The following is a 288,358-nucleotide window of genomic DNA, read 5'->3' as shown; positions in this document are numbered from 1 at the left end:
TCCCCCTTCCTGACCTGCATACCAGGAGCTCTCGTGGTGGATGACAGGGCCATAGTCTCACCATGACGCAGACTGCTAATGTGAACCCTTTCCCATCACCCTGGATGTGGCCAGCTTGAGCCCCCCCTCCTTTCTGGGCTGATCTTGGTGCCATGTCCCGAAAACCCCTTATGGGGATGTCCACCGTGGGGGAGTGGGGAGCTCAATCCTTCTCATCACCAATGAATCCAGCCCAGTGCCTATCATGCTGGGTTGTGACACAGACATTATAAAATGAAGCAGCCAAAAAGAATTTACTGATAGTCCAGTTCAACTTATTTACAACAGAAATAATCTTGCAATGTGGAAGGCAAAAAAGCCTGCACCGTCTTTGCCAATTTGTGTTCAGGGAAAGTTCTTTCCCAGCCCTGTTAACTGGTGATTACTTTGGCCACTGCAAGACATATTGCTACCCTGAGTTGGTGGTTTGAGGAAGACAGTGGCAGCAATGCCAAAGCCATGTCAGAAGCCTGCTTTTAGTGGTCTCAAGTTGGACCAGACTGAGAATGGAGAGAGTTCACTGCCGTTGGGCCTCCCTTTGGCCCCACCTCCATCAAGCCCATTGGAGCACCAATATGCTTAGTAGGCCTCTCCCTTTTCCCCCTTCTCTGCCAGACCCTCCCCGGCCCACAGATTTTGGGTCCCTGCCAAGTGGGGAACTTGGCTTATAAGCCTCAAACCTTTACTGCTTATAAAAATGACACCTGTAGAGCTATTAACATGAACCCTAGCTTCCATAATCTACCTGAGGAAGACTATAACTCTGCAAAATTTCAAAACAATCCAATACAAAATGCCATAGAAGTCACACAGTTTGGTAAAACTACAAACTTGATGGGGAAGGGGAGGGTGACCCTATACTAATTGCATCCCCCCCCCCGACTGTACACCCCCAGCATCACTATTGCCTATTTGCTCAGAATTAAGTCCAACTGAGTTCAATGGAATTTACATTCAAGTAAATTTAATCTGATCTGGAAAAAAAAATTAAGTGTGCAAAGGAATGTAGCCCTGTTGCAGAGATTTGCAATGTTCCCAAGTGTAACCAGTCACATTTTCCAAAGCGGTGGCAAGTAAGGTTCCTCTGAAACCTGGGAGATGACTCAAGAACAGTTCTGTGGGTCACACTCTTTAACCCATACCACATAAAATGGGATGTATTTATTGATTTCAGGGGACAGATTATATTTATTCCTATAGCACAACAAAGAGCCAGTGTGGTGTAGTGGCAAGAGCGTTGGACTAGGAGCTGGAAGATTCGGGTTCTAGTCCCCACTCAGCCATGGAAGCTCACTGGGTGACTTTGGGCCAGTCACACACTCTCAGCCCAACCCACCTCACAGGGTTGTTGTTGTGAGGATAAAATGGAGAGGAGGAGGATAATGTAAGCCGCCTTGGGTTCTTTGCAAGAAGAAAAAAGGCAGGGTATAAATTAAATAAATAAATAAATAAATAAATAAACTAACTGACCACAGCCTGAAGTTGGAAGCATAAAAAGGGCCAGTTTGGCTGAGTTTATCAACCTGCTGTGCTCTCCATTCTTGGCTTCTTCTGCTTCTTGGAATCTTGGGCAATGAAAATGATCAAGGTCTGGAGCAACACCCATATGAGGAAAGGTCACAACTGGGACTGTTTAGCTTAGAAAAAAGGCTAGTACAAGGAGACACGATAGAGGTGTATACAATTATGCATGGTGTGAAGAATGTGGATAGGGAGAGACGTTTCTCCCTCTCTCATAATAGGATGACCCAGTGGGGTCATCCTATGAAGCTGACTGGTGGGAGATTCAGGACAGATAAAAGGAAGGACTTCTTCACACAGCACATAGTTAAACTATGGAATTCGCTACCACAAGATATAGAGATGGCCACTAATTTGGCTACTAGACATGATGGCTATATATTACCTCCAGCGCCAGAGGCAGTATGCCTATGTATGCCAGCTGCTGGGGAACATGAGTGGGAGGGTACTATTGCACTCATGTCCTACTTGTGGGCTTCCCACATGCAGCTGGTTGGCCACTTTGTGAACAGAATGCTGGACTAGATAGGCCTCTGGTCTGATTCAGCATGGCTCTTCTTCTGTTCTTATGTACTTAGTCATTTGGGCACACAGACTCACTGGCTGGAACACACACATAGAGGAAGGCAGTGATAGTGAGTCAACCAACCAGAAGCTGATCACTTCCTTTCCCAACCAAGCAAGGCAAATAACAACAACAACAACAACAACAACAATGTACTAAAGGACAGGTATGTATACAAGCCTTGATGCACATCATCACCATCACCACCACCACCATCATGTACATCAACAAAATATTTCAGAAAAAAGTATTTCCTGCACACATGTTCTCATGAGACTTTCACATGAGTTTTCAAGGATGGTAAATGAACTTTTTAGAAAAAAATAATACTCATACCATGATGCCCCACAGTCTGACTGGTCTTTTTCAGGAAATTCAAACTAGAAAAATGGCACAAAGCAAATGCATTGATTATGCTCCTCAGTCAGGAGAAAGTAAATCAGAACTGCTAAATCCATAGAAAATTCAGGTAACATCCTACACGCATGCACGTGCGCACACACACACAGACACACAGACACGCTGCTGTCTTGTCTCAGCCATACCACATAGCATTGAGATGATTATTCGTCTTTTGGTAAATTGATTCTTTAATCTAATCTGGCAGACTAAAGTTTGTGACATCCAGTGAGTTGACAGTAGTTTCTTCAGAAATGTTTGCCAAGCCAATAGAGATATAGAACTATGATTCTCAGTTACTCCAATGAGTCCTCAAGGGAGGAAGTACTTCATAACAATCACCCACTATTTTTCCTTGTTTCAGTGGAGTGACTGAATTCCAGAAGATTTGAACTTCTTTGATCATCTTTGTTCAGCTCCTTAGTCTACTGCCTTCAGAGAAACTGACCCACTCATATGAAATCATTAAGACAGAGACTTCCCACAGATCTGGATTCTGTGCAATCACAGAGACCGGGCTTTTTAGCTTGTCTGGACTTCATTCATTAGCACTCTTTCTGGTCTCATTCAAGCATGTATTTTTAATGCAGGGTCCAAAATTGAAACATACATTAGGAAGTGATAATGATTCCACTTTTTTGATATTAATAAAGCAGAAGTCTCTTGATGCAGTACATGGGCAGTATTAAAGGTATTTTGTGACAGAAATGCATCTAAAGGTTTTGACCTATTGTAATCCAGCTCTATGATTGTTAGAGAAAATCTCTCTGTCTTTCGTATGAAAGGAAGTGGTTAAAATGGGCTTGTCATTTTGCTCTTCATTATTTCCAACTGCTTAAACAAGTCCAGTCACATAACAAGAATGTAAATCTTGGGGAAAGAATGAAGAGGTGGTAATTAATGAGCAGAAAAACAAATTGCTCTTCGGGAGAGGGAACCCCCGTCCCCACCCCCCACAGTTGTCAATAGGGAATAGCAATTGCTTGCTAGTATTTGAAAGCTGGATTGAAAATATATTGCACATATGTGACAATTTGTAGCTTTACATTTTGTTTTCACTGCCCAGAAGTAGGATAGTGTCTTGATAATTATGCTGGCCATCATGCAAACTAGCTTAAAGGCCATTCAATCCAGGAGAGGGCAGGGGGAGAGAGAGAGAGAGAGAGAGAGAGAGAGAGAGAGAGAGAGAGAGACTGAGAGAAGGATACCAACTGGACAACAGCAGAGAGGTTGGGTGGAAAAGAAAGACAAGGGCTAGTATTTACATAACATTAGCACCACTGGATTATAATCTTTGAATATTTACAAGTGGATATTTCTGAACAGACAACAAGCTGAAGCATATTGAATCAACACAGAGATTATAATATCAGTGTCTTCTTTCTATTCCAGGAATCGCTCAGAAAAAGAATAAAAATAAATTACACAAAATGTATGTTGCTCAGTGCAGAAGAGCTCTCTGTACAGTGCTGCGGCACTTAATGTTAAGTATTCAGTCAACAAAGCTCATAGTAAAAAGTTACTGTTTTCTCTTTCTAACTTTTAAATGCTGTAGCATTCCCATGTGCTAGGATCAAAAGGATATCCTGAGTAACCTTTTACTATTGTGGAAGTATGTGATTTGAATAGTGGTGTAACAGGGTTTTAAAAATAGGTTTTGGGAACATGTACAGAGGGGAAAAATACTAAAATATAATCACAGACAAATTGCAGGGTTTTTTGTTGTACAGAATCACTATCTTTCTTTGTATAAAGGAATGATAGGCGCAATCCTTGATAGTGACTGATCATGAAAAGAAACCCCAGGAGCATAGGCACACTATAAAAAGATCTAGAAGAAAGTCATTATGCTGTTGAGGGAATAAGAAATTTAAGTCAGAGAGTTGTGAAACGTTCTCATTATAGGTCATCTCAGTAATTATCTGACATCTACAGATGGAGTCACTTCTTAATCAAAAGAATGAATCATTACTGATATTGAATCAGTCCAAGATGTTTTAAATAATGAGACCAGTAACTCAAGTATAAATTTAGAGATAATTCCAGCAACTTCTCTGCTAAAGTTTCAGACTAATAGTGAAATACCTTATTACATTTCAGCATAATGACAAGAAAATGGCCATGTGAGTGTGGACTAAATTGCCCCAGCATAATCTGCATGTTAAGACCCAGATTAAAAAAAGGTCACTAATGTTTACTATACCACCGACAGTAGCTTAATATCTATCTATCTATCTATCTATCTATCTATCATCTATCTATCTATCATCTATCTATCTATCATCTATCTATCATCTATCTATCTATCATCTATCTATCATCTATCTATCTATCTATCTATCATCTATCTATCTATCTATCTATCTATCATCTATCTATCTATCTATCTATCTATCATCTATCTATCATCTATCTATCTATCTATCTATCATCTATCTATCTATCATCTATCTATCTATCTATCATCTATCTATCTATCTATCTATCTATCTATCATCTATCTATCTATCATCTATCTATCTATCATCTATCTATCATCTATCTATCTATCTATCATCTATCTATCTATCATCTATCTATCTATCATCTATCTATCTATCTATCTATCTATCTATCTATCTATCATCTATCTATCTATCATCTATCTATCTATCTATCATCTATCTATCTATCATCTATCTATCTATCATCTAATGTAACATATGGTTGCTTTCTCTGGAATATGATAAAAGTACCTAGCAATGCCATTATATTTAAGGATTTAAGTGTTTACTTTAAAACTCCTTAAATTCACTTGCCTGTAATGTGATCATACAAATTACTTTGGACAAGGCTATAGCACATAATCAGTTGGAGTGAAATATATAATAAATGTATTATTCTAGCCATACATATATGAATATATGAATCTACCTTCTGCTGAATCAGATCACTGGTCTATTTAGGCCAGTACTCTGTGCTGTGGCAGACAGCAGCTCTCCAAAGCTCTCGGTGGAGGACTTTCTCCGTGTTGCTACCTGAGATTGTGTAAACTGGACATGGTATATATCCATTCTGGAAACTTCTGCAAGCTAAACATGTGCTCTACTACTGAGCAATAGCCCCTCCTCTATTCTGCTCCGAGTGAACGTGCAGCTTAAACAGAATAATCAATGCTTTATTCAGCTTGGTGTTATAGATTGCGGGTGTAAGGACGGGGAAATAAAGAGACGAGACACAAGTATTTGGAATAAAATCTGGGCCACATTCATTGAAATTCTTTGATCTGCGAAGGGGAAACTAAGTGGGCACCTTCTCAAGGCCAGCGTAGCCTGGCGTAGTATTGGGCGAGACATTCACCCCCAAATTGGGGTTGGGAGGCCTTCCCCTGTCACCTCCCCTCAAGCCACAAAACTCATAGTGGATGAGAGGACTGGGCCTCAAAGGTAATCCCTATCTCCCAACCGGGGCCGCAAAACCCTTAGCTGGAAGCCTCAGGCCTTACCGGTCACCTGAAATGGTGCCTCCGAATGCTCTCCAACCCTAAAACCCACCAAGATGCCTGCACGTACCTGCCTATTTAAATGTGACCAATTAACCTGAGTAATTAAATAAAACCACAACAACCTAATAAACTCCTGTACCCACTTACAGTGTGAAGTAGGCAAAAGACACATAGCCCAGGCCAATTAGACTATGAGCCAAAATTCCTACTCATCCCCCGAAAGGATGACCAGCAAAAACCCATGCTGTATCCAGGGCAGGCAGGAGGGAGCTGTGCTTCAAAGAGGTGGAAGGGAGGGGCGCCCTAGCCTAAAACAGCCAGTAGGCCCCTCCCCTCCACAGTGGTGCCAGCCAGGGAATACCAGTCGTGTTCCCCTCATCTCTCCTTCCCTCCCCTCCATCCACAAAATGGCCAAGCAAGCCAGACACAGGGGGAAGGGGCTAAGGTGGGATCCAATGGTGTAATTCTGCTGATGGAGCTGCTTCTGTCAGCTGAACTGGAAATGCGCTGATTCCCAATCCCCCCACAGCCCCCAGGGCACCCTCAAGCTGGGAAACCCTCCAGAGCAGATTTTCAGGCAGTGGGGAGGACCGTGGGTGGTGGGGAGAGGGAGAAAGTCCAGTTGCACTATTGGACTTCTGCTAGCATAACGTTGGATTTAACCTATTGCTATCAAGGATTCAATGTGTGTATTGTAAGATAGCTTCCTGCTTTCAAAGAGGGTCCATGTGGCCAAGGTTTTGATCAACCAGGAAGATGCCTTTTGGAAATCAGTGTGGTGCAGTGTGGATTGGCAATGGGAGATCTGGGTTCTATTCCCCACTCAGCTGTGAAGTCCACTAGGTGACTTTGGGCCACTCACTGACTCTCAGCCCAACTTACCTCACAGGGTTGTTGTGACAATAACATGGAAAGGAGGACAGCTATGTAAGCCACCTTGGGTTCTTTGCCAGAGAGAAAAAGGTGGGATATAAATGTAATAATAAATAATACATTTATTTAAGAAATGTATACCCTGTTTTTTTCCTTCAAAAAGGAGTTACTCAGAGCAGCTTGCAATATATAAAAAGCATAAAAGAATAACCAATCAGTGTAACATATTTACAACAAGCTAAAAGCAGCAGCAAAACAAAAAGACAAAGACCTATCAACCAACCAACCAACCAATCAAACAATGAAACAAATTAAGCAACCGAAGAATTGAATGCTTGTTTGAGTTCATAACACTGGTCTGTCACTGCCCTTTCTCAAAGCTTCCATTCAGATTAAATCCATCCTTTATCAGAGTAGCAGCTTGAGGAGGATGCAACCATTAAGAATTAAGCTTTGGTCCTCTCCCTGCAAATATGGTATCATGGTATCATGGCATCAAGACAAAAACAAATTGAAATGTATGAGTGCTAGGTGCACAAGGAATTGTGTAGAGTTATTGGAAAACTGTGATGTAAATAGAGAGCCTTGAGGAATTTGATCTTTACAAATTCCTACATGAAGTGACCTTAACCACACCTCTCAGACTAACATGCAAATTGGAACATAAGTATTCACCCGATTTTGCACTTCTCGAAATATTGTGATGCAGTTCTTGGCAGTTTACACATACCAAACCACACTTTTAGAGTGCAATCCTATGCATGCCTACTCAGAAGGAAGTCCCATGTAATACAATAAGACTTACTCCCTGGTAAGCGTACATAGGATTGCTGCCTTAACTAATTATTTGGAGTGAAACAAAATCATCATTGTCATCGTCATAGCAGATTCATGTTGAAACAGAGAGAACAGAATCATAGGTAAAATATGTGAAATTGACAGGGATCGGAAAAGACCCATCCTGACTTAAATATGTTGCTGCTAATATTTATTCTGAGTTTTTCCAAGCTTCTGAGGAGATTTCAATATTGAGTTCTCAACTTAACTTTAATTGGACATGGAAATCCATTTGATAGCTTTGAAGAGGTCAGCCCTAACATGGAGCTTCTTTTCCTTCAACATGCAATTCTGAATGTATTGCTGAAAGGAACCATCCCAACTGTATATATCTATAATCTATAAACTATCAATTGCCATGGGAAAGTAGCTTTCAACAGGGGGTTACATCTTCCATTGTGGGTAGCTTGCTGTTTGCAGAATCCAGGCGTGTGCCTGTATCAACTTATATTAGTTTTCTTCTTATTCCATCTATGTCATATGGATATAAGAACACAGTCAAAGCACATCTCATTTTAAAGACATAGGTAGCAGCTGTGTCTTTTTTTATTATTCCAAAGGTACCCAATCCATGAGATGGCTAGATAGCATCACCGATGCAATGAATATGAACTTGAGCACACTCCGGGAGAGAGTGGAGGACAGAAAGGCCTGGTGTGCTATGGTCCATGGGGTCATGAAGTGTCGGACATGACTTAACGACTGAACAACAAACAACAACAACCCAATCCACAGGGAACACAATCCGGATTGGGAACCTAGTGGAGGGAGAAGGCTTTAACCCTTCACCTACCACTGTGGTTCCATGCTTGCAATTTACATTGACAAAAATAAGCGATTGAAAGAAACAGCTCACTTTTGGCAATGTAAATTGCAAGTGTGAGGTCCATGGTCCAGATTGGGACTGTAACAGGGGGCAAAGAATTAAAGCAAATGAGATAGCAATTTGCTGAATGAAAAAAAAAAAAAAAAGGCTGAAGAGAATAGTATAAAATGGCTGGGGTGATGGAGCCAGCCACCATGCTCAAGAACCGACATGAAACAGTTTTACCAGTCCATAAGATGAGTTCTTTTCCTGAATGAATCCTGTTAGCTCCTGCTGAACTCAGCAAGGGCATCTCCCCCCGCCCCCGCTGAGACTAGATGCTATAGCGTAGATCACGCTTGAAGAAGGCCTTCATTTTTTGACCGAAATAGTGAAAGCAAACCCCCCTGCTCCCCACATCAGGTCAAAATAGTGATGTTTCCTGCCAGCACATTGAATATTGAAGTATCAAAGTCATTTAAGTTCCTAGTAGGCAGTATGAGAAACAGCTTCTGTTCGCAAGAGGCGGGCTCATGGGAGGCAACAGACATCTGGAAGAACCACTCATGGCAGAGGCAGTTCCATCATCACTTAACAACTACAAATGGTTCACAGGAGGGGCAGCTTCCTTAAGGCATGAGGGACACAATGAATGATTTAAGAAACATTTTTAAATGTAAGAGTGTGTCAACATAGTGTGTGTGTGTGTGTGCACGCGCGCACGTGTGTTTGAAAAAGTAAATTCTCAGCTCATTCATCATATACATAAACTAGCCCCTCTTTTCTGTTAAGCTTGTATGTGCACAACCAATATTTTAGCAATACTACTAAAAGTTTCATATGCAAGACATTATTCACAGTATGTTTCCTGTTACTTTGCATAGCATTATTCTTTGTGAAAATAATGTTATGGCCTCAGGAGAAATATTGCAATTGAATGCAAAGCAATATATTTTTGGTTCTAGGCCATGGTATTAGGATTTTTTAAAAAAATTACTTTGGCCATCAAGACAACAGAGACATGATGATGATGATGATGATGATGATGATGATAATAATAATAATAATAAAACAGTGGTGGGGAAAACATGGATAACTGGTGGATAAAATATATTGTGGCTGCATTCTTATATCCACGTACCTTGGAGTAAGCCACATTAAACTCAATAGGGCTTATATTTGAATAGAGATGTATAGGATTGCACTGTAAGAGTACAACACTGTGCATGCTCAGACACAAAAAAGTCCTACAACTCCCAGCTTTCTCCAACCAGCACAGCTGGCCTGGGATTGCTGGGAGTTGTAGGACTTTTTGTTCTGTCTAAATATGTATACGATTGTGCCATAAATAGTATAAAGTGATCACTGCCCCTTTCAGACTGGAATCATTAGCCGGAGATATTGCAGCATGCTTCTTAACATTGCATTTTTAGTAATTGGTGAGTTCAACCAAAATTATTGCTTTTAAATGGCTTGAAATGTTTTAAGATAGCATAAGAAAAGAGTTGAACTAATACATAATATATGTGCATCCTTCTTTGGTGGCTTAGAATCTGGTGCACAGGTACCAAAGAAGTGATTCATCACATCATATTTCAATTTCCTCATACAGCACAAGGTATCCTAATTAGAATTACTAACAATGTTAAGTGCAGTGATGACTGTTATTAAAAGTGTTCAACCCACAGACACTTATACCAGCACCTTCCTAAAATCGTATACACATTCGACATAATGACCATGTGAGCAAACTAGTGAAGTTTCTTCTGAAAGAAAGGGTTATAAATAGGGATTCTTCCAAAGTTCAGAAATATTAGGCTTACTGCTGAATTTACCCAGCAGCCTGCAGGAAGCAAATGTGTTTCAAGGTGAACACCCCTGTCCCTAAGAATGCTTATCTGCTCATAAATTAAATGTGCATTTTGTGCCCGCATAGGCTGCATTCCTCAAAGTAGGAATCCCCCAAAGGCTGCAGGCACCTGCCCTGCTGGTCCACGTTCATTGGCTGCTGAAACTGACTTGTAACTGACTTATCACAGTGAGTGCTGAAACTGACTTGATCACATTTTTAGGGGTTTGTAATTTACAAACAATATCCTGCCTCCTGAATCTTCCCGACTCGAACAACCAGCCTAACCAGGGCAGTGCATACATGGTAGAAATGTGACATTTAAACATGCAGATTGTTAGTCTGGTTGTTAGGGAAAACATAACCTCTGGGACCTTTCAGGAGGAAAAACATGCCTTGTAAACAGCCAACCAATTTAAAAAATGTCAGGGCAGCAGCTGGCTCCTTTACACACAGTCCATAATTCTGTCCATAGGGTCCAAAAGCACCCATCCTATCCATCCACAGCACAGAGCACATGATCTTCATGGTCCCTGTCTCTCCATCCACCTGTCTCTCCACAATCACTCCCATCCCACCGCTGTCCAAACCCATACTGTCACCTACCCAACTCTGATTGAAGGCACCTAGTAAAGACTTGGCAGAGATTGTAGAGGCCATCTCACTATCCATCTAGAGGATGAAACTGCTGCTGGTATCCCATCTTCCACCTTCGCCCACCATCGCAAGAGCTAGACAACTCACACTCAGTGCTAGCTCCAGATTTTTGAGGGCAATTGGGCAAGACTCTTTCAGTGGGCCCCTTCCCCAGGGAGTCTGCCTTCTCACCACCACTGTCCCCAGCTGCTCTTGCTCCCCAGTCTCTTTCTCATCGTTGCCACCACTTGCTTGCTTGGTAGGCAGCCAGCCAGTAACCATGTAGGCAGGGGCATCTAGCATTCTTCCTTCTCACCACCTCCATTGTCTTGGCAGGCAGCAAGAGGCAGGTGAAGAAACAGGTGCAAGAAGGGCCAACTCCAGGGGGCTCTTGTCAGTAGGCCCCTGCCGGGCTGTCGTCCCTCACGGGTGCCTGACCATGACTACTCTTGATACCAGCTCTGCTTACTCTGAAGAAAAGGGAGCATTGTACCATTGACTAGACAAAGTGCTGCTTCACCTTTTCCCATGCACTCCTCAAGCTTGCCGTAAATGAACTGTGCATTTAGAACTCTTAAAAATGCAATCTTTTATTATTATTTTTAAAAAAAAATTTGCAAATTCTGCTTGTAACTGCTGGATCATTTATGACCATTATGGTCCCAGGGCATAGTCTGAAGGCACAGGAGGCAGCCACCTTGCTGAAGCTAAGCAGGTCTGGGTCTGGTCAGTGCTTGGAGGGGAGACCACCTAGGAATTACATGTAGCCATGCTGAGTTCCATGATGGAAGAAAGGTGGGGAATAAATGTAATTAATAACCAACTAACTTATGATTCGAGTAAAAAAAAAAAGAGTGTGCATGTGTGAGTAGTGGTTCCACCCATCTCTATGTCTAAAATTGCTTTTAAAAGACCGATATTTTCAAACCAGAAAAGTTTTATTTCCTTATTGTTTTTGGTTTTTTTGTAAACTCAAATTATTTACAAGGGACCAGAGTGACTAGAGGCTGATGTCCACAGTGACTGATTTATTCTAGGGTGTTATTGATTTGTTCTAGGGCTTTGCATAGGCCACACCTAATATTGGGCACAATCCATTGGGAAGTGGAAATGAAGACAGAATCTGTAAGAGATGTTTCTGGTGGATTGTGCCCATGGGAGACAAGACACATAAGAAAGGAAGTTTCTTTACACCGATATGCCTGAATGGATCAAACAGTATCTCCTGGTCCATGGGTAAATAACCTTTTGGGGCACATTTGGCAATTTGATAAACTGTCCAGGGCACTACCACAAAATGGCTGCCATCAGACACATGGTGAAGAACAAGTAACCTGCCCAAATGACTGAGCACAAGTCAGGGGTGGAGTCTGAGCCCCAACACATTAAACAATTCCTTTGAACACACAGTTTTGTGCACCAACAGGACCTATTTCATAGCTGGCAGTAAAGAAAGGTTTTGGTTTTTTTTTAAAGTGGGAGGCATAGCGCACCTTGGCAGGATCCAAGAATGGTATCTGGGGGCATGTAGGTGCCCATGGGCACTACATTTCCTACCCCTGCCCTAATCTCTGAAAAGCTTCTAGGTCTGAGCAACTAGGACATTTTGCTCTTGGTGGCCACAGTTAGACCACCATTTTTAAAAATTTCTACCTCTCTCCCTTTCCCTCATTTTGCCTTTAACTAACAGGAGGTGGGCCTGATGGGTCTTGGGCAGAGAAATGAAATTGTTTCCATCTAAACCAACATAACACCCCATCCTTATGCAGGTCTCCCTCCCTCCCTCTTTTTTGTGCAGTGTTGTCAGTATATCATTTACTCACTAGTCTATCCTAACAAAGATCATACTTCAGTTCAGCTTTCCCCTTTTTAAAATTACTTTTACACATCACCCACCCCCCTTTCCTGGTTTCTTTTCAGATTGTGCATGCCTCTGCAAACCTAGCAAGCTACAGCAAAAGTGGCACTAAATCTACCCCCACAATGGAAAAACAAAGAGCTCCAGTTCTTACACAGACATAAGTGGCGTACCATGGGTGAAGCTGTAATGTATGCTGCCATGAAGGGACCTGCAGAAAAGGAAGAAAAACAGAGCAAACAGCCTTTCCCGAGGAACTTTTTATTGCACAATAAATGTGCATGGCTTACTCATTTATTGCAGGGGATCAAGACAGCTTTCCCCCAGGTAGCACTTCTGTTTTAGGGAAGTGGCATTTTCCCAACAAAATAAACTTAATGCCCTTTCCAGTTAGAGTGCAGGTCCACGGCATGTACACATACACAGAAGATTTCCACAGGGTTCAATATAACCCCATTTCCCCCTTTCCCACCCGGTCCGGGTCCTCACTTTGTGGCATGCAGGGGATTCATGCTTTGGGCTTCGAGGTGGTCTAGATGGGGATAAAAGGAGGTGCTTAGACCTCCTGTAGATGCAATAGCTCTTCCTGTTGGCTCCATGTACATTTGTTAGCAGGAGATGAGTGGAAATAGGGAAACAGGGGTATATTTAGGAACCAGGGGATTTCCTCTGTTGTGTTGTGTTATTGTACTGCCCTGTATTCCACTCTGCCTTCCTTTCAATTTAACAGATTTCATTCTCTTTCTCTTTCTCTTTCTCTTTCTCTTTCTCTCTCCCCCCTCCTTGCCCTACACCTGCAACAAGTGCAAGTTGATCACGCTGCTGGAGGAAAAAGTAAGTGGACTGGAGCGGCGACTGTCGACCCTCCGGGGAATAAGAGAACACGAAGAGTTCTTGGACAGAATGGGGGAACTACAGCAGCAAAGGGCAGACCAGAAGCTTGAAGAGCAACAGCAAGATGAGGCAGAAGTGGGAAATGCTGAGGAGAAGAAAAATGGAGTAGAGGATACTCCTTGGAAAACGGTGACAGTTAGGAGAAGAAGAACTAGACGCCACTCTGCACCAGTGGAAGCGGTGGAGCTGTGGAACCGATTCCAGGTACTTGCAGATGAGACTGGAGGACAGCCTGCAGAGGAAGAATCACAGGGGAACCTGCATGAGAGTGAGCAAGAGGCTAAAGGTCAGTCAAACAGAGGCGATGAAACCCAGGCCTACAAGAAGAAGAAGAGAAGAGTGGTAGTAGTGGGAGACTCCTTGCTGCGTGGGATCGAGACCCAAGTATGTTGCGAAGACCCGTGGACTCGCCAGGTATGTTGTCTCCCGGGAGGACAGATTAGAGACGTGACTGAAAGGTTGCCTGCACTCATAAAGCCCACTGACAGGTATCCCTTTCTTCTCATCCATGTGGGAACAAATGATACCGCCAAGCGGAGCTACGAAGAGATCACGTCAGACTTTGAAGCTTTGGGAAGGAAACTCAAGAACTTTGGGGCCCAGATAGTTTTCTCATCCATCCTTCCAGTAGTTAGAAGAGGGATAGAAAGGGAACGAAAAATACTCCGGGTGAATGACTGGCTACGAAGGTGGTGCTGACGAGAGAGATTTGGATTCTGGGACCACGGGCTATACTTCCTGGAAGATGGGCTGTTGGCTAGGGATGGGTTGCACCTCACAAAGGCTGGGAAGAATGTGTTTGGCCACAGCATGAAGAACTTCATCAGGAGGGCTTTAAACTGAATCCTACGGGGAAGGGAGATGTAATGTTGGGGGTAACAATGGACGTAGGCGCATGCACTGCAACGGAGAGAACAGCGCTGATAGCGCCCAATAATAGTCTTCAGACACAGGTAGGAAGAAAGCAGACTATGAAGCACATGGTCTTCGATGTCTATATACTAATGCCCAGAGTATGGGAAACAAACAGAACGAACTTGAACTCTTAATACAGGAGGGAAATTATGACTTGATAGGTATAACTGAGACTTGGTGGGATGACTCTCATGACTGGAATACAGCAGTTGAAGGATATAACTTGTTCAAAAAGAACAGGAGGAACAGAAAGGGAGGCGGGGTTGCACTGTATGTGAAAAATACATATCTCTGCACAGAAATACAGGAGGAGGAGCTTGGTAGCCCCATCGAGAGCATCTGGGTTGAAATAAATGGAGCAAAGAATAAAAGGAACCTGGTGGTCGGAGTCTACTACCGGCCACCCAATCAAGGAGAAGCCAAGGATGAAACTTTTGAAAAGCAAATAGCCAATGTTTTAAGGAAGCATGATGTAGTAGTAATGGGGGACTTCAATTTCCCCGATATTTGTTGGGAGACAAATTCTGCAAAACATGGCCCCTCCAGGAAATTCCTGACTTGTGTGGCGGATAACTTCCTCCTACAGAAAGTAGAGGAAGGAACTAGAGGATCGGCTATCCTTGACTTGATCCTAACCAACAGAGATGACTTAGTGGATAAAGTAGCAGTTACAGGAACTCTGGGGGAAAGCGACCATGTTGTACTTGAGTTCTTGGTTCTAAGGGAAGCAAAAGCCGAGTGTACTCAAACGCGTACCCTGGATTTTAGGAAAGCTGATTTTAATAAACTCAGAACAATGATCAGTAAGGTCCCATGGCAAGCAATGCTAGTGAGAAAAGGAGTCCAAGATGGGTGGGAACTTTTAAAAAAGGAAATTCTCAAGGCACAATCACAAACAATTCCAACAAGAAGAAAAGGTGGAAGACAACAGAAGAAGCCAATGTGGCTTCACAAAAAGCTTAGGGATGACCTGAAAACAAAAAAGGACACATATAGGAAGTGGAAAGAAGGCCAAGTAACAAAGGAAGAGTACAGGCAGGTAGCACAGAATTGCAGGGATGGCGTCAGGAAGGCTAAAGCGGAGAACGAGGTGAGGTTAGCGAGGGATGCTAAAAACAACAAAAAGGCTTTCTTCAGCTATGTGCATAGTAAAAGGCAGAGGAAAGAAATGGTTGTTCAGCTATTAAATAAGGATGGCAAAATGATAACAGAGGACAAAGAAAAGGCAGAGGTGCTCAATTCCTACTTTGGCTCAATCTTCTCCCAAAAGAGGGTCTATGACCCCCCTGGCAAAGGCGAAGTACAGGCTGAAGGGGCAGGATTGCAGCTTGAGATCGACAGGCATATGGTCAAGGAACACCTCATTACTTTGAATGAGTTCAAATCTCCAGGGCCAGATGAACTGCATCCTAGAGTCATAAAGGAACTGGCAGAAGAACTCTCAGAACCGCTGTCTATTCTCTTTGAGAAATCATGGAGGACGGGGGAAGTGCCAGATGACTGGAGGAGGGCTAACGTTGTCCCTATCTTCAAAAAGGGTAAAAAGGAGGAACCTGGGAACTACAGACCAGTCAGTCTGACATCAATCCCTGGGAAAATTCTGGAGCAGATCATAAAGCAATCCATCTGGAAGCACCTTGACAACAATGCCGTGATTACTCGAAGCCAACATGGATTTGTCAAAAACAAGTCCTGCCAGACAAATCTGATCTCATTTTTTGATCAAGTCACCTCCCTTGTAGACCGTGGGAATGCTGTAGACATCATATACCTCGACTTCAGCAAAGCTTTCGACAAAGTGCCCCATGATATCCTGATGAGCAAACTAGCTCGAAGTGGGCTAGATGAAACAACGATCCGGTGGATCCACAGTTGGCTACAGAATCGGACTCAAAGAGTGCTTATCAATGGGACCTTCTCAAGCTGGGGAGAGGTAACGAGTGGGGTACCGCAGGGCTCAGTCCTGGGCCCAGTGCTCTTCAATATTTTTATTAATGACTTGGAGGAGGAGGTGCAGGGAATGCTGATCAAATTTGCAGATGACACAAAATTGGGAGGGATAGCTAATACTTTGGAAGACAGAAACAAAATTCAAAGTGATCTGGATAGACTGGAGTGCTGGGCAGAAAACAACAGAATGGCATTTAATAGGGACAAATGCCAAGTTCTGCACCTAGGAAAAAGAAACCAAATGCACAGTTACAAGATGGGGGATACGTGGCTCAACCACACTACGAGCGAGAAGGATCTTGGAATTGTCGTCGATCACAAGCTGAATATGAGCCAACAATGTGATGTGGCTGCAAAAAAGGCAAATGCTATTTTGGGCTGCATTCATAGAAGCATCGCTTCCAAATCCCGGGAAGTACTAGTTCCCCTCTACTCAGCACTGGTTAGGCCTCATCTGGAGTACTGTGTCCAGTTCTGGGCACCACACTTTAAGAAGGATGCAGACAAGCTGGAGAGGGTTCAAAGGAGGGCAACAAAGATGATCAGGGGACTGGAAACAAAGCCCTATGAAGAGAGACTGAAAGAACTGGGCATGTGTAGCCTTGAGAAGAGAAGACTGAGGTGAGATATGATAGCACTCTTCAAGTACTTGAAAGGTTGTCACAGAGAAGAAGGCCAGGATCTCTTCTTGATCATCCCAGAGTGCAGGACACGGAATAATGGGCTCAAGTTACAGGAAGCCAGATTCCGACTGAACATCAGGAAAAACTTCCTGAGTGTCAGAGCAATACGGCAATGGAACCAATTACCTGGGGAGGTGGTGGGCTCTCCCACACTGGAGGCCTTCAAGACGAGGCTGGACAGCCATTTGTCAGGGATGCTCTGATTTGGATTCCTGCACTGAGCAGGGGGTTGGACTCGATGGCCTTGTAGGCCCCTTCCAACCCTACTATTCTATGATACTATTCTATGATTCTATGCCCTGCTAATGGCATCAGAACATTATTAAGGTAGCATCCCAGGTGCCAGGAGCCCTGGGAAATGTAGCTCTGTCAGGCTACATTTCCCAGGCCTCTTGGCAGCTAGAAGTAGTGCTGGGCAGAACATTTCTTCTGCATTTTTCTGACCATTCTTTTTCAGTTAGTTAGGAGGTGGCCAAGGAGATAATTGAACAATCATGTCTCTGATGGTCTGCAGCCTCCCTAGTTCCCATGCGTCCATTAAAGACCAGGGAAATATGTCATGAGGTAACTCCTCCCACTGGGCTTTTAAGATCAGGAAGCATAGGCAGCTGGGAAATACATATAATAGAAAGGAAGGACACACACAGCACACTTGGCCACCTAACTATGGTTAGGTAAACTCAAAAACACCACCAAAAGGAATTCTAAAGTGCCCTGAGAATAAGGCAGAAAAACAGAAGTCACTTTCATGGGGGAAAGAAAACTTTCAGGAAATTGGAAGATAGATTTTGGTGCACCGCTACCCCAAACAGCATTTTTTGAACCAGGGAGGGGAGGACATGGGAGAGAGGAAGAGGAAGAGGACAGGGGGAAAGGAAGGGGTATAGAGACGCCAATCTCCCTATTGCCACAGCCACATCAGCTCCTGCAGAAGGAGGGGTGTGTGTGTGTAGACCCGAGCAGCAGCAGCCATCAGGTGAGGGGTCTTGGGGGCCTATGGGAAAGGGGTTGTGGGAGAATCACAAGCCCTCTTCAGGCTTTCTACTTAACATGTTGAAAGAACGCGTGAAGAGAGGAGCGCTTCTGTCCCACCCTCCTCTGTTGACGCATCTCTTGCCCTGTATACAAGTAGGGTGCTGGTCTCCACACAATTAAGAACCCTAGAAAATGAAAATCACATCATTATGGACATTTGTAGCTTTACTTTACAGGATGGATTTTACTTTCCATCAAGACAAAGCACACGTAACTTCAGATAAAGTCTGAACCAATTGTTCATGTATCTCAGAATACAGAACAAGATCCAAACAGGCAGTAAAGGCATGCTGGCCCAGTTCACACATAACAATAACCCATGGGGTGTTTAAACTATGGATTGCCGGGGCTGAGCAGCAGCTGTGAGCAAGTGCTGCTTCCACTTTTAATTAACAACCAAGTAACATCCCATTCCTGGGTTGTTATCATGACTTCTGAACCCAGAAAGTCTGGGTTGTTTAGGGGTTAAACAACCAGAGTTAATCCATGTTTATTGTTGGGTTAACTCTGGGTTGTTTAACCCCTAAACAACCCAGACTTTCCAGGTTCAGATGTTACAATAACAACCCAGGAGCAAGTCATTCCTGGATTGTTAATTCAAAGCAGAAGTGATGAATATGTGGGGTGCAGCACACTCCTTCCTTTACACCCTCTAGATAGCAACCCAGAAATTAAACAACCCAAGAACTGCTGTTATGTTCAAACCAGGTAAAAACTTTACGCGCACACACACAAAAATTCGGTTCTGCTATTGCTGATGTATTTCAGCTATAAGCATTTTCAGTTATTTTCTCAATAGTCTTACAATGAAACGTAACAGGAGGGGTAGATGTTTCCTTTTTATAATTTATTTTTATTTAAATAGAATTCATGTAACGCCAAGGATATGAGCCATCACTGGTGACAGAAGCACTGTTTAACTGCAAACAAATGTTAAAAAGCAGCCCTCACATCTCCAGTAACTTATCTTAAAACTATTCCTTCAAGCCTGTTCTGAAGTAGCTGGCTATAGAAAATGGGAAAGGAAAAGAATCTTGGTCACTGTTCAGTTATTGGTCAATTGCTTAGGCTAGAAATTAGCAGTTTCTGTTTATGATGTGGTCAGCTGCTCGCTGAGCTCCAGTCTGTGAGCACCCATTTTAACATACAGGCCTTGAAAAAACCACGAGATAGGAAAAACGTTTGGACATGATTAAATGGATCTGGATTTGCACCAATGACTTGGAGGTGAAAAGCTCTGTATCCGATTACCAAGCTTGTAAGCCATCCAGGCTCCTGGCTTCTGGGGTTTATTCAATGACATTTTACATTCCTTTTGTCCTTAATGTGGAAAAAATCATTGCGGCATTTCCTCCTATATAATGTATATATTAGAATTTGCAGTGTTTAAAAATGGCCAGAGAGTTTACACAGTATTTCTATATAACATTCTTGATTAAATATATCCATATCATAAAAACAAAACAAAAAAACATATAGCTTTGTGCCCTGGTAGTGAGTTACTACGCTAAAGACACAGAAACCACAACTGTATTCCCTGTAATCATAAGCAATATGCTTGTAGGTCTCGTGATTCCGCAAGGACTTGTGTGCCTAGGCCTTTTGGATTTAAGGAAGTGTAATAAAGTTAGGCCTATTTCTGGCCTTGCAGCATGCGTATAATCTTACACCCAGATCCAATAATGCCCTGTTTGTTCACGCTACTCTACACATGGACTCAATGCATGGAGGGGGAAGTGGGATTCTGTATGCTTCTCCTGACCACACCATCACACTCCTGATGTGATGCTCAGCAGAACATCTGTAAAAAATGAGCCTCTGCATGTACAACTGTGCATGTGTAGGCAGGGAGGGGCAAATCTGTAAATTTACATTTTGCTCTGTTTCTCATTTTCACATGAGTTTGTTTCAGCCCATTTCCACAGCAGTCTGTGAATTCAGCTGAAACAAAAAGTTTGCAGGAACATTCTTACCCTTTTTGTGTGCATTTCTTCTAATATATGCATTTTCTGTATGCACTTTTGCTACCCGTGGACAGACACACTTTCTGCAAGTTATTTTCTCTGAATATATGCATTTTTGTGTGCACTTTTTCCTTAATTGTCTATTTTTGTGAGTGGCTTTTTGAGTTGCAAATCCAAAATTCTGAAACATTCAGATTTTGGCTCACAAAAGCATTGTAGCTTGTGTATAGGTTTGGGAGGTGTGAATTGGGTAAGTTCGTATAAAAATTCAAACCAAATGAATTTCTCATCCATCCCCTCATGCCGTTCCTCCACATTATCATAAACTGTGTGAGAGCGATCATCATTCCTGATTATGCAGCCCTGTAAAGATGTTGTACTGAAAAACACACACCCAGTTATCAGGAGTGAGACTGGTGGGCTGCACAATGTCAGGAGTGGGGTTAGTGGGCGCAGTCCCACTTTTTTTTCCCCACACTGAATGTATGTGTGGAGGGGAAGTATGAAAAGGACTTAAATTGCCAGTGAAACTAAAGGGCTTAATCCAATGGGGCGCTCACACCTCCTCCAATTCTCTTCCACCCTGATGATTCTGTTGTGGAGTGGTGGGTCCCGCCAATTCTGTGTCACCAGCAGGACCTGCTGCTCGTGCAACAGCGATTTAGCATTTTCCAAGGGAAGCCCTGAGATGAGCAGAAATGCTCATTTCTCAATTGGGGCAGGTCAGAGGAGCTCCCTTATGTGAGCTTTGCCAACCTGTCCCATTCCAGAAACAAGCACTTTTGCTCATTTCCAAAAGTGCTAAATCTTCCTTCCACAAGCAATGGGTCCTGCTCACAGACAGGAATTAGCGGGGTGTAAGGGAATCGGCAGAGGCATAAGCACCCCTTTGGATTCTGTCCTAACTTCCCTTAATTTCAACAAGGCTTACAGTTCATAGAATCATAGAATAGTAGGCTTGGAAGGGGCCTACAAGACCAGACCATCGAGTCCAACCCCCTCTGCTCAATGCAGGAATCCAGGTCAGAGCATCCCTGACAGGTGGCTGTCCAGCCTCGTCTTCAATGCCTCCGGTGCGGGAGAGCCCACTACCTCCCCTAGGGAATTGGTTCCATTGTCATATTGCTCTAACAGTCAGGAAGTTTCTCCTGATGTTCAACTGGAATCTGGCTTCCTGTAACTTGAGCCCATTATTCCGTGTCCTGCACTCTGGGATGATCGAGAAGAAATCCTGGCCTTCCTCTCTGTGACAACCTTTCAAGTACTTGAAGAGCGCTATCATATCTCCCCTCAGTCTTCTCTTCTCAAGGCTAAACATGCCCAATTCTTTCAATCTCTCTTCATAGGGCTTTGTTTCCAGTCCCCTGATCATCTTTGTTGCCCTCCTCTGAACCCTCTCCAGTTTGTCTGCATCCTTCTTAAAGTGTGGTGCCCAGAACTGGACACAGTACTCCAGATGAGGCCTAACTAGTGCTGAGTAGAGGGGAACTAGTACTTCCCAGGATTTGGAAACTATGCTTCTATTAATGCAGCCCCAAAGAGCATTTGCCTTTTTTGCAGCCACATCATGTTGTTGGCTCATATTCAGCTTGTGATCGACAACAATTCCAAGATCCTTCTCGCTTGTAGTGTGGTTGAGCCACGTATCCCCCACCTTGTAACTGTGCCTTTGGTTTCTTTTTCCTATGTGCAGAACTTGGTATTTTTCCCTATTAAATTTCATTCTGTTTTCTGCCTAGCACTCCAGTCTATCAAGATCACCTTGAATTTTGTTTCTGTCTTCCAAAGTATTAGCTATCCCACCCAATTTTGTGTCATCTGCAAATCTGATCAGCATTCCCTGCACCTCCTCCTCCAAGTCATTAATAAAAATGTTGAAGAGCACTGGGCCCAGGACTGAGCCCTGAGGTACCCCTCTCGTTACCTCTCCCCAGTTTCAGAAGATCTCATTGATAAGCACTCTTTGAGTCCGATTCTGTAGCCAACTGTGGATCAACCTGATCGTAGGGGTGTATGAAACCCCCGTACCTTGGGGCTGCGGGGGTCCGCAGGGGGGGGATGTGATCCGTTCCTCCCCCCCCCCAGAATCCTCACCGGCCCTGGCCGGCTCCGCTCCACGGTGAGTCCGCAGAGCTGCCGGCCAGCTCTGGTTGCTGGGATGCAAATGGCGTCTGCTACGCCGGATGCCACTCGCATTTGAAGACAGGCAGGAGCAGGCAGGACAGGTGGCAGCAGATGGCCGGCAGAAGGTAGGATCCAGCCCCACGCGGATTCCCCTGGGTGACGGAGGTTAGTCTTTCATTCCGCCGCGGACTCCAGGGGGCCGGATTCTTAAAATTGGAGTCTATGGTGGAATTCTCCACCATCCCTACCTGATCGTTGTTTCATCTACACAAGGGAGGTTATCTGATCAAAAAATGAGATCAGATTTGTTTGGCAGGGTTTGTTCTTGACAAATCCATGTTAGCTTCGAGTAATCACTGCATTGTTTTCAAGATGCTTACAGATGGATTGCTTTATCATCTGCTCCAGAATTTCCCCAGGGATTGATGTCAGACTGACTGGTCTGTAGTTCCCAGGTTCCTCCTTTTTACCCTTTTTGAAGATAGGGACAACATTAGCCCTCCTCCAGTCATCTGGCACTTCACCTGTCCACCATGATTTCTCAAAGAGAATAGGCAGTGGTTCTGAGAGTTCTTCTGCCAGTTCCTTTATGATTCTAGGGTAAAGTTCATCTGGCCCTGGAGATTTGAACTCATTCAAAGTAATTAGGTGTTCTTTGACCATATGCCTATCGATCTCAAGCTGCAATCCTGCCCCTTCAGCCTGTACTTTGCCTTTGCCAGGGGGGTCATAGACCCTCTTTTGGGAGAAGACTTAGCCAAAGTAGGAAGTGAGCACTTCTGCCTTTTCTTTTTCATCTCTTATCATTTTGCCATCCTTATTTAATAGCTGAACCACCATTTCTTTCCTCTGTCTTATACTATCCACGTAGCTGAAGAAAGCTTTCTTGTTGCTTTTAGCATCCCTCGCTAACCTCAGCTCGTTCTCAGCTTTAGCCTTCCTGACGCCATCCCTGCAATTCTGTGCTACCTGCTTGTACTCTTCCTTTGTTGCTTGGCCTTCCTTCCACTTCCTATATGTGTACTTCTTTGTTTTCAGGTCATCCCTAAGCTTTTTGTGAAGCCATATTGGCTTCTTCTGTTGTCTTCCATCTTTTCTTCTTGTTGGAATTGTTTGTAATTGTGCCTTGAGAATTTCCTTTTTAAAAAGCTCCCACCCATCTTGGACTCCTTTTCTTGTTAGCGTCGCTTGCCATGGGACCTTACTGACCATTGTTCTCAGTTTATTAAAGTCAGCTTTCCTAAAATCCAGGGTATGCGTTTGGCTATACTTAGCTTTTGCTTCCTTTAGAACCAAGAACTCAAGTATAACATGGTCGCTTTCCCCCAGAGTTCCTGTAACTGCTACTTTATCCACTAAGTCATCTCTGTTGCTTAGGAACTTAGGATCAAGTCAAGGATAGCCGATCCTCTAGTTCCTTTCTCTACTTTCTGTAGGAGGAAGTTATCCGCCACACAAGTGAGGAATTTCCTGGAGGGGCCATGTTTTGCAGAATTTGTCTCCCAACAAATATCGGGGAAATTGAAGTCCCCCATTACTACTACATCATGCTTCCTTAAAACATTGGCTATTTGTTTTTCAAAAGTTTCATCCTTGTCTTCTCCTTGATTGGGTGGCCAGTAGTAGACTTCGACCACCAGGTTCCGTTTATTCTTTGCTCCATTTATTTTGATCCAGATGCTCTCGATGGGGCTACCAAGCTCATCCTCCTGTATTTCTGTGCAGAGATATGTATTTTTTACATACAGTGCAACCCCACCTCCCTTTCTGTTCCTCCTGTTCTTTTTGAACAAGTTATATCCTTCAATTGCTGTATTCCAATCATGAGAGTCATCCCCCCCAAGTCTCAGTTATACCTATCAAGTCATAATTTCCCTCTTGTATTAAGAGTTCAAGTTCATTCTGTTTGTTTCCCATACTCTGGGCATTAGTATAGACATCGAAGACCATGTGCTTCATAGTCTGGCTTTCTTCTGACATGTGTCTGAAGACTATTAGTGGGCGCTATCAGAGCTGTTTTGTCCATTGCAGTGCATGCACCTATGTCCATTGTTACCCCCAACATTACATCTCCCGTCCCCATAGGATTCATTTTAAAGCCCTCCTGATCAAGTTCTTCATGCTGTGGCCAAACACATTCTTCCCATCCTTTGTGAGGTGCAACCCATCCCTTACCAACAGCCCATCTTCGAGGAAGTATAGCCCGTGGTCCCAGAATCCAAATCTCTCTCATCGGCACTGCCTTCGTAGCCAGTCATTCACCTGGAGTATTTTTTGTTCCCTTTCTATCCCTCTTCTAACTACTGGAAGGATGGATGAGAAAACTATCTGGGCCCTAAAGTTCTTGAGTTTCCTTCCCAAAGCTTCAAAGTCTGACGTGATTTCTTTGTAGCTCTGCTTGGCGGTATCATTTGTTCCCACATGGATGAGAAGAAAGGGATACCTGTCAGTGGGCTTTATTAGTGCAGGCAACTTTTCAGTCACGTCTCTAATCCATCCTCCTGGGAGACAACATACCTGGTGAGTCCACGGGTCTTCGCGACATACTTGGCTCTCGATCCCACGCAGCAAGGAGTCTCCCACTACTACCACTCTTCTCTTCTTCTTGTTGTAGGCCTGGGTTTCATCTCCTCTGTTTGACTGACCTTCAGCCTCTTGCTCACTCTCATGTAGGTTCCCCTGTGATTCTTCCTCTGCAGGCTGTCCTCCAGTCTCATCCGCAAGTACCTGAAATAGGTTCCACAGCTCCACTGCTTCCACTGGCACAGAGTGGCGTGTAGTTCTTCTTCTCCTAGCTGTCACCCTTTTCGAAGGAGTATCCTCTACTCCATTTTTCTTCTCTCAGCATTTCCCACTTCTGCCTCATCTTGCTGTTGCTCTTCAAGCTCCTGGTCTTCCCTTTGCTGCTGTAGTTCCCCCATTCTGTCCAAGAACTCTTTGTGTTCTCTTAATCCCCGGAGGGTTGACAGTCGCCACTCCAGTCCACTTACTTTTTCTTCCAGCAGCATGGAAGCAGCATCAACTTGCACTTGTTCTTGTTGCAGGTGCAGGCCATGTTGTTCTCAGGAAAGAAAACAAACATTGCACACACCTTGCAGGACTGGAGAGTCTTGTCCTTCCATTGCCTCTTTTCCCTTTTTGTGTCTAGCTTTGTGATTGTTCTAGACTAGCCTGTGCCTGCTCCTCTACTCAGTAGAGGTTAAAAGCAGAGTCCCACTGGTGTGGGAGTATGTGTTACAAGACAAATAAATGAAATAAAGTTAGTTAAAAAATAAAATGAAAAAATGAAACAAACAAACAAACAAAAAACTTATCAAAGAGAGTGCTGAAACTGACTTGATCACATTTTTTAGGGTTTTGTAATTTACAAAACAATATCCTGCCTCCTGAATCTTCCCGACTCGAACAACCAGCCTAACCAGGGCAGTGCATACATGGTAGAAATGTGACATTTAAACATGCAGATTGTTAGTCTGGTTGTTAGGGAAAACATAACCTCTGGGACCTTTCAGGAGGAAAAACATGCCTTGTAAACAGCCAACCAATTTAAAAAATGTCAGGGCAGCGGCTGGCTCCTTTACACACAGTCCATAATTCTGTCCATAGGGTCCAAAAGCACCCATCCTATCCATCCACAGCACAGAGCACATGATCTTCATGGTCCCTGTCTCTCCATCCACCTGTCTCTCCACAATCACTCCCATCCCACCGCTGTCCAAACCCATACTGTCACCTACCCAACTCTGATTGAAGGCACCTAGTAAAGACTTGGCAGAGATTGTAGAGGCCATCTCACTATCCATCTAGAGGATGAAACTGCTGCTGGTATCCCGTCTTCCACCTTCGCCCACCATCGCAAGAGCTAGACAACTCACACTCAGTGCTAGCTCCAGATTTTTGAGGGCAATTGGGCAAGACTCTTTCAGTGGGCCCCTTCCCTAGGGAGTCTGCCTTCTCACCACCACTGTCCCCAGCTGCTCTTGCTCCCCAGTCTCTTTCTCATCGTTGCCACCACTTGCTTGCTTGGTAGGCAGCCAGCCAGTAACCACGTAGGCAGGGGCATCTAGCATTCTTCCTTCTCACCACCTCCATTGTCTTGGCAGGCAGCAAGAGGCAGGTGAAGAAACAGGTGCAAGAAGGGCCAACTCCAGGGGGCTCTTGTCAGTAGGCCCCTGCCGGGCTGTCGTCCCTCAGCGGGTGCCCAACCATGACTACTCTTGATACCAGCCTGTGTTTCTGTGCAGAGATATGTATTTTTAACATATAGTGCAACCCCACCTCCCTTTCTGTTCCTCCTGTTCTTTTTGAACAAGTTATATCCTGTATTCTAGTCATGAGGGTCATCCCACCAAGTCTTAGTTACATCTATCAAGTCATAATTTCCCTCCTGTATTAAGAGTTCAAGTTGGTCCTGTTTGTTTCCCATACTCTGGGCATTAGTATATAGACACCGAAGACCATGTTAAGGGTGTCCCAAAGCCTCTTAAATGAATTTGCCCATTTTCTTTATGCCTGGGGCACTCTTCTAGGACATCTATGTCAAAGGTGGGGAACTTGTGGCCCTGCAGATGTTTTGGCCTACAACTCCCATCAGCTCTAGCCAGCATAGTCAATGGTAAGGCATCATAAGAGTTCTAGGCCAAAACATCCATGGGCCCACAAGTTGCCCACCCCTGATCTATATGTACGATCTGTTACTCATCCTCCACATTCCTCCTCAAGCCCCACTTTTCCCAGGATTCCTTTGGGATAATCCCTTAGATTATGAACAAGACAGGAAGCACCACACAAACCAAAAGCAGAACATACCTCAGCCATGTAGTCCCACAACCAAAGCACCAATGTGTATAGTACTTGTAAACAGTGGATTGCCATCAATGTTGGTTTCCACCACTGCCAAAGATGCTCAAATGGGAAATGGATGGTGCCAAACTCTTGGAGGTTTAAGCCTAATGCTGTAACAGCAGTTCACACAACTGTCCAAAACTGGTACCGGGGTGGGCACCATCTCTGTGGTGGAAGAAAGACCCTGTACCCTGACACAGTTGAGATGAATCAGCCAAAGGTTCAGCTGAAACAGCCTGAGGTATCTGCTTGGCTCAGTCCACAAGGATTAGGCTGCTCCTCAGGGACCAGGTTTTCCGAAGCCTGCCATCAAGCAGAGATAGATTTCAGAATTTTGTCTGTGCAGACTTCTGCACAGGCCTAACCAGGGCCTTAGGTTTTCCTCACCAGAACCATCCCCTCAGTTGGCTCTTCTCAGGGCCTCAATTCTGGCTTCTGAATTCAGTGAGCTTCATGGCTAAGTGGGGATTTGAACCTGGGTCTCTTTGGTCCTAGTCCGATACTCTAGCCATTACACCATACTGGTAGGCTGGACTCTTCAGGGAGAAGATCTACTAGTGTGGAGTGCTTCAGCAGCACCAGCCTGCCAATCTGTTCACAAGTGAGTATCCCCACATTGCTTGTTCAAGTGGGAAGCTCACAGTTCTAGTGTTCCTTGTAGGGATGTCAGAGGAATCTGGTTGGAGGGTGGAGCTCAATGAGCTTTCACCGACTCGGCCCCTGGACTCTGTTCTGTCTTCCACCAGCTGGCCCGACTTGGTGCACAACAAGTCGGGCCATTATTTGTTTTGCGTAAAAACACAGTTGCACAAATTACAGCTGTAAACTGCACACACTCGCATAATTTGCACAAATGATGGCTGTAATTTGTGCAAATTATGGAGATCTGAGCAATCCACAGCTGAAATTTGTGCAAATTAAGTGAATTCGAGCAATTTGAAGCCATAATTTGCGCAAATTGTGGCCAAGAAACCCCCCCCCCCAATGCATTAAAAGTCCCCAGAACTCAGGGAAACAACGTGGCTTGGCTCATAAAAGCAAGCTGAGCTAGGTGCGCCGCAGAAGTCCAGCGAGCCCAGAAAGGGCCAATTTTCCCAGTGATGGATATCCCTAGTGTGTACACATTCATAAGCCTGGCTCACATATGCAGCAGAATGAGGTGGTAGTATACTGTGGTAGTAGGACGGACTATACCATTTCAGGTGGCCGATGCGGAAAAGCCTGTTGTCCTGGGCCATTTCATGATGTTCTCCATTTCACTGAAGACCTGGTTTTTGGACATCTGCTTCAGCATAGAGAAACATGTCTGATCCACATGGTGAGTTGCTAATAGGTGAACAGCTTGTCATGTGATGACAGCTGCTTGTGGTCGCTGAGTGGATGGCCAACTCACTGATGTCAATCACTAGCAGGATGTCATGTTGGAGTAAGTATCCTTTCAGCAACCATGCCCTTTCAGGGTGCTGATCATGGAACCCCACACCTTGATTGCCACCTCCCAGTGCCTAAAGGTAGTGGCAGGAAGCTCCTGTATCAAAAGATCATGGTGGTCAGTGGTTTTGCCTAGCGAACCATCTCACCGGCAGCCACTGAGAAGCAAGATATTTACAAAAAGAAATCTTCTGTTTTCCAAACTACTGCCTCTTACCACCTCCCCAGGTTAGGGCAAGTGTCTTGAAGACCTTGGCACTGTCCTTACACTAGAGCCCTATTTGAGTGTTTGAGCCACATGATTAACAAGCAGCCCCCACAGACATGGCTAGAATGCCCAAGTGGGCCTTTTAAGAGGTTCAATTCAGCAAAATTCCCAAAGTCAAATTGAGCTTTTAAATTTAGGAACATTTTCAAATTGCAGTGTTGAAACAGACTTTAGAGGAATAGACTGAATGTACCGCCTAAAACTAGCTGTTTCCCCATTGTTCTTGATGGATATTTCTTCAGCATCTGCTGCTGCCATGTGGTGTTCTTATCCTGGAGATTTTTTTGTGCAAGAAACTACAGAAGGAAGAATGCAGCACATGCTTGTCTTTTGGACGATCAGATTCTAAAACACAATGCTAGGCCCTCTACTCAGGCCTAGTGGCCAAGACTGTTGCAAGACAGGAGCTCATCATAGTACTTCAGGTCTGGCAGGGAATTATATTATTTAGGGTAATATCTCCTGCTAGGGCAGGAGCCTCTGTTCCCAATAATCCTTACAGATTATCCCATATCATTCAAATTATAGGTGCCACAAGCACCAAGCATGACTGCATAAAATGAGCCATGCTAGAGATGCCTGTAGGACAACTTTAGTAAAATGCATCCAGATGGTTCTACTAAGAAAAGGGAGGGGTGTAAACTTGCTGGATACATCCTAAAGATATTAGGAGGTATGGAGTACTGAGCACTGGGTAAATGGGAAACATCTGTCTTCCACCGTTTTCTCTTCCACATTTTGTTCTGCATTGTTCCACACTCTGAAGGTCACTTCACCTTTTCCAGAGTCTAGATACTGTGTGGTTGGGCAAGAATCAGTCAGGATCTGTAGAAGTTTAATGAAATTGAAAGTCAGGGGGCAGCGGGGGGGGGGGAATAAATGGTGCACATGAATTAATGCAGCACATTGGAAACCTTGCTACATAACTACAGAAAACCAGTGGATGTTTGACTTGAGAATAATGAATGAGGTTATCTCTGAAATAGAATGCTTTAAACTTTGGCCCTAAAATTTGTTAACCTTGCCCAAAAAAGAAGGAATAATTTGGCTATGTTTACAAAACTTCGAAACAAGATTTTGTTCTTTTCAATTTTACTAGTCTTCAGTTTCTAGTTAATCCAGTCGGTATTAAGTTCCTAAATTATTGCCTTGTAGCTTTTTAATACCAAAGAATAAAAGTACATTAGAGACTTTTTAACATTCACATACCAGACTCCTAAAGCATTTGTTCAAAAATGTCTAAAAAGCATTGAAATGATGAAAATGAATCCCATATGGTTTGCTTAAATATGAGAAAAGTGAACTTTTCTTTTACTCAGAAAGAACATCTGTACTCGATAACATTTTTTCTGTGTATTAACAAGCAGTTTTTCATGCATAAGTTTTAGGCCACCATTATGATCTGTATATTCTGCAACCAAAGTACTGACTTCTAAATTGTCTTCTTAAAATTAGGCTAAAATCAATGACTTTCTCTTTGTTTTTTTATGCTTATGCTTATTTCACCCCCCCCCCCCAAATACTTGAAGATCAGTATGCATTAATAGCCAGAGGGCATAAAGAGACTAGAGGAAATTAGCTGTCACCCAAAGCCAGTGATTCTGTGTTCTCATAAACATAAAGGACTAAACTGACTTTTATGTTGACCATGCATGCCGATTGTGTCATTCCCATTAAAAATTATACATCATGCATATATTCTACAACTCTTGATGGAGATGCTTGAACTAGTATGCTTTTAATGTCGAAGACTTGGTTTTGTTTTTGTATTAGCTACATTTGGGATAAAGGACCAAAAGGTGGAATTAGAATGATAAAATTCTCAAATATTGTTTTATCTAAGAGTATGCCTAGCAATATTCATGTTTCTGCTAAGTCTTCTGGAATATAGTATCCTATTAATTAAGCACTTCATAAAATAATAGAAGGCAATTTTATATGCTAAATCTGTGTCAACATATATGTGATTAACATGGGGTGTATGTGTCAACCATTTGAGTTATTTTTACCAGTCCCAATGACACAAACCATGACTGCAGTCTGGTTAGGTACATTTACCTGTTCCGTCACAATGCATAAGCTAGAAATAGATTGCTTGACATTGGCTTTTTTTGTTTTCCACATTCCTGGCTATCTAATGTGTGCATCCATTTGTGACACATTCACACATGCACATTATATTAATCACTTGTAGCATCACGTGGTGATTTGCATGTGTGAATGAGCCATCGCAAGTCAAAGGCACACTGGTTTTCAATAGTCTCAGTTCACACATTCAGCTGTGAGCCATCAAGAGTTGAGTCATCAAGCGCATGTGTGAACTAGCCCTTTGTTGTCAGATTGAAGCCAATGGCCATGAACCAGAATACCCTACTACAAAGCTCAGAAGTTGGATGCATGCAAGTTGGTTGTATTTCCATTCCAGCAGTTTTCCACAGGCTCTTCCAAATGAACAAAGTGAGCTTTGTTTTTAAACAAACCTGATTAGGAGCTGAGACAAAAAAAACCCCCTACTCATAAACATGACAATGGCATTAGTGATAGATAGTTGCAATGACTTTGCACTCATACCCCCAGATTAAAGAGACAAGTCACACATTTGCTGGGGGTTAAAAGAGTAGCAACTTTATTAAACTCATTTCAGTTAAGGGATTTGCAATGGGCAAATAGTTTAACATAAATAACTCCCTCCCTCTAGTGTGGGTTCCCTATCAGATTGCAGCCTTGAAATGGGCGTGTCTGAGGAAGCCCCCAATCACCTTTAACAATGCCTTAGGATGCTCACCAAATGTTAACTTCAGTGGTGCTTCCGTTAAAACCCTTAAAATCTACACTGACATCTGCCCTGCAAGCAGACTCACCAGCAGGTCAGTGTGGCCTTGGCAAATAACACCACCAAAACCACCACCACCACCACCCCGCTAGTCACTCAGCCAATTTGGAACAGCAAAGGGAAAAAATCCTACATGGGTCTAAAACCAGCAACCAGTCATTGATCCACAGCAAACACTTGCCAAGCAGGTCGGAGTCAAGCCAAAAGGTGAAAGAGGCATCAAGAAAGGAGAGAGGTGAAAGATTTATACGATCTGAAGAGAAACCAGAGAATGGCATCGGAGACCAGGGGGGTATTGGAGTTTAAACTTAATTCTTTAAAGGGGAGGGAGAGGGAGAGGGAGAGGGGGAGGGAAGGGGAAAGAATCTTCTTTTTTTTCTTCACTTCCTTTCCTCCTCCCTTTTTCCTTTTTTCCTTTTTCTTTTTCCTTCTCTTTTTGTTATTGTGGTGTCCTCATCAGAATATTGTATTGTTGGGAAATTGTAGTATTGATCAGGTTGTTGGTGATTTTGGTATTGTTTATTTCATTTATAAAGATAAAATAAATAAAAATATATTCAACAACAACAACAAAAGAGAGAGGAGAGCGGCACTTGGAATGTTCTGCTCCACCCCCTCTGCGCCTGGCACCAAAGCCTTCGAGCACTCGCTCTTGTCTCCCGTAGGGGCCGGGTGCAAAATGCACCACCCTGCCACTAGCAAGGGATTATGCTGACGACATAGACAGGTACACAGGGGTGGAAGATCACAGGAGGTATAAACCTGGACTTCATTTGCTATATTGTGGGGCTGAGTTCCATTCTATTCAAATATGCTGATTTATACCTTTCTATGAGCATCATTTATAGAGATGAAAGTGCCTGACATTTTTTTTGTATATTATTATTTGGCATTGTATAGATGTTTATAATATGATATAATATTTGTCCACAGCATCACCAGAACTGTGACACAGCACCTTACAAAATGTCCTCTAGCTCAACTGTTTTTTGCTGATATTGTCACTTCGCTTTGTGTGACCCCTGCCCCCAAGCATGTTCTCTGCCCAGCAGCTGATTACTTTGCTGGTAGTTGGTCCTTTAGAAACATCTTGTCCAAATTATTATCCAGCCTTTCTTCTGACTATCTAAAGGCATTCTTTTCACCTTTAGGCATTCCTGCATGCACTCATTGATCAAACATTCTTTCCAAAACACGTCAAGCCACGGTGTTATCTGTACGAAAAGCTCTTATGCCAATATGTTAGTTATTGCTGTCAGTTTTTACAGACATTTAACTATGGACTGTATTTAAATCTAAGCAAGCCCCCCTTTTTTCAATAGTGATACAGACATAACTCCACTATTGCCAGGTCTCATGGTGGGATGGTAGAAACCATTCCATTGTATACTTCAGTCGTTAATATTCTTGATTGTATCCTCCTGCCTTGAGGTTTTGCCAATCACCACTGAAGATGGAGGTATGATTTTTCTAACAATGATTTTTAAGGGAAAGAAGTGATCTTAGACATGTTACCAAAATCCTTTGAAACTTTAGCAATATGGTTTACTTCAACTTCTTTAATTCTGTTAATTCTCCAGCACACTGCAAGATTACTAATTCCCCAGTTTATTCATGTTATACAGTGTAAATGAACAGTAATGTATCTATGTAAAGTTGCTAGTTAATAGCCCCAGACATTTTGTGATTTCTTAGGCAAAGATTGCTTCTACCTACACAAGGCTATTTTAGCCTCTAGACTCCCAAAGGGATTTAATCAGTGTCCATCATCTTTACAAGTGGTACTTGAAGCAGCTGTTGACTTTTTACTCAGTAGCATGGAGGTCACCAGATACCCTAAGGAACAAGCCACCTGACATCTGTATTTTCTTGAGGCAGAACTTGACTCGTTGACTGTCTTAATGCCAATTGGGTTCATTGTCTCCACATCTACAGAAGCTTTCTGGCATTTGCATTGCACGGAAATTTTATAAACTAATCCTTTTAAGATGATATTTCAGTTCTGGCAATCAGCTCAAACTGAAGGCAGATTTTAGAGTTCTACCCAGAAAAACAACAACCAACCCCACTATTGCTGAGTCTGAAAATGGTATTGTTATAGATAATTAGGGAGACACCAATTAAATAATTGCTTTAATTCTTGATAATTAATTGATTAACTCTTCAATTAAAGTTGCATAAATTTACATATAAGTAAATCCATTGTTCTGAAGGAAATTATTTTTTTCATTGTTTTAGATGTTACATGCACATATTATAGTGGGTACCATCTGATACGAGGCATTCCCTCCTGTGAGAGAGAGAAATTGAATGCTTCTTCTAAGATGTCACATATCATCTGTAGGTTTTATACATGTTTGTATTAACACACACACACACACGCCTGCTGATTAATTGTCAGCATCTTTTTTAGATAGCTAAAAGGTTATTAATTGAATAATCTATTTGGTTACTTATATGTTATATCCTACAATCAGGATTAGGCAACTTGTGATCCTCCAGATGTGTTGGCTTACAACTCCCAGCATCACCATTGGCTATGCTGGCTAGTGCTGATGGGCATTGTAGGCCAAAACATCAGAAGTTGCCCACTTCTTCTATAAATAATGTATGAATGTTCTTATACCAATTAGGCTGCAACCCTTGGCGGGGTGAGGTGGGGAGGGAAACCCAGGGACATTAGGATACTGTGCAGAGAAAGGCAGAGAAGGAGGGTCACAGCCAGAGGTGTCTTTGTTGTAGTGGCAGAAATGTCTGCTTCCATTGCTCTTCTATCTTCAGTACTCTGGCTGCACTAGGGAGAAAAAAAGGGGCATGTTGGCCGCGTATCAAGAGAGGCCTTGGCCCTACAGGATCTAAAACCTTCCCATTTCCTCAACAAGGTTGAAGAAGTATGCCATCCCTAGAGCTGTCATGCTTATTTTCTTTCCCATTAGTGTCAACAGGAAGGAAATTTTTAAAAATGCAGAATGGGGTGGGGGGAGGGGAACACTGGAAAGTCTCCCCCATACACACATACCCTTCCAGAGTTCCTCTGCCATAGATTGGAACAATGCAATTGTTCCAGCAAGTGAACCATGAAACTGCTAAAATACAGAAATCACAGTTGATTGTCAAAAAACCTAGCAGAAAACTTAAATATTCTCATATGTTTTTTAGAATTATTTTGCCTGGCACCAAAAGAACAAGGATGAAACAGAGCAAACCTCCTTGTGGACAGAAGTCCTAGTCTTGATACCACTAGCGAAAAGACCTTATCCCAAATCACTGCCAACCATACCTCAGATAGCGGGGAAACATTTAGCAGGGCCTCTGAGGAAGATCTTAATTTACAGGTAGGTTTGTATGGGAGAAGGTGGTCCTTCATGTATCCTTGGCCCAGACTTTAAAGGACAAAAGCAGACCTTGAATTGGACACAGAGTCCAAAAGAAGTAAGATCACCACAGACGGTGACAGCAGCCATGAAATTAAAAGACGCTTGCTCCTTGGGAGGAAAGCTATGGCAAACCTAGACAGAATAGTGAGAAGCAGAGACATCACCTTGCCGACAAAGGTCCATATAATCAAAGCTGTGCTTTTCCCAGTAGTAACGTATGGCTGTGAGAGCTGGACTATAAGGAAGGCTGAGCGCCGAAGAATCGATGCTTTCGAACTGTGGTGCTGGAGAAGACTCTTACGAGTCCCCTGGACCTCAAGGAGTTCAAATCAGTTAATCCTAAAAGAAATCAACCCTGAGTGCTCATTGGAAGGACAGATACTGAAGCTGAAGCTCAAATATTTTGGCCACCTAATGCGAAGAGAAAACTCCCTGGAAGGCTGGAAAAGACCCTGATGCTGGGAAAGACTGAAGGCCAAAGGAGAAGGGGACGGCAGAGGATGAGATGGCTAGATAGCATCACCGATGCAATGAATATGAACTTGAGCACACTCTGGGAGAGAGCGGAGGACAGGAAGGCCTGACATGCTATGGTCCATGGGGTCACGAAGAGTCAGACATGACTGAACAACTGAACAACAACAAACATGTTGTAGAATGAGCTATATAAGTTCTGTGCAGCCTGTCCTGGTTAACTAACTGTTGGCTACATTCTGGACAAGCTGAACGTTTTGACGGCTGTTCAAAGGCAGTTCCACATAAAGTGCATTACATGAAACTTAGTTCTCATTGAGTCATGAATTCCCATGGCTAGTTCATTCATGCTAGGAAAGGGTACAGCTGGCAAACCAGCCTAAGCTAAAAAGCATTCACCACCATCACCACCACCTGGACATCTAGGAACAGCACTGAATTCAAGAGCATACCCAATATGTGAACCTGAAGGGAAGTATAGTCCCATTCAATTCATACTCCAGGATCAGAAACATTCCCAAACAATAGTAATTCCATCTTGTCTGGATTAAGTTTTGGCTTGTTTCTCTCATAGTCCAGAATCTCCACTACTTCCCTATGATATAACAGAAAAGGGAGACAAGTGTCACCTGCATACTGATGGGAATGCAATCCAAATTTCTGGTCAATTTTATCCAGTGGTTTCAAATGGATAGCAAATATGTGAGACAAAACTGTGGCATCCCACAAATCATTGCCAAAGCAGAACCTGCCATCCAGAAATTCCTAGAACCAATGCATAATAGTATGCCCCAGTTGCAACCAGGTAAGGTTGCCCAGAGGGACATTGCAATCAATGATAAAGCTAATGAGAGATCCAGGAGAACCAAAAAGAGTAAATTATCCCTTTCCAACTCTCAGCAGAGATCATCCACCAAAACAACCAAGTTCATATCTCTCCCAAAAGTGCGTTGGAAGCCAATTAAAATGGATCTAGATTACATACATGCATACATACATACATACATACATACATGCTTTTGTCAATGAAATTACCATGCTGTGCAGCTGATCCTCTTACTAGATTAATGAGATACTTGTCTGAAGATAACCCAGAAGGAGTTACCTTCTGTGAATTTGTAGGAAGTTGTCCCCACTATCTTCACCATTACAACAATGTATATTTCTGTCCTTAGAATAGCCTAGTCCTACCTCCAAGAAGGATAACTATCTCAGAAATGATTCCTGAAATAATAATGTAACTGACGATTAGTTCAAACATGATCTATGCTGTATGGAATCCTCTGGAAACACGAATGGCAGTAGCTCCATGTGGGGCCATAAGATTTGAACGTCTATCAGCACAAAGATTTTCTTGATCATGTGGGCTGAATCTACACATAGCAGTTATACCGCTATCATACCGTTATCATAACTATTGGTGCTCACTGGTGTCATGTGTACCAATAGTTATGATAATGGTATGATAACAGTATAACTGCTATGTGTAGATTCAGCCATGGAAAGTCTACATTCCAGTACATTACCTGTCCCCTCCCCAGAATGTGTGGCATGAAGGCTTTCCAAGATATTCATGTTTTGAGTGGCTTTCAGATGTTATCATCTACATATGGAGATGTTGCCAGTAACACAAAAGCATTTCCAATGGGCTCCATGAAGTGGCCATCACTTTTTAATTGGTCCTCACAGGTGTAGCACACATTGACAAGATGCTCATTCACTTTTGTCATATACAGGTCTCCCTAAAAGCATTAACAACCAAAATGCAAAATTGTTGTTCAGTCGTTCAGTCGTGTCCGACTCTTCGTGACCCCATGGACCATAGCACGCCAGGCCTTCCTGTCCTGCGCACTCTCCCGGAGTGTGCTCAGGTTCATATTCATTGCATCGGTGATGCTATCTAGCCATCTCATCCTCTGCCATCCCCTTCTCCTTTTGCCTTCAGTCTTTCCCAGCATCAGGGTCTTTTCCAGAGAGTTTTCTCTTCGCATTAGGTGGCCAAAATATTTGAGCTTCAGCTTCAGTATCTGTCCTTCCAATGAGCACTCAGGGTTGATTTCCTTTAGGATTGACTGAATTGACCTCCTTGCAGTCCAGGGGACTCGTAAAAGTCTTCTCCAGCACCACAGTTCGAAAGCATCAATTCTTCGGCGCTCAGCCTTCCTTATAGTCCAGCTCTCACAGCCATACATTACTACTGGGAAAACCATAGCTTTGATTAGACGGACCTTTGTTGGCAAGGTGATGTCTCTGCTTCTTACTATGCTGTCTAGGTTGGCCATAGCTTTCCTCCCAAGGAGCAAGCATCTTTTAATTTCATGGCTACAGTCACCGTCTGCGGTGATCTTGGAGCCCAAGAAAGTAAAATCTGTCACTACTTCCATTTCTTCCCCTTCTATATGCCAGGAAGTGATAGGGCCAGATGACATGATCTTCGTTTTTTTAATGTTGAGTTTCAAACCAGCTTTTGCACTCTCCTCTTTCACCCTCAACAAGAGGCTCTTTAGATCCTCTTCGCTTTCTGCCATTAGGGTGGTATCGTCTGCATATCAGAGGTTGTTGATAATTCTCCCAGCAATCTTAATTCTGACCTCTGATTCATCCAACCTGGCATTTCTCATGATGTACTCTGCATATAAGTTAAATAAGCAGGGTGACAATATGCAGCCTTGTCGTACTCCTTTCCCAATTTTGAACCACTTGGTTGTTCCATGTCCGGTTCTTACTGTTGCTTCTTGACCCTCGTACAGGTTTCTCAGGAGACAGGTAAGGTGGTCTGGTACTCCCATCACTTTAAGAATTTGCCACAGTTTGTTGTGATCCACACAATCAAAGGCTTTAGCGTAGTCAATGAAGCAGAAATAGACGTTTTTCTGGAATTCTCTTGCTTTCTCCATGATGCAGCGAATGTTGGCGATTTGATCTCTAGTTCCTCTGCCTCTTGTAGGCTTGTAATTTTTTTAATGTTTAATGAACCCTGACTTTAATCCAACAAATGTTAATGTTTTCATTGATTATGAAGTCATAAAGAGATTGATTATGAGTATATATATATATATATATATATATATATATATTTGTGCCTGTGCAGTTTGCATGGCTATGCAGCCAGACTTGTCCATCTTCGCACATACTCAGATGTTGGTTGCTGTAACCCTTTATTTCCCAAAAGAAATGAAGAAATCCCATTTGCAATATATATGTGTGCGTAATTATTTTACTTTAACCCTTTAGTTTCCCTTTACCAAAGGGACAGATCAGTTTAAAAGTTTGTCTCTGAAACCATATAACAACCAATCATGTTTGTGGAAACAGCATAGAGGTTCCTATCTGCCTGTGGCTTCATGTTGATCTACTATTTTAAGCAAAGCACATGTTGTAACAGCCAATCAGAGAAGGATGCATGTCATGATGCATGTTGTTGTGAGGCACAGGATTGGTAAACAATGTTCCCAACATGTACTTTCATGATGTGCATGTGCAAGAATTCAAAGACACTAATAAATTTCATAATAACAGAGAACTTTCATCACAGTTCATTATGTTGGATTTGTAACTCAGTGAGAAAATTCTGAATTATGATGGGGTCAGTTAAGACTACTTCTCCTTGTGTACATCCTTAAAAAAAAAAAAAACCTACTAAATTTAAAGGAACTGACAGCCTGAATGTATGCACATTTACTCGGAAGTAAGTTCCGCTGTGTTCAATGGGACTTATCCCTACTCAAGTAAGTACACAAACCATTGCGGCCTGAGTCATGACCCCTTGCTAAAATGCTACATGGCTGCTATATATAAATAATTGCTAGATCCTTCATAACTCCCGGGGCACTATTTTCTTTTCATAAACTTCAGTGGTCAGCTCTTTAGAAAGAAAAAGGAAAAGAAATTCTCTTCTTTCAAAAGCAGGTAAAACTGCATTAACTTATATTACCAATATGATCTATGGCAAGCTCTTAGATTTTGTTTGATATCGCTGGTAATTAAACAGGGAAGCACTTTAATTTTAAACTATTGCTTGCTGCCTTCTAGGCCAAGCTGCATTCTGTCCCATTATTCTGCCCCAGACGTAGAATAGTTTATTATGGCGACACATCAGATCACACAGCACATGATATATTCCATGCTACATACTCCCTTTAGCTTTTGCAGAAGTATCCTTTGCAATTTATAACAGGAAATCCAATTCTATAAAAATCTAATTATTTCATATGTTGGACTCAGCATGACTTTCCCCCGCTTATTTGGCTGGGTGATGAGTATATGTTCTCCGGAGAATTATATTTTTAACACAGCTAGTATTCCTGCAACAAGGAAAAAAGAAAGGAGGAAAAAAAAGAAAAAAAGAACTTGGCATACATTTTCCCCATCTCTTTGCAGCAATTATAGCTAATGAAAGGGGGCTTTTTATAAACTTGTGTGGTCTTCTGGAAAATAAAAATATAAGGGTAAAAGAATATATACAAGGGTCTCTCTCTTATTCCAAAAACGACAAATCACTATTTTGGTTGGTTAAAAATTATTTGGTTTTTTTTTTCCTCCTAGGGGCTAACAAGGAAATTCAGTCCAAAGCCACATTAATAATTACAGTATTACTTGAGAAAGAAACCTGCTTTATTTCAGCATGAAAATTCATTATGTGATGCTTTGTTCTGTAATAACTAGGTCATCAGTTTAGGTGCTGCTGTTTAAAATGCATTTAGCATCCATATGTATTCCCTCACCTAGAGGCTTGATATTTTTAATGAGATTATATCAAGGAATGTGAGGACTGGAGAATGGTAACATCATTTTACCATATAATTCCCAGAACTCTGATCCATTTCAGGGAGGCAATTAAGACTGCTGACTACAATAAATGATAATAGATTAGAGAGCTTTTTTCTGCATGAATGCATAGTTAAAAAAATAATTCTGGTTTATTTAACATAAAAACACTTCCAGAGGGTGAAAGTAGTACCATTTCCTTCCCCCTCCTATCTCCCCCTCACACACACACGCTTTGGATTCATTTCCCCTTATTTTATCTACACACTTATCAATGTTGTGTTGCTGTGATGAAGGATTATGCTGAAATGATTTTCTAAAATGCAGCATTTTAATTCTGTTTGGTTTGGTCTCTGTGTGTGTGTGTTTTTTTTAACATGTTACTAATTTCTGAATATTTATTAACTACCAAAGCAACTCAGTTAAAGTGTGTGTGTGTGTGTGTGTGTGTGTGTGAGTGTAGCTTTTCAGCAATATACTCAGCAGTGAGGCTGGTGGCTCTGATGTCAGTGGCACGGTGAGTCTGCTCCGGATTTCAGCCAGAACCCATCAGAACTCTAAAGGCGCTATCCTTTGCACCTTGGATAGCCCCTTTAGAGTTCTGATGGGTTCTGGCTGAAACCCAGAGCAGATTCACCGCCCCACTGATATCAGAGCCGCCAGCCTCCACTGATATTCAGAACATATTTTTGTCCTGTGATGTTCTCAATGTTTTTTCAGCAGGGCTTACAAAAATCCTCTTCTTTCTGGACTCTTCCTGTTGGACCAGCATCAGTAGGAATATGGAAGATTTCAATTTACCCATCAGGCTGTACAGCATGTAACTATATTCTATGCTACAGCAGCGTATTCTTGCAGACTCAACCTTTACACCAACCATCCTTTGCCACTTCAAACTGGGAATCCAATTCCACAGAAACCTGATTAGATGTACCGACGTTTGCATTTTGCCTGATGAAGAATCCGGTGCTACCACAAAGCTAGCATATTCTCTGACGCTGGTTAGAATAAAATACCTCGCCTTGCCTATTTGGTTTTTCTTTTCCTGTTTTTGTCTCTCCCCACCAACCTAAGAGACAAATAATTCAGAGTCGCATTTTCATCACACAAGCTGTAGGTGGATTAACCCTTTCCCCATCATCACTGCAGCTCCCAAACACAACATTCTGGTTGCTGCAAACAAATGTACCAAACTCCAAGTTTGTTGTCTCGAAGAGTTAATTCTGGCAGAGAGGGTGACCTTTTCCCCTACATACTCTGTCATTTTTTTTTTTTTTTATCAAGCCTCTCCAAAGGGACTCATCATATGCAGGGCTCTATGAACAGAAAAAGAAGAGCATTGTCCTTATCACCTCCTTCCAGAAAGTGGCAGCGTAATAGGACTTTGTAAGGCGAAATGAAGCCCAGTCTGATGGCTGCTGATTAAAAATTGACTCTGCCACATCAAAGAAGAGTTGAAGGTGAAAATGATGATCACTTCCCTCTCCCAGGGACCCTGCACCATTTCTTTTATTCAACCTTGAAAGGTTCTTTCTGAATAAGATAATATCCCCCGAGTCCATTCTGGCTAAGGCAGCATGGAAAAATGTAGATCAGTATGCCTATTCTTTACAGGGGGGAAAATGGGGTTTTGTTAATGACATAGCACTTTAAAGTGACGGCCTGTATGTGGTAAATGCTGAGAAATTAATTATAAAATGCCTCTTAGTCTAAAGATCCAAAATTAATTGCTACTATGCAACTCCTAAAAGGACCACAGTAAATCTAAATTACCTTCCTCCTGGAGATTTTCTCTACTTGACGTATACTAGAGGCTGCTTTAAGAAAAGAATAACAACTATCTTTTATTATGCTAGTATTATTGCCACTGAAATGATACTTGTTTCAATAATAAAGACACGTGGCAGTGCCAACACATATGAATATCGATTTCTGAAGGCACACATAGAGAGGAAAATATGAGAGATATCTGTTATTCTGCAACCCATGCAAATATGCAGGCATGCCTGAGCATACAGAAAAGCAGCACACTTCAAGACAATGTTGTTTACCTCTACCAGTTAATGTGTGACTACCAGACAGGAAAAAAAAATACTGGATGGGGGTGGGGAATTATCTTAGCTTTTGAATTTTACACCTGTAATTCACGGGCACAATGATATTATGCAGAAACTCTTCCTTGTATTCCAGTGAAGCATGACTAGTACTGGCTCCGGGTTTTTTGGGGGGGGGGGCTCAGGCAAGAGACTCTTAATAGGCCTCCTCCCTTAGTGAGTCTACCTTTTCACTACCATTGTTACCAGCTGTTGCTCCTCTTCCTCATCGTTGCTATCAGCTGCTTGCTTGCTGGGCAGAGAAGCAGCACCACCGACTGTTTCTCTTTCTCACCTCTGCTGTTGTTGCTGTGGCCAGAATGAGAGACAGGTGAACAAGCAGGTTGCGAAGGTGAAGAGGAGGAATAGGTCCTGGGGGGTCTTGTTAGTGGGCTCTGCACCTGGATGTGGGCTCTTGGCAAGAGCCTCATTAGCAACATCAGCCTGAGCATGCCCAGTCTTGTGCATGCCCTTTTGGAAAGGCAAGCTGCACTTTGGTAGGGAAATTGACAGGGTGAATCTGTCAGTTTCTGTTTATCTCAGTTCCTCATTTTTCTAACCATAAATTCATTTCAGTCTGTTTCTGCATCTATTCGCAAATTTGGCAAAAAAATAAATACATGTCTGCATGAAAATACTTACATGTTACTGTGCGTATTTCTCCTAATAAACACATTTTTCTACACACTTTTCCTAGTGTGCACACTTGTTGCTCATGATTTTTCCCCAATGCAATGCATTTTTATCCTGAGCCTATAGATGAACTGGAACATACCTGCACAGTGAAATCCACACTTTTCAGAATTTTGCAACGCAATTTGCAACTCAAAAATGTGCACCAATATTAGTATATTAAGGAAAAGTCCTCACAAAAATATTCATATTAGGGGAATGTATGCACAACATTTTTTTTCTATGAACTTATCCGGTTTGTACCTCCTGAGTCAGGAGATACAAACTGGGTAAATTCATAGAAAATTTGGATTGAATGAATTTCTCCTCCATTCCTAATTACTGGGTTGTGGCCTGTTACTCCCTGTGCTCCGGATCCTCTTGCAATGAATATGTCAGACCTGTACCTACACAAACTTGTTTCTGTATGACGATTGAGCTCAATGCTAAGAAGGCATTGGATATGGAAAGCCATTGGCAATGAAATCCCAAGTCAGCTCTGCAGCTAGTAAAAATTAGAGGTCCATTTATTGTATAGATGTACATCATTGAAATTTGTAGACAACTAGCTATAAATGCATGAATTAAAGTTATATGTTTGAAGATTGTACTTCCAAATCTCCATGGCAGCAGATTAATTTTATTTCCCATATAAAAGGTCATTTTAACTATCTGTGCTGTCTACCGGTTTGCATGCATGTTTAATTGTATATATCACCATAGTAAAAGCTTGGTTTTGTATTGTTATTTTTATCCTTTTTTTCTTTGCTTTTTTAAAAGAGCTTCTGTGATGTTTTGGTGAACATTGGGATGCTATGCATACTGTAAACATTTGTTCAATCTGGGTTCGATGTGTAAAAATGTGACAATTTCTTTCGTATTGAAGAATGGCAAAATTTCCCTGTTGAGTTTGGAGTAATTAGAATTCATGCATGAAACAAGTCCAAATGTCAGAACAATGGAAATAACATGGGAATGACTTCAAAACAGTGAGGAAACAATACTATTTTTCTAAATTACTGTTGCCTTCAAGCTACAGCGTGTACTGTTCCTATGGTTGATTATTCATATATCTAAAAATGCAGCCACCTACCATACAGTACACTACAACTTCATTTCTAAGCTTTATCTTCCTAGTAGGTTTTATTAGAGGTGATTACATCAAATTCTGAGCAATGTACAGAAAAAAAGAACAGTGTAGATTTAATGTTTAAGGACTTGTTTATTTCAAATTAAATTTCCTGTACAGAGGTAATGATTTTTTGGCTTAGTGAGCTCCGAGTGTCTTAATAAACTTTATCATAATGAATACAAGATCTTAATCTGAAAATATCTTCCTCTAGCTAATTTAATCAACATTTAAAAATGTTCATATGGCCCTGATCACCTAGGGCTACAGTATTAGTAGGGTACTTGGGGACTCACTTTGCACAGCTCTGCTAAAATGATGGAGCAACACAATTTGTGCAAGTATTACCTTTAATAACAAGGACAGAAAAAGTAACCGTAAGTGCTTTGCTTAGTTAGGACTAACAGCTCCTCTACCCTGCAGTCTTTTGATGCTAGAAATAGGTAGTTGAAATCTGTGCGATATATATTAATGCTGTGCTGTATTTTTTATCTATTTATTTTCAACCATGGGGCGGGGGGATGAAATGACATCTGAAAACCAAGAGAAGGGGTGAGAATTTTGGAGAAATGTCATGATGTGCAGTGCTTAAGTGCCTATCTCACGGTAATGGGTTGGGCGAGGCGTGTGTGTGTGTATGTGCTCTTTTTCGACTTAAGCCCCCTTCTCCTGTGCTTTGTAGCCTCCCTGGCTGCTTGTGTGTTCTCAAAAGCCCCCTAGAGGACTTCCTCCCTGCGCCACTACTACTGCCTACTGAATGCCTGAAAGCTGAGTGAGGCATTTTTGTTTTTGTTGTTAACAGAATCCAACCGTCACCATCATCATCATTGTCACCACCTCCTCCTCCTCCTTCTCCTCCCCCTCCTCCCTCAGCTTTCAGGGACTGACTAGGCAGTAGGGATGTCCACAGCCAGGAAATCCTCCACTTTGGGGGCTTGCAGGAGTTCTGCAGCATGCCCAACTTAGCTTGCATTTCTGAGCCAAGCTGAGGGTTTTCTCTGAACTCTGCCGACCTATATATTTTTGTGTGTCACCCATAATTTACAGAAGTAGAGATTTGTGCAAATTATGTCTGCAATTTGCACAAATTGGCATAATTTGTGCAAATTGTAGCCACCAGTTGCACCTTTTGTGCAAATTACACGAATTTGCACAAATTGCGGCTATAATTTGCTCAAATTCAAAAACACAAAAAATCCTCTAGCTGGCCTGATTCACTGCAGACTGGGGTGGGCCAGCTAGTGGAAGACGAACTGAAGTTCAGGAGGCCAAGCTGATGAAAGCTCATTGAGCTTCACTCCCCAACTGGATTCCTCTGACATCCCTAGTAGGCTCCAGTACTGAGAAGAGAAAGTCCTGGCTAAGTCCTCAAGTGCAAGCAACCAGGGAGGCTGCAAAGCACAGGAGAATATGCACACACATTCTTGGCCATGTTGTTATACTAAGGTAAGCCCTTAAGCACTGCACACTAAGAAATTATCCAAAAATTCTCACTATCTCTTTGAAAGAAGCAGAAAAACAACTGAAAAAGCGAAGGGGTTGTGAAAGTCTAGGAGGATTCAGAGCAGCACTCATATACATATACATATACATATACATATACATATACATATACATACACATACATATACATACACACACATACACATACACACACATTATCGGAAACACATAATTCCCCATTAATGGGGAAGTTACATGCATGCCTGAGAGCACTTTGTGAATAAAAGGAGTTGATATTTAATAGGACATACATGAAACTAATAATAATACTCTGAATTACTTTCATGTAATCCTTACAACCTTCCTGTAAGGTAGGTAGGTATCATCATCCTCATATTACAGTGAGGAGCTGACTGGGTGGCAAAAGTGAGATTAAAATGAAGATGACTTCTTGATTCTTGTTTTGTTTTATTTTGTATTTAATATTTTAACTTCTGTAAACTGCCCAGAGAGCTTAGGCTATGGGGTGGTATAGAAATGCAAATAATAATAATAATAATAATAATAATAATAATAATAATAATTCATCCATCAGTCTCTTAGCCACGATACCCACTGTCAGTAGAATATTGCAGAAGTTAAGTCTCTGTCAGGGCTGGCAGTCTGGGTGAAGTGAAGCAAAACAGACAGATGAGAGCTTGGCAGACAGGTCAGCTGGCAAGTAATAGGGCGGCTGAGGTAGTGAGCCAGTGAACTAAGAGGCAGGAAAACAGGTAGTGGCAGTATGATGAGAGCCTGGTATTGACTCAAAAGCCTAGTTGCTCAAATTGAGTGACTGGTCAGAGCCTTGATAGGGCCAGGCCTCTTGTACTGTGATGGTTGGACACCCTGGACCAGGGTTCATTACAGAATTGGGCTTGACAAAGCAAGCTGTTCCTCTCCCCCGCCACCAAATGAAAAATGGCTTTGTTAATGCTGAGCACAATTCGGAGTCCAATTTAAACCCTGCTGCTCTTCTGTTGACATCACCAGGAATGCGACACAGTCTGAATCTTTCACTCAGACCTTGTGAGCTCCCAAACTCACTTAACCGGCCACTGCTAAGGAACTGGAAGTTGTTATTAGTATTATTGTTGCTGCTGCTTCTTCTTCTTCAGTGAGAAGTTCTCCCCCTCCATTCCTCCACACACACTCTTTCTCTTCCCTTCTTTCCTCTATTCCCACTCTCTCTCTCTTTCTCCCCACTCCGCCTTCCTGTCTGTCCCCCTCTCCCTCACTCTTTTTTTCTCATCTCCTACCATCTCTTCCTGGAATACCAGAGTGGGAAGGAAAGGAAATTTCTGGTAGTGGATAAAAGCAGATTGTAGAATGCTTTTCTGACTTGGATTAGAACCAGACTGAAAGGAGAACTATGGGGTGGGGTGGGGTGAGGGGTGGCCTGGTTTGGAATACTAGCTCACTTTATGAATGTACCAAATTCATGTTCTGAAGTGGGTCACTGTGAGATTTGATGACATAACGACCCTTGGGTCACTATATAAATATAAAAATAAATTTATATATTTAAATATATAAATATTTGATGAAATACAAAAAATAAGGATAGCGAGACAGACACTGTGTTTTGTGTACCATAGGGCTGGCCACTGATTCCAAGGAAGCTGTCTTATAGTAGGTCAGATTGATATTGCAGCAGCTCCCAGAACTTGGGCAGAATACTTTCATATCACTTACTACGTGTTTCTTTTACGTGGAGATACCTGGTAAAAGATACCTGGGACTGAATCTGGGACCATCTACATGTAAAGTTTATGTATATATGCTCTTCTATTGAGCTATGCTCCTTCCCACTAAACTGTACATGCTTGTGCAGATGACAGCTTCCCAGTTTAGTGTCAGATTTTGTGCCAGGGTATGTTTCCATACAAGGTGTGAAATCAGCATAGTAACTGTAAACTGGAAAGTAACTATAGTAACTTCCATTTTTTTGTAAACCAGGCTGGAAGCTCTGTTGAAGGGCGGTATATGAATGTTAAAATAATAATAATAATAATAATAATAATAATAATAATAATAATAATGCTGTAACAAGGGTTGGACAAATCTGTCAGGTTTCATTTAGTTCATTTTTCCAAAGTTAAGTTCATTCAATCCCATTTTCACATAGATTTGTACATTTTTTTAAATCCTGAAAGAAATTCATATGTATTTTGATGTGCATTTCTCAAAATGTATACATTTTCTATGCAATATATTTATTTATTATTATTATTAAATTTATTAATCGCCCATCTGGCTGGTCACCCAGCCACTCTGGGCGATGTACAACATACAATAAAACATTTTAAAACAATAAAATTCTACAATAAAAACATTTTCTAAAATACCCTAACCCACCCCAAATGCCTGCCTGAACAACCACGTTTTTAATGCACGACGGAAGCTCATTAAAGAGGGGGCATGACGGAGTTCCCTAGGGAGGGAGTTCCACAGAGTGGGGGCCACCACAGAAAAGGCCCTCTCCCTCGTCCCCACCAGTCTAGCTGTCCTGGCTGATAGAAGGCCATCCGAGGCTGATCTTGTTAAGCGGCCTGTCTGGTGCTGCTGGAGGCGCTCCTTAAGATAGGCTGGGCCGGAACCATATAGGGTTTTAAAGGTCAAAACCAACACCTTGAATTTGGCCCGGAAAACAACTGGTAACCAGTGCAACTCCTTCAGCACTGGAGTGATGTGATCTCGCCGGCGGCTGCCTTTAATCAGGCGAGCCGCCGCATTCTGTACCAGCTGCAGTTTCCGAACCGTCTTCAAGGGTAACTCCACGTAGAGCGCATTACAGTAGTCTAAACGAGAGGAGACCAGGGCATGTACTACCGATGGGAGCAGATGGTCGGGAAGGAAGGGGCGCAGCTGCCATATCAGATGGAGTTGATACAGCGCTGTCCGGCTCACAGCTGACACCTGAGTCCCATGGACAGCTGGGAGTCCAAAATGACCCCCAGGCTGCGGACCTGGTCTTTCAAGGGTAGCCGTACCCCATTCAACACCAGGTCAACATCCCCCAGCCTCCTCTTGTCTCCCACCAAAAGTACCTCGGTCTTGTCAGGGTTCAGCTTCAGCCTATTCCTCCCCATCCAGCCACTCACCGTCTCCAGACATTTGGACAGGGATTCTACGGCCAACCTTGGTGAAGATTTAAACAAGAGGTAGAGCTGCGTGTCATCCGCATATTGATGACACTGCACCCCAAACCTCCTGATGATAGCCCCCAGCGGCTTCACATAGATGTTAAATAGCATCGGGGAGAGGATGGAACCCTGTGGCACCCCACAAGTAAGTGGCCACAGGTCCGAAACCTCCTCTCCCAGTGCTACCCTCTGGTACCTGCCGGAGAGGAAGGACCGGAACCACCGCAATACAGTGTCCCCAATGCCCAACCCCTCCAGGCTGTCCAGGAGGATACTGTGGTCAACGGTATCGAAAGCCGCTGAGAGGTCGAGGAGAACAAGGAAGGAGCATTCACCCCTATCCAGAGCCCTCCTCATATCATCTACCAAGGCGACCAAGGCCGTTTCTGTCCCATGCCCAAGCCTGAAGCCCGACTGAAATGGGTCTAGATAATCAGTTTCTTCCAAGTGTGCCTTCAACTGCACCGCCACCACCCGCTCAATCACCTTGCCCCAAAATGGCAGATTTGACACTGGGCGAAAGTTGTTCAGAACTTGAGGATCCAAGGAGGGCTTCTTTCTTTAAGAGCGGTCTTATCACTGCCTCCTTGAGGGCTGATGGCATCACTCCTTCCTCAAGGGAGGCGTTCACCACCGCCCTGATCCCCTCACCCAGTCTCTCTCTGCAGCCCATAATGAGCCAAGATGGGCAAGGATCAAGTAAGCAGGTGGTCAGCCTTACAGATGAAAGCACCTTGTCCACTTCATCAGGAGGAAGAAGCTGGAACCAATCCCACAAAACCGGTTTGCTACAGGCCGCCTCTTATATAAATATATGCATTTTTGCAGGTAGTTTATCTAAGATAAAGCATTCTTGTGCACACTTTTCTGTCCTATGCATATTTTTGTGTGCATTTTTTTGATGTGCAAACTTTGATTGCAAACTTCAGAATAGGGAAACAAATTGATGTTGAACTACATTCCATTTCATGTACCGGTTTGGGTAGTGTAAATTTGGTAAGTTCACATAAATATGCAAACTGAATTAATTTCTTCCCCATCTCTACCCCCAACTCAGCTTTTAGGTGCTGAGAATAATCAAAACAGGATTCTTAGAAAATAGGTTCAGCCAACACTTTTCAGGCTGTGATCCTACGTATGTACACCACTTTGGGTGTAAGTTCTGTTGAACTCAATTTCTGAGCAAACATGCATATGATAGAATTATGCTGCAAATCCTTTAAATCAGGCATACACATGTGATGCTGGATTGGAGGTCAGGGGCCACATGTACGCACATACATGCACACACATCCGTGCACGCACACACTTTAGTAATCTGTATGAGGATTTCTGGGAGAGGGAGTGGAGAGTACAGATGGTGAAAATTCAGCAGTAAAGGGTGGTCAGGGCAGCCCTGGAGGCTACAGTAAAGGCCTTGGGGGGCACATGAGGTCCCCAGGCCACAGGTTGTGGGCCCTTGCTTTTAATGGATAAGTGCATGAGAGGTGGGAATCCTTGGATATATTTATTGCTGACAATTTACAGGAATTAGGTATTTACCTTGACATTTTTAACTCTCTCACTCATAATAGTGGAACCCAGTGGAGTCATCCCATGAAGCTGATTGGTGGGAGATTCAGGACAGATAAAAGGAAGTACTTCTTCACACAGCGCATAGTTAAATGATGGAATTTGCTACCAGAAGATGTAGTGATGGCCAACAATTTGGATGGTTTTAAAAGGGGGTTAGACAAATTCCTGGAGGAGAAGGCTATCAGTGGCTACTAGTCCTGATGGCTATATGCTACCTCCAGTCTCAGAGGCAGTATGCCTATGAGCACCAGTTGCTGGGGAACATGGAGGAGAGGGTGCTATTGCACCCATGTCCTGTTTGTGAGTTTCCCACGGGCAGCTGTTTGGCCACTGTGTGAACAGAATGTTGGACTAGATGGACCCTTGATCTGGTCCAACATGGCTCTTCTTATGTTTTTATGTTAACTGCAGCTGTCCAAGAGATGATCCTTTTAAAAAGGCCTTAGGAATGCCATCAACACCAGCCTGCCATATTGGTGATAACGGATGAAGGGCACGTGTGGGATAAGGTGAAGGGTAGCACACGTTGGGCACTTTTCCAAGTAGAATTGTTCTTTCAGAAAGGAAATCGGGGAGAGGCCATAGCTCAGTGGTAGAGCATTCAGAATATCCCAGGTTCAATTCCCAGCATCTCCAGGTAGAGCTAGAAAAACACCTGCCTGAAACCCTGGAAAGTGAGAGACGCTGCCAATCAGCATCAACAATATTGGGCTAGTTGGACCCATGGTCTGGTTTGGTATAAGGCAGCTTCCTGTGTTCCCAAGGAAGGAAAATTAGGTCAAGAAATGCATTTTATATTTAAACTTTGGCATGGCAAAGTTTTGAAATAGCCCCTTTGCTTCCAAAATAGGTTTCCTCATGAGAGCAAAGCCCACTTAGTTTTAAAGAAAACAGAACATTTATTCTTGGTCGATGATTCACAGGGCAATAGAGTTCTGTAAACATTTCAAAAATGGTAGAAAATATATTCCCTTTAGTTGTACTTTTCTGCATACATCCAAATCCTATTCTATATATAATTACTCCAGTGCAGTTTCACCCTTACATAATCAATTTGTCAGCAAGGACCCCATGCCAGGCTGACACATTCATAGAGCTGTGTCTAAACTTGTCTTCATTGCATTTTCCAGCTTGGTCCCACTGTTCATCCCAGGCAACACTGAACAGCACTGAACAGTGTGAATGTATTTAATTACAATCTGACATGTGTATTCGTGAGAAACAAAAGGCTGTGAACTGAGGGTGATGATTAGCTGTACTACCAGATAATTGCTTAAACTACCACTTATATTACTCTGCATTATCTCTTTTGAACAAAGTGATTATTGGGCCTTTTGTCTAGCGATTATATAATGTAAGTGTAATCTTGCTGGTTTAAATGTTAGAGTTTATGTTTAATGTTCTGGTATTTGCAGTTAGGGGCACAATTTTAGTATTTCTTTGAAGGCCCCTTCTGGAAATAATAAGGTTAGGCATACTTTCTAAGTTATATCTGGAAGTGGAACTTGGCTTCAGGTCAGCTGAATCCCCTTTAAGGCAAGATGATCCTGGTATATTAGCATCATATTACATCAGTTTTAGGCTCTGGGCTCTACTGTATGAGAATATTTTATACAAAAATAGCTTTTCTACACAAGGCTGTTAATCCACTGCATCTACTTTTGGTTTCTTTGCAGAATCTGAGCACTACATGAAGAGTGTTTCCTTTCCTGCAACATAACAGCTAGGTGGCACTGTGGTATAGTAGAATAGCACAATTACAGAAGTGAAAAAGCATTTTCTTTCACTTTCACAAATAATACTGCATTTTCCCTGTTTTTAAAAAATACTTGCTAAAAAGTGTTGTTTAAAAACAGAAGCAAAACTGGAGAGTCACAACATTGTCTAAAGAACCCATAAAAACTGTGATTCAGGAATGATGAGCACACAATAAATGCCTCGTGTAGAAGCAGAGCAGTGTTCCTTCCCACCACCCTCCCCACCCCACTGTAATTTTGTAAGCTGAAAAGAGGCTACATTATACTATATACATGCTTTCATCTCTGTGCATATTTGTGGAACTGTTGCATAAAAATATAGATATTAACTAGGTAAAATAATATTTAACTGGCTGAGAAAGGAAGCAGTATCATCCCACTTCAAGGAGCTCGATGCTCAGAACTGGAAATGTATATCAGAGCAAACATGCATCCCTAATGGGATTGCAAGAAATAGTGTGTATTGTGTGCACATTTGTTAAAAGCGTGCACCCAAATGCATACTTTCCCCCATTGACTAAAGTGTGGAAATGCACATTTTCCCCCTGAAGTGTGCATTTTTCTGTCAAACGCACTTTGTGAATGTGATCATAAGCTCAAAAATATGTGAGCTTTCCCTGAAAAAATGTGATCACATTTGTTGTTGCAACTGGGGCAAGTTCTGATGTTTAACAAACTGAAATTAAATTCTCATAATCCTTTCTTAGACTGTACCCCAACTGGCTCTTTGGATACATGCAATCTGATTTGACAGTATCTATTAAGAACCAATGGCAGCATAATTGTTCAGTGTGCCAATTATGGTCTAGAACTTGCCATAAATCAAGTCAACTTTACTAGTTGCAAGTAAAAGGATTATGGGTTGGATCCACACCTGCTCCTCCATGAATGGAAGAGATCCTCCATTTGTGGCCAGAATCAGGAACCAGTGGAAGCTTCCCACTGTATGAGGCAGGTGGGCTGGCAATTTTCACCTATTCCTCCTTCGTCCTACAGCTCCCAACACCATCTGTTCTGAGAAAGGGGCATATGGTGCTGCAGGCAGGAGGGTGAATATGCAAAAATCCTGAATATATCAGGATTTATATTCCTGATATATTCAGGAATATATCAACCTCAGCTTCTTCAGCCTCAGTGGTTGGGGCATAGACTTGAATTACTGTGATGTTGAATGGTTTGCCTTGGATTCGTACTGAGATCATTCTCTCGTTTTTGAGATTGTACCCCAGTACTGCTTTTCTCACCCTTTTGTTGACTATGAGTGCTACTCCATTTCTTCTAAGGGATTCTTGCCCACAGTAGTAGATATAATGGTCACCTGAATTTAATTCGGCCATGCTGGTCCATTTTAGTTTGCTGATTCCCAGGATGTCGATGTTCAGTCTTGCCATCTCATGTTTGACCACCTCCAGCTTACCTTGATTAATTGATCTGACATTCCAGGTTCCTAAACAATATTGTTCCTTACAGCATCGGACTTTCTTTTCACCACCAGACACATCCACAGCTGAGTGTCCTTTTGGCTTTGGCCCAGCCACTTCACTCTTTCTGGCGCTACTTGGAAATACCCTCTGGTCTTCCCCAGTAGTATATTGGACACCTTCCGACCTGAGGGTCTATGTTCTGGTGTCATATCTTTTAGCCTTGTGATACGTTCCATGGGGTTTTCTTTTATTTATTTTTATTTTTATTATTAAATTTATCAATCGCCCATCTGGCTGGTCACCCAGCCACTCTGGGCGATGACAACATACAATAAAACAGTTTAAAACAATAAAATTCTACAATAAAAACATTTTCTAAAATACCCTAACCCACCCCAAATGCCTGCCTGAACAACTATGTTTTTAATGCACGACGGAAGCTCATTAAAGAGGGGGCATGACGGAGTTCCCTAGGGAGGGAGTTCCACAGAGTGGGGGCCACCACAGAAAAGGCCCTCTCCCTCGTCCCCACCAGTCTAGCTGTCCTGGCTGATAGAAGGCCATCCAAGGCTGATCTTGTTAAGCGGCCTGTCTGGTGCTGCTGGAGGCACTCCTTAAGATAGGCTGGGCCGGAACCATATAGGGTTTTAAAGGTCAAAACCAACACCTTGAATTTGGCCCGGAAAACAACTGGTAACCAGTGCAACTCCTTCAGCACTGGAGTTATGTGATCTCGCCGGCGGCTGCCTTTAATCAGGCGAGCCGCCGCATTCTGTACCAGCTGCAGTTTCCGAACCGTCTTCAAGGGTAACTCCACGTAGAGCGCATTACAGTAGTCTAAATGAGAGGAGACCAGGGCATGTACTACCGATGGGAGCAGATGGTCGGGAAGGAAGGGGCGCAGCTGCCATATCAGATGGAGTTGATACAGCGCTGTCTGGCTCACAGCTGACACCTGAGCCTCCATGGACAGCTGGGAGTCCAAAATGACCCCCAGGCTGCGGACCTGGTCTTTCAAGGGTAGCCGTACCCCATTCAACACCAGGTCAACATCCCCCAGCCTCCTCTTGTCTCCCACCAAAAGTACCTCGGTCTTGTCAGGGTTCAGCTTCAGCCTATTCCTCCCCATCCAGCCACTCACCGTCTCCAGACATTTGGACAGGGATTCTACGGCCAACCTTGGTGAAGATTTAAACAAGAGGTAGAGCTGCGTGTCATCCGCATATTGATGACACTGCACCCCAAACCTCCTGATGATAGCCCCCAGCGGCTTCACATAGATGTTAAATAGCATCGGGGAGAGGATGGAACCCTGTGGCACCCCACAAGTAAGTGGCCACAGGTCCGAAACCTCCTCTCCCAGTGCTACCCTCTGGTACCTGCCGGAGAGGAAGGACCGGAACCACCGCAATACAGTGTCCCCAATGCCCAACCCCTCCAGGCTGTCCAGGAGGATACTGTGGTCAACGGTATCGAAAGCCGCTGAGAGGTCGAGGAGAACAAGGAAGGAGCATTCACCCCTATCCAGAGCCCTCCTCATATCATCTACCAAGGCGACCAAGGCCGTTTCTGTCCCATGCCCAAGCCTGAAGCCCGACTGAAATGGGTCTAGATAATCAGTTTCTTCCAAGTGTGCCTTCAACTGCACCGCCACCACCCGCTCAATCACCTTGCCCCAAAATGGCAGATTTGAGACTGGGTGAAAGTTGTTCAGAACTTGAGGATCCAAGGAGGGCTTCTTTCTTTAAGAACGGTCTTATCACTGCCTCCTTGAGGGCTGATGGCATCACTCCTTCCTCAAGGGAGGCGTTCACCACCGCCCTGATCCCCTCACCCAGTCTCTCTCTGCAGCCCATAATGAGCCAAGATGGGTAAGGATCAAGTAAGCAGGTGGTCAGCCGTACAAATGAAAGCACCTTGTCCACTTCATCAGGAGGAAGAAGCTGGAACCGATCCCACAAAACCGGTTTGCCACAGGCCGCCTCTTGCTCACTAACTGTATCCACAGCGTGCAGAGTAACACACCTAATCTGATCAATTTTATCTGCAAAGTGCTCCAGAATGCCTTAGAATGCTCCAGTGGTTCCGGAGCCACAGGACCGACCAGGCTCCGGACCACTTGGAACAGCCTCCTGGGACAGCACTCTGCAGACGCGATGGAGGCAGCATAATATTCCTTTTTTGCTGCCTTCACCGCCACGTGATAGGCTGAAGATACAGCTCTAGCCCGTGTCTGATCATCTTTGGAGCGAGACTTCCGCCACTGGCGCTCTAGCCGTCTCACCTCCTGTTTCAGAGCTCGTAACCGCGGATTGAACCATGGTGCAGTCCGAGCCCTGTTCAGGGGGAGAGGGCGTTTCGGAGCCACCTGATCTAATGCCCCAGTGATTGCGGCATTCCAGCCACCCACCAGGGTCTCGACCAAGTGGCCGTTGGCATGCCCCAGAGAATCCCCAAGCGTGTTCAGGAATCCATTTGGATCCATAAGACGCCTGGGGCGGACCATTTTAATGGGTCCTCCACCCCTTCGGAGGGGTTGTGGAACCGAGAAGTCCAACGTCACCAGATAGTGATCTGACCATGACAAGGGGGTGGTGGATATACCCCCAACTTCCAGATCACTCCCCACTTCTCCAGAAACAAACACAAGGTCTAGTGCATGACCGGCTACATGGGTGGGCCCAGTTAGAATATGGTGCAGCTCCCAGGAGGCCATGGTCTCCATGAAGTCCCGAGGTGCTCCTGTGAGGATGGCCTCCGAATGTACGTTGAAGTCCCCCAACACCAGTAAGTTAGGGGACTGCGCACACACATCAGAGACCACCTCAAGCACCTCGGCCAGGGAGTCAGTCGTGCAGCGGGGTGGACGGTACACGAGCAGAATCCCCAGACTGCCCTTCGGGCCCAACCTCCAGTACATGCACTCAGCAACCTTGGTCTCCCGGAGAGGGGGTCTGGTGAAGACCAAGGACTCTCGGTAGATAACAGCCACTCCCCCTCCCCGATCCCCAGCCCTCGGCTGCTGTGCATACGAAAATCCAGCTGGACACATGGCTGCAAGGGTTGGAGCAGCAGCCTCGGCCAGCCAGGTCTCCGTAATACATGCCAGGTCTGCACCCTCATCCAGGACCATGTCATGGATGAGGGAGGTTTTCTGGGTAACAGACCTGGCATTGCAGAGCAGCAAACGAAGGCCAGAAGATGGGGTCACGCCTCCCCCAGCCATCCTTTGGCTCTGGACAGGCCCGGAGCAGGGGACAGATACTACACATCTCTCCCTTGTTCCCCTTACCTGGCATGGCCTGCCCCTAGCGCTCCGCTAGTGCCTGCCGCCCAGCCTCGGTATGTTCTGGCCCCCAACACTCCCCCCACTGCCTCCATCAGGTGGACACATGCCCCCTCGCTCCCGCCTATCAGGCAGGCTACCCACCCCTAAAAACACAACAAAATCCCCCAAGAAAAAGAAAACACACACACACACACACCAATTAAAAATCCCCTTAAAAATAATGCCAGGCCGGAGTCCATAGGGAAGGCCAGGTGGTGGTGGTGGTGGTGGTGGTGGTGGTGGTGGTGGCGGCGGCGGCGGCGGCGGCGGCGGCAGCAGCAGCAGCAGCAGCAGCAGCAGCAGCAGCAGCAGACCCGCCTCTTCCCCGGTAGTGGTGGTGGCCTCTTCTGCAGGCCCTGGCTCTCCCAGGCCACCTCAGCCAGCCAGCTTATGTAGCCCCTCCAGGGAGGGCAGGTGGAGCAGCACAGCTGGCTCGGTACCTGGGGGCCTGGTCCTGCAGGGACTGGCGGTCTGCCAGGCAGAAGTCTCCAGGGAACGCCTGGTGGTGGTGGCAGCGGCAGTGGCGGCAGCAGCAGCAGGCCCAGCAGCAGCAGGCCCGCCTCTTCCCCGGTGGTGGTGGTGGCCTCTCCTGCAGGCCCTGGCTCTCCTTCTTGGCAAGAACACTGGAGTGGGTTGCCATTTCCTTCTCCAGTGGACCACATTTTGTCAGAACTCTCTGCCACGACCTGTCCGTCTTGGGTGGCCCTGAACAGCATAGCTTATGGCTTCACTGAGTTACGCAAGCCCCTTCGCCACAACGAGGCAGTGATCCATGAAGGGGAGTTGCGTGTTTAGCATAGGTTTATAAAACTCTGTTTTTTAAGCCTTAATTTATTTTCATCCATTTCCTTCTAACCAGACTTTTCATACAGAGTCAATACTTTTAACCTTTTGAAGGAATATATAACCAGCTGTTCAGTGTTAATTATCTGTGATTGGACAGCTGGTGGTTAGTACAATAAAAACAGAGAGAATATAGTGAGAGATTACATATTATCTAGATCCAATTCTTAGCATATATACAAAATATCAATTACTGCCATGTTTTCATTCCATACAAAGCTGGTTTTTTTGTTTTTTTTTACAGCAGGATACTATAAATTCCAAACCCCTCTCCATGTGTTTCCCTCACATGATTCCAGTCACATGAGGAAAGAGTGGGGACATGCTCACTAGCTCCACCCTCATCAGTCTCCATTGCTGTGGAGAGACTGCAGTACTTCATAGGGTTCCAATGCAATATAGAACCCGGCATGATCAAGGCTGTCAACTGTGCAGGGAGCCTGCACAAGTACAGAGGCTTCCTGTTACAGACATTCAGCTCTCTGACATACAGCGGGCAATGGGACAGAGGGGGCAGGGCCAATGAGCACCCCCCCTCACATCTCTGGAATCAAGCGAGAAGAAATACATGAAGAGGGCTAGAGGTACCCTCGTACCAAGGTAATCTATTCTCATTCCTTATTTCCAGTTTTTCTCAATAAACATATTGAGTTTTTGGTTTGGGGAAAAAGGTCATTTTTTTTCAAGTAGCATAAATAACATTTGTAATTTATTTTATAAAATCACAGACGGAACTTGGTGGGGGGTGGGGGGAGGAGCGCTGTGCTTGCCAAAAAGTTGAGGAAACTGACTTGCTTATTAAGATATTTCAGAAGATGTCATCTTAGAACCAATCATGTTGATTTGCAGAAGTCAACCCTGCTAAAAAGTTCTTGTTAAGAATCAGCTCGGGTCTGTGGCAACTGCATCAGATTTACTTTACAGAAATGTAGGCTTGAGACAAAATCACTAATGGTATCATATGGATGCCTGAATGTGTGATCTTGATTGGCTGAGCATTGGAATAAAATATTTAATAACTGGATCTCATCATAGGAAGAGCCACTGATGAATGTCTCCTGTAAAGCAGATAGATCAGGGCAAGAGTAGGCAGAAAGTAGATCTCCAGAGGTTTTGAACTTCAGCCCCCAGTGTTCCTGGCCAGATTGGCAGGAGCTTCTGGGAGTTGAAGTTCCAAACATCTAGAGATCTGCATTCTTCCCACCTATGGGCCTCCAACTCTGATCAGACCCCCATTCCCAGCAGCCTCAATCAGCATGGCCAGTGTAGGAGGTGGTAGTGAAGAAGGCTAGTGTGATATATAGACATATACACCTAATAGCACAGAAAATATTTTCACACATAATTAAGAAGCTGCAACTACAAAGTGGAAAAGAAATACTCTAACATTTTTATGTTTTTAAATGATTTGTGTCAGCGCTATAGGAGAATTGCTTTTAATCTTATTCCTTTGCTAGTACAGTGATGTGAAAAACATCTTCTAAAACGTTAAGTTAGACATCATTAAAAACACCCAGGGCATATACAGGTTTCTCTGACATTTTTGTACAAGAGCACCATGACAGTAAAAACATCATTTAAAGATCTACCTGCCTTTTGACGTTTTTACTCTTAACCATAGTCCTAAAAACATCAAATGAAAAAAATAATTCTTCATTTGGAGTTATTAAAAATTGTTATATCCATAAAAATGTCATTTTAGGATAATTCTTCATTTGACCTTTTCTTTTTCTCCTTAAAAATTCAAGCTGAGAATTTTATGATAATGGTACTTTAAGACACTTGCTTAAACTCCAGGATAAATGGCCTAGATCCAGATGTTTGTATTGTAAGCTCTGGGCAGCCAATGGATTTTCAGGCCCTCTGATCTAAGAGCCATTTCCTTATGCCACCAAACGAGCCATTCCTGAAACCTTGGGGTTGGGGTCCTTTGGGAACATCTACCTCCCGAGAGTACTGATATGAATAAAAAACAAGAGAGCTCCAGTATGTGCATGGAGTCTCTGTCCATGCTGAAGGAACTTCTTGATCCTGGCCAAGATGGTCAAGTCTGGGCCATGATTATTCAAGAAGGATATCCAGTCAGTTCATGGCTTGGACATTCATAGCTTGGCCTTGATTAACTGAGGCTTGTTGTTGGTTTTAGAGGGGATTGGGTATGATTATTTTAACCATTGTTAATATGAGCCCTTTCAGACATTTTCCTCCTTATGTTCAGACAGTGTTCATGTTCCCACTAGCTCCACTCCTGACCATCACACATTGAGGCCAAAGGTCTGAAAGCAAATTTTAAAACTGAATGTGCTTAGAATACTCTACATGAAAGGGAACCATGCATGAAAGGAGTTCCTGATTGCTGGGAGGATTCTAAATGCACTCCACTCAGCTGGACGTGCAACGATTACCCCTTCACACCTTCACACTCAATGTGCCCCTTTCCCATGCAATCAAAACTAGGTAACCCTGTTTCCATGGGCTCAGTGCCATGTAGCCTCATTCTCAGGAGATTAACTCTATGAAGCCTCATTTGCATGGTCCTTCTTGTTTGGGAAATGCATTGGGAGGGGCTCATTGAGGACATTTCACTCCCCTCACCCACCAGTGCACAAAAAGCTGGGCCAAAATGTTTGGCCCAGGATTAATTTAAGGTGCCTTGACTGTCCTGGTTGGGTCATATAAGGCAAAATAAACAAATAAATAAATATCATTTTAGATATTCTTATCATCCTTGTTTTAATTTGGTATCAATGGTCACTGAAGGGTTATTTTGCTTATTTTGTGCTCCATCTTACATTTTCAATACAGGATGGAATATTAAATCTGCATCAGTCAGCCTTCTTTTGTAGTACTTGTAGTTTGACATTATAGTTTTGACAGATTTGACATTTTCATCTCTGTGTGTAGCCCCTCTTGGTAGGAATTGCAACTGTAAATGCTATAATTAGGAGTTCAATTCTTCAGCCTTTCTACTCTGTCTCTCTATGTAACTTATCTATTCATATTTGCATAGCAATGTTAATTAAAGCTTTGGCAAATTACAACTGGGGTTCTGTAGAATTATATTTTACCTCCACATGAATACCGAAACAATTCAGCTTGATTCATGTGCTAACAATGAGTACCAATGAAAGAAACAGTGATTGTGTTACATATTACAAAGTGTTGCCAAACAATTAGCAAATAGAGTTAATCAGAGCTTGAACAAATGACATCATCTGAGCTACTCAATTAAAACAAGAGTGATAGTTGATATGCTTATTAATACAAAATTATAGTAATGCTACAGCATTTCCTACAAATTATTGCAGAGAGTAAAAGTTATGTTAATATTCTTTGCCAAATAACCTGGGTTTCAGAGCACCAAAGCAGTTTTTTTCTTCTCCAGATGTTGCACATGTGTCAACTAAACTGAGGAAAATTATCCATCTCAAGTTTAATATTTTACATCCAGGTTACTAAGAGTCAAACTACACATTATGCTAATCATGTAGCTGAGGCGTATCTCTTTTTTTACTCTTGTGTGAGCACCCCATCCAATCAGGACCACTGCACTCCAGGAAGAGTCGATGAAGACCGTTTTCCTTTTTTTTTTTTTTATGGAGTGCCACAGGGGTCAGTTTTGTCCCCCATTCTATTTAACATCTACCTGAAACCATTGAGTGCGGTCACCTGGAGTTTTGGGGCGCGTTGTCATCAGTATGCTGATGACACACAGCTCTATTTCTCCTTTTCAACTTCTTCAGGTGAGGCTGTGGATGTGCTAAATTGGTGCCTGGCTGCGACAATGGACTGGATGAAGGCTAATAAACTGAAACTCAATCCAAACAAGACTGAGAAGCTGTTGGTGGGTGGTTCTTCTGACTGGATGGAGGGTGTTCAACTTGTTCTGGATGGGGTTGCACTCCCCCTGAAGGAGCAGGTTCGTAGCTTGGGGGTTCTCCTTGAGCCATCTTTGTCACTTGAGGCTCAGGTGGCCTCAGTGGCACGGAGTGCCTCCTACCAACTTTGGTTGGTGGCCCAGCTGCACCCCTATCTGGACAGGGATAACCTGGCTTCAGTTGTCTATGCTCTGGTAATCTCCAAGTTAGATTACTGCAATGCACTCTAAGTGGGGCTGCCTTTGAAGACAGTTCAGAAACTGCAGCTTGTGCAAGATGTGGTAGCCAGATTGATAATGGGGGCCAGAAGGTCCGAACATATAAGACTGACTCTGGCCTGCTTGCGCTGGCTGCCTGTATGTTTCTGAGCCTGATTCAAGTGCTGGTTTTAACCTATAAAGCCTTACATGGCTTGGGACCACAATACCTGACGGAGCGCCTCTCCCAACACAAACTTACCCATATACTACACTCAACATCTAAGGCCCTCTTCCAGCTGACTACACTGAGGGAAGCTCAGAAGACGGCAACAAGAGAGAGGGCCTTTTTGGTGGTGGGCCCCAAATTATGGAATGATTTCCCCAACGAGGCCTGCCTGGTGCCAACATTGTTATCTTTTCGGTGCCAGGTTAAGACCTTTCTCTTCTCCTAGGCATTTGGCATTATATGATAAGTGTTTAATCAATCCTGGAATGTCTTATGTTTATGGTTGTTTGTTTTTGAGATTGTTTGTTTTTGAGATTGTTTTAGATATATGTTTCTTTTGTCTGTTCATGTGTTTTTTTATGTAAATGGTTTTTAATCTTTGTATATTGTATTTTTAACATTTTTAATCTTTGTAAACCACCCAGAGAGCTCCAGCTATTGGATGGTATAGAAATGTTAATAATAATAATAATAATAATAATAATAATAATAATAATAATAAACATCACTTGATTATTGTACATCCAGAAAAGACTCACAAGAGACAGGATTTTCATATAGATATGGGAGAGCAGCCTTATGCTTGCCCTAGAATGAACTAGTCCATCTGTATGTTCCATTAGAATACGCAGAAAGGCTTGAAGTTTTTTTCATTTTGAAAGAACACTCAAAGGGGCTGATTCCTTCCATCCTCTGCTACGCCATCCCCATAAAAAAAGTCCTCACCTTGGGGCTCAAAAGGCAGCAGTGGCAGTGCCTTCAAAGATGGTAGAGCTCTTCTACCAACTGTTTGGAAAATGAAGACAATGCTGGCAAGTCTTTCTGCTTTGGGGAGATGGAAGATCACAGGGGATGGCAGTATCTTCTTCACAGCCCCTCCCATCTTCAAAGAAGCCACTGTCAGCTACCCTATCCTGGCCCCCAGTAACTTCGTTGGCTTTTTTAAAAAAAAAATCTTGGGACAGGGCAGCAGGCAGAGGAAGGGCATGTGTGCGGGTGTGAAAAGAATAGAGGTGGAGAGCCCACTGTGCTTAACTTAATCCTGCTCACAGGAATTAGAGCAGGGGAGCTCACTCATGTGAACACACTTGCTTGAATTCTTGTGATGATAAAAGGGCCTTTTCTGTGGTGGCCCCCACTCTGTGGAACTCCCTCCCTAGGGAACTCCGTTATGCCCCCTCTTTAATGAGCTTCCGTCGTGCATTAAAAACATGGTTGTTCGGGCAGGCATTTGGGGTGGGTTAGGGTATTTTAGAAAATGTTTTTATTGTAGAATTTTATTGTTTTAACTGTTTTATTGTATGTTGTACATCACCCAGAGTGGCTGGGTGACCAGCCAGATGGGCGATTAATAAATTTAATAATAAATAAATAAAAATAATAAAAGGAAGGACTTCTTCACACAGCATATAGTTAAACTATGAAATTCACTTCCACAAGCTGTAGTGTTGGCCACCAGTTTGGTTGGCTTTAAAAGGGGATTGGACAAATTCATGGAGGAAAAGGCTATCAGTAGCTACTAGAACTGATGGCTACATGCTACCTCCAATATCAGAGGCAGTATGCCTAGGTACACCAGTTGCGGGGGAACACATGCGGGAGGGTGCTGTTGCACTCATGTCCTACTTAGAATCATAGAATAGGAGGGTTGGAAGGGGCCTACAAGACCATCGAGTCCAACTCCCTGCTCAGTGCAGGAATCCAGGTCAGAGCATCGCCGACAGGTGGCTGTCCAGTCTCGTCTTGAATGCCTCCAGTGTGGGCGAGCCCACCACCTCCCTAGGTAATTGGTTCCATTGTCGTATTGCTCTAACAGTCACGAAGTTTTTCCTGATGTTCAGCTGGAATATGAGCCCGTGATTCCGTGTCCTGCACTTTGGGATGATCGAGAAGAAATCCTGGCCTTCCTCTCTGTGACAACCTTTCAGGTACTTGAAGAGCGCTATCATATCTCCCCTCAGTCTTCTCTTCTCAAGGCTAAACATGCCCAGTTCTTTCAGTCTCTCCTCATAGGGCTTTGTTTCCAGTCCCCTGCTCATCTTCATTGCCCTCCTCTGAACCCACTCCAGCTTGTCTGCATCCTTCTTAAAGTGCGGTGCCCAGAACTGGATACAGTACTCCAGATGAGGTCTAACCAGTGCTGAGTAGAGGGGAACTAGTACTTCCCGGGATTTGGAAGCTATGCTTCTATTAATGCAACCCAAAAGAGCATTTGCCTTTTTTTTGCAGCCACATCACATTGTTGGCTCATATTCAGCTTGCGATCTACAACAATTCCAAGATCCTTCTTGCTTGTAGTGATGTTGAGCCACATATCCCCCATCTTGTAACTATGTCTTTGGTTTCTTTTTCCTAGGTGCAGAACTTGGCATTTATCCCTATTAAATGTCATTCTGTTGTTTTCTGCCCAGCACTCCAGTCTATCAAGATCACTTTGAATTTTGCTTCTGTCTTCCAAAGTATTAGCTATCCCACCCAATTTTGTGTCATCTGCAAATTTGATCAGCATTCCCTGCCCCTCCTCCTCCAAGTCATTAATACAAATATTGAAGTGCGCTGCGCCCAGGACTGAGCCCTGCAGTACCCCACTCGTTATGTCTCCCCAATTTGAGCAGGTCCCATTGATAAGCACTCTTTGAGTCCGATTCTGTAGCTTGTGGGTTTTCTGGGGGTGGGGGGAGCTGATTCTGTAACTTGTAGGTTTCCTGGGGGTGGGGAGAGCTGGTTGACAACTGTGTGAACTGAATGGTGGACTAGATGGACCTTTGGTCTGATCCAGCTGTGTTCTTCTAATGTTCTTATTACATCTCCCGCCCCTTAGATATCATCCCAAATGCAATGTTTTTCAATGCCAGGATTCAATTGCCAGTAATCATGTGCTGAGTTGAATAATAAAGAGATGAACATGCATGTGTAAACCAGATGTAAACTGCATGCAAGTGAAGCTCAACCTTCTTGAATGTGCAATGGAACTATTATATAAAAGCCTCTGTTCACAGCTGGTTCACACAGGAGGTCATGAACCAGGCAGCCCTTCTGTGTGCAGAAGCTTCTGGCTGATTTTAACAGCTACCAGCTCTGACAGTTCCAGTGCACTCCAGCAGCATTTTGTCATTGCCATTGTCTGTGTCCAACTCTCTGGACAACAGAAAGGAAGGACTTCACTTCCATTCAGTGCCACATGTCAATGTAACACCGCAAAAATCATCCCCAGCTCTGAGAGCAGCTTTCTACACTATCGGTTTGATACTTGTATACTCACCAGAAAGTGCCCTGCTTGAGTTTGGTCCAACGCTGGCCCTTGACCCAAATGCAGTGGTGAAGTGAAGTCAGAGCACAGTCCAGGCTGGTCAGGCCCTAGGAGTCACAGGTAGCACTGGGTGGCAGGACCAGCCTAAACACAGAATTCCAAACAGAGGCCATGATCAAACCTGGAAGGGAGGTCCAACAGAGACCACATGCCAATATCAGGTCACTGACAAAAGTCAAACACAGATGAGAAGGCAGTATCAGGAGCAAGGCAAAACTGAGAGCTAAGAATCAGAAACATGGGAGATTCATCAGACAGCTAAGCTACACATAACATAAGACCTGCATTGTTCCAACAGCAGATAGACCAGAACGGAAGGCTTATGTAACCTGGTCTTCAGAGCCCTGCCAGACCCAGCTGCAGTCCTCCAGGCTTCCTGTTCCTGAGGAGTCCTTTATTCCTGAGGAGTCTTCTTGCTTCTGAGGACTCTGATCTCTTTGGGTGCTCAGGAGAGTGCTTCACTGATGGGAAGTGGACTGTGCCTGAACATTCTTAAGGGCTAGGTGGTCACTTGGTTTCCTCCTCTGACTCCATGGGTGATGTAGGTTCATCAGGAGACCTGTCTGTGGTGCCTCAAGGACCGGTGTTGCTGTAGCCTCTTTGAGGGTATGCCAGGTCCCTGCAGGAGTACTAGAGTTGGGGCATGTGTGTCATGTGGTCTTTTGCCTGGGAATCTTTACCAGAGGATGTGACTTGCTGGCCTGGGCCTCGGTCAGATGTGACAGATATACTTAAAAATGAATGCTCTGAAAAACCAGTTACTTTCTTTACAGGTGAGGTGATGCAAGTGTAACTCCTGCTAAGTTGGTTGCACAGATTGTGGTAGGTTTTGCAGCCATATTGTTTGGCACTGATGAAAAACCAGGGAACAGCATGTATGCTTGTTATTCAGTTTCACAGAAGTCTGCCCTTATAAAAAGACGATGATAGAAATAGACCAGTGGGGCCTGCAACAAGATGTGCAGTCTGGCATGTTCCTCTTCAGTGTTCCAGTCAATCAGCCCTCCTCTATGATACTCCATTCCATTTCCCCTCTTACCTGGCCTGCTTTGAGGAATTTTTACCTTTAGGGGGTTTTTTTCCTAAAGATTTTTTTGTACTTCTGCTGCAAACCTTGGTGTTCCCCCATGCATACGGATACCTCTCCCTTGTGCATGGATCGATGCTGTTTTGGTTACATAATGATCCACACACACTTTTGAAAGTTGGAAATAAAGGAATTAAAGTAAAGAAAGGAAAAGGCAATGCCAATTCAGCTCCTGGATCTCTAAAGCACTCAAGCCACAGGAGTCATACTGGTAGGTGAAAGGAAAGAAAGATGGGACAAGCGAGAAATGATGTATTGCAAATAACCATAGAAGAAATTCATTTTGTATGTCCCAGCCTGAAAACTCATCAGTTTAATAAACATTGGATCATGTAGGATAATGTTAATGTCTATTATTGGGGGGAAATTTCAGAACCAAGTTTTTGCACCAAACAGCACTGCTGCGATCTTGCATTAGTGATGAGAGGTATGCTTTGTGTGTTACTAAAAGTTACTTAATGATAAAACTATAGTTTGCTCAGCTAAAGCCTGAAAGGGTAAGTATTTATTTGAAATGTAAATGAAGACTTGCCACCCAGGAATGTGTGTTACATTTGACATTTGTCTCTAATCAGAAGTCCCCATGAATAATGTAGTTTGGTACCAATAGGCTCATTAAGCAAGCTTTCCCTTGTTACAGTTCCTGATTGTAATCTCTTCATTATGCTTTCCTTTTCTTGTTTCTTCTGGCCCTGCTAATCATTATCAATATGGCTAGGTCCTCAATACTAATGTGTATTTTACATCTCCTAGGCAGTTTAAAATGGGTGTTAATAGCGCTGATGCCCAGGTGATCTTTAAACGTGAGACTTTCCTGTCCATCCTGTATTTTTTATTAGGAAGGTGCCTGTATTTTATTGTCAGAATGAGGAGTTCATTGGGTTGGGTCAAAAGTAAAAAATGAACCTGATGGCTTCATCCGAGCTCTCATTTGTGCACATCATGGGTGTGTGGGGTGGGATCTACCTGCAGATACACATTTACACGTGATTGGCAGTTTATGCTGAAAAGAGATGGTGGCATGAACCTGGAAAGGTCAAAATGGTGTGTACTGAGTGAGCTGAGCAGAAAAGGCGTTTGCGATGTCATGCAGCACTACCTGTGACAGGTCAAGCGTGGTTAGTCCTTGACTTTCATGAGCACTAAAAGATGGTACACTGGTTTGAAAGAATGCATGGGAAGTGATTAAATGCTCCGCAGGCTTTATTTGGTCTTGATTAAATATAAATGGAAAGTTGCCACTAATTTGAGGCTTCTTTGGGGGGATGATTGCACATTATGCTGGTGAGGATAATCATGTCCCCAAGGTAATGAGGATTAACAGGATTCATTTCACAAAATAACCAATCTCTTTTGCCTTGCTTTATTCTGGAAGAATAAAATGTAAAGCTGATAACCTCTGGAAGAAGGCGCTGCCACCTCACCTTTCCTTTCCCACAGTGATGGTTATTCAGAGCAAGTCAGTGTCTATTTTCCAAAAGGTGCTGTAGAATTACACCATCAAGGCCCCCACCTTGAAGGAGTTCCCAGAGACTGGCTTCTCAGTATGCTGAATGGCCATCCATTGACAAAGTACTCATGCTACAAAAATGTTAGACAAAATGTATCTCTTGTCTTCTGGGATGAAGGGGGTACAGGCAGCATCAGTTAGTGTAAACTAAGCAGCAGGTTAAAAAGGAGAACTTCAGTATTGGTTACTGGGGATATGAATACATAATGGGGAGACTGTTGGTGTATTACTTTTACAGCACAATGTTGTTGCAATCCTGCTCAGAAGAAATGTCCGACTGTATTTGGGGGCAGGGAGTTACTTCTAGATAAGTGTGCATAGGATTGCAACATTGGCTGTCATTGTGATAGAGCAGTCTAAGTAAGGATGGATGTATTTGTCTGTTTTGGTTACTTTAATGTTCATATTTTTCTCAAGAACAAACACATTCCTAGGGATGTATGTGAAATTGGTTTCAGTTCATGTTTGATCAGGATTTTACCCGGTTCCCATTTAACATGGACTTGAGTGCAATCTGTGGTTGAAGTTTGTACATTTCCAAGCTTACAACGCAATTTGTGGACCCCCCAAATTGTGTTTCACAGCATGCATACATTTGAAAATGTGTACGCATGCATACATTTGAAAAATGTGCATGAAAAAAATGTGTACTTTTGAAAAATGCACACAAACACACTTTAATCAATGGGAGAAGAATGTGTACAATTGAAATACGCATAAATTTTCATGTGGAATGAAAAAAAAAACAAGATCACAATCTGATACAGACATGAGACTGAACAAGCTTTGATGTGGAATTTGGAGAACTTTTTTGAGATTTTGACATGCCGACTCATTCCATCCCATTTTCACATCAGTTTGTGAACAAAAATTAATTCTTCACAAAAAATTATATACAGTTTTGTACAAATTTTTACTAATATACACATTTTCCCAAGCTATTTGCCCTATTATATGCTTTTTGTATACAATTTTCTCTAATGTATGCATTTATGTATGCAACTTTTGATTGGAAAACTGCATCTCAAAATCCAGAGAAGTTTGAAAACCAAAGGATATTTGGTTCCAGTTCATATATTCATTTGGAACTGTGAATTAGATTGGATTAGATTAGACTAAGGCTAAGTAAATACGGGTGAAATAGCTGTGACTTTCATAGCACTGAAAGCTCTACTCTGTCCACTGAATTACATTATAAGCTGGGGCCAATATGAACAGAAAATCCTCTGAGGACTGACATTAATGATATGCTATGGGCCTCACTGGGTTAAAGAGGGTGGCTGCCACATGAGCCCAGATCTTTAGACTTAGGGATCTCTTGCCCATATGTAGGTAAGGGAATTCCTTTTTTCAAAATGACAGCGAGAGCTTTCTTTCCTATGCAAATTGACCTTGATCCAGATCAGGTTCACAGCGGGTGGCAAAGACTAATGCCCCTCTGCCTCTTCATGCTAGAGTTCTGATCTGGATTGGGTCCGTTGCATGTACTTGTGAGTAAGAAAAAGGCATTGACATATCTGCATGCTATGTATTGATTGTAACATGTAGGTTGGTCTTCTATTGTTGTACAGAGTTGTTTCTGATATTAGGAGAGCTCTGTGGTGTTAGTCTGAAGTTTTTGACTCTTTTGCATAAAATCAGCTGAGATGGATTCCATCTTCAATTGTCTCTTAAGAGCTTCGGCTATCAGGTGGTATAGAAATGTAATAAATAAATAAATAAATAAATAAATAAATAAATAAATTTCTCATTCATGCCAGTGCTGAGACTCATATGCCAGATAATGGCTTGGATTCAATGGTGGGGTTACACCAGCAGAATGGAAAGCTCTGGCAGAACAACTTTCCCCTTTCTTAGGGGAGGACTATGGATTGGAGCATGTCCTTAAAGCAGCCTTTCCCACATTATCACCCTCCAGATGTTTTGGACTTCAACTCCCATTAGTCCCAGCTAGAATGGCCAATGGTTGAGAATGCTGGGAGTTGTCATCCAAAACATCTGGAGTGCACCAGGTTGGGAAAGCCTGCCTTAGAGAGTAAAGTGTTCAGAGTCACTGGGGTGACTTTGTCCACCCATTCTGGCCATTGTGTCTCCTCAACAGGAAGGTCTACAATGACTTCCTGTTCAGGTTAAGATGTTGCCTGGGAAATGGGAGGCTTAATGCCAAGAATCAAAATACACAGAGAGCCAGTAAACAGTAACTTTAGCTCACAGTTTGTTCTGCTCATCCTGGTTTCTGGATCTTGGCTTGACCTCCCTGGCTCTGATGTCTGGCTTTACTCACAATTCCTAAATTCTGCCTGATGACTACTAATAGCTTATGGCTCTGACACATACTTCATCATCTAAAGATTCTCATTGCATTTTAGGCAAAAACTAATTAGCCTACCCACTTCTTCCCGATGTTAATTGAGGCAGTAGGTATCTTGATTACATATGTTCCTTCATGGAGAGGTGAACATGTGAATCAGTCCTAACAGGGCTGGCCCAAGATATTTTGCTGCCTGTGGCGAAGGACAAGATGGTCCCCTCTCCCATTCCATGTACAAAAAAACAACAACAGCCAGCTGGAGTAGAAGTAGAATCTTTCTTAACACTGTCAATGGGACAACATCTTCCACCACCTGATGGCAGCAGTATAGCTTAGGGGATGCAGGGTAGTCCACATGGCCCACAGCTCTATCCTCCAACACCTCACTGCCACCTTCCAGCAACTGCCACCTGAGGCAACTGCCTTATTCTGCCTAATGGTAGGCCGGTCCTGATTCCTAACGTCCTTTACTTTTTATCCAGTCTACGCAATTCTGGGACATTAGCAACAACAGATTGAGGAGGAAGCCCTCAAGTATTTTATTTATTTGTATGGGTTTGGTTATTGTAAATGCTTTCTGCAACATTAATTTTGTTAGCTGCCTTGAGTATTGCTAATGGAAAGGTGGAATAGACATTTGCAAAAAGAAATAATGAAAATGGCACCAGGCATTTGTATTGGGTAGTGGTATCGGGTCCACCACCATATCCTTTCTTAGGAAAGTGATTTCTTGACACCGTAGTAGTTTCAGAGTTTGCAGAGGCCTCTCTCAAGACTTTGTTTCTTAATTTGGCTATGTATATACAAGGGGGAATAGGCTGATGGAAAGAGCTGTTACTACTTTAGTACTGATTACTTTACCAACAACTTTTTAAGTGTGTATGTGTGTGTGTGTGCGCGTGTGTGTGGTGTGCATGTGTGTGTGTAGAAGCATTCGAAGAAGCAGAAGCATTCTGAGTACTCATATGCATGCACAGAATGTTCAGTGATTCTTGGTACAATATTTATGTTGTTTCCTCAAGGGAAAAGGAGGTTACTGAAATCCAGACATTCTGAGTTAGAGAAATGAAAAACAAGCTGGTGTTATGACAGTTTTGAAATGGTCTTGGTCTTGCTAGCTTGTTATGTTCTTTAAGGGACACTGGCTGATTTATGCAGTACTTCTCCCAAAACTGCTGTATTGTATTACTTCAATATTTGTGTCCTAAGCATTTAAAGAAGTTTTGATCTGACATCAATAGTCCTCCCAAAATAAAAAAAATTAAAATGAAAGAGAATTTTTCTCAAAGAACCTATGCAGAACAAACCCTATGTTCTCTTAAGGTCTTCACGGTTTACTGAAAAGGCAAAAACAGTTTCTATAGTGAAAACTGTGCGCAGTTATTGAAGCTGCTGAAAATTCCGAGAGATTTGAAAGGGGAACAGTGCCTTTAAATGTACAGTGGACTTCTTTGAACTTTCAAGACAGAATATCTCTTCTCGTAATAGAAGAGAGCAAAAATTAGGATTGATCAAATCTAACACCACTTTCTTCTCTCTTGTTTTTAACAAGCAAACAAACAAAACCCCAAGATGAGTATGAACTGCAAGTAAGTGAAAGTTCCCTAAAAAGATTTCAAAGTGGTGGGCCCTAAAAAGTTTATTTTAACCAATCTAATGTGCACTTTTGTGTATGCTTCAGTTCTCCTTTTTTCCTTCATCAGTGTGCTAAAGAACCACTTTGAATTCAGCAACATTAGTAGTGTAGAACAGTCTTCCCACTGTGGTGTTCTCCAAATATGTTGGACTTCAACTCCCATGAGCCCCAGCCAACATGGCCAATGGTCAGGCATGCTGAGAGTTGCAATCCAAAATATCTGGACAGCACCAGGATGGGGAAGGGTGGTGTAGAGGCAAGGCAATTCAGTTTAGTCATTGGTTGGCATTTCTAAATTACCTTATCCCAAATTGAGGTGGTGATGATAGTTGAATTAGATTAAAAATACATGCATTTAAGATAACTTTCAACAGTAAAAATGTAACTGATGCTAATTATACATAGCTTCATGACCAGTTTAGCCAACTCAGGCAACATCAGTGCAAACACATCATTGACCAAAGTGTCTGTAATGTACACTAATGCTGTGTTCTCCATAGCCTCTGTCAGATGTGCTTTGAGACAGGCTCCCATTTGTCCCATCAGAACAGAGCCTGCACATCTAGAACTGTATGTAAATGGTTCTCTCTGAAAAATTGGGAATCCTGCTTTTTCAGGCTTCCCAAACACATGGAGAGAGCACTATGCATGTACAGCTGTACAAGTCTAAGTTCTGTTTAGGATTGAGACCATATGGCTGCCCAGCTCTGTAGCCCTGTTTGTGGGTGGTGAGCTTTGGCAGCCTTTTATCCAATGTGTGTGTGTGTGTGTGTGTGTGGAGGGGAAGCTCACTGAACTTTAAAGCAAGTGGGGAGGGGCCTTACCTATACTTTGCTGCACACAGCAACAGCAGCACCACACCTCTGCCATATTTTTAACAGAAAAAAATAACAAATACGACACTGTTCTGGGTCATTTTGGAGAAAGCACACACACGGTAATTCACACTGCTGGCCATTTTTTGTGTGGCTGCCACCATGGAGGCGTTGCTAGGCCTGGGTGAAGGGGCTCCAGCACCAAATGTATTTATTAGGACCCCAGATCTTTTTCCAAGAGACCCAGAGTGTCCAGTGGTGCCAATGGAAGCTTTCCCCCCTAAGCTTTATTGCATTGGTGTGTGCGTGTGAGTGTGTGAAAGGGTTCATTCTTGGGAAGGTGCTGGAGCATGTGGTGGCCACACAACTCCAAGCCGTTTTGGATGAAACTGATTATTTAGATCCATTCCAATCAGGTTTCAGGCCTGGTTATGGGATGGAAGCAGCCCTGGTTGCCCTGGTTGATGACTTATGCCAGGGAATGGATGGGGGAGTTCAACCCTGTTGGTTTTTCTGGACCTCTCAGCGGCTTTCAATACCATCGACCATGGTATCCTTCTGGATTATTTATCTGGATTGGGCTTGGGAGGCACAGTTTTAAAGTGGTTCCTGTCCTCTCTGGGGGAGCAGTCTCAGAACGTGGTGCCAGGGGACTTCGGTTCAACCCCATGGCCTTTAGCCTGTGGGATGCCGCAAGGTTCTACCTTGTCCCTGATGCTTTTTAACATCTACGTAAAACTGCTGCGGGAAGTCATCATGCGGTTTGGGCTGAAATGTCATCAATATGCGGATGATACTCAGGCTGTACCTCTGCACATCCCAGGGAGGCTGTGGAACTCTTGAATCAGTGTCTGGAGGCTGTTTTGGGATGGATGAGGGTGAACAAGCTGAAACTGAATCCAGACAAGATGGAGGTACTGTGGGTTGGGAAACCAACTATTTCAGATGGAGGTTTACAACTGGTCTTAGATAGGGTTGCACTCCCCCTGAAAGACCAAGTGAGCAGTTTGGGAGTCTTCCTGGACTCTGAGCTAATGGGGGAAGCCCAGGTGGCTGCGGTGTCCTGGAGTGCTTTTTACCAGCTTAGGCTGGTACGCCGACTGAGACCCTATCTGGAGAGGACGGACCTTGCCTCAGTTATCCATGCACTAGTCATGTCCAGGCTGGACTACTGTAATGAGCTATAAGTGGCGCTGCCTTTGAAGATGGTTCAGAAACTCCAGTTTGTGCAGAATGCAGCCGCCCGAGTATTGGTGGGGGTGATTCGATTTGATCATTTAAGGCCTATACTGTGCCAGCTGCACTGGTTGCTGGTGCGCTTCTGCGCCCAATTCAAAGTGCTGGTTTTGACTTTTAAAGCCTTAAATGGATTGGGACCAAGTTACTTGAAGAACCACCATCAACCGTATCAGCCTGCCTGCACTTTAAGATAGGAAAGAGAGGCCCTTCTCATTTGCCCATGCATGAGAGCAGTCAGGTGGGTGACCACACGTGAGAGGGCCTTCTCTGCAGTGGCCTCTCACCCTTGGAACAAGCTGCCATCGGAAGTCCACCATGTTCCATCATTGCAGACGTTTAAGGCCTTGAAAACATATTATTTTACCTTGGCCTTCTCTTGATATGACTGCTATTGCCGCTGTTGCTGCTGTTAACGTCTCCATTGCCACTCTTAACATCATTGTTGGTTTTATTGTTGGCTTTTATTGTTGTTTTTATTGTTTTTATATTTTTATCACTTTCAATATTTTAACTGTTTTTATGTATTTTATTGTTGTAAACCACTTTGGGAGGGCTTCTGCCCTGAAAGGCAGCCAAGAAATATTTTAAATAAATAATAATAAATATTCATGAAGAACTAACCAGCCACTCTTTTTTTGGTCCATTTTTTAACATCTGTTCACAATCATTGCAAATAAATTGTAATTGAAGAGGGACTACTGACTAAGGATGACCTGGGGATGAGGTCCAAATTAATTAAATAATTTATTTAATTGGATGTGATTTGGAAGGGTAATTAATTGGCTGACTTTGCCTTCTGTGAAATGTAAATAAATCAGAGAAATTCTTTCTAAATGTGCATATATAGATATAAATTAGCAAACGTAAATTTTATGCAGGTTGGTGTCCTATGGGCCTGGGTGCCAAATCTTTTAAGTGCCTAGCAACACCCCTACGCTGCCATGTATTCTTCTCCAAATGCCCTAGAATTTGGGCCATGTTGAGGTTAAAAATGTGGTGGCTAGGGCTGGGTTGCTGTCTTAACAACAGTGGAGCTATGCTGTTACCACTGGTGAAGAAAGATGCCAGCCCACTCCAAAACTAAAGGTAAGCTTTCCCCAGTGGCAGTGAAGCTCGGTGCTCCCCCTCCCAAAGCAGCATCCCCGCCCCCAGCCTCTATTCCTATGCAGACGTGTGCACACACACACTGCCATGCATGCAGATTGCTCAGTCAGTTTGGGTAGCCTTTCCACTACTCGTTCCATTCCAGACTTTCAATGAACAGTGTATGCGATCCCATGCCCCGCTCCACCCAACAAAGTGGAGCAGACTATCCCAGGGCTCTGTGAGCAGGCACCCCCCCCCCACACACACAATAGGAATAGCTGAGAATGCCAAGAGACAACATAACCCCAGACTCTGTCATGTCAGACCTGACCTGTCACTAGAGGTTAAAACAACAAAAGCAGAAGAAAGGAAAGGCACCCTCTGCCCTGCTACTGCTCCCTTAATAGGCCATCCAAAGGGGCAATTTGCTTTGGGGATTTGTGAAGCTAATCTCGCTATATTTTAAAAATCAATACAATGACATCACTTCAGCTATCTAGGAAGAGGTGCTTGGTGTATAATAAGAACCCTTTGTCAATGTAACGTTTGTGCTTAGGTTCTTCACTCAAGAAATATTGGAGGTCATAAGCCTGAGGTTTGTGGGGTAGTTTGTGTGTTTGAATGGGGTGGGTTTGGAGGAGATTATTATTAAGTGAGTGGTTTAATGATTTGTTTTATTTCAGAAAATGTCTATACCACTTTTCATTTAACTCCGCCCCCCATACACTCCAAAGCAGTTCACAAGATAAAATCATGATAAAATACCATAAACCAACCAATAAAACAGTAATAACACAATAAAACATTTCATTAAAACAACCAGGGGCAGCTGACAATGCTCTTTTTATTATTTTTTCAGTATATATATATATATATATATATATATATGAAAATATAACTTACTAGCAATTATACATAGGCTTCAGCAAAAGTGGACTGGATATCCAGATAAGAATCCATTTGAAGGATGTCTATATGACATCTGTTCAAATGTTGAAAGCATCACAAGGTCCTCAATCCATTGCATTATAAGAGGTGAACATTTATCCTTCCAATGTTGTAATATCAGTCTTTTAGCTGTCAAGAGGGCATGAAGAATCCATTTACACTGACCATTAATTAGTTTCCATGAAGCAGATAAATAATTGAAAAGAGTGTATACATCAGTGAATATTAAAGACTGTTCCAGTACAACATTGATCCATATACTGTAATAACCTCCTCCCCAAAAGAAGCAACAACTAGACATTGCCAAAACATATGTTTAAGAGAAGAATTAGCTGCATTGCACCACCAGCAATTAGCTGAATTAGACAATCCCTTATTGAAGGGACATTGCAGTATCCAATAGACATGAAACAAAAGTTTTTGCTGAATAAGACACAGCCTAAGATCCATAGATTCGACAAGTATAGACATCAAAGTGGTAATCCGCTGATTAGGCAGACTGGGACAATGAAATTCCCTATTCCATTCCTGCTTAAAATCATGTATGTCATATTTCTTCACCAATAACAAGTATTTATAGCCATGGATTATGGGTCGCTTTGCCTTACCAGCATAATGATGGAGATTCTGATGTTCTAAAAGTGGCTGGGCCAAACCTAGACACTAACAAATGCTGCAAGTGCAAGTGTTGCCATTCAGCTATAGCTGCGAAGTTATATTTGGCACGCAGGATAGAAAATGACAAGAACTCATCATTGGAACTCACCAGTTGATCCAAAGGTATTGCCTTATCTGTCCACAGATGAGTGGCTGACAATATGAACATAAGAAGAGTCCTGCTGGATCAGACCAAGGGTCCATCTAGTCCCCCGTTCTGTTCACACAGTGGCCAACCCACAAGCTGGACTTGAGTGAAACAGCACCCTCCCACTCATGTTCCCCAGCAACTGGTGTGCATAGACATACTGCCTCTGATGGGGGGGGGAGCATATAGCCATCAGGACTAGTAGCCATTGATAGCCTTCTCCTCCATAAATTTGTCCAACCCCGTTTTAAAGCCATCCAAAGTGGTGGCCATAACTACATCCTGTTGAGGTGAATTCCATTGCTGACAGTCAGGAAAACACCTGGGCGTTTATCAGCAGAAACACTCCACATTAGATCCTGCCTGATCTCAATGGCAAGATAATTCGACGTTCCACAGTAGAGAAAGTCCTCCTTCGCGTCATGGCCAAAGAAGCAACAGGAGGCCACAGTGTGGTAAGCAATGCCTCCCCCATAGAATGGACAGCTTATACATGAGATAGTGGTTTCTCAGTTAATGTGGTCCTCAGATAATTACTAAAATAAGTGACACCCCAAATCTACCTGCCTGTAAGCCATACCTTCTACCCTAGAAATTCATCTAATTAGGCTGCTGTGTGTTGGTTACTGTGTTTTGAGGGAAGGGCATCCTGCACAGAAGCACATATGGATCCTGATTGAGGGGAGAAGCCTATGTGAGTCCAGTCCAGTGCACAGAGGTTGGGGAACCTGAGCCAGATGGGCATGTAACATTGGGGATGTGACCAAGAGGCACAATCTCACTCCCCCTCCAAGCATTAGCCTTCCACCTGTAGGGCCAACACCTGAATGAAGCTTCGGTAAAGCATGACATATGCACATATACTTCGGAAATAGATAAACTTCATTCTCAAACAACAGCTAAATATTGGGGAGGTTTTGAATAAAGAGAATAAATGCAGGCAAAAATATCCAGCATCTTTTTGATTAGCAGGCCTAGAAATTAGGGATGTCAGAGAATTTTGCCACGAATCTCGGGGAGGCCGAATGCCAGCGCATTCAGCCCCCCGAAATTGGTGGCAAAATGGTCTGCCCCCCCCGGGACGGGACTTACCTTGGGCGAATCTCCCTGGTGGCGGCGGCGGCGGTTTGGCAGCGGCGGCTGCGGCGGCCGGTCTTCCGACCGGCTGCCGGCCGCCGCCATTTCCAAGTTTAAAAACAAAAAATAAAAAAACGTGATAGGCTACATAAAGATTTACATAGCCTATCCTGGCTAGATTTTTTAAAAATACCATGATAGGCTACGTAAATGTTTATGTAGCCTATCACGGCTGAGTTAAAAACAAAAAACAAAAACCACGCGTACGCAAATGGCGGCGCCCATGGGCGCCGCCATTTGCGTACGTGCGGTTTTTGGTTTTTTTAAACTCAGCCGTGATAGGCTACATAAACATTTACGTAGCCTATCATGCCTGACTGCAGGGACGCAATGGCGGCGGCTATGGCCGCCGCCATTTGCAGACCTGGCTGGCAGGATTCGCAGCGGGAGGGACGGAGTGCCTCCCCCCCCACAAATCAAATTTCGTAAAAGGTAAGTGACTTTCGTACATCCCTACTAGCAATAAAAACAGCAATTCAGACAAAATGAAAGGCATTTGGGTTACAGGTAATGCTGATCTTGGGAAATGTCAGTCCGGCTTCATATCATGTGATGAAATAAAAGGGGGAAAATGCAACAGGCCAAATGAATTTCTGGATTTTCCCACTGAGTAAGTTTTCATTAGGAAGCGAAGTTACTCGCATCCTTCCAGTTTGATGCTACAAGATATTCAAGTGAGTTTGCCAGCAGAAAGCTTCAACATGTAAAACTTGCCTGCCTCTTTTGAGATGGATTGCCCACTGAATTAAAGTGTTAATTTCCAATTACAGTTGAGCTGAATTTATTTATTTATTTATTTATTTATTTCATTTCTATACCGCCCAATAGCCGAAGCTCTCTGGGCGGTTCACAAAAATTAAATCCAAGCAACACACAATAAAACAATTTAAAATATACAGAACATTAAAACCACAATATAACAATACAACCACAATAAAACCTAGCAGCAGTGCAGGAGTTTAAAATACAGATTTAAAACAGCAAAGATAAAAATTTAGAAAGCTAAAATGCTAAAATGCCTGGGAAAATAAAAAGGTCTTCACCTGGCGCCGAAAGGAATACAATGTAGGCGCCAGGCGAACCTCACTAGGGAGCTCATTCCAGAGTCGGGGTGCCACAGCAGAAAAAGCCCTCCTCCTAGTAGCCACCCCCCTCACTTCCTTTGGCAGGGGCTCACGGAGAAGGGCCGCTGATGATGATCTTAAGGTCTGGGCAGGCACATATGGGAGGAGGCGATCCTTCAGGTAACCTGGCCCCAAGCCGTTAAGGGCTTTGAATGTTAACACCAGCACTTTGAATCGGGCCTGGAAATGGACTGGCAGCCAGTGCAGCTGGAAAAGTACTGGCGTAATATGAGCTCGCAGGCCAGTCCCTGTTAACAATCTTGCTGCCCTATTTTGGACCAGCTGAAGTTTCCGGACCATTTTCAAAGGCAGCCCCACGTATAACGCATTGCAGTAATCCAGACGAGAAGTTATCAGAGCATGGATAACTGTAGCTAGGTTATCTCTGTCCAGATAAGGGTGTAGTTGGTATACCAGCCTAAAAAAAAAAAAGTGCTCCGTGCCACTGAGTTCACCTGTGCCTCAAGTGACAGTTCTGGATCCAAGAGCACCCCCAAACTACGAACCTGATCCGAAATGCTCCTCGGCCCTGTGTTGGGGGGAGAAGATCAGGGTGGGCATTTGGGCTATTTTGTAGGTGGGAGATATACCTCAAAACATTTCAGGGGGACTGCTTTTGCCTTGCTTTAAGGCATGGGTGGGGAACATGTTTAATGTTGAGGGATCACATTTAGGGATGGGAGTACCAGGGATGCTCAAGCTCACTGAAATTTTCCAAACTGCATTTCAAAGCTCAGTTTGCCTTGTTCCCATTTTCATTTGTGACATGTTTTTCTTTTTGTTTGAATAGGGAAAATGCTCATTTTGAGCATGAAAAGTGCACTTTCCCATGCACATTTTTTAAAATGTGCACACTCTGCCCCACATTGACTAAAACATGAAAATTTTAAAAAGCACATTTAAAAACAAAATAAGCATTTTTCAAACATGATCACTAGTTCAGGAATGTGTGTGCTCTCCACCCCACTCCAAGTGTTTGTATTTGGGGTTTCAAATGGGGAAAGTTCTGATGACTTGCATATTGAAACAAAGTTCTCGAACAAATCAACCTTGAGGTAACCCATGGGCAGCTGCATTCTGGCAGTGGGTGTGGTTAGACCCAAGGTGGGTGGAGCCTGTAAACTGGGTAGAATCTACAAAATAGGCTGAGGTCTGCATGAAGTTCTTGTGCTGTCAGTTCCCTACTGTCAGGAATGATTCTGAAAGTGTGGAGATAGTTAGCAGCTCAGACTCAGAACTGGGGGAGGTTTCCTGCTGAGTGAGCTCAGATATGGATAGGCATTCTTCTCAGGAATTTGGCTCACAGATGGCTCAACCTGAAGGCCCCTGTTTCCTCCCCTGTGAGAACCCAGGTCTCAGAGGAGGAGGAGAGCGTGGGGTGTGACCTGAAGGATACTAAACTCCTTTAATGGGAGTTCCACAACTGAGTCCCAGATCACCCTTGCAGCACTCCTAATTTGAGCACCCAGGTAGTGCTCATGAGAACTCCCTAAATTTGCAAGATTGCAGCAGTCAGCACCTGTGTTTGTCTCTTTGAAACAGTACCTCTGTATGAGCAATGCCCAGGCACATGCCACATGACCACAAGCCAGTAGTGTTTGCAAGGTGCTTTGGGCTACCATTTCTAAACCAGCTGTAGCAAGATGTCCCTGAATTGGCTCTGACTTTCCAAGGGTTCAGATTATTCCCTTTCCCACAAGAATTCTTGAAAATTAGAAGCCTAATCCAACAAAATAGGTGAGTTTTGTTTATCTCTACTAATCTCAAGTTTTCAACACCCTGAGGAAAGAGAAAGATGGGACTTAGGGATGCTTCCAAAATTGTCTTATCCAAATTTCTTCCTGGATTTGGGTATTCCGAATTACCTGGCCTTGTTTAACTGACATATGTGCCCTCACCCCGCGCCCAGCTTGCCTGGCCGTGGGGGGGGGCTGTTGTGGGTGGTGGGGGAAGGATGGGACAAGGGCGAAGGCCATTGGCCTTCACCCCTGGCGTCACCAAGGGGCGGGTGAAGCTGGCCGCTATTTAGGCCGCGCTGCCCCGCTGCCTCCTCATTCCGGCCATTCCAGTTCCCTCCCTCCCACCCTTACTGCAGTGTGGGTTATACTGGTCACCCTATTGGGGGCCAAGTAGGAATTTTGGCTCTTAGCTGCATTGGTCAGGCTTTGGGTTTTTTTGCCTACTTCGCACTGCAGTTCCAATATAGAGCTGCATACGTTAATTTATCACCCAGTTGTACTAACTTTTGGTCACATAGGTGCATCGGCGGCTCCGGGCGGGCTCTCCGCTGGGGGAGTGGACAGGTGAGCATTCGTACTAGGCACCGTTTCAGGTGACTGGTAAGGCCCGAGGCTTCCGGCTCTGGGTTTTGTGGCCCCAGTTGGGAGATACGGCTTACCTTTGAGGCCAACCCTCCTCACCCACTCGGGTTCTGTGACAGGGGAAGGTCTCCCAGCCCAGAACTGGGTATGTCCAATTGGAGGGCAAGGGTGGACGCCTCGCCACAGAAACGATTGCCTCACTCTACACCTGTCATGTTGGTCTTGTTGGTGGTGTGCCCGCCGGTGCTTTCTTCGCAGATTGTAATCTATCAATAAATGTGGCCCTGTTTTATCCCAAATCGATTGGTGTCGTCTCGTCATTCCCCCCCCCCCGTCCACTCACAATAGGACCATGGCTCAGTGGTTGAGTTTTACATGTAGAAGGTCAATATCTAGCATCTACAGGTAGTGCTGGGAAAACTTGCTGAAACCTGAAGAGCCACTGCAAGACAGTGTTGACAATACTGGGCTAGATGGGCCAGTGGTCTGCCTCAGAATAAGGCAGCTCCCTATGTACTTTTTAAAAACATGTCTGAATTTTGTACAGGGTGCATATAGAATCATAGAATCATAGAATAGTAGGGTTGGAAGGGGCCTACAAGGCCATCGAGTCCAACCCCCTGCTCAATGCAGGAATCCAAGTCAGAGCATCCCTGACAAATGGCTGTCCAGCCTCGTCTTAAAGGCCTCCAGTGTGGGAGAGCCCACCACCTCCCCAGGTAATTGGTTCCATTGCCGTATTGCTCTGACACTCAGGAAGTTTTTCCTGATGTTCAGCCGGAATCTGGCTTCCTGTAACTTGAGCCCATTATTCCGTGTCCTGCACTCTGGGATGATCAAGAAGAGATCCTGGCCTTCTTCTCTGTGACAACCTTTCAAGTACTTGAAGAGTGCTATCATATCTCCCCTCAGTCTTCTCTTCTCAAGGCTAAACATGCCCAGTTCTTTCAGTCTCTCTTCATAGGGCTTTGTTTCCAGTCCCCTGATCATCTTTGTTGCCCTCCTTTGAACCCTCTCCAGCTTGTCTGCATCCTTCTTAAAGTGTGGTGCCCAGAACTGGACACAGTACTCCAGATGAGGCCTAACCAGTGCTGAGTAGAGGGGAACTAGTACTTCCCGGGATTTGGAAGCGATGCTTCTATTAATGCAGCCCAAAATAGCATTTGCCTTTTTTGCAGCCACATCACATTGTTGGCTCATATTCAGCTTGTGATCGACGACAATTCCAAGATCCTTCTCGCTCGTAGTGTGGTTGAGCCACGTATCCCCCATCTTGTAACTGTGCATTTGGTTTCTTTTTCCTAGGTGCAGAACTTGGCATTTGTCCCTATTAAATGCCATTCTGTTGTTTTCTGCCCAGCACTCCAGTCTATCAAGATCACTTTGAATTTTGTTTCTGTCTTCCAAAGTATTAGCTATCCCACCCAATTTTGTGTCATCTGCAAATTTGATCAGCATTCCCTGCACCTCCTCCTCCAAGTCATTAATAAAAATGTTGAAGAGCACTGGGCCCAGGACTGAGCCCTGCGGTACCCCGCTCGTTACCTCTCCCCAGCTTGAGAAGGTCCCATTGATAAGCACTCTTTGAGTCCGATTCTGTAGCCAACTGTGGATCCACATGATCGTTGTTTCATCTAGCCCACTTCGAGCAAGTTTGCTCATCAGGATATCATGGGGCACTTTGTCGAAAGCTTTGCTGAAGTCGAGGTATATGATGTCTACAGCATTCCCACGGTCTACAAGGGAGGTGACTTGATCAAAAAATGAGATCAGATTTGTCTGGCAGGACTTGTTTTTGACAAATCCATGTTGGCTTCGAGTAATCACGGCATTGTTGTCAAGGTGCAAATATATGCTGTTCATGTGCTGTTTGCCACAGCTTTCAGTCCCTCCCTTCAGTTGGTTTATGTTCCTCCTCTCCCCTCTCAACATTGCCAACTCTTGTATGCACATTCATAGAAAACAATCTTGGCTGGGCTGGGCAAGACCGAACAGAGTAAAGGCAGCCAGAAAAGCAATAACAGAATGGAATAGGGTAAATCATCACATCCCTAGGTGAGACAAGCACCTGCCAGATTTGTGTTGATCCTTTCAACCTATGTTGGTGTTGTTGAGGCCTGTAGCTCAGTGCATGCTTTGTATGCAGAGGATCCCAGGTTCAGTCCCTGGCATCTCCAGGTAGGGCTGGAAAAGATGGAGAGGGGCTGCCAATCGGTGTATACAGTACTGAACTACATAGACCAATGGTTTGATATAAGGACGCTTCCTATGTACTGCACCAGTGAGGAGAGGGTGATTGTACTGAACTCTGAATCGTATTGCATTGCGATTCATTGTGCTGGCAAATCAGAATGTTTGGAATAGGATATCCTTTTTCTCTGCTATTTTTATTTGCTTTTTTACTTGCTAGGTTGACTTTGTTGTGGTAGAATTTCTTCCTCTCCCTCCTTTCCTCAATATCTGTCTGTCTCTGCATCTTAAGTAGTATATTTGCTTTTCAGTAGACTCACAAAATAAATACAGCGGAAGTTTCACTATTAAATACGCTGCACCGGTTAAAGATAATATAAGATATCTTGTATGTAATATATGAGTTAGTATGATCCCTATCATCTTTGCTGAGTTTTGAGCCTTTTGGTGAGGTATATGTTTCCATTCTGTGGAGAAAATACGTACTGAAAATTTGTTAGGCTTTCCCTCAAAATCTACTTACCCTGGGGGTTCAGCCATTCACAGGTCTGACTGTTTGCTCGCTATGCAAAGCATTTTGATGCATGTCAATAAAGTGTACATATATGTAACGCTTCAAGAGAATGCAAGAATTAAATAGAGCCGCTGCTAAAAAATGTAATGCAGAAGCATAAAATATGTATGAAATTATGTAAATACTCTGGAAAATGTCTTCCAGCTAAACTTGTCTACTCGTTTTCTGAAGGCATGCCAACCTCAAAATAAAAGCCACATTGAGAAGAATGTTTAGACATCTGGATACCTTTCCTTTAAGTTCCAGGAAAATATTCTGTATCTAGTTTGAACTGCAGCTACCTAAGTCGCTATTTCCACTACAGTCAAAATAGTTATTCTTTGCAATTTCCTGTTTGTCATATTACTTCTCTTGAGCCAATTGATCAAAGAAACTCTTGATATTTTTCTAACTGTTTTTCCTGCCTAATTTTCTAGTTAGCGTTTTAACAGGCTCAGCATAGCAAGGCAACTCTCCCCCCACCCTTCCCTTTGACCTGTTCTAGCTTTCAATCTTTAGGCTTTTGGACTCCATTCCACTGCCATTGCTGCACATTTATTGGAAATGAATTGAACACTGCAAAAAATATTAACAAAGTTCAGCAGTTCACCAAATTTAATGTTGAAAATTATTTCTCCAGTCATGTTCATGTCACAGGAAATTCCTTGAATACTGAATCTATCTCAAGCAATTTCAGCCAGTAATAAAGTAAAAAAAAAAAAGAAAGCAAAAAAAAAGCAGGCCTTACACCATGGTGGGACAATTTTTCTGTATGTTACTGTACCCAGGCCTATAAAAGGACATCTCTGGTTTAGTTGTATCACACCAAGCAAACCTAGGGGAAGAAATGGAAGCAGTGACAGATTTTACTTTCTTGGGCTCCAAGATCACCGCAGACGGTGACTGTAGCCATGAAATTCAAAGACGCTTGCTCCTTGGGAGGAAAGCTATGGCAAACCTAGACAGCATAGTAAGAAGCAGAGACATCACCTTGCCGACAAAGGTCCGTCTAATCAAAGCTATGGTTTTCCCAGTAGTAATGTATGGCTGTGAGAGCTGGACTATAAGGAAGGCTGAGCGCCGAAGAATTGATGCTTTTGAACTGTGGTGCTGGAGAAGACTCTTACGAGTCCCCTGGACTGCAAGGAGGTCTAATCAGTCAATCCTAGAGGAAATAAACCCTGAGTGCTCATTGGAAGGACAGATACTGAAGCTGAAGCTCCAATATTTTGGCCACCTAATGCGAAAAGAAAACTCTCTGGAAAAGACCGTGATGCTGGGAAAGACGGAAGGCAAAAGGAGAAGGGGACGACAGAGGATGAGATGGCTAGATAGCATCACCGATGCAATGAATATGAACTTGAGCACACTCCGGGAGAGAGCGCAGGACAGGAAGGCCTGGCGTGCTATGGTCCATGGGGTCACGAAGAGTCGGACACGACTGAACGACTGAACAACAACAACAACAACAACAACAAACATTTTGGTCTGAGTTCAGTCCTTGTCAACATTTACATCAGGGGTGGGTATCTCCTACCATTCCTGACGACTGGCCATGCTTATTGGGCAGTTTGAGTCCAACAACATCTGGAGAGCTACAGGTGCCCCACCCCTGATTTACATAATCACACTTTGGGAAACAGAAGATACAGAAACATACTTTACTACAACATGTGCACAGAAAAGTGTAAATTGTACCAGTCAACATATGTCGGACAGTATCATTCTGATTTATACGTCTACCTGTATGCTGAATTGTACTATTCTTCTTAATCAGTTGTATGGTTACGTGAAGACCAGAGAGTCTCAAAAGTACTTATTTTGCTCTTCCCTCAAATTTCTACTTTGATATTGATTTATTTTGTATTCTCTATGTCAGCAAAATATACTTCATCCTGTAAACTAGGTTAGAACTTATTAATTAGATCCTTTCCAGTTTGGATTCAGGCCAGGTTTTGGAAAGTTAAATGGCCTTGGTCATTTTGGTGGATGACCTTTGCCAGGAGCTAGACAGGGATAGTGTGTCCTGTTGGCTCTGCTGGACCACATAGTGGCTTTTAGTACCATCAGCCATACTATCCTTCTGGGACGTGGGTGCCAGCAATATGCTGACGACACCCAATTCTATTTATATTTTTCAACTTATGGCAAGGAGGCAGTTGAAGTCCTGAATTGGTGTCTGGGTGCAGTGAATGATTGGATACAGGCCAACAAGCAGAGACTTAGACCAGATTAGACAGAAGTATTGATAGTCAGTAGACCAGCTGATTTGGGAATGGGAATATGACCTGTTCTGGATGGGTTGTTGTGGGCAGGAATGCCTTTGCCCAGGTTTGGCTGGTGTGCCAGTTGCACCCCATCCTCCAAAGGCTACAGTTACACTTGTCTTAATTACATCCAGATTAGGTTACTTTAACACGCTCTATATGGGGCTTCCCTTGAAGAGTGTCCTGCAATTAATGAAAAACTATTTGGATCATATTTCACTGATCATATTCTATTAGGATCTCTTCTTGATCATCCCAGAGTGCAGGACACGGAATAGTGGGCTCAAGTTACAGGAAGCCAGATTCCGGCTGAACATCAGGAAAAACTTCCTGACTGTTAGAGCAATATGACAATGGAACCCATTACCTAGGGAGGTGGTGGGCTCTCCCACACTGGAGGCGTTCAAGACGAGGCTGGACAGCCATCTGTCAGGGATGGTTTGACTTGGATTCCTGCAGTGAGCAGGGGGTTGGACTCGATGGCCTTGTAGGCCCCTTCCAACCCTACGATTCTATGATTCTATGATTCTATTTGCAATGGCTTCCTGTTTGTTTCCAGACCCAGTTCCAGCGACTGCTTATTACCTATGAAGTCTTAAATGGTTTGGGCCAGGATATTTGAAGGACCACCTACTCCCACATGAACCTTCTGGACAGGTGCAGTCATCATCAGAAGCCCTGGGCCGTGTACCGCTGCTAAAGAAGGCATGCTTGACAGGGACATGAGAGAGACAAGAGCTTTTTCACTGGCAGCATCCTAGTTGTGGAACTCTCTTCCAAGGGGAGCTTGACTGTCCTCATTTTTCATGGTTTTTAGGTGAGCAGCCAAATCATTGTATTCCACCAAGATTTTAACAATTTTTAAATGATTGTTAACCTTTCTCTTATGATGCTGTTTTTAAAATAATTGCTTTTAAGATTTGTATTACTCTCAGTTTTTGTTGTATTAAAGTGTACGTTTAGGGTTGTATACTGCCTTGGGGATCCTTTTAAGGTTAGAAAGACAGTATATACATATTTTATAAATAAATTTTAAAAAATAAGTAAATTTTAGCTCTTTCATCCAAAACTAGGGAGGGGTTTGGTTTGCATTTTAATGTAACATTTCAAAATTTGCACTTCCCAAACCTCCTGAACCTGCACATAAATGGGAACACAGTTATAAGGTGATATTCACAGCTTTTAGAATTTTGAAATACAGTTCGCAAATAAAAGAAATGTGCATAAAAATTTGTATAACAGGAAAACGTGCACACAAAATGGAGAAAGGTTTGCACACCAAAAATCATATTTTAGGGGAAAGACACCACAAAAGCTATATTAGGGAAAGGGAAAAGGCATATATGTGGGAAAGTGTATACAAAATGCATATATCAAGAGAAATGCACACAAAAGTACATATTAATATTTGAATGGAAGGGAAAAAATGGCAAAGTGATACAGAAACAGAACCGATTACGTAATGTTGGCAAAAATGTGAAACTGAGTAGAATCAAACTTGAGAGATTTGTCCATCCCTATCCAAAACTCAGCCACCCTTCCATTTCTTCTTTTTGCTAGAGTTCGAGTTTGCTAACATGGTGAGAGTTTGGTTTGACCTTACTCAGTGACCGACTGTCTTACATTAACAGCATATTTGTGTATTTATTTATGGAAAGCAATGGGAATATTTCTATTCACTGTGCTGATTCTCTAATGTGTCTTACTGAACAGCTGCTGCCGTGTTAGGGGGAAATTTTGGATACGACCCAGCCAGAGTTCAGCACTTTCACACCCACTGATTTCAATGGAAGAGATTCAAGCACATAGTTAACCCTTTAACTGGAATCAATAGGACTGAAGTGTACTTAACTTTAGCAGGATCATGTTCCCTCATTGCACAAAGGATTGAGTCCTTCCACCAACGAAAGGAACATATAAAGGGAAAGATAGTTCATCCTTTCTCCAAGCAACCATTGCTCCTCTGATCATTTTCCTTCCTCTGCATCACTAGAGATACAGGGCAGACTGCTTTTCGGTTTCTTGCTAGGCTGTTAGCTTCATTGTGCATTTTTCAAAGACGATAACCAGGTGCTTAAGCACTACAAGCATTAGCAGTGGCTGAGAGCCAAGCTACATGTGACACGGAAGAACTGATTACAGATTTTGGCCTTAAAAACCACTGGCAAGGGGGCTGACCCCGTCTTCCTGCCCCATTTCCTTAATCAAAATCACCCCTCAAGCTATTATTAGTATAGAGGGGAAGGACGAGTACAATAAGGGTACCTGCTTTATTTTCCTTTGGGGCAAATAGCAATGTAATTTGGTCTACAGTATACATCCAGTCTCAGCTTCAGGTGTTTCTGGATAAGGCAGGTCCATTTCAGTCTAGCTTTGCCCCTTAGCTATTGGATAGAGACTGCTTTGGTCACCTTGGTAGATGATCTACACTGGGAACCGGACAGGGAGCTATTCTTCTGCACCACCTGGCTGGGATGGGATTTGGAGGCACTGTTTTAAGGTGGTTCTGGTCCTTTTTGAGGGGCAATTTCATAAGGTGGTACTGGAGGACTCCTGTTTGAAACTATACCTATTGGCCTATGGTGCCCCTCAGAGTTCCATCTGGCTAGGGATGTATGGACTGTGTAAAATCCACTCTGTCTGTATTTCGTGGATTGTCAGGCGCCTTTCGTTCCAACAACCACCCACAGACAGATGAAATTTTTTTTCATCGTGCAGAAAAATACACAAATATTTATGTAAATATTTACATAAGTATTTACAGAATTTACCTCAGTACGTAACACTTAAGTGTATTGTCCCCCATTCCATTCAACGTTTCCTCAGCAGGAACTTACATATTTTTCTATGGATTTATATGCATAAATTTCAGGAAAGTACAAAAATCATCCGAAAGTCCACAGGCTCCACACAGCCTGAGGTGGGGTGCTCCGCAGTGGATTCCACAGGTTGGATTCTTAGAAATCCAAGCTCATTTTAATCTGTCTTGAATTTCTCCAATTTTCTCCAATTTCTACATCTGGCTCCCCATGCTATTTAACATATAGAAAACTGCTGGGAGAAGCTATCCAAAGTTTTGAGCTTTGGTGTTACCAGTATGCTGATGAAACCCATCTCCAAGGAAACTGTTCAAGTTTTAACTCAGTGGCTGGTGTCAACAATGGACTGGATGAGGGTGAACAAACTGAAGCTTAATTAGGGATGGCGAAGAAATCCGCCACAGACTCCAATGAGGCTGGATTCTTTAGAATCTGGCCCACCAGAGTCTGTGGCGGAATGGACTCCTCCCCCCCGCCACCCCACGAAGTCTGGTCAGGATGGACCCTACCTGACGCCAGCTGGTCCGGGTCCATCGTCTTCAGTCTGCAGCCATCTGCCGCCGGGCTGCAGACGTAAATGGCATCCGGCGTAGCAGATGCCATTTGCGTCCCTGTCCTTGGCCGTGATAGGCTACATAAATATTTACGTAGCCTATCATGGCCAAGGGTAGGGATGCAAATGGCGTCTGCTATGTCGGACGCCATTTGCATGGCAGCAGACAGAAGTCCGGCTGCGGACAGGCCTGGCCGGCAGCTCTCCGGACTTGCCGTGGAGTGGAGCCGGCCAGGGAGGATTCCGGGGGGAGGGACAGATTGCCTCCCCCCCCCGCGGACCCCTTTAGCAGACTGGTAAGTGGGTTTCGTACACCCCTAAGCTTAATCCAGACAAGGGAGAGGTCAGTTAAATGGTAGATCAGGGAAAAGGGATACAACCTGCATTGGATGGGGGTTACACTCCCTTTGAAAACTCAGGTTCATAGTCTGGTTGTACTCCTAAACCCTATTCAAGCATTGCTAATTGGGGGGAGACCAAACATGCAAGGAGGGGGAGTGCACTAGCCCTGCCCCCTCCATCGCCGCTTTTGTCACCTTCTATTCACGGAAGGTGACTTTCTGAAGAGGAGAGTCTCCTGTATCCATGGAAGCTCTCCACATGGTCCAGAATGCTGGAAAATCAGCATTCAAAATAAAGTTAAGCAAAGTTAAAGAGGAAGGTGTGTCTTTTGAGTATGTGCAGAGTGCCTTTATTCCAAGTCCATAGGATCACTGCAACCTTGACTGCAACTTAGTCATTGGAATAGTTGCAAACTCTTCACAATGCTTTCCCCCACCCCACCAAATACCCTGCTGAATAACTTGACAATAAATTTTCTACATCAGTAGTGAAATATAGATGTGTTTGACTTGAGACCCAGACCCTTTAATATTGGAAATTAAAGTCCACAGGGCTTTAACAGCTGTTTCACAGCAGGAACAAATGCAATACATGCAGCATTTCCCCAGTGTGAAGGTGCAGTGATGGGGAGAAGATCTACCAGTTTAATTTCTGCTTGTTATGCAGCTGCTACAGTCACAGAGCTCCTTTAAGGGAGGAGTGAGGGAAAGGTGGCAACCCTTTGTGGATAGGTCTGTCGTTAACACTGGGACAGAGCTCGTGTTGTAGGGGACAACACAGTGTAGGAAGACTAACTGTGAACCTTGCCCATCAATGCAAACTTCTAAAGGGAAAAGTTACTGAGAACCTGCAAGATGAGTGACCACTTTTCAACAGATAATCTTCAAGCACTGCTCACTGCCACCTCTCAGCATCTGCCTCATTTTGCTTTACGGTAGGGCCGGCCCCGCTTATTGCATTTGTAAAGAATCTAGACAGAAGATGATTTCAATGATGATTATTATGCAATAAGTAATTATTTTATTGGACAGCACAGTGTAGTAAACGTGGGCTGTTTCTTTTCCTTTTTAAAGTTCTTAGGTGACTCTGTCCTTTCTGACCTCAGACTGGGCTAAGAAAGAACTGTTAACTGGTCTAAATATCCTCAACTGTTGATTCAGAAGTAAAAGTTTTAAACCCTGTTCATGGCACTGGGGCTTAGTGGAGTAGCTAGTGCTGGACCTCAGGCCAAAGTCTAGGGCCTGTGTAGCCCAGGGGCTCCAAAATGACAAAAGTCATAGATTGGTATAAGATTTGTATCCTAAAGTGGAGTTTGTCTGTTTTTACAGCAGCCACATGCCGGGTTGATGTTTTCAATTCATCGAGCTGTCCACCACAACCCCAAGATCTCTTTCTTGGTCAGTCACCACTAGCTCAGATCCCATCAGCTTATAGTTGGAGTTGGGATTTTTTTTTTGCCTTTTTTTTGCTTTACATTTTCTCACATTGAACCACATTTGCCATTTGGATGCCCATTCTCCCAGTATGGAGCTCCTTTTGGAGTTCCACACAATCCCGTTTTGTTTTAACCACCCTAAATAATTTGGTATTGGCAAACTTGGCCACTTCACTGCTCACCCCAAATTCTAGAGTTTTTATTGCACCTTCACCCTGTCTAAGCCCCCCCCCCCATCATTAGATCATAAGATCATCAAGGGTACAATCCTACTGATTCCTCGATAACTGTAAGCCTCCAAACCTGGAGGCCTCTGATCATCCAGTGCAGAACAGGAGGTGCAGCAGAGGCTGAGTCAGTTTCAGCTACCCAACCCCCCGTGTTTGATGTCACTGGTGTGTAAAACAGAAATACACTTCACTGCCCCTGAGCATAGATGTAACTCACTGGTATATTTTTCTTTAATAATTCGGAGTTGGAATATTCCTGCACATGCTCAGTAAAGGAGTGGGATAGGGAATGGCCACCATTTTAGGCAGTAACAAAATGCAACGTGGAAGAAGCTTGCTTTCTCCTCTCTGTAAGACCCTAAACCCTTAAGACAGGTTAGTAGGGAGGTTTCTTTTAGGGATGTCAGAGAATTTCTCCACGAATCTCCGGGAGGCCAAATGCCAACGCATTCGGCCCCCCGAAATTGGTGGAGAAACGGTCCGCGCCCTGCCCCCCCTGGGATGGGACTTACCTTTGGCGAATGTCCCTCACGGCGGCGGCTCACGGCGGTGGTTTGGCGGCAGTGGCTGGTCTTCCGACCGGCTGCTGCCGCCCCCATTTCCAAGTGTAAAAAACAAAACAAAACAACAAACATGATAGGCTACGTACAGATTTACGTAGCCTATCACGGCTAGATTTTAAAAAAACACTGTGATAGGCTATGTAAATCCTTACGTAGCCTATCACAGCTGACTTTGAAAAAAAAAAAGCATGTACACAAATGGCGGCGCCCATGGGTGCCGCCATTTGCGTACGTGCTTCCCCCCCCCAAAGTCAGCCGTGATAGGCTACGTAAGGATTTACGTAGCCTATCATGGCTGACTGCAGGCCAGGGACGCAAACGGCGGTGGCTACGGCCGCCGCCATTTGTGTCCCAGCAGGACAACAGGATTCGCGGCCGGAGAGACGGGGCGCACCCCCCCCGGCCAGAATTTCGGCGTGGAGGGATGGGGCGCCTCCCCCCTGGCCAGAATTTCGGCAGGGAGGGACGGGGCACCTCCCCCCTTGGCCAGAATTTTGGTGGGAGAAATGGAGCGCCTCCCCCTCACCGCGAGGCAAGCTGCGGGATGAGGTAAGGGACTTTCGTCCATCCCTAGTTTCTTTTTGAATTTTTTTTAAGGAGTCATTATATATATATATATTTTTTTACAAACATGATGAGTTCCTTGTTCTTTATGTTCTTTTATATTATACAAAGGGCTATTTAACAAGTTGTGAAGAGAAAACTCTCCGGACAAGGCCCTGATGCTGGGAAAGATTGAAGGCAAAAGGAGAAGGGGACGGCAGAGGATGAGATGGCTAGATAGCATCACCGATGCAATGAATATGGACTTGAGCACATTCCGGGAAAGAGCGGAGGACAGGAAGGCCTGGCATGCTATGGTCCATGGGGTCACGAAGAGTTGGACATGACTTAACGACTGAACAACAAATTTAACAAGTTGTTCCTGTGTTGCTGGATCCTGGTCCATTTTGAGAAGATTGCTGCAGAGCTGGAGTGAACTGAGTACGGACTGTTTTCTTTCTTCAGCCAGCAGAAAAATCAAGCTTCAGAGAGAAGTTTTATTTATATTTTTGTTGTGGACTCAAGCCGAAAGACAGAATGGTCAGAGGGCTGTGCTCTGCTTTATTGTTTTGGTGAATTGTTATGCATGTAAAATGATTTGTTGTTGTTCAGTCGTTCAGTCATGTCCAACTCTTCGTGACCCCATGGACCACAGCACGCCAGGCCTTCCTGTCCTGCACTCTCTCCCAGAGTGTGCTCAAGTCCATATTCATTGCATCGGTGATGCTATCTAGCCATCTCATCCTCTGCCATCCCCTTCTCCTTTTGCTTTTAATCTTTCCCAGCATCAGGGACCTTTCCAGGGAGTTTTCTCTTTGCATTAGGTGACTAAAATATTTGAGCTTCAGCATCAGTATCTGTCCTTTCAATGAGCACTCAGGGTTTATTTCCTTTAGGATTGACTGATTTGACCTCCTTGCAGTCCAGGGAACTCGTAAGAGTCTTCTCCAGCACCACAGTTCGAAAGCATCTATTCTTTGGCGCTCAGCCTTCCTTATAGTCCAGCTCTCACAGCCATACATTACTACTGGGAAAACCATAGCTCTGATTATCTGAACCTTTGTTGGCAAGGTGATGTCTCTGCTTCTTACTATGCTGTCTAGGTTTGCCATAGCTTTCCTGCCAAGGAACAAGCGTCCTTTAATTTCATGGCCTCAGTCACCATCTGCAGTGATCTTGCAGCCCAAGAAAATAAAATCTGTCACTGCTTCCATTTCTTCCCCTTCTATATGCCAGGAAGTGATGGGGCCAGAAGCCATGATCTTAGTTTTTTTAATGTTGAATTTCAAACCAGCTTTTGCACTCTCCACTTTCACCCTCAACAAGAGGCTCTTTAGATCCTCTTCACTTTCTGCCATTAGGGTGGTATCATCTGCGTATCTGAGGTTGTTGATAATTCTCCTGGCAATCTTAATTCCGACCTGTGATTCATCCAACCCGGCGTTTCTCATGATGTACTCTGCATATAAATTAAATAAGCAGGGCGACAATATACAGCCTTGTCGTATTCCTTTCCCAATTTTGAACCAATCGGTTGTTCCATGTCTGGTTCTTACTGTTGCTTCCTGACCCTCATACAGGTTTCTCAGGAGACAGGTAAGGTGGTCTGGTACTCTCATCTTTTTAAGAATTTGCCACAGTTTGTTGTGATCCACACAATCAAAGGCTTTAGCGTAGTCAATGAAGCAGAAATAGACGTTTTTCTGGAATTCTCTTGCTTTCTCCATGATGCAGTGAATGTTGGCGATTTGATCTCTAGTTCCTCTGCCTCTTTGAAACCCAGCTTGTACTTCTGGTAGTTCTCGGTTCACATACTGCTGAAGCCGAGCTTGTAGTTTGAGCATAACCTTGCTGGCATGTGAAATGAGCGCAATTGTACAGTGGTTTGAACACTCTTTGGCATTGCCCTTCTTTGGGATTGGAATGTAAACTGACCTCTTCCAGTCTTGCGGCCACTGTTGAGTGTTCCAAATTTGTTGGCATATTGAGTGCAGCACTTTAACAGCATCATCTTTTAGGATTTTAAGTAGCTCAGCTGGAATACTGTCATCTCCACTAGCTTTGTTGTTAGTAATGCTTCCTAAGGCCCACTTGACTTCACTCTCCAGGATGTCCGGCTCCAGTTCAGTGAGCGCACTATCATGCCTATCAGGGATATTAAGATCTTTCCTGTATAGTTCTTCTGTGTATTCTTGCCACTTCTTCTTGATCTCATCTGCTTCTGTTAGGTCCCTGCCTTCTTTGTCCTTTATCATGCCTGTCTTTGCACAAAACATTGCCTTGATATCTCCGATTTTCTTGAAAAGATCTCTAGTCTTTCCCATTCTATTGTTTTCTTCGATTTCTTTGCATTGTTCATTTAAGAAGGCCTTCTTGTCTCTCCTTGCTATTCTCTGGAAATCTGCATTCAGTTGGGTATATCTTCCCCTTTCTCCCTCGCTTTTCACTTCCCTTCTTTCCTCAGCTACTTGTAAAGCCTCAGCAGACAGCCACTTGGCTTTCTTGCATTTCTTTTTCTTTGGGATGGATTGAGTTGCTGCCTCCTGAACAATGTTACGGACCTCCGTCCATAGTTCCTCAGGCACTCTGTCTATCAGGTCTAATCCCTTAAATCTATTCCTCACCGCCACTGTATATTCATAAGGAATATCAAATGATTTAGGTCATACCTGAATGGTTTAGTGGTTTTCCCTACGTTCTTCAATTTGCACCGAAATTTTACAATAAGAAGCTCATGATCTATGCCATAGTCAGTTCTAGGTCTTGTTTTCACTGACTGTATAGAGCTTCTCCATCTTTGGCTGCAAAGTACATAATCAATCTGATTTCGATATTGACCATCTGGTGATGTCCATGTGTAGAGTAGAGTCGCCTCTTGTGCTGTTGGAAAAGAGTGTTTGCTATGATCAGCGTGTTCTCTTGGCAAAACTCTATTAGCCTTTGTCCTGCTTCATTTTGTACACCAAGGCCATGCTTGCCTGTTATCCTAGTGATTTCTTCTGACTTCCTACTTTAGAAGTAGTAAAATTATTACTTGTGCATTATTGTTTTTAATTAAGAAATTAAAATGATATATGTTAATTGTCTCTGTACAAGGCCTTTTCTGTGAGTTACAGACCCTGAAGAAAAGTGTTACATAAAGGTTCAATTTCTCTGTCAAAGTCTTACTAGGGATATATGAGAAATTTGTTTCAGTTCATTTTTGATTAGGATACCCAGTTTGTTCCTTCTGGACCAAATATGGACTCAGACACAATCTGCAGCCAACATTTGCACATGTCCAAGCTTACAGTGTGATTCGTGGACAAAAAAAGAAGTTTTCAACAGCGCGTATATATTTGAAAAATGTGCATGAAAAAACATTCACTTTTGAAAAATACATATAAATACGCTGTAATCAATGGGAGAAGAATGTGTAAATTTCAAAGATGTGCACAACTGATGCACACATTTGAAAAAATATGCATGGATTTTCAGGTGAAAAGGAGAAAACAAAGCTCGCAATCTGATATGGATTCGAATCTGAACAAGGTTTGAGATAGAATTCAGAGAACTTTGGCAAGCTGAAGTTTTGGTGATTTGCACATCCCTAAGTCTTACTGTGCTTCCCTTGGCAGCAGCCTGGAGGGGAGGCAGAAACAAGAAACCCAATTTAAAAAAAAATTCAAATCTGCTTCAGAAAGCAGATCCTTAATTTATGATTCTCCTGGGGATAAACAAGACAACAGAGGGGCACCTGGGCTGGGTGGTGGGAGGTCGAATCGGATAGCAAACTTAGCACCTGGGGACTGTCCAAGAAAGCAAGTGAGCTGCAAGCCATTTAGCAGTGGCTTTTACACAGAGTCGCAAGCAAAACAAAGCAAATAATCTCTAGAAAAGGATAGAAGATAATTGAGGGGAAAAATGAGGGGAAAATAAGGAGGAGAAAAGTAAGATTCCCTCAGGGAAATTCTGAACTTCACAAGAGTGTTTAATTAGGTGATGATGTTGCCATCGAAGATGAGAAACCTAAACAATGCAGAATCAAAGGAATGATAGGATAGGGCTCATTTCTCCAAACATTATTTTGTTTGAGAATGTGTCAAAAAACAACTACGGGTGCACTCCTATGCATGTTCAGACAGAAAACATGCACAAAACATGGCTGTATGGGGGAAGCTGGGAGTTGCAGGACTTCTTTCTGTCTAAAAATGCATAGGATTGCACCCTAAGAGAACATATGGATCATCCCTAACCAAGGCTAGGGGACCCACCTTTTCCTCCACAATCAGAAAGATGCTACATCATGACTTAGTGGCCTTCCTCAGAGGCACCGTGTGGTAATATGGCCTAGGAGAACCACTGCTGCTTTCCTGCCTAGGCAAAACCAGATTAAAAAAAGTGGTGCAGTCTGGGATGGGGGGAGGAGTAAAAAAGAGAAGTTTCTGTTTCATTAGCATAAATCACTGCCAGGCTTTAAAGGCCTTTATTCTCTTCTGAGCATGATCAACCACTCTTAGACCAGCTGCAGTAAGTGAGATTCCTTCCCACAGACTTCCTGTTCCCTTACTAGATCCTGAGTCCCTCCACTTAAGTTCTTGCACTCATCATGACACAGCTCCTGCTGCAAACTTTTACAGAAGTAAGCCCATGCATGCCCTGGAAGGTTTTTTTTTCCTAAAAATTTGTTTGCTAGCCCACCTGCAGAGTGTAGCTTCTTTGTCCCTCTTTTCATCCCCCTCCCTGTAAATATCCCCCCCCCAAGGTCCAACTAGAACTTTTGGCACAGCCCATCTCCCCTTTTCTATGCTTGTTAGGCCTTGCTGTCTTCATAAGGTTGGCAGATACAGGCTTGGAGAGGATCGCTGTACTTTTCAGAGTTGTATGGAGGCAAGAATTTCACCAGGTAGTAGGGATGTCAGAGAATTCTGTGATGGACTCCAGTCAGTCCCCGGAATCTGTGGCAGAACGGCCTCCCCCTTCACCACCCCCCGGAATCCCCCCGGAATGGAGCTTACCTGGCGGCAGATGCGGCAGCAGTGGCAGCTCCGGTGGTGGCGGTGGATGTGGCGGCGGATGCAGCAGCAGTGGCGGCTCTGGCTGGTCTCCCGGCCGCTGCTGGGTTGCTGCAGCTGCAAATGGTGGCTGGTGCAGTGGCCGCCATTTGCGTGGCTTCCTTTTGCCATGATAGGCTACATAAATACTTATGTAGCTTATCATGGCAAAGAGCAGGGGCGCAAATGGCGGCCGCTACACCATTTGCACCCCTGCTCTTTGCCGTGATAGGCTACATAAGTATTTACATAGCCTATGACTGCAAAAGGAAGCCACACAAATGGCGTAGTGGCCGCCATTTGCGTGGCTGCCTTTTGCCGTGATAGGCTATGTAAATACTTACATAGCCTATCATGGCTTGGCAGGCACAGAAATGGCGGCCGGCGTAGCGGCCGCCATTTGCGGCTGCAGCAGCCTGGCGGCTCTGCAGAGTTGCTGTGGAGCAGAGCCGGCCAGGGAGGATTCTGGGGGGAGGGAAGGAGTGCCTCCCCCCCACTGCCGATGCCCTGGAATGAACGGGTGAGTGGGATTCGTACATCCCTACCAGGTAGGACATGCTTTCCCTTCAGTGTATTGATTCATTTGACACCTCATTTTGATGAGGTCCTGAGGCTGATCTGGATTCCATTTATGGAGAGGCTAAGGCCCAGTCTGCTATTGCAGCAAAATGAAATAATAAAAATCCTGAGGTAGTGGAGTGGATTATACTATTTCAGGTAGGGTCAACTAGTTTTGAATGTTCTCCCAGGTAAAAGCAACATCCTGGAAGTAGAAATTGCACAGATAGGGTGGCCAGGTGTCCTCTTTTACAGGGTGGCCAAGTGTCCATTTCAAATCTGTATTTGAAGTGCTACAAGACGTCTGTCCTCTGTTTTGAAGACATCTTCTTTTTGAAGGGCTGTCCAGTCCAAGTCTGATTTGATAAAGAACCATCAGAAGGAAGAACTGGGCCTTGAAGCTGCCCATTAACAGCACCTGGTAAGCAGACTGAGCAAGGTACACAGGTCACGTGGTCACAGTCTTCCACACTATAGTGAGATGTACTGTATTTCTATTTAAATACACTAGTGGTGGGAGCCCACAGCTCGTGGGGAAGAGTGCTTTGGGGGCCTGCTACTCTTATCAGGCATTCTGAGAACACATGGAGGTGAAAGCCTGAACAGGGTTTCTGCCATTTGTATAGACCAGGCCCAACCTAGCCTCTAACAGGAGAAGGGGCTTTTCAGTAGCATCCTGGACAGCCTGGAACTTTCTTCCAAGAGGAATTAGTACAGCCTCCATTTTTCTGGCTTTTTGAAGCCATGTAAAAGCTTTTTTGTTTGTTTCAAGTGACCTTTGAGAACAGAATTTAGAGCTGACCTCTGCCTAGGGATATACAAGAATTTTGTATTGTTTCATTTTTGCCATAGATGCACCTCCAAATGCGAGCATGAATGTGAGTGCACTTTTTGGGGAAAATGGCAATGCACATATTCCTGAACTTGTGTTTGCATTTGAAAAACGTGCGCTTTAAAAAAATATGTGGACTTTAAAATCTGCAATAATATATAATATATATGCATTTTCATGCTTTAGTATATGGGGGGGAAATGCTCATTTGTGTGCACACTCTAAAATGATTCTGAAATGTGCACTTTTTCCATCCAAATGAAAATAAAAACAGATCATAATAAAAAACAGGAATGAGGTGGACCAAAGTTCAAGGTGAACTTGGAGAACCTCAGCAAGGACAAACCTTCCTGATTCTCCCATCTCTACCTTGCTGTGTCGTGCTTTGCTGCTGCTTCCTGTTCCTCTGTTGTTATTTATTTTGATTCATATTATTTTATTGTTAGTTTTGTTTTAGGGTTCTGGGTTGTTGTTGTTTTTGTAAAAAAACCAGTCAGTTAGTTATTACATTTCTATACCGAATATTCTATTCTCTGGGCAGTTCCTAATAATTAAAACCATAAAATAAAACACAATAAAATACATTATACAAGTTTAAAATGACAGTATAAAATAAAAATTAAAACCAAAATAAAATCCAGGCATGATCTTCAAAGATTCAAAAATTCGAAGATTTGCCTGAATTAGAAAAAAAAAATTGTGAAGGCATGATTCTTCGAAGATAACGCCTTAATTTTTTTTAAAAAACCCCGAAGCGGGGGATAGGAAGGGGTAAAACTTAGTCTCATTTGAAAGAACAACCCCCTGCTCAATGCAGGAAGCCTGATTCCCAGGCAGTCGCCCATCCAACTACTGATTCGGGCCGACCCTGCTTAGCTTCCGAGATCAGACAAGCGCACGCACATCCAGCCCTTTGCTTGTTGCTGAGGAAGCATTGAGTGCTGAGGAAGCGATGCGATCAGTAGCCGGAAGACGACATGGGGCCGTCGAGAGCTGTGATTGGACAGGAGGGAAATACACCATATATGGACAGGCAGGGGAGGGGACTATGACCAGATATGGTAGCGGAGGCAGATAATCAGAGCACATTAAGGGGAAATATCAGGATATCAGGGTATTGAAAGCAGGAGCATGGAAGCGGGAAATTCCAGTTCCAATTCAAGGCGGGTACTGCGTAGTGTGAATGACGGGCGGTGAAACCTCATTGGAAGCAAAACAACCCCCATAAGTGTAGATCGGCCCTATATTACACTGGGTCTAAAATTTTGTGTTTAGCTGAATTTCTTAAAAAAGTCTACATGGATAGAACTGAAGATGTGGACATTTTATACACTGACTGACAACCTCGCAATCACACAGAAAAATCCTACATGCATACAGCTTTTCATAGGGTCAGCAGAATGTTCAGAATACAGATAGGTAAGTCTGTCAAGCTCAGTTTTGCTTAAGTTCTCATTTTCCCTAAGTTACACTCATTCTGCCCTGATTCCACATCAGGTTGTGGATTTGTTGGTTGTTGTTTTTTCGTCCACATGAATATTTGTACATATTTTTGTGCACATGTTTTAAATATGCATTTTGTAAGCATATTTATTTCAATGTACACATTTTTGTGTGCACTTTTTCAAATGTATGCATTTTTCCCAGGTGAGTAATGCCATTTTTTTTACATTTCCCCCTCTCAAATATATGCATTTTTGTGCACACTGTTTCGTGTGTGTGTGTGTGTGTGTGTGTGAACTGTATCACAAACTTTGGAAATGCATGGATTTTGATGGCAAACTGAATTCCAGTTCATGTTCTGGTTTGGGAAGTTCATGTTGAAATGAGAACTGAATGGATTTCTTATCCATCCCTAGTAGAGAGATTGGGGGCATGACCAGTGGCCAAGGCTCCCTCCACATAGTCAGTGTCTGTGGAACAGTTATTTAACAGGGCTGAAGTATCTAGCCCAAATGGACTCCTGATTTTTGGTGGAGGCTAAGGGTATGTGTCTTCACTGTTACTTGATTAAACACCGTCTTTGATTTCTAAAGAATTATGAACAAGGGAATCCACTTTTGCACCAACTTCAAAACTTATCCCATCAAGGCCTGTTCTAAACATAATGACCCATCATTCAAGGGAAATAATATAATTCTGAGTATTTTACTTGATAAATAATAGTTTCTTATTTAAAAACATGTCACTTGCTGTTAATTTTGTTTCCTTGTATCAAGTCAGCTTTTGATCTTATCATACAGCAATCTCTCCATCTGTGTCATTGCTCATGGTTATATTCTTATAATGCCACCGAAAGATTAAGGTGATCGTAGTGAATGCATTAGAAAGCCACAAATAATCAAGCTTAAAGGGGAGTGAGGTTTGAAAGTCACCGGTATTCTGTCTAGATTCAAACAGTGTATTGTGAAATAAATCTAATCCTTGTTTCTAAGCAGCTGACATATTGAATTTCAACATTAGTTTAGCATTTCTTAAATATATATGCTTCTCAGTAACCTCACCCAAACTGGGGGTTTGTCTCTTTAAAAATCTTGGCATCTTCATCTCCACGTAAGGCTACTGTGATGGCTTTTGGAAAAAAGAAGAAAAAGTGAGAAGTGGAGGCAGCAGCAGAAGAAAATCAACCAGAAGAATTTGCCAGCCAGAGGCTTTAACATCCGTTTCAAAAGTCATAGATTACAATTTAAAATGGAAGTCCCCGTTTGAACAAAGAAGGAAAGGTTATGAGAAAATACAGTTGGAAATTACTGATGTAGAAAGCCAGCTTTGATTGCTTCTGTCCTGTAGCTCCCCCAAATGCATGGCCTGGAAACTGCTCTTGCAAAGAATAGCAAAGGGGGATATTTGACTATAGTCATTCTAGTTACCCCTTGGAAAACGGTGCTTGAATGCATCTTGCATGGAATCTCTATGTTTCTCATTTAACATATTTTATGGACTGCTTGTCAGATGGGCTCTGTGTGCCCTGCTCAGATAATCTTGGAAACCTATATGAGTTATACAAATTATCATTCTAGAAAAGGAAATAAAGTCAATTGACCACTGATTGTTCTTTTCCCCTTATCCCAGTGCCTTGTATAAGCATTCAAGTGTAATGATTGTGAACTCAAAGAATTTCTGTTTCACTGCACTTTATCTTTGCAGGTAATGAAGTTAGCGGGTTCAGCTTTAGTTCTTGTCTCTATTTTTTATTTCATTTTCACCTAGCAAAGGCCAAAAAAGGAGGAGAGGTAGGCAGGGGGAGATGGAATGAGGCTGTAATTGTTCAGGGTTAGCAGCAGTCAGGCCTGTATTTCCTCAATTGTTTGCTCAGTGCTACACAAGGGAAGAAAATAAAGGAGCAGAAAAATGAATGTAACAAAGCATTGGCAGAAGGAACACAAGACCAAAACATGCCAGTAAGGCTACTGAAACATTGGCGCGTTCTGCTGAAGGCCAAGCTTGTTTATTGATTATTCCTTGGTGCTACTGGTGTGGCTTCACCATCCTATTGTATTCTTAGGCATGTGGCAAAGAACCAGGCAACTTCACCACATTCCCATTATTCTGTTGGAGACAAAACTCATCATTGCTTAGTATTAAATTACCTTCACTGGAATAGTTCTTGGAGACACTTTTGCTTTTCATATCCATTCTCTCCCTCTCCCCCCCCCTCCAATCTTGGAGAAGATGCCCAATAACCTTTCTACATCTCTACAGATTAGTTCTTCTTCCCTCATTCTGTATGTCACAATTGATTCTCAGACATATTTATCCCCATTTTGTTAATTGTAATTTAAAGGGGGGGGAAGCATTCTAAAATATACACATTTTATTTTATCGTAATTTTGAAGGCGAGTGGTTATTTCACTGGGTTGTCACTCCTTCCAGAAATCAAACCCTCCCTGTCATATATAAATAGATTGCTTGATATACATGCAATATCCTGTCGATGTCATGCACTCTTTTCTTTAATCTAACTGACATGGCACATAATAAAATGCTCACTTCAATATATGTCTGCTGCATTTCACCTAATTCTGGGCTTAGTTTAATATTAGTCATGAATATTTCCTACAACTGGATATGAATTTGAATATATAAAAGATGCATTTTATGTTCGTGCTGAAGAACTTGCTTCTCCCATTTTTTATTGCTTTCTCTGTTTGTGATGAATTAAGTCATCTCAAGAAAATGCAAACTGGAAGCAACAGGGACAGAAGCTGTTATCTCTATCCACAAGCTAGGTACAGCTTATGGACTGCAAGAAAAGTGCACATGCAGTTTTCCACGAGCATTTCAGCTTTGCATTGAGGAGGTCCACCCTTTCCAGTGCAATGAGGGAAGGAAAACAGTGGGATCCGAGCTTCTTAAATCTCATAAGAAAAGCGATTGGCTGAAAATTTCATGCCAAATATTTGGAATGGATTGTTTTCCATGCACAATGACGCTCTCCCTGACATTCACTTCAGCAACTGAATGCATGCATTTAATATCTAGAGCAAAGTTTCCTTGGGTAGGATTGGGTTTAAAACCCACTCCCTGGCTCTTTTAAAAACTAGAAATTAGCATAATGAAACAAAAGAATTGTGGATAGGATAATGTGCTGCATCTTTCATGCGTTGTTTTAAGAATGTTCTTTGGTGTTTTTAATTACAGAGGTAACATCTGCCTGGAGCATCTCACTTTTAGCATTTGTACAAATGAATACAATCTCTTTAAGGAATTTGGAACACAGCAGGGATGGAGAAGTATTTATTAGTTTCTGTTTTATATTCAGGAACTTGATTTCCAGAGTTTGCCAGCTATCTACAGGGAATAAACATGAGAAATTGGTTAACAAGGTCTATAGGGGCAGGCCCAGGGATCTCTGTGCAACAAAAACTCCATGCACACCCTACTGCTCTGTTTCATCTCAAACATCTAGGCAGTGTGAATTACCAAACACTTTTCTTGGGTACTTAAAAAGGTTAATCTGAATAGCAAAGCAATCAATGCAGTTGAAATATTTAATCTGTGGTGGTAGAATCGTGATTTGGTACCTAAATGGCAAACAATTTTCTATTGGTGGATTGGGGATTTGCAGGGGCCAAGGATGATTAATGTCCCTAGCAAACACAGCCAAATAATTTGGCTTTCAGAATGAACATTGTTTCTTCTTACTAGCTTTTGTATAGACAGGTATGCTCGGTCTCCTCTGCGTGAATATGAGCAAAATGATTTTCTGCTGCACATCTCCACGTACAATCCTCATCTTGAAAACCATGGGGGCCTTTCTGCAAGCTACTTTTTTGTTACCAATTCATTTCCTCTTTCCCACCATGCTGTGGCTGAGGACTCAAATATATTTTGTTTTCCCTAAGACAAGATATTTTGTGCTGTTTCTTGGAGACATAGCTATTGAGAATCTTTTGCTTTTCAAAAATTCTGTTGGCTTTCAATCCCCTCCCCACATTATTCATATAGACTTTACATCGTAAAGTATCATTTGTCAAAATGTGCCTCCATTTACTGGCCAAATAGGAGACTGAGGGCCAAACTACATGTTACGTTAAAGACACATCTAGCAGCTATGTCTCTCTCTCTGTCTCTCTCCTTTTCTCTCTGTGTTTTTACAATTGGAGGGGGACCAGTTTCTGCTGGAACTCCCTGCATGGTGAGGGGACGCTAATACTTTCCTCCCTAACTGCAATTTTACTGACAGTCATCGTCCCAACATATACATACAGAACTATGGGGCTTGGAGAAAGGTTGCCATGGGCTTTTTTTCTAAGCCCCATAGACATGCGGATGTGTGTGTGATTTTTTGTTGTTGATTCTTTTATTTTGACTTGTTATTAACATATTAACTTCATTGTATTGGTTTGATATGTTGTTCCTCTATTGGGCACTTGGACAGAAAAGAGGAATAAAAATAAACCAAAATAATGATTTAAAAATAATTAATGCTCTGCTGGAACATTGTATCAAGTTGTGGTGCAGTATTTTGGATATACTGCTTCATTTTTTTTGCTACACATCACAATGGAAGAAGACAAAATGGCTTACAACAGTCCAGCACCAAACTCAGGTAAATTTACTTAAGCCTGTTGAGGAAAGATGTCAGCTAAAGATTCATTTGACCTATGGAAAAACAAAAAGCAGGACCCTGATTACTCAGCCTCATTCAATGTCCTTTTGCCATGGCTCTTTTGCAGCAAAGTAGACTAATACAAGTCCTGCTTCCCCAGTATGGTGTAAAGCATCCACACAGCATGGTAAATGCATTTTTATTCGACAAAGCAACCGACCTTGAGGAGATTAACAAAACAACCCAGCAAACTCCAAACAGAAATTACTTCCTAGTTAGACAAGGGCTTTTATAATAGCGTCCCGCATTGTTCACGCTGAACGCTTCCGACAAGCTTGAAGAATTTTATGGGACTAATGACACTATTACCATTGTTTCCGAATTCTTGCATTACTTCTTGCTATTGTCTTCCTGCCAAGGGTCTTTTTTTCTCCTTAATTACCTTGACAGATATGTACATTGGCAATAATTAAATAATTCTCAGAGTTCTCTTCCCTAAAACAAATGTTCAGGCAGAAAGTGAGGAGGGAAGCACCCAAAAGAAAGAGACCCATCTGGTGCACCAGAGCCTACCAGAAATGAGATGCTGTACAAATTAGCCAGTGCAAAGGGAATGGGGAATAATAACAACAACAACAACAACAACTGCAAACTGGCAACAGTGCTTGTTAAAATGAAGCTGGGTCATGCAGCATACAGCCATCCAAGTATAATAAAGCAACTTGTTGGGCTTTTCTCCTAATATCTCTGCACACTATAGGTAAGCCTATTGTTCCCCAAAGACCGCTAGCAGTTACTATGAAGGCACTTCTGTGCTTTTAGCAGAGCCTTCAGTCGCTCTGACAGTGCTTGCAAATACTCAGTGCTCATGACAATGCTGCCTGATTTAATGCACATGAAGCAAGCTGAATGCTATTAATAATACTAATGGAGAGATTATATTTGGTTCCTGAGTTCCTCACTGTTACCCACCCACCCCTTCCACTTTTGAAAATAAAAGCAGGAGGTTTGTTTTAACACTCAGCTCTTTTTTTCAGAATTGTTGAAAGAAGCAATTGATTCCCCTCTGTGCTTTATTAATTTTTCTTTGGAAAAAAAGTTTCATCACTTAATTAAAACACCACCACATTTTCCTTTTCCAGAACTCAGCTTTTTGTACTAGTACCTCTTAAAAGCAATGGAGATCAATGAACGAATGGCTAAAGAAATAAACAAGAACATGAAGCTTTTGATTTGATTTTTAAAAGTTCCTCATGCTAGTATGAACAACGGCTCAGTTGTGCTCTTCTGAAGTCCCAAGAAACAGGAAATAGCTATTTTTCTGGAGATTTTGTACATGGCATACATTGAAACCCCACTGATCGCACAAGTACCAGTTATACAGTGCATTAATATAGACATTTCTATATACAAATACAGGTGAAGTGTACAACCTGTCTGGGACTTCTCTCCAGCACGCCCAATTGCAATGAGTGAGAGTTGCTTGCACAACTTAACACATCTTCTTTTTATGTGCCACCAATGTCTTCATTTATTTATTTATTGAACTTGGACCAGTTCTTCCTCCCAAGCTCACCTTAGCTCCTGTATGGCTCCTACGTGATCTTCTCTCCAGGCAGCTTACAGGGAGGGGCCTGCTGCTTAGCTTTAGCAGCCATGTGCCTTGAGGCCATTTTGTGCACCATTCTCTTAAGACTGGGTTCAAAAGCTCAGCAGATGGGGGAGGCTGTAGTCCCAGTGAAAGCACATTCAGGCAAACAATAGTCCCAACTAAGTCCTGACTCAAGCAATAGAATAGGACTTTGTTGCAACTCAGTTTGGTTGGATTGTTCCCTAGGCTAAAGTAAGGCTAAAACTATCCTGAATACACACGTGTGCGTTTGTGCTTCGGTGCTACCAATGGGCACCATCCAGCTAACATTCAAAATGTCATAGATTTCAAGAAGAAAGATAAGCATGTTCTTAAATAACTCCCATTGATAGTAATAGGAATTAAAAGTGCACTTTTGCTGATCATGCCCTGTATTATTTTAGTTGTAAATACCAATACCTTTGCAAACAAGTTTTAATAATAATATAACCTGTCAGTGATTTTGCACTTTTCTTAATTGCTGAAAGAACTTCACACATATTGGGCTGGATGCAGACCTAGTCACACTTAGAGTAGACCCATTCATCTTGATGCGATTTAAGCCAGTCATGTCTGACTTAAGTCCCATTTATTTAAATGGGGCTACTCTATGTATGACTGGGCTTAGTGGACTTCCACGTGCTGGAGGAAGGGGGCAGAGAGGAGATCTTTGCTATTCCTCCTTGTCTCTGCAGGCCCCTTTGCCTCTTGAAAAGCTGCTTTGGAGGTCTATGGGACCTTCCAGCATGAGACACAATGCAAGGGGCTGCAGGGGGAAGGGGGAATTAGTGAAGATTGCTTTCCTGCCCCCTTCCTTAGTGGATCCCGGTGCTTAGTGGATCCTGGTGCTTTCTGTGAACAGAGGGAGCCCTTCCATTCATAGAATGGCCAATCTGGATCCAAGCTTAAATCTTGCAAGGTTTGCCAGTATTATTATCTCTATATTACAAAGAGGGGTCAGTTAGTGAATTTACTGGATTGCTTTAAGTCAGTGTGTGCATGTCTGAGATGAGATTTCAATCAGATACTTTTTGGCTTGCAGCTCAGTCTCTTAACCACTAAGTAGTTATTGCCAAGAATAAAACTGCATGTATTTATTTAGATTCTGGGTAGGTTTAAAAAATGTATGCCTTATGCTTACTGATCCCTTAGTTGAGGTTCCTGAGTAAAAAAGTGTTTTAAAAACTGAAAATCTGACATTTGATAATGATCTGGCAATCTATTGTCCTTTATCACATCACAGAGCTTGTATCTCTCCTTCTTACTATATCATGCAAACTGGATGCATTAATTAGTAAATGGATTCCAATCTATTAATTACCACAGGTGATCATTAAAGCAAAACAAAGCATGAATTGTTAATCTTGATTTTGAAATGGTTAAGTAGGAACTGCCCTGGTTAAAGCAGCATTCTGTTTGATGATACTGGGTTAAATCCAGACTTAGTCAATGGGACTGCACACATCTCTTGTATCAGGCAATGCATTTTATAATAAATAAGTAATGAATTTGTGTTGTTTTCTCGACATGTTGTCAAGTATCTGCAAAACTATATATTTTAATTAATCAGTTTAAAAGTCAGAGCAACAAAAGCCACAACAGAGTAACCATTTTAAAATGTTTTTGACTACTTGAATACAAAAGGTTTTGTCCACGCCCCTAACCATAATCACCATCATCATCAACAGCATTCCCTGCAGTCAGTTCCATCAAGCCTGAAATCCGATGTTGACTTGGGAGTAAGCCCAACTGAACTGTTTAGGACTTACTTCTGTGAGTAAACATTTATAAGATTGGACTTCCAGTTTTTAATTTAAAAAAACACAGATGCTCTAATCCAGCTAGGGGGGCATCCATGCATGGAACCCAGTTTGGATGTGCACATTCCAAGCTGGGTAGTGAGTCACAAGTGCAAAGCTGTTCTTCATAGGGATGGAGAAATGCATTCAGTTCACATTTGCCCTAGTAATTTCACACTGTCAAACCAATAAGCAAACCAAAACTCAGTTATCCTTTGATGTTCGTACTTCTTCAAATGTTGCAATGGAATTGTCCTTTTAAAAATGCATACAAAAATATGCATGTTTGTGAAAATAATATTAAAAGTGCATTATGTTAGGAAGATTGCTTACAAGTGTACTAGGCATACACAAATGCATGTATTAGAAGAAATACACACACAAATGCATATGAGACGTAACACCACCCCCCCCCCGCAAACATTCTCAGCTTTCAGGGTGAACCAAACTTAAGACTGGAAAAATGAAAAGCTGAGAGAAACCGAAACTGACATATTCGTTCCTCCCTGGTTCTTTGCATGTAATTTCCCAGCTTGATTCAACAGCCACAGCTGAGCATGTGTACAGATGTTCTTTTAAAAAATCCCACAGATCAGCAGCATGGGGAGGTAGAACAGGGGGGTGATTCAGCCCCACACTTGCTCGCCATAACAGATAAAACAACTCTTTGGTAGGATTTCAGATTCCTTTTTTTAATGGTACGTATGTTCCAGGTGGAGCCAGTGTTTTTAATTTCAGAACAGGATATTATCAGCCAAAATAATGTCAAAAAAATATATCCTGAGTATTAAGATGAAGCTGGTAGGATTTGTTCTTACCTCCTCCCTTTCCACAAATACTTCCTTTTTGTTGTTGTTGTTATTGTCCACTGCTTCTGTTCTCTGTCTGGGAGTTTAAAATATAAAATGTGCTCTCCCTTCAGAATTGAGCCCCTCTGGGTTATGCATTATGCCAGGCAGCATACAACTGAACACAACTTATCACAGTGTGACAGCTAATATTTAAAAAAGAACACACACGTATTTTGAGGTTTGATAATGGCTATCAATCTCAGTAATGGGCATCCAATCCAAATTTCTGACAGATATCTAGTGGATGGAGCTTCCACTATGAACGGCTAAGGCTGAAAAAAATGAATGAGGCAGATATTTCAAATCTCTAATTAAAAATAAGACACAAACACTACCTACAGAGGAATTTTAAAAATTACTGCTTGTTCATGTATTCAAGAATGTTCTAGAAACTTAAACTAGTCAGGTGTTAATTGGACTGACATGTCTAAGGTTTTACCTTTTAGATTGTGTGTGTGTGTGTGTGTGTGTGTGTGCGTTAAATCAAATGGCGATATTTTCATGAACCCCTGTACAATTCAATATCTTTGTTTCACAGAAGCTGCCAAGAAGGAATACAGTAGCACATGTAAATGCATAGCTTTGATGCTTGAAAAGGCATTCTTTTAAGACAGTTAAGTTAGAGTGACCTCCAAAAGCCAAATTGCAGCACAAAGCATAGTGGGTAATACTATGTAAATTGCCATGTGGGCAATTGGGGATATTATTATTGCAAGACCAAAAGGTGCTAGTTAATGACCTCTACATTTGATCTTGACTTTTCCTACGGACTGATTATGTCCCTGGCAGAGACACTAGCTGCACTACAGTGATGAGAGAGAAGGGTAAAACACCTGTCTACAGATCTCAATGGACCAGATCTGGATGCTGCTAGCTGACACATTGAAACCCTGTTTCTAAGACAGCCCTTTACATCAGTACAACACTAATCAAAATATTTTACCCTTTCCAATTTAGTATTTAAAATGTGCTTTCACTTTTTTATGATGATGATGTTATTTGCTCAATTGCACTAATACAATGGGTTTTTTCCCATCCGTCCCTTGTTACTTTTGCCTCTCTTACCGACTCCCCTCTTCTTGTTGTCTCTTTCACTGCCAAAATTGTGACTGTAAGATTGTCAGGACAGGAATCTGTTTGTTTTGTGTCTTGTTTCTGTGCTCTCTGTGAAGCATCATGTGCATTAATGGTGTCTGCTATAATAATAATAATAATAATAATAATAATAATAATAATAATAATATACATGTTATAAGAAAATTCATGGGATAAAAGGGCATGCTTTATATACTCACTTTTTAAAACATAAACTATTCATTATTTCTTTTTTAATTGTGAGGAGAGTGATTCATTGATCACTTTCACATAAATGGGAGAACAGAAATATGTGTGTCAAGCTTTGCACCTTTAAAAAGTTTTTTTTTTTTGGATGGGGAAATTTGATGCTGTAATTTCCTTGGGATGCTGATCCTTAAAGAATGATTGAAATACCAAATTGTGTATTTGTAAAAGATAATATACCTAGCTGACCATCTTCCACTATATATACAAAATACACCCTGGAGATCCTCTGAGGAGGTCTTACTGGTTGGTTGCCCCACAACCAAGAGTGTATTGTCATGTAAAGGCACATAGGGTAAGAGGGCCTTCCCAGTAGTGGCATCGACCCCCTGGAACGCTCTCCCATGTGGTCAGAGAGGCAGAAACCGTGGTGAGCTTTAGATGCCTCTTGAAGATGCACCTGTTTACTCAGGCTTTCCCATGACTTATAATCACACTATTCTGTTTTACTGTTTCGTAACATTTTTAATGTAACAGTATTACTATTTCACATTGGTTTTTATATTGTATTTTATGTAATTTTATGTAAACATCGTAAAGATCTTATGATATCAAGTGGTATATAAGTAGTTAAATAAATCAATAAGATGGTCATTTATAATATGTTACTTTAGAATAACATGAAGTTCCATACAGTGCCTAGTGTTAATTAAACTTTAAAAATAGTACTTACAGTAGTAAGGGATGATCAGCACATCATGGGGTGGAGGTCTTTTGGAGTCCCACTTCAGACTGAAAGGGTATGTCGTAGTTTTAAATTCTTCCCAATGCAAAACATGCCCTGCATATAGACAGCTAGAACATCAGTGAGAAAGATTATAGCCTAGTGCTCTCCCTGATGGCGCTATTTTTCTACATGCAAGAACCTTTCTCTGTAGGGAGCATTAGAAATCATACCCCCCAGCAGCAGTCTGAAATGGTATAGTCCAAGGTCCAGGAGAAATGAATAACTACAGTTCCTAAAGTTCCCATGGCCCTGGAACATAGGCATCTTTCTTATACCAAGTTAGACCATTAGCCATCTAGCTCAGCACTGTTGGCACTGATGGGCAGCAGCTCTCCAGGGTTTCAGACCAGAGTCAGTCCTAGCCATACCTGGAAATGCCAGGGATTGACCTTTTGCATGCAAAGCATGTAATCCATCACTGAACAATGGATTGTCCTTAGCTCTGAGAATGTTTAGAATACTTCATAGTAAACAAGAACCCTGGGAACACAGGACAAGCTCTCTGTGTCCACCAGTCATCTCTGCTGCTGGTTTCTCTTTCCCTTCTCAGGTTTAGGAAAATGTGGGAAATGGTGGCAGAAAGGAGACCAGCAACAGAAGGCTGCGGAGAATAGCACAGCGCCTTCAGAGTGAGTCTCTCGGAGCTTAGGAGACCTGTCAGAATGCCCCCCTCCAAAGTTTGCTCTGAGGATTTTCCAGGAATGCTCTGAAAGACTGAGCCAATTAGGAATCAAAATGGAGGAAATTCTCCCACCACTAATCCTCAGACACTCACAGGGGTTCATTTTTAATCTGTATCTTCAACAACAACAACAACAATGAAAAGCATTATCCATGTTATAAATATAATTAAGGCAATACATTATTAGAGCCTGGCATAAAATAAACAATTTTTGTTGTCTTCTGTAATCAGATAATTGCTTACAATTTTCCATTCCATTCCTCTCATCTTTAAGTCTGTTTGGAAGGTGATTGTCACATTCTCTTGTTTAACTCATTGTCTGATTCTGTGTCTGAATGGTCCAGCTTCCCTGGTGTCATAAAACCCACTAATAGCTCCTGCTGCTAAGGATATTCATTTCTTTAAAATATATATATTTATTTTAGTACAATGGGTGGTATCCAATTAAGTCTTCCTGCTGCTAGAACATCTTCCATCAGCAGCACTGGGAGCGGGAAGATTCTCTCCCTCTCCCCACAGCCTCCCACACCTTCAAAAGCTGCGCTGGGCAGCAGTGGAGGCTGGTGGCTTCAATTTCAGCAGGGCTGTAAACCCATTCTGGATTTCAGTCAGAACCAGACAGAACTCTAAAGGGGCTATGCAAGGTGCTGAGGGGACAGGGTTTGGGGGAGAGGGTTTGGAACCTTGGAAAGCTCCTTTAGAGTTCTGACTGGTTCTGAAAGAAACCTGGAAATAGATGCACAGCCCCGCCAAAATTGGAGCACCAGCCTCCAATGCTGGATAGTTGGGGCACCCTCCGGAGCAGATTTGGGAAGTCTTGGCTGAAAGAGAGAGGAAAGGAGGGAAATGCTCCGCAACTTTGGATTTCATCATATCATATGTTTGCAATACAAAAAAAAGCAAAGAGCAGCAGAAGAGCAATGGGTAACAAAAGGAAGTCCAAGACACAAATCAAAAGCAATTTACATATGGGTAAATTCATTAGCTTGCTGTTTCATGTAGCAAGCTGGCACGCCTACTCATAAATTGGTTTGTCGCGGGTGGAGGGGGAGCGGATTGTAACTTCAAACCATAATCTGGCTTGCCTTTGCAACATTAAGTTCACCCATGGATAGGTACTGCAACTTGCTGCTCTTTCCCCCCCCCCCCCCATGGAATTTTGTTTTATTTCGAAATAAGGTTAACTAAATAAAGGCAACAAAATAAAGAACAACATACATAATAAATCAAAATCATGAAAGAAACAAGGGAATTCACTAATTATAAATCTTAGGCTGATATGCTTATGGAATATCTACAATAAAATGACCTAAGTGGGAGCTCAATAGCTAATGAAGGTAAAAATACAAGTTCTACAACATATAAAAGGAGCAAGTGGAAGTGTATGTCATTTTGTATGTTTGTGCATATTAATCAGAAAAAAAATACAGGCAACTGTACTTTGAACTTTATCAAAAGTTTGAAGTGCCTCAACATAGGAAATGAATGGAAAATTAAAAGCTAGTGCACCTTCTAGGAAGTACATGTAATTGTAGGTAAGCACTCTAGATTGACAACTCAAGCTCAAAGGGGACAATGTTCTTCACATTCACAATATCTGTAGAGACACTGAGGCGATACTCTGGGAAAGTAAGCATCTCTTTAATGAGGTACTGAATTCTCCAAAACAAAACCTGGAAGTCGGCACCACAAATCAGTACACCACGGTGGTGAGCTGCCCACTGAAGATTCATCCCATGAGAATGAGCTGGTGTAGGCAAAGCTGAATGCTCAGTACTATTCCTTTCCTTTTAAAACAACAACACTGAGTTGGCTGCCGCATCTCTAATCCCCAATTTCAAACCTCTGTATAACGATTGCTTTTGAGCTAGAGCTTCACATATAAATTAACACGTTGCAGCCACCTTTTACGAGAAGGATGAGAATAGGCAGCATGTCAAAACACACATCTGCATTCATCACTGTGCAGGGGTGGGAGAGCAGCAGCCTTGTGCTCATCCCAAAGATGAACTGGGTCCTTCAAATGTTCCATTCTAATTCCTGTAAACAGGTTTTTGAGAATGAAATAGAATGCTCAAAGGGACTCACTTCCAGTGACCACACTCTGGGGACCAAGAACCACAGCTTGGGGTCCCAAACAACCACCAGAACAGATGGCAGATGATGAGAGTGGTACAATGGGAAACAGGTGCATTGCATAAGCATTTGGCATGGGCAACTCCATCATCACAACATGCTTTCCTCCTCCTCCTCCTCCTCCTCCTCCCTCTCCCTTTTCTTTTAACATTTAGTTGGGCATAGGGATGTACGAATGTTGTTTTATCCATCCCGTGCAAATTCCAAGGTTTGCATGGAGCACTCCACTCCACGGTTTGCAGGCCCCCAGAATTTTTCTCTTAAGTTTTTTCACTCGTTCTGATGAACATAAATCCTGTGCCCTCTTCCTGGGTCCATGTAATTTATGTAAGATATTGCAAATTTTCAGAGGTTTTTTACGTATTGTTTCCCCTTGGTGCCATTTTTTCCTGCCTTTTGTGCGCACTGCCACAGTCTTGTTTTCTTGGACAGGGACTGTGGAAATATAATGACTTTAGTAATTTCTGAGTATTTCTGGTTTGTGTCCTTCTTGTTTACCAGCCTTTAAAGTAACTCCAGAAAACCTCAAATAATAAATACGTATTTATTATTGTAATATTATGTGAATCACATTCACATACCATCCGGATTTATGGATTTTACTATGGATTTACTTCTGTAAATTTCATGACTTTGAAAAGAGAGGAAAAAAACCCCATGTGATCGCAGAGTTTGCTGGACCTACTGGCACTGGTCCACTGTGGATTCTGCAGCCCAGACTGAAGGAGATCCAAACCCATTTCAGTTCGTGGTGGATTTCTCTGACATCCCTAGTTGGGCAGGAAAGCTGCTCAGTGAAAAGCCTGTTGGCAAGGCTCCTGGCCAGCTGCGCCCACCATCTTCATTTCCCCAGAGTGTCTCTGGGCCTAGAGGCAATGGGGAAATGGAGACGGTAGGTGTGGCTGGAGCAATGGCAGGCACTTTGCTGTTCAGTTCGTCCACTCAACTAAATGTTAAAAAACATGGCCAGGGCGGTGGAAGGAGCAAAAGAGGGCGGCAGAGAACCCATGCTATTGGGCAGTATAGCAATGAAATTAAAACAATAAATGAATAAATAAATACCTTTAAACATGTATAACAAAGGTAGGGAACCTCTTGATCCTGTGAACACATTTGGAAATTTGAGGAACTGTCCTGGGCACAACCATAAAATGGCTAATAATCACAAAGGACAAGTAACTTACCCAGAGGCATTCATGGGAATTTAAGATGGCAGTAGCTAAAGGCTCTCACTTTGCTTTGAAGTAATTGCAGCTGGCATTAAAACAATATGAAATTTGTTTAAAATGAAAATTGGAGGAGCAGGCTGTCTCAGTGGGCACCAAGGAACTCTGGTCTAAAGCTCTAAACATGGGGAATTGGAAATGCAGCCTGTTCTAGATGGGTTGCACTCCTCTTGAAAGAGCAGGCATGTATTCATGAGGGTAGTCCTGGATCCGACTTTGTCATGGGAGGCCCAGGTGGTTTCAGTGGCTCAGAGTTCCTTTTACCAGCTTTGGCTGGTTCACTAGCAGTGACGGTTACTGGATAGGGATAGTCTGGCTACTGTCCATTCTCTGGTGACTTACCGATTAGACTACTGTGATACCCATGGGGCTGCCCTTGAAGATGATCTAGAAGCTTCTGCAACATGCAGCTTCTAGAATGTTAACAGGTTTGACCAGACAGGATCATATTACACCAAATTAGTGCTGTGCCAAAACATTCTCCCACTTTTATTTTTTATTTTTTTACCATTCTCATTCAATTTGATAGAAGAGAAATTGCTTCCAAAAAGAAATTCAATGGTGAAGACATTTCTGAGAAATTCTCATGGGCTGGGTTTGAGTTTCTTGGGCTTATCTTACTTAGGAGGTGGCCAAGGAGTGAGCACAAGTGTCCTGTTTTACATTGTTTTTCAATCTCTCTGGCAGCCTGTAGTCTCCTCAGCTTCCTGCACTCCAATTAAAGCCCAGTTTAAGGCACCATGAAGTAATTCCTCCCATAGAGCTTTTTCAGATCAGGAGGTGCAGGCAGCCTGGGAGACTAATTGTGATTAGGTAAGCTCAAAAACACCACAAAAATAAATTATACAACATCTTGAATGAGGCAGAACAATGGAAGCCTCTTTCATGGAGAGACAGAAAACTTTCAGGAAATTGGAGGACAGATTTTGGGCAGAACGGTACCTCCACCTCATCCCTGGAGCTACACACAACACTGCCCCCACCTGTATTGTGTGGTAGATTCAAATTGGGGGCCAGCCTGTCATGACAGTTGATGCTGTTGCAGCATAAAACCCACCAAAACCCTTACCAAAAAAAGAAAGAAGCTGTGCTACAAGCCCTGCCAATGAGGAGCCCTACCTGGAGAAACTGTTGAGAATTTCTCCTCTCCCGGGAGAAATTTGGTGAAATTGTCTCCCAAATTTCTCTGCCCACAAGTAAAGTAGAGCGTTTCAAGAGGTCATTTACGCGCAGCTCTAGCCCAAACTCCAGGGACCTACACTGGTTGCCTGTTTGCTTCCAGGGCTCCAGGCCCAATTCAAGTTGCTGGCATTTACCTATAAAGTCCTAAATGGCTTGGGACCTAATACCTGAAGAAATGCCTTTCCCTGACTATATCTTGAGATCCACAGGGCAAGCTATTCTCAAGGTGCTGTTTACTCACACTATGACAACTTAAGGAAAGAGCTTTGTCTGTTAGGATGTGAAATACACTCCCCATGGAAGTGTGAGTGGTGCAGACCTTGCTATCATTTCAGCACCAGATCAAAACTAGGGATGTCGTGGGTGCCCGATACGGGTGTGGAGTCTGATGGAGTCTGAGCACCATGCAGTCTGCAAGCATCCAGCAGCACTCCTTCCCCGAGCTGCCATTCTGTGCAACAATTGGCAGCTCAGGCATTTCCGAGAAGGGAATGCTGCATAGATTGGGGCCATAAATGGCAATCTATGCGACATTACAGGCATGAATGGCCCATTCACACATGTAATGCTGAGTGGATTGCTCTTTATAGATGCTATCCACGCATCATTCCCTCCCTGGAAATGCCCGAGCTGCCACTGTTGTGCAGAATGGCTTCTCTGGGAAGGAGTGGGCAGGTCTGAGGCACTTGTCAGTCATTCACCGAGCTGTCAAGGGGCTCACAGCAAGCAGACAGGGGGAGACAGACAGCCCCAGATGGAGGTGAGTCCATCCATCCCTAGTCAAAATCTAGTATGTTTGAGAATTTTGTTTTTGTTCACAAAATATGGCGAGCATGCCCTGTTCGAAGTTCTGAACGCGAGTTTGAGCACACATCTGCCGAAAATATTTGTGAGTTGTCGAACGTGTGCTTGCGTGGGTCTTGTTCCAGACTCCCAGTTTGATTTGTGCAAATTTCCTCCATAGACTGAATCAGCCCCGCTTCTATGGAGGAAATGTGTGCAGATTTGGGAAGATTTGTGCAAATCTGGGGAGATCTGTGCAAACCTCCTGTTCAATTGCTGCTTAGTTTGTGCAAGTTTCCCCTTTGAGTAAAGCAAGCAATGGTCACAAATACGAATGGGGATTGGGCATGAGAAGAGTGGCGAGATGGTGGCTGGAGAATCCAAGCGATCTCAGATATTGCTCATCCCTAATCAAAATTTTTGTTTGTTTGTTTGCCTGGGCATTTTAAGCTGGCCAGTCTGATTTGGGGTGTGTGTGTGTGTGTTTTTCTCGCTGCCTTTTATTTTTTTATAATTGTCTTTTATTATATATGGATTCTTCACTACCCTGATATCATTTGATGAAGGGTGCTTTATAAATAGCTTAAATAAGTGAATGAATAAATAAAGCATTCCCACCCCACCCCCAGCAGGTGCTTCAGTCTTGAAATTCCCCCAACCCTCCTGACTCCCCCCCTGCACTTTTTAAGGGGATTTGGGGAGGGAAATGGTGTGAGCAGAGGAACCTTCCCTCCTTGTGTATGGTGGTCCTGATCTAGATCAGTAAGAAAAACTAGAGGAGTAGTTTCATGCTATTTAATGTTAGAGGTACTTAGTGTGACCCGTAATGAGGGAGATGTCTCTCACTTTATGCCAGGTAGAGGCAGATTCCATTCCTTCCCTGATAGGGATCAGTCTGTCTTTGCCTGGACTTTGGGCACACTCAGAAGCAGCAAGAACCTCTTTACAGAGTATCTTCAAAGCCTGGTATGAAGTGAAAAACCAACCCAACCCCTTCCCCAAATCTTCTGCGTATACCAGAGGATTTGGAGGAAGAGAAGATCAATGGTGACCAGAATTAATGGCTAACTACCAAAACCAGCCACAATTCATGAACCCCCTGCTTGAGATCCTGTTTGCTTTGGCAAATAAACAGAGTTCAAACTGCTAGGCAACTATATTAAATATCTGCAGGGTAGTAAGGGAAAGATATTTGGAAAGTTGGCCACTGTGTAGCCTGATTATCTGTTCTGGATAATGTGCCATCTCAACAGACACATGTTGTCTGATAGCTGTCTTCTTTTTCATGGTACAGACTTGATTCATGGGCCAAATCCTGTTGTCACTAAAGCCAGTAGCATAATTTCTTCAGCTGATGATAAGAACATGCTTACTGAGGAAATCTTTTCTATTCACATTTTATTTGATCTTGTTTTGAACAATGCATTCTACAATATCAAGTGGTTCACCAAAATGTTCAGCACAAAAAAGAAGCTAACAAATTCCAATAATGATAAACCGCTTCTCCAGCCCATATACTACCCAACGACCCACAACACTTCAGCGTGTACTTCTTCCATACCCAAATAACAACACAGTTCAAGTTATGCATATGTCACACTGAGCAATCATATCAGAGAGAAGGGGGATAGGGGTTTATTGCCAAAGGAATTTCTTCTTCAGTCCCTACATCGATATGTACATGTTATGCATGCAAGTGTGGATTTATTGTATATCCCATTATTGGTTTGAACCAAGACAGAATGAATTAAAGAGTGAATAGGATACATAGATTTCTCTTGAGAATACGGGGATTTGATCCCTCTATTTCAACATAATATTGCAACAAGAAGCTTCTGTAACTTATGGCAATCGCATTTTCAGTTCATCCCATGTGCTAAAATACAGCTCATAGACTAATGACTAAATTTTCCATTCTTTTGCCAGTTCCACTGACTCTACATACTCTTTAATTAGACATATACTTAAATGAGACACACATGCTTTTTTACATAGTAAAATTAAATGACATTTTAAACGCATTTCTGTTAATAAAAATCTGTGTGCAGTTGAAGAGCCAAGGAAATCCCCTTTCAGACACTCCCCCCCAAAAAGCAACAAAGGAACTGCAATACAAAATATGTGAACGATTGTGCTTGATTTGTCCCCCCCCCCCCGCAGTCATTTTTATCAGGGACAAGGAATATTTTACAGTAGTGCACGCATGAAGGTTGTATGCATTCCCCAGCATTAAATTGTGGTAGAAAATGAAAAACCTAATAGCATTTTGATATATTCCAGTTAGGTTTTCCATTAGGAGAAAAAGGTGATATGTTCACACCATTTGTCAGGAAACGAAGAAATGAAGAGAATGTTGACAATTTCATTACACTCTGGTTATGGGGTGATCCGCACTTACCTATTACAAGATAAAAAAGCCTATTCAGGATATTATTAGTTGAAAACATTACTGTTTATAGTTACTTTAAGTTGTGCTACAACTGTAGAGTTGATATAACGATACAGGCTACAGATTTCAAAAGAGAGATTTCATATCACTTACAGCCTTAGCTCATTTTTTATTTTTTATTTTGGTATTGGTTTGAATGACATAGCATCAAACCAAGTCCTATACTGCCAAACAGTTCTCTGATAAGACAGCCCTAAAAATAAAAAAGGAGAGTAACAAATCAGATATTAAATGTGCTTCAAAGTATAGCACAATTTTCTTTGCTTCTGTATTTATTCAGAAGGGCTGCAATCCTGCAGATCAGTTAAACTGCTTAAATCCTATTGACTCCTTAAAGCAGCCCAGTTGTGTCCCAGACTGCAGCCAAATCTCTCCCCCCCGCCCCCCAATGTTTTTCCACCTCTTTTACTGAAAGTAAGATACTGGCTTTTCTGTAGAAAATATTTCCCCAGTGACCATTTCACAGCAAAGTCAGCAAACTAACCCTCCAGCCCTATACATGTCTATTCAGACGTGATCCCCATTGGGTTCAATGGGGGTTACTACCAGGTAAGCAGGTATTGGACAGTAGCCTTAAGGTGCACTTACAATGTGCAAAGGAGCAGGAAGGGTTAAGTTGTTGCTTCAGTCTACTCATCTGGTAAGTCTCCTGACTCAAGGAACCAGGGATAGGGGAGGGAAACCTGTGGTCTTCCAGCTGTTCCTGGACTAAAAATCCCATCACCTCCAACCACCGTGGTCAGGGATAATGAGAGTTGTAGTCCAACAACTGGAGGGCCACAGATTCTCCACTCCTGCCGGCTTTATCAGATCACCTTCCTTGATTCAGGAGACTCATCAACCAAGCAGATTGAAGCTACCACTTAAGCAGATCTCGTTGGATACCATCTGCCCATGCAAAAAGGCACTATGTGGGCTAAAATACCACACACCTCCACCTCCTGGAGATCCTTATGTGTAGCTGTACCAGACACTGTACTATTCAACTTTAATTAAGTTTTGCTCTGATTTCCACAGTCTCGTGTAATGAATATAAAATTGCAACTTTAAAAGAATGGGGCAGTGGGGGGGGGAGGGGGAGCTAAGCTCTGGTTTGATTAAAACAGGGCTCAATGGGATTTCTAAAGTAGAAGATTACATTTGGGACTTCTTACTGTACAATAAATACCAAAGACCTGTCCTTGCTGTGTATGAAAATAAAGAGGCAAAAAGCAGTAACATTTGCCAAAGGAAAGATCATTTGTTTCATGGTGAACTTTTAAATATAAAGATTGAGGCCCAAAGTGATGATGGCATGTAGAAGAAATGTGTGTGTGTGTGTGTGTGGGGGGGATGTTACACACGGCTGGCATTTACTCTGTAAAGCACCATTCACACTGATGGCTCTGTATAAATAAATCATCATCATTGTTATCGTGGTTAAATTGGGTTGCCAGATCCCATGCATGTAGCATTCACAGACTAGTATAGCTTGCAGCTAGACCACTGATTACTGGCATGCTAACAAACAACAAGTGGGGAGATAAACCTGCCTGAGTCATCAATTTTTACCCAGCATTGCTTAAATCAGCTTAGATAGTCCTCCTTCTCTCCATTTTATCCTCACACAACAACTTTGTGAGGTAGGTTAAGCTGAGGGTTAGTGACTGGCCCAAAGTCATCCAGTGTGCTTCATGTCTGAGTGGGTACTAGAACCTGGATCTCCTGAGTCCCATTCCAACACCCTAACCACTACACTTCACATATAGAAAGCAACTCTGAAGTCAGCCCTTTGCCAAGGGTTGTAGTTGCTGTTCAGTCGTTCAGTCGTGTCCGACTCTTCGTGACCCCATGGACCATAGCACGCCAGGCCTTCCTGTCCTCCACTCTCTCCCGGAGTGTGTCTCTTACTTCAAGATGTGTGGTGCGGATATGCCTTCTTTTAGCTGGTGTAGTTCAGAGATAAATGATATTGTTGAATGATGTATCAGGACTTGTATTGTATTTTACTTGCGTTTTGCCCATAAGCAAACTAGATGTGCAAAGTTTCCAGCATGGGCTCAGATTGTAGCTGTATGTGCCATTGGACAATTGGTGCCTATAGCAGATTACTTTCTTACCAAAGGCAGAATGTATATAACATGCAACACTTTCCCAACACATTGTGGGCAAAATAGTTGTGTGAATTGCCTCAAGACAGTTTATAACCAAGCATTTCTGGTTTAGCGGAGTTATGGGTCAAGGTAATAAAATATTACATACACGCAAATGCAGTCCACAACCAAAGCTATAATGTGAATTTGAATGGTGTTTGTGACTTCTTTGCTTTTGTGTGTGTGTGTGTGTGTATATATATATATATATATATATACTCTACACACACACACACACACACACACACACACAGAGTTTGCATCTTGTTCTTATTTTGTTAGAGGCAATTGGTATTTTTTAAAAAGCTAGAGATCAACTGTTCTATAATATAGCAACTATGGAATGAATTTGTAGCATCAGCCTAATAAGCCTTGACATGTTAAATATAGGTTACTATGCCAGAGCCCTGCATTATGAAAAGCTTCCATGTAGTTACTGTGGTATAGATGGTGCCAGTTGGAGTAGCGATTGGATGGTAAAACACAAGGGATTAATATAGCAAGATAGCAGCTAGATGAACTTAATCAGACTAGATGGGCTGATTTATAAATCTGAGTCTAGCTTTGTGCAGACTGTAGTTCCAGAAAGAAATCAAATATCCCTCCCATCCCTTATGGGCCTCACACATCTTGTAAGGCAGAAACAGCAACAAACCCACAGGGAATTTTCCAGTTGGATTTGCCTCCATCTTTTGAAAATTTTAAAAAAATGAAAATATAGATTGAGTAAATAACTAAAAGCAATTTCAAAATAGAATGCTTTTGATCTTTTGTGAGCCCGCTTTTCTTGGTGTATTCATGGCATGGGAATCAGTACATCATGGTTCCTTAATAATGCACAGTGAAAATGAAGTCAAAAGCACTGGGCTATATGGGAAGAAACTGGCAGCATCCAACTGTGTCATTCCGCTAGCACAAATGATGTTGCACTAGTGGAAACTAGGTTTGAAACTATGTGCAAGAGGAGAATCCAGCTAAAGTTATGTTTGTGCAAATGTGGTTGTGCAAGCAATTGTGCTGCCGCTTGCACAACCATGCTTGCACAACCAGTTGTGCAACTTCTTGTACATTACGCTTGCACAACTGGTTGTGCAACTGCTTGGGCATTAGGCTTGCACAACCAGTTGCGCAAGTGTAATGCATGACTGCTGGCTCAATGGAAAGTTTTGGCAGAGCTCCACTAGCGCTATTTCAGTTTGCAAAATGACACCATTGGGTTCTGCTCTGACATGGCTCCAGGTATCTAATGTTACCCGAGTAGAATGGGAAGGAGTTGCTGAACCAGGCATGCATAAGAAATGCCTTTCAGTTTCTTTTTTACCCAAATTTACCTAGCTCACATATTCCCAGAACTGAACGCACACCTGAACACAATCTGCAGTCAAAGAATGTATATTTCTAATCTTGTAATGCAATTCATAGACCCCCAACCCCCCCAAAAAATGCGTATGAAAAATGCATACATTTGAAAAAATGCTCACTTTTGAGAAATGCACACAAATATGCTTTAATCAAGGGAGAAAATGCGTACATTTCAAAAATGTGCTGAATTGATGTGTACATTTAGAAAAAGTGTGTATGAAAATATTCATGGATTTTCATGCAAAAAGAAAAAACAAAGCTCACAGTCTGATATAGACACGAATTGGAACATGCTTTGAGGTGAAATTCGGAGAAGTTCGGCAAGCTCAGGTTTTGCTGATTCACACATCCATATACCACACAACAGTAGCTTCCATGACACAACTATGAGGAGACAAGTAAATTTATTTTTAAAAAGAATTTGTGCATATGGTTGATGCTACATTTATGATGAGAATCATCCATTTTAAAATCAAATGATAGTTCCAAGAAATGTGACTATTTAACAGCAATAATCTGCAAACATACAATTTCCTAATGTTATGAACAGACACTCTCCTTTAGATGAACAAACATTATCACTTACCAATCCCAAATTATTCCTTAGACAACAAAAAAGAGCATCCTCACTTTCCTCTGGGACATGACTTTTGCCATAATTGAAAAATAGGTAGATGTGGTAACTCAAAGGATGTTAACATGTGAACACATGCAATGAAATTTGGGGTAATGATATCACATAGATAGTCGAAATACAAAAATGAAGAAGTATCTATCATAAACAGTACTTGAAAACCAAAACAAACTTTGATTGCCTTTCCTTTCCTTCAGTCTTTATGATGTTAACATGTTAAAGGGAACATATTAAATAGGGATGGCGGAGAATTCCGCCACGGATCTCGGTGAGGCTGAATACCAGTGCATTCAGCCCCCCCAAACCTGTGGCGGAACGAAGCCCCCCACCCCGCGAAAGGCGCGCGAAATGGAGCACTCACCTGCTGCCGTTCGCGCTGCTCTGCGAATGTCGGCCACATCTGCGGCAGCCATTCGCTTCACCATTTTAGCTGTGATAGGCTACGTAAATACTTACGTAGCCTATCACGGCTAACACAGGGACACCATTTGTGTCCCTGCGGAGGCAGTGATAGGCTAAGTAAATATTTATGTAGCCTATCATGACAAAAAAAAGGGACGCAAAAGGCGGTGGCTACAGCGGCCACCATTTGTGTCCCTGCGGAGGCAGTGATAGGCTAAGTAAATATTTATGTAGCCTATCACAACAAAAAAAAAGGGACGCAAATGGCGGTGGCTACAGCGGCCACCATTTGTGTCCCTGCGCAGCCCAGCAGTGGCCAGATGTTGCTGCGGGCTGCTCTGGCTGGCGGCTCTGCAGAGGTGCCGCGGAGCCGGCCATCGAGGATTTGGGGGGGGTGGAGCGCCTCCCCTCCCACCGTGGATGTACGAAACGAAACAGGTAAGTCATTTCGTACATCCCTAATATTAAATAAGCTAGAGGAAACATATTAAATAGTAGTGGAAAAGATAAAGCAGAAATCCAGTCTTGCTACCTCAGACTTTTAACAGGAGAAGATACCAGGGGCTACTTATGGGTCCTTTTAAAAAAAACAACATGTACATTCTACCACAGGGTAATGGCACCACTCCTAATTTGATTACCATGAGTCACAAACATGGTAGGATTTGGGCATGAAAAAAGGCCTGGTTATAATAGTCATGTGAACAGGCTCTCTATGTGTATCTTAAATAGAGAATTTATATCAACTAATATTATACCAGGCATTATATGAAATATTCAAAAATTCTGTGGGTTGAATCCATACTTGTACAATGGGGCTTTCCCATGTCCTCCTCCACACAGATCTGGAGGGTCAGGGGAATTAGCAAAAATCCAGATTGGTTCCCCTGCCCTTGCCTTTGAGTAAAAACGGAACAGGGGGAGGCATAGCTGCTGGCTACACCTTTAAAGTAATGTGTAATTTTACCCCAAAAACCTTTCTTTTGGAGGTTTTGGGGCTAGTGGCTTTGCTTGGGAGCACAGGCCATTGAGACAGAGATGTTTTCCCTCCTATCAATTTTGTAAGATACAGACAATGCTGATTCCTTTCCTGAAACCCCCCCCCACCCCCCAGAGTTAGACTCGGAGGAGAGAGAGTTAAATTGCACTATAGCATCCTTTTTCCTTCCCTCTTCCTCCTCTTTCTCCTCTCCCCTTCACTCACAGCATGCTGGAGCATGGGACACTATGGGAGATGTAGTTTTTCAATCCTTCAGATTGGCTCAGATTTTTGTTCTTGACTTTTCCCCCATTTTCTTTCTCTGGGAAATTCAGAAAATTTCTGAGCCAATCCAAAAGAGTTTCAGAGAGCTCACCCATTGTCTAAGGACACCTGTGCCAGGTGCTTCTATCCACTCAGCAGCTGTGTGCTTGCACTGTGCTAAATTAGTAGATGTCCTGGTGCGTCTCCTGCCAATTCCTGATGTTCTCTAGTAAGGACACCCTACTCAGCAGCTGAAGCTGGTGGCCTGTCAGTGAACAACAGCAGAAATTGCTGCCGCCAGCCACTTCTGTGCCCGAGGACGGTTCTCAGGCCCAAGTGCACACTGTCCCATGTACTACCCAGGCTGGGCCTCAGTCCAAGGTTTCTGGTTCAAGCACTGACAGTTGAATGTGGAAAAAATGATACATTTGGTGTTATGAATGATCAAGACTACAGTATATTACCATGTCAGCTGCACTGTTGCAATCCAATCTGGTATCACAATACCAAATACTTAAAGGATCACTCATCGTTTAAGCTGCTTAAGCCCTTCACAGATAATGACCCAGCCCAACCCCCTTCCCTGTTTCTACATGTGAGCTATTCTGACTATGTTGTCGTCGAAGCAAATGTTCATCATCTTTCAGTTCACCAGGCCCAGGCCCAAAGTGGTAGCGAACAATGCACTCAAGTATATCCAAACATGAGCTACAGCCTCAGCAACTGGAACTCCTTTACAACTGGTAACATACAAGGAGGGAAACAGCAGGAGAAATGATGAAAGAGAAAAGACCCACAACTTATTTATGTCCAGTTACAACAGGAGGGAAGAGAATATATTCCAAACTAGTCACATTTCCCAGAAATTAGTCAAAATAAGGAGGCAGGACCTCTTTCAGTGCTTGCTGTAGGTGTTCCTAGTATGGTTCCTGAAGTGGTCAAGACACCATTTTCAGCATGGTTTGTGCCCCACAGAAAAGTGGGGGAGAGAGATGCACACTTTCACCCTATAGGGCAGGAGTGGGTAATCATAGAATCATAGGGTTGGAAGGGGCCTATGAGAACATCGAGTCCAACCCCCTGTCAATGCAGGAAGACTAATTCCCAGGCGGTCTCCCATCCAAATACTAACCAGGGCTGACCCTGCTTGGCTTCCGAGATCAGATCGGATGAGATCGGAATGTGTGACCTTACAGATGTTGCACTGCAACTCTCCGCATTCTTCACCAGTAGCTATACCGGCTAGGCCTGATGGAAGTTGCCCTCTAATAACATCTGGAGAACCACATGTTGGCCACTAATGCTGTAGGGCCACATTCTCTCTAGTAACAGTAACATTGTGGCCCCAAGCCTCAGCAGCTGGCCCCAGACAATCCAGGCCCCCAAATTGGAGAGGTTTGCAGACTCTGATCTAATAGGAATTCAAATACTCTCTATATTCAACACAGAGATCCAAAGCTTGCTTGTGATATTATCCTAAACCAGTGGAGGCTGGTGACACTCCATGTCAGTGGAGTGGTGAATACACTGTGAGCTTCTTTCAGAACCAGCCAGAACTCTAAATAAGCTATCCAAGGTGCTTAACCCTATCCTCCAAATGGGTTCAATAGCTCAGATAGCTCCTTCAGAGTTCTGGCTGGTTCTGACTGAAACTCAGAAGGGATTTACGGCCTTACTGACATTGGAGCCACCAGGCCCCACTGCCCTAAACTATTGCCTCAAGCAGTGTGTGTGTGTGTGTGTGTGTGTGTGAACTGTAAGTGTTGTATCATACATGGTTGCACTGAATATTTCCCCACTTTTATTTTCAAGTAAAAAGTAGTACTTTCAGGAAGGGGCAGATGATGATGATGATGGGTAGTAGTAGTAGTAGTACTTGGAGATGTAGAAGTAACATTTATATTCCACCTTTGTTCCATTGAGCTCAGAGTGGCATACATGGATGTGGGTTGTCATACCTTTTCTTGACAACAACTTGTGAGGCAGGCTAGGCTGAGAGACAGTGACTGGTACAACATCACCCAGTGAGTGGGGATTTGAATGTTGAGTTCCCCAGTTAAAATCCCAAACCCTAAATACTGTACCATGCCGGCTCTCAACTAGAGATAGGTTTCTAGCCCTGTTCAGGCATTCACCTGAACATGTGAGGGCTTAAAGTCAGTAGAGAGTTGGGGCCATGCAGGCTGGCCCTGCCCCCTACATCTCCCAGTGTGCTAGCCCTGCCCCCTCTAGTTCAGACCTTGCCATGTTGAATCGGTAAGGTGGGAGCTCTACTCGCATTTGCTTGAATGCAAGTGGGACTCTCTGTGCAATCGTGAACTCTGCCTTAAATAGGGGGCCGGGCCAGCATGTACAGGCCCAGCAGTCTACCCCCTTTAAGCCCTTATGCATTCAGATGAATGCCTGAATGGGACTTATGCTTCCTTGACTTGTAATATGCACCTTGGTAACTTATAAAGTGAGCATTATGACCCCTGAGTTTTACACTGGCTTGGATTTTAATTCAAATGGGAAAATCAGGCCTCTTGCTCCTTCTGTGTCACCAAGTAACCCATGAGTTCTAAACCCCCTCTTCCCTACCATCAGTTTCCAGCTGTCCCACACCCACTTGCCTTGTTGTTGGTAGTGGCAGCAGCATCAGGAAGAAGGTTGTGATGGACATCTTTGCTTCCCCCTCTGAACCTAGAGCACTACATCAGCAGCAGCTCGAGTCCTCCTAAACTGATATTCTATGGAGTCGAACAGGAACAATTTGGAAGCTCGCAGCGTTTGCGGGTGGGGTGAGATCAGATTTTATCTCACTCCTGATACTGTCAGTGGGGTGTGGGACAGGGTCCAATTTGACTCATGAATGGCTCAGAATATTTCTCAATCTGGGGAATAACTCAGTTACCTGAATGCAATTACAAAGTGGATTTCAGATCTATTTTTGTGGAAATTGTTGTCTGCATTGTTTGCTCTGTCTCTTGCTATTTTGGGACCAATTGTCCTTCCTCAGGAATATGACATCACAATCATAGAATCATAGAATAGTAGGGTTGGAAGGGGCCTACAAGGCCATCGAGTCCAAACCCCTGCTCAATGCAGGAATCCAAGTCAGAGCATCCCTGACAGATGGCTGTCCAGCCTCGTCTTGAATGCCTCCAGTGTGGGAGAGCCCACCACCTCCCTAGGTCACGGGTTCCATTGTCATATTGCTCTAACAGTCAGGAAGTTTTTCCTGATGTTCAGCTGGAATCTGGCTTCCTGTAACTTGAGCCCATTATTCCGTGTCCTGAACTCTGGGATGATCAAGAAGAGATCCTGGCCTTCCTCGCTGTGACAACCTTTCAAGTACTTGAAGAGCGCTATCATATATCCCCTCAGTCTTCTCTTCTCAAGGCTAAACATGCCCAGTTCTTTCAGTCTCTCTTCATAGGGCTTTGTTTCCAGTCCCCTGATCATCTTTGTTGTCCTCCTCTGAACTCTCTCCAGTTTGTCTGCATCCTTCTTAAAGTGTGGTGCCCAGAACTGGACACAGTACTCCAGAGGAGGCCTAAGCAGTGCTGAGTAGAGGGGAACTAGTACTTCCCAGGATTTGGAAGCTATGCTTCTATTAATGCAGCCCAAAAGAGCATTGGCCTTTTTTGCAGCCACATCACATTGTTGGCTCATATTCAGCTTGTGATAGACAACAATTCCAAGATCTTTCTCACTTGTAGTGTTGTTGAGCCACGTATCCCCCATCTTGTAACTGTGCATTTGGTTTCTTTTTCCTAGGTGCAGAACTTGGCATTTATCCGTATTAAATGTCATTCTGTTGTTTTCTGCCCAGCGCTCCAGTCTATCCAGATCACTTTGAATTTTGTTCCTGTCTTCCAAAGTATTAGCTATCCTGCCCAATTCTGTGTCATCTGCAAATTTGATCAGCATTCCCTGCACCTCCTCCTCCAAGTCATTAATAAAAATGTTGAAGAGCACTGGGCCCAGGACTGAGCCCTGTGGTACCCCACTCATTACCTCTCCCCAGTTTGAGATTGATAAGCACTCTTTGAGTCCGATTCTGTAGCCAACTGTGGATCCACCTGATCGTTGTTTCATCTAGCCCACTTTGAGCTAGTTTGCTCATCAGGATATCATGGGGCACTTTGTCGAAAGCTTTGCTGAAGTCGAGGTATATGATGTCTACAGCATTCCCATGGTCCACAAGGGAGGTTACTTGATCAAAAAATGAGATCAGATTTGTCTGGCAGGACTTGTTTTTGACAAATCCATGTTGGCTTCGAGTAATCACGGGCGACGGCATTGTTTTCAAGGCGTTTACAGACTGAGTGCTTTATAATCTGCTCCAGAATTTTCCCAGGGATTGATGTCAGACTGACTGGTCTGTAGTTCCCAGGTTCCTCCTTTTTACCCTTTTTGAAGATAGGGACAACATTAGCCCTCCTCCAGTCATCTGGCACTTCCCCCATCCTCCATGATTTCTCAAAGAGAAATAGACAGCGGTTCTGAGAGTTCTTCTGCTAGTTCCTTTATTATTCTCGGATGCAGTTCATCTGGCCCTGGAGATTTGAACTCATTCAAAGTCATTAGGTGTTCCTTGACCATATGCCTATTGATCTCAAGCTGCAATCCTGCCCCTTCAGCCTGTACTTTGCCTTTGCCACGGGGGTCATAGACCCTCTTTTGGGAGAAGACTTAGCCAAAGTAGGAATTGAGCACCTCTGCCTTTTCTTTGTCATCTGTTATCGTTTTGCCATCCTTATTTAATAGCTGAACAACCATTTCTTTCCTCTGCCTTTTACTATGCACGTAGCTGAAGAAAGCCTTTTTGTTGTTTTTAGCATCCCTCGCTAACCTCAGCTCGTTCTCAGCTTTAGCCTTCCTGACGCCATCCCTGCAATTCTGTGCTACCTGCCTGTACTCTTCCTTTGTTACTTGCCCTTCTTTCCACTTCCTATATGTGCCCTTTTTTGTTTTCAGGTCATACCTAAGCTTTTTGTGAAGCCACATTGGCTTCTTCTGTTGACTTCCACCTTTTCTTCTTGTTGAAATTGCTTGTGATTGTGCCTTGAGAATTTCCTTTTTTAAAAGCTCCCACCCATCTTGGGCTCCTTTTCTCGTTAGCGTCGCTTGCCATGGGACCTTACTGATCATTGTTCTGAGTTTATTAAAATCAGCTTTCCTAAAATCCAGGGTACGCATTTGACTACACTCGGCTTTTGCTTTCCTTAGAACCAAGAACTCAAGTATAACATGGTTGCTTTCCCCCAGACTTCCTGTAACTGCTACTTTATCCACTAAGTCATCTCTGTTGGTTAGGATCAAGTCAAGGATAGCCGATCCTCTAGTTCCTTCCTCTACTTTCTGTAGGAGGAAGTTATCCGCCACACAAGTGAGGAATTTCCTGGAGGGGCCATGTTTTGCAGAATTTGTCTCCCAATAAATATCGGGGAAATTGAAGTCCCCCATTACTACTACATCATGCTTCCTTAAAACATTGGCTATTTGCTTTTCAAAAGTTTCATCCTCATCTTCTCCTTGACTGGGTGGCTGGTACTAGACTCTGACCACCAGGTTCCATTTATTCTTTGCTCCATTTATTTTGATCCAGATGCTCTCGATGGGGCTACCAAGCTCATCCTCCTGTATTTCTGTGCAGAGATATATATTTTTCACAGTGCAACCCCACCTCCCTTTCTGTTCCCCCTGTTCTTTTTGAACAAGTTTAAGGATGGACAAAAGTCCCTTACCTGGTCCCGCAGCTATGTTCGGTGGGGGGGGAGGCGCTCCGTTTCTCCCCCCAAAATTCAGGCCAGGGGGGAGGCGCCCCATCTCCCCGGCCGCGAAATAAAAAAGTAAATTGAAAAAACCCCACAAAAAACGTGATAGGCTATGTAACGATTTACATAGCCTACCATGGCTAGATTTTCAAAGTCAGCTGTGATAGGCTACGTAAATCTTTACATAGCCTATCACGGCTGACTTTGAAAGAAAAAAAAAAAGCACGGAGGCAAATGGCGACGTTGCCCTTATTTTCGCTGTAGTCTATGTAAATCTTTACGTAGACTACCCCTGCCCAAATAAGGAACACAAATTTTGCGTACGCGCTTTTTTTTTTCAAAGTCAGCTGTGATAGGCTACGTAAAGATTTACGTAGCCTATCATGGCTGACTTTGAAAATCTAGCTGTGATGGGCTACGTAAATCGTTACGTAGCCTATCACGTGTTTTTTTTTACTTTACTTTGTAATGGCGGTGGTGGCAGCCGGTCGGAAGACCGGCCACCGCCCCTGCCACCGCCTAAACGCCGCTGAAACGCCACCGGGACCCACCGCCAAGAAGGACATTCAACAGAGATAAGTCCCATCCCGTGGGGGGGGGGAGAATTTCACCACCAATTTTGGGGGGCCGAATGCGTTGGCATTCGGCCTCCCGGAGATTCGTGGAGAAATTCTCCGCCATCCCTAACAAGTTATATCCTTCAATTGCTGTATTCCAGTCATGAGAGTCATCTCAGTTATACCTATCAAGTCATAATTTCCCTCCTGTATTAAGAGTTCTAGTTGGTTCTGTTTGTTTCCCATACTCTGGGCATTAGTATAGACATCGAAGACCATGTGCTTCACAGTCTGGCTTTCTTCCGACATGTGTCTGAAGACTATTGGGCACTATCAGAGCTGTTCTCTCCATTGCAGTGCATGCGCCTACATCCATTGTTACCCCCAACATTACATCTCCCTTCCCCGTAGGATTCAGTTTAAAGCCCTCCTGCTGAAATTCTTCATGCTGTGGCCAAACACATTCTTCCCATCCTTTGTGAGGTGCAACCCGTCCCTTGCCAACAGCCCATCTTCCAGGAAGTATAGCCCGTGGTCCCAGAATCCAAATCTCTCTCGTCGGCACCACCTTCATAGCCAGTCATTCACCTGGAGTATTTTTTGTTCCCTTTCTATCCCTCTTCTAACTACTGGAAGGATGGATGAGAAAACTATCTGGGCCTCAAAGTTCTTGAGTTTCCTTCCCAAAGCTTCAAAGTCTGACGTGATTTCTTTGTAGCTCTGCTTGGTGATATCATTTGTTCCCACATGAATGAGAAGAAAGGGATACCTGTCAGTGGGCTTTATCAGTGCAGGCAACCTTTCAGTCACGTCTCTAATTCGTCCTCCCGGGAGACAACATACCTGGCGGGTCCACGGGTCTTTGCGACATACTTGGCTCTTGATCCCACGCAGCAAGGAGTCTCCCACTACTACCACTCTTCTCTTCTTCTTCTTCTTCTAGTCCTGGGTTTCATCTCCTCTGTTTGACTGACCTTCAGCCTCTTGCTCACTCTCATGTAGGTTCCCCTGTGATTCTTCCTCTGGAAGGCTGTCCTCCAGTCTCATCTGCAAGTACTTGGAATCGGTTCCACAGATCCACTACTTCCACTGGCACAGAGTGGTGTCTAGTTCTTCTTCTCCTAACTGTCACCCTTTTCCAAGGAGTATCCTCTACTCCATTTTTCTTCACCTCAGCATTTCCCACTGCATCATCTTGCTGTTGCTCTTCGAGCTTCTGGTCTTCCCTTTGCTGCTGTAGTTCCCCCATTCTGTCCAAGAACTCTTCGTGTTCTCTTATTCCCTGGCGGGTCGACAGTCGCCGCTCCAGTCCACTTACTTTTTCTTCCAGCAGCGTGATCAACTTGCACCTGTTGCAGGTGTAGGCCATGTTGTTCTCAGGCAAGAAAACAAACATTGCACACACCTTGCAGGTCACCGCCACTGGAGAGTCCTGTCCTTCCATTGCCTCTTTTCCCTTTTTGTGTCTAGCTTTGTGATTGTTCTAGACTAGCCTGTGCCTGCTCCTCTACTCAGTAGAGTTTAAAAGCAGAGTCCCACTCTTAGCCTCTGTCTCCTTTGTCTCCTTTGTCTCTTCTACCACTGCAACTCCCCTGGCCAACTCCTGTTTGCTCCCCCTGTTTGCTCGCTCTGTTCGCTCGCTGCTTGCTTCTGTAGTCCCTGGACCAGCTGGAGCAGCTTGCTCTGCTCTGCTCTGCTCAGCTGGGAGGCGGGAAACAGACTGAAGCTTCCCACCCACTCAGCTGCTGGGAGTACTTAGGCCACCCCCCCCCCAATTCAGTTGGAGCTCTCAGAAGCACCAATGCTTCACAGCAAGTAAGATTTGGCTACACGTTGATGTCACTGAAGTTAATGTTGGGGGAAAGTTAGGATTAGTCAGATGAATAACCCTAGCCAATCAGGGATGACATAGTGAATGTGATGATATCACTGAAGGTAAATGAAGTCTGTCTGAGGCTCTGCTTCCTGAATGGGTGAATACTTTCATCCCCTTAAAACCTTGCTCGAAGGGGGAAGCTTTCATTGCTGATAAAAAAAATCACAAAAATCACCCCACCTTTTGGCTCAGCCCCATTAGTAATGATGGAATGATATATTCTCATCTAATGAGGCTTAACATCTCCCCTATTAATGCTGAGCTCACTCCCAGCATGCTGACACCTTTGTACCAAAAACAGCTCCAAGAAATATTGGAGATATACCTCCATGTTCAGGTGAATCCCAAAATTTGCAGAAGTATAATAGTTAGAAATCCACCTCCCCTACACACACACACACACACACACACACACACACTTTCATGGGGATATTTGCCTTTCCTGAAAGGAAGGGCATTTTATGAGATTTTCAGGGGTGCATGGATGGAACTGTAAAATGTGATAAAATCTTCCAATTTGCTCAACAACGTACTGCAGCAAGGTGGATTTTGGTTAATTTTAATGGAAACCCTCTGTGAATCATTGGTTTTGTTGTAGTTATTTTTCTTCCATAAGAATGTCAGAAAAGCCCTGCTGGATCAGACAAAAAGAGGCAGGTGGCTACCAGGAAGAGGGTCTTTTCTGCTGTGGCACCCCGGCTGTGGAATGAGCTCTCTAGAGAGATTCCCCTGGCACCTATGTTGTACTCCTTTTGGCTCCAGGTGAAGACCTAATTATTTTCCCAGAATTTACTAATTTAGCACTCTAGTCTTTTAGTGCTGCTGTTTTAAATCTGTATTTTAAATCTCTGCATTGCTGCTAGGTTCTATTTTGGTTGTACTTTTCTGTTGTAGTTTTAAGCGTTTGTATTTTATATTGTTTTATGTTATACTTTGTGGTTTTAATTTTTGTGAACCATCCAGAGAACTTTGGCTATTGGGCGGTATAGAAATAAATAAATAAATAAATAAATAAATACTAATCCAGCATTCCATTTCCCACAGTGGCCAGCTGAATGCCTATGGGAAGCCCCAAAGCAGGACATGAGGGCTGGAGGCATCGCCCACGATTGTTTCCCAGTGGCAGCATATAGTCACAGTGACTACTAGCCATTGATAGCCTTTTCCTCTATGCATTTGTCTAACCTCCTTTAAAGTTGCCTGCATTGGTGGCCATCACCACATGTTGTGGTAGCAAATTCCTTAGTTTAACTATGCGCTGTACGAAGTACTCCTTTTTCTCCATCCTGAATCTCTTGCCATTCAGCTCTATTAGATGACCCTGGGCCCTGGGGGGAAGACCTTCTCTCTATTCCCACCATGCATATCAGCTCATGTGTAGGGATGGCAGAGAATTCTGCCACGGATTCCAGTGGGGCCAGATTCTTTAGAATCCGGCCCCTCGGAATCTGTGGCAGAACAGCCTCCTGCCCCCCCCCCAGAATCCCCAGGGATGGAACTTACCTGGGGCGGATGCGGTGGATTTGGTGGTGGCAGCGGTTCCGGCAGCAGATTTGGCGGCGACGGATTTGGCAGCGGCAGCTGGTCTCCTGGCCAGCCATGGCTGGGCTGCTGCAGCCACCATTGCCATCCTTGCAGCTGAGATAGGCTACGTAAGAACTTATGTAGCCTATCACGGCTAACCCCCCCCAAAAAACGGCGTATGCAAATGGCGGCTACGGCGGCCGCCATTTGCGTTCCCTATTTTTCGCTGTTCTAGCCTACGTACATAAATATTTACGTAGGCAATTACGGCGAAAAAAGGGAACCACAAATAGCTCCCACTACGCTATTTCCGGTTCCCTTTTTTTCGCTGTAATTGCCTACATAAATATTTATGTAGGCTAGAATGGCAAAAAATAGGGAATGCAAATGGTGGCCGCTGTAGCCACCACCATTTGCATACACCATTTGGGGCGGGGTTAGCAGTGATAGGCTACGTAAATTCTTACATAGCCTAACACGGCAGCCTGGAAGGATGTAAATGGCAGCCACTACGGCGGCCACCATTTGCGTCTACAGCAGCCTGTCTGCGGCTGGAAGTCCGGCTACGGACGGCCCTGGCTGGCTGCTCCGTGGAGCTGCCATGGAGCAGAGCCGGCTGGGCAGGATTCCGGGGGGGGCGGGACCGGATCGCCTCCCCCCCATCGAGGATTCCGGGGGGAGGGATGGAGCACCTCCCCCCCCCAGTGGATGCCCCAACCGGAACAGGTAAGGGATTCGTACATCCCTACTCATAATGTAAAATGTTGAGAAAGCCTCTTTGTAAATAATTTTTAAATAATCTCCTAAGTGTGGCATGAATTCAAAGCAGGCAAAAAAAGAAATCCTTCAACACTTACGAGTTAAATGGAAGATTCACAAAAGTTAAATAATTCACAATATTTAATTACTGTAATTAAAGTTCTCTCTGTGTCTATCTGCTGTTTTATAAGTAAACATTTCATTATTCAATTCTAGCTTCTCCTGCCTCCCTAAATCCCTATGATAGACTGTAAAAAAGAAAGACAGTTAAAAGTTTTGCTTGAGGGATTTAACTCCCTGATCTCTCTTTCCTTGCTGAACTGCTAGTGAACAACAGCCTTGGTTTAGAAGCACGTTAGTCACATGACTCCTATCATTCTCATAAAATATAGCATAATATCACATTTCAGAGATCCCCCACACCCAAATGTTTTATTTCATTTTGGTTTTTTTCCTAGCATCCTGCCACTGGAAGCTTATAAATTATTCCAGTGTTTATATAATACCAGATGAACACAAACCTCATCTATGGCTTTACTTCCTATACATACAAACAATCTATAAAGTTTCCTTCTACAGACTCAGAACACTAGTTCATCTAGGTCAGCAGGGATTACTATGGCTGGCAGCAACTCAGTTTCAGGCAGAGGTCTTTTGCAAACCAGGCTGCCTGTGTTCCATTCACTGGAGATGCTAGGGACTGGACTGGGGGCGGGGGGGCGGGCGGTGTCACCTCACCTGTGGAAAGCACACACTCTGCCATTCAACTGTGGTTCCATTGAAGATGCTGGTTCCCTCTGGCATGCAGGATGGAGGAGTAATGGAATTTGGGCACATAGCTCCAAGGGCACAACTTGAAGGAAATTACCATGACTCAGTTAGTGCACCACAGTTGCAGGGCAAAATCTTCATGTAGCAAGATTAGATAGCTGCTTCACACTGCTCTCCTGCCCCCCCCATCAGCCTCCCATGTGTCCCCCTAATCCTCTCTGGAAGGTCTCCCAATTCCTAGGTGGGCCTCCAGCAGGAGAAGAAGTTCTACAAGCCTTCTTGTGTCATATCTGAAAGAGGCCTGTCGCTCACACCCAGTCGCCTTACTTCTGTTGCCTCGTTCCTATGAATGAGTATATGTGGGTGAGGGATGCTCTGGGAATCCGTTCGGTCTGCTTTTTGAAGCAAATGAAACCAGCTTGATCTGCACTTCTCAGGCTAAAGTGTGGATCGGAATACAGTTATCCTGTTGATGTCATACTTCACCAAATTTTGCAATACAGTTCTCAACTAAAAAAAAACACATACAAACATGCATATCAAATGTGTATTTTAGGGTAAAACATACGTTTAGAAATGTGCGCTTTGAGAGAAAATACATATAAAATTAACACTGTGTGACAAGCGTCATTAAAAATAAGCATATAAATAATATGTATTTACAGATGAATGTATACGCAGATTTTAGGAAAAGGTATTACTATATTATACAGTGGTTAAACAATACATGGTTCTGCCTTATGAAAGTATCATATCTCGTACTTCAGAATGTGCATTCCTGTGTGCATTTAAAATGCAGGCCAGACAGTGCTGGGCTTTGTAGGTCAACAGTCTGACTCAGGATGAAGCAACTTTATATGTTATCTGCTTAAGGAAAATGTACATTTACATGATACAAGTGATGTGGTACAAAATTAATAAAGACAGATGTCACATTTCTGGGCATCTGTTCCGAAATGGCTGCCAGCCAGAGCAATAAGCATTTGGGCAGAATCCACCAGTGTATATAAAATAATGGAACCTAGATTTCAGGTTGTTTTTTGAAAGTGGAAGGCCAAAGGAAGAGGGGCGACCAAGGGCAAGATGGATGGATGATACTCTGGAGGTTTTGGACTCGACCTTGGGGGAGCTGGGGGTGGCGACGGCCGACAGGAAGCTCTGGCGTGGGCTGGTCCATGAAGTCACGAAGAGTCGGAAGCGACTGACTGAATAAACAACAAAAAACTAAGTATGGGAGAGTTTGTCAGTTTTGCTTTCTCCCACATTCAAACTTTTGAAAACTCGGGTCTTTTTCTCCCTTATATGAAAAACTTTGCAAATGTGGTACATTCTGGTAAATTTGGTAGATGGACTGAAATGAAATTCTCACCCATCTGCACCAGCCAAATTCAGCAGGTACAGCTATTCCTATCATTGAGAGGATCATGATGTGCCTGCCGTATAGCTGTTAAAGATGAGGGGCTCGTCAGAAAAAAGAGGTGGCAACCCTAATTAAGCACTAGTGTGGTTGAATATGCAGGGATTCAAACCCAGACTTTTAAAGAGCAAAGCACTCAAAACCCTGAGCTTGGATAGATGGATGAATCTGTCAGTTCTGCCTTCTCCCATCTTCAGTTTGTTTAAATCTCTAGGTCTTTGAGTCCTGAATATGGAGAACTTTACAAATTTTAGTAAACTCTTATCAAAACTGAAATGAAATGAAATTCTCACCCCTCCCTCCTGTAGTGATTTTCACTTGTATTTGAATCTCTAGCAAAGAAGGCCTGATGAATTAATGAATTTTGCTTCCTAGCCCTTCAATTAAAAAACACCCTGCCCTAAACACCTCACACTGCCCTATGTAATCATCAAGGGAACATTTTCGTTTAAGTGAGGTGGGGTGAATGGAAGAATAGAAAAAAAGAAATCCTGACTGAGAGCTTAGCTCAACCGTTCTGCTAACTGTGGCAAGTCTGCATCACATGACCCGGCCCGAGAGGGTATTTTAATAATGTTATTATTCGACTCCTGTTTCAGCCTCTTTGCATTTTTATGTATGTTAAAGCATTCAGTAAGTGATTCAACTGGCATGGCTGTCAGGAGAACTTCCCTCAGAGCACAGTCTCATAAGCAAACAAATCTTCACCATGTCTGGAAATGGCTGTCAGAGTGAGGCTGAACAATATAGAATAGAATCAGTGTGTGCGTGTGTGTGTGTGGGGGGGGAGGGTGTCAATGAGGGAGCATCACCTGAAAGGCAAAGGGAAGCATAGGGATGACACCTGGAAATAATTCCTCCTTGCCAATCTATTTATTTAAATAAATACATTAGCTCCGGATTTCTCATCTGGATTTATGAAACCCAAGGAACAGACTACATACACCGATCCATGCAGATGCACGCAATTAGCCATTCGAAGTCTTAAGTTGAATTCAAGCACCAATGTTTCCTACATGGCAGATAAGCAAGTGAGGCAAGTCAGTCTTGGATTAAACCTAGTGATAATCAAATTTCACCCTGGCTGGCTGTGAGGCAAATCGCTGCTCTCTGCTCCTTTGAAAGCTAGGCTAGTTGGCTGAAATGAGAAGCTGCGAAGGAGCATCTGCCTTCCACCAGAATGACCTTAAGACAAACAAATGTTTTTTTTAAAAAATGCAGATGAGGAAAAATGCAGACTTAGGAGCAAAGCCTTTTATGAAAAGATGGCGCGGTGAGAAATCAGAGGAAAAAACACAATTCCACTGCTGGCGTTACAAAGCAAAGGCTGGGAGGGAGTCGGTGGGTCACATGGCTCTCCTCTCCCTGCATTGCTGTGAGACCTGTGAAATGATGAAAATTCCATAATCAGATATGAAATTATTGCCTGGCTCCAAAAGAATCCCTATTTTTTAAAAAATTTTAAAAGCTGTCAAAACATAAAGGAATGTGCAAAAGAGGGCTTTATAATAGCATAATTTGATTTAATAGAGATGAGATTGTTTAGCAACGATACTGATCCTGCTGCCATTTTTGTAGTGTTTCTCTGCTGCTTTAACTGTAGAGCTCAGGCAAAAAGAAAAAAAAATCCCATGAAAGGTGAACACTTTGAAGGATCAATCATGTTGAACCCATAATGCGTTCTTCAGCCAAACTGTCAAAGCTATAAAAATGTAACTGGCTGTGGTCTAGCTATTTTACTTTCTTTAGAAATATTGAAATTATGCAGTATGAACTAAACAAATAACTTAACAGACTCATTGAGCTGGTGCATTTCTGGAGACTTCCTGTTCTCCTGCATTTCTTATATGCCATATGTCTTCACTAAGTGAACGAACAATCCACCCATGTTCCTTCCATCTGAAACTGTCATTAGGACTGTAAAGCAATAAATTGAAGCCATTTCAGGCTTTAATCAACATTCCATGTTTAATCCTTCTAACTAAAAAATAAAACAACCTTGAGCATTAAAACACCATTTCAAACATTCATGTGGACGCAGCCACTAAAATGGGACTCGCAAGCTGAATTACAGCATTTGGTTTTGCAAATGCAACCAAATCAAATTTTATGGTGACAATAGCTGACATTTTATCTTTTGTAAAGCTGTTTTACAAGGCAGTGTTTCCCATGGAAAGCTTTGCTTCTGGAAGAAAAGAAAAAAGGCATTTCCGTGCACAATTTAACTTAAGTCTATCACACTCTGCAAAATATCGTTTACCAGTTGTAGATTTTATTTTTCCATGAGAAGGTTTTCTTCTCTCCCCTCCCACCTTACTAACTTTTTTTTCATAGGAGATGGAAGCAACTGTTTGAAAGCAAAATTCTGCTAAATGTCATTTGCCAGGTACAAATCAAAATGGTTTCCTTTATGGCCATTTTGTGTCAAAATAAAAAATGTCCTGCATTTGAAAAAAAATACATCAGCTTTTATTATTTTTGTATGTGTATTGAGAATCCTCTCTTTTTGACCAATAATATAGAAAGTTCCTCTGGGAAGATAATGCGTATGATTGCAGCTCTGCCTTGTTAAAATCCAGGCCTTTTTATGCAGTCATGCAGTCATGAATTATGCATGAAAGAGGATCTCATTACATTTCATTTTCTTTACAGCAGCATTCCCCCCTCTCTCTTCGACATGCTCAGATTCCCATCAGCCTGGCCCCTCTCCCCCTAAAGCCCAGCTCCATCTTGATGCCTTCATAGCATTTTTTCGACAAAATGGGCGTGTTTAACTTGTCACCTCGAGCCGGGTATAAATTATTCACCAGAGCTTTGCACAGATTTGTGAGATAACCAGCCTGAAGTCAAGGAAACTTCATAGGTTTGGATATGTCTGACAGGACCACTGATGCTATTTCCTCTTGAGTAGGCCTCCCCACCCCCACCAAGGTCTTCTTGGGTCATAAAAACTTTTTGTATTCAGATTTATTGCATGTGTATTTCTTTGAAATATAACCAAGTCCTTCTTCACTTGCATCCTTACAGGACTAAATGCCTGTATCACATTATCAAAGGCAAACAGCATGATCCTATACATGCCTATTCAGAGGTGAGTCCCATTGTGTTCATCCTGGGAAGAGGATTGCAGCCTAAATAATCTAATTGATAGGATATTGAAAATAATTGCATGTATCTAGAAGAAAACATGGTTTAGTAGGTACTCTGAGGTGTTGTTCCTATAAGAGTAACTCACCATGCTTAGTCTCTCAACCAGTCTGACTGAGAGGTGATTTTTCCAGGTTACAAGCTCAAAAGCAATTGCCCTTCTAGGCTTTATAATCAACCAGTTGTGTTGTAGTAACGCTCTCTTACTCATATTGAATATTCCAGACAGAGTGTTGCAGTCTGGATTCAAATTATTACTGAAGTGGCTTTAGATTTTTGAAAAGTGGGAGGGTGGGAGTAGGACAGAAACACGGATGTCGCCATTTTTCTTTCTACACACATACACACACACACACACACACACACAAAACATTTGTTCCTGAGCTCACACATTTCACTTCCTATTAGGGAGATGTATGGACTGGCCATAAGGAAGGGCTGTAGCTCAGTGGAAGAGCACATGGGTTATATGCAAATGGTTCCAGGTTCAACCCCCTTGTATCTCCAGGTAGGGCAAGGAAGGAGCTCTGCCTGATGTACAGCTCAGCTGAGCTTTCTGTCCCATCACCTACTTAGAACATTTAAAGCTGCTCCATCCAGCCATGAACTAAGCCAGATCTGCATAAGCAGAACCCAGTAGCCATGTACTAGTCATGATGGTCAAATGCTACCTCCAATATCAGAAGTAGGATGCCTCTGTATACCAGTTGCTGCAGAACATTAGTGGGAGGGTGCTACTCCACTCATGTCCTATTTGTGGGCTTCCTACTTGCAGATGGTTGGCCACTGGGTGAAGAGACTGCTGGACCAGATAGGCCTTGAGTCTGATCAGCATGGCTCTTCTTATGTTCTTATGTACTGTGACTGCCAGATCAGTGACATCACATCAATCTGGTTTTGCACCTCCAGGCAAGTAATAACAAGTTTATCAAGGCCATGGTAGGCCCCAGCACATGGCTGATGGGCTGCATTCAGCTTGAGTGGTCACAGAGTGGCCTGATAGGAAGTGAATATTTCAGCAGACATCTGGAGACATCCTCAATTCAGACTTGGGCAGTGTAAAAGCCCCTTCCTTCCTTCCTTCCTTCCTTCCTTCCTTCCTTCCTTCCTTGCATTTATGGTAAATGTGGGCATAATGCTATTTTCAGGATGATTTTAACATTGACAAATAAAATAAAGCTTATATCTCTCATGGCTACAAAAAATATGGATATGAATATGAAAAAATGGATGTTTTAAAGCTCAAAAGCCAAGAAGCAAATACTCAATCCAATTTATTATGTTTACAAATCTAACTGTATCTGTGATGGCCAAACCCATGAGGTTTAAAGGTTAGAATTGAACAAACCTGATTTCCCATATTTTTTAGTAAAAATTCCAAGACTCTTAGGACCAGTTCACACATGTCATGTTTTTATTCCAAATGAGTCATGGCCTCCCTTTATGTGGGGGGATCAGGTGAAGAAACTTCAATGAGAACAGCCCATGGCTATTTTTCTAATTATTTTTGCAGCCATCAAAATGATAGAGTTGATTTGCATGTGTAAACTGACTTTAAGTCACCAGAACTAAATAGAAAATGTAGCTGTTAAAAAGGGGCTTATCACATTTTTGAACACATCAGGAGCTGATTCCTGAAAAGATAATTCCATGTTATGCATGGAGTTTAAGGTGCATGACTCATGCAGAGAGGCAAATGTTCCTAAACAAACACCACAAATCTCCCTGGCTGGCCTGGAATTCTACCAGTAGTTGGAAAGTCCAAGATATGATAACTTAGAGCAGCATGAACATTCTCTTTTGGAAGAGTGCAAATTTGCAAATTGATACCTCAACTCCTCTCCAATACACATTCTAAAAACTGAAGAGCAACCATAATTTGCACCAGAAAGTTATGCAAACAAATAAGCACTGATGGTTTTGTGCTCACCAAAGTGGTTCAGATATCATTCTATAAATTATGGTCCTGAGCCAGAGAGTCACACGTAACTGAATTTTGCCTCACATCCTGGCAACTCATAGTACTGTGTCCTTGAGAGATAAGGCTTGGAAAACAATGACCAGCTTGCGTGATGCAAAGCTATAGTTGGATAATAACCTAAGAAGAGTCATGATAGATCTGATCAGATCTAACCCAACATTCTGTTCCCTCAGTGGCCAACCAGATGGCTATGGAAAGTCCACAAGCAGGATATGCATACAATAGCGCCCTCCCACTCATGTTCCCTAGCAAGTGGTATTCAGAGCCATACTGTGTCTGATACTGCAAGTAATATATAGTAATCATGGATAGACTTATCCTTCATGAATAAGTCAAATCCCATTTTAAAGCCACCCAGGTTGGTGGCCATCACTGTATCCTCTGGTAGAAAATTCCACAGTTTAACTTTCTTCCATATTTCTTTGCCTGTTACTTCCTCCACATCTAGTGTGAACAGTACTGACCTGTTACACTTTGGGATCGTTTCTTTGTCTTATCCAATAGGGAGTAAAATGGAAAAAAAGAGCCTGAGGTCTTGTCCTATTGTCTCCTAAGAGTCCTGTATGAGGGTGTATGACCTACACTAAGAGAGCTGTGCCTAGAATAGAAATATGACTTGCTTCCCTCCCCGCTGCAGTTATGCCCTAGGTATCATGTACAGTTTGGTACATAATTCAGGCTGCACCTGGGAGACACACAGATTGTGTGCTCTGAATTACAGCATTAGGGGCACTCCAAAACTCCATGCAGGCATGCCCTTTTTATTTGGGTACTTTAATTTGAGGATTTATGTTGCTCTTGAACAGATATGATTTGTTCAAGATCTAGGGATATACAAGAATTTCATTTCAGTTTGTGAAACATCAGAACTTGCCCTGTTCACACCCTCAAACTCATTTTCCAGGCAAACCCCACATATTCCTGAGCTTCATAGAATCATAGACTGGTAGGGTGGGAAGGGGCCTATAAGACCATCGAGTCCAATGCTAGTGATTGCATTTGCAAATTGTATTCATTAGAAAAACAAGCACTTTCAAAATGTACATTTTAGAGGGGGGAAAAGCATTTCTACACTTTACTCAATGGGGGAAGAATAAGCATTTGGGTGCACACATAAAAAATAGTGCATTCAAATGCTCACTTTCCCCATTCAAGCAACAACAGCAGAAACAACTCGCATTTGGCGACAGGAATGAGGCAGACCAAGTTTCAAGGTGGACTCTGAGAACTTCGACAAGCTTCAGCCTCAGTGATTCTCCTGTCCCTTCCAAAATATAAACAGAAGGGAATTTGTTGAAGAACCATACAAACAAAACTGAACTCAGCACTGTTCAAAACCTGCCACAAATCTTTCGGACTACTCCGTCCCCACCGCTTACAATTCCCTTTACATTCTTCACAATGAGTTCATGCAAATACTGTTGAAGTATTTGGGTTATAATATCTGGGTAGATGATAGGTCAAAGGTGAAAACTACAAGGACAATGGGGACTCCACTGATGCAATTACAATTCATTGCTTATTTTGTATACAAATGTGTCCGTGCCTTGTTTATGTGTGGGCTGGGAGTCTCTTTCTAATTTTGCTCACAGCGTTAATATCATTAGCAGCAGCTTGTTTGTATACTGAAGATAAGTAATAATTTAAATCCTCTGTGTAGTTAAGAAACAATATTTACTTAATTACTCTTTTTCATAATGGTTTTCTTCTTCATTACTGTATGCAGAGAAGAGGCAGCCAGCTTGAATACTGCTGAGCAGTTGTGCTAGCTTGCAGGATATCTTTGTGAGCCTAAATTTAAAAGGGAAAAATGTATTTCACAATGTTTTTGTCAGCTAGAAAGTAGCTGCTTGTTCTGACTTAAAGGACACTTGGAAATAAACTCTACCACAAGCTCCACAAAAGAGGAAGATATGGGATTTGTGTTCATAAACCACAGTATCTGAACCACATGCCCTCCCTCAATACATATATGCACTCTCTTCTCTGGGGCAGGAAAAGTGTCTGCAGGGCCCATTTTGAAAAGTTACAAGGAGGAACATTTGTAGTTTTGCAATGAGAGCCTTAGTTACAGGCCATATATGCTAGGGCACCTTAGGTTTATTTCCCTGGGGCTGGGCGATCCAAGGAGGTTTGCTTCTGGGACCTTCATATGCTCTAAAACTCTTCAGGGTCCCATCACCTGATGGTTAAAACCTTTGTCCTAATCCAATAGCAGAGTGCAGCCTCTGCAGTTTAACTGGAAGATATGAGGTAGGAGTTCCTCAATGAAAGAGAAAGTATGAGGGTGACAGAAGATTTGGGGAGAGGCCTCAGTTCTGTGCTGTCACCTACTCCAGACAGGGGAAGCTCATTTCAGCTTCTCTCCGGTTTGGACATCTTCCAGGTACATCATAGTCTTCTCCAATGGGCTGCACGTAGGGAAGGGTGTGAATTTCATTTCAGTTTGATTTTTCTAAAAAAGAATTTACTGAAATTTACACTGTTCTCCACATAGGGGTAGAGAGAATTTGAGATTTAAAAAATGTGAGAGAAACCGAAACGGACAGATTTGTCTATTCAGTCCAAGAGCTTGAGTGCATCAAGCGTGGGCTTGATGCGAGAGAAAGCAAAACTGCCAGAAGCATCCATCAGATTTTGAGGCAAGCTGGTGGTGGGGTTCAAGAAGGGCTTAGACTTAGTTCTTCAATAGCTCCTCCATTGCTATGATAAAGTGGGGCTGATCACTCATGCCAGGTGGTGCCCGCTTGTCCCTTGGGAGCCATATTTCAATCTTCTACTGTCCAGGCTGGCAGTATCCCAGGTAGGCAGAGCAGTAAAGGGAGAATGCCCACTGTGGCATTCCACAGAAGGAAACTGCCTGATAAGGGGTGCTGTCTAGTTCCTTTTTCAATAGGACCTTTTGCAACCACATGGTGTGTGGCACTGACTGCATTTAGGGATCAGAGAGAAGCAGTGATTTTGCATGTGCACACGAGCCATTAGAGATCTAAACCCTCAGAAGCAACTTGCACATCACCCCCAGAAACACTGCTTTTCAATGGAGTCAGGTCACATAGTCCTCTGTGAATTGTCAAGGGCAGACTGATCAGTGCAATCAAGTGATGTACACGCATGTGTGAACTAGCTGCCAAGACCATGGCTACTAGAGGCTTTGGCTTTATGTATTTCAAAATAAATATTCTCTTTTCTATGATACCGTCCTCCCTGCTGGGTGTTGTCATGCCTGGTGACAGGTATTTCTTCCCTTAGTCTCTGGATGGGGCAGTGGACACCAAGAGTCACTGAGATGCTGTTTAAGGATAAGACAAACACAATGGTTCCTCTGTATTCATTGTTCTCCTTTGTCACAGCACTGTCTCTCCCCAATGAGACGGTCTACAATATTCCCCTTATTTTCATAGTTTCTTTATAAGAGTTAAGAGAAAGTTCTTCACTTTTGTCACAAAGATACTTAGTGGTTTCATAAAGAATATGTTTTCTTTTCAGGTGTCTCTGCATGACCCCGAATGAGAGGCAAGATCGATTTGTCATCCTATTTTTGGCTTTTCTTTCTTGTAATGCCAATGCACATCCAGACATCTTCCAACAACCTTTGTCACTAGATCGTCACTTGCCGTCTGGGCCTTTACATGCTTTAACACTTAAAAAAACACACAACTCCTCTCTTTGTTAAAAAATAAAAAAAAAAAATCTGTTTCCCTCCCTGTCTGGATTTCTTTTCAATCAAATTATTTTTCTCAGCAGCACTTAAAATCTTAATCCTGCTTTATTGCAGATTCTTCACTACAGTTTATAATCTGTCATTCACAAGCATCATCCTTTTACATGTTTTTATAATGTAAAACATTTGTTTGCACTGTTTTAGTTTTAACAGTAAGTAAAGTATTATATGGGGCCGCGGTGGCTTAGTGGTTAAGATGCTGAACTGCAGACTGGAAGGTCGGCGGCAGGTCAGCAGTTCGAGACCCGAGTGCTGCGTGACGGAGTGAGCTCCCGTCTTCAGTCCCAGCTTCTGCCAACCTAGCAGTTCAAAAGCAAGAAATTGCAAGTAGATAAATAGGTACCGCCTCGGCGGGAAAGGTAACAGCTTTCCATGCACCTCGGTGTTCAGTCATGCCGGCCACATGACCACGGAAGCGTCTTCGGACAGCGCTGGCTCTTCGGCTTAGAAACGGGGATGAGCACCGCACCCTAGAGGCGGACACGACTGGTTGGGGACACCTTTACCTTTTAAAAGTATTATATGCTTTATAATACTAGCATCCTGTATGTCAAATACATATTAGGGAGAATTTCCTTGTCTCTTCCAGCTCTGTTCTATTACATTGGAATCATATTTGACTTTGTTCCTTATCATATCTGAGCTGCCATCTTCTGTTCATAAGATCGTAAGAACAGCCCTGCTGGATCAGACCAAAGGTCCATCTAGTCCAGCATTCTGTTCACACAGTGGCCAACCAGCTGCCCACAGGAAACCAACAAGCAGAACATGAGTGCAACAGCACCCTCCTGCCCACATTCCCCAACAACTGGTGTACATAGGCATACTGCCTCTGATACTGGAGCCGGAGGTAGCATACATCATACATACATACATATCTCCATATATCCTTTCCTCCATGCATTGGTCTAACCCCCTTTTAAAGCCATCCAAATTAGTGACCATCACTCCATCTTGTGGAAATGAATTCCATAGTTTAACTATGTGAAGAAGTGTTTTCTTTTGTCTGTCCTGAATCTCCCGCCAATCAGCTTCATGGGCTGACCCCAGGCTCTACTATTTTGAGAGATGGTGAAAAATGTCTCCCTATCCACTTCAGCTCTTCTAAGTTTTGTCATTTGCTTTCTGCATCTACTTCTAAAAATATTTGGCTTGCTGTTGACAATCTGTTGCCCAAATTACTGGAATGTCTTCCTCACTTCCTCCTGATGTCTCTTACTTCCTTTGTCACTCAGAGCAAGGGTGTTTGTATGATCTTTCCGTATATGTTTATATAATGGGTAAAGGGAGAATAGCCCTGCCCTGATACATTCACTGACCATGCCCCTCCAGTGGCTGCATATATAGCATGAAAGGGCCCTAAGCATGTGAGAGGCTTGTACATGTGTAGGGGCCTTTCTCATTAACCTGTTGGGTATCCCCCTGCAGGGAATTACACACACACACACACACACACACACATCCAATAGAAGCACAAGGAATCAAAGCTGCTCCATTACCTTGCATGGGAATGGGGGGAAACTGTTCCAGGACCCAGTCCAAGGGGTCCTCGGTGGAGGATTGGATCGAGCCTCTGCAGCTTCTTACTCTCTGTAATGTAATGGAGTGAAGCTGGTAGGAGAAGCTGGTAATTATTTTCCAGTTCCGATTTCAGTTGCTTCTTTGAAGCAGCCTTTAATGAGTTCCTGAAGTTCTTTTCCAAGCCTGGCCCAGGAGAACTTCACCAGCATCTCTAATCATCCTTCCTACTGGTCTGTATAAGCTCATTTAGCATCAGTCTTCCACCTTCATACCTTCTGTAATGCCACCATATACGCCTAGAATATTCTATGTCTGGGCACCAAACCATCTCCCTCACTTCCCTCAGTTCACATTTTAAAATAGTAGCCAGGTTAACAGGACACATAAACAGAGTATGGATAACAATGCAGTAGAAAATCTGAAGTTTGGGCTTTGCAAGGTTCCATTTTGTTGCATTTTTCTGAACAAAGAAATGTAGAGGTCTTTACATAAGAGAGCCTTAGATATTAGCATGTACTACTCTGAGTGTAATAAAAGTAGAAGGAAGAGTCTCATATTCAAAAGAGTATGGTGTACCAGAAATGTGTAGTTTGATATCAAACACCATTCTTGAATATACTGAACAGTGGTAGGTTAAGGTGATCGAGAGCACCTGGTACCTTCCAGATGTTTTGGACTACCCAGCCAGCAAGACCCATGGTCAGGGTTTATAGGAGTTGTAGTCCAAAACATCTGGAGGGCACCGGGTTCCTTACCCCTGATCTAGAGCCTTATGTGCATTGCCAACATGCACATTGCCACCCTGGAAATGTATACACAGTCAAGTTTTTTTTTAAATCACAGCGTTTCATCAGTATGTCTCTGGCTCAGTTTATACCTAACTGCTTATTAGGTCAAATGATGCACAAGTTACATGTGTGGTACCATTCCTCCCCCCCCTTCTTGGTGCACTGCAACTGAAGACTGCATAGGTTAACCATAGTTTCTCAGTATACCCAAACTTGTAAACAATGGTTACCAGCTTCAGAACAAACCAGGATCTGATACTTCCACTTGAAGTTGGCTGCATATCCTGATTTGTTTCAAAGGTGCTAACCATAGTTTCCCAGTTCAGACATAATGGGAAATATGATTGATTTACCTAGGATAACTTCTGTCACCACACACTGGGAAGGGAGGAGGGAAGGGGAGGTGCAAGGACAGCATGCTAATGCATATCTCAACTTAATAAGCCATGATGTGTTAAAAATGAATTTGGCAATTTTCTCATCCAGATCTCATTGATGGTGTTGGTTAGGATCAAGTCAAGGATAGCCGATCCTCTAGTTCCTTCCTCTACTTTCTGTAGGAGGAAGTGATCCACCACACAAGTCAGGAATTTCCTGGAGGGGCCATGTTTTGCAGAATTTGTCTCCCAACACATATTGAAGTCCCCCATTACTACTACATCATGCTTCCTTAAAACATTGTCTATTTGCTTTTCAAAAGTTTCATCCTCATCTTCTGTATGAGGTAGTAGCTGAAAGAAGTGTACTGGACTAGTGACCATCAGAGAGTGGAATTAGTGCATAGACTGCATAGTGCAGGTGCTCAGGTGTGAATAGCCAGCAATACCCCGTGAAGGTAGATGTCATCATCTGCACCACACAATCCGAGGTGCCCCAGCCTCTGTAAACACTGACTCCCACTTTAAAGGGTGAGGGCTCTTTGCCCTCTTAGTCACGTGGCAGCAGCTGCATGCTCACTAAGAGTTTTCCCCACAGTCCAGCCAGCGCCTGAATCTCTGTGCTACCCTGTGTATTATTTCTTGCAGTTCCTGCTGGATGGCAACCCACAGCCTCCTAGCCACTGCTTATCGATCTCCAGCCTTGAGTAATCAGTGAAATACTTTATTGTTCATTTAAAGCAGTGCTGTAAAACCATTGTGGCAAAACATGGCAAAAGCCACTTAAATATCTTCCACCGAAGTGTTTATGTGATCTAATAACACTTGCCGAAGAACTCTGGTCTTTGATTGCACTTCATCCTCACCTGTAAAAGAACAGATTCTCCCATTTCCCCTTTCGGGGTAGGGTGTTGTTGTTGTTATCCATTTCCGGTCACTTCTTGAAGACAGAGGCTGCTGTTGTTTTGCTTCTATAACATTACCAGAGGCTCAATCAACTTTGGTGTGATAGATCGCGGTAGGTAAAGTGCACTAATTGAATGTTCTGTGACATTAGAAAATTTGAGATATAATTGGGTCACTGAACAACAAGAAGCACAGTGTAGGATGACGAAAACACGTTGCAAAGCTTGCACAAGACAAATGAACATAAAAAGATTCATTCTCTAAGGGGTTCTGTTAATTGAATACATTTAATATTTTCAGAGGCAGTTAAAGCTGACACCTGCTGTTTTATAGGCTGACGTGGTCTGGAGCAATCTGGCTCTTTCCAGTAAGCTGAAGAAGCAAAATATCTAATTAAAATGAACCGGGAAAGGCATTTAGTAAAATTGGTTAAAGTGTTGTTTTTAACGTGTGTGTGTGTGTGTGTGTTTTAAAATGGCTATTTCCGTGGACCTCCATAGTTTGTCAAAAACTGTTAAGTAGAGTAAGTATAAAGAGCCCAGCAAAACGTACCTGTTTGAACAAAGTCTTTGCAGTTGTTTTACATCTGGAAAAATTTAAATGGAGGTCAAGGAAAAAAGGAAAGGTTCCTCCTGTGCAAGCACCAGGTCATTACTGACCCCTAGAGGGATGCTGCTTGCGCTGGCGTTTTCATGGCAGACTGTAGCGGAGTGGTTTCCCATTGCCTTCCCCCGTCGTGACTACCTTTCCCCCAGCAAGCTGGGTACTCATTTTACCGACCTCGGAAGGATGGAAGGCTGAGTCGACCTGAGCCGGCTACCCGAGACCCGGCTTCCGCTGGGATCGAACTCAGGTCGTGGGGAGACTTTCGGTTGCAATACTGCCGCCTACCACTCTGCGCCACAGGAGGCTCAGTGGAGTTCAAATTATTCATAAATTCTGGAAGAGGCATAATTCTACCAAGGTAATTATAAAAGCATAAGAAGAGCAAAGAGGTCTGCTGGACCAGACCCAAAGGCCTATCTAATCCAGCATCCTGTTTCCCATTCTGACCAACCATATGCTTATGGGAAGTCCACAAGCAGGACAGGAGGGCAGTAGCCCTCTCCTACTGTTCTTCCCAAGTGTCTTGTATTCGAAGGGATGGTAACTCGGATCCTGTAGGCAGTATGAAGCCATAATGAATAGTTCCTCATGAATTTGTCTAATCCTCCATGCATTTGTCTAATCCCCTTTAAAGCTGTCTAAACTGGTGGCCATCACCGCATTATCACATCTAGGGGTGGACGAAAGTCACTTACCTGTCCTCGAAGCTTGTTCGCGGTGGGGGGGAGGCGCTTTGCCGCTCCCCCCGCGAAGTTCAGGCTGGGGAGGGAGGCTTCCCGCCTCGCCCGGCTGAAATTCAGGCCGGGGGGGAGGCTTCCCACCTCGCCCGGCCGAAATTCAGGCCGGGGAGGAGGCGCCTCGCCTCGCCCGGCCGCGAACTCCAAAGTTTTTTTTAAAAAAAACAAACGCCCCTGTGATAGGCTACATGATGATTAACGTAGCCTATCACGGCTAGATCTGCAAAGTCAGATTACGCCATTATCTGTATGCGCTTTTTTTTTTTAAAAAGTCACCCGTGATAGGCTACGTGACGATTTACGTACCCTATCATGGCTGACTTTGCAGATCTAGCCGTGATAGGCTACGTTAATCGTCACGTAGCCTATCACGGGGGCGTTTTTTTTCTTTTATTGCAATGGCGGCGGTGGCAGCCGGTCAAAATACCAGCTGCCGCTCCCGCCCCGCACGAGCACCCGCCGAACCGCTGGCCGGACCCGCCGCCGGGAGGGACTTTCGGCAAAGGTAAGTCCCGTCCCGGGGGGGGGGGCGGGGGGCGGGTGTGTGTGGAGAATTTCTCCCCGAAACTTGTTCGGGGGGCCGAACACGTTGGCGCTCGGCCCCCCGAAGTTTCGGGGAGCAATTCTCCGCCATCCCTAATCACATCATTGAAATGAGGCACATGGCAAGTTGTAATAGCTTTGGAAAATTGATATCAGAATGGTTGCTTTGAAACTACACTTTTCACATTTCTAAGAATATAAGAGTAGGGGTGCACGAAAGTCACTTACCTGGTCTCGCAGCTTTTCGCGGTGGGGGGGAGGCGCTTCGCTGCTCTCCCCCCGAAGTTCAGGCTGGGGGGGGAGGCTTCCCGCCTCGCCCGGCCGAAATTCAGGCCGGGGGGGAGGCTTCCCGCCTCGCCCGGCCGAAATTCAGGCCGGGGAGGAGGCGCTTCGCCTCGCCCGGCCGCGAAATTAAAAGTTAAAAAAAAACACCCTTGTGATAGGCTACGTGACAATTAATGTAGTCTATCACGGCTAGATTTGCAAAGTCAGCCGTGATATGCTACATAAATCGTCAAGTAGCCTATCACGGGTGACTTTAAAAAAAAAAGCGCGTAAGCAAATGGCGGCCCCCATAGGGAGCCACCATTCGCGTTCCTTATTTGGTCGCTGTAGTCTACGTAAAGGTTTACTTAGACTACAGTGAAAATAAGGGCAACGCAAATAGCGTGATAGGCTACATTAATCGTCACGTAGCCTATCATGGGGGCGTTTTTTTTTAATTTACTTTTATTGGAATGGTGGCGCCCCCGCCCCTGACGAAGACCCGACGAACCACCGCCGGGACCCGCCGCCAGGAGGGACATTCGGGAAAGGTAAGTCCCGTCCCGGGGGGGGTGCAGGGTGGGGGGGTGCGGAGAATTTCTCCCCGAAACTTTTTCAGGGGGACGAACACGTTGGCGCTCGGCCCCCCGAAGTTTCGGGGAGAAATTCTCCGCCAACCCTATATAAGAGCCATGTTGGATCAGACCAAGGGTAGCCGCCGCTGTTTGCGTCCCTGTATTCAGCTGTGATAGGCTACGTAAAGACTTACGTAGCCTATCACGTCTGGGTAAAAACAACAACAAAAATAACGCCATTTGCGTTCCCTATTTTTGGTTGTCTTAGTCTACGTAAATATTTACATAGACTAAGACGGCGAAAATAAGGGGGAACACAAATAGCGTCCGCTACGCTATTTGCGTTCCCCCTTAGTTTCGCTGTCTTAGTCTACGTAAATATTTATGTAGACTAAGACAACCAAAAATAGGGAACGCAAATGGCGGCGGCTGTAGCCGCCGCCATTTACGTACGCGTTGTTTTTTTTTAAAAAAAAACCCAGACATGATAGACTACGCAAGTCTTTATGTAGCCTATTACGAATGGGGGGGGGAAGACTGCAAATGGCGGCGGCGGTGGCGGCCGGTCGGAAGACCAGCTGCCGCTGCTGCCTCTGCCGAAGCCGCCGCTGGAGCCGCCGCTGTCCGGAACATCCGCCCCAGGTAAGTCTCATCCCAGGGGGGGATCCGCGGGGGCGGGGGGGTGGCAGGCCGTTCCGCCACAGAGTTCGGCGGGCCGAATGCACTGGCATTCAGCCTCACCGAGATCCGTGGCAGAATTCTCTGACATCCCTACCTTCAGGCCACCTGTAACCTCTCCAGGGGTGAGGGACAAAATTTGATTGTCTTCCACCAGAGGCTGATGAATCTGGAAGGATTTTTGAGGTCTCTTGGGGATTTTCCTGCAGGCATAGCTGGTGGTCTTGCCAAGGTCCTGGTCACTGACTGGAATGAGGAGAGGACCAGGCTATCAATATGATCACTCCCAAATGTCATCGACCTAGTCGTAGAACGGTGTTAGCTTCTTGGTATTCCAAGGAGCTGAGGGTAGTGATGGTGAAGAATTCCTCCATGAACTCCAATGAGTCCATTGGAGCCGTAAATGGCTGCATTTAGGCTAATCAACCAACTTTACGGCCGCAAATGGCGCCCACTACACCATTTGCGTCTGGGGGACTGACTTAGACAGAGATACAGCACAGCAATGGCTGCCGGCTGTATCGACTTTCTCCAGCCCTGCAGAGCTGGCGGCCAGCTCCGCAGGTTCAACGCAGAGCCGGCCTGGACAGATTCCGGGGGGGGGGAGGAATGGATAGCCTCCCCCCATCAAGGATTCCAGGGGGAGGAACGGATTTCCTTCCCCCCCGGCAGACCCCCCATGGACGGCGGTAAGGGGATTCATACATCCCTAGCTGAGTCCAATGAAATGACTGTGTCCACAATTAGAGCACAAATGGAGGAAGACACAGAACAAATATAATTAAATACAGGTAAGAGTCCAGTTGCAATCTTACTCTGTGGCTGTGATGGCAGTGAAGAAATCCTACTTCTCTGCTACCATTGCATCTGCTCAGTGTCATCCAGCAGAGCCTTTAACCAGGGGTTAAAGGCCTCTTGCATGTAGGCCTTGGAACACAACAACTCAAACGCTCAAAGGCCCACTGTGAACAATTTGCCAGATGCTTTGCAGGTTAAATCACTTGTATTTGTGCTGACTTGGATGCCATTATTTTGACAGAGTCTGCTATGGACAGGGCTGGTGCACCATCTACTGATGTTATGGATGCCTTTTGGCTTGTGCAAACTGAGGATGTGGACAAACTGCTTGGAGGAATGAGGCCTACTACTTGCCCTTTAGATCTTTGCCCATCCTGGTTTGTGAAATCTGCCAGAGCTAGGGATGTATGAAAGTCACTTACCTTTTCGCAGCTTGGCTTCGCGGTGGGGGGGAGGCGCTTTGCTTTTCCCCCCGAAGTTCAGGCGAGGGGGGGAGGCGTCCCGCCTCGCCCGGCCGAAATTCAGGCCGGGGGGGGAGGCGCCCCGCCTCGCCCGGCCGAAATTCAGGCCGGGGAGAAGCGCCCCGTCTCCCCGGCCACGAAACAAAAAGTAAAAAAAAAAGACCCCGTGATAGGCTACGTGATGATTTACGTAGCCTATCACGGCTAGATTTGCAAAGTCAGCCGTGATAGGCTACGTAAATCGTCACGTAGCCTATCATGGGTGACTTTAGAAAAAAAAAGCGCGTATGCAAATGGCGGCGCCCATGGGGCACCGCCATTTGCGTTCCTTATTTTGGCACGCCTAGTCTATGTAAAGATTTACGTAGACTACAGCAAAAATAAGGGCAATGCAAATAGCGTGCCCTTATTTTCGCTATAGCCTACGTAAATCTTTACGTAGACTAGACGTTCCAAAATAAGGAATGCAAATGGCGGCGCCCATGGGCGCCACCATTTGCGTATGCGCGGTTTTTTTTTTTTAACTCAGCCGTGATAGGCTATGTAAACATTTACGTAGCCTATCACAGTGGACTGCAGGGATGCAAACGGCAGTGGTTATGGCCGCTGCCATTTGCAGACTCGGCCGGCCAGGATTTGCGGCGGGAGGGACGGGGCGCCTCCCCCCCAGCCAGAATTTCAGGGGAGAGGGACGGGGCGCCTCCCCCCGGCCAGAATTTCGGAGGGAGGGATGGGACGCCTCCCCCCCGGCCAGAATTTCAGGGGGAGGGACGGAGCACCTCCCCCCCACCGTGAATCAAATTTTGTAAAAGGTAAGTGACTTTTGTACATCCCTAATTCGGCCTCCCCAAGATTCGTGGCGAAATTCTCTGACATCCCCAGTCTTTACTGAGCCAGCTGCATTGCTTACCAGTGTGCTTCTGAGCCCAATTTAAAGTGCTGGTTTTGACCTTTAAAGCCTTAAACGGTTTGGGACCAAGTTACTTGAAGGACTGCCTTCACCCATATCAGCCTGCCTGCACTTTAAGATAGGAAGGAGAGGCTCTTCTCATTTGCCCATGCATGAAAGCAGTTAGGTAGGTGACCACACATGAGAGGGCCTTCTCTGCAGTGGCCCCACACCTTTGGAACAAGTTGCCATCGGAGGTCCACCATGCTCCATCATTGCAGGCTTTTAACAAGGCCTTGAAAACATATTATTTTACTGTGGCCTTCTCTTGATATGACTGCTGTTGTTGCTGTTGTTGTTGCTGTTGTTGTTGCTGCTGCTGCTGGTGGTTTTATTGTTGGCCTTTATAGTCGTTTTTATTGCTCTTTTACTGTGTTTATGTTTTTTCACTTTTAATATTTTAACTGTTTTTTATGTATTTTATTGCTGTAAGCCTTCTTCGGAGGGTGTCTGCCCTGAAAGGCAGCCCACAAATATTTTAAATAAATAAATAAATGTACCTGGGGTAGGGATGGGGGAGAATTTCTCCCTGAAACTTCGGCGGGCCGAGTGCCAACGTGTTCGGCCCCCCGAAGTAGTTTCGGGGAGAAATTCTCTGCCCCCCCCGCCCCCCGCCCCCCCCCGGGACGGGACTTACCTTTCCCGAATGTCCCTCCCGGTGGCGGGTCCCGGCGGCAGTTCGGCAGGTCTTTGTCAGGGGCGGGGGCAGCAGCCGGTCTTTTGACCGGCTGCCGCCGCCACCATTCCAATAAAAGTAAAAAAACAAAAACAAAACACCCCCGTGATAGGCTACGTGACGATTAACGTAGCCTATCACGGCTGACTTTGCAAAGTCAGCCGTGATAGGCTACGTAAATCGTCACATAGCCTATCACGGGTGACTTAAAAAAAAAAAAAAAGCACGTACGGCTAATGGCGGCCCCCATAGGGAGCCGCCATTCACGTTCCTTATTTGGTCGCCGTAGTCTACATAAAGATTTACGTAGACTACAGCGACCAAATAAGGAACGCGAATGGCGGCTCCCTATGGGGGCCGCCATTTGCGTACGCGATTTTTTTTTTTTAAGTCACCCGTGATAGGCTACGTTAATCGTCACGTAGCCTATCACGGGGGCGTTTTTTTTTTTAACTTTTTATTTCGCGGCCAGGCGAGGCGAGGCGCCTCCTCCCCGGCCTGAATTTCGGCCGGGCGAGGCGGGAAGCCTCCCCCCTGGCCTGAATTTCGGCCGGGCGAGGCGGGAAGCCTCCCCCCCCGGCCTGAACTTTGGGGGGAGCAGCGAAGCACCTCCCCCCTACCGCAAAGCAAGCTGCGAGACCAGGTAAGTGGCTTTCGTGCACTCCTAACCTGGGGTGAATCTGTCCTGACTCAAACTAAATTGAACTGCAAGGTTACTCACACCCAACATCCATAGTCTTCATTGTCAGTATGACTGCTAGCAAATGGACTAGGTATGCAGATGCCACAATTTGCACAGCCCTGGCTTCTTTTGTCTAAGGAAGGCTTCTCAGTGGGTAGAAAGGGAAAGGAAGAAGGTGATGGAAGAGGTATGATTACAAGGTAGTATTCCCAAGAGTCTTGATCAGCTCTGGTGGGCGGAAGACTCAGCTCTGTAACAGTGATTGTTTGTGTCATACTTCCTGTCATTCTTTACATAGTTTCCTGAAAGTCAAGTGCCATGTGAGGAAAATAAATAAATAAATAAATAAATAAATAAATGGATGTGGCTCACGGAGAAAGAAACATTGCTGAAAATGTATCAAGAATTTCAACTGAAATACAACCAATCTTTGGGCTGACTAAATACGCAGTCTTGGATCAACATGCCTATAAAACTTTTCTTTTCTTTTTGGCTCTATATACTTTTGCAGGCAAACATTTTTAATGCTTAAACGTGCAAAATAAGATCTTATTTTTGATCTCCAAAACATTGTAAGAACTACAACACACAACAAATAGCATCACAAAAGAAACACAGTACGTGCAGTTGTTTGCTTGTTTATTCATTTCTATACTGTCCAATAATTCTTAAAGAGATGGGAGTACCAGACCACCTTACCTGTCTCCTGAGAAACCTGTATGAGGGTCAAGAAGCAACAGTAAGAACCGGACATGGAACAACCAATTGGTTCAAAATTGGGAAAGGAGTATGACAAGGCTGTATATTGTTGCCCTGCTTATTTAACTTATATGCAGAGTACATCATGAGAAACGCCAGGTTGGATGAATCACAGGTCGGAATTAAGATTGCTGGGGAAATTATCAACAACCTCAGATACGCGGACGATACCACCCTAATGGCAGAAAGCGAAGAGGATCTAAAGAGCCTCTTGTTGAGGGTGAAAGAGGAGAGTGCAAAAGCTGGTCTGAAACTCAACATTAAAAAACTAAGATCATGGCATCTGGCCCCATCACTTCCTGGCATATAGAAGGGGGAGAAATGGAAGCAGTGACAGATTTTATTTTCTTGGGCTCCAAGATCACCACAGACGGTGACTGTAGCCATGACATTAAAAGATGCTTTGCTCCTTGGGCGGAAAGCTATGGCAAACCTAGAGAGCATAGTAAGAAGCAAAGACATCACCTTGCCGACAAAGGTCCGTATAATCAAAGCTATGGTTTTCCCAGTAGTAATGTATGGCTGTGAGAGCTGGACTATAAGGAAGGCTGAGTGCCATAGAATTGATACTTTCGAATTGTGGTGCTGGAGAAGACTCTTACGAGTCCCCTGGACTGCAAGGAGGTCAAATCAGTCAATCCTAAAGGAAATCAACCCTGACTGCTCATTGGAAGGACAGATACTGAAGCTGAAGCTCAAATATTTTGGCCACCTAACTGACCTAATGCGAAGAGAAAACTCCCTGGAAAAGACCCTGATGCTGGGAAAGACTGAAGGCAAAAAGAGAAGGGGACGGCAGAGGATGAGATGGCTAGATAGTATCACCGATGCAATGAACATGAACTTGAGCACACTCCGGGAGAGAGCGGAGGACAGGAAGGCCTGGCATGCTATGGTCCATGGGGTCACGAAGAGTCGGACATGACTTAACGACTGAACAACAACTACAACAACATACTGTCCGATAGACAATGCTCTCTGGGAGGTTCACAAAACATAACTGTAAGCCATAAAATATAGTAACATAATAAAGCATAATATAAAAACCTTGAAAAATTTAGAACAGAATAAATTTGAAGTAAAGTCCAAAGTAAAAGCCTGCAGCCGTGCCAAGATCTAGAAACAAGCTAACACATTTTTTAAAACTGAAGGATTCAGTGAGCCTGAGTGCACTTATCTCTGCTACTTGATTGCATTTCTATAAACATATAAATAAGAGAGCCAGTGTTGTGTAGTGATTAGAGTGCTGGACTGGGACTCAGGGGACCAGGGTTTGAGGAACCATGTAAGCCACCTTGAGTTCCTTGCAAGAGGGGAAAAAAGCAAGTTATAAATGTAATAACAACAATAATAATTGTATTTATATAAAATATAGAAACTGGGTGGGATTAGTGGGAATAGCCATATCCCCAGCCATCAGTGCCCTTGGAAGGATGCTAGGTCATGATGTAGCATCTTTCCACAGCACCTTTCCACAGAGGCAGTAGTGGGGGGAAATGATTGCTGTAGTGCTCCTACATGGCTGCTCCTGCTGCCCTGGCAAAAATATCTTCAAAAAACAAAAAGAAAAAAAGGGGGGGGGGCAAGCTCTGCTGCCAGCAGTTTAAAAGGGAAGTCCTCCGCCCCCAAAATTTGTAGTGATTTTCTCCTGCTCAGTCCTGTAAACTGCAGAAAGTAGTTTCCACTAGGGGTGTATGAACCTAACTCACTTTCATTGGCTGGGAGGTCCATGGGTGGTGGTGGAGGCTATCCATTCCTCCCCCCGGACTTCCGGCCGTGGCTGGTCTACGAACGCAAATGGTGTCTGGCATAGCAGATGCCATTTGCGTGCCTCCCTTTGGCCATGATAGGCTACGTAAATCTTTATGTAGCCTATCACTGCAAAAGGGAGGCACGCAAATGACGTAGCGGATGCCGGATGCCATTTTGCATTTGCACAGGGGCAGCGGACGGACCCGGACCTGGCAGTGCCAGGTAGGATCCGGCCGGGTTGGACTTCGCGGGATGGTGGGGTGGGGTGATCCATTCCACCATGGACTCCAGGGGAGAGGGGCAGATTCTAAGAATCCGGCCTCATTGGGGTCCGTGGTAGAATTCTCCGCCATCCCTAGTTTCCACTTTTGTTTCCAGAAAATGGGTTTGTGTCGGTAGGGAGACACTGTAATGGGACTGTGGAGTCTTGGAGTGACACTTCTCAACAGCCCCTGCTGTGACCTGTGTCTTTAACCTCGAGAGGAAGACTGACTTTCTAGGAGGAAGAAACAGAGAAAGGACTATGGTCTGAAACGGGTTTTTGAATGCTGGTGAAGCCCAGTAGGGATGCAGAGGTGTCGTGGAAGATCCATGTCAGCGGTTAGGAAACAAAGGTAGCTCTGAGATTTGTTGCTACACAAATTGACTTTGTGCGGAAAGCCCTGGAAAAGGAAGACCTAACATTGTGCAGCTGTGCAGGCATACCATTGAGCTGGGAAATGCAGATGCCTGCACTGTCACATTGGAACCCAGATCTTTTGTGCCACCTCAACAGGCAGCTGCAAGCTTTCCTGTTTCCTACTCCAATAAGGGCACAATCCTATGCATGTTTAGATGGAAAATGGTCCTACAACTCCCAGCAGTCCCTAGCCAGCCATGTTGACTGTGGCATTCTGGGAGCTGTAGGACTTTTTTCTGTCTAAACATTAACAGGATGGCACTCGAAATTGCCTGTTATTTGTTAGTTACATGTCAGTCGGATTGCTGGACCCACCAGCATTAGTACAGAGATTACTAATGCTGAAGTGCCTTCAGCACTTGTTTCCAGTCCTGGTTATGCAGGGATGCTACTGATTTATAAACACATTAAAGCACTTTTGGCCCAGTTCTAATTATTGCATAGAATCTCAGGGCAAAACTACACATTACACAAAGAAGTAAGGTAGCAGCTGTGTCTTTTCTTTTTTCTCTAGAAGCAGGGCGGGGGGAAGGTTAACCCTACTCTAGTGTGGAAGGTATGGGGGCTTTAATTCTTTGCATCCTACTATGTTCCTGATCCAGGTCCCCCCCCCCCACACACACACACCTGCAATTTACCTTGCCAAAAAATGATATATTACAACAAATAGACCACATTTTGGCCATGTAAACTGCAGGCATGAGGAGGGAGCAATTCAGATGGGGATCACAGTGGTAAGCAAAGGGTTAAAGAACTCCGCTCCTGCAGCTAGGTTCCCAATCTTCCATGCTTACTTTAGAGTAAAAAAAAGAAAAGAAAAAAAAAGACATTGCTGCTAGATACATTTTTAAAAGTAGTATGTGTAGTTTGGCCCTTAGGAGAATGAAATGCAGAAGAAAAAACAGTGAAAACCAGACAGTGGAATTCAGTAAATTCCAAATTCCTGGATCGTTTTTCTTCACTACGTAAAAGCGTTGCCCATATGAACAGTTTAGGAATTGCCATCCCCCACCCCCACCCACTCCTGCTACCACACTGTAGTGGTACTCCACTTACAAGTGTGCTTTGTGTCATATTTTGCATCTTTCCATCTATACTCCTTAATAAAAAGAAAAGAAGAGGTAGGTGTTGGTTGTTCCTCTTACTATAAATGCATGTCTAGTGTTGTATTGAGGCACCGTTGAATTAACTTCCCACTTAAGTACAATCCAGCCTCCAGTATTGACACTCCTTTTTTCCCATGGTCTAGGAGAATCCATGTTTCAGCCATGTGTTAAGAACCTTCCAGGGGGTTGTACAGAATCATAAATTCTGTTCATAAATCAGTTCATTTACTAGCACCTGTGTGGAGTCTGAAGTCAGCTGAGGGGAGGGGAAGGAGCTAGGACTGTACATATAAGGTCCAGTGATATCAGTGTCACAAAAATCCACACCACAGTATAGAATACTGGAAAGCATCACAGTTGTACTTACTCGAGACACTGCAGTACTATGATATAATCCTGAAAAATCAACATGCACAAAAATCATCATGTTCATTACAATAGCACAGCTTCTTAAATCCAGCAAATAGACAGCCCCCTTAAATCCAGCAAATATAGCATTTCCAAGGCTCCAAAAACAAACATTTATTGAAGCATCCTGTAATAGTTCCAGTAAGCAAAATTCTTCATTCATGTGAATGACATTTGTCCACTGGATAATAAGAAGCTTTATATCCGTGTTCTCTAAATCCATCACTTTTTTTTAATGGACTCTAAATTAATCACTTAAAACCATTAAATGTTCAAATGAGAAAAAAGGATCAGAAGGTTTCTCATCTTATATGTTACTGCCATAAACCTTTTTCTGACCTTGTATGTGCAGAAGACAGACTTGGCTCGGTTTAAGAATTACTGTGCCAGATTTCACAATGAGATACATTCGGTCTAAAGTGACAAGCATCGGTGACATTAATTGGACCATAGCTGCAGAATGAAATAAATAAATAAGTAATGTAGTGTGTGCATTCTCTACCTCATACCCCAAAGAATGTAGTAAATATTATTAGTGCATTAATGGGTGAATGAATGGCTATAAGAAGAAACAGAGCGTTACCCACCCATTTATAACACTATGAAACACGATACCGAAACGGGCCACTGGATTATGTCAAGAGGTCTGACACAGAAACACACAGGCACCATAAAAAAGAGGTGACAGTGCAGGGTGGGTGTGGGGAGAGATATTTATTTACTGTAGTTTGGTTGATTTATTACTGTTATATAGGGACTTGTCATTAGGGCACCATCTTTTGTAACCATCACTGAAATAAATTGGGAGCTGAGGGCTACCGTCCCGCCATTCATTTCAGTGGCACTTGGGTAAGAATATAAGAAGAGCCCTATTGGATCAGAAGAGCAATTCATTTAGTCCAGTGTTCAGTAGCAGGCCAGAGAGCTTCAGGAATTGCACAAGCCGAATGCAACAATCCCAGTTTTTTGACTTGCCAACGAATAATATTCAGAGGTACACTGCCTTTGAGCATGGAGGTTTCATATAGCTATAACAGCAAATAGCAAACAGTTGAAGCTGTTCTTAGTGGACTGTGCCCTAGGCCTTAGAAATACAGCTGCAAATGCCGAAAGTTGTGCTTTGCAAGCAAACCTACTTATATGATGACAGCCCAGTAAAATACAATGTCTCGCCCATCTGCTGTATAAATAGCGTCCAAAACCAAAGAAAATGAATTGGAGATGATTGCTTTATGACGTTCCTCTTCCCTCTTGTGCAATGGCTCCCCATGTCTTGCCACAAAAGAGCTGAGAGTTTTGTGCACAACCACAAAATAATTATTGTTCTTTGCAAGGATGGTTGGTTCCTGAGGGGAACCTGGGAGGAAACCTCACTGAATAAACTCCGCTGTTCCCAATGACTTATTGACTAAATATATCCTACCCATAATTAAAAATGTGAAATTTGCCAAAGTCACCTCTCATTAAAATAACTAAGGGGGGAAAAAAACCCTTAGATCTCTCCTTCGATGGTTTTATATATATCCCTCCATAACATAGCTGAAAAACTGCTATTAAAATATTGCCTCACTTGTTTCACTGCCAGGTGTGGTCTGGGAATAAGAGTGAATGGCATCTCTGCCATCTGTCTTGCACGAGAGATATAATGGCTGCTTTATCATGTCTGGGAAGTAGGTAACGTAACAAGGGATGTACGGATTTCCGTTCCATCTCCTTTTTATGAATTGTCAAGTGCCTTTCATTCCGTCGTCCGGTCACTGGCAGAATCTGATTTTTTCTAGTTTCCCAAACTTGTGAAAATGTGCAAATCCCCCCCCCCCAATGCCGCAATCCCCCCAAATGCATATTTTCATGCTTTAGCCTCTGGGGGAAATGCACATTTTTGACTCTCTCTCTCTCTCTCTGTTTTTTTTTTTTTAGTTTTCTGTATTTTTCTACAGCTACATTTGTGTCAAATTCCAGAAAGTAAAAACAAACAAACAAAAAATGGTCCACAAGTCCATGGAATCCACGTGACAAAGGAGAAGCCAGTCTGCTGCAAAATCTACTACAGGTTGGATTTATAGAAATCCAAACATTTAATTAATTGTGGGTTTCTCCAACATCCCTAGGTGTAACACAGGAGAACAGATTGCAAAGTTCTGGTATCTCCTGGCAGGAGAGATGAAAGCTTGAGGCTTTGCAGGATGAGAGCCCTGGATACTATCCACATACTCAAGAGCTTAGAGAAGAGAAACACACATATGACAGCCTGCCCCCTGCCCCCAGAGAAAAGCCACAGGGGATTATTTGGGACAGAGAAATGGCCTGTGGAAAGCGGGTTAAGCATCCTTCACCCCTTCCCTCCCACCACTTCTCCACTCTGAATTCCTTTCCCTTGAAGTAGCTTTTCAATGGAAAAAAACATGGTGTTGGGCCTCTGTTATTCATGTTTATATGCAAATTTGCATGGGAAAGCCAATGTGGTGCAGTGCTTAGGATTGGATTAGGGACACCAGGGTTCAGATCCCTACTCAGCCAAGCAGCTCACTTAGCCTTAGCACAGTCACTATCACTATATCTCAGCCTAGCCTACCTGGCAAGGTTGTTATGAGGATAAAATGGGGGCAGGAAGAACCTGCCACCTTGAAGGTAATTTGGACTATAAATGAAATAATAAATAAGCACAATGTGCATCAGAACAAACACACAAGTCAAATCATTCCATGCCAACTTTTGCTCTCATTTCACAATAAATAAGGCAAGGCTATCAGTGGTTGATTTTGTTTTGTTTTGTTTTGTTGTTTTATTTTTTAATGTGTTCCCCAGTTAGCTTTAGAAAAGCTGTACCTTTTTCCTGCTTTGTTAGTTAACTCTTAACACTATTTCTAAGTATAGTGTTCCTGAGAAATATAAAAGCAAAGAAGGCATATGGACTGAGGTGAAAGTAATAATGCATTAAGCATTGATCAAAATAAATTTCTGTAAGTGCTACAACATTTAGTAAGGGATAGCTGACAATCTGACACATAATTTTCTTGCATTTTGAATCTTAAATGGCTAAAATATACAAGAAAAGATGATAAAAATATAATAATCTTTAAGCCACTGCTTAAAACAAAAACCCATCAATGCCATTAATTTTTAAACATGACATTGTTCAATTGCTTTAATGCCTTAAATAGCAAGCAGTTACTGGCGTAATGATGTATTTGGTGAGTGTTTCTTACTTTTTGACATAAATTACTTTGTTTTATTTGATTTTTTAATGCATCTGGTAATAGGAGACACATTATGCATGGTAAAAATGCCATTACAGGGGGTGAGTTGAAAGTACCTGAACATGAATCTGAGAAAATGTGCTTAATGTAAGAGAGTTTAATCAGATTTTTATCAACACTCCTCATGTCATCAGTGGCGGGTGGAAAGTTAATGTGACCTCATTAAACTGTTACTCAGAAAAGGGAAATGACCACCGAATATCAAAATCATTTTGCATTCTTGGACACTTTGGTACAAGGCATCTGATGAAAGTTAACAAAGATGACTTGTCAGATTTGCAAGCACTTCAGACCTTTTCTTTTCTTTTCTTTTCTTTTCAGAGGAGGATATTTTACTTCATAATTATTTTGTTAATCAACAAAATGGAGGGAGGAACAAATAATGGCGAAATACCCAGGCACTTTCTTAATGAAGTTAGCTAACCTGTTAGCTCTAGACAGATGTCCTTTCAATGCATGGAGGGGGATGGTGCGCCCTGTCCTTGTTCCCAACCTCCATGCATTCAGATGAAAGTCTGCATAGACACACACAACTGTATGCATGTAGGGTTTCCGCCAAGTGACTGGGAACCCTGGGAAACGAGGGCTGCCATTTGCATGGAGCACTGCCTGTATGCATGCAAGCACTGTGCTGATCTTCAGCAGAGTGCATGGAGGTTGGGAGTGGGTGCAGTTCTCTACCACCAGCGCATGCACTGAAGAAACTCTGTGTAGGATTAAAGTCATGGCTGTGTAAGGGCCATAGGCATAATTGAAATGGCCCAGACAACAACATATCTTGGACTGGCCCTAGCATTCAGTCGGGGGGTGGGGTGTATTTCCCAGCTCTATCTGAAGATGTCAGGGACTGAGCCTCAGAACAGCTATATGCGCTGCACCAGTGAGCTAACTACACCTCCATATAATAAACACCAAATGCCATTAACAGACTATGTGGGACATAGTTTTTTCTGTTGTAACCTCATGATTAGACTACCACAAGGCGCTCTCTGTGGGGCTGCCCTTGTGCATGGTTCAGAAGCTGCAGCTCATGCAGAATGCAGGAGTTAGGGTGCTCACTGAGACACCTAGCTCATATAACCTCTGTGTTAAAAGAACTGCACTGCCTTCCTGTTAGCTACTGAGCCACACATAAGGTTATGTTATTGCCATACAAAGCTCTAAACAACTTGGGATCAGGATACCTAGCAGACCACCTTCTCTTATACATACCCAGGCGACCTTTAAGTTCGTCAGTGGAGGCTTTGCTCATCATTCCAAAATTAATGGAATGTCAACACGCAATGCCTTGACAGTGGGCCTTGTCAGTGGTGGCATCCACCCTTTGGAAAGCCCTCCCTCACACAGTTTGGGAGGCAGAAAACATGGCATCTTTCAAATGCCTCCTGCAGTCATCCGTGATAGGCTACATAAATCCTTAGGTAGCCTATCACGTCTGACTTTGGGGGGGGGAAGCACGTACGCAAATGGTGGTGCCCATGGGCGCCGCCATTTGCGTTCCTTATTTGGGCACGTGTAGTCTACGTAAACATTTACATAGACTACGGCGAAAATAAGGGCAATGCTACATTTGCGTACGCGCTTTTTTTTTTTTTTACCCCCAAAAGTCAGCCGTGATAGGCTACGTAAGGATTTACATAGCCTATCACGGTGTTCTTTGAAAATCTAGATGTGATAGGCTACTTAATCTTTACGTAGCCTATCATGTTTGTTGTTGTTTTTTTTTTACTGGGAAATGGTGGCAGCGGCAGCTGGTCAGAAGACTGGCCGCCACTGCCCTGCCGCCGCCCCGCCGCCAGGAGCCGCCAGCGCCAGGGACATTCGCGCAAGGTAAGTCCCGTCCCGGGGGGGTGGCGGGGGGGGTGGCGGACCGTATCTCCACCAATTTCGGGGCGCCGAATGCGTTGGCATTTGGCCTCCCAGAGATTCATGGAGAATTTCTCCAACATCACTACTGAAAACACAGTTGTTCACCCAGGCTTTGCCTGGGCTGTAATTAAATTAATCATGCTGCTCCATCATACAGTTCCTTGTATTTCTTTTATTGTTACTGTAATTGTTTTAATCCCCTTCATGGATCACTGCCTTGTTGTGGCGAAGGGGCTTGCGTAACTCAGTGAAGCCATAAGCTATGCTGTGCAGGGCCACCCTAGACGGACAGGTCATGGCAGAGAGTTCTGACAAAATGTGGTCCACTGGAGAAGGAAATGGCAACCCACTCCAGTATTCTTGCTGAGAAAACCCCATGGTATCACAAGGCTAAAGGATACGTATCACAAGGCTAAAAGAGATGATGCCAGAAGATGAGCCCCTCAGGTCGGAAGGTGTCCAATATACTACTGGGGAACAGCAGAGGGTATTTCCAAGTAGCGCCAGAAAGAGTGAAAATCCGATGCTGTAAAGAACAATATTGTTTAGGAACCTGGAATGTAAGATCAATGAATCAAGGTAAGCTGGAGGTGGTCAAACATGGGATGGCAAGATGGAACATTGACATCTTGGGAATCAGCGAACTAAAATGGACAAGCATGGGCAAATTTAATTCAGGTGACCATCTACTGTGGGCAAGAATCCCTTAGAAGAAATGGAGTAGCACCTGTAGTCAATAAAAGGGTGAGAAAAGCAGTCCTGGGGTACAATCTCAAAAATGACAGAATGATCTCAGTACGAATCCAAGGCAAACCATTCAACATCACAGTAATTCAAGTCTATGCCCCAACCACTGAGGCCGAAGAAGCTGAGGTTGATTGGTTCTATGAAGACCTACAACACCTTCTAGAACTAACACCAAAAAAAAGATGTCCTTTTCATCATAGGGGATTGGAATGCTAAAGTAGGAAGTCAACAAATCACCAGGATAACAGGCAAGCATGGCCTTGGTGTACAAAAGGAAGCAGGACAAAGGCTAATAGAGTTTTGCCAAGAGAACACACTGACCATAGCAAACACTCTTTTCCAACAGCACAAGAGGTGACTCTACACATGGACATCACCAGATGGTCAATACCGAAATCAGATTGGTTATGTCCTTTGCAGCCAAAGTTGGAGAAGCTCTATACAGTCAGTCAAAACAAGACCTGGAGCTGACTGTGGCTCAGATCATGAGCTTCTTCTTGCAAAATTTCGGCTTCAATTGAAGAACGTAGGGAAAACCACTAAACCATTCAGTTATGACCTAAATCATATCCCTTATGAATATACAGTGGAGGTGACAAATAGATTTAAGGGATTAGACCTGATAGAAAGAGTGCCTGAGGAACTATGGATGGAGGTCCGTAACATTGTTCAGGAGGCAGCAACTCAATCCATCCCAAAGAAAAAGAAATGCAAGAAAGCCAAGTGGCTGTCTGAGGAGGCTTTACAAGTAGCTGAGGAAAGAAGGGAAGCGAAAAGGAAGGGAGAAAGGGGAAGATATATCCAACGGAATGCAGAGTTCCAGAGAATAGCAAGGAGAGACAAGAAGGCCTTCTTAAATGAACAATGCAAAGAAATCGAGGAAAACAACAGAATGGGAAAGACTAGAGATCTTTTCAAGAAACTTGGAGATCTCAAGGGAACGTTTTTGCAAAGACGGGCATGATAAAGGACAAAGAAGGCAGGGACCTAACAGAAGCAGATGAGATTAAGAAGAGGTGGAAAGAATACACAGAAGAACTATACAGGAAAGATCTGAATGTCCCTGATAGCCATGATAGTGCGGTCACTGAACTTGAGCCGGACATCCTAGAGAGTGAAATCAAGTGGGCCTTAGGAAGCATTAGTAACAACAAAGCTAGCGGAGATGACAGTATTCCAGCTGAGCTATTTAAGATCCTAAAAGATGATGCTGTTAAAGTGCTGCACTCAATATGCCAACAAATTCGGAACTCTCAACAGTGGCCGCAAGACTGGAAAAGGTCAGTTCACATTCCAATTCTAAAGAAGGGCAATGCCAAAGAGTGTTATAAGTACCGTACAATTGTGCTCATTTCACATGCCAGCAAGGTGATGTTCAAAATCCTACAAGCTCGGCTTCAGCAGTATGTGAACCGAGAACTACCAGAAGTACAAGCTGGGTTTTGAAGAGGCAGAGGAACTAGAGATCAAATCGCCAACATTCACTGCATCATGGAGAAAGCAAGAGAATTCCAGAAAAACATCTATTTCTGCTTCATTGACTACGCTAAAGCCTTTGATTGTGCGGATCACAACAAACTGTGGCAAATTCTGAAAGAGATGGGAGTACCAGACCACCTTACCTGTCTCCTGAGAAACCTGTACAAGGGTCAAGAAGCAACAGTAAGAACTGGACATGGAACAACCGATTGGTTCAAAATTGGGAAAGGAGTACAAGGCTGTATTTTGTCGCCCTGCTTATTTAACTTATATGCAGAGTACATCATGAGAAACGCCGGGTTGGATGAATCACAGGTCGGAATTAAGATTGCCAGGAGAATTATCAACAACCTCAGATATGCAGACGATACAACCCTAATGGCAGAAAGTGAAGAGGATCTAAAGAGTCTCTTGTTGAGGGTGAAAGTGGAGAGTGCAAAAGCTGGTCTGAAACTCAACATTAAAAAAAAGAAGATCATGGCATCTGGCCCCATCACTTCCTGGCATATAGAAGGGGAAGAAATGGAAGCAGTGACAAATTTTACTTTCTTGGGCTCCAAGATCACTGCAGACGGTGACTGTAGCCTAGGGATGTCAGAGAATTCCGCCACGGATTTCGGTGAGGCCGAATGCCAGTGCATTCGGCCCCCTGTAATCTGTGGCGGAACGGTCTGCCCCCCCGCCCCCCCGCGGATCCCCCCCAGGACAAGACTTACCTGGGGCAGATCTTCTGGGCAGTGGCGGCTCCAGCGGTGGCTTCGGTGGCGGGGGTGGCGGTGGGCGGTCTTCTGACCAGCTGCAGCCTCCGCCATTTCCATGCTTGTGGAAAAGAGAAAAAAAAGACGTGATTTTCATCACGTCTATCACGGTTGGGGGTGGGTTTTAAAAAAAAAAGCGTACGCAAATGGCAGCGGCTACGGCTGCCACCATTTCATAGAATCATAGAATCATAGAATAGTAGGGTTGGAAGGGGCCTACAAGGCCATCGAGTCCAACCCCCAATTTGCATTCCTTCTTTTTACCATCTTAATCTACGTAAATATGTACGTAGATTATGATGGCGAAAATAAAGGGGAACGCAAATAGCATTGAGGGCGCTATTTGCGTCCCCTTCTGACTGGCCGTTTTAGCCTATGTAAAGATTTACATAGACTAAAACGGTGAATAAAAAAGGGACACAAATAGCGCCCGCTATGCTATTTGCGTTCCCCTTTCTTTTCGCCGTCATAGTCTACGTAAATATTTACGTAGATTAAGATGGCCAAAAAGAAGGAACGCAAATGGTGGCGGCCATAGCCGCCACCATTTGCGTAAGTGGTTGTTGTGTTTTTTGTGTTTTTGTGTTTTTTTACCCAGAGCCCTCCGCGGCCGGAAATCCAGCTGCGGGCAGCTCTGGCCTGGCTGGGCCAGGCCTAGCCAGCTGCTCCGCGGAGCTGCCGCAGAGCACAGCTGGCCATTCGAGGATTCCCGGGGGAGGAACGGAGCGCCTCCCCCCCGCCAGGATTCTGGGGGGAGGGACGGAATGCCTCCCCCCCCATCAACATAATCCACAAAAGGTAAGTCACTTTCATACATCCCTACTGTAGCCATGAAATTAAAAGACGCTTGCTCCTTGGAAGGAAAGCTATGGCAAACCTATACAGCATAGTAAGAAGCAGAGTCATCACCTTGCCGACAAAGATTCATATAATCAAAGCTATGGTTTTCCCAGTAGCAATGTATGGCTGTGAGAGCTGGACTATAAGGAAGGCTGAGAGCCGAAGAATTGATGGCTTCGAGCTGTGGTGCTGGAGAAGACTCTTAAGAGTCCCCTGGACTGCAAGGAGGTCAAATCAGTCCATCCTAAAGGAAATCAACCCTGACTGCTCATTGGAAGAACAGATACTGAAGCTGAAGCTCAAATATTTTGGCCACCTAATGCAAAGAGAAAACTCCCTGGAAAAGACCCTGATGCTGGGAAAGATTGAAGGCCAAAGGAGAAGGGGACGGCAGAGGATGAGATGGCTAGATAGCATCACCGATGTAATGAATATGAACTTGAGCACACTCCGGGAGAGAGCGAAGGACAGGAAGGCCTGGCATGCTATGGTCCATGGGGTCACAAAGAGTTGGACACAACTTAACGACTGAACAACAACAGCAACAAATTGTTTTAATTTTTTGTTATATATTGTATTTTATATGTAATTTTAATATTTATATTTGAACTGCTTAGGTACTTTATTGTATTTAGTGGTATATAAATATAATAAATAAATAAATAAATAAATAAATAAATAAATAAATAAATAGGAATTATATTACCAAACCTATTATCTTTTCAAAAAGGGGATTGGACAAATTAGGCATCTGGTTAGACAGTATGGTTCATTTGGCAAACTTTGGGGCAAAGACAATGAAGAATCTTCACATATTATAGCAGAACTCTGTTCAGAGGAACTGTGCACAGGAAGTTATAGTGTTGCTACTGCTTTTTTTAAAAAATACTTTTTATTCTATTTTTTAAAATTATGAATGAAATAAACAATACCAACAACCTAATAAATAACTATAATTTCCCAACAATACAGTATTCTTAAGAGGACACAGCAATAATGGAAAAGAAAGAGAAAACAGAAGAAGAGAAGGAAGGGGAAAAAACATGAAAAAAATATTAAGGATTATTTAAAGAAATTAAATTTAAACTCCATTACACAGAAATTTCAAATCCCATTCTGCTTAAAAATTATACCTATAACACTGGAAATATTACAATTCAGTACAGCATAAATAATCAACCTAACATTTCAATATCATATCATCAGTCTTATAGCAAGGAAGCAGGCCTACAATTTATTTCCAGTAACCATATATTGCCCATCAGCTAACATATAGTAATAAAACTTAACAATTTAACCAGCCAAAGATCTTACTAACCAGTAATAATGGTAATAATAATTTTAAAAGGAGATTTAAAAGGATACATAATAATAATAACAAATCACTAATACATTTTATAATGTTATATAATAATAAAGCTTAAAATCAACCTCACAACAATCACTAATATATTTTGTACTACATATATAAATGAGTGTATACATTGTAGAGTATATCATGAAGGATTTAAAGAAAAGAGAAAAAGAGAGACAAAATAAGGGGGGGGGAATCTCTGGCCTAGCCTGTATCTTCCAGACTAAACATAGTCAGTTAGCAAAACATGTTTGTAGATTCCAGTTCATGGTGCTGTAACAGAAATCTCACGCGATTTTCCATTTAGCCATGCCTCCATCATTTCATGATTTAGAAACTTCTTCATCTGACCTTCAGAAGAAATGCAAAATGTAGCAGGATATTTTAAGTGATATTGTAAGTTCATTTGTTTTGCCATATTTTTCGCCTTGGTAAATTGCCTTCTTTTATCAGCAATTTCTCTGATGTAATCCAGAAGTAGCACAATTTTATCTTGTTTCCAAAAAAGGTTTCCAGCCTCTCTTGCCAAATGCAGGATATAATTTTTTGTGGAGATTCTTACAAATTGGACTATAATCGTATAACCAGTCCCTTTGGCATTTGACACACAGAATACCTGTTCAGTATCAAATGAATAATCAGATGGCACAGGGAGTATCTCATGCAGGAACTTATCTACAAAAGTAGACAGATTTACATCAGTAGGTAAATATTTAATACCAATGATACGTACATTTGCCCTGCATGCTAACTCCTCCAGCTGAGAAATTCTGTCAGAAAAATTGTTGAAAAAAGCTTGTGACGTAGTTTCATTCTGTGCCAGCTGATCTTGCAACTCGTTAACCTTTGCCTCCATTTTTTGCCAGGAAGTGTTAATTAAATTAAATTAATTAAATTAATTAATTAAGTGTCCCTTGCAGGGCAGTGATGGAATTTTGGATGGTATCCAGCCTCTGAGCCTGTTCCACAAATTGCAAGAACAAAGTTTTTATCAAAGCAAGTAACTTCTCTGTATCTCCACTTCTCGAAGCCTTTGCCAAGGGAGGTGTGGGGGGTGGGTGGGAGCAGATCCTTTTTTTCACCTTAGTGTAGCCATCCTTCTCTTCAAACAAATCTTGCAGGTCCTCAAATATTATTGATATTTTTTAATCCATTCCTCAGATGTTGTTGGCATTTCTTAATCCAAAAACTACAATGGAGCACATCAGCCCTAGTTTCTCTAGTCCTAATTAATCAAACAGCTTTGAGCAATGATTAAGCTCTGGCAGACTAGCCCTGGAGTACAACCCCCCCCCCCCGCTACCACGCCAAGAGAGCTGTTCTTCCAAAACTTCATCCAGAGCTGCTCCCGCCTCCCCTTTTAATCCCAAGGGAGAGATAAAAAGGTTTTTCAACCTTTTAAAAAGCTGTTTGAGTGCTGAGACCCCACAGGAAGCTGCAAAGGTGATATTGGCTCCAACCAGAAGTCATAGTGTTGCTACTGCTGAATATTATTCAGAGAGGATTTTTTTAAAAAAATTAACACTATTACCAAAGTGGTGGATTACGGGGCATAATTTTAATAATTTAAATCCCATTTTACTGATATGACTCATGCAGGCCAGTCCTATTTTGCAAATCAAAACAAACATGGAGAGTCTCGTTGCAATGACATCAGTTCTGAGGGATGGTTAACTTACATGTGCACAAGTTTGTACATGGGTAGGGCCTGTGGAGACTGAGCTTTGGGGTCATGTGCTGCCCCCCATTACATGTGGAATTTTGAATGTGAAGCAGGCCTTGCACATGTAAACGCTTGCATGGGAGGGTGGAAGGGAGGCTGGGCTAATTCATCTTCATGCAGAGCAGTGCAGGACGATGGTTCCGATATCAGTGGGGTGGTGAATCCGCTCCGGCTTTCAGTTAGAGCCACTGAGAACTCTAAAGGAGCTATCCCAGGTGATAGCTCCTTTAGAGTTCTCATTGGTTCTGACTGAAACCCAGAGCGGATTTGCTGCCCCATTAACATCAGAACCACCACCCTCCACTGATGCAGGGAATCATTCATGCCAAATACCCACCCCCCTCAATCCCCTCACATGAAAAACTCAGAAATTATTCCCACAAATGTCTCACCGTGTGGCTGAATCACCAAATAAACTTGTGAAGTGCCCTTGGTGACGATATCCAGAGACAACTCCTTGCCACCCTCAGGAAGCTGCATGAGGCTTCCCGTGTCTGTCAACTGAAGCGAGAATAGAGAAAAAATGGAAGCCTAGGAGAATTGCCTTCCCCAGGGTCCAAAATAGTCTTTTCAGGGATTTGTTGGACTATACTTTTGTGTTTACTATCAAGATGCAGAATTGCTTTCAAGAGGATTGGAAATAAGGCTAATGTTGTGCTAGTAATTTATAAAAGATGACTGGAATGACTTGGGCCACTATAGATTAGGGAGCTTGACTTTGAGCCTTGGCGAAATCATGGACAAGGCTAAAATATAAGGTGCAATCACTGAAGAATTAAAGGATAATTAATGCCAAGCATCAGTCCTTAATGGAAAATAGATCTTGTCAAACAAACCTGATATCATTTTTTGATGAGAATATGCTGCGCTACTTCACCTTTACACCAAGAGATCTACATTCTAGCATTGATTTATTTGGCTAGAGAAACTGAGTAGGGGGAATAAATATTGCCCAGAGTGCTAAAGAGGAGTTGGAGTGAAGAAATATACCTGACTATATTTACAGAGGCAAAATCTTGAATAATGCAATTTTATTTATAGGTTTTTTGGGTTAAACTGAAGCACAACCAACGTGTAGCTGTGTAAAATAGAAATCAGACACTTTTCTAATATTTGTCACTTAGACTGAATTAATTTATTACTAAAAGCACTCAACATGAAAGTCAAATCCAAAGTTAGAAATGCTAGCAATGGTCAACAACTCCATGAGATTTTGATGGGCAATGAATAGAGACTTATCCCATTCTTTTCAGTGCTGACTGGGGAACTTTCTACACAGGTATTCCTAACACATCATGTGCATGTATGCATGCCATCATGTACACCCAGAGCTTCTGGCTCAGAGTGCTTTGTTGCAAACCAACCTGTGTCCTGTCATGCTTAATAAATTTTCATTAACCTTGGAGGCAGTCAGGTAGGCTCAAGATTCTAGTCCTCAGCTTTAATCCTCCATCCCCTTCTCCCATCCCCAGAATAGTTCTCCTTACTAAATGGCCTATGTGAAGGCTGTGATCTGATCCTGGGGATTCATCTTTGGTCCATGTCATTCTTTGGTCATGTTATTTGGTGATACTGGGCCATAGTGTGGTAGCTTCTTATTTATGACAAGCTGTTCTGTTTCCATAGGCTCCCTCCTTTAAGAATCTTCAGTGGCAAAAAAGGCCTATATGACCCTGCTGCTCTCTTCCTTTTCTTCAATTTGTCTTCATTCTGAGGCCACATTCCCACAAATGTCAAGATGTCTTGTCTTCCAGAGACAAGATCTTCCAGAGCTTTCTGCCTAAGGTGCGTTAGTCAATCTGTGCATCCTTCATAATGTGTGAAAGACTGAGGCCTTCCTTCACCTACAGACAGTGGAGGCTGGAGGCTCTGATTCCAGTGGGGCTATGGATCCATTCTGGGTTTCAATCAGAACTAGCCAGAACTCTGAATGACCCATCCAAGGTGTTGAACCCATTTGGGGGATATGCACCTTGGATAGCTGGTTCTGACTGAAACCCAGAATGGCTACACAGCCCCACTGAAAACAGAGCCACCAGCTTCCACTGCCTGCAGTGTGGAAGTAGATGCATACAACTGGTCCAACTACCAATCTGGGTCTCAACATGAGCAAAGGTTTCCCTACAGCCACCACAGGCGGAAGTGACTGTAAAAGTCGTAGGCCCTTGTTTTACAACGACAGGAAAAATAGTGCTTTATCTCAGTAGTAAAGTTTGCTGAAACAATGGGCTGATCTACATTGTGCCCGCCATCGCAATGAATTCAGTGTCCCGTCGGGTTAAACACTCTCACATTAAAACGTGATTATTCACACTCACCCATTTTCCCCGTTGCAGTGCTTCATCGAATGCGCGAGCTCGGTTAACACTCCAACACTGTGCTGTTTTCCTGTTGTTTTCCTGCGCGCACTTGTCTGATCTCGGAAGCTAAGTGGGGTCGGCCCCTGTCAGTAGTTGGATGGGCAACCGCCTGGGAATCAGGCTTCCTGCACTGAGCAGGGGGTTGTTCTATCCCTTCAAATGAGATTAAGTTTTACCCCCTCCTATTCCCCGCTCCAGATGTTATCCTTGCAGAATCAGGGCTTTTCCATGATTTTTTTTTCTAGGGATGTACAAAAGTCACTTACCTGGTCTCGCAGCTTGCTTCGCGGTGGGGTGGAGGCGCTTCGCTTCTCCCCCCGAAGTTCAGGCCGGGGGGGGGAGGCTTCCCACCTCGCCCGGCTGAAATTCAGGCCGGGGGGTAGGCTTCCTGCCTCGCCCGGCCGAAATTCAGGCTGGGAGGAGACTCACCTGGGGCGGATCTTCCGGGAGGCAGTGGCTCTGGCGGCGGCTCCAGCGGCAGCGGCTGGTCTTCCGACCGGCTGCCGCCGCCGCCATTTCCACTCTTGTAAAAGAAAAAAAAAAGAATGAAAAAAAGACGTGATAGGCTACGTAAAGATTTACGTAGGCTATCATGACTAGGTTAAAAAAAAACACACACGACGTGATAGGCTACGTAAATATCTTTACGTAGCCTATCATGGCTGGGTGGGTTAAAAACAACAACAACCCGCATACGCAAATGGCGGCGGCTACGGCCGCCGCCATTTGCGTTCCTTATTTTTGCTCTCTTAATCTACGTAAATATTTATGTAGACTATGACGGTGAAAATCAAGGGGAACGCAAATAGCGTAGCAGGCGCTATTTGCGTCCCTTTTTGATACCCCGTTTTAGCCTACGTAAAGATTTACGTAGGCTAAAATGGGGACTCAAAAAGGGATGCAAATAGCGCCCGCTACGCTATTTGCATTCCCCTTGATTTTCGCCATCATAGTCTATGTAAATATTTATTTAGATTAAGAGGGCAAAAATAAGGAATGCAAATGGCAGCGGCCGTAGCCGCCATTTGTGTATGCGGTTTTTTGTTTTGTTTTTTGTTTTACCCAGAGCCCTCCGCGGCTGGAAATCCGGCTGCGGACGGCTCTGGTCTGGCCGGGCCTGGCCGGCTGCTCTGCGGAGCTGCCGCGGAGCACAGCCAGCCTCGGAGAATTCTGGGGGGGAGGAACAGAGCGCCTCCCCCCCGGTGAGGATTCCGGGGGGAGGGATGAAATGCCCCCCATCAACGAACAGGTAAGTGACATTCGTACATCCCTATCGAGAGCCCAATAGGCCTCTACCATTTAGACAATGAGTATGTCTTATTAGACCATCTGTGCATCAATATATGGGCCAACCCATGAGATCTCAAGCTTCTTAGACATATCTAAGGATGGACGAAAGTCCCTTACCTGGTCCCGCAGCTGTTTTCGGTGGGGGGGGGAGGTGCTCCGTTTCTCCCCCCAAAATTCTTGGCGGGGGGGAGGTGCCCCGCCCCTCCCGGTCGAAATTCAGGCCGGGGGGGAGGCGCCCCATCCCTCCCCACCGACATTCTGGCCAGTGAGGAGCGCCCCGTCTCCCCGGCTGCAAAATAAAAAAGTAAATTGTAAAAAAAAAAAAAGTGATAGGCTACGTAACGATTTACGTAGCCTATCACGGCTAGGGGTGCACGAAAGCCACTTACCTGGTCTCGCAGCTTGCTTCGCGGTGGGAGGGAGGCGCTTCACTGCTCCCCCCGAAGTTCAGGCCGGGGGGGGAGGCTTCCTGCCTCGCCCGGCTGAAATTCAGGCTGGGGGGGAGGCTTCCCACCTCGCCCGGCCGAAATTCAGGCCGGGGAGGAGGCGCCTCACCTCGCCCGACCGCGAAATAAAAAGTTAAAAAAAAAAAACACCCCCGTGATAGGCTACGTGACATTAATCATCACGTAGCCTATCACGGGTGACTTAAAAAAAAAAAAAGCGTGTATGCAAATGGCAGCCCCCATAGGGAGCCGCCATTCATGTTCCTTATTTGGTCGCTGTAGTCTACGTAAATCTTTACGTAGACTATGGTGACCAAATAAGGAACGCGAATGGCGGCTCCCTATGGGGGCCGCCATTAGCCGTACGTGCTTTTTTTTTTTAAGTCACCCATGATAGGCTACGTGATGATTTACGTAGCCTATCATGGCTGACTTTGCAAATCTACCCGTGATAGGCTACGTTAATCGTCACGTAGCCTATCATGGGGGCGTTGTTTTTTTTTTACTTTTATTGGAATGGCGGCGGTTCCCGCCCCTGACGAAAACCTGCCGAACCGCCGCTGGGACCCGCCGCCAGGAGGGACATTCGGGAAAGGTAAGTCCCATCCCGGGGGGGGCGGGGGCAGGGGGGGTGGAGAATTTCTCCCCGAAACTACTTCATTGGCACTCGGCCCCCCGAAGTTTCGGGGAGAAATTCTCCCCCATCCCTAATCACGGCTAGATTTTCAAAGTCAGCCGTGATAGGCTACGTAAATCTTTACGTAGCCTATCACGGCTGACTTTGAAAAAAAAAAAGCGTGCACGCAAATGGCAGTGCCCAAGGGTGCTATTCGCTATTTGCAAATGCTATTTGCGTTGCCCTTATTTTTGCCGTAGTCTACGTAAATCTTTACGTAGACTACCTGGGACCAAATAAGGAACGCAAATGGCGGCGCATAGCAGTTTACGTAATTTATCTTAGTATGTAACATTTAGTGTATTGTCTCCTATTCCATTCAGCTTTTCCTCAGCAGAAACTTGCATATTTTCCTATGAATAAATATGCGTAGATTTTGGGAAAGTAAAATAAAAATCTGAAAGTCCACAGATTCCACGTGGCCTGAGGGGGTAACTCCACAGTGGATTCCATTGGTCGGATTCTTAGAAATCCAAGCTCATTTTAGTCTGTCTCAAATTTCACCAGCATACCTATGCAGAAGGTCAAGGATGGCCATGTGTCCTTTTTTTTTTAAACAGTGAACCGTCCTTATTTGAAGGTGTCCTCTCTTTGGAAGACCTTCCAGTCCAATTCCAGTTTAAAGACAAAGACTCAAAAGAACTTTAGCCCATCAACAACAGTGAGCACCTGAGCAGCACGCCAAATGGGCAGGAACTCCAGGTCACCTAGTTGCAGCTAGGGGACGAATCTTGACAAGACAAATCCTTGTCGTCTTCTCCTTCTGTTTTGGTGATGTGTTTCCTCTTTTTTGGCAATTCATGTGGCTACCTTATCCTCACCCTTGGGCTAAATAGAGAAAAACCAAGATAACCAATCAAAATGATAAAATAATTACAAATGCATCATTGGTACAGATCTGGCTCTTCCAAGTCTGTGCTGACACATTAAGAAATATTCCAGATTCTCATAGCTGTACAAAAGAAAGGAAGGAAGGAAGGAAGGAAGGAAGGAAGGAAGGAAGGAAGGAAGGAAGGAAAGATAAGGAAATCTGTGACACGCTTACTTGGGAGTAAAGATGAAAATGCCTGAGAAAATAAGGTCTTCACCTGAGGCTAGGGATGGTGTGGGCACCTATCTCGGTCTGGGATTCCAGTGGACCTCCCATGCCCAGACGCCTTGAGCCACTCCTGCCAAGCCCCTGACCCTGCTTGACCCCTTCCCCCCACACTCACCAAGCCACCCACACTTACCCAGGCCCTGTCCGCCTCCATTGTGATCACCACTGTGATTTTCTCAGGCATTTTCATCTTTTAGTCCTGTTGTTTGAAATCTGTTATTGTATTTTTAATCTATGCACTGCTGCTAGGTTTTATTTTTGTGTCCCTTTTATACCGTAGTTTGCAATTAAATTTTATGCTGTATTTTGTGGTTTTAATGGTTGTGAACGGCCCAGAGAGCATATATAAATACATACATACATACATACATACATACATACAGGGGGTTTAAAAACAACAACAACCAGGGTTAGCAATATTCATGGAGGATGGGGCTATCAATCTAGATTGTGCCTGCAAGCATAGCAAGGAGGAGTGGGAAAGCAAGACTTGCCCTGAGACAGGAAACTAGTTACAAAATTGTCACAATCCAGCATAGACAGTGTGGTATGGTATATGGCAAGGACCCAGGTATCAGTCAGTCTGATTACAACCGATGCAAGCACCCAGCCTGTACGCTGGGAAATGTAGTGAGAAGAAGCCCACCATGGCATGTCCTGATACCACAGGCCATCATCACCAACCTGGGTATGACGTAGGTATTCCAGCCCCGAATTGGGCTGGACCTTGAAATGATGCCCCGAGACCCCTTCAGAGGGCCCCCAGAGAGGACAGGGAAGCTCACCCTACTCACCTCTGCTCTTGATCCTGTCCAATGGCTCCAGCACCTGCCACAGTCATGACTGAACACCCAACAAAGAACATCGCCACATGGAAGCCAACAACCCAGCATTGCTTAAGTCAATAGGATTGTGGATATAATTCCTCCCCAGCCCTGTCAACTGGCAGCTACATCACCATAGCAAGTTTATGAACACTGCAAGACAAAGGCAGGTGAAAGGGAAGTTGGCAACAGCAATGCTGAAGCCTGGGCAGGGAATCTAACCTAGGAGCAGACCAGAGGAAAGAGGTTCTCCCTTTGGTCCATCCCTTGGCCCCCTACCCCCAAGAGCCCAACTGGCTCTTCCTATTGGATCTTGGGCTGCAGACGGTGGTCAGAGCTAGACCATTGCTTGGGGATAATCTCTCACCATCCCATAACCCCCCATGCACCAGTCACAACATCAGCCCCCTAGTAAGTGGGGACCGTTGGGATAGCCATGATAGCTAAATGGAACTTCCATGTTCAGAGGCAGTACAGTAGATGCTGGAGACAAACAAAGGGAGAGATGTATTGCCTAATTTGACTTCATGCTTCCTGGGGCATTTTGCCAGTCACTATTGAAAAGTAGGGCTGTCCTTATGTTATTATGATCTGATGAAGTAAGCCCAGCTTTCCCCAACCTGGTGCCCTCCAGATAGGGATGTACTGACTTTGTTAAATACATTCCATCTGTGTTTCGTGGATTGTCTGGTGTCTTTTCTGCTGTGAGTCCTTCATTGACAGAATCAGATTTTTTTTAACCAAAATATCATTCTGTGTGTGTTAATGTGCATTAGCGCTAATTTGCATGAGTGCTAATGCATATTAGTGGTGATGTGCACTAGTGCAAATCTGTGAATGCGCTAATCTGCATAATTAATCTGCATTAACTAATGCAGGTTAGCACATTTGTGTAAGTATGCATTACCACTAATTTACACTTGTGCTAATTTGCACTTGCACATTAGCACTCATGCAAATTAGTGCAAATCCTCCCCCAAAGTGAACAAGTGATCCACAAGTCTGCCTGTCTCAGAAAAAGTCAGACTACTGCAGAATCCACAGGTTGAATTAATAGAAATCCAAACTCCTTTCAATCCGTTGCGGATTTCTCCGACATCCCTACCTCCAGGTGTTTTGGACTACAATTCCCAACATTCCTGACCATTGGCCATGCTGACTGGGGCTGATAGGACTTGAAATCCAAAACATCAGGTTGGGGAAGGCTGAAGTCATCTTTTACCTATGGGAGCTCATATGCCTTGGAAGGGAGGCCTTATACACATTTCCTTTGCAATAGGTCAATGAGGCTTACTCAAAGGTGAGTGTGCACATAATTAGTGCTTAATGTGCTACAGGTCTCTTTAAGAACCTCTAGTACTTCTAACAAGGTATTATTTAGGTTTGTTTCTTAAACTACCTGAAGTTGATTTTTTTCACTTGGACGATTAACTTTTTTTTTTTTTTTTTGTATTTAGATCACAACTCCTGAAGACTTAGCTATATTTTGACAGGACCTGACAAAGAGTGCCATGAAATTGTGACTCAATTGTCACCTTCAGCGTGTTCAAGCTGAAAAACTCTGGATGAGTGCTAGGTACTAATTAGAACTGTTATATTAGGAAAGCAAATACAATGGTGTCTAACATTAAACAAAGCACAGTTCTCATCACAAATGATTTCTTTTGTGTTCAGGTTAGTCTACAAAACCATTTTGCATGCTAATGAAGCACAAACAATTATTGCTAAAGTAACTAGTTTCATGCAATTACAAAAATCACATAAAAAGCCCTATTGTTTGTTGTCTTATGATTTTTTAATGCTAATTTTGCACTTGATAATTTGAGGATTTCATTTTGCACTGCAGCATGCAATTAGGTTGTTATATCTGTAAAGGTGAAGGCTTTTAATGAAGGTGGGGGTAGCGGAATTTGTGTGATGGGAGAAAAAATAATTCCTCACTCACATTTTTTAAAGAGTAAAAGATAACAGCCATCCTTCACATAGGTGGAAGGAGTGGACAGACAGGGTAGATGGAGAAAGGAGGTGTGGCTTTTGTTTTTTTCCTAGTGAAAAGGGATTATTTTTGAAAAAAAGATGGATAACTTGTGTGAAATGAAATATTAAAAACCCAAGTTGTACATACAAAGCATATTCTGATATACTAGTGAGCACCTATGCATGTTTTCTTAAATATTAATGCTACTGTGTTAAGTGGGGCTTACGCCCAGGTAAGTGTACAGCTTTAATTTACTTTCTGTTTTGTTGTTGTTCAGTCTTTCAGTCATGTCCGACTCTTCATGACTCCATGGACCATAGCACACCAGGCCTTCCTGTCCTCCGCTCTCTCCCGGAGTGTGCTCAAGTCCATATTCATTGCATCGGTGATGCTATCTAGCCATCTCATCCTCTGCCGTCCCCTTCTCCTTTGCCTTCAATCTTTCCCAGCATCAGGGTCTTTTCCAGGAAGTTTTCTCTTCGCATTAGGTGGCCAAAATATTGGAGCTTCAGCTTCAGTATCTGTCCTTCCAATGAGCTTAAGACATATTAGTATTGTTGAGAGTGAGGTTCAGGATAGAACCATGTATTATAAAAACACGGAGCTACTACTGAAAATGATAAGTTGTACTGTTTTACCCTTCCCCTCTATAACATCTAGTTCAACTTATCCCATGTCCTAACATCTTTACCTCCAGCAGTGATATGTAGTGGGGCGGGGGTAGAGAAACCCGCATTGTATTATTGTAATGATGTCAGGATATGGAATAAAGATGAATTAGATGTCATGGAGAGGGGAAGAGGGGACTCAATATGGGGCTGCCATTTTCAGCAGCAGTCTTCTGTTGTTTATAACTTGTTCCATCCTTAGTAATTTGCTAAAGGCCAGATACTAAGGGCAGTTTTGCATGCTACAAAAATGAACTTCTGTACATATACTATAATGTACTACATACATTCTGAAATGAGGGATACTTCCAAATTCTGCTCATTGTGGTGTAGGACCATAACTTCCCATGAGTAGTTCCAGCCCCTTCTGAAATTGCTACATGCCATTGACCACGCCCAATCAGTCACACACACTGACCTCCTAGAGCATCTTGACAACATCTGCCGGGGACTCTAGGAGGCTGCCTTATAGCACTTATTATTTCTCTTCAATAACTGAGAGGTGATTACAATTATAATGCAACACATAATTGTGTAATCAAAACATCAGCTGCTTACTACAGCAGAGTGGCAGCCTGGGTCACTCTGGGTCCAATGGCCATGCCAGCTGGGGATGATGGGAGTTGTAGTCCAACACATCTGGATGTGTTGTCCAACAAATCTGGATGTGTTGTAGTCCAACACATCTGGAGGGCGCCGGGTCAGGGAAGGCTGCTCTAGAAGGTGAACAAGCATGCCCCAAATTATGTCTAGCATGGTCAGGAAGTGGTGAAAACTAGGAATGGATGACTATATAAAGGGGTGCTCCATTTGAAGTCCACCCCATTGGAGTCAATTTGGCTTTTCACTGGCCCTACTGGAAATGTGAAACATATGAAATGGCCACTTTGCTTGCACCAACAGGCACACATGGATTGATTGGCAAAAGCTATTCAGACTTCTGAGAGTAGCTCCAGTGCAGGTTGTGTTGGGTCCCATTCACAGGTAAACATTTTTCTATGTAAGTCTATGTGAACAATATCATAGAATCATAGAATAGTGGGGTTGGAAGGGGCCTACAAGACCATCTAGTCCAACCCCCTGCTCAGTGCAGGAATCCAAGTCAGAGCATCCCTGACAGATGGCTGTCCAGCTTCATCTTGAATGCCTCCAGTGTGGGAGAGCCCACCACCTCCCTAGGGAATTGGTTCCATTGTCGTATTGCTCTAACAGTCAGGACGTTTTTCCTGATGTTCAGCTGGAATATGTGCATGCAGCAGTTGGCTTCAACTTTCCACAAATAAAGGTATATTTCTATCCCTTTACAGGTTGCATTTTGCAAATAAAGTAAAATAATTATTAAATCCCTGCATAAGCACTACAGAGGCAGTGCTCAAATTGCTTAGTAACAAATACATCTAATTTAAGTGAATGGAAATTGTGTCCCTGTTTTGTCATTTAGGGTGCAATCCTATGCATGTTTAGACAGAGAAAAGGCCTACAACTCCTAGCATTCCCCAGCCAGCTTTGCCAGCCTGGGAATGGTAGGAGTTGTAGGCCTTTTCTCTGTCTAAACATGCATAGGATTGTGCCCTTAATGGCTTTTAGGATTACTCTGTAAACCTGTGCAAGACTAAAACACAATATCCCTTGTGGGACATGTACAACCCATTCCATATAATGGCTGGCATCAGGGCTGGCCCTACCATTATGCAGGCTGATGTGCCCACATCAGGTGGCAGAGCGGGAAGAGCAGTGAATTGAACTGCTCTCCCCGCACCTCACCTCAGGCAGAAGGGCCTACTGCGGCCTCCCCGCCACCTCCAGCAAGTGCTCTAGAGAGCCCCGTCAGCTGCTCTCCTGCTGTGGCATTTGACACAGCAAGAGAGCAACTGGCAGGGCTCTCTAGAGCAACCTGCTGGGTGTGCTGCCAGCTGCCGCTTCTTCTTAGCATGGATAAGTTCAGCCGACCTCTTGTAAGAGCTCTGCAGCTGGAGCACAAGGCAGGAGCAGCTAGGCAGGCAGGACCAAGCAGCCAGCGGAGTTGCCTGGCCAAGCGAATGAGCGAGTGACTGGCCAGCTGAGTGGGTAGGCTGTCCAGCTGGCTGAGCAGGCAGGCGGAACAGGCAGGCAGGCAGTGGCGGCAGTACTGCTGCCTTGCTTGAGGTGGCAAGATACATTGGGCCAGGTGACAGGTCTGACTGGCAAGTTGTAGTGTTCACATGGCGTGAAATCCAAAATCACTGTCCTTCTTTTAGCAGGTAAAGATGTTTCTGTTCAAACAAGCCTTTGCCATGTAAGCTGCTCTGCTGGATTGGGTGCTGGTTTTATTCTAGAATGTCCGTATCTGTGCTTTTAATGTATTATTATTGTTTTTCACCACATTTTTCTGCATTTTGTTAAAGTTCATATGATTGCAAGCCACCCTGAGCCCCATTTTCTTGGTGGAAAGGCAGGGTACAAATTAAATAAATAGACCAACATCCCAACAGGACGTTTCCCTTTTATCTTCCTCCCTGCAGCCCTGCCCTCCAAATCTTCTTTGGAGGGCCCTCCAGTCTTCCAGAGCAGATCTTGAGGGTGTGGCGGGGGGCTGCAGCAGGGAGGGGGAATTCCATCAGTGGGATGAGTTAATTGGACACCACCCATAGAAAGAAGGGAGAGGAAGGAGAGCTCCATGGTGATCCTTCCACATGAGCGCAGGTGCAGTCATGCTTGTAATTCATAAAGTTATAGACTTTCAGTGCAACCCTATGCATATCTATTCAAAAGTAAGTCCCACTGAGTTCAATAGGACTTACTCTTTCAGGTAGGGATGGACAGCCCATCCTGCGTCCGCTGGTGCAATGCTCGTCAAACCCCCAGCAGTTACCTGACCCAGGTGAGCAGTGCGGGGCGAGCTGCTGGGTGGTTCACGGGGTGCTTGGCACAGGTGTCTGCTTCCTCATCAAGTGCCACTTGCCACTAAGATGGCTGCTCATTCTTATCCATAAGCATCCCATCTACGCATTAAAGGGGCACTGTCTGCAACATTGCCTTTTTAAGGCCCCCTTTTGCGTAGATGGTTTACTTACAGAAAAGAACAAACAGCCATTTGAGTGGCAAATGGCGCTCGACAAGGGAGCGGATGCCCATGTGCTTTCCCAGCATGGTGCACGCCAAGCCAGGCAGGCTCTGGGACTCGCAGACTGGTGTTCAAGGAGCCAAGCCAGAGGTTTCTCGCTGGGCTTCAAGCCCCAACCGGGCACCCATGTCATCCCTACTTTCAGGATGCTTGCCTGAAATGCTACCTCTGCAGTATTGGTATAGAAAGAAACTGCACACACACAGAGAGAGAGTAAATGGCAGAACAATTCACTTGGTTTTTCTTCAAGACTGAAATAATCAATAAACAAAGTATGGATGCTCAAAGCTTAGCTGTGTTTCTGATATCCTCCTGGCTTTACATGCACTGAGATATTTTGACTTGGGGTTCACTTCAAAATAAGCAGTTCTTCACTTGCACACTTGAGGTGCTAAGGATCGTACCACCGCATGGCTTGAGAACATCTGAATGTTCTCCAAGATTAGGGAATAAGGCAAAGAGGTCAGAGCACGCGGCTTATGCGGGGTTGCAGCATGTCTCTTCAGAGAAATTAACCACTGATTCCTGCACAGCTTTAGCATGGATTAAAGGACTAGGCGTTCTTGCAGCTCATCGACTCTTTTTCTCAACTGTTGTGTGTTCTATTATATGCTTTGCAACAAGAAACAAACCTAAAATCAAGATACACTGATCTTTATTTATTTACTTTGCAGTCCCCACACAAACCAACTGAGCGGAGCTTTCTCATTCCCTCACCCTTTATACTTTTTCTCATTTTGTCATTGGCTTTTCCCATGCCTTTTCCATGCTATTCTGTATGTGCTATTATGATTTCTCCTTGTTATTCCTCTCCAATCTGTTCATTTTTGCTTATGGTTTAAAGATGAAAATTTTAAAAAATCTTTGGAAGTTCTCAGCAAAAATTTCCGATGTTTGTCTGCTGCTGTGAAGAGAGTTTAAAAAAAACACCAATTGGTACGTGAATAATTGATTTGTGGCTGTCACAGCATGGAGGTGACATTGTACCTTCTTATTCCACTTTCCCCACCTCCTGCTGTCTCCTTACCCTTTCCTTCTTTTTGTAGTCTTTGTTGACAAAAGGCCATGTAGATTTGGTTAGCAGCAGTTTCCACTTGTTCAGTAACCAAGAAGTAAAGGGAGAGGGGAAAAAAAAAAGATCACTATACAGAAGGTTTACACCTTGGGTAGAGTTGATACTCTCCTTTGGCTTAGTGTAATTAATGCATTTTTTAAATTAAAGTTGCACAATCAAAACACTATTCAATCAAATTGGTAATTTGCCTATATAAACATCTGTTTAAGGGTACATTCCTATGCATGTTTAGAGAGAGAAAAGCCCTACAACTCCCAGCATTCCCCAGTCAGCATGGCTGGCTGCAGAATGCTGGGAGTTGTAGGACTTTTCTGTCTAAACATGCATAGGATTGCACTCTTAGTCTCCATAGATAATTAACCTGTTTATATGCAAACCAGTTTAAAAAAGTTCTTGTAATAGTTTAGTCTGAAAACACACACACACTTGTGCAGAATCTAATATGAAAATATCATTTACTTTGATATTCACACTCTAATTAGTCCATGTCCTTGCAGCATGAAATGTTCATTATACCTTGTACTTTCTATGCTGTTTTATATGAGACATGGAGCTGTATCATTTTAACCAGCATGATTTAAATGCACATATAACCCTGATTTCTCTGGAGATCAAATATCTGGGCTGCTGGTTTTAAAGGTAGTGGAACACTTCCTTTGCACAACTTCAGGAATAATATTCTAATCAGGACTACTGCTTGTCAACAGGTACAGAAAATAATATACTTTGAAAAATAAGAGAGAGAGAGAGAGAGAGAGAGAGAGAGAGAGAGATTCAAATTCAAGGTCACTTGATCTAACATCTTGCTAAATGGGACAGTTATATGTGATCATTATCAATATTAATAAATGCACAAATCAGCAGGCATTAGAGATAGCTCTCTAGACTTATAGGTAACTATTTATAGGACACCCCCCCCACAAAATCCTCTGATCACATGTGTCGAAATGTGTGTGTGTGTGGGCGGGGGCGTTCATATCTGTTCAGATATATGTAAACAGATTACATTTGCAGTTCATACCACAGTGGCAACAAGAAAAATAGTCCCATTTGAATTCTTTTGCCTGATTTGGAGGGTATAATCCTAAACTCAGATAACTGGGCCATTAGATATGATGTAAGTAGGGATGTTGGAGAAATCTGAAAGGGAATCAAATGAGTTTGGCTTTCTATGAATCCGATCCGTAGATTCTGCAGCTGACCAAATTTTCCTGAGTTGCCTGGATTCTGCGGACTTGCGGACTGTTTCCCCCGCCCCCCAACTTTCTGGAATTGTATGCAAATTTAGATGTAGAAAAATATGTAAAATAAAAAAACACCAGCCAAAAATACACAGTTCCCCCATAGGTTAAAGCACGAAAATGTGCATTTTGGAGGGATTTGCTCATTGGGAGGGGGAGGGATTTGCACATTTTCACAAGTGTGAGGTTGTGTAAAAGCAAATTTGTGCAAATTTGGGAAGGTGGAACAATCTGATTCTGTCAATGAGCAGACAATGGATATGACAATCTGCGAAACAGATGGAACTGATTTTTACAAAATCCATACATCCTTATCTGTAAGTGCCACTCCACTGGCAGAGACGGAGGCCTGCAGGCGGGATAATATTTTTGCTGCTGAAGCCCCTGCTGATGGTCTTCCACCAGTGGTGTGTGTGTCTGAAACCGGGCACTTCAGGGGGTGTCATGGGACATCCAAGAGTCTGCAGGATCCTAAGACTGATGGATTGATGAGCTGATTGATCTTGTATGTATTTATTACATTTCTATACCACCCAAAAGCCGATGCTCTCTGGGCAGTGCACAACAATTGGAACCATAAAATACAAGATGATAAAATACACTATAAAAGTTTGAAAGTTAAAAACTATAGAACCAAAAATAATAACCAAATAGAACCTAGCAGTAGTGCAAAGATTTAAAATACAGTACCAAATTTAAAACAGAAACTAAAATGCCTGGGGAAAAAAAGGTCTTCACCTGGCACCAGAAAGAACACAGTGTAGGCCCCAGGCAAGTCTGTCTTGGAAACTCATTTCACAACCAGGGTGCTGCAGCAGAAAAGGCCATCTTAGTAGCCACCCACCTCACTTTCTTTGGCAGGGGCTCCCGGAGAAGGACTGCTAAAGATGATCTTAGGGTCCAGGCAGGTGGATACTGGAGGAGACAATCCTTCAGGTAACCTGGCCCCAAGTTCCCTTGCTCCCAGACATGCATCCCAAAAGAGCACTCCAGGGCTGATGCAGTTAATTCCCTTCCATAGGTCACAATGGAAGCAAAGAAAGAAAAAAGAATGACAAAAACAAAGGTGAGAATGAACTGCCTCCCACCAACTGCCCTGGCCACAAAGAGCCATCAGAGCTTAGGAAGTGCTCGGCCACAGAATCTCTCACCCCTTCATCCCACCCCCCAATAGGATTGCCCTGTTAATTTTGTAGGGAACACGTTGCTTGTTGTGAAGCAAATGGCAATATTAATTTATTATGGAAATGCAGACAGCGCAGTACCATGTTTCTAAGAATCATGCACATATATGTGTGTGATATATAGGGTCTATATACGTATGTCAGAGTGGGGGACCTCATGCCTGGGCATTAAATATGCCTCTCTATATATGTATGTATGTATGTATGTATAGATAGGTAGACAGACAAATGTGCCTTTCACATGTTTTTATTATTTAGAAGAAAATACTGCTTCTTTGTCTTTCTGGTCACCCATCACAAACCAGAACTGATTGGCTTGCTGTTCACTCTGATCGGCACTAAAACCTTTCTACAGTGATCTAGAAAGGATTATTCACATTCAGATATATGGTCATTTTTGCATCATTATTTCCTGCACATGCAAAAATGTGCTTGGGGAGACCTACCTCAAGCTCATGGACCTGTGCCCATGGGGCTCCATGCTGGGTTGGGCCATATGTGTGGCACCCAGGGGATGGTTGGTTCCATCTGCTTTGAGAACACTGATAACATGTTTCTAAAGGAGTGCATTTCAATAATTGTCTTGCAACCCAACAAGTCATTAGAGCTGTTGTTGGCCCTCTGTCCATCCCGAAGCTCCTTGTGCACATCAGTGTACATACAGCTTCCTGCTGTTCACAAGGGTTTGTAGGTTCGGCTGACATACTTTGAAATATGTCCCATGGAATTCCAAGTAAGGTCCAGTAGATGCATTACTTAGAGAGAACAAAGCTCTGTGCACAGATTCAGATAAATGCATGGAAATTGGGGGCGGTCAGAAAGCATAATTCCCTCATGAACATCATGTGTTCATTCACTCTAGATCACACCTATGAAAAAGACTTCCACATTTACCTATAGTAGAGGTGTTGAACCTTAGGCCCATAATGGGCCATATCTGGACATCTGGGGTCCCAGTCTGGCCATCTTGGTTTTCCTAAATGGCCACACACCCTTCCCATGGCCCAACCACTTTCCTTGACCAACAATTATTTGATGATTTCCTGGCATTTGTGAAGTCATCCCTCTGCCCCACATTCTAGGAGGGTAAAATGCCTTTCCTAAGGCACAGATACTAGCAATAAGAGCTTTATGCTAAAATATGCCTGTATTGTGGGTATTTTTTAGTATTTTGCCCCACCCCTTTTCCCTTTGGCCCCACCCATCACTGGAATGCAGCTCCCGAGAGCTTCTCTGAAATGGATTTGGCCCTTGGACTGGAAGAGGGTTCAACACCCCTTACTTAGAGCTCTTAGTAGAGACTACACATCCCTTAGTCAAGAGCACTAAAGTTCACTAAAGTAAAGCACTAAAGAGCACTAAAGTAAAGAGCACTAAAGCACTGAAGTTATACTATTATAACTTCAGTATCAGAATATCGGGATGTACGAAAGTCACTTACCTTTTCGAAGGGTGACATTCGCGGTGAGGGGGAGGCTCTCTGTCCCTCCCCCTGAAATTCTCTCCGGCTGGCTCCGCTCTGCGAAGATTCCGCAGAGCTGCCGTCCGGGGCCGCCCGCAGCCGAACATCCAGCCGCCGGGCAGCCTGCAGGGACGCAAATGGCGGCTGCCATAGCCACTGCCATTTGCGTCCCTGTATTTTGCCATGATAGGCTACGTAAATATTTACGTAGCCTATTATGGCAAAAAAGAAATAGGGGGGAAAGCAAATGGTGGCTACTACACCATTTGCGCCCCTCTTTTGCAGTAATAGCCTATGTAAATATTTACGTTGGCTATCACGGCAAAAAAAAAAGGGAACGCAAACGGCGGCCACTGTAGCCGCCGCCATTTGCGTTCCCCTTTTTTTGCTGTGATAGGCTATGTAAATACTTAGCCTATCACGGCTTCCGCAGGGATGCAAATGGCATCTCTGCGTTAGCCGTGATAGGCTACGTAAGTATTTACGTAGCCTATCACGGCTATAGTGATGAAGCGAATGGCGGCCATGGACACCATTCGCAAGTCAGCACGAATGGCAGCAGGTAGGTCCCTGGCATTCTCCATGATGGAATTCACTGACATCCCTATCAGTATACTGGTCATAATTAGGGATGGCGAAGAATTCCGCCATGGATTCCAGTGAGGCCAGATTCTTTAGAATCCGGCCCCCCAGAATCTGTGGCAGAATGGCCTCCTGCCCCTCTGCCCCCCCCCCCGCAGAATTCCCCCGTGACGGTACTTACCTGGGGCGGATTCGGCGGCGGCGGCAGCAGCTCTGGCGGCTCCGGCAGTGGCTCCGGCGGTGGCAGCTGGTCTCCTGGCCGGCTGTGGCCGGGCTGCTGCCACTGCCATTGCCATCCTGGCTTGCAGCCCTGATAGGGTATGTAAGAATTTACGTAGCCTATCACGACTGGGTAAAAAACAAAACAAAACATGCAGCGTATGCAAATGGCGGCGGCTATGGTGGTCGCCATTTGCGTTCCCTATTTTTCGCCGATTTATCTTACGTAAATATTTACGTAAGATAAATCGGCGAAAAATAGGGAACGCAAATGGCAGCTGCCGTAGCCGCCACCATTTGTGTATGCTGGGTTGTTGTTGTTTTTTACCCAGGTGTGATAGGCTATGTAAATTCTTATATACCCTATCACGGCTGCAAGCCAGGATGGCAATGGCGGCGGCAGCAGCCCAGCTGTGGCCGGCCAGGAGACCAGCTGCCGCCACCGCTACTGCCGGAGCCGCCGCCGCCAGAACCACCGGCCATCGAGGATTCCGGGGGGAGGACTGGATCGCCTCCCCCCCCCCCATCGAGGATTCCGGGGGGAAGAACGGAGCGCCTCCCCTCAACCGCGAAAGATTCCGTAAAAAGGCAAGTGAGTTTCATACATCCCTAGTCGTAATGCCATCTGCACTTTGAATCCAAATTACAAGAAGGCAAGCTAGAACTCTAACTGAGTATTGACTAAGTGAGAATGAAGCATATAAGAAAAAATAAAATAGAATATACATCACAGTGTCTAAGGGCAGTTTCTCATGACATATATTGTATCCATTCAAGTACTAATAGCAGAGTAAAAACACCATCGTTTAGGAAAGGTGGACATGTGTTTTGAATGTACCTTTCCCTTTTTAAAATATAGAAATGCAGGGATGGGATAGGGAATTTTCTGCCAGCACCACCGTCTGTATACTGCAAAGGGTACATTTCCATGGGAAACACTCATATATTTGTGCATTTGTACTCAGGTACAAAGTATCTTAGCATTGGCAAGGAAAATTCCTTCCCAAGTTCTCAAAGTTGCTACAAATGTTTTAAGATGCAGAAATAATGTCAAAGTTGACTAGTTACCCAAGACAAAGAGGATTTGTGTTCTTTACCCGCACTCAACAGAATGGGGGAGGAGAATTACATGGCACCTAGACTCCCACTGTGGAATGAGACAGAATGCCAGCTCTAAACAGGGATGGATGAACTCATTGGGTCCTGTGCTGCATGCCGCTTGCTGGACCTCCACTGACTGTCCACTTCTGCTCACCATGCATGGGGAGCCACAGGGCAGGGCACTCTGCGGATGCAGGTGATCCTTTGCCGAGACACCATTTGATGTAAAAATGGTGGCTCGGCCTTTTTCGTAAATCCCGTCAAGCAGCCATTTACACAAGATTACAGGAGTAAACTGTCAGGAATGATTCTGAGCATGTGGAGATAGTTAGCAGCTCAGACTCAGAATGGGAACAGCCAGAACTGGGGGAGGCTTCCTCTCTGATGAGCTCAGATATGGAAAGGCATTCTTCTCAGTACATTGACACACAGTGGCTCGACCTGAAGGCCCCCCCCTCCCCGTTTCCTCCTCCATGGGAACTCAGGCCTTGGAGGAGGAGAAGAGTGTGGGGTGTGACCTGAAGGATGCTAGAGTCCGGTGAAGAGCGAAGCAGGAAAAGTTAGAGGCGGAGCTCAGACGTTCCACCTGGTTGGCTATGCATGATAGCCTACATAGGAGGGCACAACTGTAAGGGAGGGCATCTCCCCCAAAGTTATTCTGGCCAGCAAGTTCTTGTTTCAAACTGCCGGCAATGTCTCTGATTCCCACTTGACTCCTCTTTTGATATTCGTAATTGTGTGGAGTAGCTGTTTTCCTTTGTAGCCTGAGAGTCTCCAAGGATCTGCATTTGTAAAGAACCTGGTCGTTAAGTAATAAAGTAGTGAGCCTGAAGCCTGGTATCCTGGAGTATGTGATTGCAAAGGGAGAGGACCAAGGGACCTGATATAAATGGACCATTTACACCTTTACTCTTGCATAAATGGCTCCTTTGCAGACACCATTTGTGTGAATGGGGATTTACAAAAACGGTCGAGCCACCATTGGAGTCTGGGACGCTCTCAGACTCCCCCAACATCCCTGTCTCCAAAACTGTTGGCACAGCACAGTGACAGCTCGGAGGGGCTGCAGGTAAGGAGACAACTTTGGTGTCCTAAGCTAGGGGAGTTTGACTGAAAGTTTGATCCATAAAGAGAAATGCTCCAGCTCCTCAGACTATCAGGGACCCATACAAATGGAGGAAATTAGAAACTAGCATTGTAACCCTTTGTTGATCCTTGAAAGTTACAGTTGATCAATGTTGTTGCCCAAAGAAACCCCAATCTGGTATCTCATCTCATTATTGCGGGGGTCCACGTGCAAAGACTAAACAGTAATAGCTTTAAAATAAGATTCACTTTTGTATTGATTTGAAGAAAGTAAATGTACTAACACTACAGTAAACATTTTACAGCTCAGTCCTAATCATGTTCACTCAGAGCTAAATATCACTGCATTCAATGGAACTTACTTCCTGATATGCTTCGGACTACAGTCCTGATTTACTTTGAATACTTTTAATTTAGTGTGGAAATTAGATTCATGATATATGGTATATTGTGCTTGATAATTACATGTTAATTTCAAATTCTTCTTCTGTTACACCTGTTTTGTAAGAGGAGATATGTAATTACAGAATGCTATTAAATGTTCCTCACCTCCTCAGGCGGTGAGAAGTTCAGGGGCAATACAATAGAGTTTAGTTTCATTTAAATCAGAGAGGTGGCGCATATTAGAGACTTACAATGTCTTTGTAACATCTGTTTTATTTACAAATACACACATATCATATTGTGGCAGTAAATAAACTCCTAAAGCAGGAGGCACGTATACAAATCCTGCATCTGATTCCCAGATACTGTTTCAGACAGCTTTAGCTTTAAAAACAAAAACAACCCCCCCCCCTCTTAGCTACCTCCCTGTCTGTGTTAAAAATTCTTTCTCTCCTTGTCCCAAACTCTGATTGGTGCTCCAAAATTCCAGGCCATAAAGAACCAGCTTTTTTTATTATTAGGCCTGCAATTGCCACCATTGGAGTCAATAGTTTTGGGGGACAGAAATTTTGCTGCATCCCCATTTGTGGTAATCAAGACTACAAATGGGGAAGAAATTTGTTTTCACTTCATTTTTGACCAAAATTTCTCCAGTTCACACTTTCTGGGACCATACATGGACTCAAATGCAAATTGCTGTATAGGGATGTTGGAGAATTCTGCCACAGACTCCAGTGAGGCTGGATTCTTTAGAATCTGGCCCCCCAGAGTCCATGGCAGAATGGCCTCCCCCCCGGCACCCCCCGCCATCCCCCCCCCCGGAATGGCCCTACCTGGCGGCGGATGCGGCGGCGGCAGCGGCTCCTCTTCTGGCCACTGCCAGGCTGCTGTGGCCGCAAATGGCAGCCGTCGTAGCCTATCACAGCAAAAGGCAGGCGCGCAAATGGCGTAGTGGCCATTTACGTATAAATATATACGTAGCCTATCATGGCCTAGCGTAGGGATGCAAATGGCATCCGCTATGCAGGATGCCATTTGCGTCCGCAGCAGCCTGGCAGGCCCTGCTGCGGATCGGCCCGGCTGGTGGCTCCGCGGACTGGCCACGGAGCGGAGCCGGCCAGGCAGGATTCTGGGGGGGGGAGGACCAGATCGCCTCCCCCCCATCGAGGATTCCAGGGGGAAGACCTGGAACCCAGCGGAGCCAGGTAAGTGGGATTTCGTAGACCCCTAGTCTGAAGTCCATACATTTCCAAACTTCCCATGTGATTCAGGCAACAAAAATGTGTCCATGTGGAAAATGCGCAGGGACAAGTGCATACATTTTTAAAATGCACATACAAACACTTTAGTCCATGGAAGAAAATTCATACAATTGAAAAGTGTGCACAAAACATGTGTACACTTTGAAAAATATGCAACAAAAGATGCATGATTTATTTTTTTTTTTTGCAGGGGAGAAGCTCACAACCTGATATGGGCTTGAATTGGAACAAGGTTTGAGGTGGAAACTGGAGGACTGCAATGAGCTCAGGTTTTGCTAATTCACACATCCCTAATCAAGACAGTCAAAAGCATTGTTTAGTTGTCCTAAACAACTTGGGACCAGGATACCTGAGAGAGCACCTTCTTCTTTACCAACCTGCCTGGTCACTGAGGTCATCAGAAGGTATGTCCCTGGTGGTTCGTCGTGGACCTATGGCCCAGTTGGAGTCCACCAGGAAAAGAACCTTCAGTGTGGTAGCCCCCTTCCTGTGGAACTCCCTGTCTTTGGAGGTCAGGCTGGCACCAACATTGTGTTGCTTTTGGCACCTCCTGAAGACATTGCTATTTCAAGAGGCCTTCTCTCTCGAAGTGGGAGTAAGGATGTTAGAGAAATCCACTGCGGATTCAAATGAGGCCAGATTCTTTGGAATCTGGCCTCAGGAATCTGTGGCGGATCGGCACCACTTACCACCACTCCAGGAAGATTGGAGGTAGAACGACACTTGGTTGCCTCATCCACCAGAGCCATTCGCCTCCTCCGCGCCCATCGCCATTTCTTTTTTTTAAAAAAAATGACGATCGGCAGGATGTGCCCATAGACTTATATGCATGTATAAGTCTATGACACATAGACTTATATGCAAGGTTCATGGCTCTATTTTGCGTATAAGTCTATGGGCATATCCTGCCAATCACCATTTAAAGAAAAGAAAAGAAAAGAAAAAGAAATGGCGATTGGCATGGAGGAGGTGAACGGCTCTGGCTGGCAAAGTAAGCAGCCCTATAGCCAGTGCAGCTCCTCAGAATCCGCTCCGCTCTGGAGGATTCGGAGGGGGGGGGAGGAATGGCTTGCCTCCCCTCTCAGATTCCTCACCGGAATGGATGGTGGGGAATCCGTACACCCCTAAGTGGGAGTGACCAGCTGCAGTTTATTAAGTTCAGAATCTGTTCTTTCAAAATGTTTTAATTGTTTTAATTATGGGGTTTTATTCTTTTATCTTGTTGTTCACTGCTCTGAAATCTTTGACGTGTAGCGGTATATAAATATTGTAAATAAATAAATAAATAAATAAATAAAATCATAACGCCATATTTTGTACAAAACCAAACCAAAAACTGACGACTTAAAAAGAAGACGATAGGTCTATGGCAGGAGTGTTGAACTTCTTTCAGCCTGAGGGCCAAATGTAGTTTTGGAGAATCTCTTGGGGTCCATGTTCTGGTGGTGGGTGGGGCTGAATGAAAAAGGTGCATGGCCAAAGGCAAAATGGGTGAGGGCAAATACCCCAAAGACAAACCTACATTTGCTTAAAGGTCTCACTGCCAGTAACCCAGCCTTAGGAGAGGCATTCCAACCTTTCTGAATGGGGAAAGAACCATGCAAATGCCAGGAAACCACTAAATGATCTGTGGTCAGGGAGAAAGGGGTGGGGTCAGGGGAAGGGGTGTGGCCATCTGGGGCCATCTGCATAGCCATCATTGAGGTGTTCAAGTCATTGGTGAAAATGTCCAAACTGCTTTGCAGTCCTTGGCTGATTTGTGGGAGAATTTAGGGAAACTTGAGGCACCACCTTTTCAGCAGAGGTCCACACTACTCAAAGTTAGGGATGGGTCTAGGAGTCTATTTCTGGCCCATGTCAGTTTCACATATATTCATTCATATGTCCGCATCAATCTGCAATTAACAAAAAAAAAAAACCCTGCATGAAAATCCAAATTTATTTCCATGTGTAATTTTCTCTAACCTATATAGTTTGCATTCAGCTTTCTTTAATATAAGCATGTTTGTATTCAGCTTTCCCTAATATATGCATTGTTGTGTGCAACTTTCTGCCAAGTACCGCTTCACAAAATTCAAAGAAGTGAACCAAAAGTAAAGTGAACAAAGTGTCTCCCCTCCTTCCGCAATTATTTTTATTAGTTTGTTAACAGGATACAAAGGTAAAGTTAATACAAAGGAAGTGTCCCACATTACGACACTGGTCCTGCTTTCCTCTCCTCTTCTTCGTTATTCAGACTTTGATTCAGAACTTACCAGCATGGCAAAGAGCAGACCAGTCACAAAGTTTTTCTCCATTAGTCCAGAGGAGGGTGAACACATGCAAGTATGTGTCAGTCCCGTAAGTGTCTTCTGTTTTGTACTCATCCCACACTGCTGTAATAAGCCAAGTTCCTTGGTCTTGGGGCTATGAAGTGTATAAAAAAATTAGCCATTGGCCACATCCATTTTTCCATGTTGCAGTTTCCTGACATGCTTCCTTCCACTTTTGCAGGCATCTTTCCATTTGTTCCCCTCTTGTTCCCTTCTGCTGGGCATATTGGTTGATTTGTCACATAAGCAAGGTGCTGTTCTGCAATTGACATAGAATACATTGTCTGGAAGATGCTATAAAAATTGCTCATGTCTCTTTTCTCCTCCCCCACCCTTCCACAGTGATTGAACATATCACTTTGTTCCATGTCCAAGCTCCACCAGTCTAGGAGGGCCTGGGATCATAACTCTAAGTCCTTCACCAGCCTTCCAGCCAGGTTCTCTATACATCGTATGTCTAGGATGACTCGTTCTACTGTTTTATTTATGATGCAATCAGATGCTGTGAGAATGTGAGCCGTAACTTTTCCATTGCATAAAATACCTTTTTTTTAGACTTGTGTTATAAACACTTGATCTCTTGTGTGTGCTTTTTCTCTCTTCCTTCCACTCCACCTAGCTACAAGTATGAAATAAAACTGGATGAACCCTTAAAGAATTATGAAATGCCCCCCTAACTTAAGCACATTTAAGTCCCATTGACTTAAATGGAAAACAAGTGCTTAAGTTTGATTGGATCATGCCCCTAATATCTCAGGAATTATTATGGTGTTTTTGTTTCTAACTTTTAAACTCCTGTTTCTTGTTTCATATTTTTAGGAAATTGCCATGCAACGTATCTCTACAATGGGCTCTGGAAACTTTGCTTTAAAATATTTGAGGTACTCATGATTCTAACAAGAACATGTGTGTCAAAGAAAGTTATTAATCAAAGAGCTATGTCTTTGATTAATATCTACTGAGTTATTATTATTATTATTATTATTATTATTATTATTTTAGAGTGGAAAGAAAATGGCTGTTAGTTAATTTTCCCCCAGGCTTGATCATGCCAAGTGTTACTGTTCCATCCTTAGGTCCATCTAGTCACTTTTAAGCGTATGCACATAAGCTTAATGCACATAAGCATTGACGATTTGTGCATGAAGATGTGAATGTTATTAGAAACACTGATTGCAAAAACTTTGTGAAAACGTCTCCGGGAAAAGAAGTAACACTGGAGCTATTGAAGCTAAGCTATAATAAGATCATCAGCATAATGATAGTATTTATGAATGCAACACCATTTTGATTTTGACTGCTGTGTTTATTTGTAAATGCTGTAGGAGCCAAGATGGTTTTGGTGCTCTGCAACACCCAGGAAGCATAAGGAAACTGTCAATCAAAGGACAGGAAAATAGCTCTGAAAATAAACCACAGCTGTGCTTCCCAGCCTGCCTTGCGCCAGCCTGCCTGGAGGATTTTTTTTCTTGTTGAGCTCTCCATTACCTCAGTCAAGACCTATCAGAGGGCAGTATTCAACAGTGTAATTCCACAAACTCAAATGTTGCTAGTGGAGCTCCACCAAATCTTTTCACAACTGCACTTGTACAAATATAACTTGACTTGGATTCTCCTCTTGTGCATAGTTCAGAACCTAGTTTGCACTAATGTAACGTCATTTGCATTAGTGGAACAAAACAGTTGGATACTACCCATGTTCCTCATCTTGCCTCAGTGGGCATGATTAAATCCAGAAGTGGGCATGGCCAGAGACAAAGGTGGGCAGCAGGGCCAGAGACAAAAAAGGGTGGAGAGTGTGCAAAATGGACCAAAGTCCACATGAAAATAGGCTGAGGTCAGCATGAAAGTAGTCTGACATCTACATGTGGCCCTTACTGCAGGTTTCCTACCCCTTTCTTAGAAGGATGGAGAAACAGTGCACCTCAGCAACTCTGTATCGTGCAATAAAACCAGTGGATATGGGGGTGGCCAATGGGTGGGATTAGCCAGGTGCTGCTGGGCTAAATAGGGATTTTTGGTTCCCATTCCTAAACTCATGTCAGGACAAGCATTTTTTTTTTTTGGTTCCCATTCCTAAACTCATGTCAGGACAAGCATTTTTTTTTTTGGTTCCCATTCCTAAACTCATGTCAGGACAAGCATTTTTTTTTTCATTTACTCTGCCCTGTTGGGCAGAATGAAACTGATTCTTTTAATTTAAGCAAAAAGTGTGCTTACAGAATTCTACCTATGGTAGAATCATGATAAACTTCGTAAATCATTCTGGTATTTTTTAGTGCAAGAAGAAACACAAGAAGCACACATTCAATCCCACATTTACTCACCTGGACCCAGAAACTCCTTCCTTCCTTCCTTCCTTCCTTCCTTCCTTCCTTCCTTCCTCTTACTGTGCACTAGCTGTCTTTATTTTGCTATTACAAATGAATATCTTCTTGGACCCTTTCTTTCCCAGACAATACCATCTTGTGTGAACAAAATACATCATCAGTGAGGCTCATTCTCCTGTATTACACTAATATATCACTGGAATGACATCTGCTTCTGATGATGTATTACATTAATACATCATCAGCATGTGGGGCTCCTATGGGGTATTACAAACATGGGCTAACAAAGGAATAACAGCCCTGGAATCCAGTTCAGTTTAATTATCAAATGAGGGTAGCTCTGCAGCACGGTGATACGTAATGTGGAGGTTGTTACATCATCCAGAACAGAGACGAGCAATCTGCATCCTCATTTCATTACCCATGCAACTTTGCACAGCATTACCACAGGCTGCAATTGCCTTCTCCTTTCAATGTTTCACAAACCATAACCACCCCAATATTTTACATTGCCCTATGAATAATTCAGACCTCTTCTATTTATTCTGTCCACCTCACCTTCTCCATGATAGCTAAGCAGCACATCAAATATGTAGCTATAAACGTGGGTCTTCTTTTAGAAAGATATTCTTTCTTTGCATAGGGAAGAAACATTTGCATTTACTCTCAGCATAAAAGAGCAAAAAGGAAACGGGTCCCTTCTTTGGCAATCACTTTTGCAGACATCTACGTACGTACTAGTGTTTAAAGAATGCCATTTTAAAGAAGAAAATGTGTGAGATACCTACTCTGGACAAATCAACCAGAGATTGTTTATTGTATGAAAATGGTTCATTCTTTAATACTTTGATGTAGTTTATGAGCTGCATTTCAAAATACTTGTGATTAAAGGCTTTGCATATTATACTACAATGTCCATTTTCATAAAATATACCCGTTTCCCCTTACTTCATAGTCTTCTCCCTTTCCCATCTCTCAATATATTTTAATACCACCGTGGTATTGGCTACATTCTCCCATATACTTTGAATCAAGTTGTCAAAAGGTCAGATACTGTTCAAAGTTGGCCCTCCTTGGTTGTGTTTCATTTCATGCTTATTTAATTATAAGACCCAGATAATGTGGCATATTAAACACATGCATACGCATACACACACACACACAGACACACACACACACACACACAGCATTGGATATCTGTCCAAAAGACACCAGTTATGTCCATTCTTTGGACATTTTACTGCTTTTAATATCAATACTATAGTTATTGTGGAAGAGACCGTTTTGTTTAATAAGCATTTATCTATTGTTAATGTCTTTGGAGAATTCATCTTGGGGTTTATACTGAAGATAAATGCAGGCGTGTGAAGGGTTTATGAAAAATGTCTCAGCAAGTGACAGGAAGCCTGATATGAGTTACCACAGTCTGCTTCACATGTGGGGCAATCCACTACTTGTCTTGCATTTATTATATTTTTGTGCTATGTGTTTTGTCTCTCTCTCTCTCTCTCTCTCGCTGTCTTTGCTTCTGAGCCTCTTTGATATTAAATACTTTTAATACCAAACATTGACAGTAAATTTGAAAAGAATGTGTGATGCAGAGAAAGAGACAAAACTCTTGTAAAAAATATAGCTGTAATAGAAAGGAAACAGCAAAGATGTTTTTGAAATGGTGTGCTTGCGAGGGAAAGGATGGAGAATAGAGAGAGAGATCTAGTGCTCTAAAGTGGAATTGTGCTACTTTCCCTCAGTGGTGTGGTGTACATAATATTTGGTAAACCATCCTGGGCTATTTTTATCACAGTATATAGTATTTTGTCCAAGAAGTACTCCTTAAAAAAGAAAAGAAAAAAAAGTGTACTTTGTTCTGGCTATAGCTAATCTTTTCTATATCTTCCTAGAATCTATGAAGATAATAAACAATATACATGTAGGGTGTGGAGAAAGCTTGAAAAAGAGTTGTAAATTAGCAATAAAGCTCAACATGAACTATCAGCTGTGATCCAAATATATATCTTTTCTAATTAACAATAATCTCTCTCTCTCTCTCTCTCTCTCTCTCTCCACCTTTCAAATTCTTTTTTCCTGACAGTATAAGTCAGAGAGATATCCATGCAGATAGCACTGCTGAATATATAGCATAACAGTAGTAACCAAAATTAAATTAGATTCCAAGTCTTGCAAAATAATCAGTAACCTTGAGAGGTTTGAGTATATCCTGGATATCAGAAGTCAACACGCCACTGGGCTCGGTGAATTGGTCCCAGTCCACTGAAGTGCAACTGAAAAATGGTTATATAGAAGAATGTTTCACCACACACTTTATTTGTTAAATGGATGTCCTTAAAATTAAACAAAACAATGCTTCAAACAGCTTCATTTTAAATGTTCTTTTTCTGGGACCAGCAGCAGACTGCACAACTGGGAGCAAATGCCATGGAGTTCAAGAGGACCAATTCCCAAGGGAGCATGTGTAGGACTGCAGCCTAGGTGTGCTTACTCAGGAGTAAGTCCCACTGTTTTAAAGTGTGCATAGGCTTACATCCTTAATGAAATAATCCAGCTTCTACAGGGCAGGAATCTAATTTGAAAAGATACAGGCCACAGTGCAATGAACTGCGCAATGAGCTCCAGTCCCCAGCTGAGCTTTTGATTATTATTTTTTTAAAAAAACCTAGACCCACAGTAACCCCCCACTCCTGTGCTGTATAGCAAGCAATTCTTTTGAAACCCAGGGAGTTTCAAAACAGTTTGTGATGCAGCATGGGGAGGGGCTATTGTTCAAAGAAAAAAAATCAAATATCCTGCTGCTATGGGCACAGATAAATTCTTGGGAGGAGAACCTATAAGGGGGATGTGCATTGAGGCTGCAGTTTTCTAGGACTGAATAGATCTCTACCAAACTATTCACACTGTCTATCATTTGATAGAATTTCGGGGTAGGTTTAGGAGCCGCCATTCATTTCTGGAATTCTGTCTAACCCAATCTTGACCCAGACATATGAGCACTGCTCCAGAAAGCAAGCACTCAGAATAGAATCTAATAACCCCTTAGGTTATTAGGGCTAGGGATGTGCAAATCAGCAAAACCACAGTTTGTTGAGGTTCTCTGAGTGCCACCTCGAAAATCATTCTGACTCATGTCTATATTGGATTGCAAGCTTTGTTTTTTTCTTCTATGTATGAAAATCCATGCATCTTTTTGTGCAGATTTTTCCAAATGTAGGCTTCAATTCTCTGCATTTTTCTCCCATTGGTTACAGTGCGTTTGTGTGCATTTTTCAAAACTGTACATTTTTCATATGCATTTATTAAATGCATGTATTTTTTCAAACACGTTTGTTTTGTTCTGTGAATGAAATTGGAAGCTTGGAAATGTACAGTCTTCAACTGAATTGTGGTGTTGCACCAGCAAGGTGAGCCTAGTGCACATGAAGTAATGGTGTTTACTGTTACTGCACTGGCAACAATTAACATTCTTCCATATGCCCAAGCAGTGTTGTGCTGTTGTGTGCAGCTGTTACACAGTTGATAATCACATTGTAAAAAATGGGCATCGATGGTTCCCAGTGTTGTTTTTACTATTTTAATAGTGAACGGGTTGTATCCCAGGATATGCCTTCTGTGGATGGAAGGCCTCTGATTACAGATAGGGATGTCATGAGAGTCCACCGGGGGCAGGCGTGGAGTCCGACAGACTCCCCCTCACCCACTCTCCTGGACACTGCTTGCCGAACCGTGGGGCACTCGCATATCTGCTCGGCAGGCACCCCACAGCTTGGTGAGCGCCCAGCAGTTGCCCGTTGTCCCTAGTGAGCAGCCGTTGTGCACAACACAATGGAACATTCCCACCTGTAATGTTGTGTAAATGGGGCCTTTATGGCCACCAAGTATGCAACATTACCTATCCGGAAGCACCCAAGCCACCATTATTATGCACAAGAGCTGCTCACTAGGGAGGACAGGTGGCACTAGGGAGGACAGTTTTGTCAGGCACTTGCTGGACCACAATGAAGCTGTGCAAATTTCAGCTGCAATTTGTGCAAATGTTGTCCGCAGTTTGCGTAATTTGTGCAAATGTCAGCCACAATTTGCGCAAATGTCAGCCACAATTTGCGCAAATGTCATTTTCCGCAAATAAAAAAATATACAGGAAAATTTCCCAGATTTTGAAAGAAAGAAAGAAAGAAAGAAAGAAAGAAAGAAAGAAAGAAAGAAAGTACAGTACAGCTCACAAATGCAAGCCAAGTCAGACATGCCATGGAACTCTGGAAAGCTCAAACAGGGCCAGATTTCCCAGGACAGACATCCCTAGTTGGCCTTTGCTGAAAAGGAGAGGGGAATACTCTCACTTGTCTATGGGCAAGACATTTAGGAATGCCAATTTCTGACAAAACATAGGGGAAGATCTATTGCTTCATGAAGCATTTTTTATTATGTCTGTCTATGAAGGAAGTGCAATATATATTACAAGTAGGACAAAATGTTACACTATATCTCACCACCTAAGAGGAATGCTCCTCTCCCAGGGGGAGGTGTTCTCATTGCGTCTTTGGGCCAGCCCCAACCTCTGACATCTGCACTGAGTGTGGGATCATCTGAAAAGAAATGAGAAGCTGATTTTGAAGAGGGGCTCCCCCAGTTGCATGGTCATTCTGATTGTATGGAGCCCCTAAGTGTGAGTTGCTGTCAACATTATTTTCCTTCTAATTTACACACTTATATATGTTTGTACATTCTTGTTGGACTTCCAAACTGACAGGCATTCATCTGCCTGAATTCACTAGTAGACGGACGGACTGCAGCGGAGACTGGTGGCTCTGATATTGGTGGGGTTGTGGATCCATTCTGGGTTTCAGTCAGAACCAACCAGAATGCTAAAGGAGCTATCCAAGGTGCTGAAGCCTATCCCCAAAATGGGTTCAGCACCTTGGATAGCTCTTTTGGCATTCTGGCTGGTTTTGACTGAAACGCAGAATGGATCGACAGCCCCACCAAAATCAGAGCCACCAGCTTCTACTGAGTGATTGCACCATTGGTGTTTCGCAACAGCCAGGTTAGACAAACATACTGAGAGATTAAAATGTGGAAGGCCAGGCAGACTAAGCAGGCCGTTTTTATTTTAAAAGGGGGATGGTACTGTATTCATCTCTCCGCTCTCAAATACTAGCTGTTATATTTCAAACATCTAGCATAAAATGGGGGGTCTGATCATTTGATTATATTGCTGACTTATGTGGATGAAGGTTATCAAAGGTCCTGTAGATTGCAAAATCTGCAAAACCCTTTGGTAGCAGCTAAGATTGTGTTAGCTTAGCATGAGAAACCACCACCAAGAAGAACAATTACATGGAGCGTCTAATCTAGGTACTGCAAACTGCTCCCTCCCATGGACACATTAATCGACATGATAAATAAAAGTAGAATCCCAGAATATCCAATGAAAGGGAGGAAATGGACTCCATTTATTTCATACTGAAATGAATATGAAACATTAAAATAAATATACTGGGTTGGATCCAGGATCTGCCTTCTGCAAAGGAAGGGACCTTCTACAAGAGGGAGTGCTCCATTCATGGAAGGTCCTTCCACCCACTTTGGGGGATCCATCTTCTCCACACACCACAGCTCACCCCATTCAGAGGGTTTCCTGACTCTCTGTCTAACATTTTCAGGGGGATGGAAAATTATGCCCTCGTGGGAAGGAGGGAGTGGGGAAATCCACTTTTGCTAGCACAGTTGATGAAGTTTAAATCTGGATCCAACACCATGTGTGGTGGATCTACTAGAGTCCAGGACTCTGCCCCAGTTGTCTGTCTGTCTGCTCCACCTTCCCACTCCACTGCCCCCTGCTTTTAAATAATAATAATAATAATAATAATAATAATAATTTTTAAAAAAATTAGCCCCCAAATGAGCACAGCATGGCTAGAACAGCTGCTGCTGATCTCTGCTACTTATCTGTAATCTGATTTGTCTCCCTGGATCACAGCTTTGGGCATGCACAAAGGAGGAGAGGTGCTTTTCTGCATACTCTAGTCTCCCCATTTGCTAGGCTAGCCAAATATGGCAACTAGCGGAGCTATGGATTAATCAAACTTGTTGGATGCCATATTTGGAAAGAAATTTCTCCCCCCCCCGCCCCAGAATTAACAATGCAGCACAAGAGGAGGAGTCTGGGTGACAGAGCAGACCACTCTGGATCTTTGTTGTTGTTCAGTCGTTCAGTCGTGTCCGACTCTTCGTGACCCCATGGACCATAGCACGCCAGGCCTTCCTGTCCTGCGCTCTCTCCCGGAGCGTGCTCAAGTTCATATTCATTGCATCCGTGATGCTATCTAGCCATCTCATCCTCTGCCGTCCCCTTCTCCTTTTGCCTTCAGTCTTTCCCAGGATCAGGGTCTTTTCCAGGGAGTTTTCTCTTCGCATTAGGTGGCCAAAATATTGGAGCTTCAGCTTCATTATCTGTCCTTCCAATGAGCACTCAGGGTTGATTTCCTTTAGGATGGACTGATTTGACATCCTTGCAGTCCAGGGGACTCGTAAGAGTCTTCTCCAGCACCACAGTTCGAAAGCATCAATTCTTCGGCGCTCAGCCTTCCTTATAGTCCAGCTCTCACAGCCATACATTACTACTGGGAAAACCATAGCTTTGATTAGACGGACCTTTGTCGGCAAGGTGATGTCTCTGCTTCTTACTATGCTGTCTAGGTTTGCCATAGCTTTCCTCCCAAGGAGCAAGCGTCTTTGAATTTCATGGCTACAGTCACCGTCTGCGGTGATCTTGGAGCCCAAGAAAGTAAAATCTGTCACTGCTTCCATTTCTTCCCCTTCTATATGCCAGGAAGTGATAGGGCCAGATGACATGATCTTCGTTTTTTTAATGTTGAGTTTCAAACCAGCTTTTGCACTCTCCTCTTTCACCCTCAACAAGAGGCTCTTGAGATCCTCTTCGCTTTCTGCCATTAGGGTGGTATCGTCTGCATATCGGAGGTTGTTGATAATTCTCCCGGCAATCTTAATTCCGACCTGTGATTCATCCAACCCGGCATTTCTCATGATGTACTCTGCATATAAGTTAAATAAGCAGGATCTAATCAACATCTATTTTCACATTGAAACAACTTGGCTGAGCCTGAGCATGCAGCAGGGAAAGCATGCCAGGGCACCAGGCAGCAGAGAGTAGCAGCCGCTGCACCTTCAGCTTCTTCCTTATGGTCTTCTCTTGGCCTCACATTTCATGCAGTGCAGGCATAAGAGGAGCCATTCCTTGGCAGCACCAAGACATGAGGAAACTAGAGAAGCTGGGTCAGGTAAGAGCGTGTGTGTCAAACTAAACTTATTTACTTTTTTGTAAGACATGCTTTAGATTGGGACCATGGTGCTCTGGGAGGGGGATTAAAACCCATTTTTGTCCTCAAATTCAACCCCCTCCCCATGGGAGTGTGGTTAAACAAAGAAGAAAACCTTCACTGGATTATTCATCATTGTCGTCGTCTTCGTCCTTGTCCTCGTCCTCCTCTTCCTGCACTCCCTGCACACTCAACATTGCAGACATGCTCTCTGTGTCCCCTTTTGCAATGGCTTATGATGATGATGTGTGGCTGGGTATATACCCCTCCCCACATTTTGCACTCATGACTTGATTTTCTGTGCAAAGGGAATAGTTGCTGGAACAGGAGAATGTGGGCCCAAAGGAGTCCTTTAGTTTGGATCCCCCCTGCCCTTTTGCATTGAATGTTTTAAATGTTCATGTGCCTCAGTTTACCCTTTCTGTGGTATGGGCTGTTGGGGATTCAAAAGACTGCTTTGCCCCTGGTGACTCCTTGGCTCCACCCAGGTGACCACTTGGCTCTACCCCGGTGACCCGCTCTCTGCCACAGTGGCCACCAGTCACCATTGTCCAACCCATTATTTTGATTAAGTACATTTGGGAAAGAATAACTTTCTGTAAAGCCATACATTTAAGATAGACAAGATAAAACTCCTACAAAAATATAAATAGTGGTGGTGGGACAAGACAACGGAACTAGGAACAATCCTAGCCAACATCTAGAAGAACAGTACTTGCACTGATAGGAGCATTTACTCCCATTGCTGTTAAGTTGTATTATTAAACTTGTGCCCCTGCTCATTTCATAGATTGCCTTGTCATCAACTGGGTGTCGGGGGAATCCATATTGCACACGAGGCCTTAGAGATGTGCGAATCAGCAAAATTTGAGCTCTCCAAATTCCATCTCAAAGCTTGTTCCAACTCAAGACATATCAGATTGCAAGCTTTGTTGTTTCCTTCTTGAGTGAACATTTGTGTGCGTTTTCATGTGTATTTTCAGTTCTGAGCATCTGTATTCTTCTTCCATTGAATAAAGCAGATTTGTCAACATTTTTCAAAAGTATGCATTTGGTTCATGCACATTTTTCAAATGTATGTATGCTATCAAATGCATACATTTTTGGTCCACAAATCACATTGCAAGCTTGAAAATGTACAGAGTTCAACCACAGATTATGTTTGAGTCCATGTTCAGTCCAGAAGGTATGAAGTAGGTAAAAAATCCTGATAAAAAATGAGCTGATACAAAATTTCTCATACATTCCTACTAGGCCTTAGGTATTTCAGGAATAGCAGTGCCTCTGATAGACAAGACAGATAGATAACTTGGTGGTCTTGTACCTTTTGCCCTAAACAAGATGTTGCTTTTGTCTTATAGCAACAAAAGCTAATCTGTCCACCTTAGAAGCTGCTTATTAGGGCTGTGCACTGCTTTAGCCCTAAGCCCGAACCCCAAGTCAAAGCGGGCTGCATTGGGCCACTTTGTGCCCCTTCCGAGGCAAAGCGGAGGGGGCACGAAGCGGCCTGGAGCAGGTTGGGGGCTTGGTGCACTTTGGCCCCTGGCCAGCCCCCCCGGCACCTCCAGGTCCTTACCTGAGCTGCCTTCTCCTCGCTGCTGCCATGCCGCCACCATGCCTCTGCTGCCACGCTGCCTCCGCCACTGCCTCTGCCATCGTGCCACTGCTGCGCTGCCGCTGCTGCCTCCTGAGGCCTGGATGCGCGGTGACTGGTCTTATTCCAAGGAGTCACCATTTTAAAAAGGAGGCGGCAGGTGGTGGCGGGTGGTGGCAGCAGCAGGTGGTGCAGCAATGGCAGCGGCAGCAGCAGAGGAGGAGGCGGTGGTCCAAGTAAGGAGCTAGGGGGTTACGTGGGGGCACGGGGGAAACCCGCTTTGGGTTCAGGGCTGAGGAGGGTCAGTGGGGGGGGGCAGATCTGCCCAAGTTGGATCTTGCCCAACTCGGAAGCCACAAAGCCGCTTCTGGGTTGGACCGGAGGGTCCCTGCACAGCCCTACTTCTTATATCTATAGGACAGGAATGGGGAACCTTTTTTGTCCTGATGGCCAATTTTCAGAGAAGCTCTTGGGAGCTGTATGCCAGTGGCAGATGTGGCCAAAGGCAAAGGGGGTGGAGCGAAAGGGGCAGGAGCAAACACAGTCAAAAGGTGCAGGGGCATCTTTTAGCTTAAAGCGCTTACTGATAGTAACTAAGCCTTAGGATATGCATTTCAAGCTTTTAGAATGGGGAAAAAAATTGAACAAAAACCAAGAAACCACCAAATGATTTGGTGGTTGGGGAAAGGGGTTAGGGCCAAGGGAAGGGTGTGTGGCCATATGGGCAACCCTGGAGGCCAGACATGGCCCCCACACCTGAGTTTCCCCACCCCTCTGCTATAGGTAAAGATGGAAAATGTTTCCATAAGATGTTTTATATTTCCCAATATAAAACATTTGATGTTTTATATTGGGAAATGTTTTATATTGGGTTTTCAACTGACTGACAAGCTGTTACAGTACACTCTGCCACTGTGTGATCCCCTCCCCCACTCTTTCCTTGAAAGCTGACTTATTTCTTTTGCAGATCTTCAAACCAATGCGGAATGTCCTAGGTGTCCGGGCACTTTTCCAAGTGAAGCAATCCTTCTTGAAGGCTGGTGGACCATTGAGATGGTGATAGGGCAACATGCTAGTCCGTATAAAGCTTTACACTTCCAGCTTTCTATTGAAAAACTACTGTATTGGTGCATAAGCAAAATATGGTTATGAGAAGAGCTGCTCTTCCCCTCCACTGACTCAGGCAAGTGTAGGCATCCAAGAACTGGAGTGTGTGTGTGGGTGTGTGGGGGAGCCAGTGAGAAATCACTGAGCTTTGAGCCCCCACTGAATGCCCATGACATCCTAATCTAGATGCATATGTGGAAATCAGAGACCTTTTCATTTTTTTTGCTAAAAACAACAACACCTGTCCCCAGGATCCCATAAAGTGTGTGTGTGTGTGTGTGTTTAAACACTATAGAATCCAGTAGAGGCCTTGCCCGCTTTTTTGTCTTCTCCCATCATGTGTGGGGTGTGTGGAATTTCAGGGGGGAAATGGGGGAAGGCTTAATCCCCCCTCCTGGAACGCTCTGGTCCCAATCTGAATTGGGGCTGTGCATGCTTATACAAGAGCAAGGAAAAGGCATAGCTACCTTATGGGTCAGTTCACATATCATGAGGCACACTGAAAACAAGCCATCGTGGGTTGGTTCATCACTTACGAAGCCAGGCTGCTGCCAACAGATGATCAGGTGTTCTCCGGCTTGCCATGGTTTGTTTCCCTCTTCATCCTCCCACCTGCTCTCAGCACGTATCCCTGGCGCCTTTGTGGCACAACTCTTCTATATTCCTGCTGTGATGAGATTCCCCTCCCCTCCCCCCACACCACACACTTTCTTGCCTTGTGAAGCAGCTGCCTTGACATATATATGCCATATCTTCAGAGTGGAGGGGGAGACTTATCGTTTTAGGATGAAGTGGCTGAGGGTTCTATTTATTTCCTTTATTTAACACTTTAAAAAAAAAGCTTCTTTGGCTGTTCCTCACAGCTGGGGGTGAGCAATGTTCCTCTTCCTGGCTCTGGGTATACGCGTGATTGATTTACCTCTGGGAAAGTTCACGTGGTCCCAATTCAGGACCATGATGATTTGGGGGGGGGGTGTTTTAAGCTTCCCTCCTCCTGTTTTCATGTCATATCTCCCCCGTTGGGAGAGGGGTAAAAAAAAATAGGTGTTTTTTTTTTTTTAATCCCTGTGGCTGGGTGGGGTGGGGTAGCAGAGATTTTGGCATGAAAACAGGAGCAGAGAAAACTTAAATCCCCCCTCTTGAATCATTGTAGTCCCAAATTGGGGCCATGCGCACTAGCCCAGAGGTAAGTCAATCACGCAAAGCTGGGCTAATGTGGCTCACAAGGGGATAAAACCAGTTGCTGTCAAATGAAGTGCTAAGCTGAAGGAGGAGGAGGGAGCTGGAAGAGGAGGTGGGGCAGAGGGCACTGCGAGGAGAGGTTGGGTTCTTCACTGCTCTTGCCAGGCATCTGTGTAGCCCTTTCAAATAAGCTGTGCGGAGCCATGCTGCTTGGTTGGTTTGCACATCACGGCAAGCCATTCCGAAAACAAGCCACCCTGAACAACCCAACAACAACCCATGGGTTCTCAGGATGCCTTCTACATGGTTAACAATCCATGCTTAAGCCATCGTGCTGGGTACAGAAGACATGAGAAACTGCTCTGAAACAAAAAAGGGTGACAACCTACGGTGGGTTGTCATGTTATGTGAACCGGGTCTATGTGTGATTAGCAGTATGCTCAGCTTGGCTCTGATAGTGTAATCCTAGGCAGGCTTAGTTTCAAGTAAGTCCTACTGTCTTCAGTGGTACTTCCTCCATAGCATATTTAGGATCACAGCCTGGATTACAGCCATTGACTGAGAGCAGTATACATGGTGCGAATTTTGAAAATGTGACATATCCAGAATCTAAGTGAAAAAATACAGAATCCCATTGCAAAATTAAAAAGTCAGAATTCATTAAGGGGAATTTGTCACTGGTCTGAACTAACAACTGTTTCAAGCAAGAGAGAAAACGGGCAGGAATGAATCAGTTTGGCTGTTGTTGTTGTTGTTCGTTCAGTCGTGTCTGACCCTTCGTGACCCCATGGACCATAACACGCCAGGCCCTCCTGTCCTGCACTCTCTCCCAGAGCCTGCTCAAGTTCATATTCATTGCATCCGTGATGCTATCTAGCCATCTCATCCTCTGCCGTCCCCTTCTCCTTTTGCCTTCAGTCTTTCCCAGCATCAGGGTCTTTTCCAGAGAGTTTTCTCTTCGCATTAGGTGGCCAAAATATTTGAGCTTCAGCTTCAGTATCTGTCCTTCCAATGAGCACTCAGGGTTGATTTCCTTTAGGATGGACTGATTGGACCTCCTTGCAGTCCAGGGGACTTGTAAGAGTCTTCTCCAGCACCACAGTTCAAAAGCATCAATTCTTCGGCGCTCAGCCTTCCTTATAGTCCAGCTCTCACAGCCATACATTACTACTGGGAAAACCATAGCTTTGATTAGACGGACCTTTGTCGGCAAGGTGATGTCTCTGCTCCTTACTATGCTATCCAGGTTTGCCATAGCTTTCCTCCCAAGGAGCAAGCATCTTTTAATTCATGGCTACAGTCACCATCTGCAGTGATCTTGGAGCCCAAGAAAATAAAATCTGTCACAGCTTCCATTTCTTCCCTTTCTATACGCCAGGAAGTGATGGGGCCAGATGCCATGATCTTAGTTTTTGTAATGTTGAGTTTCAAACCAGCTTTTGCACTCTCCTCTTTCACCCTCAACAAGAGGCTCTTTAGATCCTCTTCGCTTTCTGCCATTAGGGTGGTATCGTCTGCATATCGGAGGTTGTTGATAATTCTCCCAGCAATCTTAATTCCGACCTGTGATTCATCCAACCCAGCGTTTCTCATGATGTACTCTGCATATAAGTTAAATAAGCAGGGTGACAATATGCAGCCTTGTCGTACTCCTTTCCCAATTTTGAACCAATTGGTTGTTCCATGTCTGGTTCTTACTGTTGCTTCTTGACCCTCATACAGGTTTCTCAGGAGACAGGTAAGGTGGTCTGGTATTCCCATCACTTTAAGAATTTGCCACAGTTTGTTGTAATCCACACAATCAAAGGCTTTAGCGTAGTCAATGAAGCAGAAATAGACATTTTTCTGGAATTCTCTTGCTTTCTCCATGATCCAGCGAATGTTGGCGATTTGATCTCTAGTTCCTCTGCCTCTTTGAAACCCAGCTTGTACTTCCGGTAGTTCTCGGTTCGCATACTGCTGAACCCTAGCTTGTAGGATTTTGAGCATCACTTTGCTGGCATGTGAAATGAGTGCAATTGTGCGGTAGTTTGAACACTCTTTGGCGTTGCCCTTCTTTGGAATTGGTATGTAAACTGACCTTTTCCAGTCTTGCGGCCACTGTTGAGTGTTCCAAATTTGTTGGCATATTGAGTGCAGCACTTTAACAGCATCATCTTTGAGGATTTTAAATAGCTCAGCTGGAATACTGTCATCTCCGCTAGTTTTGTTGTTACTAATGCTTCCTAAGGCCCACTTGACTTCACTCTCGAGGATGTCCGGCTTAAGTTCAGTGACTGCACTGTCATGGCTATCAGGGACATTCAGATCTTTCCTGTATAGTTCTTCTGTGTATTCTTTTCACCTCTTCTTAATCTCATCTGCTTCTGTTAGGTCCCTGCCTTCTTTGTCCTTTATCATGCCCGTCTTTGCACAAAACGTTCCCTTGAGATCTCCAAGTTTCCTGAAGAGATCTCTAGTCTTTCCCATTCTGTTGTTTTCCTCGATTTCTTTGCATTGTTCATTTAAGAAGGCCTTCTTGTCTCTCCTTGCTATTCTCTGGAACTCTGCATTCAGTTGGATAGATCTTCCCCTTTCTCCCATGCTTTTTGCTTCCCTTCTTTCCTCGGCTACTTGTAAAACCTCCTCAGACAGCCACTTGGCTTTCTTGCATTTCTTTTTCTTTGGGATGGATTTCGTTGCTGCCTCCTTAACAATGTTACGGACTTCCGTCCATAGTTCCTCAGGCACTCTGTCTATCAGGTCTAATCCCTGAAATCTATTCCTCACCTCCACTGTATATTCATAAGGGATATGATTGAGGTCATACCTGAATGGTTTAGTGGTTTTCCCTACGTTCTTCAATTTAAGCCGAAATTTTGCAAGAAGAAGCTCATGATCTGGGCCACAGTCAGCTCCAGGTCTTGTTTTTACTGACTGTATAGAGCTTCTCCATCTTTGGCTGAAAGGACATAATCAATCTGATTTCGATATTGACCATCTGGTGATGTCCATGTGTAGAGTCGCCTCTTGTGCTGTTGGAAAAGAGCATTTGCTATGATCAGCGTGTTCTCTTGGCAAAACTCTATTAGCTTTTGTCCTGCTTCATTTTGTATACCAAGGCCATGCTTGCCTGTTATCCTGGTGATTTCTTGACTTCCTACTTTAGCATTCCAATCCCCTATGATGAAGAGGACATCTTTTTTTTGGTGTTAGTTCTAGAAAGTGTTGTAGGTCTTCATAGAACCGATCAACCTCAGCTTCTTCGGCATCAGTGGTTGGGGCATAGACTTGAATTACTGTGATGTTGAATGGTTTACCTTGGATTCGTACTGACATCATTCTATCGTTTTTGAGACTGTACCCCAGTACTGCTTTTCCCACCCTTTTGTTGACTATGAGTGCTACTCCATTTCTTCTAAGGGATTCTTGCCCACAGTAGTAGATATGTTGGTCACCTGAATTAAATTTGCCCATGCCTGTCCATTTTAGTTCACTGATTCCCAAGATGTCGATGTTCAGTCTTGCCATCTCATGTTTGACCACCTCCAGCTTACCTTGATTCATTGATCTTATGTTCCAGGTTCCTAAACAATATTGTCCTTTACAGCATCGGATTTTCTTTTCATCACCAGACACATCCACAGCTGAGTGTCCTTTCGGCTTTGGCCCAGCCACTTCACTCTTTCTGGCGCTACTTGGAAATACCCTCTGCTCTTCCCCAGTAGCATATTGGACACCTTCCGACCTGAGGGGCTCATCTTCCGGCGTCATCTCTTTTAGCCTTGTGATACGTTCCATGGGGTTTTCTTGGCAGGAATACTGGAGTGGGTTGCCATTTCCTTCTCCAGTGGACCACATTTTGTCAGAACTCTCCGCCATGACCTGTCCATCTTGGGTGGCCCTGCACAGCATAGCTTATGGCTTGACTGAGTTACTCAAGCCCCTTCACCACAACAAGGCAGTGATCCATGAAGGGGAGTTTGGCTGTCATCAGGTATAAATAACATCTGGAGCAGTGGCCCAACCGCCCCCAGCAATGTTATTTATTGATTTGATTTGTAACCCGTCTTTCTACCTGAAAAATGACACTCAAGGTGGATTACAGGCACAATTAAAACTGATGAAAGTAATAAAACAATACAATAAAATACAATTACAGAATACAAAAAATAAAAAACAGCACCCAACACAATAGAACCAGTTGCAGGCCAAGGGCCTTCTTGAATAATTCCTTCAGATTGCAGAAGGGGTTGCTTTGCAAGAGAATGAGGTGAGGTGCTGTATCTTCATTAAGCTGGCTTGGTTTGCTTTCCTCAAGAGCTATTGGAAATAAACATTTAAATGTCTGGCAGCTGTTTAACACAGAGCCTCCCTGAGTTTGGTCAGGCAAACTTGGGGACTGCACAACTCTTTTGCTCTCTCCACTTGGAGGCTTCCCTTGAGCTGTGCCCTCTGTCAGTAGCTTAGGGGGCACCTAGCTCCCTGAAGCCTTAAACATCAAACTCTGGTGGCTTTTGCAGAGCTCTATCCTTACTCTGACTGGGATCCTGGATGCAAACAAAATGCAGAGGAACATTTTCAATTTTTATGCGATTCGCTTAGCTATTGGATGAACAAATCTCTCTCACTGAGCCTGCACATTTCGACATGGAAATCAAAACACATGAAAGTTCAGCTTGCATCTTGACTAACTTTATGCTGCCAGCTGCAATGCCTTTAACACAGAAACGTATTCCAGAAACCCAAATCCCTGTCCAACATCATCTTTGTTTCTGAAGTCTGATTAGCTAACATATTCTATCACCTTGGGAAGAAAGCTGAGGTAAGCGGCTTAATTTATAGATGGATGAAGCAAACTTATTTAAAAATTCTCACTACATTATCATGAATCATGTAGGCCTATTAAACTAATTGCTAAGTAAATTTAAGCGGTATTACAGTAGAATTCAGAGAATTTATCATCAATCTAAAGAGCTCTTTGGTGGTCTCATGCTGCCCCCCACAGATACGTCTCAGAACATTCATTATGCCATAATTACAAAGTCTCTTTGAAGAGGCTAAAAAAATCCCAAGCCTCTTCTCATCAATTATTTTCACCTGTTAATTCATTTTGTGTGAGGTAATAACCTCCGCATAATAACAAATGTGCAAGTACTCCGATTTTGCAATTAAAAGCAGCAGGGCTCCTATTTTGATCATACAGACTGTGACATCCATCATAGAAAACAATTTGGGCCTAGCAGGATGACAGATGCCACACTGATGGCTCTACTAACTAACTGCCTGTCCTGGTGGAGAAAAAAAAAATGGCTTAGCTTCAGCCGGCAGCTGCAAGCTATCTGATAGCTTCTGACCAGTCAGCAGGGGGAAAGCCTGCAGTGAGTAAATTACTGAAAAGTAATTTTACTTCACAAAATGCGGATTTGGGAACTATAGATACATGCATTCCAGCGTCTGGTGCAATTTGGAAACAAATAGCCCTTTTCATTTGAAAATGACTGGAATCACGGCCAGCGTTCAAAGAGTATTGCTTCCCCCTGCCTTATCCCCCCCCCACACACACACCAAAAAACCCACCCCAAAACAAAACAACAACTACAAACATATAGTGCAATGGTCATTATTTCTTCCTTTTCACATCTTATTAGTTGCAGAAAGCAAGGTGGTTATCTCTGCTTTCTTTGGCTAAATCGGCACAAGTGGGATTTCTTCCAGCCTACGGACAGGTGCCTAAATAATAGAAGAGTGCTCATTTTAGCCTTTCACTTTGTATCAAGGCTGAGTGAGCTCTGTCTTGGGAATGATCCCACCAAGCCTTAAAGTGATATCTATGCCCTCATCTCCAGCTCCACAGAAAACGTGGAGCAAAACACAACGGCTGCCAACTCATTAGGTCCAGAACAGATTTCCTGAAAAAATAATTTGATTTTTGAACGTTGGTGGTAGAAAAGATGCTCTTGTCCTGACCAGGAAGGGAAAGCTGGATGAATTCTGACAGAAAGAAACGAATACATTTTAAACAAGTTAAGCAGCAGCAGCAGCAACCACCACCACCACTGCCAATTGATTTGAGCCAGGATCCTAATGAAGACTATGGAATCAAGTTTCAGGTGGGATGTACTTGGGATTCAGAAACCGGTGCATTTTCAAGCATTTGTTTCTGAAAGATTTGCATTCTCAAAAACACAACAAAGGACTCCATGGATTTTTAGCTGGAAACCTGTGTGTATATTTTTCTTCATTTCTTCTGTCTTTCCAGTTACAGATCTGTATACGCATTCACGAAATATTAGAAGCAGCATAGTGTAGTGATTAGAGCAGCCTTCCCCAACCTAGTGCCCCCCCCCGATCTGTTGGATTGTAACTCCCATCATTCCAAGCTAGCGCTGCCAATGGAAGCTTCATGCCTGAGTCGGAATTTGAAGCTGGGGCTCCTCTACTATGGCAGGTTGCAGCCAGTGGCCATGTTGGCTGGGAATGATCTTTATTTATTTATTTACAACATTTATATGTGGCTCCATATCTAAGCAGATTCCGCCACAGTGAACAATAAAATATAAAAAGAATACAAACACTACATTAAAACATACGAAGAAATAAGAAAAAGCATATTAAAAGATTACAATAAACCAGGATGGAATAAAAACCATAGCTGGTCAGTTGAGGAAGGCTTGCTGAAATAAAGATATCTTGAGTAGGCACCGAAAACAACACAGTGTTGGTGCCTGGCTCAGCTCTAGAGGCTGGGAGTTCCACAGAAAGGGGGTCACCACACTGAAGGCTCTACTCTGGGTGGACTCCAACTAGGCCATAGGGCCATGTGGAAACAACAGGAGCATTCCAACTGATGACCTCAGTGACCAGGCAGGTTGAAAAAGGAGAAGCTGCTCTCTTCAGTTATGTTGGTGGTTGCACTTGCAGCTCAACAGATCTGGAGCTGCAAGCAGGCTCAGCTTCAAATTCTCACTCAGTCATAAAACTCACTGGATGATCTACCATACAGGGTGGGAATAAAATGGGCATGAGGATCTTCATTGTGTTTAAAATATTAAAGAAGTATAATTCAAGTAAAATATTAAAGAAGTATAATTCAATTCAAGTTCTCTCAGAGTACAAATATTTCAGTTTCACTCACTCACACATACACACACACTGTGCTGGAGTTGTGTGTGTGCATGTGCACACACACACATATATATATATATATATACAGCATTTTTATAACCCACAGTGAAATATTTCAATAATATTTGCCATTTTTTTTAACCAAAAGCCTATTTATATTTAACCATCTCAATGTAAGTTTGGGTGGCTTAAACTGTAAAACATGAGCCATCCACAGGGTGCAGTAACTATAAGGCTTAAACTACAAAGGAAAATTTTTGGACTTGGTAATATAATGCCGAGCAACAACAACATTAAAAAAAAAACAGTGGTGGGAAGGAGGTTAAGTACAGCAGAGACTTTTTTGGTTGCCTATTAAGATAGTGAGATAGCAGAGTTTATTTCATCTTCAGATTACAATGCTTATCAATGTATACTTTTCTCCCACATTTCGGCATACAAAGAACTGTACTCTGTTCCTTGGGAAAAAAATAAATAAAAGCCCTGTTGCTTCATGGCACTGAAGTCGTAAACCCTGTCCACACAAGGATGAATGAGAAAAGAGTGAGAGAGACAGTGTGTGTGTGTGTGTGTGTGTGTGAGAGAGAGAGAGAGAGAGAGAGAGAATGTGTGTCAGATAGAGGAGTGAAGCTAGTAAACATGAATAACTCTTCACTGGCAGATACCTGGGTTTTCATTCCCTGCTTTGCTTCCTCCTTAACGAACTACCTCATATTATTAGAGATCTTTCATAATTTTTCCTGGGATAGGGATGAGTTCTTGAGTTCACATAGGTCATTAAAAGAAAAAGCTGTGTGTGTCTATCCACAAGTAATGTCTCAAATGTTAGAAAGCAGCTGACATTAGCATTAGTAGGAGCCATTGCTGAAACCGTTTATAAGGTCATATGCTGATTTAAAAAAACAAAAACAGGTGAATGGAAATGAGTAAATTAAGATGATCCTTTTTATATCCTTTTTAATACAATGTCAATAGCATTTTCTCTTTATGCTCATACTCCTACAGTAACTAATGTTCAGTGGCCATCAACAAATTACAACTCATGACATGTCTGCAGCTGTGGTATTATGCCTAAAGTCCTAGCAAGAAAATATGTTTTTTTATTACTAAATTGTTCTTGTTTACAATTCTAATATCCTCTTCATTATCTACTTTTCCAGACATTTTAGGCAGTTCTGAAGACCTGGGGCAGCACTAGTCCTGTCATAAAGAAAAAAATTAATGTTGTTAAAGATGGCCTAGCTGCCCTCTGGGACAGCTGAAGATGTGAAAAATATAAGGTTCTATTTTAAAGATGAAAATGATTAAAGGCGCAAGCACCTTGCTCTAGTGCAGCCACTAAAACTTTTAATAAAATACTTCAGCACAGGAGGGAGGGAAGCCGCTTTACTTGTTCCCACTGTAAGTCTGAAGGGGTAAAAAAAGCAACTTTGTTCTTTAAGAAGAGGCTTGCTTTAAGGACTAATAAGCGTAAAAAGGACTTCATCATTATAAAGAACCCTATTCGTCTCAGCAACAGCTAACTTAATAAAGACTGGATGATAGAAAAACCACTGATGCTGTCTCCAAATAGCCAGTAAGCTAATTAGGTGCATTGTAACAGGTAGCTTTTACACACACACAAAAGCAGGGGGAGGAAAGGAAAGGAAAGGAAAGGAAAGGAAAGGAAAGGAAAGGAAAGGAAAGGGGGGAAAAGACATGCTTAAGCCAGCTTGCAGCAAATGCTTAAGAACACTGAAGCAGATGTACAGTAGTTATTGTATTCTCTCTGAAGCTGTTACAGCTGCTGCAGTTTTACAACCTTAGGCACCTCAAACCCCTTACAGAACCTAAGAATAGGCTTTCATGGAAGGAAGAAAAACTCAAGGCAGCCACAGACATTGTGAACTTTAGAGGTCCCAGACCAAAGACAGCATGTTCAGGGGAGGGGGGATTACAGTACATCTATTTGGAGGCACATGGCAGCAAGCTCAAAAAGAGAAGAGCAGAATCTTCGTCCCGACGACATGGAGATGGAACAATGAGGATCAGAACTTTGCCTTCATAATCTTGCCCACCTCAGTCATTTTTAATGGTTCTGTGAAGGTTAGAGACTTTGCCCTGAAGGCAGAGAGTCAAAACCACACACCTTTGGTGCTATAATTAGGTGCTATTCATTATATACAGAAGGAGGGTGAGGAGGAACCATTCGCTAACTATGGAAGAATTTGGAGGGATGGAGGGACAGGACAACCGAACAGAAGGTCAAGGAGGCCAGGGAACCCTCCAGAGCCAAGGATATGGCAGAAGAGGATGTGGAAATAAGGGACAATGCCAAGGGTTTTTCCAGAATTAGTTTGTTTCAGATCTCTACTGCAACAAAAACTGCATGGAACTTCACACCAGAAAAATCTTGAATGTTGGTTGATGGCCCAGCTAACGGTAACCCCTTCCCCATTAGTTTACATTAGTTATTTACACCTTTATGATCTGTGGCTGACCTAAATTAATAGATGTTGATACATCTTAGGACATACTGAAATATTCAGGGCAGCAGCAGGGTGGGGGGTGCTTCATTTTTATGAAAACACAGTCCTTGTGATAGAAAGTCTTAACTGTTTATGACTGGAAAAAAAAGGTTCCAATCATTATTTCATAGATAGGGAGCATTCTATCATTTTGACATAGTTACAGCTCTCTTTTGCTACACTAGTGTCAACCCTGTACATAAGCTACCATTCCTTAATGTGGGGATGATGAACCTGCAATCCCTGGGCCTAATGCAGTCTTCTGAGGTCCCCCATTGGCCTCTGGAGACCCCCTGGGTGAGAGGAAACATTGCTGTTATCTCTGATCACTGGTTGGAGATAACAGTGTGGATTTGGCTTAGTAAAGTGCTATCATTCCAATTGGGATGATGAGTCATGTGTGAAGCTGGTGACTCAGCCAACACTCTTTCAAGTACAATTCATGCACCGCTCACCATCCCAATCAGGACAACCAGCAGCGTGCAAACCTGGCAACTCGACACTTGGAGGATCCGCTCTTTCAAGTACCAGCCAAGTCCTTTTCTTCCTGCCTCCCTCTGCATTTGTTGTTGCTGTTCAGTCGTTAAGTCATGTCTGTCTGACTCTTCGTAACCCCATGGACCATAGCACGCCAGGCCTTCCTGTCCTCCGCTCTCTCCTGGACTGTGCTCAAGTTCATATTCATTGCATTGGTGATGCTATCTAGCCATCTCATCCTCTGCCATCCCCTTCTCCTTTTGCCTTCAATCATTCCCAGCATCAGGGACTTTTCCAGTGAGTTTTCTCTTCACATTAGGTGGCCAAAATATTTGAGCTTCAGCTCCAGTATCTGTCCTTCCAATGAGCACTCAGGGTTGATTTCCTTTAGGATGGACTGATTTGACCTCCTTGCAGTCCAGGGGACTCGTAAGAGTCTTCTCCAGCACCACAGTTCGAAAGCATCAATTCTTCGGCGCTCAGCCTTCCTTATAGTCCAGTTCTCACAGCCATACGTTACTACTGGGAAAACCAAAGCTTTGATTATACGAACCTTTGTCAGCAAGGTGATGTCTCTGCTTCTTACTATGCTGTCCAGGTTTGCCATAGCTTTCATCCCAAGGAGCAAGCCTCTTTTAATTTCATGGCTACAGTCACTGTCTGCGGTGATCTTGGAGCCAAGAAAGTAAAATCTGTCACGGCTTCCATTTCTTCCCTTCTATATGCCAGGAAGTGATGGGGCCAGATGCCATGATCTTAGTTTTTGTAATGTTGAGTTTCAAACCAGCTTTTGTAGTCTCCACTTTCACCCTCAACAGGAGGCTCTTTAGATCCTCTTCGCTTTCTGCTATTAGGGTGGTATCGTCTGCATATCTGAGGTTGTTGATAATTCTCCCGGTAATCTTAATTCCGACCTGTGATTCATCCAACCTGGCGTTTCTCATAGTTCCTCAGGCACTCTGTCTATCAGGTCTAATCCCTTAAATCTATTTGTCACCTCCACTGTATATTCATAAGGGATCTGAATTTAGGTCATACCTGAATGGTTTAGTGGTTTTCCCTACATTCTTCAATTTAAGCCAAAATTTTGCAACAAGAAGCTCATGATCTGAGCCATAGTCAGCTCCAGGTCTTGTGTTTACCGACTGTATAGAGCTTCTCCATCTTTGGCTGCAAATGACATCATCAATCTGATTTCGATATTGACCATCTGGTGATGTCCATGTGTAGAGTCACCTCTTGTGCTGTTGGAAAAGAGTGTTTGCTATGATCCGCATGTTCTCTTGGCAAAACTCTAGGGATGTCAGAGAATTTCTCCACAAATCTCCGGGAGGCCGAATGCCAACGCATTCGGCCCCCCGAAATTGGTGGGGAAATTCTCTGACACCCCCCCGCCCCCCCGGGATGGGACTTACCTCTGTCGAATGTCCCTCTCATCAGCAGGTCCCGGCGGCGTTTCGGCGGCGTTTTGGCGGCGGCGGGGACGGCGGCCGGTCTTCCGACCGGCTGCCGCCACCACCATTTCCCAGTAAACTAAAAAAAAAACAACGTGATAGGCTACGTAACGATTTACGTAGCCTATCACGGCTGACTTAAAAAAAAAAAAGCGCGTACACAAATGGCGGCGCCCATGGGCGCCGCCATTTGCGTTCCTTATTTGGGCACGGGTAGTCTACATAAAGATTTACGTAGACTACGGAGAAAATAAGGGCAACGCAAATAGCGTTGCCCTTATTTTCGCCGTAGTCTACGTAAATCTTTACGTAGACTTGTTGTTGTTGTTGTTGTTCAGTTGTTCAGTCGTGTCCGACTCTTCGTGACCCCATGGACCATAGCACGCCAGGCCTTCCTGTCCTGCGCTCTCTCCCGGAGTGTGCTCAAGTTCATATTCATTGCATCCGTGATGCTATCTAGCCATCTCATCCTCTGCCGTCCCCTTCTCCTTTTGCCTTCAATCTTTCCCAGCATCAGGGTCTTTTCCAGGGAGTTTTCTCTTCGCATTAGGTGGCCAAAATATTGGAGCTTCAGCTTCATTATCTGTCCTTCCAATGAGCTGTCAGGGTTGATTTCCTTTAGGATGGACTGATTGGACCTCCTTGCAGTCCAGGGGACTCGTAAGAGTCTTCTCCAGCACCACAGTTCGAAAGCATCAATTCTTCGGCGCTCAGCCTTCCTTATAGTCCAGCTCTCACAGCCATACATTACTACTGGGAAAACCATAGCTTTGATTAGACGGACCTTTGTCGGCAAGGTGATGTCTCTGCTTCTTACTATGCTGTCTAGGTTTGCCATAGCTTTCCTCCCAAGGAGCAAGCGTCTTTTAATTTCATGGCTACAGTCACCATCTGCGGTGATCTTGGAGCCCAAGAAAGTAAAATCTGTCACTGCTTCCATTTCTTCCCCTTCTATATGCCAGGAAGTGATAGGACCAGATGACATGATCTTAGTTTTTTTAATGTTGAGTTTCAAACCAGCTTTTGCACTCTCCTCTTTCACCCTCAACAAGAGGCTCTTGAGATCCTCTTCGCTTTCTGCCATTAGGGTGGTATCGTCTGCATATCGGAGGTTGTTGATAATTCTCCCGGCAATCTTAATTCCGACCTCTGATTCATCCAATCCGGCATTTCTCATGATGTACTCTGCATATAAGTTAAATAAGCAGGGTGACAATATGCAGCCTTGTCGTACTCCTTTCCCAATTTTGAACCAATCGGTTGTTCCATGTCTGGTTCTTACTGTTGCTTCTTGACCCTCATACAGGTTTCTCAGGAGACAGGTAAGGTGGTCTGGTACTCCCATCACTTTAAGAATTTGCCACATTTTGTTGTAATCCACACAATCAAAGGCTTTAGCGTAGTCAATGAAGCAGAAATAGACATTTTTCTGGAATTCTCTTGCTTTCTCCATGATCCAGCGAACGTTGGCGATTTGATCTCTAGTTCCCCTGCCTCTTCGAAACCCAGCTTGTACTTCCGGTAGTTCTCGGTTCGCATACTGCTGAAGCCTAGCTTGTAGGATTTTGAGCATCACCTTGCTGGCATGTGAAATGAGCGCAATTGTGCGGTAGTTTGAACACTCTTTGGCGTTGCCCTTCTTTGGAATTGGAATGTAAACTGACCTTTTCCAGTCTTGTGGCCACTGTTGAGTGTTCCAGATTTGTTGGCATATTGAATGCAGCACTTTAACAGCATCATCTTTTAGGATTTTAAATAGCTCAGCTGGGAGACTGTCATTTCCGCTAGCTTTGTTGTTACTAATGCTTCCTAAGGCCCACTTGACTTCACTCTCGAGGATGTCCGGCTCAAGTTCAGTGACCGCACTATCATGGCTATCAGGGACATTCAGATCTTTCCTGTATAGTTCTTCTGTGTATTCTTGCCACCTCTTCTTAATCTCATCTGCTTCTGTTACGTAGACTACCCGTGCCTAAATAAGGAACACAAATGGCGGTGCCCATGGGCGCCGCCATTTGCGTACCCGCTTTTTTTTTTTCAAAGTCAGCTATGATAGGCTACGTAAAGATTTACGTAGCCTGTCACGGCTGACTTTGAAAATCTAGCCGTGATAGGCTACGTAAATCGTTACGTAGCCTATCACATTTTTTTTTTTTTTTTACAATTTACTTTTTTATTTTGTGGCTGGGGAGACGGGGCTCTCCCCCCCAGCCAGAATTTCGGCGGGGAGGGATGGGGCGTCTCCCCCCTGGCCTGAATTTTGGCTGGTAGGGGCGGGGTGCCTCCCCCCCCCACCAAGAATTTCGGGGGGAGAAACGGAGTGCCTCCCCCCCACTGAAAACAGCTACGGGACCAGGTAAGGGACTTTTGTCCATCCTTACAAAACTCTATTAGCCTTTGTCCTGCTTCATTTTGTACACCAAGGCCATACTTGCCTGGTATCCCGGTGATTTCTGGACTTCCTACTTTAGCATTCCAATCCCCTATGATGAAGAGGACATCTTTTTTTGGTGTTAGTTCTAGAAGGTGTTGTAGGTCTTCATAGAACCGATCAACCTCAGCTTCTTTGGCCTCAGTGGTTGGGGCATAGGCTTGTAAAATGGGACTGGATGATGTCAGGGATGGGGCAAGTCTTGGGGCCCACCCACTGACATCATCCAGCCCACCGGATTGGTCTGTGGGAATCCACCCCCCACCCAGGATCAAATATGGTTCAAAACCCCTGCCTTAGTCTGCATTTTATATGGAGATTAAGAATAACCTTTATTTTAGAGAACAAAAACTAGTTCTGTGCCAAAAATTTCTTCAACATTTTTTTCAACCATTCTCATTCAATGTGATAGAAAAGAAACTGTTTCTGAAAAGAAATTCAAAGGAGAAATTTCAGAGAAATTCTCATGGGTTGGGTTTGGGGTTCTTGGGCTTACCTTACTTAGGAGGTGGCTGAGGAGTGTGCATGACTCTCTGTCTGTACAATAATCTCTGTGGCAGCCTGTAGCCTCCTTGTATTCCCACACTTCAGTTAAAGCCATCATGAGGAAGATATCATGAGGCAATTCCTCCCATGGGGCTTTTTCAGTTCAGAAGGTACAGATGGTCTGGGAGACTGCAGAGCAATAGAAAGGTGTGTATTAGAGAGAGAAAACACACACACCACCCTCGGCCACCTCACAGCAATGAGATAAGCCCAAAAATACCAGCAAAAGAAATTCAAAATTCTGCCTCAAAAAAGTGGAAGCCTCAATGCAGTTGATGCTGTTGCCATCTACAGAAGCAGTGCAATAAACCAAAAACCCTTAGGAAAAAAGAAAGGACCTGTGAGACAACCTCTGCCAGCAATGAGCCCCATCTGTGAGAAACTGTTGGAGAATTGCTCCTCCCCTAGGAGAAATTCAGTGAAATTGTCCCCCCAATTTCTCCGCCCACGAATACATGGGAGAATTTTGCGAATCCATTTGTGCACAGCTCTAGTGAAAACTAAGGCCTTGAACCCAGGGCTGGCACAAGACCCCTTGCTCCCTGAGGTAGAAGGCCATACCGCTGCTGCTGCTGTGGGGAACATGGCACACTACTGCCAGGGGGTGGGGAGCTTGAGTCGCTGCTGCACGCTGCTGCCAGAGGGGGACTGGGCCACCCTGCCAGCCACCTTCCCCTCAGTCCCTCACTCTGAGGGTCAGAGTGAGGCATTGGCGGGGAGACTGCCTGTGCCGCAGCAGCACAGGTGATCTCCAGGGTCACCTCCTGTCCAGTGTCTTGCTCTGAAAAAGGAGCCTTCAGAGTGAGGCACAGGACTGGCACCAGCAGCAGCAGCATGGGAATGGCCAGCAGGGCTCTCCAGAGCATCAGCCTGCCCTGTGCCTCACTTTGAGCAGCAAAGGGCAGTGGGTGCATTGCGACCCATGGCCCTCCTGGCAATCAGGCATGAGGATCTGCCACTTGAGGTGGGGGGTTCACTCTGGCTCATGGGAAGGCCAGCCCTTCTTGACCCAGAAATCTCTGCATGCAGCAGTAATCTACCAATGTTGCACATACCTAGCTTCCAGACAGATAGCTGGCACTGTCCTCTCAGATTACCCAGTTCATAATCTAGCTATATAGACTCCATGCCAGGTTTGAGAAGGTCCCAGGCAAGGAGCCCAGAAGCATTTGGGGATGAGAGTAGGGATGTACGAATCCCACTCACCAATCCATTCCGAGGCATTGGCGGTGGGGGGGAAAGCACTCTGTCCCTTCCCCCGGAATCCTCCCCAGCCGGCTCTGCTCCATGGCGACTCTGCGGAGCTGCTGGCTCTGGCCATGGCTGGGCTGCTGTGGCCGCAAATGGTGGCTGCTATGCTGGTCGCCATTTGCGTGGCTGTCAAGCCATGATAGGCTACATAAGTATTTACATAGCCTATCACGACAAAAGGCAGCCACGCAAATGGCAGCTGTGATGCTATTTGTGTTCCTTTTGCTGTGATATTTGCTAAGTATTTACATAGCCTATTACGGCAAAGAATGGCTCTTTGCCATGATAGGCTATGTAAGTATTTATGTAGCCTATCATGGCAAAAGGAAGCCACGCAAATGGCATCATGGCCGCCATTTGTGTGGCTGCCTTTTGCCATGATAGGCTACGTAAATACTTATGTATTTGCAGCCAGGAGACCAGCCAGAGCCGCCGACACTGGAGCCGCCGCTGCATCCGCCGCCGCAGCCGCCACCAGGTGAGCTCCATCCCAGGGGGATTCCGCGGAGTGGTGGTGGTGGGGAGGCCATTCCACCATGGATTCTGGGGGGCCAGATGCCCCCCCCACCACTGATGCCCTGGAACGGATTGGTGAGTGGGATTCGTACATCCCTACTCTCATCCCCAAATGCTTCTGGGCTCCTTGCCTGGGACCTTCTCAAACCTGGCATGGAGTCTGTATAGCTAGATTATGAACTGGGTAATCTGAGCGGACAGTGCCAGCTATCTGTCTGGAAGCTAGGTATGTGCAACATTAGTAGATTACTGCTGCATGCACAGATTTCTGGGTCAAGGGCTGGCCTTCCCATGAGCCAGAGTGAACCCCCCGCCTTAAGTGGCAGATCCTCATCCCTACATCCTCATCCCTCACTGGAGTCTGTGGTGGGATTCTCTGACATCCCTAGATGAGAGACGTTGGCTAGTGCAACCACCTGGCCTGGTCTTTCTCCTTCCAGCGCCTGGATGCTGATGCTGATGTAGGGGTGTGTCTGTCACTGGGAAATCCAGCCGTTTTTGGCCTCACCGGACTTCTGCGACATGCTGGACTCAACTTGCATTTGCGAGCTGAGCCACGCATTTCCCCCGAGTTCCAGGGACTTTTTCCATTTTTAAAAAATTTGTGGAAATAGACATTTGAGCAAAATTGTGGCTGCAAGTTGCATGATTTGTGCTAATTGTGGCCACAATTTGTGCAAATTAGGCAAATTACAGCCACTATTTGCATACTTTGTATAAATTGTGGCTGTAATTTGCACAAATTTGGTGAGTTTTGGCCACAATTTGTGCAAATGTCTAGTTCTGCAATTATTATTTTTTAAAGGAAAATAACAGAAAATCTGCCAGCTGGCCCAACTCACCGCAGACTGAGTCTAACATAATCTTGGCATTACCCCACTTCAACAAACATATACATTGCATTTCTCTATGTTCTGCCCATAAAATCTCTACCTGCAACTGCTTTCATTCATATCCTTTGTTGACAGAAAAGCACTTTACATTTTCTGAATAGAAGTCAAATCATCAGCTGTCTGTGTTATCATTATTAATTCAACATTATTATTTAGGCTTAAAGTCTGGTTGTAAAACAATAAGCCAGATTTTTTTTAAGCTAAGGAGTTCAGCAGATTTGGATGTCAGACTTCATGAAAGAGAGAGAGATGGAGGGAGAAATCAATTAAGTAAACATAATTTCAAAAAACTCCGCAATCAGTTTAAACACTGAGCAAACAAAATCTCTTGTTAATGCATGGGACTAGAGCTACTGGCCTCAGAAACCACATGCTGGGATTTCTAAATCTCCTGCACGTCTTATTGAAAATATATCATTCAAAGATAACAGGGCAAATTTTATTGGCTAACTAATAGACCCAGTGTGTTTGCAAGAGTCAAAATATATGTAGACAATTCTACCCATAGTCCAAATAGTGTTTTTTTATTGATCATCACTCCCATAGTGTTTACACTATTCAGTTCCAAAACACTGATTTAAATTGGTTTAAATATTTTTATTCAGCTTTTAATATATTTAAAGCACTCCGTAATGCTCACAAATACTCATTGCCATTGGAAATCCCAGGAAATGGCATTTCCAATGTCTTCTGGCTCAGTTCATTTGGCAGAGAAGCATTGGCCTATTTCTCAGGATCCCTCATGAGGTTGACACGTTTTAGCATGCTCAGAAGAATCTAGGAATAGCTGTTAGACAAACACTGGTTTTTAACATTTTCTACTGTCTGAGCTGGCCCAGAGCACAGCTTGATAAGACACTGAGCCTTGGGAAGAAAGGACCTCTGCAATCTCTGAGCTAGCTAGTCTGACCAAATTTGGGAAGATCACAGACCTGACTGAGCCAAAGGAGGGGAGAAAATGTATATACTTTCTGTAAGCCCTCATTCAACCATCTCACTCAACCACATTTGGAGGTCCATTTCTATGTCCCTCTGCCTTCTGAGTTTAGGTGGGTGATGACCAGGGAAGGAACCTTATCCGCTGTGTTGTCCCACCTGGGAATGTGCTTTGTAAGGAGGATCTTCCCTGAGCTGTGACTGATGGGCTAGCTCAGATTGGGCCAGCTCTAGATTGGAGAAGACCTTCTATTGGAGCCCCCCAATGTGGGTGAACCCTGGTGTGCTTACCTAAGGGCCATCATTTCAATATCCTACCATACCCCCAAGCGATGCCACAGAATTGTCATTATGGTAAATGATTACGATGGTTGCCAGACCCAGCCACCCAGTGCTGATTGGATTTCTGAGGGAAAAAAATAGATAAAAAGAAGAGACAAGCCAGTTGTCAGTGGGAGATCATGCCAGAGGCCCACAAACCATGGCTTCTTTCTGAGTATGCTGTGTACCAAGATCAGAGGAAGTGTGCCCAAGAACAAGACTGCACATTTCCCAGAGCCTGCAAAAAGAACCTTCGGGTTTAGCTGAGATTATTTAATCTCTGATTTAGCTGAGGTTATTAGTGTCAAGAACAGGGATGGGTAACATATGGCCTGTGGGGGTGCATGCAGCTCCACCACTGTGGCCCCCAGTGCTTGTCAAATGTTTTACATCCCGCCCAATGGTGTCTGTAGCAGCAATGGGGCACCAGTGGGGCAAATCTATCTTGTTTGCAAGCTAATTTTGGCCCTTTTGGTGCTCTGTAGCCACTACAGAGTGCCCTAAGGATTATATTTAGCTTGCAAACAGATAGGTTTAACCACTGTAGTGTTACAGAGTGGTTTGCCACTGAATTTCCATGGCAAACCAGTATTTTCGGCCCTTTGGGGAGGAGGGAGCACCACAGACTGTGCACTGCCCCATGGACTGTGGCCCATGGCACAGGGATGCAGGAGAAATGGTCCCCAGACCTCCAGAAGTTGCCCACCCCTGCTCTAAGACCTGCAGAAAAAGCAGAGGAGCAATTATTTCTGTGCAATTTGCTAAGCTGTTCAACCAAATGAACAGCTTGTCCAATATGCAAATTTCAAGACAAAAATCCAAACTCATGAAAATTCAGTTCAGTTGTAAGAAAAATTGTGGGGAGGGACCTTCAGTCTTTCCTCTGGTCACAGACACCTGGGACTTTCTTAGCTCTCATTCACTGGAAGTATTTCAGAAGACGTTGGATGGTCACCTGTCAGGAATACTTTAGCTGCATCCTTCACTGGAGATTCTGCACTGAGCAAGATTCCAATAAGCCATCATCTGAAATGTATGCATTCACTTGTATGGTTCTCCCCCTGAGACAAAAGTGGCCAGGTAATGGAGGATATAGTCCTACAGCCCATTCATTGTCTTCAGCAGTACCACTGCAGAAATCTACTACACTTCTCAAAGGATGAGAATAAGATGAAGGCTTTAGCAAAATAAAACATTCCCTAACATCACAAGACAGAAACATCATGTAGATATGCAGGCAGTAAGTGAAAAGGAGATTGTGTCCTTTTAAAAAAAGGACACCACCTGGTGAAAACAGGCCCTGACAGGCCTTTAGGTGTAGCATATGCTGTGATTGCTTTGTTGTTGTTCAGTCGTTAAGTCGTGTCCGACTCTTCGTGACCCCATGGACCATAGCACGCCAGGCCTTCCTGTCCTCCGCTCTCTCCCAGAGTATGCTCAAGTTCATATTCATTGCATCGGTGATGCTATCTAGCCATCTCATCCTCTGCCGTCCCCTTCTCCTTTTGCCTTCAATCTTATCTTTCCCTGCATCAGGGTCTTTTCCAGTGAGTTTTCTCTTCACATTAGGTGGCCAAAATATTTGAGCTTCAGCTTCAGTATCTGTCCTTCCAATGAGCACTCAGGGTTGATTTCCTTTAGGAAGGACTGATTTGACCTCCTTGCAGTCCAGGGGACTCATAAGAGTCTTCTCCAGCACCACAGTTCGAAAACATCGATTCTTCGGCGCTCAGCCTTCCTTATAGTCCAGCTCTCACAGCCATACATTACTACTGGGAAAACCATAGCTTTGATTAGATGGACCTTTGTTGGCAAGGTGATGTCTCTGCTTCTTACTACGCTGTCTAGGTTTGCCATAGCTTTCCTCCCAAGGAGCAAGCGTCTTTTAATTTCATGGCTGTGTTGATAGGCATATGGTGAAGGAACACCTAATTACTTTGAATGAGTTCAAATCTCCAAGGCCAGATGAACTGCACCCTAGAGTAATAAAGGAATTGGCAGAAGAACTCTCAGAACCGCTGTCTATACTCTTTGAGAAATCATGGAGGATGGGAGAAGTGCCAGAAGACTGGAGGATGGCTAATGTTGTCCCTATCTTCAAAATGGGTAAAAAGGAGGAACCTGGGAACTACAGACCAGTCAGTCTGACATCAATCCCTGGGAAAATTCTGGAGCAGATGATAAAGCAATCCATCTGGAAGCACCTTGAAAACAACGCAGTGATTACTAGAAGCCAACATGGATTTGTCAAAAACAAGTCCTGCCAGATGAATCTGATCTCATTTTTTGATCAAGTAACCTCCCTTGTGGACCATGGAAATGCTGTAGACATCATATACCTCGACTTCAGCAAAGCTTTCGACAAAGTGCCCCATGATATCCTGATGAGCAAACTAGCTCACAGTGGGCTAGATGAAACAACGATCTGGTGGATCCACAGTTGGCTACAGAATCAGACTCAAAGAGTGCTTATCAATGGGACCTTCTCAAGCTGGGGAGAGGTAACGAGTGGGGTACCGCAGGGCTCAGTCCTGGGCCCAGTGCTCTTCAACATTTTTATTAATGACTTGGAGGAGGAGGTGCAGGGAATGCTGATCAGATTTGCAGATGACACAAAATTGAGCAGGATAGCTAATACTTTGGAAGACAGAAACAAAATTCAAAGTGATCTGGATAGAATCATAGAATCATAGAATAGTAGGGTTGGAAGGGGCCTACAAGGCCATCGAGTCCAACCTCCATAGACTGGAGCGCTGGGCAGAAAACAACAGAATGACATTTAATAGGGATAAATGCCAAGTTCTGCACCTAGGAAAAAGAAACCAAATGCACAGTTACAAGATGGGGGATACATGGCTCAACAACACTGCAAGCAAGAAGGATCTTGGAATTGTTGTTTATCACAAGCTGAATATGAGCCAACAATGTGATGTGGCTGCAGAAAAGGCAAATGCTATTTTGGGCTGCATTAATAGAAGCATAGCTCCCAAATCCCAGGAAGTACTAGTTCCCCTCTACTCAGCACTGGTTAGGCCTCCTCTGGAATACTGTGTCCAGTTCTGGGCACCACTCTTTAAGAAGGATGCAGACAAACTGGAGATGGTTCAGAGGAGGGCAACGAAGATGATCAGGGGACTGGAAACAAAGCCCTATGAAGACAGACTGAAAGAACTGGGCATATTTAGCCTTGAGAAGAGAAGACTGAGGGGAGATATGATAGCACTCTTCAAGTACTTGAAAAGTTGTCACAGAGAGGAAGGCCAGGATCTCTTCTTGATCATCCCAGAGTGCAGGACACAGAATAATGGGCTCAAGTTACAGGAAGCCAGATTACGGCTGAACATCAGGAGAAACTTCCTGACTGTAAGAGCAATACGACAATGGAACCAATTACCTGGGGATGTGGTGGGCTCTCCCACACTGGAGGCATTCAAGACGAGGCTGGACAGCCATCTGTCAGGGATGCTCTGACTTGGATTGCTGCATTGAGCAGGAGGTTGGACTCAATGGCCTTGTAGGCCCCTTCCAACCCTACTGTTCTATGATTCTATGGCTACAGTCACCATCTGCGGTGATCTTGGAGCCCAAGAAAATAAAATCTGTCACTGCTTCCATTTCTTCCCCTTCTATATGCCAGGAAGTGATGGGGCCAGATGATTGTTGTTGACAACTGTCAACTGTTATTGACAACTGTCAATAACAACAATAACAATTGTGTCTCTGGAATATCAGTGTTTATGTAGCTACAGGCCTCCTCATTCTTCATCTGTTGGTCTGTTCGCCTTCACATTTTTAATCTTTCTGTCTAAAATTATTCCTAGGCCGCCTTTAATGGTGGACCCCTCTCTAAGGCAGCAAGATGCTATCCTTAATGCTATCCTTGCACAGGTGTACCATAAAAGCATTTCTTTCTCTTCCTCTTGCTTTCATTGGTGGAACTTTATCTCTGGGGTCTGCATCCTAGATGTAGTGAATCGTATTAAAAGCATCTTTTGCTCATCACTTAAGCATTTGGTCTCTTCGGTCATTAGAGATGCCGCACAGTACAGTGCTACACACGAACTTCCAAAATTAGCAGTGGTTTCTGTGGAATAGATCGCAGCTCATTTCTGCCCGTATTTGGTTTGACTGGCCATCTACAAGAGCCATGCCACAGAGGTTGTTTCAGGAGTGTTATTAAGAGGATCATTTGGAAAGGGGTGGGGGAATTTAATCTCTCATGCAATCATTTGTTTAAAAAGTAAAAAAGAAGAAGTCAAACCTGTTCGGCTGCTTTTGTAATATGTCAGGCTCTAATTGTAAAAAACGGAAACCTTTTGCAAAAGATCATAAAAGGTTGCACAGATGTTTAAAGTTTGGCTCCACTGTACTGGAGGACTTAGGTCTGATTCAAGATGAGAAGAAAAAGGAGGATTAGAAGCTTAAATAGCAGATAAAAATAAGTTTGAAACAAGCTTACCGACGGAGAGGGAAACATGTTTGTCATCACCTTGCCACAGGGAAAAGGAGCGGTTTACCAAAGACTTTTTTTAGCAAAGCAAAGACAAAGGACATTTTGAAACTGTAATCCATTTGCCACTTTAGCTTGTAAAGTATTTAGAAAGGGTGAACTTGGATTTTTCCTTTAAAAGTGCTATCTGTCCTTAAAACAAACACAGACCTGATTTAATTTTTTTTTTCTGTAAAATGGCATACTTACCTTTATAGCAGCCCCAGTTGCACGGTTCTGTGTTGTATAACCACAATAAAAAGCAGGAAGTATCAATATTCTACATTGCTGCAATACCAGACCTTAAGAAAATAGCCAAGGAAAAAGAGAGAAGGGGAAAAAATCTCATTCATATTGTTATGCTATTGGCTGAGGTTTCTGTTGACTTAGATTAATCAGCTGCATTTGTTGTATAAAAGCCAAAATGGGAATAATCTTTCTAACGGCACAGACGCACTTCACTTGTGAAAACCATGGTATCTGCCTCACCAGAAGCACAAAAACATCAGGGGTGGTTCCCCGCTCCTCTCTTTCCATATATAGAGAAAAGGTATTCTGTTTTCTTGGAATGAGCTTACTGGAGATGAAGTGGCATTTTGTAAAATTTGCAAAATATACTTGAGCATTGATGCAAATTTTGGTAAATTCTTATCAAAACCAAACTGAAACAAAATGTTTCAAAATGTTCTTACCCATCCCTACTCATTCCACAATTATCCCCATATTACATGATGAGAAATGCTCTTTAAAAAAACAAAACAACTTAGCAACTATATCACATATTTAAAAGTGCAGAAACAAGGGTCTATAGCTGTTGATTTGATCACTGTTGAAAAAAAATGAAGCAGTCACTCTTGTGTAACCAGGGATATGACAGCACCAAAAAATAAACTACAACATTTTCTATAATGATTAGCTTTAACTTAGCTTGTGCTATCAATAGGGGAATCTAATTAGAATGATCATTCATTGGGAAAACACTATCCAATATGATATATCTCAGTAACAATTCCCCAGCCATTTTTTTAAAAAAACCTACCAAGCTAGCTCCTTGACTAGTGGCAGATGGGCATCTATTCTACATGCATGTTTGAATCAATTACATTAGTGCAGCGTGCAAGGCCCTTGTAAACTGTCTGTTTTTACAGGGGTGAAAGTGAATTAATACATTATTTAAGGGTAACGCACAACCCTTGGATCACATATTTCAGATTTAACCTAAAAAAACACCCACACCAGATAATTCATTTCCAGCTTTCTACCTTCTGTCTGGTAACATTTTTGGCTTTCTTTGTTCTCAGAACCACTAAGAAAGCATAAGAAATAGGTCTCAGTGGTAATGTACTGTTATTGTATGTATGTATACATTCATAAAGAGATGTGCATGCAACTGTTGCTGGAAAACTTGCAAGGTCTATGTATATAAATGTCTAAGCCATGTGATTTCCTTGATTACCCGACTGTAGCATCAGCTGCAAACGTTGGTTTTTGAAGCCCATTGCTTCAAACTCCTTTAGTTTAGCACCTGAAAATCTATTTTCATTTTTTGTGCCTACATCAGAGCAAACTCTTCATTAGGATTCATGCTTGGTAAGAAATGGAAAAGAGATTACTCCCCCACCCCGCCCCAGTGAATGAACACTCTGAATGAGTGCAAGGGGTCGTATCCAAAGGTGTTATTCCACCAGTGGAACAGTGGATTGAACGTATCTTCCCCACTGCACCCTTCACATGTCCAAAATCTACTTTGGAGGGTCAGGGGGTGCTTAGAACCAGATTTGGGGTGTGTGCAGGGATATATGGGGGTGGGTAGAGGGGATGGGAAAATCCCATTCTGTGAGTGGACATCCACTCGCATAACATTGGATTAGCCTGGAGTCTTCAAGAAGCTTGGGTCAGATCCAAGCTACGTTAATCATATTTAGTTCCCACTGAAATCAATGAGACTTTAGTTAGTCATGATCCACTTTTCATGTTGATTTCAATGGGATCTAAGTAGAGATGGGAAAATCTGTCTAGTCTGATTTTGCTCAGGTCCTCATTTTTCCACCTTTTAGTTCATTCTGTCCTGCTTCTGTATCAGATTGCAAAGCTGAGTTTCTGTCCCTTTGGGCTAGATGGAAGTGCTTGGCAATATGGCTACCTTGATCAATGTATTGTCCCGATGAGTGCACATATGTTGCATGGTGCAGTTGTGCCATACAAGGCGTTGCTCAAAGCACGTGGCTCTAGGGGAAGGGTTGTGTGGCTCAGGGGTAGAGAATGTGCTCATCATGCAACATTTTCCAGGTTCTGTCACTGGCCTCTCCCCAAGCAGGGCTGGGAAAGATGCTTGTTTGAAACTCTGGGGAGCTGCTACCTGTCTGACAATAATGAGCTAGGTAAACCAATGGACCAAGTCTGCTTCCTGTATTCTGAATCTGATAGATGTTTCAATGGTTGGAGGGAAAAGAGGTAATCACAATCATGACTGGACCCAATTGTCAGGGTGGATGCTGAGCCCATAGAGCCCCAGAGTAGTTCTGATTCTGATGAGGACCAACCACCTGTGGGAGAGGAGCTCGCTCTTCTCTCACAGGCACAGCGGCAGGGAGAGATTCCTCCTGCCTGCATTCCTGAGAGAGATAGTGACCCTAGCAGTGAGAGAGCAGGGGATGGGATCTTGCTGGACGCTCGGCAGAGACGGAGGGAGCGGCACCTGATGGAGGGCACTGAGAGGCAGCGCTCTGCTCGCTTGGCGCTAAAACAACGGTCACATCCCGAGGATCCCCGGGTAAGAGGGAGGACCTCTCCATAGTCCATAAGTTCAGAGTTTTCCCGCTCTTCCCCTTCAAACGGGGACCAACTGCCTTACCCGGAGCTTAGGCTACTCTGCTAACTACCCCAGTGCGTTTCCTTGCTTAGTCGCTGGTGATTAGCATCTGAAAGAGTCATTAAGTTGTAAAGGAATAAAGCCTTGGAAAGAATCCCTTTCATTTGTGTCATGAGTTGGCTATTGGAGGGGACTTAAAGAGGCAGCTAGGGCGCTCCTGACACTAATGCCTGTGTACCACTGTGAACATAGCACGTAAATATTGATTTTTTCTTTAAAAAGTAATAAACAGATTACAGGATGTGGCTGTGTAAACAGGATTGATTGGATTTCTATCAATTTAAATAAAAAGACCCCTAGGTGAAATCTAGTGCTGTTTGGGGCAAGTGCTGTTGCAGCTGCAGCTCTCCACATGCCACCATGAGATCAGGCTACCTGCCTTGTACCAAACTACTCTGAAGACCTCAGCTTTCGAGAGTAAAGACATTTTGAGAATAAAATGGTAAGAATTATGGGAACATTAATGGACCATCTTCTACAAAAAGAACAAATCCACTGTGATGCTGGATTTTCATAATGGAATAGAACTATCTATATCTATATTGATAGTGATGGCAATATAGTTTTTAAAAATATATATATTAAAAGGATATTTAAAGGGCAATGCTCCATTTGTACTTTCTTATCTTTCTCATCCTCATTCCCCAAAGTTTTGTTTTTTAATGGCAAAGATATAAAGTAGGAACAAATAGCTCTATATTAAATATTTCTATTTTGTGAAATCCATCCCACGTGCATTTCGTGGATTATGCGGTGTCATTTGTTCTGGTGCCCATTCACAGACAGATTTGGATTTTTTTTCATTATGTGGAAAAATATGCAAATAATTCTATAAGAGAGTTTGCAACAATTTACATCAGTATGTAACATTTAGTGTATTGTCCTCCATTTCATTCAACTTTTCCCCACGTATATCTACCAGTCTCAGCAGAAACATGCGTATTTTCCTACAAATATATCTGTGTAAATTTTGAAAAAGTAAAAAAAAAAAAAAGATCCAAAAGTCCATGGATTCTGCATGGCCTGAGCGGGTTGGTCTGCAGCAAGTTCTGCAGGTCAGATTCTTAGAAATCTGAGCTCATTTTAGTCCATCTCAAATTTCTCCAGCATCCCTAATATTAAATATATTGCAATCCCGAATCCTTGATGATGAAATAGAATCTTGTCCAAACAAGATGTTTCTAATGTAAAAAAAATATTTCACAAAAATTTAAAATAAAAATTAAACCATACATTGCATGAAACAGTAAGTACTCTTGAAGTGACTGATGTGCAGCACATAAACAACCTTGCAAGTATGGGATGATTCCACTTTGTCAGCATCTAATAAACTCTTTCTCAAATTTAGCAGCACTCCAAGGCTTACAAGAACATGTTTTATCAGGGAAATAAGAAGAGCTTTTAACAGTATGCATAATTAACCTGTGGAACTCATCGTGTCAAGGTATTATTAAGACCAAGAGCTTAGCAGGTTTTGTAAAATGGATAAGACATTTATATGGGAACAAGTTACATTAAATAGGATTAAAAAAAAAAAAACAACATTAGCAGGGATAAAAATATAAGCCAAGAGCTAACTGACTGCACTGACAATGAAACAAGTCCAATATGTCATGTCTGTCAACTTCCAATTTTTTTCAAAGGGCTCCTTATGGCAGCTGAGTATTCCCAGAAAAATATACCAGCCACATTGTCTTACAGCCTCTTCTTAGTTGGTCTTTTGCATCCTTGGTGGCCTCATGAAAATCCTGCCTATGTAGTAAACCAGATGTACGGATTTTCCCAAATCCGTTTCATCTGTGTTTTGTGGATTGTCAGGCACCTTTTGTTCCATCATCCACTCATTGACAGAATCAGATTTTTTAACCAGAATCTCATTCTACTCACACTAATTTGCATTAGCGCTAATTCACATTTGTGCAAATGCACTAATGCACATTAGCTAATGCGAATTAGCACTAATCCCCCACCCCAAGTGAAAAAGGGTCCACAAGTCCACAGAATCCACATAACTTGGAAAAAGCCAGTCCAATGCAGAATCTACAGCTTGGAGTCATAGAAATCCAAACTCATTTGAGTCTGTTGTGGATTTCTCCAACAACCTGAGCCATTAGTGTGCATCAACTGCCACACATAAGGTTCAATCTTGACACCTGCCAGCAAAATTATGGACCCTGCAGCCATAGGGGTTAAAGGGTTCTTGAGTGCTGCCATACTGCAGCCAGCAGCCTGACCTCTAGGAACAAAGGAAGATGTCTTCTATATCTAGCCAGACCATTGGTCCCTCTAGCTTGATATTGTCTATACCAGGATGTCACGAAGTATGAATGCAACATATACTGTTGATAATAATTCACTGTATTTTATATGTGTGTTATTCATTATAATCTGTGTGTTCTAACTGTAAGTATAGAGTGGTTCATTCCATATATGCTATGACCTAGGTTTAAGTGCAAAAATGTGTTTTTGAAACTGGGGCAAAGGAGCTTGACATTGATGGGTTGGTTATTCTTGGAAGGAAAAAGCTTCTTGACTTAGGAAATGGACCTTCATAAGAGTGCTTTTGAAGTCAGCTGTAAGGCTGGCTGTATTGGGAAGAAATCCTGTTAAGGTTAGATGCTGGAGCTATATGCAGGAGCTATGACTGGGTCTCAAGATTCTGTCTGAGTCATCTACATAATATAAAGAACTGGAGATAATGTTAGGTAGGACGTTATAAAAAGTAGGATTTGACCTGGATGAGCAGAGAGATCCTAGGAGAATGAGAAGCCTGCCATACATGTTTACCTAAGCTCTGCTAACCATGCCTGCCAATGTCATAAACATGATGGTTTTGTTGGTTCAGAGGAACAGAACATTAATTTTAATAAGAAATATGCTAGCCACTATTTCTATGATGCTTCTAATCTTACTAATTGTATTGTATGTAGTAATGTGTTTTGTTTGTTGTATTATTGCAAAGTTTTGTTATTCTCTAATACTGAGCAATAAATATATAAGTTGTGGTACCACTTTGTGTTGTCTTGTCTGGGAGGTGCTTCAAGGACTACAACCCATACTGGGTGCAGTCGGTCCATATAGCTGCTGTTTTCTCTCTTGGTCAGTTGAATCACAGATACATCTCTTCAGGTAAGGGAAATCAGCTAGTCAGATGGAGTGGGAATGCTTTAACCATCTCAAGGAATGATGAGCCTCAGGCCTGGGGGCCAAATCTGGCCCTCTGAGGGTCCCAATCTGGCCTTCCAGGGTTCACCAAAGGGCCACATCTCCCCCCTTTTCCCCCAATCACCAATCGTTTGGTGGTTTCCAGGCTTCTGTGCCATCTTTTCCCCCATTCTGAAAGGTTGACATGACTCTCCTAAGGCTGAGTTATGGCAGTAAGAGCTTTAAGCTAAAATATGCTGGTATTTTCGGCCCTGCCCCTTTTGCCTTTAGCCCCACCCACCACTGGAATGTGCGCCCCCAAGAGCTTCTCCAAAATGGAATTTGGCCCTCAGTGGGGGTGTACGGATTCACCACCATCTGTTCTGGTGGGGAATCTGCCCGGGGGGAGAGGCTATCTGTTCCTCCTCCCCTGGAATCCTCCGGAGCAGCTCCGCTCCGCGAGGATTCCACAGAGCCGGCCGGCTTGAGGGCCGCTTACCTCCTGGACCCGTCCCGTTCACCTCCGTGCCGATTGCCATTTTTTTTTAAAAAAAAATGGCGATCGGCAGGATGTGCCCATAGACTTATATGCAAAATAGAGCTGTGAATCTTGCATATAAGTCTATGTGTCCATAGACTTATATGCAAGATTCACGGCTCTATTTCATGTATAAGTCTATGGGCACATCCTGCCAATCATCATTTTTTAAAAAAAATAGAGCCGTGAATCTTGTGTATAAGTCTATGGACACATAGACTTATACGCAAGATTCATGGCTCTAGTTTGCGTATAAGTCTATGGGCACATCCTGCTGACCGCCATTTTTTTAAAAAAATGGTGATCGGCGTGGTGGGGAACAGCTCCGGTTGAGCAAGCAGTCGAGTGCCATTCTGTGTGGAATCCTCCTGGAGCAGAGGTAAGTGGGGCTGATCTGCCACAGATTCCAGAGGCTGGATTTTAAAGAATCCAGCCTCATTTGAATCTGCGGTGGATTTCTCTAACATCCCTAGCCCTCAGTCCGAAAGAGGTTCTGCACCCCTGGTCTACACTGACTGGTAGTGGTTCCCTAGGATTTCAGACAAGGGTCTTTTCCAGCCCTACTTGGACATCCCTGGGATCGAACCTTTGCATTAAGCACACATGCTACCACTGACCTATGGTCCTTCCCCCTCTGCACAAAGACATGATGGAGGTTACGGAGCTGGTTGAGATGTTCCCTGTTTTTTCCCTGTATTCACTGGTGGACAAACTCTGTCATATTTTCATGGCTTTAAGCACACAGTTAGCTAGTGCAAAATCTCACATCTCATTCTGTCATCTTATACATGAATTATAGTACACCTCCCTCCTGTCTGAATATGCTTTTGAGATATAGGTAAGCAGAACAAGGCTGCTGCCAGTATTATATGCTGCTTCAAGGGGCAGAACTGTGGTTTTCTATGATGTCATTCATTCCCTAAAACTTTCCCTCAGAGATTAGTCTGACTAGCCATTTGTGTCATGTTTAGATACTGTGGCTAATCCTCTCCAGTTTTATTCTAATTATTCACAAGCTGGCTTTCTTTTTTCCTGACTAGATGCCATCCAGATAGAAGTATCTTTCTCTTTATACATTGATATACACAGAAAATCTAAAACACAATACTTATGAGCACAGCCTCCATCTGAAAGCCAGGTTTGGCAATTGGTTTAGTATGTGTTTCAAAACTATGGAGACAGAAGAATCTTTGGGAGATAATGGGTTAAATCTTGTCATGCCTCCACTGGGAGAATCCTCCTCTAGGGAGGAGACGGAGCTCCCGGAGACAGACAATGCCAAAGAACCAGCCATGTCAGGGGATCTGGGGGAGCCTGGGCCCTCAGTGGAAATCACCACTAGTCCATCCTTGCAGGACAAAGAGAGTTCCACCTCTGAGGCAGAACCTGGGCAGCCACCTAGCCGCTGAGAGTGTCATGGCCTCAAGATACAGGCCAATAGAGCTCCTCTAAGGAGGAGTGCTCAATTACAAAGGAATACTTCTCAGGAAAAAAAGACTCCTCAGGAACAAGGCCCTCCTCCTGAATAGGAATTTTGCAAGAGGGCCTGTAACACTCTTCAGCTGAGCCCAGGGTGGGACTTGGGAAGCTCTGGTGATATAAGCCTTCAGTTTTAGCCTAGCTGGTGCTGGAGTAACATTGTTCTATCGGCTCCAGTGCCTTGCTTTCTGGACCTTGACATTGATGTTCTGTACTACTGACCCTTGGACTCCTGCTTGACTCTGCTTCTGGACTGTGTATGGTTTCTTACTGCTTAACTGTGCTTTGACCTTCGCTTGTATCTTGACCACCCTGCCTTTGCCTGATCCCATACAGGACTGAAAACTTTGTTCTTGACCGTTTGCCTGCTTAGTTGCCTTGCCTTTTGGATTTCCCCAGAATTTGCTCTAATGCTCAGTCTGATTCAGCCTTAGCAGGACAGATCCATAGTTATGCTGGATCAATGGTGCTTCTGGCAGTTGACTTCCCCTCCTCCTCTTTCCTGTGACAGCCCCTCTACCCCTCTGAAAATGCTACAAAGAGATCTAGGAGACCCTGTGAAATGAGTTAAGCTGTGATGAATGGGGGAGGGGGATTCCCAAAGATGTGGCGCTGAGACCTTCTGTGAGCAGAGCCCTTCCTCAAGAGGCGCCTGATTCCATCCCAGTATCTTGCATCATCTGCCTGTCTGCTTAGATCAGTGCCAGCTTCAAGGGATCTCCAGGACCTTTACCAACAGTATAATGTCTGGGCGTAACTGCTGCCTTTAAATGCCTATGCCACAAAAGGCTCCGACCCAAACCAGCTGAAGGAGGAGCCATGAAGGTGGCATCCATGCTAATGAGTGGCTCTGTGGAGGCACAGCCAGGCAGCATGGCAGGGACAGCAGCTGTGCCCCACTGATCATGTGATACCCCTTCCATGCGAGTAAAAGGTCCTCACATGCAGGAGTGGGTTATCTGTGTGTTCTGTGTTGCTGGGAACATAAGAACGTGGAAAGTTGTTTGCCAGATCAGACTAAAGGCATATCTAGTTCAGCATTCTGTTTCCAACTGTGGCTTTGGGAAGCTCGTAAGGAGGACACTGTGGGAATTGCTCCTCCCTGTTCTTTGTTCCTTCCCTCTGATATCTTGCCTCTGAACATGGAGATTTGACCTACCTGTCATGGCTTGCTGATAGATCTGTGTTCCATGAAAGGCCTATGTCCCTCCAGATTGTGTTGAACTACAACTTCCATCATCCCTGAACATTGGGCATGCTGGCTGGGAGTTGCAGCCTGACAACACCCAGAGGACCACAGGTTTCCCAATCCTCGTATAAAGTTACAATTCCACAAGTCTTGCTCAATTAGCTGGAATTATTTTACATCTACTCATAGTGATATTGAGCCCTGACTTTCATTGAGGTGCTATTTATGATTGATATGGCCTTCCATTGTGCACCCCTCTGTGAAAGGGTCTGAAAAGAGAAATATGATCCTACTAGTAAGGCAGCAAGGCAAATGCTCCCCACTCCAATCCAACTGCACACATCTGACTGCATGGGGAAAAATGTAGATTTCATTTTTATTTATTACATTTCTATACTGCCCAATAGCCGAAGCTCTCTGGTGGTTCACAAAGATTTAAAAACACAATACTGTACATCCTGCCAAATGCTTGAGAGTAGAGGAGGGTCTTAACCTGGCACTGAAAAGAAAACAGTGTTGGCATCAGGTGGGCCTCACTGGGGAGATTGCTCCATAATCAGGAGGCCACCAATGAGAAGGCCCTCTCCCTTGTTGCCACCTTCCAAGCCTCCCTCGGAAGAGGCACCTGGAGGAGGGCCTTAAATGATGAGTGTAGTATACAGATAGGTTCATGCTGAGGAGAAGCACTCCATCAGGTATTGTGGTCCTGAGCCATTTAAGGCTTCACAGGCCAAAACCAGTACTTTGAATCAGGCTTAGAAACATATAGGCAGCCAGTGCAAGCAGGCCAGAATCGGTGTCATATGTTCAGAGCTCCTGGTCCCCCTATCAATTTGACCCCTGCATTTTGCACAAGCTACACCTTCTGAACCATATTCAAAGGCAGCCCTACATAGCGGGCATTGTAGTCATCTACCTTGGAGGTTACCAGAGGATAGATGACTGAAGCCAGGTTATCCCTGTCCAGATACGGGCATAGCTAGGCCACCAAATGAAGTTGACAGAAGGCACTGAGTGCCACCCAAGCCTCAAATGACAAAGTTGGCTCCAGAGGATATGCCCTCAAATACACATGCCAATTCACATTCTGCTGTATTTATTCTGCTGCTGCATAACTGTACATGGCCAGAAGTGGATTGGGGCAAAGTCGTGGTATGCAGCACTAGTGAGCAATGTAGGGATGTACAAAAGTGACTTACCTGTTCGCGGATTATGTTGATGGTGGTGGGGGGAGGCGTTCCGTTCCTCCCCCCGGAATCCTCGAACGGCCATCTGTGCTCCGTGGCAGCTCCACGGAGAAGCCTGCCAGGCCCAGCCAGGCCAGAGCTGTATGCAGCCGGATTTCCGCCCGTGGAGGGCTCTGGGTAAAACACACACACACAAACCGCGTACGCAAATGGCAGTGGCTACGGCCGCCGCCATTTGAGTTCCTTCTTTTTGGCCGTCTTAATCTACGTAAATATTTACGTAGGCTGAAACGGCGAATCAAAAGGGGACGCAAATAGCACCCGCTACGCTATTTGTGTTCCCCTTGATTTTCGCCATCATAGTCTACATAAATATTTATGTAGATTAAGACGGTAAAAAGAAGGAAAGCAAATGGCGGCGGCCGTAGCCGCCGCCATTTGCATACGCGGGTTGTTGTTTTTTTTAAACCCACCCAACCATGATAGGCTACGTAAAGATTTACGTAGCCTATCACGTCATTTTTTTTTTAAAACCTAGCCATGATAGGCTTCGTAAATCTTTAAGTAGCCTATCACATCTTTTTTTTTTTTTTTACACAAGCCTGGAAATGGCAGCGGTGGCTGCCGGTCGGAAGACCGGCTGCTGCCGCTGCCACCACCGCTGTCCAGAAGATCCGCCACACGTAGGTCTCGTCCCGGGGGGGGGATCCGTGGGGGACGGGGGGGTAGCAGGCTGTTCCGCCACGGAGTTCGGGGGGCCGAATGCACTGGCATTCGGCCTCACCGAGATCCATGGCAGAATTCTCTGACATGCCGAGAGCAATGTAAGTACCAGCAGTGTGCAGCAAGACCAAGAGCATCAACCTGGTTGCTTGGGAAATGGATTCATTCCTTCCACACTCCCCCATTGCCACCAAAGGGTTTATTTCCCCTTGGTGACATTGTAACATATCTAAATCTGATTCGCTATGTGATCCTTGGATGGCTGGGATTATGCAGTGAATAAACCCTCTACATGTGGAGAGCAACGAGAACAGGGACAGAGGGGGCGGAGCTAGCATAGTCCTGTAAGACATGTGTATGTAGAGTGGGGGTGGGCAACTTGTGGCTCTCTAGATGGTTTGGCCTACAATTCCCATCAGCTCTAGCTTGCACAGCCAATGTTGAAGAATTATCGGAGTTGTAGGCCAAAATATTTGTCCACCACTGATGTAGAGGATGGGGGAATCAAGATTGCACCTGTTGTGTCTGCTCTTCACCTGAATACATTTAGTTTGAACAAGCACATTCACATGCATCTAGGAATGGGATCTGTATGCATGATTCGGGATCCTGCTTTTTACAGGATTTCTTGACCACATAGAGAAAACCTTTGTATCAGGGAATGTTCCACCACTGAGTAGAACTACAGTTGCCTTTAAAATGTCAACTTTGCATTTACTAGCTTCTGTAGTTTGTTCCTTAATGTTACATTAGTAAAGTGCTTGCTTTATTATCATTGTATTCATTTGTAATAAAGAATTGTTTTATATCTATCTGATGTATGGTGGTGAGACACATTACATTAACTATTCATGTGCCTCAAAATCATGCACTGTAAAAAATGATGGGAAAGTAATATAGGGGCAAAATGGACTTATCTATAGCCTGACATCTCTAGGTAGAAATGATATTGCTGTTCCCGTATCAGTCCAAATCCACATCCAACACAGTGACACCATCTATTTGATATGATATAGTGTTTCGGGATGTATGAGAAATTTGTTTCAATTCTTTTTTGATCAAAATTTGTCTACTTCGCACCTTCTGGACTGAACATGGACTTGGATGCTAACTGGTCAACGACTGTACTTTTCTGAGCTTGAAATGTGATTCGTGGACCAAAAAAAAAAAAAAATGCATTCAACAGCATGCATACATTTGAAAAACACGCATGACAAAATCCATACCTTTGAAAAATGTGTACAAATGCACTTTAATCAATGGGAGAAGAATGTGTACATTTCAAAGATGTGCACAACTGATATGTACATTTGGAAAAATATGCATGAAAATATGCATAGATGTTCATGGAAAAAGAAAAAAACAAAGTTCACAGTCTGTCAGAGGCTCGAGTTGGAACAAACTTTGAGATGGAATTCTGAGAACTTGGGGAGCTTGAGTTTTGCTGGTTTGCAGTTCCTAATAGTGTTTGAAAATGTATATTATGCTCAAGATTTAGCTGGCTATTTGAATTCAATTTGTATATGCTCCTTCATATCCTTTCCCATCAACAGGCCACAGCCGTTCCTCTCCCTAGACTCTCGGTAATTTTTTCTTTATCCCCCCACCTGTTTGTCTCCTTGCATGTATACTCTCCCACTTCTCCATGGTCCTGTCTTTCCAGCCCTGTAACACTACAACATTCCTATACCATACACCCTCTTACCCTTGAACCCAGTGTGAGGTCCAGCAAAAACAGTAACCTCCCATTTCCTTCAGATTTTCAGCATTTGGTTAATGACCATTCCTCCACAGCAATTAGGACTCCCTGTGAATAAAAAAGTAACCCCTTGAGGCCCTCAGAGATTCCTGTGATAACAGAGAGAAAGAACAAATGGCCCAGCAGTTCCCAGCCCTGCCATGTTTCCTCTGTCTCTGAACCCAGTTTCTGATCCCATGTGGGCTGGCACATGTCTTCAAACATTCTGACTTTCTGAAGGCCCTTCAGTAAATGTCACAAGTGATGAAAGACATGGAGATGATGTGTTCCTTTCTCCTCTCAACTTTCAGCAAATAAGCTGAAGAAATATCAAGTAGAAGGATCAGTTTTGTTGGATTTTTGCCAATGGGGTGTGTGTTGCCATCGGTGGTCTTCATTTTATTATTCTAACATTTCATGTGAGGGTAACAAAATGTTATTTACATGGATGGTGGCTGTGAAAGGTGAAGCGAGTATAGACTGAATGACGCAGTCATGCAGGTTGAGTCACAGCAACACAATGTTGCTATACACCTTTTATACCACCTTTCTGAAAGCAGAAATGCAGCACAAGGACCCCAATCCCTGGTCTTCCTTTCCACACGGTAGGTAAAGGAAACACAGGGATTGGGGTCCATGTGATGGCTTTCTTTTTTGAAAATACTTTTTATTCTATTTTTTAATTTTATAAATGAAATAAACAATACCAACAACCTAATCAATAACTACAATTTCCCAACAATACAGTATTCTTAAGAGGACACAGCAATAATGGAAAAGAAAGAGAAAACAGAAGAAGGAGAAGGGAGGGACAAAAAATGAAAAAAAATATAATTTAAAGAAATTAAATTTAAACTCCATGTAATGGCTTTCTGAAGGTGGTCTCCCGACCTACAGAAGCATCATGTCAGTGGACTTTGTTACCAGTCAGAGCGATATAAAAGGTAACATAGAAAAGAAGGGATTTCTGTGGAAAAACAGTCTAGGGCAGCTTTTCCCAACCTGGTGCCCTTCAAATGTTTTGGACTTTAATTCTGTCCAGTCCCAGCTAGCTTGTCCAATGGCCAGGAATGCTGGGAGCTGAAGTCCAAAACATTTGGAGGGCACCAGGTTGGGGAAGGAAGGATGCTCTAGGATAAGTGGGGAGTTTCATCTTTGGCAGCTATGCTTAATTCTTCACTCAGAGGGTACCAGTGTGATAACTGGGCTCCCATTCTGTGATTCTTTGCTACATAGCAGAGTAGCATAGATGATCTGAACACAGTGGCCAGACGATCTGGTCAGCTGGACTACACTCCAATAGGGACAACAGACAAAGCTTGATATCCTTCAAAATTCCATGTGAAGCAACTATATCGTTTGCCCAAAGATATGTGGGATAAAGAACATCACCCAAAGAACTCTGGTGTGTGCGTGTGTGTGTGTGTATGAGAGAGAGAGAGAGAGAGAGAGAGAGAGAGAGAGAGAGAGAGAGAGAGAGAGGCTGGGTTCACAGAAACCATAATACAGGCAACAGCTGACCGATTGGAAGCGGTTTTCAACAGGTACTTGGCTTTCTCTGCTATTAATTTGCTACAGGTTCACTTTCAGTGTGACAAATCTAGCCTAGTTTTCCTGTCACACTTGCTAAATCTAGGTCAGAAATAAAAGGTCTAAGTGACTCTGAAAAGGAGAAAAAAAGCAGGTGGTGATTTTTCAAGCAGTTAATCGAAATCCGGTTAATTGTCTCTATTGTGCTCTCAGGGAAGGAGCTGGGTAAAATGAGAAGCAAACTACTTAATAGTACCAGTGTGTATAAAGCCATTTCCTCAGCTGTTTGCCCTGACACTAAGGAGGGAAAAACCCTTCTCATTGTTTGGAAGGCTACACTGGTTTCAGCCATTAGGTAGTTCTCTGGATTGTATAAATGTAGAAGACTGAATTCAGTCCACTATTTAGACAATTGACTCTAATGGAGTTATTTTGCATTGAACTCAGAACCTGGTGGAATAATTCTGTGCTATCTTCGTACAATTTAAGCTGTGCCACATTCATCATGAATAGAATGAATGTCCTTCTTTACTCTGAAATTCTCCTTCAGTAATGCAACTGGGGCAAAAAAGCAAGCAAGCTGATACCTCCTAAGATTTTCTACTGTGTGAATTCAAAGCCTTTGCATGCTAAAATGTCTGTTCCTGGGGGTAGCACATCCTGAGTAAGCCAAGAATGTATAGGTAAACCCAGAATTTATTTAGGGGAAGTTAGTCTAGGGCAGCATTCCCAGTACTAAAGCTATTCATTATTCCTATGATCAGCTGCACCAGCTGGATGTCCACCAGTGTTGGGGACTCCAAACTGGCCTCCCCAACTTTTCAGTCCTGACACCAATGAGTGCCTGCTGAGAAAGGGCAGTGAGTGAGGGGATTTCTACACCAGCCTAAAACCCTGCATTTAAAACGGGGCTCTTCCGCCTTAAATGCAGGATCACAACTGATGCCCTTTATACGCACTTCCTTCTCTGTAGATGGCCATTCCCGTAGCGTTATGTTTCCGTGAAGAGGCATTACACACGCTCCAGGTTCAGCGATACTTGTTGCTCCTGGGTCCCTGCCCCTTTCCCTCCCCTTGCACATTACTGGTGGGTGGGGACTGACACGTGGACAGCCCCCCACTGATCTCCCTGGGCCCCGCCTCCCTCTTCCATGCTTTTGGCCAGTCCCTGCTGCTCAGCCCCTCTGCTGCTCCTCCGCTCTGCCACCCCTGCTCCTGCCGCTCTGCCGCCCTGCCGCCCTGCCGCTCTGTTTTGAACAGGCAGGCTGAAAATGACGAGGAGCCAAAATGGCACAGGAGTGGGAAGGATGAATGCCCATCACCACCTTCGACATCATGACTACGCCCCCAACAACCACACTCAGTGCTTCATTCACGCTAGGGGAGAAATACGCGGGGAGGACATGGCGCACCACTTGCAAATATCTGGAAAAATACCCAATTTTTTCCGTTTGAGGAAAACATGGGATAGGTGGGATGAAATAGTGGAATAATGACTGGATGACAATGACATCATGTAATGGACCCTCACAGTTCAGTGAGTGAGCAACCATGAATGCACAATAAACTTGAAGTGTAGAAATCCCCCGAAAAAGTGTGAAGGAAGGTGAATATTGTGTGTGTGTGTGTGTGTGGTGGGGGAGGGCTTTCAGGGAACATTTTGAGTCCCTCTCCCAAGGCACCTAGGGTGGCTAGGTGTCCTACTTTACACAGGACAGACCTCTATTTGAAGGTGTCCTCTATTTGAAGGTGTCCTCTATTTGAAGGGCTGTTGTGTCCCAGTCTGGTTTAAAGTTTTTTTTTTTTTTTAAAAAAAGCTATGACAAGTGCCTTGAAATTGTCCATCAGTGCTTAACGTTTGGACAGCAGACTGAGCAGGCACACACGCCACCTTCAGAACTGTGGTGAAATGTATCATATTTCTATTTTAATTATAGTTATTGTCTCTAAATTTGCATCTATACATATACATCTACATATGCAAATGTTATGCAAATTGGTGTCCTCTTTTGGTGACATATTTCCTCTTTCAGGGCAGCGTGTAAGCGGCCACTCTACTTTCGCATCCAAAGTGTTTGACTGAGAACATTTGGCAATGCTATATCAATATCTCCTTCTTGTGGACATATTCTAGTGGGAGGAGCTGAGAAGAGGACAAATGGAAGCTGTGCTGCAGCTAGGGCTGCACATTGGGGCCAAAGTCCCCAAAGAGCTTTGGCTATTGGGCAGTATAGAAATGAAGTGAATGAATGAATGAATGAATGAATAAATAAATAAATAAATAAATAAAGTTCAGGGCCCCACAGCCCAAGGGGGCCCTAAAGGACCACCTAGAGATTGGCAGTTGATGAGGGCATGAGGACGGTAGAAGCAAACTCCATTTTATTCCTGTAGTTATCATGGTGCTATGATTTAAGTGAATTTAAAATGCAAAACTGCACATGCTCAGACTATTATGATTATGACTGGCAAACCATTTTGTTGTTGTTCTGTCATGTCAGTAAGGTAGAAGCATGGACTGATGGCTGGGGGAGAAGAGAAATGTGAGCGGTGTGCTTCACAACTGGAGTAATATACATGGCCATCTAAAGGGGGCCCCATAAGACTATTAGGGTCTAACATTAGCTAGCTGCACCACTGAATGGTAGAGCATTGATCTCACTCTGAATGGATGTTGGAAAGAAATAGGAGCACGGTTTCTGTCACATGAGCTTAGGGATGTTGGAGAAAACTGCAACGGAATAAAATGAGTTTGGATTTCTATAAATCCAACCCATGGATTCTGCAGCGGACTTGCCGAGTCAAATGGATTCCATGGATGTGCAGACCAGTTTTTTTTTTAAGTTCCTGGACTTTTACGTAAATTCAGTAGCAGAAAAATGCATAAAATAACAAAACACCATTTGCGCAAATTCAGGAAATTGGAAAAAATCTGATTCCATCAATGAGCGGACGACGGAATGAAAAGAATCTGACAATCCATGAAACATAGACAGAATGGATTTCACACAATCTGTACATGATTGTACATGAGTTGTACATGAGTTCTACATGAGTTGCCTCCAGGACCATTGCCAGTACCCTCATCGGTGGTCAAATAGGCTGGCTGAACACTTTGCCCCTGTTTGCAGAGCCCCATGGAAAAATTGCCAGAAGGTGAGGCCCTCTTTGTAGGCCGCAAACAGGGCTGTAAAGCTGAGAAGTGTTATAAATATAACAAGCATCTCTTCCATAGGACACTGCAACTTTTTCTGCTTGTACCAAGCCCCCTCTGTGGGTCATACCCAGGGTTTTGTTTTCTGTTTGGGGTTTTGGGGGTAGGGTTAGGAACTTGCCAGAATTCATTTGAAAGCAACCTAGTTGGGAAAATATGACATTTGTCTATTAGATCAACAGTAATGTGAAGGCCAGTGTTATTCCGTATTACTGCAGCCTTCTCCAACCTGGTGCCCTCCATATGTTTTAGATTACAACACCCACAATCCCTGATTATTGGCTATGGTGTCTGGGGCTGATGGGAGTTGCAGTCCAAAAATCTGGAGGTCACCAGGTTGGGGAAGGCTGCTGCATTGGGTCTGAATATTGGAAGCCAGATTCAAATTCCTGCTCAGATATGAAGCTCACTGGGTGCTTTACTCTCTGTCTCACAGTCTAACCTACTGCAAAGGGTTGTTGTGACACTAAACTGATTCTGTGCACTCTTAGAGGAAACCAAGAAAACAAGGGATTAATTAGTATAAAAATGTATTTCAGACCGCTATATAATATTCTATTGAAGGTCAGGCCTTTTTGTGTATTCAGGCTTTTAATAATGTTCAAGATCCCCCCCCCCCTTTTCTAGGTCCCTTAAATGTCTCCTGTATTTATATGGGTCCTGCTTTTATTATTCTGATTTCTTTAAAAACATCTTTTGCTAAAATCTTCTTGCTTTGGGGGTAGTTGGATTTGTTTTGTGAGGCACCTTGGGGCTTTTTTAAATTGAAAGGCAGGGTACACATTTGTTAAAAAGAATAACACTACAATTTTGATTGGTATATGAATCCCCATTAAGGTTTATAGTTTCCTTCCACCAGCTGCTTTTCATATCTGATCCTGAATTATTTATGACAATTGTTTAGGACAACGCAATCATACGCATGTCTATGCATGAGCTCAATGTGGCTTACGTCTCAAGTAAGGGTGCACAGGATTGCAGCCAAAGCACACTAACAGTGCAATCCAATACATGTATGTTCAGAAGTAAGTTCCATTGAGTTCCATGGGGCTTACTCTCACCTAAGTGAGTATAACATCGCAGCCTAAATGATTAAAGATAGCAGATCCTAGGGATCTGCAAGGATTTTGTTCAATCTGCATTTGTAAGTGAATTAACTTGATTTGTAGTACCTGGGCTAATTATGCAGACTGGAACACAGTTATCCTCAGATTTTTTTCTATTGTCCAGATTTTGCAATACAGTTCTTGGCTCAAAGATGTATGACAACTAGGGATGTACGGATTTTGTGAAATCTGTTCCGCTTGCATTTTGCAGATTGTCAAGTGCCTTTCATTCTGTCGCCTGCTCATTGGCGGAAATTTCCAGTTCCCCAAAATGTGCAAATCCCCTCCCACTGTCTAACACACATGCCCCCTGTGCATTTCCATGTTTTAGCCTATTATATAATGTGTATAATGCACATTATCACCTGGTGTGTTGTTGTTTTTTAACGTATTTTTCTATGATTAAATTTGTGTAAAATTCCATAAAGTAAAAAACCGGTCTGCAAGTCCACAGAATCCGTGCAGCTTGGGAAAAGCTGCCCTGCTGTGGAGTCTCTGGGTCTGATTCATAGAAATCCAAGCTCATTAGATTCCATTGCAGATTTTTCCAATATCTGAAATGCATATACAAATGCACATTTTAGGCTAAAATTAATTCAAAAATGTGTATTCTAGGGTAAAATGCCTACACAAATTCATATTGTACAAAAAATACATTAAAACAATGCAAATGTTGATGCATTTCTTTAAGTTCTCAGATTGATGCAGAAATTGAGTTAAAGAGACCTGAATGAACACATGTGAATGGACCGACCTGAATGATAAACAGACCTGAAGGAACACATGTGAATGGACCAGAAATAGATGGATCCGTCCATCCCTGGCTGATCAGTAATCCCACTACTATTTGATCTGTTTTAATCAATCACCATTAAATAATGAACACATCACAATTCAGGTACATGCAACATAGCATTCTTCCCATCAGCATCTATACCTTTTTGCTTGCAGTCCAATCCCATGGGTTCAGGGAGAAAGCAAACAATTCATCCAATACATACATAAATGAAATAATAAAGTAGTTCATTTATTTGAGGATGAAGCTCACATCACTGCATTTGAGATTATTTTGTCCTGTGTTAAAACTGTGTTCCTTAGCAATGCATTCACCCAACATGTAACAAACGATCCATATGTCTTGGATGGTTCCTGAGGGTGTGTGGCAGGTTGGCTACCAAGAGCATTTTTTAAAAAATGATCAAGCTTATGAATATTTACATATATGGCGACAAGTAAGGAATACAACATAGTTGATATACTAAGAACAAATCAAAAGGAATATTAAGAGCTTTACAGTTCTCAGTAAACCTGAAAATAGACCTGTTGTATAGTATTAAATCTTAGACCAAGTCCAACCGAGCTATGTTATGATCTCTTTATTGACAAAGTATGTTTATGTCGTTCAGCTTAAACCACCCAGAAATCAACGTATGTGATTTTTTTTTAGTTCAGTTTAGCATTGTTTTTGGGTTTGCCTCTCTCAAACTAACATTGACATTCATTGTTCCAATTAAGAAACTTGCCCTAGGAAAGCTTTTAAAAGTCCATATTATCTAGGATCTGGAGATCTTTCATGAAGCATGTAAATGTCCATATACGCGGGAGGAAAGAGGGAATGTTAGAGGAGCATTTCAATAAAATCCTCATAGACGCTGTTATTTTACATATGTCAAAGTAGGCTCCTATTCGGCTGTCAATCTGCTTGCTATATTTAACAATTAGTTTAATACACAGGCTCCTTGAGGACGAAAGGCAGAGGGGCTGCCAATTTTCTGTATGGTTAGTAGATCATTCACAGCCTCAGGCAAATGAGTGGTAGTTTATTTCTTTGACCTCTTCCTGAAATGCCAGTAATAGCATTTGAAGTGAGGTTCTAGGGTTGCCATCATCCATTCCCGATTTCACATTTCTAATTAGGCCAAATGTATTCCCATCAAAATGAAGGAAATGTGAAAATGTTCTGGTAGGAGGAGAGTGGCTGCAGCCCTGTTCACTAAAGGCAGGATCAAAAATAATGCAAGCATAATAGTAATGGTGATGATGACAAAAACAAAATTCTACTTTCAAAGAAAGCCCCAGTCGGCTACAACTCCTGTTGTAATAAAATAAAATAAAATCTAGTTACCTCACTGAGAAGGCTAACTGGAATGAGGGCAATAAGTGGAGTCCCATTATGGTATAACAGATGTTTGAAAAACCTTGCAAAACTACACTGATGTTGCACTGCTTACTGGAGCTGGCGATTTACTAAAATGCTACCTGACATCCCTTAGAAGGCAGCCTTTCTGGAACAACTTCATTCATGTATTTACTTACTCATACACACATTTCTACTGCATCTTTTCAGCTCACATGGGGCCCTAAAGGCAGCTCACAACCACAGATCAAAAGTACAATACAAGAATAAAAATAAAGAGCTAAAATCTAGAGCCAAATAAAACATACTCATATAGCAGCCAAGGGAGAAAACCCAAATCAAAAATAAAGCCTGGCAAAATACAATTTTTCAACAATGAGTGAAATCCAGCAAAGTTTTTCCACTGACAGAACTGCTTCCATCAGAAAAACCAGGTGGGGAGTCACTCCCTTCTCCCTGCAGTCCTCTGTGCACCATCAAAATCTGCCCTGGTGGGGTGGCGGATCATCCGGACTAAATGGGGGTGTGGTGGGCTGCACGGGTGGGTGGGTGTGGAGGTGGAGAAAGGATATGATGTTGTTTTCTGCCCAAAGTCTTCACCACTCACTGGGAACCAAAGGAAAAGAGTTCTACAACCTGGGTTCCAAGAAGAAACAAGAAGGCCCTACATTAGCAAGTAGGTTTGTTACATGTGTAATCTTATGCCTTTTTAAGACTTAGGGACATTCTTCACATGCTTGAAATTACATGTAAGCCTGGTACATACCAGCTGCACTTGGTCATTATCAGGTGGATATGCACAACTATGGTCTAGTAGATAGTACATTGGTTCCAGAATATCCGGATTAAAAATACATTGAATGATTTCAGCTAGAGATGAATACATGCAAAGGTAGGTTAATCTTGGTGTATTAAATTTAACTGACATATTATAGGTGGGATCTGCTTTCCTGTGGCTTAAGAATGCAAGGACATAAGAAGAGCCATGCATAAGAACAGCCTGTAAAGTCCAGCACTCTGTTTTCGCAGTGGCCAACCAGATGCCTATGGGAAGCCCACAAGCAGGACACATGAGTGATGAGTCAACAGCACCTTCCCACTTGTGTTCCCCAATAACTGGCATACAGAGGGATACTGAAGGTAATGCAGCCATCATGACTAGGAGCCACACTGAAAGCCTTATCTTCCATGAAGTGGCCTACTCCTGTTTTAAAGATGGTCAAGCTGGTGGACAGAAAGAAACATACCTTGTAGCAGCAAATTTTATAGTTTAACTATACACTGTGAAATGAAATACTTCCTTTTATCTGTCCTGAACCTTTGGATTCACTGGATGACCATGGGAGAGAGAGAGAGGGGGGGAGGTCTCCCTATCTACTTTTTCTACATCATACATAATTTTATACACCTCTATCACATCTCCCCTTATTTGCCTTTTTTTTCCTAAGCTAAACAGCTTAAGACATTGTAACGTTTCTTCATAGGGGAGTTGCTCCAGCCCTCTGATGATGTGGTTGCCCTTTCCTGCACCTTTTTCAGGTGTACACATTTTTTAAGGTGTGATGACCAGAACTGTAACAGTATTACAAGTGTGGATTTTGTTTTATTATTAGTTTAATCGAGTTTGATTCATGATTGTAAGCCGCCTTGAGTGCCAATTTTCTTGGTAGAAAAACAGAGTACAAATCAAGTAAATGAATATTCTTCCTATAGCTGTCTAGGAAATATGTTTGCACAGGAAGTAAACCACATTTATCTCCCTGCAATAGAGTTCTGCCTATTAACAGTCACTTGTATAGATTTTAATTTATATACTTTCACTTTGATTTCCTTCATTGGCATGCTCAAATGGAGCTTTAGAAGAAAAACATAGATAAAAGTGTTCGGTTTGGCAAGTTGATACAGTTGCCTCAAAATTCACCAACAACACTTCAGCTTTATCCTACTCAGTCAGATTTGAGAATTGATTCATTTAATCAAATTTAAAATTTGTGTGAAATTTGATTTTAGTTCTAGGCTATGAGTCTAAATAAATAAGTGAATGTTGCCATCTGCTTCATGGTAGCATTGTGGAAATAATGCTGTTTTCTCAGCTGTAGCTGAAGTCAATTCATCCTATTGTGATCATGTTTATTTCCAGAATGGAGGTTTACTCCTGCTACTTTATTAGATCCTGGTTTTCTTCTATGGCAGGGGTGGGGAATCTGTGGCCCTTCATATGTTGTTAGGCCCCAGTTCTATTGGCCATGCTGGTTTGGACTGATAGGAATTGTTGTTGTCCAACATCTGGAAGTCCACAGGTTCCTCAGCCCTGGCCTTTGGATTCCCAGACAGATTTTCCAGCCAGACACTCATACCAAAGTCAGATCTGCCTAGCTTCAGTGAAGTGATATGTCCTCAGATCATGTGCACCCAGACCTCAGTTGATCTTCCAATATCAATTTTATCAGCAACATTAGTGTTTTTAGTATACACAAAGTTAAACCACATCTGAAGAACAGGGAGAAAAATCTATCCTGCCTCTTGTCCCTCTGCATGGTTCCAATAAAGCTATCAAAACAAATAAAATAGATGATAATAAATACAGAAAATGAATTATTAATAACCAAATTAAATTTAAGCCTGGCAGTTAGTAGAATCATCGAATTGTCAAATCATGGAGTTGGAAGGGACCATTTAGGCCATCAAGTCCAACCCCCCGCTCAGTACAGGAATCCAGTTTAAAGCATCCCTGAGAGACAGCTCTCCAGTCTTTGCTTGAATACCTCCAGCAATGGAGAGCCTACCACCTCCATAGCCAAGCAGTTCCATTGTCTGACTGCTCTGATGGTTACGAAGTTTTTCCTGGTGTTCAACTGAAATCTGTCTTCCTCTAACTTAAGCCCCTTATTTTGTGCCCCACAGTCTTGGATGATACAGAACAGATTGTGGCCCTCTTCTTTGTGACAACCCTTTAGGTACTTGAAAAGTGCTATTATATCCCCCCTCAGTCTTCTCTTCTCAAGGCTAAACATATGCAGTTCCTTCAATCATTCATTGTAGAACTTCATTTCTAGTTCTCTGATCAACTTTGTTGCCCTTCTTTCAACTCTTTCCAATTTATCTGAATCCTTCTTAAATTGTGGTGTCCAGAACTGGATACAATATTCGAGGTGAGGTCTGACCAATGCAAAGTACAGTGGAATTATCACTTCCCGTGATTTAGAAACTATACTTTATTGGTGCAACCTAAAATTGCATTTGCCTTTTTTGCAGTCACATCATAGCGCTGACTCATACTCAGCTGGTGATCAACTACAACTCCAAGATCCTTTTCACATGTACTATTGTCAAGCGAGGTATCCCCCATTTTATACCTGTGCATTTGATTTCTGTTTCCTAAATTAAGAACTTTGCACTTGTCTCTGGTAAGTTAGTTCATTCAAATTGATTTGTTTAAACCATGGGTCGGCAACGCTTGGCCCACAGGCCAAGTCCCTTTTTTGCAGTCCCAGCCCCCAAATTGCTGCGCTGGGGGCCAAATTGCCACCAAATTGCATTGCAGTGCTTGGGCGGCATGTGGTGGCAAGAAAAAAAGGCATATTTTCACTTTAAAACAAGACACATGCCTTGTTTTAATGCAGAATTGTGTTTCCCCCCAGGGCTTTTGGGAACACAATTTTGTATCGAAACAAGATGAACACTCCCTGCATGCCTCATTTTAAAGCAAAAATGTGTCTTTTGTCTTGAATTTGAGCAACAATTCAATGGCAAATCAGCAGCAGTGGTGGTGGTGGTGGGGTGTGTGTGTGTGTGTGCGCGTGCGCATGCACATGCAGACCCTGGTTGGTTCCAGGTGGCAGAAATGGTCCCCCAGACCCTCTGATGTAGACCACCCCTGGTTTAAAGTATAAGTGTATATTCTTAAAATTTCAGACCAGCCAGTTTAACAGTATATAATTAATACAAGCAGAACAAATAATTCACACCCCATAACAACAATTTATCCAAGTGGCTGTCAAGTAGTGTTCACATTTTTTTTTTGTCTTGCTTTGGCCAGAGCAAATGGTAACCCAAGCACTTTCAAAATGATCTCCTTGTTATCATTTTAAAGCACATAATCATTTTTTGTGTAATTTTGACCTATGCTCATATCCCTTCAATCCTGCTTAAACCTGGCAATTAAAAGCTGTCTTCAAATGAAACCATAGGAATCAAAAATGTTTCAGATATGGTTTTTTGCTTCTTCATGATCCCATACAGCTTGGTTTGTTGCTAATAGTTCAGTCTTCTCATAAATGACATTAAAGGCACAATCCTATGCATGTTTAGACAGACAAATGTCCTACAACTCCCACCATTCCCCAGCCAGCACTGCTAGCTGGGGAATCCTGGGAGTTGTAGGAACTTTTTCTGTCTAAACATGCATAGAATCATAGAATCATAGGGTTGGAAGGGGCCTACAAGACCACTGAGTCCAATCCCCTGCTCAGTGCAGGACGCCTGATTCCCAGGCGGTCTCCCATCCAACTTCCAAGTACTAACCAGGGCTGACCCTGCTTAGCTTCCGAGATCAGACGAGATCGGGATTGCACCCTAAATCTGTATAGGATTGCACTGTAAGAAATGATTCAACAGCTTTGGACTAAATTTTATAGTATTCTGGAGTCTAGTTTTTTGGATTACATAAAACTAAAAATATTAAGTTTATAAGCATTCTGATGCACTTGACACAGAAATGAGGAGATTATTAGTTCATTGGACTATTTCAATTGTAACAATTATTCCTTGTATCCACAAATGATACATTTTTGGAAAGCCACAAGAGGGTAAAAAATGTGCATTATGTTATTTTACCACTCGTAATAGTAACAATATTTTATACAGTGTCACCTGTACATGTTAGTGTAACAAAAATGTGCAAGACCTTTAAATATTAGAGATGCTTCCAAAATTCTACACATCTGAACATCCCCAGATCTTACAATTTCAGAACAACCAAGTCTTGTTTCTGAAATGGAGCAGATGAATTCAGAATTCTCCATTGTTCTGTTTTAGTTCCTAATTATGTATGGAGGACTGTGCATGCCAGTTCGCTATCACTTTCATTTCTTCAGCTCATTCATGACCCCACCCCCGCCACTCTACATTAGTAATGCTTATGGGCACAGTGATAAAACACTGTCCCCCTCCCAAAAGAAGTAATGTCAATGTGATAACACATATGGTTGCATCAGTATTCCTTTTACTGATGGGCATGAGTGTTTGTGTGTGTTGATGGAACTCTGCAAAAAAAAAAAAGCAACCTTAATGAAATAATGCATATGGTTACTTCAAGATTATTTTTGTATGGTGTTTTACCGATGCGTATCTTTACTTCTGTGCATTACTGTATGTGAAAGAGCAGCCAATGTGGTTGCATAGACAGTTGCATCAAGATTCTTCTTATTTTGCAATCTTAAAATAAATACGTATTGATTTTAAAAATTTCTAAACTGCCCTTCATCCGAAATGGATTGCAGGGTAGTGTACAATACATAAAAAGTTTGGAACTACAAAATCAAACAAAACAAAAACAATAAAATAACCATCATAAAAACAATAAAAACTGAGAGGCAATGAACAATAAAAACAATACCACATTCAATCAGTTAAATGCCAGGCAAATAAAAACGTCTTAGCCTGGTGCCAAAAAGATTGTACTGTCACTCAGCATCCGTTGATAGTCCTTAGAAACGGTTTTTCCAGAGTCAGGAGGCCACCATAGAAAAGTCACTCTCAATTGCAGGTACATAATGCACTTTTCCTACTGATGGTACTTATCTGAAGAACAGCCGCATCTGACAATCTCAATGCATGACAATGGAAGAAGGTGCTTGTAGGTATTTGGGTCTCAAACCATTTAGGGCTTTAAAGGTAAACACAACACATAGAATTGGGGTTGGAATGAAATAGGTAGTTAATATAATTCTTTCAGGATTGGTGTAATATCGCTCCACCTAGCTGAACTAGTCAGAATTCTAACAGCCAAATCCTGCACTAATTGAAGCTTCTGAATCATCTTCAAGGGCAGCCCCACATATAATGCATTACAGTAATCCAACCAGGAAGTTACCAGAGTATGGATCTGTAGCCAAGCTACACCTATCCAAGAATGGCTGATGCTGGTGAACCAGCTGAAGCTGGTTGAAGGTGCTCTGTGCCACTGAGGCCGCCTGGGTCTCAAGTGACAATGTTGTATCAAGGTGAATCCCCAAAACAAGATGAACACTAGTATCCCAGACATATTAACCACCTACCCAAAATGCACATCCCATTATTGAGTCCAGATAGTGATTCAATACCTGCCTAGCCTCAGATGACTCGGATGACAAAGAGAGATAGAGTTGGATCTCATCGACATACTGATAACACTTCACTCCAAACACTGGATGTCCTCACCCAGCAGCCCCATATAGATGCTAAAGAGCCTGGGGGATAAGATGGAACCTTGCAGGACCCCACAATACAAGTGCCATGGGTTTGAGCAGGAACCCCAGTGCTGCCTTCTGGAACTGGTCCTATATGAGCAGAAATGTGTACCTCTGCATCAGTAACTTAGCTGGAGTGGGGAAGGATGCAAATGGCATGATCTAATTCCAGAATTAATTTTAGAAATTTTCCTAGTTAATCTGGAATTCAGGAAGAGTGGAAGAATTCAGGAAGAAACAAGGGGCAAAGCAAACCCATGGGACAATAAGGGAACATGATCCTCTTATTCTTAATTGCAAGATTCTAATCATGCATGGCATTTGTGAGAAAACAAGGTAAAATAATGAAAACACATTTTGGAATCTTTGTAACTGAATAAGCAAGCTGTTCAACAAACATGCTAAAAAGAGGAAAGAAATACAATTGCTGTACTTCAATTGCTGTACATCAAAGGAGAAAAGTATGGACAGTTCCTGGCTGCGACATATACATAATCCCTAGCAATCTCTACTTTTTTAACTGATGATGGCATCACAGAAGAAAGTTCATAAAACTGTGATATTTCTCAGAAACAGAATGACGCATGTGCTAATACTCATTACACAATTCTACTCGGTTACATTATTTGGTTATGCAAAGAAAACAAAACTACTTGCAAAGTGTTTGTGTAAGTATACACTTTTTAACATAACTGATGGCATGTGTGTGGGCATCTCTACACCAGCCTAAAATCCCGCACTTAAAACAGGGCTTTCTTGACATGCGCTTCCCCCCCACTTTCCCCCTTTATCTGAGTCTTCCATATGTTTCATTATACAGCCACTAGATGGCGCTGTGGTCTAGCTCCTCATTGCAAGTTTTTTCCTCATTTCAGGGAGGGAACTCAAGCGGAAACCAAGCATGGTAATTTGATAGCTCATTATCTCTGATTTATTTAAAAATGGAACAAAGGTCATTTCATGCAGGAGACACCCTGGAGGTTGACAAGGTAATCTAAAGGACCAGCAAACTTCCATGAGTGAGCAATCACAATAGCAGGATAAAAGCTCTGTGTGATGAAGCCCTGTATGTAGCTAAGTATATGTATACACACATATAAACACATAATCAGCTAAACACACACACACACACACACACACACACAGACTTTGTAAGTAATTTTTGTTTTCTTTGCATAATCTAATAATCTAATGTGCATGTATATGCACACATATACGCCCACAGCTATGGTAAAAAGTGTTGAGAGAGAGAGAGGCTGGTGTAAAGCGGCACAACAGCAAAGCAACAAGGCGAGTCTGGATCCACTGTAGATGCAATCAGTCTTAAGATAAAATGTGTAAGAAATTAATATAGAAAGACTAACAACAGAGTATTAAAAATGTATGTTAAGCTAAACGTTTCGGCTTCCGCCCCCATCAGCAGCTGTGCTGTTAATCCGTTAACAACACAGTTCCTGATGAGAGCGGAAGCTGAAAGTTTAGATTAAAATATATATTTTAACAGTCTTCCTGTCTTTCATATATGAGCCACTGTAGTGGCCCTATGTAAAAGGTGAGTCAGCTGAATGACAGACCACCATTATAATCAGAAATGGGACTGCAGGGCAGTAGGTGCTATGGCTTATACCGAGTAAACAGTTCAAGAGATTGATCTGAATCTTGGCAGTACAGGAGATAGGAGAGGTGGGTTTGAGGATGGTCTGTGCCAATTTTGAGGTTGAAAGGGCATGAAATGTCTTATTTATAGGAGTTAAAAGTTTGATGAGTGTTCACCAGCAGTTCGACAGGTATTGGCTGTTTTTTCCTCAAAGACGTACACAGTTCACTTTGTAGTTACATTTCTCCATTTGTACAGCGATTTTTGGAAAACTGTTTGTCATTTTAGGTAGGGGAGAAAGTGCCGTATGTGCTGTGCCCAGGAGAAATATAAGGTATTTGTAAGTTTTGAAAAAAAGCATGATATTTCACCCCATTTTAGCCTATAGAATTTCATAACCTCATATTCACAGGATGGGAGGGGAAACAGAATGGACTGAAAGTACAGCTCTCTGGCGGAATGGGAGCATCTCAACCCTTTTTGACCTTGATGAGCCACTGTAGGAAGACAGTGGGCTGGTTCACATGACATGACAGCCCTCCATGGCTTAATTTAGTTGTTGGGTCTGTTGCATCATGCCGGTGTCCACAGGCTCCAGTTTTGCATAGTGCCTGCAGGTGCCCAGCTTACTTTGACTTATTGTGTCATGCAAACCCAGGCAGCATGACTTGTTGGGGGTGGGCAGCAACCCAGCAACAACCCATGGCTTATTTGAGGGTTTCTGCCCACTCCAACAAGCCACGCTGCCCAGGTTTGCATGACATGGCAACCCACGCCAGAGAAAGTAATTATGCAAATTCCACCAGGATGTGACCAGTACATGAAGAAGGGGAAATAAGCCACCATGGCTTATTTCTCCTGCCATGATTGTGCAAACCCAGTCAGTGTAAAGTAGAGAGAAATTGTGAGAAGACGCTCTGAGGAAAGACTGTGAGGCCTACAGTTACTTCTGAGTCCCGGACTACATAGCTCCAGACAGATTTTAAGAAATAACCTACCTTTGTGGACTTCATAATTTTTGGACTCCCTTCCCTATATTTTATTGTTTACAAACTTACTTTAAATCATTTATTCATTTAGGTGTTCATTTTGCTTCTCTCCCCTTCCTCTCTTTTCTCCTCACTGTTAAAAAAATCCTAGTTCTTGTTTATACTTTGCTCACTGGGTTTTCCCCAAGTACTTTTGGGAAACAGAGGCCTGGTGGGCTGGTGCCATGGCATGTTAGTTTGGGATCAGCATCTTTCTCACTCATCCACTACTGTACTGTATGTGTGAACTCAGGTCCCATGGTTCCACTATTCCACAAGGCTGCTGGCAGGGTAAGTGGGGTTACATTTGGAAGCATCGCATGTACCTGGGCCCATAGCGCTGGTTCATTTCTCATACCTTGTCATGGATTTTTTTTCCTCTCCAAGCTCTGTGGCACATTCCTCATCTCTCAGCCCCACCCCTGAGGGTGACATTATGATGGAGATTCCAATGAGAGCTTTGGAAGAGAAATATTTACTTATATAAAGTATGTGGAATTATTCACAGTCCTTTCTATACATTGCCCCACCTAATAAGTTAAATAAATGGCAAGACTTTTTACTAAGTGGTCAGTGACACAAACTAACACTGCAATATTATGGGAGCTACTCTGCCCTGACCTCAGTCCTTACATTTGGCTTCCATTTGACTAAGTTTGCATATAGTATACGATGCAGTTCAGTAATCTATCAAATCCAAAGTTTGAATCCTTCCATAAACTCAAAAAGTACTTAAAAAGTAATTCTCTCTCTCTCTCAGCTGTTTACTCATTCTGCACTATGAGGAAATATTAAACTATAAATATTAAACTATTAATACAGGATTTTTATTTTAGGATTTTGGGATTTATTTATAATTATTAGGATTTATTTATAATTATATTTATATCCCACCTTTTTCCATCTTGGAAGGAACCCAAGGTGGCTTGCATAGCCCTCCTCCCTTCCATTTTATCCTCACAACAACCCTGTGAGTTAGGTTAGGCTGAGAGTCAGTGAGATTCATGGCCAAGTGGGGACTAGAACCTAGATCTCCTGAGTCACAGTCCAATACTCTAACCACTACACCATACTGGCTGTCTATCATTCTATGTGGATTGTATTGGTTGACATTTGGGTACTTGTAACATGGAATGGTTGTATGACAGTATGATAGCTTCAGTTGCATAGACTCCATGTGTCTATTCCAATGAACAGACAAATCTGGGACTTAGGTCCACCACTCTTCCATTGAGTTGACAGCCATCCAGCTCCAAGGTAATGGTGAAGCTGGAACTAACCACACATAGGATATCATACCATATGCATATTGCCTAAATAAAATGTCTGTTAAGGGCATAGCCCTTAACAGCCATAATTTCCCAGCATTTTGGAGCTTGAGTGAACATGTTAAACCAAACAGTGTGTATGTGTATTTATACACACACACACATACTTTACTTTCACAATGGCAATTTAATTCTTGTTAGTCCACTGGGATACTGGGCTATGGATCCCGTTCAGAGGTGTGGATTCTGAAGAATTTCTGGATGAGAAATATACCATGCAAACTCATTTATTACCCTTAGGCCACTTGGAAAGTAGAATATTTTAATCAAGTTTTCAAAACCATTTGCAAGGGTCTGACCTTGAAGGAAAGCCCTGGAAATAATTTGCTATAGATACTTTTACAGAGCTATCAAGCAAGACAGCATGTCTGTAACCAGATGTGTTTGGCAAAACTTTTGTATGGGAGATACATACATACAGAGAAAAATTGACATAGTGAAGCTGGGTATTTTTTTAAAGGTACAAATAATTCATCCCCGAAGAATTAGAGTGAACAGATGTAGATGCAATAATATTGAACATCTTTTGGATATGCAGCACGGATTATTACAGATGTTTCAGTTAATGTAAGCATGTAAGAGCTCCGCTGGATCAGACCAAAAGTCCCTCTTGTCCAGTGTAGGAGTTTAATTTTTAGTTGTCATTTTATTCCACAGCCAAAGCCACTTTACACAGGCCCTGCTTTAGATGAGTCCCTACAAACTTCACCCCAGAGGGTAATCCCTAGTTCTTGGTTTTCTCCCCACCTTCTTGAATTGAATAGCACAGTCACTTTATAAATAAAAACACACAACATTTATTTAAAAGGCACAAAAACAAAAGTAAAGAATAAATACCACTTTACTTTATAAAAAAGGGCGGGGGCAGTATCCTATGTTGCCGGCTCATCAGCAGGACCCACCACTAGGGCAACAAGGAGCTAGCAGTTCTTAAAGCAACAGGAAATGAGCATAAATGCTCACTGCAGAATGAGGTAGGTCAGCAGAGCTCACAAAAGGGAGCCCAGCTGACCTGTCCTGATCCAGAAATGAGTGTTTCTGATGGTTTCCAGGGTTCTACTAACAACTCCCCTGGCACAACAGCATGAGTGGGAACACAGCGGTCAGTCTAGGATACTGTCCCCAAAACAAGACATTATAACTTTCTGCTAGCAGAGGTAACCCCCTACCAAGAGTCATCCCCTTTAATTTCTTGCATTCCCCTAAATACCCCCATTCAATGTATCCAGCTTGGTAATAGTGTGCCCTGAAATCTGACTAGCTTCTGTCCCTATGATATTCTGGCCTGTTCCCACCTATGTCATTTATTTGTCCCAAAGTTTCAGTAACTACCACTGCCCACCTGCCCCAAGATATCCTTTTAGACTTGTAAGCCACAACACTACCTTTTTGTCCTCTTTGGAACTATTTTCTAACTGCCAAGTCAGCAAATGTCTAGCTCTTGTACCTTCCTGTTTTCTATGTGTTCTGCTTTCTATGACCTTTCATGGCTTTGCCATCTTATCCTTGCTTGGCTGCTTGGCCAGACTTATGCTATAGTTGTGGACTGAGGCTTTATGCCTTGCCTTCTGAGCTATACTATAGTTATATGCTTGCAATATGATTGACAGAATAATAAGTGATTAGTACACAATGTATCCTTGCATATAAGGTTTTATGTACTTCCCTTCTCCTTCACAGTGGCTAGGGATGGCACGTGCACCTGATTCCGTCTGGGAATCCGGCGTAACCCCCCCTACCTGCACCCCCAAGCCCTGCTCACCAAGCCCCTGCCCCCACTTGCCTCCTGCCCGTGTTCAGTGAGCAGCCTGCACTCACCTCGGCGGCCTTGTCAAGCTCCACAGCCGTAATATTTTGAAAAATAAAATGGCAATCACCAAAATGTGCATATTTGCGCATGCACTGGAATGCAACTCCCAAGATCTTCTCTGAAATAGAATTTGGTTCTTGGGCTTGTTTCGAGACCAGGAGGGGGAAGAACTTTTCCTCCTGGTGGACCCTTCTTTACATGGGTTCCCCAGGAAAAGAATCTCTAACAGGCTGCCACCGGTCACGATGAACCTCCTGACACACCCTAGTCTGTCCAGCTGCTTGGGGAGTTTCTGAGCCCTATTGCCAAGGATGCTTCCTTCAGCCCAGACCTAAGAAAGAAGAAAAAGAAAAGTGCTTTGGACTTTCCTTCCCAAAGCCCAGAAACAGAGAACTTTCCAAAACCCTCCTAAAAATCTTAAAACAGGAGCGGTAGCTTTGTAACCATGCGGTCTTTCATGTGGGGAAGAGCTCAGTGAGAAATCCCTTTTTAAAACAACACAGCCTAATGTCCTAATATAAGCAAGAGTTTATTGTGGGGAGGGGGGGAGAAAAAAGGGGGGAAATAGGGAAGGCAACAATCACACACACAAACAGAATTCTAAATAAAAATTTAAAAGTCAGTCAAACTTATCTGGTCACATTACCTATTTGAGTACAGTCTTGGGTCCTAGATCTTATGCCAAGTTTATTGCAGAGAGGATATTCTGAGAGAGAGAGAGAGAGAGAGAGAGAGAGAGAGAGAGTGCATCTGGCTTCCAATTAGATGGCAATAACATGATAGCCTCCATTTCTGATGTCAGTGGTCTAGCCAGCAAATCAGAAAATTACCAAGTGCCTGGACCCACGTTCTTAACAACTGAAATTTCCGTCTCAAAGGCCCGAAGTGGTTGGAACTAGTCAGCCTGTTCAAGAAAAGAGATTAAGATTTTGTTCATATTTTGGAGAACAAAGAAATGAGACTAGATAAAATTATTCAGGTTGCCCAGCAGGGTGCCAACTGACCAGGTGCTCTAGCGGGCACTGTGGGTCTCTGTTAGAAGCAGGGGTTTGTCACAGGGCTGAAAAGGGTTCAGTACAAGTCTGCATCTTGTCGTACAGACTTGGCATATCCTAAAAATGAAACTTTTCCTCCGAACTCCACCATCTGATCCACACATTGAGGTTCATCAGCTCCACCTGTCTAGCTGGTCCGAAAATGTTTCCACGGAGGGCCTGGAGTTCATTACTAACAACTTAAATGCTTTCCCCAGAACCTCATGATGACATTTCTCAGTATTGCTGTTGCCAATGTGCACCATGACTGCAGACTCCTCCCCACTCCCACGCTCTACCAGCCTATCTCAATGATCCGTGATGTCATCAAACTTGGAATCCAGCAGCAAAAAATCATGCGATCAACATAGAATAATAGAATAGTAGGGTTGGAAGGGGCCTATAAGACCATCGGGTCTAGCCTCCTGCTCAATGCAGGAATCCAAATCAAAGCATCCCTGACAAGTGGCTGTCCAGCTTCATATTGAATGCCTTCAGCGTGGGAGAGCCCACCACCTCCCTAGGGAATTGGTTCCATTGTCGTATTGCTCAAACAGTCAGGAAGTTTCTCCTGATGTTCAGCTGGAATTTGGCTTCCTGTCACTTGAGCCCATTATTCCATATCCTGCGTTCTGGGATGATCGAGAAGAGATCCTGGCCTTTCTCTCTGTGACAACCTTTCAAGTGTTTGAAGAGCGCTATCATATGTCCCCTCAGTCTTCTCTTCTCAAGGCTAAACATGCCCAGTTCTTTCAGCCTCTCCTCATAGGGCTTTGTTTCTGTCCCCTGATCATCTTCGTTGCCCTCCTCTGAACCCTCTCCAGTTTGTCTGCATCCTTCTTAAAGTGTGGTGCCCAGAACTGGACACAGTACTCCAGATGAGGCCTAACCAGTGCTGACTAGAGGGGAACTAGTACTTCCTGGGATTTGGAAACTATGCTTCTATTAATGCAGCCCAAAAGAGCATTGGCCTTTTTTGCAGCCACATCACATTGTTCGCTCATATTCAGCTTGTGATCTACAACAATTCCAAGAACCTTCTTTCTTGTAGTGTTGTTGAGCCACGTATTCCCCATCTTGTAACTGTGCCTTTGGTTTCTTTTTCGTAGGTGCAGAACTTGGCATTTATCCCTATTAAATTTCATTCTGTTGTTTCCTGCCCAGCACTCTAGCCTATCAAGATCACTTTGAATCCTTTTTCTGTCTTGGGCATGGGCATCACAAACCCCTGTCTCCAGTGGCACTTACTCACTGGTAAGTGTTTTTAGGATTGTCACCTACATTTCTAATGATCAAATTACCTGCTTCTAAGAACTTCCTTTGACTGTGTGGATCACAGCCTTTGACTGTGTGGATCATAACAAATTGTGGCAAGTTCTTGGTGGTATGGGGATACCAAGTCATCTTGTCTGCCTCCTGAGGAATCTGTATAATGACCAAGTAGCAACGGTAAGAACAGACCATGGAACAATGGACTGGTTTAAGATTGGGAAAGGAGTACGGCAGGGTTGTATACTCTCACCCTACCTATTCAACCTGTACGCAGAACACATCATGCAACGTGCTGGGCTTGATGAAGCCAAGGCTGGAGTTAAAATCGCTGGAAGAAACATTAACAATCTCTGATATGCAGATGATACCACTTTGATGGCTGAAAGCAAGGAGGAGCTGAAGAAACTTATGACGAAGGTGAAAGAAGAAAGTGCAAAAGCTGGGTTGCAGTTAAACCTTAAAAAAACCAAGATTATGGCAACCAGCTTGATTAATAACTGGCAAATAGAGGGAGAAAATGTGGAGGCAGTGACAGACTTTGTATTTCTAGGCGCAAAGATTACTGCAGATGCTGACTGCAGCCAGGAAATCAGAAGACGTTTACTTCTTGGGAGGAGAGCAATGACAAATCTTAATAAAATAGTGAAGAGCAGAGACATCACACTGACAACAAAAGTCCACATAGTTAGAGCAATGGTATTCCCCATAGTAACCTATGGCTGTGAGAGCTGGACCATAAGGAAGGCTGAGCGAAGGAAGATCGATGCTTTTGAACTGTGGTGTTGGAGGAAAATTCTGAGAGTGCCTTGGACTGCAAGAAGATCAAACTAGTCCATACTCCAGGAAATCAAGCCAGACTGCTCACTTGAGGGGATGATATTAAAGGCAAAACTGAAGTACTTTGGCCACATAATGAGAAGACAGGATACCCTGGAGAAGATGCTGATGCTAGGGAAAGTGGAAGGCAAAAAGAAGAGGGGCCGACCAAGGGCAAGATGGATGGATGATATTCTGGAGGTGACGGACTCGACCTTGGGGGAGCTGGGGGTGGCGATGGCCGACAGGAAGCTCTGGCGTGGGCTGGTCCATGAAGTCACGAAAAGTCGGAAGTGACTGACCGAATAAACAAGAAGAAGAAGAAGATCTTCCTGCCCTGCAAGACTAGGAGGATATCTTTGGCTCAAGAGGATATCAGATCATCTCCCGAGGAATGGGGTCTTTTCTATAGGATCATTTCCCTCTTCCTCAGAATGATTCTGTCCTGTCTTGAGACCCTCGTTCTTGATTAAAACAGGGGAGTTGTCTGCCTGGAAAGGGAACACATCTACTAAATCCGTGAAGTTTTCATCTACATATACCTTAAGGGAATGAATTTGTTCCAGAATTTGTTCATTGCGCTAAGTTCGCACCCTGCAGGCATGTAGTCTTACTTTTTTAACACTCTGTGCAATATGCTGGATACTCCCATAGGTTAGCCTTGGTGGCTTTCTCTTTTCAGTGGTCTTACCTTTAGGGTGTATTTATCTGAAAAGCTAAATTTGGGACTAAGAGTTGGGTAGTTGGTCTGTGACTTGCTAGGACCAAAGGGAGCTTACTGCCTTGGCCTCTCTCTCCTGTTGCAAAACTTGTGCAGGTACTTCACTTCCCTCTGGCACCTTTCTTCAGTACTGTTTATCACTGGGCCTGTGATGCTTCATGATCTGCTAGGGCCCTGGAGCTGGAAGCTAGGCTAAATATATAGCCCTGCCTATTTCCCTCTTATTTCTGTTCAGCCAGTTAGATTAGGAAGACTGACTTACAGCTAGAGATGAGTGAGCTCCCCCAAGGCTCATGTTGTTGGTTCAGAAATGACCCCAGCTTTTCCCCCAAGTTGGGAAATAACTTGGCTCATTTCTGAACCAATGTGAATTTGCTAACAATTTCCCCAGGTACAGCCAGGTACAACCATTTCTATTGGTTCGCATAGGGATTGCTTTGAAAGACTGCACCCAGGGAAACTTCTGCTGGGAAGGGGTACCTTGCAGGGAGCTCTCTTTTGCCCCAAGGATCTCCTGTGGGTGGAAGTCCCCCCCACAACAGCAGTTTTCCTGAGTGCAGTATTTCCAAACAGCTGCTATGCAAACCAGATAGGTGGTCAGGTTCCAGGACAAGCCAAGCTGAAAACAGAAGTCTGTAGAGCATCTGCTCTATCTGATAAACAGCTATATAAGCCCAGACAGGCCACTATTGGCTCTCTAGATCACCTGGTTCTACTGGGGTGATGTGCAGTATGTCTTTCTGGCCATTATTCCAGTGCTGCTGCAGAGCATTAAGGTTGAGGCCAGTAGTTCCCTTTGCCTGAAAGCAGCTGGCGGTTCAGGTGTCTAGCTCCTTGTGGAGTTCCTGGTGCCTGAGTCACAGGCTTAAGCACTTGTTGCCCAGCACCCCAGACCCCCCAAAGTAGGGATGTCAGAGAATTCCACGACAGATCTCGGTGAGGCCGAATGCCAGTGCATTCGGCCCCCTGAAATCCATCGTGGAACGGCCTGCCAACCCGCCGTCCCCGTGGATCCCCCCCGGGATGAGACTTACCTGGGGCGGATGTTCCAGGCAGCGGCGGCTCCAGCAGCGGCTTCGGCGGTGGCGGCAGCTGGTCTTCTGAACGGCTGCCACCGCTGCCATTTGCAGTCTGTGTCTTTCCCCCCCCCCATAGACGTGATAGGCTACGTAAAGACTTACGTAGCCTATCACATCTGGGTTTTAAAAAAAACCACGTGTATGCAAATGGCGGCAGCTATGGCCGCCGCCATTTGCGTTCCTTATTTTTCACCATCTTAGTCTTAGGGATGGACGAAAGGGACTTACCTGGTCCCGCAGCTTGCTTTGCGGTGGGGGGGAGATGCTTCGTTTCTCCCCCCAAAGTTCAGGCGAGGGGGGGGAGGCGCCCCGCCCCACCTCGCCCGGCCAAAATTCAGGCCAGGGGGGAGGCGCCCCATCCCTTGCCACTGAAATTCAGGCTGGGGAGGAGCGCCCCGTCTACCCGGCCACGAAAAAAAAAGGAAAGTAAAAAAAAAAAGAAAAAACACCCGTGATAGGCTACGTAACGATTTACGTAGCCTATCACGGCTAGATTTCCAAAGTCAGCTGTGATAGGCTATGTAAATCATCACATAGCCTATCACGGGTGACTTTGGAAAAATAAAAAAGCGCGTACGCAAATGGCGGCGCCCATGGAGCGCCGCCATTTGCGTTCCTTAGTTTGGCACGTCTAGTTTGGCTATTTGCGTGCCCTTATTTTCGCCATAGTCTACGTAAATCTTTACGTAGACTAGACGTGCCAAACTAAGGAACGCAAATGGCAGCGCCCCATGGGCGCCGCCATTTGTGTACGCGCTTTTTTTTTTCAAAGTCACCCGTGATAGTCTACGTGACGATTTACGTAGCCTATCATGGCTGACTTTGGCAATCTAGCCGTGATAGGCTACGTAAATCATTACGTAGCCTATCATGGGTGTGTGTTGTTTTTTTTTTACTTTCCTTTTTTATTTTGCAATGGCAGCGGTGGCAGCCGGTCAGAAGACCAGCTGCCGCTGCCCCCCCCTGCCAAAATGCCGCCGGGACCCGCCACTGGGAGGGACATTCGCAGGAGGTAAGTCCCATCCTGGGGGGGGCGGGGGGCCGGCGGAGAATTTCACTGCCAATTTTGGGAGGCCGAATGCGTTGGCATTCGGCCTCCTGGCGATTCATGGAGAAATTCTCTGCCATCCCTACTTAGTCTACATCAATATTTACATAGACTAAGACGAAAAAAACAAAGGGGAATGCAAATAGTGCCCACTACGCTATTCGCGTTCCCCTTTCTTTTCTTTGTCTTAGTCTACATAAATATTGACGTAGACTAAGACGGTGAAAAATAAGGAATGCAAATGGCGGCGGCCGTAGCCGCCGCCATTTGCGTATGTGTTGTTGTTGTTTTTTTGTTACCCAGAGCCCTCCGTGGCTGGAAATCTGGCTGCAGATGGGCCTGGCCTGGGCCTGGCGAGCTGCTCCACGGAGCCGCCGCGGAGCACAGCCGGCTGTCGAGGATTCCGGGGGGGGAGGACTGGATCGCCTCCCCCCCACGTCGAGGATTCTGGGGGGAGGGACAGAACGCCTCCCCCTGCCCCATGAACAGAATCCACGAAAAGGTAAGTCACTTTCGTACATCCCTATCCCAAAGTTACCCACCCCTGATGTAAATGAAGAGGCCAAGGTATTTCCAAGCTCTCTCTCTCTCTCTCTCTCTCGTGGGACTTCTCTGACGCTGCATAAAATGCTTCTAAAACATGGTGAGTAGCTTTTGGCCCTAGTACTATGCAATACATTTGGCTTTCAGAAATAGATATATACAGTTTCTACTTTTATCCCCCAAATACCATTTGATTACTGTCAGTCACTGTCTGGGAAGGATTCAATTTTTTTACAATTTTACATTCTTCTGGGTTATTTTGCCTTACTTGTATCAATAAATTCATCTATTCATCTAAAGTTCCTTTGCCAGAAACTATATATTATGCATGCTAGAGAGTCTCCCCTGCACACCCACAGAAGCACTTATTATCAAAAGTAGTCCCAAATATCTCAATCTGTTAATGGGCAGAAACATTTGAGCGCTCCCAGAGTGTGCTCAAGTCCATATTCATTGCATTGGTGATGCTATCTAGCCATCTCATCCTCTGCTGTCCCCTTCTCCTTTTGCCTTCAATCTTTCCCAGCATCAGGGTCTTTTCCAGTAACTTTTCTCTTCTCATTAGGTGGCCAAAATATTTGAGCTTCAGCTTCAGTATCTGTCCTTCCAATGAGCACTCAGGGTTGATTTCCTTTAGGATGGACTGATTTGACCTCTTTGCAGCCCAGGGGACTAATAAGAGTCTTCTCCAGCACCACAGTTCAAAAGCATTGATTCAGCCTTCCTTACAGTCCAGCTCTCACAGCCATACATTGCTACTGGGAAAACCATAGCTTTGATTATACGGACATCACTTGCTTCTTGACCCTTGTACAGGTTTCTCAGGAGACAGGTAAGGTGGTCTGGTACTCCCAACCCTTTAAGAATTTGCCACAGTTTGTTGTGATCCACAAAATCAAAGGCTTTAGCCTAGTCAATGAAGCAGAAATAGATGTTTTTCTGGAATTCTCTTGCTTTCTCCATGATCCAGCAAATGTTGGTGATTTGAATTTAAGGATGGACGAAAGTCCCTTACCTGATCCCGCAGCTTGCTTCGCGGTGGGGTGGAGGCGCTTCGGTTCTCCCCCCGAAATTCTTGGCGAGGAGGGAGGCGCCCCGCCCCTCCCAGCTGAAATTCAGGCCGGTGGGGGTGCCCCATCCCTCACTGCCGAAATTCTGGCCATGGGGAAGCGCCCCGTCTCCCCGGCCGCGAAATAAAAAAAGTAAATGGGGGGGAAAAAAACGTGATAGGCTATGTAACAATTTACGTAGCCTATCACGGCTAGATTTTCAAAGTCAGCTGTGATAGGCTATGTAAATAGTTACATGCTGACTTTGAAACTGCTGACTTTGAAAAAAAAAAAGAAAAAAGCGTGTACGCAAATGGCGGCGCCCATGGGCGCCGCCATTTGTGTTCCTTATTTAGGCACGGGTAGTCTAGGTAAAGATTTACATAGACTACGGCGAAAATAAGGGCAACGCAAATAGCGTTGCCCTTATTTTTGCCGTAGTCTACGTAAATCTTGACTTAGACTACCCGTACCCAAATAAGGAACGCAAATGGCGGCGCCCATGGGCGCCGCCATTTGAGTACGTGCTTTTTTTTTTTTTCAAAGTCAGCAGTGATAGGCTACATAACGATTTACGTAGCCTGTCACAGCTGACTTTGAAAATCTAGCCGTGATAGGCTACGTAAATCGATATGCAGCCTATCACGTTTGTTTGTTTTTTTATTTATTTTACTGGGAAATGGTGGCGGCGGCAGCCAGTCGGAAGACCAGCCGCCGCCCCTGCCCCTGCCAAAACGCCACCGAAACACCGCCAGGACCCGCCGCCGAGAGGGACATTCGACAGAGGTAATTCCCATCCGGGGGGGGGCGTGGCGGGGGGTTGGCAGAGAATTTCCCCACCGATTTCGGGGGGCCGAATGCGTTGGCATTCGGCCTCCCGGAGATTCGTGGAGAAATTCTCCGCCATCCCTAGATTTCATCTCTAGTTCCTCTGTCTCTTCGAAACCCAGCTTGTACTTCTGGTAGTTCGCGGTTCACATACTGCTGAAGCCTAGCTTGTAGGATTTTGAGCATAACCTTACCTTGCTGGCATGTGAAATGAACGCAATTGTACAGTAGTTTGAACACTCTTTGGCATTGCCCTTCTTTGGAATTGGAATGTCAACTGACCTTTTTCAGTCTTGTGGCCATTGTGGAGTGTTCCAAATTTGTTGGCATATTGAGTGCAGCACTTTAACAGCATCATCTTTTAGGATCTTAAATAGCTCAGCTGGAATACTGTCATCTCCGCTAGCTTTGTTGTTAGTAATGCTTCCTAAGGCCCTCTTGACTTCACTCTCGAGGATGTCTGGCTCAAGTTCAGTGACTGCACTGTCATGGCTATCAGGGACATTAAGATCTTTCCTGTATAGTTCTTCTGTGTATTCTTTCCACCTCTTCTTAATCTCATCTGCTTCTGTTAGGTCCCTGCCTTCTTTGTCCTTTATCATGCCCGTCTTTGCACAAAATGTTCCCTTGAGATATCCGATTTTCTTGAAGAGATCTCTAGTCTTTCCCATTCTGTTGTTTTCCTTGATTTCTTTTCATTGTTCATTTAAGAAGGCCTTCTTGTCTCTCCTTGCTATTCTCTGGAACTCTGCATTCAGTTGGGTATATCTTCCCCTTTCTCCCTTGCTTTTCACTTCCCTTCTTTCCTTAGCTACTTGTAAAGCCTCATCAGACAGCCACTTGGCTTTCTTGCATTTCTTTTTCTTTGGGATGGATTTCGTTGCTGCCTCCTGAACAATGTTACGGACCTCCGTCCATAGTTCCTCAGGCACTCTGTCTATCAGGTCTAATCCCTGAAATCTATTCGTCACCTCCACTGTATATTCATAAGGGATCTGATTTAGGTCATACCTGAATGGTTTAGTGGTTTTCCCTACGTTCTTCAATTTAAGCCGAAATTTTGCAAGAAGAAGCTCATGATCTGAGCCACAGTCAGCTCCAGGTCTTGTTTTTACTGACTGTATAGAGCTTCTCCATCTTTGGCTACAAAGGACATAATCAATCTGATTTCGATATTGACCATCTGGTGATGTCCATGTGTAGAGTCGCCTCTTGTGCTGTTGGAAAAGAGCATTTGCTATGATCAGCGTGTTCTCTTGGCAAAACTCTATTAGCTGTTGTCCTGCTTCATTTTGTACACCAAGGCCATGCTTGCCTGTTATCCCGGTGATTTCTTGACTTCCTACTTTAGCATTCCAATCCCCTATGATGAAGAGGACATCTTTTTTTGGTGTTAGTTCTAGAAGGTGTTGTAGGTCTTCATAGAACCAATCAACCTCAGCTTCTTCAGCATCAGTGGTTGGGGCATAGACTTGAATTACTGTGATGTTGAATGTTGAATGGTTTGCCTTGGATTCGTACTGAGATCATTCTATCATTTTTGAGATTGTACCCCAGTACTGCTTTTCCCACCCTTTTGTTGACTATGAGTGCTACTCCATTTCTTCTAAGGGATTCTTGCCCACAATAGTAGATATGATGGTCACCTGAATTAAATTCGCCCATGCCTGTCCATTTTAGTTCGCTGATTCCCAAGATGTCGATGTTCAGTCTTGCCATCTCATGTTTGACCACCTCCAGCTTACCTTGATTCATTGATCTTACATTCCAGGTTCCTAAACAATATTGTTTTTTTACAGCATCGGACTTTCTTTTCACCACCAGACACATCCACAGCTGAGTGTTCTTTCGGCTTTGGCTCAGCCGCTTTACTCTTTCTGGCGCTACTTGGAAATTCCCTCTGCTCTTCCCCAGTAGTATATTGGACACCTTCTGACCTGAGGGGCTCATCTTCCGGCGTCATCTCTTTTCGCCTTGTGATACGTTCCATGGGGTTTTCTTGGCAAGAATACTGGAGTGGGTTGCCATTTCCTTCTCCCGTGGACCACATTTTGTCAGAACTCTCCACCATGACCTGTCCATCTTGGGTGGCCCTGCTGCATGGCATAGCTTATGGCTTCACTGAGTTACGCAAGCCCCTTTGCCACAACAAGGCAGTGATCCATGAAGGGGCCATGGAAAGTATCACAAGGCTAAAAGACTGGAAAAGGTCAGTTCACATTCCAATTCCAAAGAAGGGCAATACCAAAGAGTGTTCAAACTACCACACAATTGCGCTCATTTCACATGCCAGCAAGATTATGCTCAAAATCCTACAAGCTCGGCTTCAGCAGTATGTGAACCGAGAACTACCGGAAGTACAAGTTGGGTTTCGAAGAGGCAGAGGAACTAGAGATCAAATCGCCAACATTCGCTGGATCATGGAGAAAGCAAGAGAATTCCAGAAAAACGTCTATTTCTGCTTCATTGACTACATTAAAGCCTTTGATTGTGTGGATCACAACAAACTGTGGCAAATTCTTAAAGAGATGGGAGTACCAGACCACCTTACCTGTCTCCTGAGAAACCTGTAGGAGGGCCAAGAAGCAACAGTAAGAACCAGACATGGAAATTGGTTCAAAATTGGGAAAGGAGTATGACAAGGCTGCATATTGTTGCCCTGCTTATTTAACTTATATGCAGAGTACATCATGAGAAACGCCGGGTTGAATGAATCACAGGTCAGAATTAAGATTGCCAGGAGAATTATCAACAACCTCAGATACGCAGACGATACCACCCTAATGGCAGAAAGCAAAGAGGATCTCAAGAGCCTCTTGTTGAGGGTGAAAGTGGAGAGCGCAAAAGCTGGTCTGAAACTCAACGTTAAAAAAATGAAGATCATAGCATCTGGCCCCATCACTTCCTGGCATATAGAAGAGGAAGAAATGGAAGCAGTGACAGATTTTATTTTCTTGGGCTCCAAGATCACCCGCAGACGGTGACTGTAGCCATGAAATTCAAAGACGCTTGTTCCTTGGGAGGAAAGCTATGGCAAACCTAGACAGCATAGTAAGAAGCAGAGACATCACCTTGCTGATAAAGGTCTGTATAATCAAAGCTATGGTTTTACCAGTAGTGTATGGCTGTGAGAGCTGGACTATAAGGAAGGCGGAGCGCCAAAGAATTGATGCCTTCGAACTGTGGTGCTGGAGAAGACTCTTACGAGTCCCCTGGACTGCAAGGAGGTCAGATCAGTCAATCCTAAAGGAAATCAACCCTGAGTGCTCATTGGAAGGACAGATACTGAAGCTGAAGCTCAAATATTTTGGCCACCTAATGCGAAGAGAAAACTCCCTGGAAAAGACCCTGATGCTAGGAAAGATTGAAGGGAAAATGAGAAGGGGACGGCAGAGGATGAGATGGCTAGATAGCATCACTGATGCAATGAATATGGACTTGAGCACCCTCGGGGAGGGAGTGGAGGACAAGAAGGCCTGGCGACTGGCGTGCTATGGTCCATGGGGTCACGAAGAGTCGGACATGACTTAACGACTGAACAACATCAAAGGAGGAGAGAAGGAGAGTGTGATATGTATTTGTTCTAACCGTGTTCCCTTTCTCACTCAGATTAACCCACCAGCAAAGCCCACCCGAGATCTGTAAATTCCATGGCAACCATGTTCTGAATGTTAATCACTAAATATCTTTTGCCCTATATGTTCAAGATCTCTTTGTATTTTTTAACCTTTAAAAAAATGAATGTATTTAAAAAAATGAACTTAAACTGATTGATGGAGCCCCTTACTTATTTGAGACTGCTCAGAGTGGTTGATGAACTTTTTCTTTGTTTTAGTAGTCACTGGTAAATCATACCCTGTGGCCAATTCCAGGTATATAATCTCATTTACCTATAGTTATCTACAGTCAACTATACTTCAGGGATATCTCTTTGTCCTCCTTGATTGTAGGGTGCATTTTACTATTCTAGGCTACAAATGAAAAATTCCAGCACATCTCTCCCTCCTCCCCCACTCCAACTAGCTATCTATAGTAGGACAGTCACTGGCTTCTCCCCAGTTTTTGTATTTGTCTTTTCAGCTACAGCTGAGTTTATAGGAACTGCCTGTGGAGTTGATAAGAAATCTGCTGATGAGCTACCTTTTTTCTTAGCACAATTTTCCTGTGAATGGCCGTTGATTGCGAGGCATTTCCTTTCCTTTCTTTATTTTCAAGACAAAGGTCTTCTGCAAGTGTCTCCTTAGATCTATGTGCCAAGCACTATATATTTAGGAAGAAGGAATATGTCCCTAATATGTACACTGCTTTGATATGTAAATGACATTTTTTGTTGCCCTCTCTAGCATCCCTTCTTCATATGAATGGTGTTTTTCTGCCCACCCCCGCACCCCCGCAGTAAGTTTATTCTGGAGCTAAGTAAAATATACAGCTGTAGACCTCATACCTGAATAACTGTAAAGCAAGGGTGGACAACCTTTCTTCTGTCAATGGCCCCCAAGAGATGACCCTTGTGGGTCATCTGTTGGGGGCCACATCATCATGGTGGTGGCGGATAGGGCTGAAAAGAGTAGAGATTAGAGTCAGAGCCAAAACTGGGTGGGTCACCGCTTCTATCTTCTGCCACCCCCTTTTCTCCCCCCCCCTTCTTCCTGCCCATGCAACAGGCTGCCACAGAGGGGACAGATCACTCTTGCCAGAGGTCTGAACTGATCTCCTGCAAAGAGCCTTTGAAATTTGGCTGAGGGCACATGAAATTAGGCAGTTAGCTGCAGGTTGCCCACCCCTGCTGTCAAGTCACATTGCTTCTTACCCAAAGCAGAGGAGAGTGCGCATCTCATGCCACTGTGGAGCCATAATTGTAACAGCATGCACATGTGTGAGCATCCAAGAGAAATGAGCATCATGCATGCAATATCTTAAAGTGGGAGCTGTTTCTATAAATCATAATGATTTGGATCCTAAGATAAGTGAATGGAGGGAACTTCTTGAGAGAAAAATTCCCATCCTCTCATCCCCAGTATTGGATCCAATATTCTCACATCATCAATTGTTATTACCATAGATCAGTATGAAATAACGTTAGGAAGGTTATCTTCTGATGTTAGATTGTGTTGACATGTGGGCAGAGTATTAGCCTTGTCATCTGAGGAAATTTACTGTAAGAATTAAAGCCTCAGTAAGAAAAAGTTCAGTAAGAATTTTAGTGTTTTTTGTTTGTTTTGTTAATTGCATGTGTTTTATATTTTATGTGCCACAAAAATCGCCCATTAAAGTTACTGAGGAGCTGAAAACCTCTCTTTTTCTAACAGCAATATGGGAGGTGGAATCCATATTATGGATTCTACAGAACCATGCAAACCTGGTCATGTCTGTGTCTAGGAATTAAATTCGCAACTGAATAACTAGAACTATACTTCTATACTTGCAGCCCACACTAACCTGTCTTTTATGTAAACACCTGTGGACGTCTGGATTTGTCTTTTATATTGATGCAGATGAGGCATCCATATGTGCCTTGGGTACTGTAAATTATTTATCAGTGAATTAAGTACTGTGTGAGTTTCAAGATGGGTGCCCTTCATCTGGGAAAGCTTTTATTCAGACACCTTGATGGACTTCCCTATTTCAGTCCCCCCAAAATCTTATCAGACATTTCTATAAATTGAAAATAAACATTCCAGCCAGAGTTAATACAACAGGCAGGTATTTTGTTTATTTATTTTGTTCATCTGGAATATTTGTATCCTGTCTTTCAATTTTAAAGGAAGAAACCCCAAACAAACCAAGGTGTCTTCCAAGCAGAATCAATGATATAAAACATCATAATAGCATTAGCAAATCATGATGCAAACTCAATAAAAACAGCAGACCAATAAAACCAGTAGAGAAGAAAAATAAAATTACTGTAAAACCATCTAGTAGATAAAATCCAGCAGCAGCAGTTTAAAAGCATCCACATATAAGATACTTTTAACTTGGGCCGTGTTTCCACCACAATGGAAGGAGAAGCTAATGGAGGAGTATTGAACTTCTTAAAAGGCATCAGCTTTGCTGCAATTTTTTAAAGGAATCGGCTTTCCATGCAGGGCTCCATGAGGGAGTGCTCCTGCTCTGCACCAGTAAAAATTGCTTCACAGAAGAACATACTTCGTGGTGGGTGGGTGTGTGGAGTAAATATAATCTGACTGGCAGGGACTGCTCAACCAATAAGAGAGGCTCCCCACCCCTTTCCCCTTTTCCCTGAAGCTCCAGATGCACCTGCATTTCAGGAGCAAGCATCATTGAGCACAATGGGACTTATTTCCAAGTAGACACACATACGCTTGTGCTGGGAAAGGGGGGGCGGAAGAACACAAGGATGGAAACCAGCCCCCATTTAACCTGCAGGATCTCTATAACGAAGGGTCAAAGTAGTTCCTTCCTAAGGCAATAAGCCAAACAAAGGAGAATCTGAGCCTCGGGATCATGCCTTACTGCACTTGAGGAATTGGGCTTTAAACTGTGCCATGTCAATTGAGGGGGATCTCTGTAAATTCTGTGTGTATTGAGAGGGCAAGCCTCATTCAGCACAATGGGAGTTACTTCTGAGGAAACACTAATGGGTTTGTGCAGGGATGGGAAGCACACAGGAAACACCCTTTGATTGGGTCAGGGTGAAAGGCACACCCCTGGGCAGGGCTAGTAGCATACCTGAGGTAAATGCAGGAGTTGGGGCACACAGCAACTATACTGGGGAGAACCTGACTTAAGGAGAAGAATTCGATTTCAAGCAGTCTCAGAAAATCTGGTTTTTCCCTAATAAACTCTGGGGTGGCTGCTGGATGGCCACGACGTCATCTATCCCTAATGACCTCGACAAGCAGCGGGCTTGGAGTAAATCGCTGGTGGAAACAAGCCCTTGGTGTCTGAAACCCAATGAAGAGGGCACCCGGAGAATGTCCCGAAGGAAAATGTTACAGAGCAAGGATTTATCCGCAGAAAAGGCCCTCTCTCCCCAGTTTAACCTTCCCAATATCCAAAAGTTGGGGCACCTGGAAAAGGGCCTTCAAAGCTGGCCTTAAAAACCCAGCAGTTCATATATTACCTTCTTATTTCTTTTTTACCAGCGGATGAAATACTCTGTGTTTGTTTGTGCTTGCTTTAGTTTAAGATTTGTTAGAAGGGATTCGTCTTTGGATGGCATAGCTCATGGATAAAAGCTTTCCCCAGGTGGAGACCTGATAACTCAGTAAGATCATCACAATCTGACCAGCCACTGAGCCATGTGGTGAAATAATCCAGTAATTACTCTGCTACAGCTTCAGTGACTCAATTCAGATGCTTCTTGGCCCATGGGGAAACTATAGGATGGTTGGTGGGATTGCAAGAAAGTCAGGATTTCAGGGAGGCACCAGTTGTATGAATTTGTACTTCCATTTTGCAAGTAGATCATTGACTGCCATGGTTTACAAGAGGGGTCGGTGACTGGTCCCCTCCAGATGTTTTGGACTACAACTCCCATAATCCATGGGCATGCCGGTTGAGGCTCATGGGGATTGTAGTACAAAACATCTGGAGGGCACCAAGTTGCCTATCCTTGATTTAGATAATTGCTGCAACCCACGGGCAATCACTTGGGGTCCACAATGTCTCTGAACCATACAAATTTGTATCATGTGTCACACCTTCAACCACACGAAAAGGAGCAGCCTATAATGTGACAGGTCTTGGTTTCGATCTGGAAATGTTTCTGCCCCAGCTTGTGCCTAGGATTCTGCACTGCATTCTGGTTGAGGAGGAATTCAGCAGCATTGTGAAATAGGAGAGACTTGGGCTAGATCTACACCACTACTTTATAGCGGTATTGAAGTGCACTGATAACTTTTGGGGCACATTACACATTCTATATACCGCTATTGTAGTGTTATTTCCTGCTTTTTATTCCACATTATCCAAAATACCACAACAAATCTCACTGTGTGTCCTATGAGGTATAAATGCGCAAGAGGGATATAGCATTACCATGATGGGATTGTAATGATATGACACAAAGTGTAGATCTGGCCTTACTTTCAGGTGAACGTGTTTAAATCAGGAGTGCAGAACCTTTTTCAGCCCAAGGACTGAACTCTATTTTGGAGAAGTTTTCAGAGACCACATTCCAGTGGTGGGTGTAGCCAAAGGCAAAAGGGGTGGGGCCAAAAATTCCAGGAAAAAACAGAAATGCCAGCATATTTTAGCTTAAAGTTCTTCCTGCCAGTAAATAAGTTTAGCAGGTGCCCAATCATGCCTACCATTGATGTTGTCCTGCACAGAGGGCCAGATTGGGACCCCAGGAGGGCCAGATTTGACTCTCAGGTCTGCGGGTCTCCACCCCTCCTCTGAATGAAAGGGGTGGTACTTAAGTTATTTACTGTAGCTGCCATTTGCACTTAAGAGCTCACATTAGGCATCAGTGTGATGTGAGAAAGAGGAAAATGTATGTACATTAGTTTCCACAAAAAGAGATTTTAGAGAGCATCCTGGAAACTGAAATGTGGCATTCCATGAATTAGCTCCAGCAATGTAACATTGTTCATGTAAGTAGAACCTTATATGAGTTCCTAAAATGTGCAAGTCTACTTCAGAAAATAATATAAGCATCATCCCCTTAAGCTTAGAGCATGTCCTTTGGTAAGCCAAAGAATTGGGTTGCTGTCATGAAGAAATAATTTTATACCTTATTGGTGACACAAGAAAAATAGGACCCCATAACCAGCAGGAAAGGGGCTATGGCTTATGAGTGCAGAGCTGTGTTATCCTATTAATGCATTATGCCACAGTAGCATATGAGAATTTATGATAAATTGCAAAACAGCCACGGCCTTTGAACTCCAGATGCAGGCTCTGTCTTTTTATGGGTTGTGGGAAATCTTGGGATTGTGACTGGAATAACCACAGGGAGAAAAAAAAACCAAAACCCACATGTGTCTCCTTCATTTACAACTGAAATGCAAATCTAAGCTTTCACTGCTGGCAGTGTAAAAATAGCACATAGATATCCCCCTATGTTCAGGACATAGTGTTCTGTTCTTTCTTCATGTCATTTTAAAGACAAAAAGACAAAGGCAAAAAGGAAGTGAATCTTTTTTTTAACCAACCAAATATATTCTTTAAGAATGTAAGGGGGTCGGGGAGGGGGATATAGTATTATGTGTGTGTGTTTAAAAATTTGAGGGTGCTGCCAGTTAAAAAGAGCAGGAAAGAAAGGGGAGGGTGTGGGTGAGGGCGAGGGCGAGGAAGGAATATGAGGCTAGGCTTTTGTGTTTTCTTGAAAGCCTATGTGGGCAAAAAAGGAATCCAAATATTTGATAATTAGTATGAAAGATATTTGGCTCCTGGTGGTTTCCTTGTAATTTTTCTAATGCATGAAAATAGTTTTAGAAATAAAGCACTACAGGCTTTTGTTCGAAATGATATTATGTAGATTGATCTAGTACTGAATGTCCAGCAGCTGTACTAAAAAAAGGTAAAGACAAATGCAGTCATCTTGGCTTGAGCTGTATATGCATAACCCTATTTCACAGCAAGTGCAGACAGCCAAACACACCACACACTGCTCTCATGACTGGCCTTAGAAAAATGTAAGAATTGGTTTACTATTTTCTGCTCTACATTCTCTGTGTTGTTTTTCTCCCCCTCCCTTTCTTTTCTTTATAGGCCAGCTCATTTCTTCAGCACTGTGAAATACCTTAAAAGGTAACGCAGCATTCTGACTCAGGCAATAATTTATTGCACCAGTTAATCTTGTAAAATTGCCCTCTGGATGTAATAATTTGTTATTCTTTTATTAGGCCTTCTTCTGCATACCGTGTTTATCATAAAGATGTCACCATTGTGATGCCTGGCAACCAGTACAATTTTCTGGAGGTGTTTGCATACATTTTCCTGAGGGAGAGATCCCCTCCGTCCCTGCTTGGGAGAGCTGTCAGTGTATTCTGATGTATGAGGGATAAAAGGAGCCCCTGCTGCAGACTCCAATAAGCTGAAGTCACGGGCCTGAAAGCAGTGACTTGGGCATCACTATCCTGAGTTAGAAAATGTGTCAATTATCAGATGGACTGCCTAAGGGGATCGCCTGGGTCTAGGTCATAAAACCATCAGGACTGAGGGGGGAAGAATTGATGAGGAAGTAAGTTGAATTAATTGTTAACAAGCAGGATTCTGTGTGAAATATTCAGTATGAGCAGCAGCTCACCATTCTCTCTCTCTCTCTCTCTCTCTCTCTGTCTCTGTCTCAGAGGCTTCATTTCGACATGTATTAAAAAAAAATAATCCTATGCAAAACAGCATACCTCTTCTTATCAATACCCCCACCACCACCACGTCCCCACCCAAGACAGAAGCCATTCTTTGACACCTTTTAGTCATTTCCCTTAAAATTGGTTGTCAGGCTAGTCGGGGAAAAAGTCCGAGTGAAAACAAAATCATGCTAATATTTTACAGTTATTTGCCTATTATTGCAGTTCTTAATATACTGTGCAACTGTTTGTGTGTGCAAATGCAGCGGGGACCACTTAAGCGTATAGCCTCAGGACTGATTCATAAAAGCTTTATATGCCATTTATGTAGGTTTCTGTGGAATTTACTCAGAAAATGGAAAGAATGCATATTTTCATTGTTAAGTGTGTTCCTGGGTTTTCTTTGTCACATACATATGGATTCAGGACTCAGCCTAGCGGAGGTAGAGGAGCTCTCCAAAGACTGATTTAAGATTAATAATAATAATAATAATAATTTGTTGCTATTATTTAAAAACAGAATGAAGGATTTTTCATGTCGAACTCAAAAGTACAGGGCTACAATGGACGTTGGTGGAATATGAATTCCTATAGACACTGAGCTAGGAGTAGACATTATAGCATTGCATTGTAAAACATGTACAGAATGTCCTTTCTTACGTGCTCACACATATTATTCATAAGCCCATAATGTGAATAACCAAACAATTTTCATGAATATATTGTCTTCATTTTTTTATTTCAGAAAGTGTTTGTCTTAGTTCAATTATTTATAGAAGTCTCTGTTTAAGGATTATAGAAGGGGGGTCCTGCAGATTTCACAGTGAAGAGCTTGAAAAAATATTTCTATTCTACGATTTCATTTATTCATTTCAATTACTGTATTTCTATACCGCTCCATAGCTGAAGCTCTCTGGATGGTTCA

The sequence above is a fragment of the Heloderma suspectum genome, chromosome 4, assembly GCF_057233095.1.
Source record: "Heloderma suspectum isolate Gila_16-S chromosome 4, 16-S_ref, whole genome shotgun sequence".
NCBI classification, from domain to species: domain Eukaryota; kingdom Metazoa; phylum Chordata; class Lepidosauria; order Squamata; family Helodermatidae; genus Heloderma; species Heloderma suspectum.
The sequence above is the reverse complement of the archived record's forward strand: the minus strand, read 5'-3'. Positions refer to the sequence as shown.